The sequence below is a fragment of the Bacillus rossius genome, chromosome 13 (genome assembly GCF_032445375.1).
Source record: "Bacillus rossius redtenbacheri isolate Brsri chromosome 13, Brsri_v3, whole genome shotgun sequence".
Classification (NCBI taxonomy): domain Eukaryota; kingdom Metazoa; phylum Arthropoda; class Insecta; order Phasmatodea; family Bacillidae; genus Bacillus; species Bacillus rossius.
The window spans coordinates 46,260,150-46,517,132 of record NC_086340.1 but is presented as its reverse complement, the minus strand read 5'-3'; the positions used below and the strand labels follow the sequence as shown (position 1 = coordinate 46,517,132).

Genomic DNA, 256,983 nt, shown 5'->3' with positions numbered 1-256,983 from the left:
ACACTGAGGGCGGTATTCCAAAACATTCAGGTAAGGTAGCGAATAAGCACTACCTTGTTGGGATACAACTGTAACCTATCTCGCAGACTGTATTCCAGAACGCGTCCAAATCCAATTCCTGTTAGGAAACGAAAAAGCAACTGTTTTAATAAACTGTGCCCTGTACGAGGCTAGAAACTAATTTCAATGCATTCTAGCGGATGTTTGGCAACCATCGATGGATTTGCTACGCCAAAATCCTACAGATAGCAGCACTATCGTGCGAATTAATTGGCGTAATTTTAATTTTCTCAGGTAATTTTAAAGTTGTTGATTATTTGTTTTTATGACCATTAAACTATTCAAATATATTCCAGAATAGTTTTTGCTATTATAAAGTTTTATTTGACACACTAGGTAATTTTAAAGTTGTTGATTATTTGTTTTTATGACCATTAAAGTAATCAAATATATTTCAGAATAGTTTTTGCTATTATAAAGTTTTTTTGACACACTAAAACACATTATACATCCCCAGATTATAATTAAAATGACTATGTATGAGTTAATGGCGCCAGATGCGATTCAGCCATATGGGAGAAATCAACGAAAAAGTGAGCTCTGCGCATGCGCGTGATTTTGGCAACGAAACGGCAACAGATAGGACACCAAAAATCAGTGCCCTAAAAATAAGGTACTGGCCGTGTCCTATCGTGCACTTGGAATATGGTTAGGGTACAGGTATCGCATATTCATCACCTAAACCCTTATTTTTGTGTCTTGGAATACGGCCCTGAGACTGTCGTCTGAATTGCACCATTGTGGTTGAGATTACCTTAAGTCTCAATGCTTCCGAATTTACGAATTTTGATGAATATATTTTACTGGTTAGTTGTAAGGCGCCTAATGCGCCCGTTGAAAAATTAATTTCTCCATGCCTTAAAGTTTTCATTGCCCATTTCATTGTAAAATCAAAGTAGGAATAAAAACAAGTGCAGCCAAATAACAGGAGACAAGCATATTAGTTATCGAAGTGTTTCCGTTTTAAGTTTAAAATAAATCGCAAAATATAAACCATTATATCCCAAAACAATTGACATGACCAGAGATATCCCAAGCCAGTTGACATGATCGGAGATATTCCAAGGAGGAAGCGGACAGCTTGCTCCGTGTTCTGTTTTATCCAGGGCCATTCGCGTTACCAGCAAAAGTTATTTATAATAAAAAAAAAAATACTTTCCGTTCTCACCACACAACGGCGCCACCCTTGAATACGTGATTACAATGACATCTTGATTCGGGCCGGTTTACTAGCGTTCAAAAATGCACTGAAATCTCTTATGGCTGGAGTAGTTGGAAATAGGGGGTTCAAGCACAGGCGGAGGAGCCAGGAGCCCGCCATCTTGGATGACGTCATCGGCGGCCATCTTGGATGACGTCATCATGACCTTTGACCTTGACCTTTGACCTTGCTAATCTATGCCAATCTATGCCAATCTATGCTAATCTATGCCAATCTATGCCAATCTATGCTAATCTATGCCAATCTATGCTAATCCGTATGCTAATCTATGCTAATCTGTATGCTAATCCATGCTAATCTGTATGCCAATCCATGCTAATCCATCCGCCATTTTGTATTTCTAGAAATTTCCACCAACTTCGAATCGTGACGTCACCGTTGCACTTTGTGTCACGGACGCCATCTTGGATTCGAATTTTTTTTTTCGAACTTTTGAAATTCGATGTAAACATCAACCACCATCTTGTTTCGTCTGCTGGTGGCCGCCATCTTGTTTTCGTCTGCTGGTGGCCGCCATCTTGTTTCGTCTGCTGCAGGCCGCCATCTTGTTTCCGTCTGCTGGAGGCAGCCATCTTGCGACGTCATATAGTTCTGTTGGTCGCCACCAGATAGCAGCAGGGATTATTTTATTTTTTTTCTTTAACTAAAATAATTTCAGTGCCGAGGCTGGGATTCGATCCATGGGACGTGAAAACGTCCAGGATGTCGTGGTTACGAGGCGGATACCTTGACCACTAGACCACGAGACCAATTGGGATATGGTGGAATAAATAATCTATATATGCCACGTACTGACGTCAAGTTTTATGATAAAAGGGGGGAGGGTGTCTTTGCCTTCCCAAATGCATGAAATTCAAATTATTATTATACCATCGCCATCTTTAATTCCAGCACAGACTACCAGATGGCGCCAAATTCAAAATATTAGTTAGGGAGTCGTCAGGCAGGTGTCGCATGCCGCCATCTTGGTTCTCAAGTTGGCTGGTAGATGTCGCTAGTATCGCGCGCCAAATTCAAAAATTAGTTGCCAGAGGCGCCGCCATCTTGGTTCTCAAGTTGGCTGGTAGATGGCGCCACCGTCACCATATTTTAGTTCATACAATCGATACCAGATGACGCCACCATCGCCATCTTTAGTTCCTAGTGTTGCTACCAGAGTGTGCCACCGTCGCCATCTTTAATTCTTAAAGTTACCGCTGGAGCGCGCCACCATCGCCATCTTTAATTCCTAAAGTCGCTACCGGATGGCACCACTGTCGGCCATCTTTAATTCAAGGTATTGTCGCCGGATGGTGCCAAGTTTGAATTTAAAAACCTACAAGTGTTATGCAATGTGTAACCAGTCGAGATAAGTTTGGAACCTGTAGCCATATTATTATTATTATTATTTATTAATGTATGTTTATTAAATATGATAGAGTATTTATAAAATATTGGTGTTGTGTAGAGTCTCTCTCTCTTCTTCTCGTAGTGGCAGACAGTTGTAGCAATTGTAGTCAGTTTGGAACCACTATACTACATCTCGACACTACTTAGAAATTATGCCTCCACTATTTTACCCGGACTTGGCACCGGGCAAGCATGGAATCAGAGGAGTAATGCAAGGGAATGGCTTTTCATTTGTTTGTAACAAACAAACCATACATCCGATTACATTATCCCAAGTATGCAGAGGGCTGCGGGATCGCTCCCTACTATCATCCATTTCGCTGTCGCTGGATGAAGCCATGATGATGAGAGCGTGGTTAGAAGCAGACTACCACGTTAGTGGAGCGATGCTGTGAGGCCCCAGAACTCGCTCGAAATATCCTGCACAACACATTCCAAAAACCCGGCGCAGCCTATGGTTGACGGCACAAACACCCTGAGTAGCTCTGCGTGTTTCCTCCTGCCCGAACACGCGCTGCTGTGAAAGCCTCTTCCCGAGCACAGACGTCACTCCCGCAGCAGACAATACAGGCGTATGCTACAGGAGCTAGAACAATTGAATAACCAAATATATTTAGACTACCCAACTTCATAAATGACATGAGACAATTCCTGTGCGATAATCATACTTTAAATGTTGTAATGTATGGAAATAAATACTCTCCACTCATTTTTCAAAAATCGACACTTAATTCGACATTCATATTCAAAATCAACACTCAATTAAACACTCATTCTCCATCTGCACCCGATACAGAACTAAGTTACAAAAATTAAGATACACCTCTTAATATCAACTGTTTAAATTTTATTAAATCATAAAATACAATTTATAAATATTCTTCATCCAACTAAACATTATTTTATTCTATATAACATCTACATCTTAGAGCATTAAGTATACTGTACATGTTTCTTTGATAACAGACAAATCTTTAATTTAATGATTGCATTTAATTTTTACAGTTAAATAATATTTTGAAAATTAAATGTTGACAAATTAATAACATGTCCAGCGGCCATATTGAAATTTTGTACTGTGATATAAATTTGAGGACAACGATCCTGAAGAAGCTAGTTGAATCATAGATCTCATCCAGTACCCGTGTACTGTGGTCAAAATGTCTTTTGATCCGTCTGCTGAGTATGCAGAGGTAACGTCTGGATTCCGTCGTGTGTTCTTCGTGACAGCTGATGGTCAGTTCCAGCTGGAGGTCTGCAACTTTGGTCATCACTGGGTGTCGAACTGTGACGAGGACAACCTAGATGTACGCAATCAAGCATGTAGTAAGGTCAACTGTGTTATATATCATATACGACCTGACAGTAAATTTCCCACAAGCTTAGACATACTTAAGGCTGCATCAGCAACCGAAACGTTACGTGTGCGTCCAGGACAAGCGTCAATGAAGTGTGAGTTGCGGCGTAGCACCGGCGCGGTTATCAGTTGGACGGAACAGTGTGACGGGCTTATTCACCACACCATTGAGGAAGAAAGTAATCAAGTATGGTGGGCTTCATGCAACTACCTGCAATGTAACCTACATAGTTTTAAGCCTCTGTACGAACCCGGTAGTTAGTACCACGTGACATCTATGAAATACATGCAAGAGAACCATTTTTGAAAAAAAAAACGAAAGTGTTGCACAACAATAAAGTTGGTACAACTGTATGACATTGTTTCCGTCATAATCGTGAAACTAATTATTATAATATTAAATAAGACTCATGCGCCAACTGTATACAATGAACCACGTACCACCAGTATGCTCTGAGCCATACGCAGTTTACTTATGAAGTGGAATATTTTTTGTTTTAAAATTACAATGTTTGTAACTCGAGAAATTTAATTTTAAAAGTTTTATAAATGGCTTGTTTTTAAAAATATATTATTATTATTTGCAATCTGTGGTTGCACGAGTATATGTCGACTTTCTTGTAATAAAAATAATGAATGTATTTCTCGACTTTAATTTAAGTAAACCCCCTAAAGCAAATAGTGCATGCTTTGAAACGCAGGTTGAGGTCAACGGTTCGGAGCAGCATGCCAGGCCAGCGACCGGACGGAAAAAGTATTTCCGGGGTAAGGAATTTTGTTGACTGCCTGTGGGAGACGGGTCAGTCTTAAGGTGGTTTCATGCGAGGTCCTTCGTAATGAACAGACCCAACAAATCCGAAATTAATTTTGTAATACGCATGTCTAAAGGAAGTTCAATAATGCATACCATTAGTTTATAATGTATGAAACTACTGGTATGCATTAATAATAAAAATTAAACCACTAAACATATAAAAAAAAAATTAATGGTTTTAAACATATATATTTATAAACAGTCATCATCTTTAGAACCTGTGTTGGAAACCAGTATAAATTTACTCGATTTTTTTTAAAAGCTAACACATCAAATGAACGTTCAGGTGTGAACCCACCCTAGTGACTCGTCCATGACCTCACTGACGTCACACACAGAAATCCTTTATATACTCGAGCGAGCGCAACTCCAACCATTTGTATCGTGCCTTCATGATCGAGTTCTACCAGTCCACTAGTCCACGTCTTCAGTTCACCGCTGAGGTAAGATGCCCGCTCCCCGTTTATAAAAGAAATATTAGTATAACAGTGCATTGTTCAGATCCATGTCACATTAATATTAAAGTATTGTCATTCGTGCATTTCATTAGTTGTGAAGTAACACTATTCGCGGCTGAAGATTAACGGCTTATAGTAATAACTAAATTCGTTTGCAACTACTTATTTATTTTACAAGAAGCAAAAGCAGTAGTTAAAAATAATCTATATTGTTAACGTCTGTACCGTGGCGTCAACAAGCATCTAGATTTTAAATTTAACTCAAAATTAAAAACATTTTGAATGTCTAGCAATCATTACGATGAGTCAGATTATTCGGCTCTAAAAATCTACAACCTTTCGATAACACTATAGGCATCGATCTGCATTCTATATTAGCTTATATATTCAGGTGCATTCAGATATTTTAAAATTGAAACATATTTCCTAAAAATAATTCATTAGCGAGAGTTAATTTCCTCTTTTTGCAAAAACCATGTATCTACTAGTTTTGTTACGATATATACCAACACACATCAAATCACGAGTGTCGTGGTGGCTAATATCTAAAAAAACTTTACGGAGAATTACCGTCTCAAGAATAAGTAGAAGCACACTGGGGAAATCCAACACAAATCGTGCACGCTTATGCTTTATTCCTAACACGTCTGTAGGTTAGTTGTAAACTGTTTACATTGATCCCCTCTGCAACTCGTAGCTACAGTGTTGTGCTCCTATCTGGTAGACATGGCGCTCCGTAGTCTGGAGTGCGCGGTTCGATACCCATCTCGTCCAGTTTTATGTTATTACAAAAAAAAGTTGTTCACTATGTCTATATATTGAAATCTTTCATAGTCACATTTACTGTATACGTTACGTCCAAGTGCAATTCTAGTATCGCATGCATTATTGTCTGCGAGCCATAATCTCGTAAGCAACCATGCTCAGTCCTCTTTCCCTGACTGAACCAAATGCCAGACATGCTCGGGGGGACCGATGACTTTATTTATTCTGACAAGCCACAAATTAAGATGTATTTATTTTAAATAATTATTTCCAATGTAACACTAGTAGGCTCATTATTAGTTTTTATAATTTATTGTGCATGTCCTTACACAGTTTTATTCTCTAGCATGAGTAATATGGATTTTCATACTAGTGTATTTTCACATAGAATAGTTATTTTCGTATTTATTAAACACATTTTTGACCATAGAATAGTTATTTTCGTATTTATTAAACACATTTTTGACTTGAGTGGTAGTTGACGTCTACATAATGTACTGTAATATCCTAGCGGCTTACATATATACCGCTGCTCTCAGGCATCGGTCCTATGCTATAGGGTACGGACAAGTCTTTGACCTCGCCTCAGCTGATGTAACCTGTAATTTTATCACGTCTCAACTGATGCATACGTAGTCTGTGTTAACGTCCTACTGCAGGCACGAGCCTTCAGTCCGCCACAGTCAGAAGCCTACACATACTTGTAAAAAGTATTACACTTGTGATTGTTATTTTATGTAGTGTCACATGCAGTTGTAGCCATGAAACCATTTACGATACCCTGGGAACAATGTAGGGACCACATTAGGTAGTAATATTTTTCTTGTTGTACTTATGCTGAAATCATATATCCTAAAGTGTCTGGCCACATACAGGAAAAGGACGCATAGTTGGCAGCACACTATGCTATGAGCAGCGATACATTAATTTATATAGATTATGTTTTTATTTTAAATATCAGTGTAAGTATGTCTAGTATTCCAGCAATAAAACAGCAGAGCTACTTCCTTTCATTATACGTAAATGCTCCCCTGACAGCATAGGGTGCTCGAGACATGTCGGGACACGACTCAGACTGTCATGAAGCGCGCGCCGCCTGTCTGAAGAGAGTGGTGTAAGAGAGGTTGTGGTGGGGGGAGGGGGGGAGCTTCAACATACCTTCTGAAAGGTTTCCATTAGTGCTCTGACCCAGCGCAGAGCTACGTGAAATTATATATGCACTGCGAGTCCATTTCCTTACATCGCGCACGATATTACTGAGTCCCATACCTTATTAAATCATAAATATTATTTATATTTTTGTTAACTCGTTATTTACATTTGCTGCGTATTTCATTACAAATATATTCTTAATGAATAAAGTTTTTTCACGCACGATACCTAGCACTGTATCACGTAGCGGTAGACGGTCTGTTAGAGTCTCGTTGGCTAGTACACACATTTCCTACCAGTACAATTAATTATTATAAAGCTAGTGTGACCTGCTTATGTTTACACAGGAAATATTACAGCTTCAAACTGTTGACACATTTTTTTTTGTCAAGTTCTCAGTAATACATAAATTTTTTTTTAACAAGTTGGTGGTCCTGCTTATACACTTTCATCTGTTTTTATGCAAGTGACTGCTGGTTATTCTTCGAAATAGTATTTTAACTAGTATTTCGTTGGTAGGTATCTACTTCTCCGTCGAACCGCATCGAGGCTTCTCTGCAGGATCCGGAGCTGATAGCAAGAGATATAGCATCATCATCATCATCATCATCCACGTCTGCTGATATTTCAGTTAGTTCAGGGGTAGGCGCGATGGGTCCTAGTTGTCGCTTTTGCAAGAAGTTATTTACGGCCTGGAAAAATGCCTTACGTCATGAACGACAGTGTGCAGACGCACCTAACCTAGAAATGCACCTCTGCGAGAAATGCGGCACTACATTTGCTCGTTGGGGTAACCTACAGCGCCATTTGAAGATCTGTACCGGCACACATACATCTCGCAGCAAGCATTGTCGGTACTGCTACAGGCAGTTTACGAGGACCTTCGATGCTCGTAGGCATGAGGATTCCTGTACTGGAAACCAGGCTCGAGCAGTTAATGCTCTTTGTGATAAGTGCGGAAATGTTTTTGCCCGGCGCGACAATTTAGCAGCACACCGCTTGGTATGTCGTGGGTCTGCGGCGACGACTCCAGCTCTCCCGACTCGGTGCACAATGCTTGTGAGTGATGAGCAGCAAGCCTCTACTTCTAGAGCAGTTCAACCCATGGTGTTGCCTAATACCTCAACATCCCAGGCCACATCAACCATTGAGCCAGAAGATATTATTAATAATAATGATTTCGTTGAAGTGGCTCGTGCATTCAGTGGTAGTTTGCGCACCTTCGTAGCCGGGAACAATTTCGACCGTTCATTGGATATCTGTACATATCTTGAGACGATGGAGGATAGAATAGTTGCGCAGCTAACTGAGATTGTAGAGGCAACTGGGGCCGTAAAATTTAATATGTGGCTCGAGTGCAATTATGCAAAACCAGCACCATTCGACGACAGTGCAGACCTGCGTGCCTTCAAGACCCCCAACATCCCTCTATACAATGTAGATGATGTTGCTATAGCTGTTCGAAATAGTATTTTGAACATCTGTAAGGAGGAGGACGAGTACATGAGCAAAGGTTCTGGCTGGTCGCTGACGTCAGTGAAGTGCATACAACTTCGTGTCAGCAAGCTCGACCCACTGCGTGCATCTTCCTATCTGCCTCTGCCACCATCGATTGCTATCAAACATGCTGTACTTAATCCCCAGAACGAAGATCAAGAATGTTTCAAGTGGGCCATTATCTCCAAGTTTGTTGGGGGATTTAATGTGTGTCGAGTTGACCAACGATACCTGAACCTGGAGACACAATTTAACTTTGACGGACTTGATTTCCCTACACCAGTCAAACAGATTAATGTCTTTGAGCGACACAACCCAACCGTGTCAGTTAATGTCTATACTCTCGGTGAAGAGAATAAGGTGGTCCCAATTCGGGTTGTTGATGAAGAGAAGCAGCAGCATTTCGATCTTCTGCTAATATCCGATGTCGATCACAAGCACTACTGCCTCATAACGGACTTTTCACGGCTGATACGGTCTCAGGTAACCAATCACAATGAAAGAATATATATATATGTAAGAGATGCTTCAAATCATTTGATGATCAACTCCGAGTGACTGGAATGACGGGACAACAGTGCCTGGAACAACATAGGAGGTACTGTGTTCCTCATGCACCTGTGCGTGTTGAAATGCCGCTTCCAGACAAGGATGGAAACCCACCCAGGCTGGAATTCACCAACTTCCACCACATGGGTAAACTGCCTATAGTTGTGTATGCAGACTTCGAGGCCATGTTAACCAAGGTGGACTCATGTCAGCATGACCCCAATATAGCATACACAGAGAAGTACCAGAAGCATGAGCCATATAGCTATGGTATATACATCAAGGTGGACAATGCTCGTATACCCACACACCTTACAGCAAACCTGCCACAGGAACCGATTATATACCGAGGTGTGGATGCTGCGAGTAGGTTCATGGAGGATATAGTTGAAATTGGGAACAAAGTGAAGGATATATATGCTACCTCCATCCCAATGACACCTCTGACACGGACCCAGTACATTACCTTCAACCATGCAGCACAATGCTGCTACTGCCACAAACCCTTCACTGCATCAAACTATAGGGTGAAGGATCATGATCATTTTACAGGAAATTACATTGGACCTTCCTGTAATGGCTGTAACATGTTGCGTCGTAGACCAAAGAAGCTAGTAGTCTTCTTCCATAATCTCGGCTACGACCAGCACTTTATTGTCAAGCAGCTTGGGTATGACACTAAGGAGATCTTCATCATACCACACAGTGAAGAGAAAATGATAACATTCTCGAAGAAGCTTGGTGATAGGTTCTCAGTCCAGTTCATTGACACACTTAGATTCATGACATGCTCCCTGTCTACACTAGCACATAACCTACCACCAGCACAGTTTGTCACCACCATGAAGTTTTTCGATCCCACCTGTGTGTCGCTCGTCATGCGGAAGGGAGTATTCCCATATGATCACATTGATTCCTGGGAACGTCTGGACGAACAACAGCTACCGCCCAAGGAGGCTTTCTTTAACATTCTCACCGACTCTACCATTAGCGATGAGGATTATGTTCATGCACACACCGTCTGGGATGCCTTTCATTGCTCGACATTGGGGGAGTATAGCGATGTATACCTAAAGTCAGATGTTTTGATCTTATGTGATGTTTTCGAGAGCTTCCGCAGCCTTTGTCTTGACACGTATGGTCTAGATTGTGCGCATTACGTCAGTGCACCAGGATTTACTTTTGATGCCATGCTCAAGACTACCCAAGTTCGGTTGGACCTGCTCACAGATTATGACATGCATTTATTTGTTGAGTCAGGCATCCGAGGTGGGGTGGCACAGTGCATGAAAAGGCACTGCGTGGCAAACAATGCCTATGCACCTGAGACACACAACCCCACCAAACCTTCATCGTCTCTTGCATACCTAGATGCCAACAATTTGTACGGTTGGGCCATGTCTTGCCCTCTACCACACAGTGACTTTCAGTGGAGCAATGATACGAACATTGATTTTACCAGCATACCTGATGATAGTGATATTGGCTACATTGTGGAGTGTGACGTCGAGTATCCAGTAGAATTACATCCGTCCCACCGGGATCTACCCTTCCTTCCTAGGAATGAGTGTCCTCCCAATTCTACCCAATCTAAACTTCTCACCACTCTCTCCAACAAATCCCACTACGTTATCCATTACATTAACCTCAAACAAGCAATTTCCCACGGTCTCCGCCTAACTCATATCCATAGAGTCCTACATTTTCGTCAGTCAGCATGGTTGCAGCCATACATAGCATTGAACACTGGAAAACGACAAGCCGCACAGAACGACTTTGAGAAAGACTTTTTCAAACTAGCTAATAATGCTACTTTTGGGAAATTGATGGAGGCGAAACGTAAGAGGCAAGTAATGGAGCTGGTGTGCTGTGAAGAGCGCCTCCGCAAGCTTGTGGCTCGCCCCACCTTCAAGGACTACACAGTCTATGATCAGAGTCTGGCACTGGTGCACCTTCAGCACGAGAAAATAATGTTCGACAAGCCAATATATGTTGGATTTGCCGTTCTTGACCTCTCCAAGACTTTGATGTACCACTTCCATTATGATGTGATGAAACCCAGGTATAATGATAGGCTTGAGCTAGCCTACATGGATACAGACAGCTTTATTTATCAGATTGATACTCATGATTTCTACTCTGATTTGCAGTCTGACCATGCACTGTTAGACCACTTTGACATGAGTGGTTACCCTACCAACCATGTCCTGCACTCTGCGACCAATTCAAAAGTAATCGGGAAATTCAAAGATGAGTGCTGTGGCCGACCCATGACAGAATTTATCGGCTTGAGGGCTAAGCTGTACGCCCTAAAGTGCAGTGACATTGTAACCAAGAAGGCCAAAGGTGTGCAAAGGTCTGTGATTAAAAACCGAATCACTTTTGAGGACTACCTACGTACACTACACCAGGAGTCTACATTGCGTGTAAAAGTGCGATCTATACGCTCCTACCACCATGATATCTATTCCGAGTGCACCAACAAACTAGCACTTACTTGGACAGATAACAAAAGAGTTATCCAGGATGATGGTATACATACGCTACCCCATGGCTACGTTGGGTAATGGAGGCTTATCACATGTATTTATACATTTTTTATTTAGGCCTTCTCTTCCCCGTCCTCTTTGCTGTCATCTTTTGTTGTAATTAATGCTGGGAAGTATGTTTCAGCGATGGTTATTTTTCCCTCAATGTTTGCACATATTTACCCTCCCCTTGTGTTCTTATGGGAATTGTTTTCATTTTTCAGCTTCGTGGGGGGGGGGGGGGTAACACAGCCAGGCATGGCACTTGGGATAATGTAATCGGATGGATGGTTTGTTTGTTACAAACAAATGAAAAGCCATTCCCTTGCATTACTCCTCTGGTTCCATGCTTGCCCGGTGCCAAGTCCGGGTAAAATAGTGGAGGCATAATTTCTAAGTAGTGTCGAGATGTAGTATAGTGGTTCCAAACTGACTACAATTGCTACAACTGTCTGCCACTACGAGAAGAAGACAGAGAGACTCTACACAACACCAATATTTTATAAATACTCTATCATATTTAATAAACATACATTAATAAATAATAATAATAATATGGCTACAGGTTCCAAACTTATCTCGACTGGTTACACATTGCATAACACTTGTAGGTTTTTAAATTCAAACTTGGCACCATCCGGCGACAATACCTTGAATTAAAGATGGCCGACAGTGGTGCCATCCGGTAGCGACTTTAGGAATTAAAGATGGCGATGGTGGCGCGCTCCGGCGGTAACTTTAAGAATTAAAGATGGCGACGGTGGCACACTCTGGTAGCAACACTAGGAACTAAAGATGGCGATGGTGGCGTCATCTGGTATCGATTGTATGAACTAAAATATGGTGACGGTGGCGCCATCTACCAGCCAACTTGAGAACCAAGATGGCGGCGCCTCTGGCAACTAATTTTTGAATTTGGCGCGCGATACTAGCGACATCTACCAGCCAACTTGAGAACCAAGATGGCGGCATGCGACACCTGCCTGCCGACTCCCTAACTAATATTTTGAATTTGGCGCCATCTGGTAGTCTGTGCTGGAATTAAAGATGGCGATGGTATAATAATAATTTGAATTTCATGCATTTGGGAAGGCAAAGACACCCTCCCCCCTTTTATCATAAAACTTGACGTCAGTACGTGGCATATATAGATTATTTATTCCACCATATCCCAATTGGTCTCGTGGTCTAGTGGTCAAGGTATCCGCCTCGTAACCACGACATCCTGGACGTTTTCACGTCCCATGGATCGAATCCCAGCCTCGGCACTGAAATTATTTTAGTTAAAGAAAAAAAATAAAATAATCCCTGCTGCTATCTGGTGGCGACCAACAGAACTATATGACGTCGCAAGATGGCTGCCTCCAGCAGACGGAAACAAGATGGCGGCCTGCAGCAGACGAAACAAGATGGCGGCCACCAGCAGACGAAAACAAGATGGCGGCCACCAGCAGACGAAACAAGATGGTGGTTGATGTTTACATCGAATTTCAAAAGTTCGAAAAAAAAATTCGAATCCAAGATGGCGTCCGTGACACAAAGTGCAACGGTGACGTCACGATTCGAAGTTGGTGGAAATTTCTAGAAATACAAAATGGCGGATGGATTAGCATGGATTGGCATACAGATTAGCATGGATTAGCATACAGATTAGCATAGATTAGCATACGGATTAGCATAGATTGGCATAGATTAGCATAGATTGGCATAGATTAGCGTAGATTGGCATAGATTGGCATAGATTAGCATAGATTAGCAAGGTCAAAGGTCAAGGTCAAAGGTCATGATGACGTCATCCAAGATGGCCGCCGATGACGTCATCCAAGATGGCCGCCGATGACGTCATCCAAGATGGCGGGCTCCTGGCTCCTCCGCCTGTGCTTGAACCCCCTATTTCCAACTACTGGCTGGTGACTTCGATCAATAATATTGATATCAATGGTATTCCTAGAACATAACTGTGATACAATGAGTAACATTTATTTATGAAAAACAATAGTATTATTCAGTTAATTTTTCTCAAACGTTTCAGTTAATTAATTCACAGATACATAAAATGGGCGTCTTAGCTTTTCCCCCCTTCCCATTACACAAAGTTAAAAATAAAATTGTTATATGTATTATTAAATCTTGAATCATTTCATTAGAAATCAAGTAGAAGTTAAAAATTGAAACCTGAAAATTTCTGTAGTTATTTTTTATACATTTGACAAAATGAAAAAGCCAAGACAGGTTGAATGGCGAGTAAATATTTTCACATAATCTCAGTTCTCAATATCACTTTCCCTGCAATTTTATCAAATGCATTTATCTACATTTATCTACATTTATCTAGCTAGTTGGGGAATGGTAAACATTTCATTGACTGTCGCTTATTTAAGAACAATATGGAATTGGCTTGAAGTTTTCTAGAACGTGTGAAAAGAATCCATCAGGGGCGCAACAACAAGGGGGGGGGGGGCAAGGGTATTTTGCCCCCCCCCCCCTCTGAAACCTTGAAGTGGGGGCAAACGGGGGCAAAGAAAGTGCTGTGTAATCAATTTTTAGATAATAAAACTGCTTAAATAGCACAATTTTCCACCTTGAAATACAAATTTTCCCGGGGGAGGACCCCCGGACCCCCCCGCTTCAATAGGGGGGATCAATGATTCTTTATAAAAAGGTATATTGCCGCCCCCCCCCCCTCCCTTTTGGAAATTTAGTTGTTGCGCCTCTGGGCTCCATCACACAAGAAGAACAAACACAGATGTTTGATGACAGCCTGATGGTAACACAAACTACACATACACGCACTACAAAATGGAAGGAACTCGTTTTTACCGAATTTCGATTGCCGATGGGCTAGAAGCCAAGGATGCGTTTTGAATACTTAAGTGGGTAAACGGGTGCGTGCTCCATATCAAAATAAAACGAACGTCGTAGCTTCTCCGAGTCAAAAGTTACACTGAATGGAAATCTCGAAACGCAGCAAAATGACCTCAAAATGGCGGCGCTTCCCACTCCACCGCGCGCGATGCGTCATGGTCCTTATTTAGCGTAACGAATTCTTTGATCCTTTAGCTATCCAGTGGTGCAATTAAATTTCGGATGGAGATGATAGATATGTATGTAGCTGCAACACCAAACTATATCCCCCGATTTTGTTTATCATTAGTTTTTTTTTTTAATTGCCTCCCACCATGGAAGCACATCAAAACAAGATGAAAACAGTTGAGGTGCTGCTAGTCACAACACGGCCAGCCAGCCGGGAGGAGGCAGGCTGTGCGTTACCGCGGAGTGACGCTTGGAGCGCTGCGGTCGGCGGGCGAGGCCATGGTGTAAAGAAAGGGAGGTGAAACCGTCCGGCCGCCCAAACGCGTCCTCCACTGCGCACTACGTCACCTTGGTCGCACCGCCCGGTCCACACGCAGCGCGCTTACGGGAATACCACGCACAGACAGTTCATTTACAATCGTTTGAATAGTAAGAGTTACCACGAAGCGTAAAAATACTTTGCTATGTACATTGTATAGCATGCATTTAGAACATACAGTTTAAATAAATATATTAGTATCAAAACACGGGGTTTATATTAATAATAAAATTAATGAAGCAATATTTTTTTTCCGCTGTTTCATCACTTCAAAATGTTGACTGGGTCTTGTATTTATCTAGATACAGCAATAGCCATAAATGTCAGCACTGTCGAAAAAAAAAAGATTTTACATAAAACGACCAGAATTATTGTAATGGGAATTCGAATGAATACAATTTAAAAATATTTATTATGAATTTTAATAAAATAGAGATAGTAAACATTCAGTAAACAGAGATAGTAAACACACATATTATTAAAAAAATCTGACACAAAATAAAGTTTTTATAAATACTTATTTATAATTTACATAACCATAAGCGCTTTGGATTTATTTACTTATTTTAATTTTATTTAGTTACAAAAAATAATAAAAAGGATAAATAATGACCAAAATATATTCAAAAAATATATTCAAAACATATTATTAAACCAAATTGCTCTACAATATTCAGCAAAAAACAGCTTGCAGGCATTACACTGAGAATGTACTGAGCAATGGTCCCTGCCAACTTCATTTTTAAGTATTTAAAACGGCAGTTTTTTAAAAGCGTTAAATGCTATTTAAGGCATAAAACACAAACTCTTAAACAAAATTGTACCATTATCTAAACGCTTGAATGGAAAAAAATGGGCAAAATCAAAAGTTGATATCAATGAATTAATTTACGTTAATTTTCATTATTGTGTTTAAACTAACAAAATAACACAACACAAGCAGATTGTAATGCCGAAATCTTAAAATACCTTTAGGTAAATAATATATTATTAAAATCAGTATGATCACATGTAACTAGAGAAGTAGGCTAATTCACTTTCATGCACCACATTTTAAGCGGTATTTTGCATTAACATTATTATGTTAAATACATATGAATAGCAATGAAATAGTAATGAAATAAAAATTAAATTCTTCCAAAGCCTATACGAATTCATTTAAAACAAACATATAGACCTCGAATTTCAAAAGTGGTTGTATGTAAGCCTGTTTAGTTTCTGTATATTTTATAATTAATATCTCACAATTTTGCGTGTATATTTAAATATATTTAAACATAATGATATAATACGTCCTCCCCACTCCATTAAAGATAACATTTTCAAAAAAAAAAAAAAAAATGCGCAGGTTTCTTTTTCATGTATAGGGGGTTCACATTCCTACTTTTATTCGATTTGGCACAAACATTTAAATAATCATTGATATGAGTTTTATTAAAATATATATATATGTTTAAATATGATTTAATAAATTCGTTCAATAAATAACCTTTTTACCGTGAAATACTTTATTATTATAGATAATAACTCAGTATTTAGCACGAAATATATTCCTTGACCTAATATTAACCTACAGTTAATCATACAAAACAATTAAAAATAATTACTCGTATTATAAAACAAGTGAAATTTCTACTTAATTTCGCGTTTATTTAAACTTAAATCTGCTAACACAGAAATTGTCCTTCCATTTGCATATGTTCACCCACTTATTGCAAAGATATTAATTTTTTTTTGGAAAAGGAAAATATTTTATGCCAGAATCTCGAGTATTTTTGAAATGATTGTGAAATCCGAACACTGCACAGCTACATAAAAAGCACTCAGGATCATGTAAGCACCAACAATAACAAAGGTTCGCACGAGACGCAGATGAGATGGATGGACAGCGCCTGGAAAAAGACGCGCTGGCTACAACCAAGGTGACGTAGCGAGGGAGCGCGTGGAGGGGGAAAACCTGCGCACGGGTTCACCTCGCCTTCCTTGCACCATGGGCGAGGCGGACTTGTTAGTGCTGTCAGACCCCCCCCCCCCCCCAGGCCCAGGAAGGAGAGCCCCCGCGGGTGTTTGTTCAGCGGCGCAGGCGCGGCAGTTAGCGAGGGGGGAGATGTAGGGGAAGCGGAGGGGATCGACCGCGGGGGGAGGCGAGAGGCGACAGTCACTTGTCTGCCGCGCGGCGAGGCGGCCATGGCGCGGCGCAGCGCGCGACCCTGCGCCTCGGGCCTGTGCGTGTTCGTGTCGGTGTACGCGGGGCTGTTCGCGGTGGCGGGCGTGGTGCTGTTCGGCTCGCTGCCCCAGCTGCGCCGCGAGGAGGCGCCGCAGGGCGAGCAGGGCAGCCACGGGCTGGCGTGGCCGCGAGCCAACCTGAGCCGCTGGCCGGCGGGCGAGCTGGACTGCGCGGCGCTGCAGGAAGCCAGGGACCTGGAGTTCGTGGCGGCTGGCTGGACCAAGGCCGTGTACAGGGCGCGCCTGCGCGGCCGGCAGGTGGCCGTCAAGACGGTCAACCTCAACGGACACGACATCCGCGAGTGCCTGAAGCGCGCGGGCGCCACCCTGCCCGCGTGCTACCGGCGCGCCGCCGCCAAGATCCTCAAGGAGATCATCCTGCTGACCGAGCTGCGACACGACCACGTGATCCAGGTGGGTCTGCCCTCCCCGACCTTCACCGTACCACAGGACATGCTCCATTCTCCATTCAGCAGCATTGTTGCGGAGAGACGTACCGTATCTTTACAGCCCAACGCGGTATCATACTGCAAGTGAGACCACGATCAGATCTCTCGTCAGTCCGGCTATTGCGGTTCTGTCCGGAGTATGGTGCGATTGGAAAATATAGGCAGGAAGAGGTGTTCCCTTAGTTTTGTTCTAGGTATCCACTACTGATTACATCATTTCATGTGTAAAAGAATAAAAGTTTCTGTTTTATTGTCTTCAACATTGCTCGATCGATATTTTCGAACTACCAACAAAACCACCAAAAGTCCCCTACCGTATACGTGTTCACAATGTAAACAAGTGTTTTCTTACATCATGAATCACTTACATACTTTGTCATACCTTTGTCAAAATTGATCAGTGCATTGTAGAAATATGACGCAGAGACAATTTTAAGTAGATTCTACTCAATATCAATAAAATTTTGTTTTCGCATTGAAGATAATACAAACCACCATAACATTTTTATAACCTACGTAATGTTCCATTTACATAGTTATGCCATGGCTTTTTAGAATGGAAAGAAGGAAAAATCGGAAAATATTGTTTTCACGTACTACACACGTCCCGAAATTTACTCCGAATGGATGATTTTTTTAATTACTACTGGTTTTGAAAAAAAAATTTAGTTTTTATACCTTACATTATAACAACACTATGCTTTAAAACTGCCGACGCCATTCATTGTTTACCCGCGATAAATATGTTTTCCATACATATCTGCGATGTGGTAAATATTTACTTGGGCGGTATTTCCGAAAAAAAATGTTAGAAATCCGAAAATACCTTTATTTTATGCTCTTCAATTTCCTCTTTTCATTAAAAGTGGCGGAGGTAAGAAATTCCAAATACTTTAGGAGATATCGAATTTTTAAATTTCATCATATGTAGTTGAGCGGTATTTGCGAAAATAAATGTTAAAAATCCGAAAATACCTTTATCATATGCTCTTCAACTTCCTCTTTTCATTAAAAGCGGCGGAGATAAGAAATTCCAAATACTTTAGGAGATATCGAATTTTTTAATTTTGCAATACAAGACCTGTGGAACCATTCGAGCGGTGCCATTTTTGTTATTTTGCCGTGTGTTCGTGAATACGTGAATCGTGAATGCGTAATTAATAAAATGGTTGATTATGTCAGGTCAGTTACATTATTAATACTTTCAAACTAAGCCGACATTAAAAATTATTTTGTGAATTAATTTTAATGGCTGTTTAGTTTTAAAATATTTATAATGTAACTGACCTGACCAAACAAACCCGGACAGAGGGTGAACAGTAAACTAAAATGGTCGATTAGGTCAGGTCAGTTACATTATAAATACTTTCAAACTAAGGTGATATTAAAAATAATGTGAATTAATTTTAATTATTCTTTAGTTTTAAATTATTTATAATGTAACTGACCTTACCTAACAAACCCGTAACAAAGGATGTACAGTAACAACTCACGTAAGTTTTTTTGTTACTTATTACTTGCGCAACAATATCAAAATAACAAATAAGACTTTAAAATTAGAAACGTTAAAAACTCACCTAAGTTGGAGGCGGTAATTAAACACCGTTTTAAACAATAATTGAACTAAATAATCACGTATTAGTTCATTTGAATTCTGGCCTATCACGAACAATCACGTGACATCATTATCCAATAAAAAAATAGATACTCGTACATAAGCAAGAAACAATGGTGCAATCACGCCACAGGAATGCGCTGGTTTTGTGCTGAAATTTAAAAATTCGATATCTCCTAAAGTATTTGGAATTTCTAATCTCCGCCGCTTTTAATGAAAAGAGGAATTTGAAGAGCATATAATAAAGGTATTTTCGGATTTTTAACATTTTTTTTCTCGCAAATACCGCTCAACTACATATAAAGAAATTTAAAAATTCGATATCTCCTAAAGTATTTGGAATTTCTAATCTCCGCCGATTTCAATGAAAAGAGGAAGTTGAAGAGCATAAAATAAAGGTATTTTCGGATTTTTAACATTTTTTTTTTCGGAAATACCGCCAAAGTAAATATTTACCAAAATTTGAATAGAATTGTTAACCGCCGTTCATATTTTGTGAGGAATAGGTGCTGTGCGCTGAAGTAGCAGACACATTGAATTTTGCAGTCCTTTCAAGGAATTATTTTATTAGAGCCGTATATTCTGTGTTGATATGGTTGTTGTTACGTGTATCCCAGTTTATCCCTGGATCCTGAAGGCTTAATCCTGATGGCATGATCCTGTGGTACATGATGCTGTTTTAATTTAGTACGTCGGAAGATCCTGATGGCATGATCCGACTGGCTTGATTCTGTGGTACATGACGCTTGCTGTTTTAGTTCAGTACGTTGGAAGATCCTGCACATAAAAGAATTTCGAAATAAGAAATAATTACGATTGTAGGTTAAAAAAATCCTTTTTAATCAACTTACGATTATAATTGATTATTACCTATATGACAATTTTTTTTATGTACACGATCTTCAGATGTACTTAATTAAATAGCGAGCATCATGTATCACAGGATTAAGCCTTCAGGATCCATAGATAAACTTGAATATATTAAACGAAAGAATTGTGGTATATTTTTTATTCTCCATAGTTGGCTACAGTTGTGCTAAACAAACAGATACATGCTCGCGGCAAAACATGAATGGCGACGGCAGTGTGAAAACACAGGTATGATAATGTAAGCTTTAAACTGTTATTTTTCTAATATGAATTAAGAAACCATCCCTGCAGGGTAAATTTAGGGACGTGTGTCATGTGTGTAAACCATACTTTCAGATTCTTATTTTCGGTCTAAAAAGCATCGATGCCCGAGTATTACTTGCTACCCCAATATTCATTCAATTCTTACTAAAACCAATCTGGCTAACTTTCTTTGTTTACTTGATGATTTATAAATGCCAGCTCGGTAGTTTGGCATTGCTGGCTGTTAATTTTGTTTCTCGCTTGTTTTGTTGTGTTCATTTTGAAATTTATTGGTTTTTACATTTACATTTTGTTTTCGTTGTATAGCCTACGCGTTCATAGTTCTTGGGCTTACCACTATTCTTTTGTTAAATAAATTTAATGTTCAGATTATTTTTTATACATTTAAGTAAACTGAAAATTCTGCAAAATTTTCCCAAACACAAAATACGTACAAGATTTATTTCTAATATATTTTCTCTTGTTGCTATTATGAAGAGATAGAGATATGCAAAAATTATTACTGTTAGCATATATAATAATTTACTATAATAGTAAAAACATATTTTAAAATGTTTATTTTAATTTAAGTAAATTAGTCTATTATATTTTCACAATGTTGAACACTGGGAATCACCTCTATCTCATATCTTGATCTTCCAATTGCTAGCCGACCTCAAAGGAATATGAGTCACCTCAAACATGTTTGCCAAAATTTTCAAGGCTAATTTGGTTTTAAGCTCGTTCATATCTGCCCTGAGTCTATTTTATCCATTTTTATAAGCTACAATGTAATCTGTGTTATTGGGGAGCGGTTTACAAACACAAAAAAAGAAGGTATAATTAAGATAGCTACACAGTCATTCCTCACCGGGATTCTAACCCAGCACCTTAAACGCTATTACAGAGGGCTGCCTCCCCTTCAGTGCTTGTCACAAGTGTTATGCGCCGCTGCGGCTGTTAGCGATGTCACATGGATGTTTGTAGTGTTACCTATGTCTATTAGATGTGCCAACCGCGCAATACTTTTTCGGTCGGGTTTCTTGTTATTGTTGGATCTGTGAGTGCCACACCTACATACAGGCTGTGTCACCTTTAACATACAGTAAGTAGGTAAAATATACTTACATTATAAATAGCGTGAGTTTGTTTGCTTGTTCGTTTGGAAATGTAAACTCGAACGCTACTAGACTGATAAAAAAAAATATTTCTTTGTTACTAAGCTGCAGTATTTCAGATGGTAATAGGCTATGTTTAATTTTTTAAACAAATGTATGGTTCTAAAATACATTTGTAACTAAATATGTAGACTTGACTTATGCCGAATAAACCTTTATAAGTTTCCAGTCACGCACAGAGCTGATTGCGTTAGAATGCGTTGCTACAAAATGGCAATTTTAAGTCGCCAATGTCCATTAACAATGCTAGCTCTGTTACAAAACTGTATCTATCCATAGCTTTATCCCACATTAATAAAATGTAAAATTCTCTAACTTTCTTAATTATTTGGTGTTTATCGGCAGTGATAGTACGGTCAGAAAGTGCGCGCGCGCGTGTGTGTGTGAGCGGAAGTGAACCAGTACTGTCGCTGCTGTAGCGAGTGTCCAGTCACCTCCTGGTCCTAGTCTCCAGCGTGTGGCCCACGAGTCACTCATCTGTCACCCTGTCACCCTGTCACCCTGTCACCCTGTCACCAGGGCTCACAGGACTGTGTTAATTCTTGAATAACTGTTGAAACAGTAATTACTGATAATAAATTTAGATAAATGTGAAATAATGAAATCTAATTTATACCCTTTTTAATTTATCAATATTTAAGAACACATTTTAATAGATAGATGCCAAACAATTTAAAGTACAGGCACTGTGTCATTCTATTGTACTACTATATAAACACCAAAGTTATTATTTTTGGATGTTTGTTAGTGTATTTCGACAAAATTATGAATATATGTATCCCATATACAGGCTGAAACCCATAGGCTACATACAGATGAGCTATACACGCTAGCAAACCAGCAGTCTGGTGCACAAGACAGTAGGTGGTTTGTTGTGGTACATTTATATCTCTGGGTGATTAGCACAGTAATGTGCTGCTTTTACAGTGTTGACAATCAGCAATGGCACGTCAGACTTACCAGATGGCCGATGTGTTGATGGTGTAGATGGTGTAAGGCCAGGCGAAAACAACCGCAGCAGGCAGTGCGCACTACCAAGGGAACTGTCGCAACAGACGTGTCCCAGATAGGAAGCCAGTGACTGGCCGACCCTGGCAGTTCACGGTAGTCTGCCCAGGCGGAGCGTCTAGACAGCCTCTCAGCCCCTGGCTTGGTCCCTGGACACTGCATTGTTTCGTTTACAGAAAAAAAGTTCCTCAACCAAATTCTGTTGTTTTTGGCATTCCCTGCAATCCATTAAATTTATAGACTGCAATTCGCTAAAATTATGTGTGATTACGAAATTTCCCTATTGGGGGGGTGGGGGGGGGGGTTAAGGGGAAGTTTATTTTCATTAAAACTACACGTATTTCCTAAGAAAATTGAAGCTAAAGGTAAGATATGCCAAGGAATTGTAGAAATGTTTTTAAATTCGCAAATGAAAGGGATGGAAATAAGAAACACACGAGGCTGGGCGGTGGTACAGAGGCAGGCCATGAACCCTGGGTGATCGCCTAGCGGAGCCCCCTCCCCCTCCCTGGCTGTTCTGTTCGCCGCCTGTAAACAGATCACGCGGGAACGTCGTAAAAGCGGGCGGGTGTAGCTGAAGCCTCGCCTCCTGATTTACGATCCGGCTCGGATCCCCCTCCCCTCCTCCTGTTAGCGCGACCACTGGTTCCACGGTCCGCCACCAGACAGCAGTCCTGCGCCTCATCGGGAGTCGGGAGATTAGTGCCGTGATAAGTAAGCTATCTTTATACTTGTTATGGTAAAAACAATCATTATATTCTCTTTTGCCTTTGCAATATACTATTGTACTTGCAAAACCAATAAAGAAGCTATCTTAAATGGCGAAGAAAGAAAGTTAAAAAAAAAAAGGAACAATCATTATCTACACATTGATGAAACGTGATTATTTTTTGAAATGAAATCAGTCAACACACCTGTTTTGAACGGAGCACGTGTAACTTATAGCTGTGTTTAGTTGTCACGTTAGCATGTTTTAGAGTCAACAAGTTTATTCATCAAAAAACAGAGGCTATAGTATATCACACAATTTATAAAATTAAATTCTTGGTTCACAACTTCGAGGCTAGGTCGAAAGTGATATCTGTTACGCCATAACATATCCCTGCAATTTACTTTTTTTCTGAGCACCAGAATAATTGACAAGCTTATTTTCAAAACAACGTGCCAACAGCTTGTAATTTTCAAAAATATATCTTCAGTTATTAAATAATCACACAGCCTTAAAAAAAAAATTAAAGAGCAGAATGTGCACTTTCGAATTTGGCCGAACAAATTTTATTTGCATGTTTGCCCCCTCATGCTAGGGCCGTATCAGTATAATGGTGTATTCGTAACCGTAATTGTAGTAACGTAAGCTACGTAAACGAACGTCTCCGCCGTGAAAAGTGCAAGTCCGAACCTCCAACAAGCCACACCGCCGACAAGCTCCACGACCAGACACCGCAGTAATCACAAGCCAACCACAAACTGTGCTAACTCCCCACTCAGTTGCGTATCATAACCTCACAAGCACCAAACTAACTGCTCTCGTCCAGATTTAGTCCGTTCCGGACTATGGCTGCGGGACTGTCACCTGAAAATATTCTATCGCCAAGTCTCTTTGCTTGGATGTATTCCAAGTCCAGTGTGGACTGTGGACTTAGTTTCTGGCCGACACACCCAGTGTCACGTGGAGAGAGTGACAGTAGTATATAATAGCCGGAACTGGCCCAGGCTGAGGATTGGGATTGTCGGGGCGCCATCTTGGATTGTGACGTAACGTCGGCCATCTTGGATGACCTTGACCCCGGCGGCAATTTTGGATCCGCCATCTTGGATGACGTCATTTTGTTTTCTCGAAAATTCAGGAATTTTTTCCCCGCCATTTTGAATTATGACGTCACCGTTGCAACTTCCGTTACGCCCGCCATCGTGAAAATCTTTATTTATTATGCGATTTTAATGAATTTTTTTTTTTAAATTTATAAAAAAAAATAATTAATAAAATTTTAATAAAATATATTTAAAAAACATACATTTATGACGTGGAGCTCGGAGTCCTCGGTTCTAACCCGGTGAGGGCAAAAAAAAATGGCGACCGAAGCTTCCTCCAAGGAAGCCGCTAGCAGACTGACTCCCCCCATGGTCGGAGAGTGTGACGTCACGAGCAGAGACCCCGTGCTTCTCCTGGAGGCTGACTGCTGCAAGCCTCTCAGGCGACCCCCTGCCAGCCTCCAGCAATCTGGAGTGTTCTCGCGACCCCCAGCTGTGACGTCACTTTCTCATACAGCGGGACACTTCTTTTGCTCCCGTACGTCGGGTGGCCTATACGTCAGGCGCAACCTGCAACGCCGGTAGTCTACCTCGCAGGCGCCCGTTAAGATAAGTTAAGGAAGGGGGGGGGGTGTGTGCGCTTCACCCCGTAACCATGTCGCGTGGTGTTGTCGCGTGAGACAGCTCGGCGACAAGTGGTCACGTGACTGCCGCAGTCGGCCAGGACAAAGACACGGCTGCCGCAGTCGGCCAGGACAAAGACACGGCTGCCGCAGTCGGCCAGGACAAAGACACGGCTGCCGCAGTCGGCCAGGACAAAGACACGGCTGCCGCAGTCGGCCAGGACAAAGACACGGCTGCCGCAGTCGGCCAGGACAAAGACACGGCTGCCGCAGTCGGCCAGGACAAAGACACGGCTGCCGCAGTCGGCCAGGACAAAGACACGGCTGCCGCAGTCGGCCAGGACAAAGACACGGCTGCGAGGACGTGCGAGACGTGTTACCCCTGCCCCCTCCCCCTCCCCCGGGAAACACACGCATACAAACGCAATTAGATCCCAGAAATAAACTCTTAATTGTTTTATTTAAAAAAAAAATACTACCAAAATTGTTTTTGGCAGTTTACCACCGCGTCTCAATTAATTTAGCAACCTCTCGCGCAATTGAATCACAAAAAATTGTTCAACTTGCTTCTAATACCCTAAGTTGCAGCCTTTTGCCATACTTGCAGCCTTTTGCCATACTTGAATTTATTACACCAATAGAAAATAGTACCTACTGAGATGAAGCCAGAAAAATGATAGCGCGGTCCAAAGACATATTTTGTTTCGTCTACAATAGCTTACTTAAAAAAATAAATCAATACTCAAAATTATGTAGTGTCGATAGTGCGACGAAATAACTAACCATAAAAAAAGGGGGGCTTACGGACGACAATTTTACGTAATAACGTCATAAGAAAACATTGATGAAAAATTGCATACTTTTTAATTTTCAAATATTATTTAAATAATTTGTTTGAATATAATCACGAACAATTAGTTAAAAAGTCCGCCTTAACCTGTTTGATATTATAGAAGATTTTCGCGCACGGTGGTTGGCCGGTTCTTGCACGCTCGGCTCAGGCGGAACGTGATAATGAGTCATGCTACCTTGGCCACAGCTTGTGTTGCCGAGTGTAGACCGTGTGCTTGGTGAGATGCGCTTGTGTCGAGAGCAGGCTGGCGACATTCACCACGGGGGGCGCTGCCAAGTCTTACACACTGTTGTTACCAGGCAGTACTTCACAGGTTGTCTAGTTGGTTCCGAGCCCGCTACACTTGCTACACAAGGTCTGCCTTTCTCGCTTGCAAGGTCTAGCCCTCCGGGTCGGCTACCATCACAGTTACTGAGGACTGCCCGTTTGAGCCTGACGACGGGAATAGACGCCAGTTCCCGAAACGTCGCAACTGTTTTGTCACAGGAAACCTTCTGTGTTCGTTGGTGTGGCCCATAATATCTGGTCATCTCCATCGTTGTGTGTTTGTAGGTATATTTGCTGCGTGGACCAGGTTTTGTTGTCTGAATGCATTTACTGTTATTGTTGAAACTGTTTCGTCGCTGTGTTCGTCTGTGCTGTTGCTATATTTTTTCATGACTAAATTCCTTCCACGCAATTATTATGCCGTCTGTGCTGCCGTCCTTGTGTTGTCCATAATACCTGTTTAGGTTCATTATTGGGTTTATCTGTGTGACATCAGCTGATTTAGGCTTGTACTCTGTGGGTTTATTTTTCATTTTTATTTCTTTACTAGCGACCCGCCCCAACTTCGCACGGGTGCAATGCTGATACTAAATACCTATACTACAGAATGTCTTTATATACAACGTTCACAGCTTTTTTTGTTATTATACAATACAAACATAATGTAGCCTCTCGTGTTAAACACACGAGGGGAACAAGGAGTAGGAAGGAAACAGAGTGTGGCGAAAAGTCATCCAAAGCTATTACAACCGAATACATTTATTACTGATCATACAAGAAATTATTCATTACAACATTAATGACGAAAACGTAAAAAGTTCCTATTTGCGGCGTGGCTCTGATTCGAAAGTCTGCGAACAGAAACATTTTACAATTATGAGACACGTGAATGAAGCTTAACAAATCAACTTTACAATTGCCCGTGCTCTCATACTAGGCACGCCGCTTGGCGCTGGGTACACCGTCAAAAGAAAAGCTAAGTTACAACGTACATAAATTCCCAGACTGTAAAAGAAAATATATTGTTGACCTCTGTCAATGAACAAGTTACCTAACATCAGTAACTAAAATAATACTATTTGTACACAAAATGACTAATACATATACCATGTATTTACGTAGGTACGCAGACCTCTAATAATTACTCTAACACCTCCTCGACTCTTGTCGACACGTATTTCTGCGGGCAAGTCGATGCATGGATTACCAGTGACTATCTGCGCAAACTAACTTAGCGCCACAAATGCTCGTGGGTGTGGGCACTGGTTTTATTCTTCGGGTGTCACTGCCGGGTTTCGCACCTAAGTGCTGTATGTCCAGTCGGTAGTCAAGTCTTTCCTCGGGACTCACAGCTCACACCGCCGTCTCCAAGCCTTGCCTCCGTCACCACTGCCCCTCTTCTCACTCTAGTTTTCTACCCACTCGGTTTATAAGTGTCTACGACGAAACAGTACATTACCAAGTGGGAGCTTCTTCCGACGGGCAGCGTGACGGCAGACCGGCGAGACGAGTTGACGGTGTAGCTTCCTTCCGCAGGGAAGGCCAGCAGGGCCTCCGGCTGGTGTCGCTGGCGGTCGCGACGAGTCTCCTCCTCACCGCAAAATGGGCCCCCTTTTATACTCTGCGAACTGCTGGTATCAAACATGGCAGACTGTTCTCGGTCGGGGCAACCGGAACCGGCGCCTGCGGCGATGTCCGGTTGGCAGCCCGCCAAAACGAGCCTCCCCGAGGACTCCCGAGCGGCTCCGAACTTCGCGCGCGTGCGGGTTGCATCGGCGCGCGGTTAGGCGCCGCGCGACATATCTTGATGTGCGTGTGCGGAGCACACGCAACAATAATATAGATCAATTAAATGCACAATGTATTTAAGGTACTTAATTGGATAAGGATTAATGCTGTATTGCTTAAAATCGCTTCGTAAATAAGCCATTATTTCTCATAAAAAGTATAAAGGCAGCCAGAGTTTGCAATGTAAGCGCAAAAAAAAAGTGTTTATTTACGACATCACATTAGAAACCTCTAAAATTATCAGTGTTTCTCTACTATATTATGCATGTATTATACATATAAACCTTCCTCTTGAACCACTCTATCTATTAAAAAAAAACCGCATCAAAATCCGTTGCGTAGTTTTAAAGATATAAGCATACATAGGGACAGCCAGACAGCGGGAAGCGACTTTGTGATATACTATGTAGTGAAGATGCGTTCTTGAATTTTTTCCGTTACAAACGATGCAAAACTGCAATTGCGTATGTTCAAGAAATCGTATTAATGCAATACGTTTGGTGTGTCCCCTAATGTTTACGAAAGTGACTATATACGGGTTTGTGTTGCTGTACACGTGGGTCCGCCATTTTTATGACACATTCCCGTTCGTCGACTTCCGTTCCATTTTCACTAAATGACTCCTACTGTACTGCCGTATACCGAGAGCTAACATGTTTACACATCAATATAGGTTTGAAATAGGTTTTCATTTTTTTTATTGTTTCAAATTTATCGCGCACCGAGTCTTCATCATTTAAGTGCAGCACTTAGGAACCAACATACCCTTCCTCTAGCAGATGCCTGTGTGATGCCTGTGTAAGACCACTTCTCAAGAAGCAACATAGAGAGTGAAATGTGAATGCCCTGGAAGGTTGAACTGACGTTGATCAGCGCAGCGACGAGACACGCAAGACTAGGCTCGTGCTTAATTCATGCAGAAAGCGGCGTGGGGACGTCGTGTCTGATTAGCTGTAGCTCACGTGGTCTCAACTGCGATTGTTATTCCAGTAAGCTGTGGCCCTGCTCCAGCGAGACGAAACTTCACAGCAATGCTGTGGGGGGAAATGAAGCTGTTAACCATCACCGTAATCACGAATGCGCCAGAATTCCAGGGTGTAATGTTTTTCCCCCTAGGAATCGAGCGCGGCGCAGAACGGCAGAATGAAGGCAATTAAGGGTTGGCCGGGGATGTTAAGGGCCTATTAGGCGGTGGGGCGCAGCAATGGGACAGCGGTATTCCTTGGACAGTTTAGCGAATACGCACAGCCCATTGGGCCTGAATACGGCCGTTAGCGCGAAGAGGCTGGCGCCCGCTAACACGCCATGCTCGAGGATTGCTCGTTAAGCCTTATTGGCTGAGGCATAACAGTCGAGTCCTATATTGAACTGTCAGGAATATTTTTATTTGCTCGATTACATTCTTTGGAATTTTCTTCGTGCATGTCCTTATTTTTTATGGCTTTCTCAATTGGAATTAATTTTTAAAATTCTTTGTGCATGGAAAATGTAAATGTCTATTATTTGGCTCAGGAGAGATTTTAATTATACCGAAAGACGGTAAACGGACACTATATTGTACTCTCGCATTTTATGAGATTACATTGAATGAAGTAAAACTACTATTTACTCGGTGAAGCCAAGTCCGCAGAAAATGGACGTGGGGCCGCAGTGAAACTTCACATGCAGAGGGTTAGGGCGTTTGTGGGGAAGACTTATATTTGAAATAAGTGTACAGGAGTTAAGTATGCAAGCGTGCAGACATTGATAGTGTACAAGACTGCGCGTAAGTATGCAAATTGCAAGTTTGGGAATGCGCACTTACGCTGTTGCGCTAGCACACAATTGACAAGGTAGCAATTATGCAAGTGTACTTTAGTGGGACATGCTGTCGAGCTGTTGCCATTTATATGAAGTAATTTGACAGCTAAAATGAGAAACCGAAATTTGCCTTCAATAAAGGTCACTGTAGAGCCTGCATTGTTTAGTTCTCAGCTGTAACAGACATGGTGACAAAAACCCTGCAGAGATGTTTCTTTTCCTAACCTGACTAAAACTAAGTGTGTTTGGGAGGGTCTAGGTAGGAAGGACTAAGTGCGTCTCAGGCCGAAGCCTATACGCTCTAATCATGCAGGTTATGAACCATGCAGGAGGGGTAGCATGCAACATGTGCTAGGAGGGGATTGGCCAGCCATAGCTGCGATTGGCGCCATGACCATCTCCCCTCACTCACTCTTAACTCTAGACTATAACTATATGTAAGTTGGACCCAGGTAAAACAAGCACAGGGAAAACCCTGGGCTCTTTCGAGCGGGGTGCTGGTTTCGGGAAGCAGTTCAGTTTCACAGTTGCATGTTACTTGTTTTGAACGAATAAACTGTTATTTATTGAACGAAATTGTGTAAATTATGTTTTTTGCAAGAGTTCACATTTGTGCACCTTGCTTCTTCAATGCTAATGTTCTCTTGCAGTTTTCTATTAAATTAATTGGCAAATACTTGTACTGATCCCCGAGGTTGGTACAGATGGATGAGGAAGGAAGAGTTGGTTGGGGCAGAAAGGGGCGGGAACTGGGACATTGCTGCCCCGCCGGGCAGCCAGTACCGGGTGTCGCGCTCTCCTCTCGACTCAACTGTACCGACCGCAAGGAAGGTTCACTCCAACTGAGACTGGGATGGCCTTCTGCGCCCTCTGTGCCCACCTCTGTAGTCAGCATCCTGGTAGTTACAGTGCTGGACAGTTGCACAAAACATACGCAACATAGATTATTCATTTTAATACGGCTTAATATTGCATAGACCTGTGTCTTTACTAAAACCGTGTTAAGTTTTCAGCCAATCAGAAGCTCGGACGTCCAGCTAAATTATTATTAGAGAACTTAATACTAAGAAATTCGGTGCTTTGACTGCATTTTGCCGAACATAATTTTCTTTTATTTTTATGTTCGTGCCATGAATTTACGCCATAAACCTCACTACGCACTTTCCGATGCGGAAAAAAATAAATATTTCTGCTTATAATTTCAAAATTTCTCCTCTATTATATATTTATCCTGTGAATACTAATTTTTTTCTTTACTAACTTAAACAGCAATAATTTCTCGCAAGCCAAGCCAGAGCAAAGCCAGTATAAACAAAGGAATGGGGTTAAGTTGAGGTCAATTGTAGCCAGGCCGCTGTGCCTGCTCTAGTGTTGTGTTAGGGCTTATCGCCAAACTATTCAGCTTATCGCTAAACTATTCAGCTTATCGCTAAACTATTCGCGTGAAAATGTTTGAGTCGATTGGAGCCCAGCCTTGACATGTTGGTCTACTGTAGACTTGCGGGAGGTTGTCTACCTCAGCCTGGGTGCAAACTTGTCATGAGTGGTTCTCAGCGGCATTACACGTGCGGTCCATTTCAAGCCTTTTTAAAACCCGGAGTTAGTTAAGTAAGTTCTTTAGAGAAATCAGCTAAGATGTTTACACATGTTAAAGGTTTGAAATATGTTTTCAGTTTTTATTGTTTCAAATTTATCGTGCATCGAGTCTTCATCATTTAAATGTAGCACTTAGGACCTACATACCCTTCCTCTAGCATATGCCTGTGTGCGCGGATAAGACCACTTCTCAAGAAGCAACATAGAGAGTGAAATGTGAATGCCCCGAAAGGTTGAACGCACTCGCACGCTAGAAACACGTTTTGAAATTGTGGCTGGTCGAACGAACAATATAACATTGAACGATCCATCAAATCTAGCACATGCCATGTCTGGTGTTAAACTTGGAGATGAAACGCACACTAGTAAGTAGTAAACACGATAACAAGGAAGTTGCCACTCACCCAGGTCCTGGCTACGTGACTACCAGCGCACAGGCAGTGAGCTGCGCGAGGGTATGTGAGCGCTGGCGTGGACGGGCGCCCCGATCAGTCCCGGACGTACACGAAGTTGGCCGCTCGCTCGTGCAACTTTGCGGCCGGAACAAGGAAAACATTTTGCGACATTTCATGTATTTTCAAGATTTTAAATGCCACTTACATGTTCAAACCTAACCTGAACAACCTTTCATTTTAGTTACGAAGCATTAGACGGACAAAAACCCCCCCACTAGCAACAAAATAACAATTTCGAAGAACTTTATTTATGCAGCACACCTAACCGGGTAAACGTTTACTTTAAAAGCAACAAATGTTGATAAACCGCAGAATCGCTGCAACGCATTGTTCGGTCGCGCGACTGTGCCGAGACAGTCTCGCATCGACCAGCCCGCACTGCGCCGTGCCTGGCACCGGCGCTCTGGTGGCGCGCCGAGGAACTACTCCATACTGGACTGCGCCCCTGGCGGCTGGGCGAGGAAGCGCGGGCCTTTCGAACCATGCAATGGACATTGGAAGTGCTGTACTGATATTTTTAATCACCAATCTTGATATTACAATTTCCGGCAACTAAATAAAGGGATATTAAACTTGTGACATTTTTTACATCAGCAACAATTTTTCTATAAACATAAAAAGCAAAAAAAAAAATATATCAATCTTGAATTGCGCTTTTGGAGAATAAAATTTATTATGCTGGAATTAGACAAGCAATAATTGATAATAAAACATAAATTTATTGTAAATACCACATTTAACTGTTAAAGTATGGCAACAAGACTAAATAGGTTATGCACATATCTAAAAATTAATTGCATATCATTTTTACTTTTTCACTTATTCCTACGTACGTGTTTTTTTTTTTTTAATTTTTAGGATCATGCCCCAATTATTTTCAAAAAAATAGTAAAATCAATCATTGTTTACATTCAGCACTATTGATCAGGTCACATGTTTCGCACTGAAGTGTTTGTCGCGGAGCGGTCCAACCAAACAGTGCATCAGCGGCTCGCACTGAGGGCACACGAACCCAGCCTAGACTCTGGCTCAGGGTGTGGGGACTCGAGTATCTGCCACCGGCTCCCACAGCTTCCCATGAGCACTCCCACAGCTTCCCATGAGCACTCCCACAGCTTCCCATGAGCACTCCCACAGCTTCCCATGAGCACTCCCACAGCTTCCCATGAGCACTCCCACAGCTTCCCATGAGCACTCCCACAGCTTCCCATGAGCACTCCCACAGCTTCCCATGAGCACTCCCACAGCTTCCCATGAGCACTCCCACAGCTTCCCATGAGCACTCCCACAGCTTCCCATGAGCACTCCCACGCGGTCAAGTCATGAAACACACCTTTGATGATCACATCCTTACACCGTCCATGTGACGTATTCGAGAATATTCTGTTGATGGAAACAGACCAACAGCATTGAACCGATCCGAGTGCGGTCCAGGTCGTGCAGTGACAAGGTCCATCTGCCTCCCGGAGGTAAGCCCTGAGATGCGTGTATCTTACCCAGCTGCGCGCCTGGTCTCGGCCAGTGGTCGTCTGTGACTGGGTTACCTGCACAGACATTGTCTCACTCTGTGCTTTTTCATTTTGTTCGAAATTGTACCAAAAGCAAAGAAAGATTTATTCATAATCAAAAATACTAAACAACATGACATAACACAAAACTCTTAAATGAAATGTGTCAAACAAGGTGGCTCGTGCACACAAGGACAAAGAGGGGAAAGGGGGGGGGGGGTGTAGTGCTCTTGGACAGGCCGCGCCCTTTCTTGATGGCAAAAATACACAACAAATTAATTACATTGTTTAAAGTTTGGTATAACTGCATAATTTTTGTGCAATTTTTTTTTATCATGGGAAGCTAACAAGGGTTTGCTGTTCAAGGCACTTGCAGGCCTATACAAGGCATATACAAGCCACCAGACTGATTTTGTTCACATCGAACAAGCACTCTACCCAAGGCCAAAAATTATTGTGTTCACTACAAAAAAAAAGACTTTATACAAGGCACCAAACTGAGATTGTTTTCACTACGAACTAGGATTCCATACAAGTCACCAGTCTGATTGTGTTTACTACGACCAGGCTGATTCTGTTCACTACACACAATGACCTTATATAAGCCACCACACTGATTGTGTTAACTTTAAAACAAGGACTCTATACAAGGTATCGACATACTGCTTGATTTCACTACAATCAAGGACTCTCTCTATACAAGCTTGTATTTTTCCTCGATGGCGGCTGGAGGGGAGGGAGCTGGCATTGTTATCTTGTTAGTGGCTAGCGAGTAGAGAGTGCCCAGTGAGGACGGTAGATGCCCTGGCAAGTGGAGGAGTTCTCATGATGTGAGGATAAGACCCATGTCATTTCTGCAGGCGCCTGTCGCCTGAGGTAACAGTGGGCCGGGTGAGTTGCGAGTATTCCCCAGCACGCCTGCCTTCACGGCCAGAGGAGGGAAGCCTTCATTTCACAGACGAGAGAGCCACACCCGAAGTTCATGCTCGCTTTCCCCCCGTTCCATCTCATTGTAGAATCCGGCGTGGCATTAAATTTTGCGGTCGATTAGGATAGGTTAGCTACATTATAAATACTTTAAAACATTGTGGACGGTTGGTTATATTATGTAAGTTTAGCTACATTGAAAATACTGTAAAATCATTTTATTGGGTGCTTAGCAAATAACGTTTTTAATATGTAGCTATCCAGCGCTAGGAAACCGTTTACATGATTTCACAGTATCTTGAATGTAGCTATCCTAACCAAATCAACCGTCCACAATGTTTTAAAGTATTTATAATGTAGCTAACCTAACCTTTTACAATGAACAAAAAAAAACAACCGAAGATGCACTATCGGGAGTTTGGCTCTCTCGTCTGTGAAATGAAGGCTTCCCTCCAGAGGAGGACGGCTGTCTGGGCGCTGGAAGGGAATCCAGTCGTAGCAGGAACATCTGTTCCGCCAGCCTGCGCTGGATTTGGCACCCTCCTCGTTAGTGTCTTCCCCCTTCCCCTCCAGCAGTCCTGCGGAGCTGTTCTCACACACACTTCTTCCCGCCAGTATCCCCCCCCCCCTCCTACTTGCCGCAGCCTCCGAGCTCAGGCTGTTCGACTACTGTTGCATGCTGGGAAACAGCGTTCTTCCTTCCTGCTGCGCCCGCCCACAGCTGCAGCCAATCAGGACGCACCTTCCTCTCACGCTCAGGCGAGAGTACATAAAGGCAGGATGACTGGTAAAGAACCTCTCGGTAGGCGACTGCTCCCTGATGATGGCGACTGCAATGTCGACCGAAACGTCGGTGAACTATTCGCCAAGGACGCCGCTACAACCCAGAAGCAGACCTGCCAACTCTCACGATTTTGGTGTGAGGCTCACGATTTTAAGGTCCATCTCACGCCCTCACGCCAAAATAGTGTTTCCTCACGATTTTTCGGGGCCCCAAGATTTTGTTTGTAAAAGTTACAAAACAAGTTTTACGAAAGCTTACAGTAACGAGTTTCCATCAATACTCGAGTCACGTAAAGGAAGCAATTTTGTGTTTTGTAGCATGTGCCGTGCTGATTTTTCTATTTTTCTATCTCGCATAGTGGAAGAGGAGACATTGTGAAACATGTCGCTACAAAAAACACAACTAACTCGTGAAGTGTATTGCTTCCAATAAAACAATTAATTTTGCTGTGAACAGTGATAATAGTGTTACGCGAGCAGAATGTTATTTTACAGCTTTTTTAGTTGCGGCCCTGCATGATCACTACACGACAGCGCTAAATTATGTTCAACTAAATTAAATCTGCAACCTATAATTTGTTGAAATAAATTTTGAAGCAGTGGCCATGTAACACATGTACAGGTATGTCACTTAAATTTAAAGATTCTCATTTGTTGTTTTTTATATCTAACCTGTATTTATGGGCCTGAAATTTTTATTGAGGACCTCATGATTTTTTTAATTTGAATGTTGGCAGGTCTGCAGAAGCCAAGCTACTTCAGACAATGGCCGCGAAAGCCTGCGAACATTATTTTTTTTTTTAAATATTAAATTCTCATTTGATTGGCAGGTATGGAGGTCTGTGATTCGCGGTCCTTGCAGCTGGAGGCTGGTGCAGATCGGCTGAGCTGGAGTCTGTGACCCTAGTGACTGGAGGCATGTGAGCCTCGTGCACTCTGGTGCTGGCCGACACAGCTGTGTGCTGGTGGAGCTGGAGTCTGTGACCCTAGTGACTGGAGGCATGTGAGCCTCGTGCACTCTGGTGCTGGCCGACACAGCTGTGTGCTGGTGGAGCTGGAGTCTGTGACCCTAGTGACTGGAGGCATGTGAGCCTCGTGCACTCTGGTGCTGGCCGACACAGCTGTGTGCTGGTGGAGCTGGAGTCTGTGACCCTAGTGACTGGAGGCATGTGAGCCTCGTGCACTCTGGTGCTGGCCGACACAGCTGTGTGCTGGTGGAGCTGGAGTCTGTGACCCTAGTGACTGGAGGCATGTGAGCCTCGTGCACTCTGGTGCTGCTGGCTGACACAGCTGTGTGCTGGTGGAGCTGGAGTCTGTGACCCTAGTGACTGGAGGCATGTGAGCCTCGTGCACTCTGGTGCTGGCCGACACAGCTGTGTGCTGGTGGAGCTGGAGTCTGTGACCCTAGTGACTGGAGGCATGTGAGCCTCGTGCACTCTGGTGCTGGCCGACACAGCTGTGTGCTGGTGGAGCTGGAGTCTGTGACCCTAGTGACTGGAGGCATGTGAGCCTCGTGCACTCTGGTGCTGGCCGACACAGCTGTGTGCTGGTGGAGCTGGAGTCTGTGACCCTAGTGACTGGAGGCATGTGAGCCTCGTGCACTCTGGTGCTGGCCGACACAGCTGTGTGCTGGTGGAGCTGGAGTCTGTGACCCTAGTGACTGGAGGCATGTGAGCCTCGTGCACTCTGGTGCTGCTGGCTGACACAGCTGTGTGCTGGTGGAGCTGGAGTCTGTGACCCTAGTGACTGGAGGCATGTGAGCCTCGTGCACTCTGGTGCTGCTGGCTGACACAGCTGTGTGCTGGTGGAGCTGGAGTCTGTGACCCTAGTGACTGGAGGCATGTGAGCCTCGTGCACTCTGGTGCTGGCCGACACAGCTGTGTGCTGGTGGAGCTGGAGTCTGTGACCCCAGTGACTGGAGGCATGTGAGCCTCGTGCACTCTGGTGCTGGCCGACACAGCTGTGTGCTGGTGGAGCTGGAGTCTGTGACCCTAGTGACTGGAGGCATGTGAGCCTCGTGCACTCTGGTGCTGGCCGACACAGCTGTGTTTTGGTGGAGCTGGAGTCTGTGACCCTAGTGACTGGAGGCATGTGAGCCTCGTGCACTCTGGTGCTGGCCGACACAGCTGTGTGCTGGTGGAGCTGGAGTCTGTGACCCTAGTGACTGGAGGCATGTGAGCCTCGTGCACTCTGGTGCTGGCCGACACAGCTGTGTGCTGGTGGAGCTGGAGTCTGTGACCCCAGTGACTGGAGGCATGTGAGCCTCGTGCACTCTGGTGCTGGCCGACACAGCTGTGTGCTGGTGGAGCTGGAGTCTGTGACCCTAGTGACTGGAGGCATGTGAGCCTCGTGCACTCTGGTGCTGGCCGACACAGCTGTGTGCTGGTGGAGCTGGAGTCTGTGACCCTAGTGACTGGAGGCATGTGAGCCTCGTGCACTCTGGTGCTGGCCGACACAGCTGTGTGCTGGTGGAGCTGGAGTCTGTGACCCTAGTGACTGGAGGCATGTGAGCCTCGTGCACTCTGGTGCTGGCCGACACAGCTGTGTGCTGGTGGAGCTGGAGTCTGTGACCCTAGTGACTGGAGGCATGTGAGCCTCGTGCACTCTGGTGCTGGCCGACACAGCTGTGTGCTGGTGGAGCTGGAGTCTGTGACCCTAGTGACTGGAGGCATGTGAGCCTCGTGCACTCTGGTGCTGGCCGACACAGCTGTGTGCTGGTGGAGCTGGAGTCTGTGACCCTAGTGACTGGAGGCATGTGAGCCTCGTGCACTCTGGTGCTGCTGGCTGACACAGCTGTGTGCTGGTGGAGCTGGAGTCTGTGACCCTAGTGACTGGAGGCATGTGAGCCTCGTGCACTCTGGTGCTGGCCGACACAGCTGTGTGCTGGTGGAGCTGGAGTCTGTGACCCTAGTGACTGGAGGCATGTGAGCCTCGTGCACTCTGGTGCTGCTGGCTGCGCGGCGGTTTGCAGAGCTCGTCTTTCTGTCGCCGCTGTTGTCTTTTCATTACGGTGTCCATTCACAAGGTTAACACACACTCTCGCTCCCGCGTACACGGGTTATGTTAGAACCATGCCGCCTAGTTAATTAAGTTTGTTTTCGCTTCGCCTTTGAGACTGGCAAGTGAGGGAATATAAGCTTACAGTTTTGTTAAATATCAACACATTGAGCTGTAATTGCAGTTGTGCACACTACACTCTATTTATATTATTCTTGAATACAAAACCTGCACGTGGTTTACCGTTAGTAGGTACTGCAGTGGCTGTACAGAAACTAGACACATGGCAATGCGTCTTTTTTACCCGCAACTTCTGGTAAAATGACGCATTTCGAGCAATACGACGCTCTGCAAATAATTGCTGGAAAGGCTTTGAATGAAATTAAGGAAACATTAACATGAATAAATAATATGTAATGGGCAAAAGTAATAAAATATGTGAGTAAATAATTAGTAAAGTTATGAATATTTAATAATTTTAAATTTTAATAAATGTAGAAGAAAGGTTTTCAGCCCTTTAATTGAATATCAATTGTTTCATTGATTTTAAAAAAAAATTATTCTTAAAAAATATTGTGATTAAAAATGAAGCTGAAACGTAGCAAATATTCATTGAAATGATAAATAAAACAACCTTAATTTATTCAAGAATAAAACTAAATATCAAATACATTATTGCATTATAAAAGCATAATTTATAGCAAAGGGAAAATTATGTGATAGCTGATACACACTAAAACATATAAACATGAAATTTAACTAGTACTGTTCTTGGGCAGAGCATTTTAACATGTATTAGAAAATTAAAATACCTGCAGTTAAATAATAGCTCACTGGCAAGAAAATTTTGAAGTTATATTTCTTTAGGCACGTTAAGAAAAAATTGTGAGAGTGAAAATAGATGCGCACGTCGCATGCAACAAACATTTACGGGATTAAAGAAGGCTACGTGAAAAAATAAAAACTTTACATAAAAATTATACTTGAAAACGTCAGTTAAAAAAAAATTGGTAGTATGTAAAGTCGTTTTACGGACGATAGGTTAACGTGACAACGTCAACAAAACATTGATGAAATGATTGCATTCTTTTATGAATAAAATTGAATCATTTTTATTGAATTATCACTATTTTGTATGGATAAAAAAAGGAGTGAAATGAAATCTACAATTTAATTGATAAATTACTTATATTTGCACTCATTAATTCAAATCTGTTTATTACTTTAACGAAGAGATTATTTTAACTATAACTTATACATGTTTGCTATTTAACTTTTTCCAATCTGTGTTATTCTGTTAAGGATAGGACGATGATAGGAAAAGTAGGAAACGAATGGGAGTGTTTAGAGTTTAATGTGCCTCGAAAAAGTCAAAAAGATGGTTGTTCCAATCGAGTGGAAGAGAGATAGATGCGGCGCAAGCGTACAATGAGCGTAACGGGACAAATATCATAACGGGACAAATATCGTAACGGGACAATGAGAGTAACGGGACAATGTGCGTAACTGGACAATAGCGTAACGGGATAATGAGCGTTACGGGACAATGCGCGTAACTGGACAATGCGCGTAACTGGACAATGCGCGTAACTGGACAATGCGCGTAACTGGACAATGCGCGTAACTGGACAATGCGCGTAACTGGACAATGAGCGTAACTGGACAATGAGCGTAACGGGACAATGAGCGTAACTGGAATCTGAGCGTAACGGGACAAGGTGCATATCAGGACAATGAGTGATCCTTTTTCGTGCGTGCAGCCTGCGTTCATCGATTTATTAGACGTTGTCACGTCAAAAAAACTTATTAAAATGGTTAATATTGTCCAAAAAAAATTCGTGCTGGAAACGCAACTATGAAACTCAGGACACTCTTCTCAATGTTGCGCCAGCCTACTGGAACAGCCTGTGTGCTGCAGCTGTATGTGCTGGGAGCAGCCAGGGCTTCAGCAACATTTTTAACTACGCTGTGGTTGTTTTTCCTTGCGAGCATCCGCGGCCGAAAGTGAAGGCACGTATTACGTTTCCAGTTTTTTTTTTTTTGCTGCTCGCAGGTAGTGGAGGCAGGTAATGGGGCGGGTAGCCTCGGGGCCGTGTATACGGTGGTCTTTGTTTGAACTACTAATTGCCGGGGAGGGGCTGCCAATGTAAACTTTACTTCTTTTTCTCGCCCGCCCTCTGGTTACGCCCGTTCCATGCGAGGCAAGCCCGTAATGGGACCACGCAGCATCGCGCTCGACTGCTTGCGCTCCCAGGTTTGTTCACGTGAGGGTCCTGGACAGACTGTACTTGAGTAGGACTGTGCTCGTGACCAAGCTATACTTGAGTAGGACTGTGCTCGTGACCAAGCTATACTTGAGTAGGACTGTGCTCGTGACCAAGCTATACTTGAGTAGGACTGTGCTCGTGACCAAGCTATACTTGAGTAGGACTGTGCTCGTGACCAAGCTATACTTGAGTAGGACTGTGCTCGTGACCAAGCTATACTTGAGTAGGACTGTGCTCGTGACCAAGCTATTCTTGAGTAGGACTGCACTCGATACCAAGCTATAGTTGAGTAGGACTGTGCTCGTGACCAAGCTATACTTGAGTAGGACTGTGCTCGTGACCAAGCTATACTTGTAGGACTGTGCTCGTGACCAAGCTATACTTGAGTGGGACTGCACTCGTGACCAAGCTATACTTGAGTAGGACTGTGCTCGTGACCAAGCTATACTTGAGTAGGACTGTGCTCGTGACCAAGCTATACTTGAGTAGGACTGTGCTCGTGACCAAGCTATACTTGAGTAGGACTGTGCTCGTGACCAAGCTATACTTGTAGGACTGTGCTCGTGACCAAGCTATACTTGAGTAGGACTGTGCTCGTGACCAAGCTATACTTGTAGGACTGTGCTCGTGACCAAGCTATACTTGAGTAGGACTGCACTCGTGACCAAGCTATACTTGAGTAGGACTGTGCTCGTGACCAAGCTATACTTGAGTAGGACTGCACTCGTGACCAAGCTATAGTTGAGTAGGACTGTGCTCGTGACCAAGCTATACTTGAGTAGGACTGCACTCGATACCAAGCTATACTTGAGTAGGACTGTGCTCGTGACCAAGCTATACTTGTAGGACTGTGCTCGTGACCAAGCTATACTTGAGTAGGACTGTGCTCGTGACCAAGCTATACTTGTAGGACTGTGCTCGTGACCAAGCTATACTTGAGTGGGACTGTGCTCGTGACCAAGCTATACTTGAGTAGGACTGTGCTCGTGACCAAGCTATACTTGAGTAGGACTGTGCTCGTGACCAAGCTATACTTGAGTAGGACTGCACTCGTGACCAAGCTATACTTGAGTAGGACTGTGCTCGTGACCAAGCTATACTTGAGTAGGACTGCACTCGTGACCAAGCTATACTTGAGTAGGACTGTGCTCGTGACCAAGCTATACTTGTAGGACTGTGCTCGTGACCAAGCTATACTTGAGTGGGACTGCACTCGTGACCAAGCTATACTTGAGTAGGACTGTGCTCGTGACCAAGCTATACTTGAGTAGGACTGCACTCGATACCAAGCTATAGTTGAGTAGGACTGTGCTCGTGACCAAGCTATACTTGTAGGACTGTGCTCGTGACCAAGCTATACTTGTAGGACTGTGCTCGTGACCAAGCTATACTTGAGTAGGACTGCACTCGATACCAAGCTATAGTTGAGTAGGACTGTGCTCGTGACCAAGCTATACTTGAGTAGGACTGCACTCGATACCAAGCTATAGTTGAGTAGGACTGTGCTCGTGACCAAGCTATACTTGTAGGACTGTGCTCGTGACCAAGCTATACTTGTAGGACTGTGCTCGTGACCAAGCTATACTTGAGTAGGACTGTGCTCGTGACCAAGCTATACTTGAGTAGGACTGTGCTCGTGACCAAGCTATACTTGAGTAGGACTGCACTCGTGACCAAGCTATACTTGAGTAGGACTGTGCTCGTGACCAAGCTATACTTGTAGGACTGTGCTCGTGACCAAGCTATACTTGAGTAGGACTGTGCTCGTGACCAAGCTATACTTGAGTAGGACTGCACTCGTGACCAAGCTATACTTGAGTAGGACTGTGCTCGTGACCAAGCTATACTTGAGTAGGACTGCACTCGATACCAATCTATAGTTGAGTAGGACTGTGCTCGTGACCAAGCTATACTTGAGTAGGACTGTGCTCGTGACCAAGCTATACTTGTAGGACTGTGCTCGTGACCAAGCTATACTTGAGTGGGACTGCACTCGTGACCAAGCTATACTTGAGTAGGACTGTGCTCGTGACCAAGCTATACTTGTAGGACTGTGCTCGTGACCAAGCTATACTTGTAGGACTGTGCTCGTGACCAAGCTATACTTGAGTAGGACTGCACTCGATACCAAGCTATAGTTGAGTAGGACTGTGCTCGTGACCAAGCTATACTTGTAGGACTGTGCTCGTGACCAAGCTATACTTGAGTGGGACTGCACTCGTGACCAAGCTATACTTGAGTAGGACTGTGCTCGTGACCAAGCTATACTTGAGTAGGACTGCACTCGATACCAAGCTATAGTTGAGTAGGACTTTGCTCGTGACCAAGCTATACTTGTAGGACTGTGCTCGTGACCAAGCTATACTTGTAGGACTGTGCTCGTGACCAAGCTATACTTGTAGGACTGTGCTCGTGACCAAGCTATACTTGAGTGGGACTGCACTCGTGACCAAGCTATACTTGAGTAGGACTGCACTCGATACCAAGCTATAGTTGAGTAGGACTTTGCTCGTGACCAAGCTATACTTGTAGGACTGTGCTCGTGACCAAGCTATACTTGTAGGACTGTGCTCGTGACCAAGCTATACTTGTAGGACTGTGCTCGTGACCAAGCTATACTTGAGTGGGACTGCACTCGTGACCAAGCTATACTTGAGTAGGACTGTGCTCGTGACCAAGCTATACTTGAGTAGGACTGCACTCGATACCAAGCTATAGTTGAGTAGGACTGTGCTCGTGACCAAGCTATACTTGTAGGACTGTGCTCGTGACCAAGCTATACTTGTAGGACTGTGCTCGTGACCAAGCTATACTTGAGTAGGACTGCACTCGATACCAAGCTATAGTTGAGTAGGACTGTGCTCGTGACCAAGCTATACTTGTAGGACTGTGCTCGTGACCAAGCTATACTTGAGTGGGACTGCACTCGTGACCAAGCTATACTTGAGTAGGACTGTGCTCGTGACCAAGCTATACTTGAGTAGGACTGTGCTCGTGACCAAGCTATACTTGAGTAGGACTGCACTCGTGACCAAGCTATACTTGAGTAGGACTGTGCTCGTAGACCAAGCTATACTTGTAGGACTCTGCTCGTGACCAAGCTATACTTGAGTAGGACTGTGCTCGTGACCAAGCTATACTTGAGTAGGACTGCACTCGTTACCAAGCTATACTTGAGTAGGACTGCACTCGTGACCAAGCTATACTTGAGTAGGACTGTGCTCGTGACCAAGCTATACTTGAATAGGACTGTGCTCGTGATCCTGCTATACTTGAGTAGGACTGTGCTCGTGACCAAGCTATACTTGAGTAGGACTGCACTCGTATTCAAGCTATACTTGAGTAGGACTGTGCTCGTGACCAAGCTATACTTGTAGGACTGTGCTCGTGACCAAGCTATACTTGAGTGGGACTGTGCTCGTGACCAAGCTATACTTGAGTAGGACTGCCCTCGTGACCAAGCTATACTTGAGTAGGACTGTGCTCGTGACCCTGCTATACTTGAGTAGGACTGTGCTCGTGACCCTGCTATACTTGAGTAGGACTGTGCTCGTGACCCAGCTATACTTGAGTAGGACTGCACTCGTGACCAAGCTATACTTGAGTAGGACTGTGCTCGTGACCAAGCTATACTTGAGTAGGACTGTGATCTTGACCAAGCTATACTTGAGTGGGACTGTGCTCGTGACCAAGCTATACTTGAGTAGGACTGCACTCGTGACCAAGCTATACTTGAGTAGGACTGTGCTCGTGACCAAGCTATACTTGAGTAGGACTGTGCTCGTGACCAAGCTATACTTGAGTGGGACTGTGCTCGTGACCAAGCTATACTTGAGTAGGACTGCACTCGTGATCAAGCTATACTTGAGTAGGACTGTGCTCGTGACCAAGCTATACTTGAGTAGGACTGTGCTCGTGACCAAGCTATACTTGAGTAGGACTGCGCTCGTGACCAAGCTATACTTGAGTAGGACTGTGCTCGTGACCAAGCTATACTTGAGTAGGACTGTGCTCGTGACCCTGATATACTTGAGTAGGACTGTGCTCGTGACCAAGCTATACTTGAGTAGGACTGCACTCGTGACCAAGCTATACTTGAGTAGGACTGCTCGTGACCAAGCTATACTTGAGTAGGACTGTGCTCGTGACCCTGCTATACTTGAGTAGGACTGTGCTCGTGACCAAGCTATACTTGATTAGGACTGCACTCGTGACCAAGCTATACTTGAGTAGGACTGTGCTCGTGACCAAGCTATACTTGTAGGACTGTGCTCGTGACCAAGCTATACTTGAGTGAGACTGTGCTCGTGACCAAGCTATACTTGAGTCGGACTGCACTCGTGACCAAGGTATACTTGAGTAGGACTGTGCTCGTGACCAAGCTATACTTGAGTGGGACTGTGCTCGTGACCAAGCTATACTTGAGTGGGACTGTGCTCGTGACCAAGCTATACTTGAGTAGGACTGTGCTCGTGACCAAGCTATACTTGAGTGGGACTGTGCTCGTGACCAGGATATACTTGAGTAGGACTGTGCTCGTGACCAAGCTATACTTGAGTGGGACTGTGATCGTGACCAAGCTATACTGGAGTAGGACTGTGCTCGAGACCAAGCTATACTGGAGTAGGACTGTGCTCGTGACCAAGCTATACTTGAGTAGGACTGTGCTCGTGACCAAGCTATACTTGAGTAGGACTGTGCTCGTGACCAAGCTATACTTGAGTAGGACTGTGCTCGTGACCAAGCTATACTTGAGTAGGACTGTGCTCGTGACCAAGCTATACTTGAGTAGGACTGTGCTCGTGACCAAGCTATAGTTGAGTAGGACTGTGCTCGTGACCAAGCTATACTTGAGTAGGACTGTGCTCGTGACCAAGCTATACTTGAGTGGGACTGTGCTCGTGACCAAGCTATACTTGAGTAGGACTGTGCTCGTGACCAAGCTATACTTGAGTAGGACTGTGCTCGTGACCAAGCTATAGTTGAGTAGGACTGTGCTCGTGACCAAGCTGTACTTGAGTAGGACTGGGCTCGTGACCAAGCTGTACTTGAGTAGGACTGGGCTCGTGACCAAGCTGTACTTGAGTAGGACTGTGCTCGTGACCAAGCTATACTTGAGTAGGACTGTGCTCGTGACCAAGCTGTACTTGAGTAGGACTGGGCTCGTGACCAAGCTGTACTTGAGTAGGACTGTGCTCGTGACCAAGCTATACTTGAGTAGGACTGTGCTCGTGACCAAGCTATACTTGAGTAGGACTGCACTCGTGACCAAGCTATACTTGAGTAGGACTGTGCTCGTGACCAAGCTATACTTGAGTAGGACTGTGCTCGTGACCAAGCTATACTTGAGTGGGACTGTGCTCGTGACCAAGCTATACTTGAGTAGGACTGCACTCGTGATCAAGCTATACTTGAGTGGGACTGCACTCGTGACCAAGCTATACTTGAGTAGGACTGTGCTCGTGACCAAGCTATTTTGAGTTGGACTGCACACGTGATCAACGGTACTTGATTAATACTGCATACATAGACAGGAGCGCTGGAATCTATGAATGTGTGAATGTGGTCCCACATTTTCTTCTACATTAACCTTTAGACTTTAGGTTTTAATTTTTGCTTAATTTTATGTATTACGTAGAAATGACGTTGTTATAAACGCGAATAGACATAGCTGTTTACGTTTTGATCGTTCTGTTTCATTGAATTAAGAATTTTACCTTTTTTCTTTGTGTGAGAGGGGGTTTAGACTAAACCTCATTAAAATAACTAAGGTTATATTTGATAAACATTGTGAATCTTGCACGTTAAGTCCTACATTTCATAATTAGTTGTTTTCTTTGATAACATTCTAAGAAACAAATTAATTATTTTTATTCTGTGTAAGAACAAATCATACCAGTTGTAGAAAATTTGAACCTTACATAATTATCATATGTTCATTAAATATGTTGACTCAACAAATACACTGTACTCAGTTGATAGACATTCGGTTCTGAAAGTATTGCCTCTGTCTTCCCTCTTGCTGTATTTTTCGACGAATGAAATCCGACGGCGTGTGATGTACGTAGCAGCGGGGAGACAATAGTTCGAGAGCGGGCGAAGTGCACCTGATCCGACAGTTTACAAGCATTCATTAGCCGCTAAGCCTCGTCAACAGTCTTGTATTGTATTATAAATGCGTGATTCATTATAAATATCGTCTTGTGTAAAGACATAACTAAGATATCTGTAGTAAAGCCAATGGAAAGGTAAAAGGTAGATTATTTTGAAATTTAATAAATTAAAAATGTTCTTAATCTGGTTCTTAATCTGAGGGGGAAAAATAGTAGTGAAATAGTTTACACACGAAATATCTTTCAGTAACGAACAATAATTGTGACATAAGGCAATTAGTTGTTACTCACTATAAGCTATTACATATTGTTTGCTGTGAAACATGGCTGTAGTACTAATTTTCTGGTCTGAATGTCAAGTTGCAGGTAACTTCGAAACATTATATTGTGGTTTTCGCACTCCTGTTATTTCAAACTCTGTAGCTCGTGGATATTAATTTTACAAATCTTGCGCAGTCGCAGGCGGGAAGGGACAGACATCACTCCTCGAAGAATGGTTATATTTAGTTTTACTGCGTGGTTATTTTAACCATCCTCGAGTCATTTATTAACCGTCTGGTTTTGTTCTATTTGGGCATGTCTAGGGATTTTATAACGTTTGGACACCTTTATCCTCGTCATAAATTGCATATACAGTAAGTCCTATATTTACGTCGTACCGATTTACGTCGTTTCGGATTAACGTCGCTAATGTTTGAGTACTCATGTTTCAATTTAAGTTGTCGCCGATTTACAATAACGTCGTTTACAATGACCGTAAATCTTTATTTTAACCAAAACACCGTATATAATTCGTTTATAATTCTTTGTTTCCTTCGGTAGTTAATTTATGCTATGTAGCGTAAGCTACACGTTCACCGCCTTATCTTATCATACATCATGAGGTACGCTTCCTGCTCTTACGTACAGTATGTACTATATATCTGATTTTATATTTCAATCAATAAAGGTAATAAAGCAGCTGGTTAAATAACCATTCTATAAAGCTGAGAAGTACTAGTTGGACTTGTTTCCCACGATGTCGGTTGTCATTTGCTGATAAAATTGCCCGTTGCCAGCTGTATGCCAGCGCTTCCGGCCGACCTTGGGCCGTGGTCGGCCGGTGGCATGAAACATGGCTCATTTTGCGTCGTTTCTATTTACGTCGCGGTTTTCAGGAACGTAACCCCGACGTAAACCGAGGACTTACTGTACATAATTAAAACTAAAACTGAAGTGAAATGAAATGCACGGTGTCCTGTTCGAGAGGAAGCGACCTTCTCTCCTCCTCGAAGCCACTTCCAGCTCGCGTGGTTACAGAAGCGTCAGCTGCGGGTGACGTGTGGTGCGTGATTGCGCGCGGCTGTGTGAGACTCGCAGCAGCGATGGTTCACAAGCCAACCAGCAGGGGGAGTGAGGGCTGTGGTTAGAGCAGCGGCGATCCCGCGGCATGCCGTGACGTCATCGTCGCCATGTTGCAGCTAGGGATGCAACATCGCTCTTAAAAACATCGATACCACGAACATCGATGTTCAAACGAAAAAGCATCGATGTCAAAAAACATCGTTCTGACAACCGATACATCGATGTTTTAACCGATGTTTTTAAATATCAGGAAAAACATGCCAAAATAATTTAAATTATAGTGTGTAGCCAAAAACCATACCTACTACAGGTTCCTGACCACAATATTCAAAAAATTGCTGTGAAAGTTGAGCGGTGACCGTAAAGTTATATAGCGGAGAAATGAAGATAAAAGTGTACTGCATGCACTGCCCTTAAGTGGTTTTAAGATTCTGTATCGGTTGTTTTATGCCTAAAAATTACACGCCTTTTAGCCATTTTCACTCTACTAAAAACACAGTTTAAAAACTTAATCCGAATACAAAAATACTTTTCGGCATTCAGCGAACACTTAAATGCTTTCCGTAAACAGACCCCACTCGGATATCTTGAGTTGTTTTCAAATCACAATTTTCCTGAAGCTCTGCGCGCCGTATGTGTGCCCGGCTTACTTAAAATAAAATTACCCTTGTTTTTTATGTTTTTAATTATCATTTCATAAATATATTGTAAATAGTACAGATCATGAGAGATCTATCTATCCAAAAACCATTGCGATACATTTAGTTTTCAAGAAACTTTTTTTTTTAATTTTCGATACTTATAAAACTTACATTTTTAAGTATAAATAAATGTTGTAAATGCTAAACCATTTTGATTGGTATCCTTATCATTTCCCCCCCAGTATTTTAAGAAGTCTAAAATCATTTATAAAATAACTATTTTTTTACACAATTTATTTTTAATTGAAAAAAATAGGGAAAAGGCATGAAGTGTATCTGCAGGTTTAAAATGTAACATTAATTTTCTCGATGGATCTAGCGAGACCGTATCGGTACCAATCAATAACTTGTATGTACAACAAACTATGAAATTGTCTATAAAGTCTCGCTGCTTTTTTCATATTTTTTTTAAAAATTTAAAAGAAAATTCTTATGTAAACAAAAAAATTTTAACGGTATTTATTTTTTCCAAATGATTTTATACATATAAAGTACTGGGGGAAAAAATGATACTGAAATCAACCAAATAGTTAAGTATTTACAACATTTTTGATACCTACTTAAAATATAGATTTTTATAGTAAGTATAGACAGTTAAAAAAATTGTATCTTAAAAACTAAATGTCGATCCTAATGTTTTTTTTATATCTAATATATAAAATTCTCGTGTCACAGTTTTCGTTGCCATACTCCTCCGAAACGGCTTGACCGATTTTGATGAAATTTTTTGTGCTTATCCGGTATCTATGAGAATCGGCCAACATCTATTTTTCATCCCCCTAAATGTTAGGGGTAGTCCACCCCTAATTTTTTTTTTATTTCCAGTTTTTGGTAGGAAATCACCATGGCAACGGCTGTTGCGTTGTTGATGCTTCATTCGTCTCTATGGCAACGGCTATTTCATTGTTAGTGCAGTCATCACCGTTGAAATTTTGCAAGTACTTTAAATATCAAAAATTTCCCTTTTTTTTCAAGTATATATATTTTAGAGACTTGAAACTTCTCAGTAATGTTCCTTATGTTACGCAGGATGACATTTTCCGAAAATTAGATCCCATGGGTGGTTAAAACCAGGCAACAGTGGGTACTTTGTCTGCATGAGAACAGTATTTTGCATTGTTCATGCCTTCTGCGTCTTAATGGCAACGGGCATCACGCGGCAGTGGCGTACCCACAAGGAGGGGCATGTATAATGAGCGGCGCAAGAGTGATCTGCCTGTAGACTGCCGTAGCGAAGTACGGGTACATCAGTTGTACGTTGCGTGCACGAGTCGGGAAACCATCGGTGCTATTCATTTTCTCTCCGGTACATTATACAGCATTGTAATAAATTTTCACTGAATTTTTTATATTTACCATTACTGTAAATGGGAGATGTGGCATAATTCTTTTTCCATTAGTATAGCCGTGCGAAGCCGGGTCGGGCAGCTAGTATTCAATAAATATTCATGAAATGATAGCCGAAATATTATAAAAAAACTAGGGTAATTTAAATGATGAACGATGTCGATGTTTTTGGACTTTTTCATCGATGCATCGGCGATGTATCGCTCTTCAAAACATCGATGCTAACATCGATGTTTCATTAACGATACATGGATGTTTTGAAAACATCGATGTATCGTTTGCATCCCTAGTTGCAGCGCCTCGCGTCGGCCCGCGAGCCGAGCCAGGATTGCTGTGTCCACTGGGCGGTCTCGCTGGCGCCAGGGGACAGCTGTCCGGCCAGCTGAGGCCAGTAGGGACAGCTGCAACACCCCGCCTCGTCAGGGGTGTGCGTGTGTGTGTCAGCGAGGCGGGACTGGCTGGTGCTTCTAGCGCGGTGTCGCCTCTGGACTGGCGCGCAGTCTTCTCCCAGTGCATTGAGCGGTGACCGTAACATTATATGGCCTAGATAAAGGTGTAATGCAATTCCCTTAAGTGCTTTCAAGAATCTGCACCGGTTGTTTTACACCTAAAAATTACTCTCAAAACATGCGTTTTAGCCATTTTAACGTTTCTAAAAATACAGCTTAAAAACTTAATCCGAAATCAAAAGTATTTTTCGGCCCTCAGCGAACTCTTAAATGCTTTTCGTGTAACAGACTCCACCCCGATATCTTGAGTAGTTCTGAAATCGCGTTGCTTTTCCTGAAGCTCTGCGCACCGCGTGTGTGCCCGGGTAGGCGGAGTCCTTAAGAATAAGAACTAAATATCGAACACTTGGGCTGATATGCACTTGAAGCAAAGTATAAAGTATTCCTCCACTTCATTAACCTGCAAAGTTTTTACGTACACTTGACTTACCTGACGGCCCTAGTTTCAGCCGAACTCGGACAACACCTACACTTAAAAATTTTCACCTTGGAGCGTGTGTCGCATAGTACACACATCATCAGCTAGAGAACACTGCCGCCATATTGGTTTAATTTTTACTCGCTAGAGTGCAGTTCACGTCAATTTTGGAACAAACTGACACATATAGTGAACTACTTTTCGGCTTTTATGAAGTCACGAGTAAAGATTATTTATTTATTTATTACAGTTGTGACATGCACACCAACATCTCATAATAAAGAGGGTACTAGAGTGTGCACGGGTTATTGTTATGGAAATATAAAGTAAAATGATCGGAAGAAGTTTGCAGTGTTGATGTCCCTGGACGGAAAGATTTAGGAAATGAAGAAATTAATAGTATCGTTAGGTGCGGAGACATTTTATTATTTTACTATGAAAAAAAATTGAATGAGATTGAAACGGGTACCATGGATAAAGTATTTAATATCTTTACAATAATGGCACAGAACCCACTGTTGAAATTTAATGAGCATAATAGTCTCTATGTCGCATTGCTTCACATGTTCCTCTTGTTCCTGTCGATGGAACACTAAATATAGTATTAGTGTATCAGCTAATTCGGGCGGAACATCGATGGGGTTATGACGTATTCTCCACTTGTTGGCTACAATTCCTACCGTACACTCAACGAATCTCCGTTTCTGAGAGATTTGTTCATTACTCAGGTTTCTGTTAGTGAATTGCCGTGAAATATTTTCACACAAAGCAATACAACTAAAACGTATGGCTTAGGAACCCCACCATCGACGTTTGAAAGTTGACTTTCTGGGATGTTTAGTTGTTACCAAATGCAGTTTCCCTGACACAATAGAATAACACATTTCACCATAAGTGCCTACACATGGATATAAGCAATTAACGGCGTCCACAATTCCATAAGAAGTAAGTTTTTTTTTAGTTAGAAAAAAGGTTAACACCTGACGCATGGGCAAATAATTCTTGCATGTGTCTTCTCCACTGCAACCTAAACTATTTTGGAAAGTTAACTTTTCTAGAAAAGGTTTCCCTGATGTTAAACCAATCTTCATTAGTTGGTTGCTGCAACAATTGGACCTACAGTGGTTCTTTCAATTAAAAATTCAAATTGTAACTAACTTGTGCCGAGATAGGAATAAAACATTATGGCTATGAGGTTCAGTCACAAAATCTTAATGTTTTAATTTAGTCAGTTTTCTAATTTATTAATACTACCAGACAGTTCAAGATTATATGCTGAGCTTATGTTCATTTATGATGGTAAACAAAAAAATTAAAAATATTTTTTTGTTTATGCAACATTACTTTTATACGTTTTCATTAATTAAAAAACTAGCCGTAAAGTGACAAAAGTTTTTCTTCCGGCTAATAGGCCGTCTCATGTTAGTGGTTGTTTTCGTAAGATGGCGTATCATTTCGTGGAGGTTAGTACAAGAGTCTAGAGACATTCTGTGGTACTCGAAAAACTTGTTCGGGATAAGTTTTCAGTTGTTCATGCGGAAGATAAAGTTTTTTATTTTTTTATTTATAGGGTGAATCTATAATCTTGTAACAGAAGCACAGACGCACCGAACATATCTTTGAAATCCAGGTTGTTTTATTTCCAGTCGGTTGACAAGCCGTGCCCGTGAAGTGCTGGATGTTGTCGGTCTGCCACCTGGCCACACTTCACTTCACTTCGCTTCGCTTCACTTCGCTTCACTTCACTTCACTTCACTTCACTTCACTTCACTTCGCTTCACTTCGCTTCACTTCGCTTCACTTCACTTCACTTCGCTTCACTTCTCTTCGCTTCGCTTCACTTCACTTCACTTCGCTTCGCTTCACTTCGCTTCGCTTCACTTCGCTTCGCTTCGCTTCACTTCACTTCACTTCACTTCACTTCACTTCACTTCACTTCACTTCACTTCACTTCACTTCACTTCACTTCACTTCACTTCACTTCACTTCCCGCCCTGCACGTGCAAGTGGCCACCTGTGTGCACGCCGGGAAGCCTTCTTTTCACAGACGAGAGAGCCAAACGCCCGATCGTGCATCTTCGGTTTTTTTTTGTTCATTGTAACTCATGATAACTAATGTTCAATTAGGTTAGGTTAGCTACATTATTAATACTTTAAAACATTGTGAACGGTTGATTTGGTTAGGATAGCTACATTAATGATATTATCTTTCAAAGAATTGTGCAATGGGAGTGCATGGCTTGATGTAATCTTTTGGACATACGCCATTGCTAAGCAATTTTTCTGTAGAAGAAAAAGTGCTTAGCAATGGCCTATGTCCAAAAGATTACATCAAGTTACATTAAAGATACTGCGAAATCATGTAAACGGTGAAATCATGTAAACGGTTTCCCCCAAATAAATACACCTGTTGTGGTACGGAAAAAAAAAAGCGAGCATGAACTTCAAGAGTGGCTCTCTCGTCTGTGAAATGAAGGCTTCCCGTGCACGCCCTTCCACGACCCCCCTCCCCCCCTCTGCTCTGCCTCACGCTGCAGTGTTGCCACCCTGACACGCGGCGGCCGTGGGTCCCTGGTTGCCCTGCAGACAATGCAATCAGCAGGGGTGGAGGGGGAACACGGGCTCCCGTGGGAGGGGCAGACCGTTCACTGACCCCGAGTCAGACACCCCCCCCCCCCCCCCAAGGTTTCATTGTTTCCCTTCGACACGCTAGGTTAGCTCTGTTACATCAAGAAATGCTAGCAAAGATTCGTGGCGTGTGAACATCCTCGCTCTTGGTATACGACATGTGGCAGGAGTAATATCGTGAGAGTGGAGCGGAAGTCGATGAACGGAAATGTGTCACAAAGATGGCGGATCCACGTGTAGCAACATAAACACGTGCATAGTCACTTCCGGAAACATCGTGGGACATACTGTGGCATGTTTCCCCTGCCTTCTTAAATATTTTAAATATTAATTGCAAGCTTTATTTTACGTAGTGCTTATAATCATAAATGTTGTTTTAGATTTTATTTTAGCTGTTTAATAGTTTCAATCTTTTTATTTTTATGTTGGTAAAAGTTTATTATTATTTGTATTTTACATTTATTTAGTTAATTTGTTCATAAGTCCCAATTCTACATATTTTTTTTTTTAGTAATTTACGTTAAAAATTTTAAAAGAGTTTTGGAAGGCCGTTTATATTTATATTGGAGTGAGGGAACTTTAAAAGAGAGTTGAACACGTTTCTGGAAGTTTGTGCATGCAACTCGAGTGTTCCTTCCTAGCCGTCAGAGGGGTGTGTCGCACCGCTTGGGTGAAGTCCGCGTGCAGTCCGCGGAAGTAGCGGGTGTACATCTCGCGGTGGTAACTTGTTCACGCACTTGAACATGAACACTGTGTCGGTACACGGGCGTACCAGCTGTGTGACCGTGGTGCGGCAGTGTCTGGCAGTGTGTGCGTGCGCCGGAGGGCGTGAGTGGATCTGCTGTGTCTTCCATCACATCGCTGGGCTCGATGCTGTCCGGAACCCACGTCTGGGGAGACGTGTGTTTTCTTAGGGAAGCCTTCTTTTCACAGACGAGAGAGCCAAACGCCCGATCGTGCATCTTCGGTTTTTTTTGTAACTCATGATAACTAATGGTCAATTAGGTTAGTAGTTAGCTACATTATAAATACTTTAAAACATTGTGGACGGTTGGTTATATTAGGTAAGTATAGCTACATTAAAAATACTGTGAAATCATTTTATGGCTGCTTAGCAAATAACTTTTTAATATGTAGCTATCCAGGGCTAGGAAACCGTTTACATGATTTCACAGTATCTTTAATGTAGCTATCCTAACCAAATCAACCGTCCACAATGTTTTAAAATATTTATAATGTAGCTAACCTAACCTAATTGACCATTAGTTATCATGAGTTAAAATGAACAAAAAAAAAAAACCGAAGATGCACGATCGGGTGTGTGTCTCTCTCGTCTGTGAAAAGAAGGCTTGCCTCATGGCAGTGTCGTGTTGCTGCACCGAGGGCTGTGAAGGTAGCTCTTGTGGTCGGCCTGTGGACCTCCGAGGGCCGTGTGCTCATAGCACGTCGAGGTGCTGCACCTGGGCCGTGTGCTCAACGGCTGTCGCCGCATCTGCCGGGCTCATGCCTCATGCTGCTGGCAGCTGCGTCCAAGTGGCGACGGTCAGTGGCGGATCCAGGATTTTGGTTTGGGAGGGGCTTGACCCAGCTGAGGCTAGGCTTTATCAAGGCGAACACTTAAACAATAGTGGACCCAGATGCTTTTGGAGGGGGCTTGAGCCCCTTAGCCCCCCCTCTGGATCCGCTACTGGCGACGGTATGTCGCAGCTTCCTTGCAGCTGGCTGCAGGCTAGGTCGTCTTGGTGAAGTCTGCATTTGAAGAACAGTCTAGTGAGACATTCGAAGTCTCTTGTGGTGAAATAAATGCAAGTTTTGAAGTGATAACGTCTTATAAATCGATGAACGCCGGCTGCACGCACGAAAAATCATGACTCATTGTCACGTTCCGCCTGAGCTGAGCGTGCAAGAACCGGCCGACCACCGTGCGAGAAAATCTTCTATGATATCAAACAGGTTAACGCGGGCTTTTTAACTAATTGTTCGTGATTATATTTAAACATATTATTTAAATTAAATTTGAAGAAACTGTAAATAATAATTGAAAATTAAAAAGTATGCAATTTTTCATCAATGTTTTCTTATGACGTTATCACGTAAAACTATCGTCCGTAAACCGACTTGACAGACAACCCCACCTTTTTTTTTATTAAGAGGTGCAAATTTCGGAATATTTCATCTACTACAAATGCGAATAAATAACACAAAATGTAATATATAATGAGATATCAAGGATTAATTTCTGTTAAAGTATAGTTAAATGATACAATACATTATCCTTCCAGCTGCTTGCGTTTGTAAAAAGCATTGAGGTGTTTCGTGAGATATATTGTAAGAAAGGTTTCAAAAAGAGTTTGTTGATTCAGAACTTTGTAAACGTTCATGTATTGTAAAAATATCCGATGTGTACAAAACTATTTTTACATGACTATAGATGAAGTAATTTTTTTTTTTTTTACAATGAAACAATTTCGCAGTCAACGCCAGTGACACAATCATGACAGAATATTCATTGTGAGGTCTGAATTGACAAAGCTGGTCTAAGTGTAGAATGAAAATGGTAGGCTGCTGCGCGTGAACAGCAGTGACGATGCTACTAGGGCTGAGAGGCGGCCCGTCTGCCGCTTGGCACACTGCCCGGAGCAGTGATTCACAGGCCCGGCCGGAGCTGCTGCCAACATGTGAAACACTGCACTGCCACCGTCTGGTGCCTTAGCTCCCATAGTGGTCCAGGCGGGGAAGCGTAAAGGTGGGTTTACGATTGAAAATTAAGAATTAAGACTTAAGACTTAGTCGTGTACTTACCATATGACTCTATGTAAACTAGTGGCATGGTTTATGATTGTCGTGTGTGAATTTTGACGGGTCGTGTGCGAACCATATGATGACTTAAGACTTAACAGAAATGATTATATTTTATATTTTTCGTTAAGACTTAAGGGAAGCTACCAATCACAACAAACCGGAACCTTTCAACCGGAAGTTTATGTCTTATTATTGGACCGAGCGAGGCAGTATTTTGGGTTAGAATTCGTATATTTGTCATTTGTAATCATCATCCATTTCGAAAAATAGATATCCCATTTGTCAATAACCTATTTCAAACCTGCTTCTCCGTTTCGAACAATGGCCGACCATGTGTTTTGTGCTGTGATTGGTTAGAATTAACGACTTCAATGTCAATCATAAACTGGAAAATGTAGTTTTGACTTAATCGTGTGCTCGATGTTAAGTTATAATTCTTAAGGAAATCAATCGTAAACCCAGCTTAAGATGTCCATCAAGTTCTGTCTCCCTGCCCGAGCACGCCCGAATGTTCACCTTCGGCCAACCTCGGGATTTGTTTTTTTTTTTTTTGCGCAGGAAAAAATGAATTCAAATATTAAAAGTGGTCGGTTAGGTTAGCTACATTAAAACACTTTAAAACACTATGGACGGGTTAGTTAGGTTAGTATAGCTACGTTAAAATAAACAGAGAAATATAAATATATATATATATATTTTTTTCCTAACCTAACTAAAACTAAGTGTATTTTGGAGGGGTCCGGGTTAGTGAGGGACCTAGGTGCGTCTCAGGCCGAAGCCTATACGCCTAGTCATGCTGGGATTAGCCATGCAGGGAGATGGTCGCATGCATCATGTGCTAGGAGGGGATTGGCCAGCCATGGCAGCGATTGGTGCCATGACTAACTCCCCTCACTCTTAAATCTAGACTATAACTAGAGATAGGTTGGGCCCAGGTAAAACCTGCATAGACACAGGGAAAACCCTGGGCACATTCATGCGAGATGCAAATTGGTATGCATTACGTGTAGGAATTTACAGGAGACAGAGGATGGTCTGGATGAAGTGTTGGACAGAGTAGAAAAGAGTCTACCATGCGGGGGTTGGGCACTTGGACTCGTGGTCCGCTTTACTAATTTTCCAGTACTGGATTTAGTGACCAGGGACGCAAGCGCCCCTGGTGGTGAGTGGTTGCACTGACCACTCACTCCGCCGCCAGTCAGCACCTAAAAAACTAAGAAACTAAGACAGAAAACAGATAAATGACTTACAAACTAGGCATTTCGTTAAGAAATATGCAAACACCCAACTCATGAATGGACGTGCAGTGCTTAAGATAAAACTACAATAATAACTATAAGTATTATTTTTTATTATTTTAATTTTTTTTTTTTTTAGTTTTTTAAAATATTAATTTCGAAATATATATATTTTTATGACTATTACTTAGTATCTAGGACTTATTACTAATTTACAAATCTCTAATATCTACTACTATACTACTAGTTAAATATAGAGGAACTGTCGGTGTATAAAGTTACAGGTGAATTAAGTCAAGACCTATTCGCATTTTGGTATTTGTTGCAAGCTTGCAATTCAAAATCCCATGTCTTTCAGAAACACAACCGGCACTGGAGGTGAAGCCTGCCAGGCGGGCCATGCCCATCGTACATAGGGAGTCAGCCCTAACACAACAGGCAGTGAACTCCCGGGAGTCAAACCTACACCTGCGTGCTTCGGACCATTTTGAATTAGCTAATTATTTCATTAATGTCTATAATTTAAGTTTCAACTCGCGGGAGACTGATTGGCCGGTCGCTCAGCCAGCCACAGCACACTACGGAGGTCTGTGAGCCAAGATTGAATTTGGCATTTTATATTTTCCATACAACTCTGGATCTTGTTTGCCCAGTGATGAAATATATGGGTTTCTGCTTATGGCACATTTATCATAGAATTTTTGCGCAGTTCGGAAATAATGTTTTAAAAGTTCGAGTTTGAGCTCTCTGTGCATAGCCCTTACGGGGCAATACACAGGCGCATCTGTCGCAATACGAATACTCTTATTCTGAATTCTCTGCAGCTTGATTAAGTGAGATTCCGCTGCTGTTGCCCACACCGGCGCTGCATACGTGATTATTGGTTTTATTAGTGCGTTATAAATTATTATTCCGTTTTTAACAGAGCTACCTAAACGTCTGCTCATGACGGGGTAGAGGGCCATGAGCCTAGTGAAAGCTGTTTTTATTTTCGCGTCTATGTGATCGCGCCATAGTAGTTTCCTATCCATGTGCACGCCTAAATATTTAACAACATTTTTGTGGGGAATTTGCTCATTGAAAAGTGTTAGTCGTGGTCTATCTTCGAGTGGCGGGAGATGTTTACGCGTAAAAACTATAGCTTCTGATTTAGTAGGGTTTACCTTAATTCGCCATTTTGTGCACCACTGTTCTATTGAATTTAACGCGGTTTGCAATCTGTCTGCTGCGAGTTCTAGAATACTAGATCTGCTAAACAATACCGTATCGTCCGCGTAGCAGCCAAACTGAACTGATCGGTGTGCGGGCTTAGGCATATCATGGATATAAATATTGAATAAAACTGGCCCCAAAATGCTGCCTTGTGGGACTCCTGCTTTGATTATTTTTAAATCGGACTGTGCTCCTTCTGTCGTGACTCTAAACGATCGATTTTCTAAATACGAGGCCAGTAATTTAATATAACAATCGGGGAAGCCAGTATTATATAATTTATAAATTAAGCCTTCATGAAGTACTCTATCAAAGGCTTTTTCTATGTCCAAAAACGCTGCGAGATTATAGCTATTCTGATTGAACGCAGTTATTATATGTTCTGTCATACGGACCAGTTGATGCGTTGTTGAATGCGCGCTGCGAAAACCAAATTGTTCGTCCGGCAGTACGTTATTTTCTTTAATGTGAGCATTTAGTCGCTGCAGAATTATGCATTCGGCTACTTTTGACAATGTACTCAGCAGACTAATGGGCCTATAATTTTGGGGTAGTGTCTTATCTTTAATATATAATATAAATAAGCCCGAGGTTGGCCGAAGGTGAATATTCGGGCGTGTTCGGGCAGGGACAGAACTTGATGGACATCGTCCAGGTGGACCCCTGGAGGTCCACGGTAGACTCGACGGGGGTCTACGTTGGCGAGACAATACACGATAGTGAAGAACTGAACTGTTTGCTAGACTTCACCTGTCAATGTGGGCGGATGATATTTTAAGAAGCTCAGCGACTGCTATTTGTAAAAATCTCGGATATTCCATATTCAGTACAACGTGTCGAGACTTGCCAATCAATAAATTATCTAATTAACCAATCTATTCTCACTTTTTTTCGAAAACTATTAATTCGTGGTTGGAACTCAGCCGCAACGCAAATTTCCATAGTTGGATCTGATCTTCACATTTTTTGTCGAGTTTTGGGAATATGGGAGAAATGTAGCTGCAGGGGGTCCACCCGAGTCAGCTAAATTTTGAAAGTGGTCTATGAGAAAAAAAGTCTGGGAACCTCTGGTCTAGTGAAATGACCGGTTCAGGAATCCGTCTGTGACCATTTTTTTCAATACTCTCTCATCGCTAGAGAATTGCTATCTCATCCGTTCTCTTTCCTTATGGCCAGTTGCACCACAAGAGTTCAGGCGTGGTCTCAAGCCATGAGCTGGTTTGATGATCGTTCGACCGCATTCTCTGTTGCGCCATCGAGTTGTTGGCGCTGAGCGAAGAGCATTGGGAACTGTCTGGTCGGTTCATGCAATATCTAGGATGACACTGCGCAATCCCGATATGTCCGTCATTTTCACGGACTTTATGCACGTAAATATTCACGTAAATATTAAGAGTATGTATTATTTACAAAATTGCAGATCACGTATCACACTTGTATCAACAATTTTACTTATTCTAGTTTCACAACCTCTTTGCAGGCACAGTACCCATATTTTATATGTTTGAAATGCTTGTTATTTTAGTTTGTTTTAATATTTTATTTGTTTATGATTACTCTCTCACATGTAAACAGCCAATAAGCATGTAGTATTTGTGTGAGTGTTTAGCCGACTGGTGAGTCTACCCTGGAGGTCATTGAACCTGCAGTTTGCTCCAATCTGTAAAGCGCTATTACAGACGGATATAACACATTCAAACCAAAGGAACAGGGAAATGAATCGGCCATGGCCTATATTAAGAAACTATGTCAGCCTGGAGCAACTTCGGTGAACTTCGGGGAACTTCGGAGATCCACGTAAACCCGAAATCCGATTGGAAGGACTGTGATATCTACCGGCTCCTCTGGAAAGTGTGTTGTGCCACGTCGCTTGCAATTTGTGATTATCGATAATAACTAAAAGTTAATTAACACTTAAAACTTCGGTCAAACCAGTTTTCATGCTAGCATCTAAGCGGACATCCAGTGGAGGCGCATATGTCATGTGCAACAAACAAACGTACGCATTTTCTCTGGGCAGGGTTTGGTCGGTAACTTGATAGCGGTTTTCCATTATTGCCGCCGCCGTTCAAACCAAGGCTGGGCAGCGGGCAGTAATTGCCGAAATAAATCAACTGGAAGTATTTTTTTTTTTTAATGTCGCGAGCTGTTCATCTTTGTTTCTCTCCCCCTACCGCGTGCCACGGAATTGCGAGTGCGTGCACACGAGGGGGATATAAAGTGCCGGGGCGTATAGTTTACCTTCTGACGCTGCTGTTTCCCTTGGCCAGGCGCCAGCAGGGGACAGGGAGGGGACAGAGGGGACAGAGGGGACAGAGGGGACAGAGGGGACAGAGGGGACAGAGTGGTCAGAGTGGTGGCCACCCACGCTCGGGGATTACACGTAATAGCCGCGCTGGACCAAACATGGCGCCCGCTCCAGAGGCGAGCTGGCATCAGCGCGATAGCCGTGCAAATAGGCGCCTTTAAATTGTTTCGCTTTGATTTGTTCCCCCTCTTTCGACAGTCTCTCTTTTTTTTTTTTTGCACACCGAGGTGGGGGGAGAGATTTTTTTTTTCAGTGTTTACTCTGGCGTGGACTCGTTTAGATAAAAAATAAAAACAGTTTACGATAATGGCCTGGCGGTTTTTCATGGGACGTTGTTTCATCCTGGTCGGTTATCTGCTGGCGTTGGCGGCTTCTGTTCTGCATCGCTTCCAAGTGAAACATAAGGGCTGACCTGACTTCAATTAATTGGAATGTGCTCCTTTAATACTGCGGTGATCGTAAAATATGCCGTTCATGACGAATACAATGGCGTGTTTTACACTTAGTTATAAGTATTCTTGAATCTTGAAATACTCTTGTCTGCTTAAAAAAAAAAGACTATTACTGTTAGTTGAAAGCATTTTCTAGGTTAACTGTTTGAATCTTCAGAGTTGATTGATTTTGAAGATTTTACTTGCTGAGCACTTTTGGAAATACATTTTTGTCTTAGACGAGCCGCCATGTATTCAAAGGTTGGCTGGTGTGCGTAAAAAAAATTGTACATGTGAATTCAACCGTACTGTTGTGTTGCAAAAAGCTGCCCAAACTAAACTGGTCTGTGTTCATGCCAGGGGCGTAGCCAGGGGGGGGGGGGGGGGGGGGGTTAGGGGTTCAAACCCCCCCCCCCCCCCTTAGCACCAAATCTTTAATTAATTTCCTATTCATCACTCAAACAAATTTCATATTAAAATTAATAAAATTTTTACCATTACAATATTTAAATTTAAGAACCGAAAACTGCTAAAATTGCACTATTTTACACCTTAAAATACAAATTTTTCCGGGGGGGGGGGGACCCCGGACCCCTTTTTAATACGGGGGGGGGGCCCATGCTTTTTAACACCGCCCCCCCCCCCCCATACACAAATCCTGGCTACGCCACTGGTTCATGCTACCTCTTGTGTGGGGAGATCTCGACAGCAACCACTGCACTATAAAACTCAAAGAAACGTTGCTTTCACTTCTGCGTACACGTATTTATTTCACGCGTGGTTACAAACGATAGCGAATTTGTGTGTTGTATTATTGTTTTGTGTCAATTGTTTGTCACAAACATAGCATAAGTGGAGGCTAGGCCTTTTGCAGTGTGTATGTGTGAAGAATCTGACGGAAGCTAGTATGCTTGGAAGATAGAAAAGAGCTGTAGTAAACTTGTTTTATGCATTCTATTAAAAAGATTGTTTCATATAACTCGTTAAACAGCCTTAAATAACATAAAACCTGTTTATCAAAATTAATTGAAGAATGCAAGTTTTAAAATGCCTACCATTTTTGCTTCGGTAGGAAGGTGATATTAAATTATATTGACACAGAATTGGCTGGTGGAGGTTCAGAAGCTGATCAAGAATTCTAAGGAAAACAGGAGCGACTGAGGACATTCATTACTGCGAGAATAATCGTGCTCTTGTGTGGTTTGATCACATCATCGCCTCCTGAGAGTAAGATTCAACGTGAGTCCGTGAAGTTGATTTGCCATCGCGCATCGGTCACGACACCCGACCATCCAGAGGACTACTGGTATGTTGTAGCTCAGCTCTTGCAATGGCTCATGAATATTTGTAGTTTTCCACCATAAAACATTTATTTTGGCAAGAAAAAAAGAAGGGAGGTGGAGGAAAATAAAGAGAATATGCGTATCTTTGTACTCACACCAGTAAACCACCAAAGTGGAGAATCGACGTTTCAATGGCGAAACCCCGACACAGCTGTGTAAGAATATCATAGAACATTTTTCATCGGCAAATGAATAATTTCACCAGCAGGCCCCCGAGTAACGTGTGTATGGAGCACGCCTTCTAAAATAAGTATAACGGATTATTAAAAATATTTTTTTTAATAAATCAGGACTTGAGTAAGAAATAAAACCTGACATGCTGTGTGGAACATCAGTTTGATGTTTCACGTGGAAACATCGCTACAGCAGAAACAGCCCCACAGCACAACCCATGAAGGCGTGGTTTACTGGAAGCATCGCGCCGCCTCCAGTGAGCTGGCCGAGTGAGGCTAGCCAGGCCCACTGAGGCCCACGGAGGCCCACTGGGGCCCACTGAGGCCCACCGGGCCCGTGGCGGACGTTGCTCCAGTTGCTCCAGTTGCCTCCACCCATGCAGGCAGTCATTGCTCGAGCCTCGTGAACTGGATGCCGTCGAGACGTTAAGCTCTACACAGTATTCAGACAAGTTGTTTGCCAGAATGGGTTATTTGTTAACGATGTCTTGCAATTGTAAAACGGCCCCATAGCCGTAAAGCTGAAGAGGGGACAGTGGACAGTTGTACATATGGTAATGTGTGGTGGGGAAGGCTGTGTTACGGGACAGACGTCTCCGCGTGCAGCACTGACTCGTGTCGACGCGACATCAGCGGCCCACAGCGCTCTCGCGACACGCTGCATCCACGTGTCTGGTCGAGTGGTGCAGTCACGGTGCAGTTCAGTGATTCAGCCACGGTGCCTGTGATGAACTAGGTGAAGGCATGCTGTCAAGTTGGTCATCTACAAGACACAGTACTGGTCAAACAGCTACCCCACGTGTTTGGTTTCATGAAACTGGAGATTGTTTACGACTCTCTCAGTTCATCACCATATTGAAAAAAAATATGGAAAAATAAGAAAAAAAATTAATAAATAAAAAATTGTTTAGTTAAAGTACTAAATTTAAAAGCTACTTTTGAAAAGCCCACTTTAACCTATTTAATATAATAGTAGATTCATAGGCCAATCGAGTGGAAGATTATGTGGCGCAAGCTTACAATGAGCGTAACGGGACAACGAGTCATCCTTTTTCGTGCGTGCAACCGGCGTTCATCGATTTATTAGACGTCCCGTCAAAAAGTACCCGTGTGACCCGAACATGTGACTTTTTGACGTGTGTTGACAGTTTGACACAGGCGAGTGTGGGTGAAGGGGGAGAGGCAGGCGCTGCGCTGTGGCAGCCAATCACCGTCCCTCTCTGTAACTGCATCGTACGTCACGAGCGGCCCTGAATAGACCTACCGCCTCGTGTCTCTAGCAGCTCCGTCCTCTGAAGGCATGTTTACGAAATATTTACATCTGTCGTTTATTCAAAAGTTTCTGAAATAAAGCAGAATTTGCAAATCTGCGAACAAAAAAAACACATTTCTTAACCAAAAGTGAGTCATTGTGGTGCAGTTGAATCTCTTTAATGTAGAATGCCTTCTGGCCACACGGGTCATGCGACTTGCCAACCCGTCGGAAAAAAAAAAAGAAGCCGTGGAAGCTAGGAGGCCCTGTCACTACATAACTCAACGACATTATTTAAACAAGCGCTCCATGCTGTCGCGGCATTTAAACGAGCGTGGAGGAAGCGAGAGAGAGAGAGAGAGAGAGAGAGAGAGAGAGAGAGAGATTGGTAAACACGGGGCATGGCGCTGCTATCTGGCGGCGGGAGGTGGCGGCTGCCTGCTCGTAAATCAGTGAGCGACGAGCGCGCAGCTGTCGCCCAACAGGTCTGATGCCTCGCGGCTGTGAACACTTTGGGAGCTCTGAAGCAATGAAGCCGTCCAACAAGGCGGCCAAATTTCCTTCCAGCGTCTGTTTGTATTGTATTTTTATTACTGCTAAGTGGTAACTTTTTACTGCTGTTATTCGGGCTATGTGGTTTTATTTAAAAAAAAAAAAAAGTGGAATTTTTCACCGTTAAATGTTTTCCTTTGTGCAGTCGGCATTCGTACATAATGCACTCATTCAAATAAACACGGCTCACGGATATAAATGCCATGTTAAAGCCAACGCCTTTTACGCCAAAAATATAATTTAAAGCGGCCTTTGAGTAGTTGTTACATTTAACATAAGCTTCACATGGCTATTTTTTTTTTTTTACAAGTTCGTCCGTGTATTTACACAGTAAAACGTGTTATTTTAAGTGGCATATACGGTATTGCATTTGATATTCCTTTCCAAGTGAATGTACGTGGTATTGCATTGTTATAGAATATTGTGGCAGACGGCGTGTTGCGTAATATTCGTATTTACGTATTATGGCTATTTTGGTTGTTACACATCCGTCGAGCACAAGCCATGTGGTCGCTATGGCATGTGTCATAGAACCACCCCCTCAGGCGCATGAAGTACGGAGATGAATATTACTGTACAGGGAAAGAGTCTGTCTGGACGCAGTCCTTGGTAAACCAACCTGAGCCACTACAGACGTACGTGTTTAATATATTGCTTACTTTGGCGTGTATATATATGTAATAGAGTATAATTTTAATAAAAAAAATGACTTTGTAATTTATTTCACATTAGCTCTCCAACTAATGGTTTGTACCTAATCATCGGTTGAACCAAGGACCGAAATCGATTAAATAATTAAATTTAGAATTATTAAAAAAAAAAAAAAACAACTTGATATTTTTCCGAATTGCTCCAAAACTGATGTATACTAGCTTGCTCGTGCTTCTGGCTGCCTGGAGACAATGCCTGCTTCCAGGATGGTTTATACTAGTTGCCTCCCATGCTTCTGGACACCTGGAGATAATACTTGTTTCGAGGCATGTTTATTCTAGCCGCTTCTTGCGCTTCTGGCCGCTTCTTGCGCTTCTGGCCGCTTCTTGCGCTTCTGGCCTCATGGAGAATAGACCTGTTTCGAGGCTGTTTTTTTTGCTACTACCTGCACCTTTGGCCGCTCGGAGGCTGGCTTATACTAGCTGCCGTCTGGAGACAAGACCTGCTCGTAGGCTGATCTACACTAGCTGTCTCCTGCTCTTCTGGCCGCATTAATGTAAGACTGTTTCGAGAATGGTTTATACTAGCTGCCTTACCTGCTTCTGGCTGCTTGGAGACAAGGCCTGCTTCCAGGCTGGTTTATACGTGTTGCCTACCCGGAGACAAGGCTTAATCCATGGCTGGTTGATGCTAGCTGCTTCCCTCGTTCCTGGCTCCAGGAATCATGGTCTGCTCCAAGGCCTGCTTCCAGGCTGGTTTATACGTGTTGCCTACCCGGAGACAAGGCTTAATCCATGGCTGGTTGATGCTAGCTGCTTCCCTCGTTCCTGGCTCCAGGAATCATGGTCTGCTCCAAGGCCTGCTTCCAGGCTGGTTTATACGTGTTGCCTACCCGGAGACAAGGCTTAATCCATGGCTGGTTGATGCTAGCTGCTTCCCTCGTTCCTGGCTCCAGGAATCATGGTCTGCTCCAAGGCCTGCTTCCAGGCTGGTTTATACGTGTTGCCTACCCGGAGACAAGGCTTAATCCATGGCTGGTTGATGCTAGCTGCTTCCCTCGTTCCTGGCTCCAGGAATCATGGTCTGCTCCAAGGCCTGCTTACACTTCCTGCCACATGCTTTACGCGTGTTTCTTACTTGGGCCGTTTTAGTGTATTCACACATATAACATTGACTCTAACACTTGCCTCCTTTCCACAGTAGGGTGCTATGTTTGAAAAAAAAAAAGATTTAACTTCCACATATTTCTTATTAATGTAGATTACGCGAAATTCCACATTATCATTTTCATTAAATTAGGCTGCAATCATAAATTAAATAATACTATCTGTCCTCTATTATCACTTATTTGTGCAAAATTTTGTAAATTTGTGACATCCTTCATCTTTATTTTGAATGTTGATCACATGAATCCTATTTCTTACTTTATGTTAGTAGAATTTATAGACATGACTTAAGAAACCAACTCACAACATTTTCACCCCTTCCCCTTATACCACATGGGTGAATTTGAAAGAAAAAAATCTACCATCTCATGGATAAAATGTTCTAAATTTAATATTAGTGTTATTTTTTTCAATTTATATTGACAAAATAATTATATCATACATCAGGGAATATCGATACATTTTTAGCTTGTCTGTAAAACCAAATACACACATTTTACCTAATAAGTAATGCCCTGTGCCAATTGTTTACGCATTATTTCTTACTATGGCAGATTCACACGAAATCAGATGAGCGAGAGAGACAGGCAGTTTGAAAATTCCAAGAAGAAGCTTCTTTTGCCAATAAATAAATACTTGTTAAAGTAATATTAGTAAAGTGTTTAAAATTTTTGGCCTTTCATAGCTTAGCTTAGTTTTCAACAACGCCTCTTCAAGCTTCAAATCGAAACATTACTTCAACAGTATTATTACTTATTTTTGACTGTGTTATTTGAAGCCAACATACATAAAATACAAATATAAGTGACTGTTTGGAACTTAGCCAAATTTTCTGAACTGTTTTAGAAAAGCCAGATATTGGTTTGAATGTTCAAGAAAGACATTTCTTTTTATTTTTACAGGCACTTGATACCAAACTCGCGTCAGTCGATAATAAACCTTATTGCGAGATGATACGCCGCTCTGGTGGACTTCATTGCCATCTGCGTATTGGCCGCAGCGCACCATACAGGATGTCCGAGTTATAAATGGCCGAACTCTGGAATCATAGCACTGTTATAAAATTACAAAAAAAAAGATGTAGTAAAATATGTTCGAAAAATCTTTTTTGTTTTGATTAAATTTCACGTTGAGTGATTTTTAAATACCTTACCGTATGAAAAAAGTATATAATTAAAACAAACTAAAACTACAGCACATTCTATACCACCATTCCTATAAGTGTTAGATTTACTTATAGAATATCTTGTCATAAAACTTCATGATCATTTAAACAACCTACATTTCGTCAAATTTCACAAAAAACATCCCGTACCTCCCTAAATAATTTCAATTTAAACCATGTTTTACGACATTTTATCATAATTTTCTAACCATACTACTGAAATATAGATATTTTAAAACTAATACTAGGCTAATAAGAACCGAGACATTCTGTACATCAGCTCGCACTCCAAGTCGCGTGGATAGGGGTATTGAAACCCGCTTCCTCCCCCCTCGCGTGGTGACGTCACAAACCCTCGCTGACTGCTCCCCAGCCAACCCCACAGTCACTGATGCCCTCCCACCAGGCTGCTCGGGTGTTTGCAGAGCGAGTCAGGGGAACTGTACCCCCATGGTAATGTCCTTGTTGAACTTTGTCCATTGATGCGAAGTTGTGTGCAAGTTGCTCGTGTCAGCACACGGCCCGCACAACATTGTGTAACCTCCAAGATAACAGGCTTCGTGGGCAGAGTGGCGCTGTTTCGGGACACCCAGTGGCACGTGCCAAGGTGGTCATTTCATTTCAATGTCATTACCATTATTTGAGGACATTTCCTGCTTATTTGACACTAGCTGCAGTACCCAGCGTTGCCCGGGCTGAACACAGGGTGAAGGGGAACTGTTTAGAGATCAGATGTAGTTAGTAATTGTCTTCTTAACTTGAATGTCAAGTGTGCAAAATAATTTATATCACTTTCAGATCCCGACAGACGTTGTTTTGCCAGTTTATAGTTATTTACCTGGTCTGTATGTAATCTAGACTCTATAAAGCAATATAGAAAAAAAACTGAAAACTAAGGAATTACAAATATTGAAAAGATTCCATTATCTAGCTAATGCTCGGCATGCATTGCAATGCCTCATTCAGTTTTGTTTTGTAATATGTTTGAAGTAGTTACACATATACAAATAATCTATCCGTGTCTCTAAATATATATTTATCTCTATCTACATCTATAGTCCTATATATCTATGTATCTCTTTATCTGTATTTATCTCTTTATATCTACACATATACCTCACACTATCTCTATGTATTCTATATGAGGGTACTGATTGCTTCGTTGTTAATATCACACGGGTGTTTTTTACTTGTATGGGAAAATTAAGAATGATAAGGCATCTAGTGCGTGGCAACAATGTTAATAGGCAATAGGAAATAAACTTCTAGCGCCTGCGGCATTGTCAACATGTCGTGGTTGACACCCCCTGTGTCACACCACCACAAGTCAGACACCCGTCTGGGAACAGCCGAGTGCGGGGGACGGGGGCCTAGTGCGGGGGACGGGGGCCTCTACATCTCACGCGCCCTTGTTATCGCTGCAGCGCCGACTGTGCCTTCTTCCGGCGGGCGCCTCCCTCCACGGCTGTTCCCCCGAGGCCACAAGCCCCCCTTTGTCCGCGCTCTGAATGTTTCATGTCGTTAAATATTCCATAATATTTCACGGCGGACTCCACACGAACCTTACTCTTCAAACATAGCAGTTGACGTGGTGCAAGGAGACAATAGCTTGAATTAGTTTGCACTGCGTGTATATCAAACATGCGATGTGTTACTCATGTGGTTCAGTCTCTCTTTGTTATTGTTGAGTCCACACGACTGTATTCTGTGTGAAGTTGTAACGGACCAGGGGCAGGGGCGTACGGACTATTTGTTTAAATGTTTCATGCATTGGGGAAACTTGATTAAATGTAATTTTTTCGACATACGCCATTGCCGTTTTCCAAAATATTGATATTTTCCCGAAGTACTGGGACACGTCGGAAACCTTCAGTTCGCGCTGTGCCCGTCGTGAAACATGCACTCGACATGTCGACACTTGGAGTAACACAAGAGTGGCGTGACCTATGGTAGCTTTATTGTAATAACACTGAGTTCTTCCTTACCTGGCGTGGTACATGTAGACCGGAGTCTGGCAGCAGTGGAGGGTGGCCCTGCCTCTTGTAGGAGGGGGGGGGGGGGGACTAATGGGCAATCGATAGCTGGTTGGCTGCCGCTATCACGTGACACGCTCCTGGCCGATAACGAAGCCAGTTGGTGGCGGTCCTCACGATCAGCAGGGCGTGTTTGTTATCTTGGTAACACTGGGCGAGCGCGGGAAGCCTTCTTTTCACAGACGAGAGAGCCAAACGCCCGATCGTGCATCTTCGGGATTTTTTTATTTTGGACAACTCATGATAACTAATGGTCAATTAGGTTAGGTTAGCTACATTATAAATAGGCTACTTTAAAACATTGTGGACGGTTGATTTGATTAGGATAGCTGCATTAAAGATACTGTGAAATCATGTAAACTGTTTCCTAGCGCTGGATAGCTACATATCAAAAAGTTATTTGCTAAGCAACCTTCGGGAAACTTCGGGAGTGGCTCTCTCGTCTGTGAAATGAAGGCTTCCCCGGCATTGCGCACAGGAGACACTGGTCATTGACGAAGTGACCGGAGACGTGGAGGAGTCTTACCAGCGCCCTCTGGGGGAGGAGGGGGGGGGGGGGGCAGGTTCCTCCAAGAAAACTATGAAAAACACACGTGGCTAACTGACGGGCCGAGAAGTCTCTGCACACATTCGCGGTATTTCCCGGTCACGTGCGGGAATCGTGCATACGTACTTTCCAGTGCCGTCATTTTTTTAAATTTCATTTTACTGTTTATGCTAAACTCTACTTTATGTTCAGTTTCATGAATGTTACCTTCCTCTGTCTCTTGCTCGTCACAGTTGTGCAGAGTGCCGGCGATGACTTCTCTCAGCGCGGTGTCGTGTATACTGCCAGTGTTCTGTCGTCTGGTGATTCAAGTGTAGGCTCTATTTTGTTCAGCCAAATAATTCATTTGCTTTAGATCCGAACCTAAAGTCAAACAATTCGTACCAGGTTTTCTTTTCACAATTAGGTATACGAACTCATATGAACTCAAGACAATATAAACAATTTTTTTTTTTCAGTTATTGTTTATTATTTGAATAGAAGATTCAACAGGAACAGCTCAGACGAAAACGCGCCAATGTAGGTTGTGGACTGTGTTGTGGCTGTGCTAGAGAATAGAGGCAGATGCAGGTTGGGGTTGCAGATGGGGGAATTAGTCAAGGCCGCCAACTGAAAGACGGGTAAAAACACATACAGGACAAGTGGAACACGATGGGAGTATGGAGGAAGGACGATTGAGGGTGCAGAATAATTTCGAAAGACAATGTCGGGGAGAGGAGAGGGGTGTGAACGCTCGAGTTAACACTGAAGAGAGGGTGGGAGAAAGACAAAGAGAATGAATGAGTTAACACTAAAGAGAAGGTGGCTGATAGACAAAGAGAAAAGGTTTAGCGAGTTTCTTCTGGAATGCTATTATGTAGAAATCGTACGCCTTTTTCTATGACTCGCTAGGAAAGCTGTTTTCCTCCCACCCACTCTTCGCATTTACCATATTCTTCTACACTCTCTTTTTTACTCTGGTTTCCATTTTAGTCGTCCTTTCGCATTCCCGTTTCATTCGCTCGAGTACTCATCACTAGAGACCTGAAAATTTCGCGGATTCATTTCGTGATAAGTTAGAATCCAAAAACGTTTGCCTTTTTACTGCATCAGTGATTCGGCCACAGTTTATCTGAAGTACTCTGGACCAATGAAAAACCTTTAACAAAATAAGTATCGAATCACTAGCGTCCCAGTTAACAGGTGTCACAAGTCAGTAGCCAATGAGCAAATGTAATTTTCCCGCGTGCATAGAGGATCATGGAGTCTATCCTACAGATAATTGAAATCGCGAATTTTTCCGGTCTCTACTCATCACTCAACCAGTGAATGCAATCGACTGCTTTGTTCCTAAACGGATCGCAACACCCGCCTGCTTTCTTCCCACAGAGGACTGGTGGAACCCCGCCTGGGTACCTGCTGTGCTGTCAGTCATACGCCAGTCTCCGCCCGTCTCCGCCCGTCTCCGCCCGTCTCCGCCAGTCTCCGCCAGTCTCCCGCCCGTCTCCGCCAGTCTCCCGCCCGTCTCCGCCCGTCTCCGCCCGTCTTCGCCCGTCTCCGCCAGTCTCCCGCCAGTCTCCGCCCGTCTCCGCCCGTCTCCCGCCCGTCTCCGCCAGTCTCCGCCCGTCTCCCGCCCGACCAGGCACCGCTAATCAGAAGCTATAGTTTTTACGCGTAAACATCTCCCGCCACTCGAAGATAGACCACGACTAACACTTTTCAATGGGCAAATTCCTCACAAAAATGTTGTTAAATATTTAGGCGTGCACATGGATAGGAAACTACTATGGCGTGATCACATAGAGGCGAAAAGAAAAACAGCTTTCACTAGGCTGATGGCCCTCTACCCCGTCATGAGCAGACGTTTAGGTAGCTCTGTTAAAAACGGAATAATAATTTATAACGCACTAATAAAACCAATAATCACGTATGCAGCGCCGGTGTGGGCAACAGCAGCGGAATCTCACTTAATCAAGCTGCAGAGAATTCAGAATAAGAGTATTCGTATTGCGACAGATGCGCCTGTGTATTGCCCCGTAAGGGCTATGCACAGAGAGCTCAAACTCGAACTTTTAAAACATTATTATTTCCGAACTGCGCAATAATTCTATGATAAATGTGCCATAAGCAGAATCCCATATATTTCATCACTGGGCGAACAAGATCCAGAGTTGCATGGAAATATAAAATGCCAAATTCAATCTTGGCTCACAGACCTCCGTAGTGTGCTGTGGCTGGCTGAGCGACCGGCCAATCAGTCTCCCGCGAGTTGAAACTTAAATTATAGACATTAATGAATAATTAGCTAATTCAAAATGGTCCGAAGCACGCAGGTGTAGGTTTGACTCCCGGGAGTTCACTGCCTGTTGTGTTAGGGCTGACTCCCTATGTACGATGGGCATGGCCCGCCTGGCAGGCTTCACCTCCAGTGCCGGTTGTGTTTCTGAAAGACATGGGATTTTGAATTACAAGCTTGCAACAAATACCAGAATACGAATAGGTCTTGACTTAATTCACCTGTAACTTTATACACCGACAGTTCCTCTATATTTAACTAGTAGTATAGTAGTAGATATTAGAGATTTGTAAATTAGTAATAAGTCCTAGATACTAAGTAATAGTCATCAAAAATATATATTTCTAAAATAATAATAAAAAATCTAAAAATAAAAATAAGAAAAATAAAAAAAAATATATTTTTAGTTATTATTTTAGTTTTATCTTAAGCACTGCACGTCCATCCCTGAGTTGGGTGTTTGCATATTTCGTAACGAAATGCCTAGTTTGTAAGTCATTTATCTTTTTTCTGTTTTAGTTTCTTAGTTTTTTAGGTGCTGACTGGCGGCGGAGTGAGTGGTCAGTGCAACCACTCACCACCAGGGGCGCTTGCGTCCCTGGTCACTAAATCCAGTACTGGACAATTAGCAAGGCGGACCACGAGTCCAAGTGCCCAACCCCCGCATGGTAGACTCTTTTCTACTCTGTCCAACACTTCATCCAGACCATCCTCTGTCTCCTGTAAATTCCTACACGTAATGCATGCCAATTTGCATCCCGCATGAATGTGCCCAGGGTTTTCCCTGTGTCTATGCAGGTTTTACCTGGGCCCAACCTATCTCTAGTTATAGTCTAGATTTAAGAGTGAGGGGAGTTAGTCATGGCGCCAATCGCTGCCATGGCTGGCCAATCCCCTCCTAGCACATAATGCATGCGACTCTTTCCTTGCATGGCTAATCCCAGCATGACTAGGCGTATAGGCTTCGGCCTGAGACGCACCTAGGTCCCTCCCTAACCCGGACCCCTCCAAAATACACTTAGTTTTAGTTAGGTTAGGAAAAAAAAAAAAAAATCAGGCACAGCTGTCGTCTCTGCTTGCTGATGGCATGTTGCAGCGTCTGTCAGCTGGCCAGACATATAATAATAATAATAATAATTTATTTTCCCCTTTTTTACACTTTTGTTAAAAATATCCACTTAATTAACCAGGAAATGTAGCACTCAGAAAGCAAGCTTTTATGTGAGTGCATCTAGTCACTTCAAATTTCCAACTACTCACTCCTGCAAACCAGCTTGCGAGACCGCCTTCTGGACTGTTTCATATACAAAGAAAAGTTTATGAACTGAACGCCTTTAAAAAAAAAAAAAAAAAAAAAAAAAAAAAAAAAAAAAAAAAAAAAAAACACTTAATAATACAAAACAGTTTAAACGAAACAATAAAAAAAAGTTCGAAGTAGATGTATTTGGTTCATCCTGGCGCACCGGTGGGTGGTGGGGGATCGGGGATCCGATCCAGCCACCTTAACGCTTCGCTTCATCAGCCATGTTGGATTATGTCACTTCCTTCGACCATACACACATGAAAAAGTGTCCCGTTACGTTCATCAGCCATGTACGCACGAAAAAATGTCCCGTTACAGTAGTTGGAAATAGGGGGTTCAAGCACAGGCACAGGCGCAGGAGCCAGGAGCCCGCCATCTTGGATGACGTCATCGGCGGCCATCTTGGATGACGTCATCGGCGGCCATCTTGGATGACGTCATCATGACCTTTGACCTTGCTAATCTATGCCAATCTATGCCAATCTATGCTAATCTATGCCAATCTATGCTAATCTATGCCAATCTATGCTAATCTGTATGCTAATCTATGCTAATCTGTATGCTAATCCATGCTAATCTGTATGCCAATCCATGCTAATCCATCCGCCATTTTGTATTTCTAGAAATTTCCACCAACTTCGAATCGTGACGTCACCGTTGCACTTTGTGTCACGGACGCCATCTTGGATTTGAATTTTTTTTTCTAACTTTGAAATTCGATGTAAACATCAACCACCATCTTGTTTTCGTCTGCTGGTGGCCGCCATCTTGTTTCGTCTGCTGCAGGCCGCCATCTTGTTTCCGTCTGCTGGAGGCAGCCATCTTGCGACGTCATATAGTTCTGTTGGTCACCACCAGATAGCAGCAGGGATTATTTTATTTTTTTCTTTAACTAAAATATTTTCAGTGCCGAGGCTGGGATTCGATCCATGGGACGTGAAAACGTCCAGGATGTCGTGGTTACGAGGCGGACACCTTGACCACTAGACCACGAGACCAATTGGGATATGGTGGAATAAATAATCTATATATGCCACGTACTGACGTCAAGTTTTATGATAAAAGGGGGGAGGGTGTCTTTGCCTTCCCAAATGCATGAAATTCAAATTATTATTATACCATCGCCATCTTTAATTCCAACACAGACTACCAGATGGCGCCAAATTCAAATATTAGTTAGGGAGTCGGCAGGCAGGTGTCGCATGCCGCCATCTTGGTTCTCAAGTTGGCTGGTAGATGTCGCTAGTATCACGCGCCAAATTCAAAAATTAGTTACCAGAGGTGCCGCCATCTTGGTTCTCAAGTTGGCTGGTAGATGTCGCTAGTATCACGTGCCAAATTCAAAAATTAGTTGCCAGAGGCACCGCCATCTTGGTTCTCAAGTTGGCTGGTAGATGTCGCTAGTATCGCGCGCCAAATTCAAAATTAGTTGCCAGTTGACTAGCGTATTATTCCATACGGTGCATGTATATAAGCGAGTCCTAGACAGCAGGATGCTCAGTTTGTTACTGACGTCGGAGGTGTAAGGATCGCCTAGTTTGTTTCTTCTGGTGCATGAGTCGTGTCAATTAGCTGTTCTTGAGATTTCGATGGCATCACAGAAATGGAAACAATACAACAAAAATTGAGACTATACAACAAAATGAAAACTATACAACAAAAAAAACTGAAACTATACAACAAATTGAAACAGCAACATCCAAACTATTCGCAGAAAAATATTTACATGTCATCACCGACATACCCGTGGGGGACCGTGCGGATACCGTCTTCACATATTCGACGCTTATCGTCCTCCCATGTTATGGCTAGCTTATTGCTGTATTCACTATACAGCACATGCTCTCTCGACCGTATGGCTCTAACACCTACCCTCCTTGTGTGGTGGTCTTGCAGGGCATCCAGGTAATCACCGAATGTGATGTGGTTTTTGACCACACAACGCTGGATGCCCTTAGCCTTCTTCTCGACCTTCCCACCGCACATGTATGCATAGAGTTTGGCCTGCAGACTGACAAACTCGCTCATTACTTCTCCCCCACATTCATCTTTGAATTTGCCAACAACTTTCTTGTTGATGGGGGAGAAGCATGGGTGGTCAGGAGGGTAGCAGCTGGTGTCGAATTCAGACATGAACTTAGGGTCGGCTCTTAGATCATGGTAGAAGTCCTGTGTCTGAATCTCATACACAAAGCTGTCTGTATCCATATATGCCAGATGAATATTTTCCTGATATTTCGGTTTCATATTATTATAGTGGAAGTCGTACATGAGTGTTTTTGATAGATCAAGTACTGCGAGTCCGGCATAGATCGGCTTGTCGAAAACGATGGTCTCATGGTTCAGGTGGACAAGACTCAAGTTTGGCTCATACATCGTGCGGTCCTTGAAGGACGGACGGCACACCAACTTCTTAAATCTCTTCTCAGAGCACACCAACTCCATTTTGAGCCTACGCCTCTTGTTTTCCATCAGTTTACCAAATGTAGAGTTCACAGCGAGCTTGAAGAACTCCTTCTCGAACTCGTTGGATGCTGCTTTGCGCTTGTTGGTGTTCAGCCGAATATAAGGCTCCAACCATGCCGACTGCTCAAACTGAAGAACTTTATGTATACTTATGATTTTTAGACCATGCGATACTGCTTGCTGTAGGTTTTTGTAGTGAACGATGTAGTGCTCTTTATTTTCCAGCGTTGTCATCAGCTTTGATTGCTTTGAGCCAGGCGGACACTGATTTACGGGAAGAAATGGCAGGTCTTTGTGACTTTCGTGGAGTTCGAGAGGGTACTCCACATCACACTCGATAATGTAGCCTGTGGGTGAATTTTCCGGAATAGACATGAGATCAATTGATGTGTCTGTCCATTGGAAATGACGAATGGGGAGCGGCAGAGACATCGCCCACCCGTACAAGTTGTTTGCATCAATGTACTCCAGGAATGTGGATGGCTTGGAAGCATCATGTGTTTCTGGTACGTAGGCATTATTGGCTACGCAATGACGTTTAATGCTTTGCGCTACACCACCGCGAATACCAGCCTCCACAAACATATACATGTCATAATCTGTGAGTAGCTCTAGCTGTACACCTGTGGTTCGAAGCATCGCGTCGAAAGCGAACCCAGGACAAGAAATGTAGTGAGACGGATCTAAACTATATGTTTCCAAGCAAAGACTGCGGAAATTCTCGAATACGTCCGCCAAAATCAGAACATCCGTCTTTAGGTACAAGTCAGCATACTCCCCTAAGGTAGCACACTGAAACTTGTCCCAGACATTTTGTGCGTGAGCGTAATCTGCCTCAGAAATACCAGAATCAGTCAGAATATTAAAGAACTCATCGATGGATGGAAGACTAGTATCGTCTAGTCGAGCAAAAGAATCAACGAAGTCGTAGGGGAAGACTCCCTTGCGGGTAACCAACTCCAACTCATCAGGAGCGAAAAACTCAGCAGTACTTATAAACTTGTCTGCAGGCAAGAACTCGGCGAGCGAAGCGAGACCCCGACTCATAAAACGGAACGTATCGACAAACTGAATGCTGAACTTATCATGTAACTTCTTGGAAAAAGTTATCAGCTTCTCCTCTGAATTCGGAATTATGAAAATATCTTTAGTATCATACCCCAACTTCCTGATAATGAAGTTCTGATCGTATGCCAGGTTGTGGAAGAACACAATCATCTTTTTTGGTCTGCGCCTGAGAAGGTTGCAGTCATTACATGCAGGCCCAATAAATTCACCGGTGAAGTGATTGTGGTCACGAACTTTCTTTACAGCCCCTCCAAACTTTCCCCCACAGTAGCAACAACACCTTGCTTGCAGAAAAGCAGTGTTTTGTACATGTGTGAGCGGAGTCATAGTAACATATGTAGAAAATATTTTCTGTACATCATGTCCAATCTCCACAATGCGGGATATGAATTTATCTTCTGCGTCACACCCCCTGTATACTTCAGGCTGTGAAGGAAGTGAAGAAGTTAGGTGTGCAGGAATGACTGTATTATCTGCTTTCACGTAAATGCAGTAGCTGTATGCCTTATGCTTTTGGTACTGCAGCGTACATGACTCATCAGGATTCGGGTGACACGTATGGATTTTCTCCAGAATAGCTTCAAAGTCGCAGTATACCACGATGGGCATCTTGTCACTGTGATGGAAGTTTTTGAACTTCAGAACAGGAGGCAAGCCATTTTGATCGAGCGATGGCATTTCCATCCTAACAGCAGCATGCTGTTTGCAGAACTCACTGTGTTTTGCCAAACACTGAAGACCAGTGAGCCCACTAACCCTTTCCCGATCATCATAATGCTTGAAGCATCTTTTGCAAACATGAATAGCATCATGATGTGAAGTGATTTGGGACCGAACCAGGGCAGAAAAATTAGTGATGTAGGTGAAATGGGACGAATTGTCATGGACCAAGAGCAGCAGATCGAAATGATGTTCTTTCTCTTCAGGAGCGACTCGTGCAGGAACAACATTCAGGTTCTCGTCGATACTGTAAATGTTGATGGAGACTCCGGGGTTCTGTTTTTCAAACAGCGGTATTTGCTTGATTGGAGTAGGGAAGTCAATGTTGCTGAAGTTGAACTTCCCCTCCAGGTCACGGTAGCGCTGGTTAACACGTTCTGGATCCCGTCCTTCCACATACTTCACAAGGATCGCCCACTTAAAGCACATGTGATCTTCGAAGTTTTGTGGATTTATGATTGCATGTTTCGCCTCGATGGAAGTAGGTAATTCTATGTAGGAACTGGCACGGAGTGGATCAAGCTTATTTATGCGAAGCTGTAGGCGCTTGACTGCTGACAAAGTCCATCCGGATCCCTTTCCCATGTAGTCTTCCTCCTCCTTGCAGATCTTAGAGATGGATTCAGTAACTGCTTCCTCCACCTCATGAACTGCGTAGAGGGGAACATTCATGGTTTTGAAGGCCCTCTTGTCTTCACAGGCATCTACTGATTTTTCGTAGTCGCACTCAAGAACGACATTAAACTTCAGCGGTCCATTCTCTTCAATCTCCTCCTCAAGTTGGCTTATTATTTTTGCCTTGATGGAGTCCAGGTACGTACAAATGTCCTTGGCAGAACTTGACGTATTTACAGCAACGTAAGTCTTCAAGTTGCCCTTGAATCCCACTTCGGCGGTGATGAAGCCATGGGTATTGGCCAAACCCGCGCCGGTCACCACCTTTGTTCGGCTGGTCGATGGTTTAGGCAGTACTGCTGGCTTAACTGCTGCCATCCTCTGCTTCTTTGTTGGAGGCGGAGCAGCCCCCTTGCACACCTTAATGTGGTTGCGAAGAGTGTCAGCCCTGACGAACTCTTTAGCACAGTTCGTGCAGGAATGTGCTATGCGGTTAGGGTTAAGACCGCAAGCCGACTTCTCATGTAGTCTGGCGACATCAGCACGGGCGAAGGCGTTATGGCAGAAGCTACACCGGGTGCCTGATGTCGTGGCGACAGCACCAGTACATGTTGAAAGGTGCTGCTGCATCTTGTCGCTGCGTGCGACCATCTTCCCACACAGGTGGCACTGCTGGAAGTTACGAAGCTGATTCTCAGCACACTGACGCTCGTGCCGGTAGCGGTTGTTGCCTGCCGTGAAGGTAGCAGGACAGAAACGGCATTTCTGCATGGTTGATGCCATCACAGCTATCTGTAGTCCGGTCTCGACGTACGGAACACGCGAAGGAAGCTCGACGCACGGAGTACTGTAACAAACGAATAAAGAAAACAATGTAGCTAGATGTTACACGAAAAAGTTGCAAACATAACCTCAAAACTCTAACCCTCAATCTTATTAACCCAAACTGTTAGCAATGTTACTAAATAAAAAATTTGCAAACATAACCTCAAAACTCTAGCCCTCAAGCTTACTAACCTAAACTGTTAGCAATGTAACTAAATAAAAAAGTTGCAAACATAACCTCATAGCTGCTCCTTCATGTACAATCCAAAAAATGGTATAATATTTAAAGTACTGGTAAAAGTTAAAGCTGAAAAAGTATTCAATGCTAACTAAAAATGATTGATTACATAACCTCAAAACTACTCTAATAGAAACATAAAAATATTAACGAAACATGTAGCATACCTCAAAAAACGATGAAGTGGAGCTGCAGAAGATGATGTAGCATTGGCGGTAGGAATCGTGGTAGCAGCGAAACTCACACACGAACTAACTTACTCAAACTCTAAGAACACACTGAAGCAAGGGCGCCCATATGATAATTTGTAGGGGGGGGCCAGACTTAGGGGTATGAAGTATTTTTAATATTTTGGAAGACTTAACTGCGGCTTGTTACTAGCCATAAAATAGTTCCAGTTCTGACCCTGTTAAAATTTTTTGTCCTGTTACTAAAATAATAGACCACAGTACTCATTCGCCATAAAAAAATCTTTATTGGCTACTTTATTAATTAAATATTAACTATTTTATTGAAACAAATGAATTTTTAGAAACACAAATGCAGGAATAGAGTCCTTATACTTTTGAAGCGTCTCGGGTACACGGATATCAAGAATACAGTCCTTCAACTAATTGCTCTCTTTACCCCTAAATAAATGTCGCGTACAAATTAAATTAAAATAATTATAAAGTTTAAAACGTGTTGATCAAAAGATTCAACTTTGGGAGAGAAACGATTTGAGTATGTTATCACAGTCAGAAAACAGTTGTTTTTAAATGTAACACCTGAACTACGCTTATAATTACAGTCAAAAATTGTTTCACAATTAAATGAATATTACTATGTTTCGATATGAATCATAATTGCTTATCATTTAAAATTAGCACAGATGGATTCAGTAGTAAAGCACAGAAAAAATTAGTTTATTATTAAACTAGACTATTTAACCAAACAGTATTTAGATGTTAAGGAATTAAGTGACACCAAAACCAATGAAAATAATCGAAAATTTCTAAATGCTGACATAACTCATATATCAGCTTTCCACAGAAGAGTTTAGTTCGGCGCAATTAATCCACACAAAACAACTGGACATACTATGTCGACGCGTATTTTAAGAATATAAGAAGATCCACATCGCAGTATAATTTTTTTTTTTCGTGTCGTGTGGTGCGGGCCCCCATTTGTGGTGCGGGCCCATAGGCTACAGCCTAGATAGCCTGCGCGTAAATACGGCATTGATAAACCCTTAAATAACATGTTCAGAACTTAACTTCAGAATTAAGAGTACATTAGAACCTCGATTTTACGGAGCCCGGACTGAACGAAGCCGCGATTTTACGAATACATTTTTTTCAGGAACCATCTAAAATTCGGAAAATTTGACACCAAAATATATTTTTAAAAAAATTAAAAAAACACTATGAAAACATATAAAGATATTAATTTTTAATGCACAGCGTATTCATATTTTAAAGCTAATACAACAGCCATTTACCGTTAGTGAATATTGTATAAGTTATTGCGGCATCAAACTCAAAATCGAAAAGAAAAAATGGACTAGGTACACTTTATTTGTCGCAAAGTTCGAAATTTCTTAGATTGAAAAATTATGCCAAGGCTGTAAAAATATTTATTTTACCGCAAATGAACTATACTCAACATTCCTTACCCATTCCAACATTTCCAGCTCGTGAACATAGCAACTGAGCTTGAAACCTTGAGAAGCGTGAGAGAAAGAAACGATATTGAGTAGCTACTTCCTCTCCTTTCCGCTAATATCCAGCAACCCAAGCCATTAGGCATTATCTTGACAATTTTCGCATTAATTACCTTCGCTGCATCGGTTTCCCAGTAAAAAACGCTCAAAAATGGTATAAGTGACGCAGCAAGTAGACGTGACGAGCGGATTTTCAACTAAGCTTTTTTTTAACTTACTATACAAACAAATAATTCCCTATGGCTATCACAAATTCAAGGGCTTCTCGCACTAAAATGTACTGTGTTTTTAATGAATGTCTGTCGTTAAAGAGCAGCGTTTTTTTTCACCAAATAAGCCTATGATTAAAGACCGTAAAAATTCGCGGATTCCTTTCGAGACAGGCTGGAATCCAAACTCGTTTAGCTTAATGCTGCGTCAGTGATTGGACCGCAATTTACCTGAAGGACTCTGAGCCAATGGCAAACACTCAACAAAAGAAGTATCGAATCATAAGAATCGCAGTAAACAGTTTCCCCGAGTCGGTAGCCAATGACCATGTGATAGTTGCCAGAGTACATAGGAGAATCGTTTAGTCTATCCTAGTGGTCATTGAAACCGCGAATTTTTCCAGTCCCTACCTATGATCACTTTTATGAAACAGTACAGGTGTACACTGAACTGTGTGCTTGTTCTCCTCGATTATGTTACTAAAAGTGCGTTCATTAATATTTTTCAAGCTGATTTGTTAAAGATTAACTGATAAATATGATAAGGTGAAGTCCATAAAAATGCAAGGCAGGGAATTCTTCCAGCTCATCAACCCGACCCTGGATAGTCTCGTCTGTGTTCAGTCGTCTCTGGCAAGGAGTGGACAAGTTTGCAAACTCAAATATAAATTTATTTTAGTAACACGCATCTTACGAAAAGGAAAGATATCCAAGAAAGGCATGTCGGACAACCTACTGTCACCACACAAAAGTTAACATGATGCAATGCGTGGTGCAACTGTGTTTAGTCGCTGTGATGTCGCTTTTATATCACTCGTGCAATGAAGCAAGTTGTGGAATGTTAAAAAAAAAAATAAGGGGAGGGCAGAGGGCAGACAGCAGTCATTGTTTTTACTATTTAATATTATATATATTCCGTTCAATAAATTATAACATGTATCTTCACAGGGTGGGGTGTTTGAAATTTTATGAAGATAACGATTTTACGAATGCAATCCAAGCGACTGTGAGCATACGTAAAATCGAGATTCCAGTGTAAATTGCTTTCGAGTCTACTGAAGGTAGCGGAATCCTTATCCCTTTAAACACTTTTGAAGGGAAAAAGTGGTTTTCCTCTAAATTAAAAATTCCAACATAAATTTTACGTTGTAGACTTTTCTGAACAATAATTCTTATTTGAGTAACTTTAAAGGTGTTAGCTTACCTTAAAAATTGTGAATATTCTGAGCGGATGTGACGAATGAGGAAAACTAAGAAACACTACATAATAACAATGGTTTTTATCTTTACACTTTTCACTTATTTATTTGCACTTAAGTTATTTATACTGACTGAATACACTAAACTAAATCTAGACCAGATGCATAAAACTGTAGGTAGACCTAAAGACTATTGAAAAATCTCTGTTTTGAGATGTTATTTGTGAACATACACATTATTATGACGAAAAAGTAGCAAAACATTTCGCCGTCTACAAGCACATGTCAACTGTCGCGTCGTCTAACTCTGACTGGTCTAAATCTGTTGTGTTGTGTTATCGCGCGAGCTTGGGTAGGAATACGAAGGGGAATGACTCGCCACGGGCGTTGCGCTTGAACAGCGTTTTCTCCCTGTACACAACACCTTATATCGCAGCAACAGAAACTAATGCTTGAACTAACATAACAAATGAAATAGACATGTAAAAAACGATATACAATAATATCTTCGTGTTGAATCACTTCTACATAATACCGAATTTAAATAATTTTCTTTAAAGTAAAACACCTGACTACACTATATTTTTTTCCTTCCCTGAAAGCTAGGGGGGGGCCACGGCCCCCCCCTGCCCCCGGGTATGGGCGCCCTTGCACTGAAGCTCCGACAGCTAATCCAGGCCTTTTATAAGCAGTTCTGCTTTTCAACAACAGATGACACCAGGTGTTGTGTTGAGTCATAATTTATTTAGTTCTTTTATGTGGTATGCGGGATGCTCACTAACGTTCGCAAAACAAGGATGGCTTCGCTAGACATCAAGGAGAAGGAAGTTTGTCTTTAATGTTAATGCTTCTCAGCTGTCTCAAAGCATATTATTTGTCTGAGTAAAGTTATTATTTTTTAAATCCACCTGATAAAAATATTGTATGTTCTGATTTATTGACAGAATTTCACTGATTAAATGTAACTCTGAATAAAAATGACATGACTCAGTAAGTAAAAAATTCTTCATGCAGAGATAGATCTCTAACAAATAATCAGGAGCACTCGGTGAAAACCATCAGATGTCTAGCCAGGAATAATCAGAAACACTTGGAGAAAGCCATCAATATAATATCAAGATTAATCAGAAGCACTCGGAGAAATCCATCAGATGTCTAGTTAGGTATAATCAGAAGCATACGGAGTAAACCGCCATAATATTGTCAAGAATAATCGCAAGCTCACGGAGTAAACCGCCATAATATTGTCAAGAATAATCAGGAGCACACGGAGAAAACCACCATAATATTAACAATAATAATCGGAAGCACACAGAGAAAATCATCATAATATTGACAAGAATAATCGGAAGCACACGGAGAAAACCACCACAAGTTTTCTTTGATATCATAAAAATACAGAAAAAATATTTAATAAATAACAAAAAAAATTAATAAAAAATTTTAAATGACAAAATAAAATACAAAAATACATAAACAGATTCTGCTAGCTTGTGAACTTCTCATTGTTGAGCAAAGATATAGTTCTAGTACAAGCCAGAATTTTATGTATTTTTGTATTTTATTTTGTCATTTAAAATTTTTTATTAATTTTTTTTGTTATTTATTAAATATTTTTTCTGTATTTTTATGATATCAAAGAAAACTTGTGGTGGTTTTCTCCGTGTGCTTCCGATTATTATTGTTAATATTATGGTGGTTTTCTCCGTGTGCTCCTGATTATTCTTGACAATATTATGGCGGTTTACTCCGTGAGCTTGCGATTATTCTTGACAATGTTATGGCGGTTTACTCCGTATGCTTCTGATTATACCTAACTAGACATCTGATGGATTTCTCCGAGTGCTTCTGATTAATCTTGATATTATATTGATGGCTTTCTCCAAGTGTTTCTGATTATTCCTGGCTAGACATCTGATGGTTTTCACCGAGTGCTCCTGATTATTTGTTAGAGATCTATCTCTGCATGAAGAATTTTTTACTTACTGAGTCATGTCATTTTTATTCAGAGTTACATTTAATCAGTGAAATTCTGTCAATAAATCAGAACATACAATATTTTTATCAGGTGGATTTAAAAAATAATAACTTTACTCAGACAAATAATATGCTTTGAGACAGCTGAGAAGCATTAACATTAAAGACAAACTTCCTTCTCCTTGATGTCTAGCGAAGCCATCCTTGTTTTGCGAACGTTAGTGAGCATCCCGCATACCACATAAAAGAACTAAATAAATTATGACTCAACACAACACCTGGTGTCATCTGTTGTTGAAAAGCAGAACTGCTTATAAAAGGCCTGGATTAGCTGTCGGAGCTTCAGTGTGTTCTTAGAGTTTGAGTAAGTTAGTTCGTGTGTGAGTTTCGCTGCTACCACGATTCCTACCGCCAACGCTACATCATCTTCTGCAGCTCCACTTCATCGTTTTTTGAGGTATGCTACATGTTTCGTTAATATTTTTATGTTTCTATTAGAGTAGTTTTGAGGTTATGTAATCAATCATTTTTAGTTAGCATTGAATACTTTTTCAGCTTTAACTTTTACCAGTACTTTAAATATTATACCATTTTTTGGATTGTACATGAAGGAGCAGCTATGAGGTTATGTTTGCAACTTTTTTATTTAGTTACATTGCTAACAGTTTAGGTTAGTAAGCTTGAGGGCTAGAGTTTTGAGGTTATGTTTGCAAATTTTTTATTTAGTAACATTGCTAACAGTTTGGGTTAATAAGATTGAGGGTTAGAGTTTTGAGGTTATGTTTGCAACTTTTTCGTGTAACATCTAGCTACATTGTTTTCTTTATTCGTTTGTTACAGTACTCCGTGCGTCGAGCTTCCTTCGCGTGTTCCGTACGTCGAGACCGGACTACAGATAGCTGTGATGGCATCAACCATGCAGAAATGCCGTTTATGTCCTGCTACCTTCACGGCAGGCAACAACCGCTACCGGCACGAGCGTCAGTGTGCTGAGAATCAGCTTCGTAACTTCCAGCAGTGCCACCTGTGTGGGAAGATGGTCGCACGCAGCGACAAGATGCAGCAGCACCTTTCAACATGTACTGGTGCTGTCGCCACGACATCAGGCACCCGGTGTAGCTTCTGCCATAACGCCTTCGCCCGTGCTGATGTCGCCAGACTACATGAGAAGTCGGCTTGCGGTCTTAACCCTAACCGCATAGCACATTCCTGCACGAACTGTGCTAAAGAGTTCGTCAGGGCTGACACTCTTCGCAACCACATTAAGGTGTGCAAGGGGGCTGCTCCGCCTCCAACAAAGAAGCAGAGGATGGCAGCAGTTAAGCCAGCAGTACTGCCTAAACCATTGACCAGCCGAACAAAGGTGGTGACCGGCGCGGGTTTGGCCAATACCCATGGCTTCATCACCGCCGAAGTGGGATTCAAGGGCAACTTGAAGACTTACGTTGCTGTAAATACGTCAAGTTCTGCCAAGGACATTTGTACGTACCTGGACTCCATCAAGGCAAAAATAATAAGCCAACTTGAGGAGGAGATTGAAGAGAATGGACCGCTGAAGTTTAATGTCGTTCTTGAGTGCGACTACGAAAAATCAGTAGATGCCTGTGAAGACAAGAGGGCCTTCAAAACCATGAATGTTCCCCTCTACGCAGTTCATGAGGTGGAGGAAGCAGTTACTGAATCCATCTCTAAGATCTGCAAGGAGGAGGAAGACTACATGGGAAAGGGATCCGGATGGACTTTGTCAGCAGTCAAGCGCCTACAGCTTCGCATAAATAAGCTTGATCCACTCCGTGCCAGTTCCTACATAGAATTACCTACTTCCATCGAGGCGAAACATGCAATCATAAATCCACAAAACCTCGAAGATCACATGTGCTTTAAGTGGGCGATCCTTGTGAAGTATGTGGAAGGACGGGATCCAGAACGTGTTAACCAGCGCTACCGTGACCTGGAGGGGAAGTTCAACTTCAGCAACATTGACTTCCCTACTCCAATCAAGCAAATACCGCTGTTTGAAAAACAGAACCCCGGAGTCTCCATCAACATTTACAGTATCGACGAGAACCTGAATGTTGTTCCTGCACGAGTCGCTCCTGAAGAGAAAGAACATCATTTCGATCTGCTGCTCTTGGTCCATGACAATTCGTCCCATTTCACCTACATCACTAATTTTTCTGCCCTGGTTCGGTCCCAAATCACTTCACATCATGATGCTATTCATGTTTGCAAAAGATGCTTCAAGCATTATGATGATCGGGAAAGGGTTAGTGGGCTCACTGGTCTTCAGTGTTTGGCAAAACACAGTGAGTTCTGCAAACAGCATGCTGCTGTTAGGATGGAAATGCCATCGCTCGATCAAAATGGCTTGCCTCCTGTTCTGAAGTTCAAAAACTTCCATCACAGTGACAAGATGCCCATCGTGGTATACTGCGACTTTGAAGCTATTCTGGAGAAAATCCATACGTGTCACCCGAATCCTGATGAGTCATGTACGCTGCAGTACCAAAAGCATAAGGCATACAGCTACTGCATTTACGTGAAAGCAGATAATACAGTCATTCCTGCACACCTAACTTCTTCACTTCCTTCACAGCCTGAAGTATACAGGGGGTGTGACGCAGAAGATAAATTCATATCCCGCATTGTGGAGATTGGACATGATGTACAGAAAATATTTTCTACATATGTTACTATGACTCCGCTCACACATGTACAAAACACTGCTTTTCTGCAAGCAAGGTGTTGTTGCTACTGTGGGGGAAAGTTTGGAGGGGCTGTAAAGAAAGTTCGTGACCACAATCACTTCACCGGTGAATTTATTGGGCCTGCATGTAATGACTGCAACCTTCTCAGGCGCAGACCAAAAAAGATGATTGTGTTCTTCCACAACCTGGCATACGATCAGAACTTCATTATCAGGAAGTTGGGGTATGATACTAAAGATATTTTCATAATTCCGAATTCAGAGGAGAAGCTGATAACTTTTTCCAAGAAGTTACATGATAAGTTCAGCATTCAGTTTGTCGATACGTTCCGTTTTATGAGTCGGGGTCTCGCTTCGCTCGCCGAGTTCTTGCCTGCAGACAAGTTTATAAGTACTGCTGAGTTTTTCGCTCCTGATGAGTTGGAGTTGGTTACCCGCAAGGGAGTCTTCCCCTACGACTTCGTTGATTCTTTTGCTCGACTAGACGATACTAGTCTTCCATCCATCGATGAGTTCTTTAATATTCTGACTGATTCTGGTATTTCTGAGGCAGATTACGCTCACGCACAAAATGTCTGGGACAAGTTTCAGTGTGCTACCTTAGGGGAGTATGCTGACTTGTACCTAAAGACGGATGTTCTGATTTTGGCGGACGTATTCGAGAATTTCCGCAGTCTTTGCTTGGAAACATATAGTTTAGATCCGTCTCACTACATTTCTTGTCCTGGGTTCGCTTTCGACGCGATGCTTCGAACCACAGGTGTACAGCTAGAGCTACTCACAGATTATGACATGTATATGTTTGTGGAGGCTGGTATTCGCGGTGGTGTAGCGCAAAGCATTAAACGTCATTGCGTAGCCAATAATGCCTACGTACCAGAAACACATGATGCTTCCAAGCCATCCACATTCCTGGAGTACATTGATGCAAACAACTTGTACGGGTGGGCGATGTCTCTGCCGCTCCCCATTCGTCATTTCCAATGGACAGACACATCAATTGATCTCATGTCTATTCCGGAAAATTCACCCACAGGCTACATTATCGAGTGTGATGTGGAGTACCCTCTCGAACTCCACGAAAGTCACAAAGACCTGCCATTTCTTCCCGTAAATCAGTGTCCGCCCGGCTCAAAGCAATCAAAGCTGATGACAACGCTGGAAAATAAAGAGCACTACATCGTTCACTACAAAAACCTACAGCAAGCAGTATCGCATGGTCTAAAAATCATAAGTATACATAAAGTTCTTCAGTTTGAGCAGTCGGCATGGTTGGAGCCTTATATTCGGCTGAACACCAACAAGCGCAAAGCAGCATCCAACGAGTTCGAGAAGGAGTTCTTCAAGCTCGCTGTGAACTCTACATTTGGTAAACTGATGGAAAACAAGAGGCGTAGGCTCAAAATGGAGTTGGTGTGCTCTGAGAAGAGATTTAAGAAGTTGGTGTGCCGTCCGTCCTTCAAGGACCGCACGATGTATGAGCCAAACTTGAGTCTTGTCCACCTGAACCATGAGACCATCGTTTTCGACAAGCCGATCTATGCCGGACTCGCAGTACTTGATCTATCAAAAACACTCATGTACGACTTCCACTATAATAATATGAAACCGAAATATCAGGAAAATATTCATCTGGCATATATGGATACAGACAGCTTTGTGTATGAGATTCAGACACAGGACTTCTACCATGATCTAAGAGCCGACCCTAAGTTCATGTCTGAATTCGACACCAGCTGCTACCCTCCTGACCACCCATGCTTCTCCCCCATCAACAAGAAAGTTGTTGGTAAATTCAAAGATGAATGTGGGGGAGAAGTAATGAGCGAGTTTGTCAGTCTGCAGGCCAAACTCTATGCATACATGTGCGGTGGGAAGGTCGAGAAGAAGGCTAAGGGCATCCAGCGTTGTGTGGTCAAAAACCACATCACATTCGGTGATTACCTGGATGCCCTGCAAGACCACCACACAAGGAGGGTAGGTGTTAGAGCCATACGGTCGAGAGAGCATGTGCTGTATAGTGAATACAGCAATAAGCTAGCCATAACATGGGAGGACGATAAGCGTCGAATATGTGAAGACTGTATCCGCACGGTCCCCCACGGGTATGTCGGTGATGACATGTAAATATTTTTCTGCGAATAGTTTGGATGTTGCTGTTTCAATTTGTTGTATAGTTTCAGTTTTTTTTGTTGTATAGTTTTCATTTTGTTGTATAGTCTCAATTTTTGTTGTATTGTTTCCATTTCTGTGATGCCATCGAAATCTCAAGAACAGCTAATTGACACGACTCATGCACCAGAAGAAACAAACTAGGCGATCCTTACACCGCCGACGTCAGTAACAAACTGAGCATCCTGCTGTCTAGGACTCGCTTATATACATGCACCGTATGGAATAATACGCTAGTCAACTGGCAACTAATTTTGAATTTGGCGCGCGATACTAGCGACATCTACCAGCCAACTTGAGAACCAAGATGGCGGTGCCTCTGGCAACTAATTTTTGAATTTGGCACGCGATACTAGCGACATCTACCAGCCAACTTGAGAACCAAGATGGCGGCGCCTCTGGTAACTAATTTTTGAATTTGGCGCGTGATACTAGCGACATCTACCAGCCAACTTGAGAACCAAGATGGCGGCATGCGACACCTGCCTGCCGACTCCCTATTAATATTTGAATTTGGCGCCATCTGGTAGTCTGTGTTGGAATTAAAGATGGCGATGGTATAATAATAATTTGAATTTCATGCATTTGGGAAGGCAAAGACACCCTCCCCCCTTTTATCATAAAACTTGACGTCAGTACGTGGCATATATAGATTATTTATTCCACCATATCCCAATTGGTCTCGTGGTCTAGTGGTCAAGGTGTCCGCCTCGTAACCACGACATCCTGGACGTTTTCACGTCCCATGGATCGAATCCCAGCCTCGGCACTGAAAATATTTTAGTTAAAGAAAAAAATAAAATAATCCCTGCTGCTATCTGGTGGTGACCAACAGAACTATATGACGTCGCAAGATGGCTGCCTCCAGCAGACGGAAACAAGATGGCGGCCTGCAGCAGACGAAACAAGATGGCGGCCACCAGCAGACGAAAACAAGATGGTGGTTGATGTTTACATCGAATTTCAAAGTTAGAAAAAAAAATTCAAATCCAAGATGGCGTCCGTGACACAAAGTGCAACGGTGACGTCACGATTCGAAGTTGGTGGAAATTTCTAGAAATACAAAATGGCGGATGGATTAGCATGGATTGGCATACAGATTAGCATGGATTAGCATACAGATTAGCATAGATTAGCATACGGATTAGCATAGATTGGCATAGATTAGCATAGATTGGCATAGATTAGCGTAGATTGGCATAGATTGGCATAGATTAGCATAGATTAGCATAGATTAGCAAGGTCAAAGGTCATGATGACGTCATCCAAGATGGCCGCCGATGACGTCATCCAAGATGGCCGCCGATGACGTCATCCAAGATGGCGGGCTCCTGGCTTCTGCGCCTGTGCTTGAACCCTCTATTTCCAACTACTGTAACGGGACATTTTTTCGTGCGTACATGGCTGATGAACGTAACGGGACACTTTTTCATGTGTGTATGGTCGAAGGAAGTGACATAATCCAACATGGCTGATGAAGCGAAGCGTTAAGGTGGCTGGATCGGATCCCCGATCCCCCACCACCCACCGGTGCGCCAGGATGAACCAAATACATCTACTGTTCGATCTGAGGCAAATGGCTGGAATGTACTATTTAAAGATAACACCAAGCCATAATTTATGTTTTTAAATTTATATGCTCTATGTTTCGTATCACTGCTATGAATACTGTTTTCAAACAGTAAGGCTTTACGGACATGCAGCCTTACCCTAAGGATACTTTAATTTCAAGACTACATTCAGTGCGTAATGAGCACGAGTTATTTAGACGCTAACGCAACCTGGTGTATCAACAAAGAAACTTTTTTCTTCTTCAGCAGTTGCGTGGCAATAGGAGAGAGTGGACAGCAGTTGGCTGGCTGAGCGACAGACTATCGTTACAATTGCGTGGAAGAGCGGCACAAGGACTGGCTGCGTGGGCGACCACGCAGGGGTCAGCGCGAGTGGCAGTTCTCCATGGTTGTTTTTTAAAAGGACGTATCCGTGAACAAGATAACACATGTACAGTTACATATAAGTGGTTCTGTGTCAACTAGCGGGCAGGTATGAATATGGATGAAACAGTGCTGAGTTGCCTGGGAGCATAAAGGGAGTAAGCACCTAATGTGCTCGCATGGCCAGCCTCTTGACATACCAATAGTGTCTCTTACTTTGCAGCTGTCTTGAAGGTCCTCTCGCGGAAAAAACGAAATAATAATAATAATAATAATAATAATGTACTCTTTTAAACATTTTCAACCCCTACCTGAAACTTAAATTTCGAAGATGGTTTTTTAACTGATGCTGATTCTGGTATTCTTCCCGATAAATTATCTTCGGATCAGTTTTATAAATGCTCAAGATAAAATTTTCTGGTATAATCGCATTATTATACGTGGCAATAAAATAATTTTTCAAATACAATATCATGAATTTAAATTACATTAGCTTACAAGATCATTTATAAACTTGGTTCACATCTTGAACAGGACTCTTAGACGAACAAACATGAATGAAAACTGCGCGCGGGCCGTGGCACAGCGAGTAGACCGAGCAGAGTAGACCAACAGGACGCGTGTGGAATGTGGCTGGTGGCCGAAAATAACGGCCACGGCGGAAGGCTCGTGCTATTATCTCCTGGCAATGAATAGACGCCACTTAGCTGTCCGTCCGGGGCGACTGAAATGCTGCCCCTTGGAAGGGCAGCTCTTCAGGATTTTTCTGGCAATGGTTTGTTTGTACAGCGACTGGAAGGGCAGCCCATCAAGATTTTTCTGACAGTAGTGTTTTTGAAAGGTTGTCTGAATTGTTGCCCCTTGGATTTTTCTGACAGTGGTTAGTTTAGGTTAGGTTAGGTTAGGTCACTTTACAAACTAACCACTGTCAGAAAAATCCTGATGGGCTGCTCTTCCAAGGGGCAACAATTCAGCTCCCCCGTCCGTCCAGGGCCTCTAGCGGAACAAGTCTGAAGCGAGCTCTCGGAGGGAATCTAAAGGCCAGTTATTCCCACACTTTGATTAACACGTTCGGAGTAATGGATGCAATGGCCTCTTCAGTTCTGTGTCTCGACTAGCAGCGGAACTTAGACATGATCTTTTACAAAGTCCCAAAGAAAATAATCGCAAGGCGTTATGTCATGTGAACGTGGAGGCCAGCCAAAAAGAGCTCTGTCGTCTCGACCATTACGACCAATCCAACGGTCAGAGACTTCGACGTCCAACAATCTCGTACAAAGAAATTCCAACCAAGAGGGGCTCCATCGTGTTGCCAAATAAAGTTTTACGGGTTCACCTTCTACTAATTGGGAATAGTCATTCTTTCACGTTGCAAGCGAGAAGATAACAACACATCAGTTCTTCGCATGTGCTTATTTAGAACGGTTTAAGTCACTCTTTAATTGTGACCTTGAACCAACATTTTACAACGCTTACAGTTGATAATGTTACATTTTATAACCAGGGTCGTCTTTTATGGACATACTGTATTTACAAAATGTCTGCAAGGTGACTGCCATTCTCTTGTTCGTTTAAATAAAATAGAAAACATTTTTAAAGACTTGAGTTTCTTTATTTTTTCCGTGCTAAGAATTAATAAAATATTCAAAACAGACAAAATCCTATTTAAAATTTAAAATTTAAGACGCAGTGAGCAGTAGACTTCAGCTGGCATCGAGATATGATAGAGACAACGCACAGCTTAAACTGGCGGGTTTGGGTAGCAGTTCCTTATATAACGTAGGTGAACATAAGAAAGCATTTTTGAAAATTCATCCAGAGGGTTAACTATGGGATGAAAGTTCGTATGGAAGTTTGTCATTTTTGAAGTTAGAAATATGGAAGTTGGTGTATAGGAATCTGTTTATAAATAAAAGTCAGTTGTATCAGCGTTTTTGGTGGTCCATCAAAAAACGAGATTCAAATAAGTTTCCCAATGGACGCACGGATAGTGTCGACACGACATAGCGGCCATCCTGGGGTGCGACAGTGGCGCATGCTGGTTTCGAGCGCCCCCTGCCGCCCCCTGCCGCCCCCTGCCGCCCCCTGCCACCCCCTGCCGCCCCCTGCCGCCCCATGCCGCCCCATGCCGCCCCCTGCCGCCCCCTGCCGCCCCCTGCCGGATGGAGATGATGGATATGTGGCTGCAACACCAAACTGTATCCCCCGATTTTGTTATCATTCGCTTTTTGAATGGAAACAATTTAAAAGACGTATTCACGTCAAAAACAGTTCTTGCGAATTGATAGCGGAGATGTTTCCGGCTTTGTTAGCAATGCTTCAGTGGGTTGGTAGCACGTGTACTCTCGGCAGCACGTGTCCTCTCGGCAGCACGTGTACTCTCGGCAGCACGTGTACTCTCGGCAGCACGTGTACTCTCGGCAGCACGTGTACTCTCGGCAGCACGTGTACTCTCGGCAGCGCGTGTACTCTCGGCAGCGCGTGTACTCTCGGCAGCGCGTGTACTCTCGGCAGCACGTGTACTCTCGGCAGCACGTGTACTCTCGGCAGCACGTGTACTCTCGGCAGCGCGTGTACTCTCGGCAGCGCGTGTACTCTCGGCAGCACGTGTACTCTCGGCAGCGCGTGTACTCTCGGCAGCGCGTGTACTCTCGGCAGCGCGTGTACTCTCGGCAGCACGTGTACTCTCGGCAGCACGTGTACTCTCGGCAGCACGTGTACTCTCGGCAGCACGTGTACTCTCGGCAGCACGTGTACTCTCGGCAGCTCGTGTACTCTCGGCAGCACGTGTACTCTCGGCAGCACGTGTACTCTCGGCAGCACGTGTACTCTCGGCAGCACGTGTACTCTCGGCAGCACGTGTACTCTCGGCAGCACGTGTACTCTCGGCAGCTCGTGTACTCTCGGCAGCACGTGTACTCTCGGCAGCACGTGTACTCTCGGCAGCACGTGTACTCTCGGCAGCACGTGTACTCTCGGCAGCACGTGTACTCTCGGCAGCACGTGTACTCTCGGCAGCACGTGTACTCTCGGCAGCGCGTGTACTCTCGGCAGCGCGTGTACTCTCGGCAGCACGTGTACTCTCGGCAGCACGTGTACTCTCGGCAGCACGTGTACTCTCGGGTGTTCGGGGCGGGTCTGTCCCGCCGTGCAGTTTACACTTCGCAGCTCTGCTCTCTGCGCCGCAGCTCCGCAAAACGCCTCGTCAGTCGCCATAGACACCCTTCTCCTCCCCCTGTGTGTGTGTGTGTGTGAGTGGGGAGGGGTTGGCTGGTTTTTTCCCTGCAGCCAATTACTGACGACATGAAGAGAGCATGTAGGTTTAATGAGCACGTGATGGAAAAAAAGAAACGATCAAAAAAGAGTAACGCGATATCTCGTTTGTTTGCACTTTTATTTTCATTTTTAGTGAACGTTTCTTTTTTTTTTCTTCTTCGAATAACACTAGTCAACCTCCACTCGTAGCGAAATGAAATCATTATAATTGAGAAGTCGTAAAAAAAGAACTATGTGTAAAGAACAGTAGAGATTGAGGACCGTAATAAAAAAGAACAAAAAAAACAAAGTGAGCCAGTCTTTCCGTTGTTGCCAGTGATGTGTGAACATCCATATTCGGTAAAGAGAAGATTCATGTGATCCCATGTTGTTTATGATACAAATAACTTTTCGACGATGAATTGTATTAAAATATGGTCCACCTTGTTAAAATTCATTAAAAAGTTAATACTTTGAAGTTTCTGCACATGTTGGAAGTTACACTTTTATGGCATTACTAAAATACTAACCTGAAACATTCAAAAATACATTATAACACTAAGTATGTGTATATTTATTTTAGCTCAATCATCATAATGCATTTTTAAATAATTATTACAAACAAACATATACTTTAGTTAGCTGATTAAATTATATCATAATCTTATTAAAAGTAAAAAAAACAATATCCAGTGAGAAGATTTGAACCACGTCCCTTGAGGTTAGCAAGCACGCATGTTACCGCCATTCAACCAAGCCCGTGTATGTAATGAAAAGTTTATATGTATTATAATCATTGTAATGCCAGTTTTCTTAGGTATTTTCAAACTTAAAGATTACAATTTACTATGACTATTTTAGTTTACCAATTATGTGTCAGGGTGTTTTCACTATCATAAAGTTTTATTTGGCACACACTACGTTTCGTATGGACCGTAATGATTACGAAAATTGTTCATATCTGGATTTATGTTCTACACGTGGGTCCGCCATCTTTGGAACACATTTCTATTCATCTACTTCCGTTCGATGTACACGAAATTACTGTACCAATTGCCGTACGCCGAGAGCCTAGAAGTTGACACATCATGAACCCGCACCTAGTGTGCTTTAGCAATCCAAGTGTTGCAGAGTAAATGTTATAGTTTGGGAGGTGATGCAAGTAAGGCTGGGTCGCCATCAACCCTCGTCATTGTTGGAGGAGTGTGTGTTTTGTAGTGTGTGTGTTGTGTTGTGTTGTGTTGTGTGTGCGTCTGTTGTGTTGTAGTGTGTGTCTGTTGTGATGTAGCGTGTGTCTGTTGTGATGTAGCGTGTGTCTGTTGTGTTGTAGCGTGTGTCTATTTAGAGTGTTGTAGAGTGTTGTAGTGTGTTGTGTATGTTTGTGTGCGTGTGGTGTGTGTTTGCGCTGGGCTGGGAAGAAAACTGCAGTATTAGGCGAAACTATGAAAATGTCGAAACTGATTGTCGTAACTGTCCTGGCAGTGCAGGCCTAGTGTAGAGCCTGTCACTCCCTCCCGCTCTGACACACAGGCGGCTACCGCAGGGATTACACTGCACGCGCCGCGCTGCAGTCCAGTGCGCGGCTAGGTTACCCTGGGCGCGCACTCCCAGTTGTCTCGTGTTGGAGGCGCGCGGAAACGAAACAGAAGTCACGCTTTCACACTAGTTCCAAAACTAAAATTAAGTAGTTGCGAGACTGTGAAAAACTGGCAAAATAGTTCTAATAGTTTCCCCAAATAAAGGAAACGTGCCGAATCAAACAAATTTAGTTCTATGCCTCGGCACTTGCAAACTGGAAAGGCACTTCTTCAAGGCCAAACTTAAATGCAATAAACTGTTGCGTCACCATTGAGGCCAAGATACTGGGTGGATCTTACTTGTGGCGGTTGGAGTTGCAGCCACTCGTCGCTCTGCACTAGATGCTCCGGCGCAGGAAGGCGTCGAGCGCCCCACTCCCCGCCGCGTGCACACTCCCGCGGCTCCGACCATCAGCTCCACACTCGGGCGCCGCGCATGCGCACAGCGTGCCACTCGCGCATCCCTACACCGGGAATCTGGTATGAGTCCCAGCACACACTTTTCGTACACTTCCGGTACTCCGTTATTGAGTTGGTGGCACTACTACTCTATTTAATAGAAATCATAAAACAAATTACAATATTTCCGTTAAAAATGACAATAGTTTTGAGAAGCATAAGCTAGTGGTTGTTGACATATGAGGTGTTTCCAAATGAAACCCGCCATGGTGGATATATTACTGAAATAAACGAATAGGGGCACCAGAAGCTGCGACAGAAGTAAACGCAGCAGACACAAGGCCGGAGGAATGTGTAAGGGTTGTTGCCAGGGCAAACAGCTACCGGGGACTGACTACAACCCTGACGTCTGGGAACACCGCAACCCGCGCAGCACCGGTGAGAACACCACGGCCGCCTCAGCAGGAGACATCTCTAGCAGCTGTCTGCGTTCAGTCTTACAGGGGGACCGCCAAGTATGGCACAAACGTATTTTAATGGGTCTTATATATGTGTTGGAGGGAGGCCCCCAGAGTACTAAGCTAAAAGGGTTTTGTCCAATGCGCCTTAGTTTTCGCGAAAATGGCGGTTAATGTTTTGTACGAACGTTGAGCAGCATATTAGTGGTCTTTTGAATTAATTTTTTAAAATTATTTTAAGTTTTTTAATCGGTAGACAGTTTTCCTTCCTTCTTAGATTTCACAGTGACTTGAATGTGTCAGATCCACCCACATCTAAAAACCATTTCTGTTAAACTTAGCATGTACCATAATGATTATCTTGAGAGGCTCTTCCGAAATATGTATTATGACACAGCTGTGCAGTAACAAGTAAATAATGTTCCACCTCGCTGGTGCGACCAGAGCTGCACTGCGCAGCTCTGAGCCTTGGCGCTGAAGGAGATGTAGGCACTGAGCTTCTCTTGCCTTGTTATGTTGTTGTGACTCGGATGTATTCATTGATCATACTTGGTAAATAAATATATAAATATATATAAATAAATAAATAAATATACATACACACATATATACATATACATACTCATACTCATATATATATACACACACACCAACACTCTCATATATATATATATATATATATATATATATATATATATATATATATATATATGAGAGTGTTGGTGTGTGCATGTGTGCGTGTGGTGATATAATATATTACTGTTTTGTTCTAAATCATGTAAGGAATAAGTCCTGTGAGTCATATATCTAATATTGATGGAATAATCTGACCTAATGCAAACGCCTCACAATGAACAGCTGGTGAGGTACGGTACCAGAGGACTGCACAGACACGTGTCACGCATGCTGCTCCAGCAGACAGACAGCTGCGTGCAGCACAGAGCACACAGAGTGGCCAAGTCTGTGGAAGGACACGGAAACATCCCTAAACACACGTCGCATGTGTGCTGCTCTCAGCAGTAAACAATACATCATTGTAGTTACCTCTGAAAGTGTTGTTATTATATTTGGTATTTTTTTAAAGTTTCTAATTACTTTCTAAATTTGAGAACAGGGCCCCTTTTTACGACATATTTACTTACAATTGTAATTATACCTGCATATAAATTAGATTAAACATTTATCATTTATAGCTGCATTTAACCATTATCACCATTTAACTTAAAAAAAATTGGTTGTCTGTAAAGTCGGTTTACGGATGATAGTTTAACGTGACAACGTCATAACAAAACATTGATGAAATTATTGCATACTTTTATGAATAAAATTGAATCATTTTTATTGAATTATCACTATTTTGTATGGATACAAAGAAGGAGTGAATTGAAATCTACAATTTAATTGATAAATTTACTTTTATTTGTACTCATTAATTCAAAGTTTATTACTTTAACGAAGAGATTATTTTAACTATAACTTTTATACATGTTTTCTATTTAACTTCTTCCAATCTGTGTTATTCTGTTAAGGATAGGACGATGATAGGAAAAGTAGGAAACGAATGGGAGTGTTTCAAGTTTAATGTGCCTCGAAAAAGTCAAATCAATGGTTGTTCCAATCGAGTGGAAGAGAGATAGATGCGGCGCAAGCGTACAATGAGCGTAACGGGACACTTTTTCGTGCGTGCAGCCGGCGTTCATCGATTTATTAGACGTTGTCACGTCAATATAAGCAATTAACTTGCACCAGGCCATGATGAAAACTTTGACGTATTGTATGAGACAGTTATATAGTATTGCAGTTGGATGGAACCAGTAGTGAGGAGGTGGTGTGTGCGTGGTCCAGGTGCTGGGGTCGTGCGTGCCGGATGCTGTGGGTCCAGTGGCCATGGTGACGGAGCTGGGTGACCCCCTGGACACGGTGAGACTGCTGCAGCTGTCCTGGGAGGACCGGCTCAGGGTGAGTACTGTCTGCCACTCCAGGCCACTACTTCTATATCACTCTATCTTAATGCATCATTTACAATCACTAGAGCATAAAGATATAAAGTATGCATCATAAGATTGTCTGAATATTGTCTCTGAGGCTGAATTATGTCTGAGGGTGAATATTGTCTCTGAGGCTGTCTATTGTGTAGGGGGTGGTTGTTATATTGAAAGTTGGCTGTTTCGTGGGCTGGCTGTTGTTTTAGATGTTTGTTTTTTTTTACTCGGAGACTGGCTGCTGTCTCGGATGCTGCATGTTCTCTCGAAAACTTCATAGTAATACATTAAATGCCTCTTGTCTCGAAGTATGTATATTGTCTAGGAGACTGGCTAATGTATTCGAGGCTGGCTGCTGTATTGGAGGCTGGTTATTGGTTTGGAAGATGGCTGTAGTACGGAGGTGAGCAGTTGTGTTAGAAGTTGCTAGTTATCTGGGAGGGATCATGTTTTCTCGGAGGCTTCACGTTGTCTATGAGGTTGTGTAACGTACGCTGGGCTGCAGGTAAACACTCAATAAATTAATAAGTAAAAATTAAGGCCTTGGAAGCGTCAGCCCAGAAAACAAAACAATAACAACAATAATCACCAGAGGTGCCCAGACGTCGTACAAAGGAATTTACTTATAACCTACTAGGAACTCTAGGAGGCTATGTGGATCGAGGATGAATAATAATGAAATAACAAGACTGCTGGTTTGATTTATATAACTGCCCTTTTACTAAAATAATTTACTTAGATTTTTCTTTTATCTTTAAGTACACATGTATTAAAATATATTGATTATAAACAGAAGGGAGCCCCGGGGCAGCAAAATACATATAAAAGTAAAAGAACCATTTCTCTTAAACTTCACCCTGGTTTTAAGTGAGCTCGCAGGCTCTAAAGAAAGACAATTACATTTTGTTTTTAATTTCCTTTTGAAATGAATTTAACTAAATCCTGTGTCCTGAAAACTGGCGGTTTTGGCACCGGAGGTTTCGGTAGATTAAAGTCCAGAAGAAATCATTTTATGTAGAAACTTGTATGTCGACCAGAGAGGGGAGAAAACTTGTGACTGCATGAGCCCAATCACGGACTGCTAATTTGGCAGTGAAGTTCCATTCTAATTTGGTGTCCAAATCTTGAACGTTATTCTTGCAGGCTAATCTTGCACATTATTCTTGCACCCCGCCTGTAACCAAAGTCCCAAATTGCTTAGACTGGTTAACAGGCGGCTACGTCTGGACAAGACTATGCCCAGGGAAAGGCAAAAAAAAGGGGGAGGGGGGAAATATAACGATCACTTACCCAAAACAGCGGGGTGAAGTCATGTAGGCTGGCTCCAGGAGCAGGGAAGGCAGCTCCCGGCACGGAAGTTCGCGGTAGTCATGACGAGAGAAGAAGAAATAATTTAGATTAAAAAAAACCATTACGGGCAGCGAAATTTAAAAATAAGACAATTAAGGCATCTATGCCTTGACGTTGGCGACCACATGACGTAGTGTCGAGTCTTGGAAGTACAACAGAGATGGACTCTCGCGAATCGCGACGTGTGGTCCGCACAGACCAGATGCTGCGCGCCGAATCTTCGAAAATGGTGTCGGTGCGCCTAATTAAAGAAAGTAACTGCCCCCATCCAAAGAAGGGGGGGGGGGGGGGTGATTACCGGAAGGTGTCCGGAGATGCCCGAAGGGGCGAAGCAGACTATAAAATGCTCGCTGCGCTCTCACGCGAGTCGCAGGCGACCTAAGATCGCAATCGCACTGCGACTGCTGCCATGGTCGATTGTGACAAGCTGTCTCTTATGAGAGGGATGAGTAGTGCGCTCTGGCGGCCAAGATGAGAATCGGTCTGGAAGGTGACAGAAGCGTCCGCTAGAGTGCCCTGGGCGCACTCGCCACCGGCGGACAGCGCTAGGTCAGTGATTTTTCCTGCCGCTAGGCTTCGCTGATGGCTCTGTTGGACAAGGGCGGATGTCCTTGAAGAGACCATGTACCCTGCTTGGGTTCACTGGGGTCGATGCTCCGGGTTGAAGTTCCCAGGAAGCCACAGGTGGGAGATGAGGGAAGGGGGGTCGCCTGGGAAAGGCGTCGTGGGGACCGTCCTGAGGCGTCGCTGAGGACTGTAACAAGGTCCTCTACGTGCTGGCAAACAGCTTACCTATGCTTGCCTCCGAGAAATGAAAGTTTCTGGCAGAGGGTTTGGGGTAGCGTTCGCTAGCACGAAAAGTCATACTGTTACAGGGAGAAAACGTGATGCAAACCGCGGCCGTGATGCTGCGATCACTAAATGTCAGCAAAGGGTATCTAATTGGGCCTGCAAAAAGCGCAGGTGCACTGGGTTGCACAAGATTACGTCAGAGTGTACAGTAATGGAAACAAAATTAAATGAAATTAAAAAGCAACTTTATTTTTGTGGTATCCTTCTATAAAAATTAATAAATTAAATTTAAAATTCAAAATTTGTGCCCGAAAATTATGCTAAACGTCACAGTTGCAAGTTGTCTTTGAGGCTGCATGTTGACTCTGACTGCCTGTGGTTTTGGAGGTTGATGGTTTTTATCGAGACTGAACTTTTTCTCGGAGGCTGGATGCTGGCTTGAAGGCTGCAGGATGTCTCGAATGTTGTCTCGGAGGCTGGATGAATCTAAGAGGCTGCATGTCTCGTGCTACGGAGGGTGCGAGCGAGGGCCGGTGTTGCAGCTGGCGCTGGGCACGGCACACATCCTGCACCACCTCGCGCACTCGCCGCTCGGCTCGCTCGCCATGAACGACTTCAGGCGGCAGCAGTTCGTGCTGGTGGGCGGCGCGCTCAAGCTGTCCGATGTGGACGACATGAGCCTGGGCGAGCCGGCCTGCGCCTCGGATCTGGACTGCGCCGCGCCGCAGCTCAACGCCACGCCCAGGTCAGCTCGGCAACTATACTCGGCCGTGATGTGCTGGGTGCAAGCTCTCGGACCCTATGGTTGGCCAGTTACCGGAGAGACAATATGTTCTTTGTATAATCTTATCTTAGCAGCCTTTTTGTACGAACATATTTTATGTAACACACACACAAAAATTTTTTTTTATTATATCTGTTTATTTAGAGAATTCAGGTAATGGTTTAGCCCAGTTTAAAAAAAAAACTGCCTATTCTTTACGCAATTAAGAGTAATTGAAAACTTGTTGTTTCCTTACTCCAGGTTGAAGTCCAATAACGCTTTGTTTTCATGTAGTTTACTATCCACGCCGAATTAGACATCCAACTACCAGTATTCCATAAAGTAACAACATATATCCACCAAAATTACCAATAAACACTCGGAAACAATCGCACGGATCCATAGATGAAGGACCTACGGAAACTAATTGTTTAATAATTAGATGTTGAAAAAAATTAATCTACTTATCTGCAAATATATTTGTATTGCTACTCTCTCTCTCTTCTTCACTGGTGTAATGTAAATGTCCCTTTAAAATATCTTTGGGAGACTGGTGGATCTTCAGTTTCAAAGGCTAAATAATAACATAATATAAGTGCCTCTATATGTATTTTACTTTCAATTAATTTAACGTAAAACAACAATACATGGATTCAACAAACAGGTTAAAAGGTAACTTAATTTACGTGCATGTATTGGCAAATATATTAAAAATTTTAACATTTGATATCTTTGCCAACCCATTCATTAAAACTACAACATTGAAAGTATTGGCCAACCCTAATTAGAATACTACTATTAAGTTTCATTTGGCATAGTTAAAACAGAATCAGAAACAATTTGTTAAAATAAACAATCCCACATAATTTATTTTTAGTGCTTAGTGTTATTAAGTTTCGTAATAAATAGTTTCGGTTATTCTAGTCTCTTTAACGGAGTTAACTAATTTTCACGCTGTAGACATGACTTAGAATTTGGAGGACTGGATATTTGACGTTAGCTGGCCGAAGGTGACGTGTACGGGGTACCAGGGTAGTTGTCCTGGGTCCCCGAACAAAGAAGCGAGGATGCGGTAGTCATGTCCACACCCGGCTCTTGGACCGGTCTGTCAACAAGCCCAAATCGAACATGATCAGAACTGGTTCACAGACAGTCAGTAAATTGGCAGAAAATGCTACCAAAAATGGTGATGGTCGGGGAATAAAGGTTAGGCAAAAACTCACCGGACAGGGGGGTGGCTCCTAGCGCTCAGCAAGGTAGCCCGCATTTCAGAAGCCAGGATTTTCCCTGTGTGTAAGCAGGTTTCACCTGGGCCCAACAAAGCATAGTTTTAATCTATATTTAAGACAGGGATGTAAGTCATGGCTGGCCAATCCCTGAACAAAGCACACGATGCAATTGACCCTCTCCCTGTATGGCTGAACCCCAGCATGACAATGCATATAACCCTTCCTACAAATATAGTTAGTTTTAGTTAGGGTGGGAAAAAAACTCCTTTTTAAATATAATTTTTTGTTCGAGGCACTAAAATATTTAAAAAAAATAGTACTATATACAACACATGTTAGTTTTAGACTGAAACCTTTAATTTGACAAATAACTAAATAGAACCAGCAAACTGTTAACATTTTTGACATAGTAATTTTATTTTACTATTAAAGTTTAAAAATTGCATTCCTGGATATTTGAACTATCATACATTTTATTTAGCATGCCAGCACACTACATATGCCCTCCGATATTTCCGAAAGCGAACACACAGTGCCACCTAAATGTGGGCCCACCATCTTGGGTGCAGCAGGACTGCGCATGCGCATTGGACTTCAGCCCGTTCGATTTCCGTTGCATGATGCATGCGCATTTCGTTCCATACTAAAATTTTACCCTTGACGCTCCTAAATATGACTCTATAACTTCATATACGTGTTTTAGATTTTGTAACAAGAAGTGGACTATTAGGTTATTTAAATGTACTGAAGAATGATGTATTAATACTATTTTAATATTATATTCGTGGAGTATATTTAATTATTTAGTTGTATGTAAGTAATTTTATGTTGTCTATTTGAAACTGATAACATGCTAAAATATTTTATTTTAGTGAATTTGTTTCAACTTCTTCTTTACCTTTATTTTTATTAAATGTATGCATTCCTGAAAAATAATAATAAACTGTGTAACATTGCAGAGATTCTGCCCTCTACTACTGATAACACTTTGATTAAGAATGTTTTATGTTAATGTTTTTTGAATATTTTTAAATTATTTTGTACTGATATATTTATTTTGCTTGGGCATTTAAAGTATTTTGTTTGTTTTTGTTTGAGGAATAATAATAAAAGACCACCTTGAACACTTTTCATTTTAATGCAAAGATCGTAAGGAAACAATTTAATTTTGATGTTGGCTACTGTACAAACTTATAAAAACAAACTAAAAAGAAAATTTAAAAACCAACTTAAAAAACAATCTCAACTTAAAAAAAATCAACTTGAAAAATAAAACTCAACTTGAAAAAATAGATCAATTCAACTTGAAAAAAAAATTTAATTGAAAAATAAACTCAACTTGAAAAACAAACCCAACTTGGAAAAAATAAATTAACCCAACTAGAAAAAATAAATGAACCCAAATTGAAAAAAAAAAACAACTGAAAAAAAAAAAAACAACTGAAATTTGGAAAAATTAACTTAAAAAAAAGCAACAAACTCAAAGAAACAAACTTTTCAAGTGTTAAAATGGATATGTTATGTTTCTGGGTTGTATTGCCGAGCCAACCTGGAATGTAACCACTGTTCGAACTCACTTTCTCAATGATATTGAGTGCTGGTCTCTTCTAGCCACTTGACACTCCACACCTCACCCCCACCAACAGGTGTGTGACATAAAAGTGCATTCGTCCTTAGCTGAACACTTAGAAATCTTGCAACTATTTGAATTGAACTATGTGAGACTATAAAAGTGTACTTAAACATTATCACTACAGTAGTAAAATTATTGTTATACAAGCCCTATTCTTGTATCCTCATTTGTAGCTTTCCCTTTTCAAGAACCATCAGCCATGTTCAGGTGTGTACGCCGTACGATAACTAGTTGCGAGACTGTTCTCTTGGCACTGCACTCGCTCGTCTTGGGGTCCACGTGTTAGTGCAGTGATGGCCTAGGAGACCGCTGTTGCAGAGGGCGGACGTACAACAGATTTACAGACTTGGTGACTCAACCATTCTAGATGCTCTAGACACCCACATTTCATTTATTAATTTTTTTATTTATTCATGCACTCCGTTTAGTCCCAAATTAGGGACATGGAGCAAGTTAAATACAATTTAATACAATATAAGTTAAATATAAATCAACAATACAAATCATACAATCATATTACAAATGGTTCAGATAATAAAAATTAAACGGTATATAAACCAATGTCAGTTATAAAATAAATAAATAAAAAAGTACACACACACACAGTAGGGCTATAATGCAATCAACACCCAAGCTATAATTATGCAGAAATCAGAATTTGATTTATACGTACTAATATTGGTGATCCAAATATTCAATAATAGTATAAAAGGTATGGGTATGGAGAAATTCCTTTAATTTTTTTTTTTAAAATAGCATACTGTTCTGAAAACAGAAAATTTGAACACAATGATACTAACTCTGATATGCCCATTGGCGTAGCTGTGTTCATAAAGTTGGGGGGGACAAAAAATGATTTTGATGTCATGTAAACCCATTCCCCTCCTACTAAGACGGGGGGTCCGGGGGTCCTCCACCGGAATAGCGCTTTTTAAGCAGTTTTTGTATCTAACCATTGGATACATTGATGTTAAAATTATTATTGTTTCCTTAAGATAAAATTTGATAGTGAAGAAATTACAAATAAAGTTGGGCAGAATAATAATATAAAATAAAAATATCACGTTCTAGAAAGTTGGGGGGGACAGTCCCCTCCACCCAAAAAGTTCAGGGGGACACGTCCCCCCTGTCCCTACGCCCCTGGATATGCCTCATATGACATGATGTAAGTTGTTGTTGCGGTGCCTAGGCTGCGCTGCAAGGAGGCGCGCTGCGAGGGGCACAACGAGCGCCTGAACATCTGGCACGCGGGCAGACACCTGGTGCGCCAGCTGCTGCCCCTGAGCGCGCCGGCCTCGCTGGAGCCGCTGGTGCAGGAGCTGGTGGCGGCCTACTCGCGCCCGGGCGCCTGGGACTCCGCGCGCATCCTGGCGGCCACTCGCGGCCTCGTGGGGCGCTTCGTGTCGGGCCGCTACCTGGCCGCCCGCCCCCCGCCCCCGGGAGTCGCCGGCCTAGGTGCGTGGTGACAACACATGCCATAAGTGCATAGGGTTCATTATCAGTCATTAAATAATGATTGGCCGTGCCAGGAACAGTGGCGTAGCCAGGATTTGTGTATGGGGGGTGTAAAGAAGCATGGCCCCCTTGTATTAAAGCGGGGGGTCCGGGGGTCCTCCCCCGGGAAAATTTGGATTTTAAGTTGTAAAATAGTGCTATTTTATCAGTTTTCGGTACTTAAATTTAAATATTGTAATGGTAAAAATTTTATTAATTTTAATATCAAATTTGTTTGAGTGATGAATTAGAAATTAATTAAAGATTTGGTGCTAAAGGGGGGGGGGAGGGTTTGAACCTCTAAAACCCCCTCCTGGCTACGCCCCTGGCCATGAACAGACTTTTCCGAAAGTATCCTGCTTTAGACTACTTTTATAGATTTTTAAATTTGTTGAAGGAAATGAGTAAATAATTCTGAACAATGGCCTATAAAAAAATAATAGAATTTTTTTGAAGGGTTATCTGTGTATCGCCTTCATGCGCCAAAACTGTCATAATGCTAACTTGTCAACTGCGAAGCCATTGTGCCAGTACCCAGTCCGGTCTCTGATCGCCATGCGGGTAGGATGTCGGCTGCACACGAGGACTTGAACTCTCCACTCGCTGATCTGGTTCTGTCTTCAGTCTTCAGCTCCAAGTGCTTAAACCTTGTTCATGGCTACATTGGGACCTACTTCGGGTGTTATAGCCTACCACTAACATGATTATTTTTGTTAAGTGTATTGGTGTGGACTCGCTCTCAAATAGTTTAATTCTCGCTAGCGAGCTAAACTGCAAGAAATTTCTAGCACCAGCAAGCTAGAGGAGCGCAATAATGCTTTAAGGCAGTTGAGTTTCCAAAGGTGCAAGGCTGAATTCAAAGCGATAACATAGCAACAAACAACAAAATCAAGCAAGCATTAAATTAAAAACAGTCACTGTGGCTTCAATTACTGAAGATAATTTTTCTTATTTATTTGCTTATTTCAATTTTAATTGCTGCATCGTGCTTCGTTAGTTGCTAAGAAAAAAGTATAAAGATGTTACATAATTAATGTACCCTTTTAATTTTAAATTATTAGATTTTGAAACGTACCAAAGAAAATTCAATAGGCCTATCGTTAATTTTAAAATTTATCTGTTTTGTTTTTAAATACTAAACCAACTTTGTTACATTTTTGCAAGTGAAATGTATATGATAAAATATTGAACCTCATTCTCCAGATTACATAAATTTTAAATGAGCAACTGTAATTTTTCGTATGTTTTCAGTATTCGGTTAAATGGTTAGAAACAAGTGTCTCCCATCCAGATTTGCTTGCTTTGGTCGGTAACTGTGTTGGCTGGTTTTTTGTTACAGTATATAGAGTAATGCATTCTTTCTACTGTTCTGTTATACAAACTTTTATACCCATCAGTATAACAGAAGGTATAGCAAAAATTGGGCATCTTGTAGGGTGGGCTTTAGTAGCTCTGGATGTAACACTGGGACTGGATGCGCTTATGCCCGCGGAGTCAACCGCATATCGTAAGTCATATCAACTTCATCAGCAACTCCGCACAACATCCTATACAATCAACATTTCAAACAGTCATGTTACTTTCGTCATGTAATGCTCTTGAAGACTATCAGCACCCCTTATTTTCTCCCACTTGGCTCTTGATTTGATTTGCAGCCCATTCCTGCATTATTTGTTCATAATTTAATTTGTGTTGTGGCGTACGTGTGGGTGATGACCATCGCCACTTCAGGGTGGCAGCCATGTTGGTCCCACGGCCATCTGCACAACACTCACAGCACTGCTGCGTCAGCCAGACAACTCTCCTCCTTCCGACACTCAGCAGTCCAGGGCGCATGACCCTGGAAACATACCGTAGCGTCCATAGAGAGCCAACACAGGACAGGCCATGTTGACCGAGTCAGTGTCCGTAAGTGCCGTGTCTGTGTCATCTTCAGTAGAGCAGCGTCGTTGGAGCACCCTGTGAACTGGCACACTCGCCAATCGCCCCCAATGTCGTCCGGACGTCTACAGAGCGGCAGTAGCGACCTGTACGAGACACAATGTGACGGAGATGAATATAGTATAAAACATGTACTGTGTTTTAACTGTTACAGCATAAAAAGTTCATTTAATGGTTGTGTATGTTTATTTCCGTCCAAAAAAATAATTTTGTACAAAGTAAAATGAAAAATAAAAAAAAAATGGTTGTCTGTAAAGTCGGTTTACGGACGATAGTTTAATGTGACGTCATAAAAAAACATTGATGAAATGATTGCATACTTTTATGAATAAAATTGAATCATTTTGACATGACAACGTCTAATAAATATATGAACGCCGGCTGCACGCACGAAAAAGTGTCCCGTTACACACAATGTTCCGTTACGCTGTGTCCTGTTAAACTCATTGTTCTGTTACGCTGTGTTCCGTTACGCTGTCGGCGAGTGCATAATAGGTTACGTTACAATTAACTAAAAAATTATGGTGAAATTTGTTGTGTTTTTAACAGTAAAATTAATTGCAGGTTTGGATAGAATGGAAAATATAACTCTCTTTCCTCATTGTGATCGGCCTTCTGCCAGTGATGCCACACTTCCAAAGGGATATGTTTGTCAACCCGACAGAGTTGATTGCGATAGCCGCCGTGGCAGTTTCGAGACGAGACGGGACGGAACGCTGACGGGAGCCGAGAACAGGCCCAGTAGGAAGACTCTCGGCTCGCAGGGTTCCAGGTGGTGGCGGACAGCGACCTGCCGGGCCAGTTCGACTACCGCTGCCACGACTCCACCTCGGCGGTCGGTTGCGTGGCGTCCGTGTTCGACGAGCGCGAGGCGGCCGAGCGGTGCGCGCGCGACGAGGCCTGCCGCGCCGTCGTGCTGGGCCGCGACCACACCTGGACAGGTGCCTGCCGCGCTCCCCTGCCGTGCCCTCGTCCTGGCGTGCCGTCTGCAGTGTCAGAACAGTAGTCACCGGAGCTCAGGAAATATGGAGCGCCAAAATGAATTTTTATTGGTTTTTATTATTTTCATGCATTGTTAAATGAGTACGCACAGGGGCGCAACAACTAAATTTCCAAAAGGGGGGGGGGGGGGGCAATATACCTTTTTATAAAGAATCATCTATCCCCCCTATTGAAGCGGGGGGTCCGGGGGTCCGCCCCCGGGAAAATTTGTATTTCAAGGTGGAAAATGGTGCTATTTAAGCAGTTTTATTATCTAAAAATTTATTACACAGCACTTTCTTTACCCCCATTTGCCCCCACTTCTAGGTTTCAGAAGGGGGGGGGGGGGCAAAATACCCTTGCCCCCCCCCCCCCCCCCCCCCCCTTCCTGTTGTTGCGCCCCTGAGTACGCAGCTAAATTTTGAATATTCAGTTAACTTGTAAAAGTTTTGGGAATTCAGTAATATTTATTTATTCATTCTGTAAGGCTGTAAATGCTAATTAATGTAAAAATGAATTTGCGTGTTTGGCCTTTAAAAAGCACCGGTCGGAAACGGACAGCACTGATCACTATTTTGTCTCAGTCCTTCATCTTTCTGAAACGGGAACTGGAAACAGCTAATATAATTAGTGCTCGTCTTTTATGCTACCAAAGGTCACAGATTAGGACACAAAGTTAAAGTTGACAAATGTATTCGGACTATCGTCCACACCACCCATGACGTCAGAGGGCCATGTGGATCAATCAGCGATCGTGTCCGTCGGACACAATCTGGGACATTGCGATTGTAGACAGGTCTTTAAGGTTCACTCGCGGTCCTATTGGTATATTTCATCTGCACTTCATTGATGCAAATGTAAATACTTCATTGCTGTAAAAAATTCTCTTGTAAAGCATGGCATGGTAAGCCAATTCCCAGACATGTTTACACTGATTCATAAGATTACCTGTTCTTCTATTTGTTTGCATAAATGGTATCACAATAAAAGCATACTTATATTTTAGATTACTATCCTTTTGTTATCAAAGTTGCATTATTAAGTAAAAGGTAAAATATAAACCTTACAGTCTTATTACATGTTTTAACTAGGCCACCAAACCAATTAAGAATTTAAAGTTTCTTTTTTAGGTAGCTTTGTTGTTGATTGGTTTAGTATCTACTTTAATGATTTTGGTCAAAAGTTGCTTGTGTACTTGGTAATCACTGTACAGGTGCTACTTTCTGCTGCACCAGTGCTCTCTGTACACGTATATGAACGTAAGCTTGTCGCAACCCACGGCCTCCCGGCTAGCAAATGGATTCGACCAGAAGTTGAACATTCAAAAATACTTGCATAAATAATTTGGGTGCTGAAATTTAATTAACTTCCAGAATAAAATGGTACTGCCGTCGATTAAATACTGAGTTTATGTCTCAAGACACAGTTGTTAACTTAGTTTTATTAATACTCGAAGAGTCATAGTCATGCGCATAACCTCTTCCTAGACTCCAACACTAAGAAACACCTTCGTCGAATGTTTGCAGGTACCGAAGAATAAAGGCAGTTCAATCTAATGTCCCATGGATACTCACGGTACTGCCGAGGACTCTGTCCTTGAACGACTAAAAACAAAGCTTAAAGTCTCATTGCGGACTTCATGAGTGACTGTGGTCAAAATTTCTAGTTGGAAAGTCCAAATTAAAAAAAATGGTGATCTTACACGGTGAAGCCTGGACCACTACGTAATTCTCTCTTCAACTACATAACTTTATAATTCGTGAGCCCTCACCGGCTGTTACTTGCTTGGTACCTCGTCCAGACTGAGACTATTGAAAAAGGCCACACAGCCGCATTTGCCCGGGTTGTTACAAGCTGTGCTAGTAGATTTTTCATTTAACCCCTTCCTCCCCTTGATCATAACTGTTCAGCACTGAGAAACCCTTATTTCATGTCTAAGGTCAACATAAATATGGATAAACATCACATTTAAATCACATCAGCAAGTTTTCTACAAACAATTTTTTAACAACGGTAGTATATTATATTCGTGAGTTCTTAAACTTGATAAATTAAATAAAATCATAGTTAAAACTAATAATAAATAATTCTTGAAATTCTCAATTTTGTAAATTAATATCATATAGAATATATTTAACCACTAACCAGTTAAATAATATTATTCTTTACTCCCCTGAAACCTAATGGCCTGTTTTGTACACTGCTGTTCGTACAAGGGTACAAAGGTGAAGGGTGAGTGGAGTTGATCCTTGCAGAGCAGCTGGTGACCGGATGAACTGTGGTTGCAGGAAGGACCATCGCGATCTTCAAGAACGGCTACGGTCCCCCGTCCACGAGACAGGGGTTCAGTCTGCTGGTGAAGAAGCCCGCTGCATGACGGCGCTCGAAGTGAGATCCGTGGAGCTCCGAGGACGCTCGCGACAGTGCGAGGTGCGTGCCGCCTGCCTCGAGTCGTGACACCTTGTTCATTGCCACACACCCTTTACGTGAGACTCTTCAGCAACATCCAGTACTCGTGTCGTGGTTCAACAGGGTAAGTCGCTGCGAAATAAAAAGGAACTTTCTAAACACAGGAGAGTTCACGAGCTCACTAGTGTGTTGAGGAAACATGAGGAACTGATAAAACTTCTGTGGGATCAGGGGCGCAACAACTAAAATTCCAAAAGGGGGGGCAATATACCTTTTTATAAAGAATCATCAATCCCCCCCTATTGAAGGGGGGGGGGGGGGGGTCCGGGGTCCTCCCCCGGGAACATTTGTATTTCAAGGTGGAAAATGGTGCTATTTAAGCAGTTTTATTGTCTAAAAATTGATTACACAGCACTTTATTTACCCCCGTTTGCCCCCACTTCAAGGTTTCAGAGGGGGGGCAACCACCCCCCCCCCCCCCGGTTGCGCCCCTGTGTGGGATGATATGTCATTAGTTGCAGTGTTACAGCCTGTTTATTATATGTCTGTGCTGGCTGGATGTATGACTATTGTAATCACATCGACTAGGTATCGCATCCAGCCACTAAGCAAGCTTCAGTGGTCCAACAGCATACCTTTTGTATGTATTTAAATGGCTTGTATGTGTCTCAAATGATTTCAAAGAGACATCATAAACAGAAAACATATCAACGAAAAAATTAAGCATTCCTTACACACTTGAGTGTACTAATGCATTTTAGGGACAAAAGTTACATAATTGATTAGAATTATGGACATATCTGTAGTTCATGTCATGAAATGTACAGAGTTAAAAGTAACACTTGAACAGCTAAGTCGCTAGCACTTGCCTAAAGTGCTCACTCGTTCAACTAGATATAATAACTGCAGTCGTGCAAGGTGGAGGCAGTGCATATTGTGAAGTACAGTCTGCTACATAGGACTGTTTTTGTATCCATCACTATATGGGCTAACTGATATAACATGGTTAGCTAAACTGTGGTAAGGTAGAGTAGAAAGTTAAAAAAAAATTACAAAAATATGCTGTAATCTATTTTAATTTCTATTGAAAGTTACGGCTGTAATTGACATAAAATATAATGGCAGGGTGGGGCCGACGTACCACAACAACTTACAGATACACACTTGTTGTGTCAAATATTTGTTATTAAATCATTCTCTCCAATTCATAATATAATGTTAAAGACACGTAGATCCATTTAAAACAACCCAAAAAACATAGTTTTCATTTGTAGAGACCGGAAAAACTTGCGGATTCATTTCGAAAAAGGCCAAAATTCAAATACTTATACCTCTGTGCTGCTAATACTCTTCGTCTGGATTCTGGGCCAATGAAAGACCCTCAAAGAAAAAAAATATATCACAAGTTACTAAGTTGAGTCAGTGGAGTCTGTTCTGTAACAAGGCCTTCCAGTCCCTATTTATTATACTTCTAATAAACAAACACAATGGTTGTCCAAATTCACTTTCCTAGTTGGCTTAAAAATGTTTTTTAAAGGGTTTTTTTCCTTCTAATTTTACCCTGATTCTCTGGAGGGATGTTTTCTACCCCCCGGACCCCTCGATAAAATCCTCTCTAAAAAAAAACATAGCCCCGGAACAGTAAACTGTCTAGGACCCGCAAATGTACGGCTTCCACTGAAACTGTGCCGTATAACTTGCCATAAACACACTCGTGTCAAACGAAAACAAAACAAATCTTATTTAACATTTGTACTAATTAAAAACAAATGCAGCTAATAATGGCTTGAAAGCTATGAGAGATTTTTAACCCAATTATTAACTCTTTCAATACGATTCATGTATGTGATAAAGAGTGCAGTTTTTTTAGCATCTCAGTTGGCACTTTTACTCTGATAAAGGGAAATTTATGCCCATATAAATACATTGGTTGGCTGTCAATTAAAGAAAACTTAACATTATTGTTTTTAATCATAATTTGCAGACTGTTAATTGAAATCTGGAACAAAGGAATTTGGCCAGATATTTTTCTCCAAGGAAAGCATACAGCTCAACAAACATCATCTTAATGAGAGATGTCTACACTAATATTGTAGTATTCTGTTAAAGTTTGAGTATAGATAAGGGCATGTATATGTAGCAAAAATATTCCGAAACTAGCTGAAAGTTTGAACACTGTAGCATTGTCTGTGTTTCGTGCATATGCACCTCGGGTACATGTCGACTGTCGCAACACCAATCACTGTAATTCAGTGCGGAAGCAAAAGCGTCCCGAGTGGTTCGGTCAAGTAGGGTAACGACATCTCTCGCAGACTTCTGCCAATCACGAGGACAATACCACTGGTGTGGGTATACCTTGATACAGTCTAATAGGCATTAAGATTTTTTTTTTTTTGCGAAAAATGCCTGCCCCTAATTATAGATAACCAAACATTATATATTTGATGTGGTCGTTGTTGGTTATTGTGTCAGGGTTTGGGATACTCTTAATGAAATAATTCTAAAATCAACTAACCAGAGCTCTGCCTCTGCTGACTGTAATAAGGACCGTACTTTAGAGAACAAACCTCTTTGCCATGGAAACAACACAGATATGAGGACTGACTTGGAAGTAGAATATTTATACGGAAAATATATTTTCCCTCTATTCACGACAATTTTAGTAACAGGCAACTGCTAGTAACTGAAAAAAAAAAGAGGGTCTATGTTATTTGTTTGTGCTAGATGTGTGTTGAATAAACTAGAAATTAATTATCGAAACTAGTCATAAACTAGACACTGACACATTATCAGTGGTCTGTGATAAAACTTACAGGTTATGTATTTATAAAATATTAAATGTAAAGATGTAAAAAAAAATGTTACTATGTATATGTGTGTTTGTATGTATAATGTATATTTAATACATAAATTTATACTTGATATAATGTATTTTATATGAAATACAGTAAGTGTCCATATGAGGTATGGTAGAGTAAAATGCTTTTTATTATTTTAATTTTAATACAACAGTTGCAAACTAGTGTATTTTTATTTCTGTACCTGTGATCAAGAAATACAATTAAATGTTCTGACTATGATTACAGCTGTATTACATAATGTTACGCTCGACCCATTTCACACAATTTACAGTTGAGCTTCAAACTGTCTGCTGATGCAGAATGTTACAAATGACGTTAAGTACGTAACAGTCAAATAAACCACTAGGGTGTTGCCGTACGAGATAGTCTGCCTGCCAGATGCCGCTCGAGACGTTGCTTCACTTGCTGCCTTGTTGTTGCAAACTGACTGGAAGGTTGAGGGTAATAACTGGGTACGTTGTGTCGAGCCATCTTCAAGGCCCTGCGTCTGTATCCGTGTGTATCCGGCGCTGCGACCGTGTGTTCTCTGGCCAGTCCCCTGTCATGCCTGTATTTTTACAGTGTTTCCATCCCAGCCACATATTCCTTAACAAAAATTGCTCCTTCCACCTATTAAATTTATGCCCTGTGATTTGTGAACATTCTTTACACGCTAATGAAAATATGTAGGCTACCTTAATTGCAACACATGTTATAAACATAACAAAAATCTTAAACACATAAACAAAATTGTACACAAAATGGGGATTAAAATTTCATAGAATCACAGATATAGAATCATTTCTTACACTAATGGTAGCAGGTTAAAAACTAAACTCCACATAGAGAACTCAAAATATTGATCAAACTATATTTGGTGTTTTTTGTTATGTTTACAAACAGATGATACATTAGTTGAAAAACATGTTTTAGGTATTTCCATTGTTTCCTTTGAATTTTTTGACCAAATTATCATATTAATAAATGTAAATTCATTATTAAATATCAATTATACAGTATTTAGAGATTTTTAAAGCAATTTCCAAGACTAAATAAAAAAAAATTCATATATTTGGCTAAATAATTACAATTTGAATTATATTTTGTTGTTGCAAATGCAATTTTAGAATAACTCTAGTGATTACACACATTAGCAGGAAGAAATAAAAAGGAATACAAATTACATAAATGATTTCAGTTCTTTTTTATTAAAGATAACAAACAGGCTCCATACAAAATACAACTATGTACATACTTCGCACATCTATGACTACCAAGAAAGCATTTCTACAAAACTTGTCAAAATGAAATAATTTTCTTAAGTATCCTTATAAAAGTTAACAAAAATATTACCACACAAAGTTGCGTACCAGATGTGCACGCCCCTCCAAGTTTTAAAATAAATTGTTCGTTCTTCGAGTTCTAACAGCAGCTTGTGACTTGGAGATCTGCAAAGTTTATTATAATCTGTGAAAAGTTACTAGGTTGCAAATAAGCTTCTGTGAATCATTTTTGTATTAAAATGACATCTTGAATTGAATATCACGATATTTACTACATCAAACCTTTTTCGAAAAAAAATTACAATACAATTTTTTTTCCACTATTTAAATAAGTCCAAGAAAAATTGATTCAAAATATAGTAAAATAAAAAAAGGAAACTATTGAACCATAATAGTGTGGCACAAAATGCAAGAAAAAAATTGGCAGAGACTTTGATCTGATTATGTACACATAGTATTTTTCATAAAATCATATTCATAGATTATATGTTGCATACAAAAAGCACTCAAACTTCTCAATGAATCATCTTTTTCACTATCTGAATCTACGTATTATTTATCAATAAATAAAAAATAAATTATTTGGTAAACATGTTGAATCAAATATCCAGTTATTCATGTACTAAATCAAATACCTAGTTGCTAACAAGTGGAATTGTGAGCTTACAAGTTGCTGATTTGTTGATCTGTAAGTTTGCAATGTTTGTTAAACTTAATTTGGTAAAAAAAAATACTTAAAATAAATAGCAATAATGTGGCGTGAGACTAATACCATTACATAAGGCAATTTTGAAGAAGTTCTGACATATCTACCTATTTACTTGGATCCACAAAAATGTTAGTAGTTACGTATTTAGTTGTTTTTTTTTTGTGTTTGGTACATTAAAAAATTGGTTGTCTGTAAAGTCGGTTTACGGATGATAGTTTAATGTGACGTCATAACAAAACATTGATGAAATAATTGATCCAGAAGAAAATGAAATATATTCGGCCTGAGACTGAGCCGTAATAGGTTTTTGCAACCAAACCATTTAGGCATTAAAAATATTATATTCTTTGAGGAAGAAATTTTTTTTAATTTTTCTATCTTTTGTATGATAAAATCTACCTCTGCATACTTTTATAAATAAATTGAATCAATTTTATTGAATTATCACTATTTTGTATGGATACAAAGGAGTGAAATGAAATGTACAATTCAATTAATAAATTTACTTTTATTTGCATTCATTAATTCAAATATATTTATTACTTTTGAAATGTTGCGTGCGACGTATTTATTTTTACAAGTACAAAAAAAATTTGCAGCTGCCGAGAATCGAACTGATAACCTTTGGATTGGAAGTCATCTACGCTAACTACACGACCACAAGTCCATTTTGACAATAAATGTTTCAGATGGTCTACATTAATAATATTCCTCGCACAATATTCGTTTGAATTTCTTTTAACTAGCATATTCTCTGTTGGACTTGAAATATTTACACGCTCATGGGCTCATAACTATAATACGGTGTGTGATTTAGTTGATCAAATAATAACTCATGACAAATAATTACCAATTTCAAACTAAAGCGTGAAAAGTATCATACCAGCAATAAATATTTAGTTACACAGCTAAAACAATACTCATACAACACTGTTTAAATATACTGATTTACACTTGTAATTAAAATAATACGTACTTGTAAGAACGCCATTTCCTTGTGAACATACTCCCGTGGCGCGGTGCACAACAATAACCTGGAACCAGTACGCCGCCACGTGCCGGCCGAGTTCTCTGTACCGTCCGCCAACATACCAGAGAGATGCCACGCATGCGTACACATCCGTAGTGGGACAATTTTGTGCGTGCAGCCAGCGTTCATCGATTTATTAGACGTCACGTCAAAAAATAATTGGAATTAATGTGCATTGGTGTAACAGGTGGGTCTTATTCCTGGAACTATCAAATTACAGGTATTTCAAGGTGTACCAAACTCCCCATTTTAGGTTCAAACTGCAAAAAAACTTAGTTTGTCAAATTTTCCACAGAAATGAACTTACTTATTCTAGGTATATTTATAGTCAATATAATAAAGCCTTTCCCCTGAAAATAATTTGGTATAATTTACATTGCTCGTAAAAAATCAAAATATGAATTGGAATAATATTTTCAACAAAAATGTAAGGTTTATAGCAAGCATACCTGTTGGATTAAACTTTCTACTGAATCAAATTCACAGGTTCTCCGACTTCTATCTTGTGGTCAGTGGTTGAAATAATTTATCGAATACATGCTTTTTGAAAGGAAAAAAAAATATTTTGTAAGCCTGTAACGGGATGCTTGCCCTGCCGTCGTGAGCACACGGAGAACCTTGGAAAGACTCGCCAAGTGAAGCCCTGGAAGTGCAGTGACGATGTCTGCGCTACGAGGGCCCGGCCCCCGGACTGCTCACCCAGAGACCTCCAGGGGTGCAGCTACTGGAGCAGCGAGTGAGCGGTGAGGCAGTTGCGCTCGCCAGGCCGAAGAAGAGTCGTCACCAGCTCGCCCAGCGGAGCTGACGGACGAGAGCAGCAGGAGAGGATGGCGACGAGAGTCGACACTCCCAGCACATCGTGCACTGGAGCGGTCGATCTCTTAGCGACTGAGGATCTCGCCGGCGGAGCAGCGAGTGGGCAACGGGATGAAAACATTAGGTGAGTAATCATCACGATCAGTCCTGCACAGTTGGGTTTAAACTCGCTTAACCTTTGCGATGAGCTTGAGGGCTCAAGTTACAGTGAACTGAAATTAAATTTGAAGTTTACTTGTGCTCTGAGCCAAAGACTGCTATAATAAAGTAAACAGTGTCAAACCTAAAGTAAACTTTGATGTCTACTTTCTATAAGTCTACTTTTAGTTTCAATGGTCATCCCTGTCTATTAGTGAAAAGCGGGACAAGGAAGGGATCTCTGCTTAAAAAATACTTTGTTTATGTTTGGACATTTTTGTTCGTTACTTTGGGTTTAAAGTGGAGTGCGTGTTGGTCGCTGGTGATATATTGCATATTTTACCGGGAGTCTATTTTATTTTCACTGTTATGCTTTTCGTAGTACCGGTACTGACATATTTACGGTTTTCGGAGCCGGTTAATTTGCTAAGAACCGGGAATGACCCGAAATACGATCTCCTGCTAAGCCTTCTGGCAAGTGACAACTATTAATGTTCTCTAATATCTGCTGAGAAAGTGGGGCGTGGTTCAAAATGTATGCCTACTGTTTAAAAAAAATGAATAGCCTTAATTAAGTCTGGCACATCTTTTAGCAATAACATTAACAAATAGGAGAAAAATAATAATTGCAACAATTCAGTGTGTACACGGTATGATACGTGGATTAATTTTTTAGTGTTTGCCATCCCCCGAGTTTCTCCATTATTTACGTATATGTCATATCACTATATGTGCGAGGTTTTAAATTTTGAGTTACTTCTGCAGTTACGTGTGGTGAGTGGAAACTGGAGCTGTGCTACAGTTGTGTCTTACCCTTTCTCATCCTTCACTGAGGGTAACATGGTATAAATATAGAAAAAATGCTATTGTGAATAACAGAAATGAAAAGTGGCAAAAAAAAAAAAAAAAAAAAAAAAAAAAAAAAAAAAAAAAAAAAAGCACCCAATCTCCTTGATTCTTGATGCAGTAAACACACAGAGTTGTAGGAATTGAAGAATTGGAGGATGGACTTTATGACATTATTAACATATATTCTTGTAGACTTTGATATCACCAAAGCAGAAAAGTACAAATATAAATAGTTCATCATTCTTATTCAATGTCCAATACTAACACAAAACACGGACACTCCTTTGTGATAGCCATTAAAAATAGGGAATGCGATAGTCGCAGCGGCACGCAACACAGTAGCAGCTTTAACTTTCTGTACGTATCTACGATGAAACAGACGTGATACAAAAACAAAATGAACAAATGTAAATAATGATTCCAGGTGCAGAGGAAATGAGCAGAAAATGTGTTAGTAATATCGCTGCACTAAACTACGGTGTACCTGGCTGCCATTAAGGGAAATTAGGCTCTTCTATTTCGCAATATCAAATATTTTGCTACAGTTAGTGCAGGGGTTGCAAGCCTTGTCACAACCCTGAGAGGGGATAGCCGGGTCCACATGCCGGTGCCCATATCTAGTAGACGCTCACACCACGTAGCTATTTCCAACCCCAGTGCGACAGCATATGCATGTATGGACGATAAACATTTTGAAACTAAAATTTAAATAACTTTATCTGTTTGAATTATTATTATTGTTATTTATTATTTTGGAACGGAACCTGTTTTTGTACAATTTTTTGCTTACCAATTTTGACATTATGTGTTGATATCTATGGTGTGCCTAAATTAAGAAAGGTCACCTGTACTTTGTCTTGCTCTTCTTTTTCCGTCAGCCATCATGTAAACGTAATTGTTTGTACCTGTGTAAATCCGCTGGATTATGCAGTAAATTGATAACTTCTTACTGCCTGTTGGGAGTGGTTTTGGCATTTTGTTCTCTTGTGTTTACGCATGTTCAGATATTGTATTTCTTTCATTCGGTTATTTAATTTACTTAAGAGTAAAAGTAATGAATTTAAATAAAATTTTAATCAAAATTTTTATAATTATAACATTTAAATAATTTTGTATTATTTCAGTTATTTACATTTGGTTTTATCTAAAAATCTTTTCTGATTATAATCTCTAAGTATATTTTGTAATTATAATTTAATAGTTATTAATGTTTGATAAAAAATTTTTCATGGCAATCAATTATCAGTATTTTAACGTTATCTTTTTACCCCCAGTTCTATGGAATATTATGAAGTTTGTTGTCAGAGAAATTTCTTTAATTTGATTTATTGCTCGCATTTTCATGAGTTTTTATCTTGAAGTTTTATTTTTCAGTTTTGAAGGTGTGTATATTAATATTATTCAGTGATATTTAATTGATAAGTGTGCGGCTTTCATAATCTAAACAAATTTCGTATTTTCAGCTTCTGGCTATATGGTAATAAGTTTGGTTGTTAATCCTGTTGTTTACACCAGTTTTGTTGTTGTCTCTGCCCATGTTTGTTATAGGTTATCTTGGGTATGTAATTCATTATTCTTTATAAGTATCATTTGTTGCCATCAGTTAGTCAGGTCATTGTTTAGGAACAGCTGCCTAAGCTTTGTGTCCTACTGTTGGCATGTTTGTGTTATTTGGGTCTTTGACTCAGTTGATTGTGGACTGATCACCCACTGGTCCTAGTCTTGAGTCCCTCGTAAATATTGTATTGACTGAGTTACACCATGGTACTAGTGATTAAATTATGTTGGAACAAGCTTTATTCATGTTATTTCATGGGAACAAGTGTAGATCAGGGTGATATTTTACTATTCTTTAAGAGGAGCCATTTTGTTGTCCTCATGTTTTGCTTTCATGAGTTTTTCGTGCTTTTCGTTGCACGTAATTTAATGTATGGTTTAACAAGTGGCATTATTTTAAATCCTGTATGTTTGAGGTTATGTTTGTAATGTGTTATCGTTAATTTTGTCGTAAGCTGTTAAGTGTTTTAAAGTTTTACTTCCTTGAGCCAATAATTTTGTCTTCGGTCAATATGTTGTTCCCTTCTTTTAAATTTTCTAAGCACCTTTATTGAAAGTTTTGTAGGTTAAAGTGTTGTATGTTCGCGAATTTGTAATGTCTGGAGTAAGTGACTTCCAGATGACATTAGATTTTTCTATTGTTTTGTTGACTTTGGTCAAGTTTAGCCAGTGGGCAAACTTTTGCGAAATTCATTTGCTTGTTGCGGTCCTTAGAGTTGTTGAGCCCGGACCATTCGTTAACACTTATTTTTGGTGAACTCTGTCATTTTTTTTATTAAATCTTATGTCAGCCATGGAAGATCCGATTGCTAATTTAATTATAGTTTTTTTTTTGGTTAGTAATATATTTTGTTTGTTTATTTTTTTTTATAATAATAAAAAAAGTTTCAGTGCCATCTTTGAATAATTATTCTATTTTGTTTGTATAATTAGTCATCTTTTAAAATTGAACAATAATAATTGTTGTGGCTTCTTGTTAATCTTCGTAGGTTATGATGTGTTGTGTGGGGATGTGGGCTTTGTGTTGGTGTTGAGTGTCTTGTCCATCTTTCCTCTCAATGCAGCAGTATCACATGTTGTACCACACTTTGCACAGAGTAGTGTTTTCATTATAATAATTCCTCAATTAGTTTTATTTGGTTTTGAACTTTGGTATTCTCATTGTTTTGATTTTGTGTAACAGGTTTGTTGCTGTATGGGGTTGTCTGCAGCATGGCGTTCACTGGAGTGGTTGCAGTTTCGGCTTGGTGAAGTTCTGCTCCGTGAGACTGCAGTAGCACTGTCTCCATCTCGAGGTATGGTTGCAACTTTTTTTTACTTAAAATTCTTCTTTATAAATGTTAAGCAGTTACCTTTGCTGACTTTCCAATTACTGTTGCACAGAAAATTTTGTTTTTAGTGGTCTTGTTTGCTTTTGCAGGCGTTAAATTTTTTGTTTTCAGTTAAGACTTTTTTTTGCCTTGGTTAGGTTATTTCTCGTTTTCATTTTTCCATTGTTTTATTGGCTCATAAGTATTTTGGGTAGGGTTGTGCGAATGTTCGGTATACCGAAACCGAAATCGAAATTTTGCTACATTCATTTTCGATTTCGGTAAGAATATCATCTGTCGAAGTTCGTTTTTAGCTAAATATTTTGAGCTAAACAAAAGTTCAATAGCTTACCGAAGTTCGTTTGTTCTAGTTGAAAAAGAACTCGTAATTTAATAAAAATGTACAGTAGAATACCGGTACAATAACGTACCTTATTATAACGTATATTTCACTTTAACGTATTTTTTTAAGCCCCGCCAAAAATCGTATCTTCGCCATGCAAAACGGTTTCAGTTTAAAGTATCATATTTTCACTATAACGTATAAATTCTACTAGTAGCGTGGCATTACTACACCAAAATTTACTTAAACTGGTAAATAAATTTCCAGCTAAATGATTAATGTAGTAGAAAAAAGATACACAAATACCACCGCAACGTATTTTCTAACCTCTAAATTCTCAAAACAAAGTTAACAAACAGTTGCGCGCACTACCATGGATTATACTGTACGTAGTATGCGACGTGAGCAACACAACACCATTCGATACATCGAAAGACGGCAGTTTGAGAGAAGTATTCATTATTTAGACAAAAGTGTTACGCTACGCTAAAAATACTGTTTGATTTCTGTGCCGGGATTGTTTATTGTTATTGTTGAGTTTATTTTCAGGTTACGTTATTTAGACACCGCATTGTATTTGTGCTATAATATGAATGATCCTGGAGATAAAAAGAAACGAAAGCAATTCACGCTTAAGGAAAAAGTGGATATACTCAGAGAACTAGACAAGGGGAAAAAGCAAGTCGCAGTTGCGAATACATATGGCATTGCGGCTCTCCTGTAGCTATTTTTTTAATATATTTTTTTCTTTTTGTAATGATATGTATGTATGTTTCAGTACTAAGTACAAAAACTGGAGGTCCCTGTAAGTATTTAGCACTGAGATTCTACTGTAATGTCTTTATATGATTTGCATGTTATTACTAATAACAGTAATAACGTAATAACATATGCAAATCATATAAAGACATTAATTAGAAAAAAGATTTCCATTAAGATTAATTTACGTGGTGATAAAAAAAAAGTTAATGAAAATACGGTAAAATCATAATTTGAACAAACATGGCAGATAAAGTAAATAAAATTCAATGTGATTACAGTAGGCCTAGGTATCAAAACAAAATCATGCAATATTTGAAAAATTACCTGCTTCATTTGCTTTCAAACAGTAGTGTAGGTACTATATTCGTAAAATATACTGTTAGTACACTATTTAGTATTTACCGTATACACATACACAAAGAACGTACCTACTTTTATTCGCGCACGGCCAGACAAAAACATTGTCGTCGGCTTTATTTAAATTGTACATACTCTGTCTGGCATATAAAATCCTCATAATATACAGCCAATTAGACAAAAAGGTCAACAAGTCACTGTGTGTAATGACCACTTGGCAGCAACCATTTATGTTTTGTTTTGACCATGTCCCTTGCCTGGTCTACAGCTTCCTGAGCTAGCCATGTGTGACAGTGGTGCAAGATGGTGGCCGTTCCGCAGTAGTCACGTGTTTTTTCGTCAGTACCATACACATGATAAATATATTATCATAGACTGCGACATTGTGTACGACTGTTAAGAAAATAGTCTGTGCGCTGAAAGATCTGGATTGATTCTTGAAATTTACGAGTGACATGGGGCTGTGTTGTGTGGTCTAGGGCAGATGTTGAATTTATTAAATAGTAATATTTATATATACATCAAAAGACACCAAAATAGAATGTAATAAATAGAATTTATTACTGAAGAGCAAATTTTGGGGCACTTTTTTCTTTGTTAATTAAAAAATTTCGCTTAACTTTCGTTAAGAATATAATTATCTCATAGAAAAATTCATTTTCGTTTCACTTTCGTGAAACTTGATAAATTTTCTTTCACTTTCATTTCGTGTGGATGAAGTCACTTTCGCACATCCCTAATTTTGGGAGATGTGATTTGGTGTTTTTGTTGTAAGCATTATATTGCAGAATTTTAATATTGTGTTTTGGTCTTCCTTCTTAAAATTGTCATTTTGTGATAGTTTGATAAATTTCAGAAATGGTATTTAACCATCAAGAATCTTAGTACCTAACCAGTATTCGTTGTTTGTCATTTTTCCTTGGGTTGTGTAGTTGGGTGATGTCCCCATCCACATTTTGCCTTACCTTTACAAGCAAGCAGAGACACTGACATAGAAAGTAAACAGTTTGGTACACTAGTGTGGAAAATACTTCATGTTAAGTAAAAAATAAAACCACTATTATTCAGGATCTAATTATTTCCAGTTCATGTGATGAATAATGTAAAGGACCTAGACCATTCACACCCGAAACGTTACTACAGCCTCTCACGCAAATACCCTCTTTTATCGCATAATTGTCGCACATGCGTAATCGTCGCACGTGTGTAATCGTCGCACCTATATTTTTGGCCGTCAAAATTGGGATAAAAAAACTTCTCGCTTAAACATCGAATGATGTTTTTGGTCCGGCTATTAGATGCTGAGTGCTTTGTGTAGGTATCATTTCCATATAAAACAATTTATTTTAAAGTAGTAATCTAATATTTATTCAGACATTACCACTTACCTATTTTATTAACGGAAATACGTTGTTGTCCGAGGTGTAAATTTTCTTTTAAAGACGTTTTTAAACGTTATGTCCTTTAACTGATCGTATGCCTCGCTGCGGTGAACCGCTTATGAACATGTAGCCAGCGCTAGTTGGCATAATTCATGTTTGGTTATGTTGCTTCCTGTATAGAGCTGTCGAGTGCTGAGTTAACTACATTTGATGGCCCGCACTCTTTCGTGGTAAATGTGTACTACGGCAATAGTTACGCCTTAGTTCACGTCGCAGATTCATGTGGCCTGCGTTCGCATTACAGTTTGGGTTTTCTATTTAAAGTTGAATAAAGGTTTTTGTTTGATGAATTATTAATATAAATTGTTTGGCGTGCTCTTGTATACTCCACCTTTTTTTTTATTAAATATATGTACTTTCCATGAACAGGTTTTTTATGAAAAACTTTACCTAACAAAATTTTTTTTTCCCGCATAATCGTCACACTTCTACTTTTCAAACTTGATTTTAAAATAAAATGGGTGATGATTATGCAAGAAAACACACACAAAAAAAAAAAAAAAAAAAAAAAACAACTAACAACAATTACTTGAACATCCTTTTACAGCTTTCCATCAAATATATTACTAAAAAAAAAACATTCACACAATCATACTAGAAATCAATTAGCTTGTATTTTGCATTTTTTTTGTATTTGCTGTATTGTAGTAACATTTTCCTGTCCTGGTGTAGGTGGTACCTGCATCTTGCCCTTCTGTATGTAATGCCAACCGTAATTACGGTGCCTTGCCTACCGTTTTTTGTTGTTGTTGTCTTATCATCAGTTTATTTCATATTGTTTTGCGCTTCCCACCAAGGTCTACAAACCGTTTGTTGGCATGTAACAATGTACAATCTTCTATATTATAATAATACTGTATAACCATCATGTCTGTACACTTTTAATATTTACCAAAAACTGATTGCAGATGATGTAGGAAGTGTAACAGAATACGACTAGTTTCAAAAATTTGTCTCTTTGAACATGCAAATCTTCAAACTGCTAGATGAATATTCATATGTAACTAGAGAGTGGCTTCTTGGGGCAACATATAGACTTTATTTCCGCAAAATCGGCTCACAGAAAAAAAAAATCTTAATTTAAAGTTTTATAAGTCTTCTCAGCATAATACAGTTTGTGGTAAAGAAAGACAAAAGATGAAGCTTCATTTGTTAATTTTTAAAAGGTGTACAGATTTCGCTTTGCCTTTTGGATATTAGAAAACTTAACGAAATTGTTTTTCTTCTTTCAAAAGGTTTTTTTATTTGACTACTAGGTTAGGAAAAATTAATTTATTGAGTATACTTTGTTATTTGTATGCATACTTATTACATTTTTATAATAAGTTTGACTTTCTTAAAATGTAGAAAAATGGTAATTAGTTTTTAGGTTTCTGTTTATATATAAGTCAACTATATCCATCTTTTGAAAGTCATTAAAAAATGAGAAAGGGAAATCCCATCAAGCACAAAGCTAGTAAACAAATTAAAAATCACCTGTAAACAATTTGATGCTTAAGTTAAAAGTCTGCTTGTAACTTACAGTTTAGTAATCTAATATACGTAACATTGCATACACAGGAAACCCACATAATAATGAGTATATTTGCAATAATTAACGGACACCTTGCTTCCCAAGCCAATTCGAAGGAAAACATTGTATGTACAGATCATATAATTAGATAAATTGCCATGTTATTTTCAATAATTAATGATCATTACTATACACTTGGCTAGTAATTTAATAAACAATTGATAAATTATACAAAATAACAGTACACAATAGAAATGAAACATAATTAATTTTAGTACGTACACCAATAATACATGTAGCCTACATATCAATTTAAACAAGTTCTATTCTTTCTTACATCACGTTCATAAAGAACAGGTCTGAGGCTGCGACGACACAACAACACCCATTCCATGTGGTCAGATGCCTACATCTTTGTTTTTGAGATGGTGGCCCTGAAAAAAATAAAACCAATAATAAGTATAATTTAAAGAAAACCAAACTTATTGTTTACATTGTTATATCTGCCAAACTTTCATTCACATAGTTAACACTGCATGAATATAAATTTCAGACAGCCAGCCTGCCCAGCATGGCTGGCCAGCCAGCCAATCCAGCCCAGCCCAGCCAGCCCAGCCCAGCCAGCCCAACATAACTAACTAGCCAGACAGCCAGGCCAGCAATCCAGCCAGTCAGCCCAGCATGGCCGGCCAGCTAGTACAGCCAGCATGGCCACAAGCCAGTCATCCATCCATACATGAATCCAAGCCAGCCAAGAAAGCCAAGCCGGCCAAACAGCTGGGATAGCCAGGCAAGCCATCCATCCAAACCAGCCATCCATCCAGTCAGCTATCCATGCATGCACCAGCCAGCCATCCTAGTTAGGCAGCCTGGAAAACCTAGCCAGTCAGCCAACCATCCATCCATCTATGCATCCAGCAAGCCATCCAGCCCCACCTGACCATCCATTCATCAATCCTTCTGCCCAGTCTGGCCGGCCATCCAGCCAGCCAGCATGGTTATAAGGCCATCCATGCAGCCATCCGTCCAGCCAGCCAAACCTTTCGGCTAGTGAGGCAAGCCTAGCCCACATGGTCAGCTGAGCCAGAAAGCCAAGCTAGCTATCCATGCCAAATAGCTTTATCAGCCATCCATCCCGCCCAGGCTGGACTTCCTCCCAGCTAACCAGTTTGGCCAGCCCAGCATGGCCGGCCAACCAGGCTAGCCAGTCAGCCAGGTCAACCAGCCACCCAGGCCAGCAATTCAGCCAATCTAGCAAGCCATCCTCCTCCATTCATTCAGCCATCCATCCATCCATCCATCCGCTTAGCCAGGCTGGCCAGCCAGCTAAATGATGTACTTAATAAATCAACATTTTATAAAACTTACATTTGCTTGCTGCCACTGAGAACGATAAACGCGGACTGCGTTTCTTTCTGTTTCTGCTGCAGCAAGTTGAGCGTGCGCAGAGGAGTGTCGGTGGAGCTCATCTGCTTCATCAGCTGCAACCAGCACACAGCACACACTTCAGTACAGCTCAAACAAACAGTACAAACAAACAGGTTTTTCTCAATTGAATTTTTCTACACATGCTTATTCACCCATACAGTTTTGAAGCATGCACATATCCATTTAATTTCTTGTGACTACTTATTGAAATTACAGATAGTGTTTTATTTTTGCCAGAAAAAATCAATTGTACGTGAAACTTTTCTACTCCTGTCCCGCAAAGGCGCGGCTCACATTCATAAAGCATAGCTTGGGTCACGATTATGTGCTGAATTGCGGCAGGGGTGAAATAATACTGCAAATAATGTCAATACACCATTTAACCGAATTACAAGTTAATTCACCATAAAGTACCGCTATGCAACAAAAATCATGAAATAGTATATCTAAATATATAATCAAAACTCAACATATATTACAAATATTAGTGATGGGTTGAGACTCGAAAAATCGAGTGAGTCGAGTCGAGCCGGCGAAACTAAACTCGACTCGAAAACCGAGTTGATTAAGATCGTGTCCTCGAGTCTCGTCAAAGTTTAGTTTTTGCCTCGACTTTAATGTTGCACAATTTCCAATAGTGAAGGTAGGTACTTATCCGAAACCATGCACTTTAAAATAAAATATAATGTATTATTTAGGCCTACCTAGTGGAAAACCTCTGATCCAACACTGAAAACCTTGAAAACGAAGTCGGAAGATTATTTATTTTTGATCGTGTGTAACCGCAAACAGTGTATCCCATCCTTCAATATGCACTTAATATTAATAACTGCAACAAAATACCTTTATTTAACTATAACGGAATTTAAAAAATGTTCTCTAGATTCAGTCATGAACAAGACCACGTTAATATTTGGGCAGCTTTGGAAGTAAATAATATTTACTACTAAACAGTAACACTAGATAGCCGCCATTTTAACTCCGGGCCAATGGCCTACTTAAGTCATCATACAGCCAGGGAATGTTGCCCCTTTGGCAAATTGATATCAACAATAATTGAAATCTCCAACCAGTTTTCCATGGCCGAACGGAAAATTGAGGCTGCTGAAGTTTATGTTTACACTTGAGTTTGCTTCGCCGGCGTCGTATTAATCATAAACGGTTTAGTATTAGTGGAATAGATATGTTTGTACGGCCTGGGACGTCAAAAAGTGACGAATAGAAATCAAAAGCAGAGATTTGGGAATTTTTTGAAAAATTTGATCATCAGACAGCTAAATGCAAGTGCTGCAAAAAATACAAGACTCAGTCATCATCAAATTCATGTCTGATTCGTCACTTGGATGTGCATTTTCACTTAAAGCGTCAGTATGAAGATTAAAAAAAAATACAAAAATCAAAATGTGTAGGGAAACCTTCAATAATTCAAAGTTTTCATATTTAATTACATATATTATATTGAGAAATATTTAACTTATATTTATTTCGCTCATCATTCTGCCACTTGAACCTCGCTAAGTTTGACTCATCTCAACAAATTTCCATGAGTTCGGCTCGAGTTCGACTCGAAGACAAATTTCTTTGTTTAACTCGAACTCGACTCGATGCTGAAATAGGGTGACTCAACCCATCACTAACAAATATGTAATCTTTTAATATTTTTCATGTAATGAAATTAATTAATTTTTTTTATATTGCAACTATAGTATCTAACTCATATTTTAAATCTTCCGACATAGAAAAATTTTACAAATACACATTTACTGGCTATTTATTTTTGTTATCAGTAGTTATTACAAACTATTATATGGTATAAGTGTAAGTAAGTATCCTATTTGTTGAAAATTGTACTTTTCTTGTGAAATAAAAACAATAAATCTACTGTTTTAAAAATGAAATTGGTCTAAAAATAATTAAGCATCCACGTGGCCCCTCTATCATTCTCTTCCTCCCCCCCACCCCTTGGTTCTCCCCCTCCACCTTCCTCCTCTTCTGTGGATGTTATACAAGCCCTTGTCAGGCCTGGTCTCGGCTCGTCAGGGGCCGGTCGGAGAGTTGTCTGGGTCAGCTCAGTATCTGCGATGGCGAATAAATTGCACACAGTAAACTGTAAGTACTTGCACGTAATGGTATAGTTCGTTAAGCCCCTAGTTTGCTAAAGTAATGAGCCATATGAATATGCTTGAGTATTGCCTCACCGATCCGCCTGCTGTTTGCCTGTGTTGTTTGCATAGCCACTTGTTCCTTGTATTCACCTTTACTTATCTTGCGTGTTTAACGTTAATGTCTGAGAAGCCGCACCGGTGTGGGCCGCCTCTAATTTTTTACGGGCCCTTAATGGTGGGCTTAAGTCTGTGTTTCCTTCCCCCAGTAATGCCTTATGCATCACTTGCTGTGCGGGCCTATACCATGTTAGGGCTAGTTTAACTCCTCTGCTGCCGCACCGAACCACCGCCCTAGTTGTATTGTGTGCTCCTGCATGCCTGCAGTTTATCATTACACGAGGCGTAAGAGTTACACGTTATGTTGGCTGCGTCATGTCACACGGGTGTACAATGCGTGTTTGATGTAAGCAATTCATATAACAGCACCATGATTGATCAATACTGTATTTGCATTACCCCCATCGGACGTATATCATTTGTGTAATGCACAGAGGCGCATGTACGTTTTCTATAAAGGTCCTTAAGATAAGGCTAGAATTGGTAGCATGTGGGTTTGAAATCTTAAGGTGTTTTACGCCTTATATACCCGCTCCATGATTTGTGATGTAGAGTTTGTAACGAGTATTAATTCATGTGTTATGTACCTGCATTAATATTGCCATGTTACCCTAATGAGATTTATAAAAGAAATGATCTTTTCACGGTCTTGGACTGTCCTGACTCAAAGGAATACACTCCCAGCTCTCTAAATTTCCCTATTGGAAGGAGAAACCCATTTGAAGTTACAGGTTTTCCTTCTAGACACTTGTCATTGCAGCTTGCTCGAATTCAAAAACTATAAAATCTCTAAGCATAGAATAGCACAAACGGCAAGCTTAGGGCTTCACATCGCCTCCACTAGTCCCAGGACACACATGCAGCTGACAGCACGCACTGATCTTCCCTTGTTTTCCTTACGGGGGAACCTATATCAGTAATAAATTCATAAATGTTCCTGTTTAGAGGTTAGGTGAAGATCGCTTGCTAAATACTTTTAGCAGTAGGGATGGTCATTAAGTAGTGGCTGACACTACTGTGTGAACTCTTCCAAGGTTGTCCCCACCCTTTAACTATCTTCAGGTCGCTTGTCTGCCCTCGGGCTGAGGAAAGCATTACACTACACTTGGGAGTAAACACTCATTTCATCCAAACTGCCGCTGAGTAAGGGAGAAATAACGTTCAGGTATTTAGCGCACACCCATCAACACACGCTATGCTTGTCAACAGACTCTTGCTTATGTTGAATGGACTTACCCCTTCTTGTTCGTTCTTCTTCATTCGCTTCTCCACTTTGTTCTTCCCTGGGCCCTTTCCATGAAACTTGTGGGACAGATATCTGCAACAGAACAAACAATTTGCACTGTACGTTATGGCTGTTAGGGATTTGCAATAATTCGAGTTTGAGCAGGGTATCCAACCAAAAAAAAAAAAAAAAAAGTGGTTTGTCATGGCAGTCAAATGTTTACAACAGCAGCACTGGAAATTGCCTAAGATAGAGCAGATGCAAGGTGCGCTACGCTTTCAAGTTACTGAGTTTTATCGCATAATCGTCACACATTTTATTGTAAGATCAAGTTTAAAAGGTAAGGGTGTGACTTTTATTTTTTGTTAGGTAAAATTATTCATAAAAACAAAAACCTATTCATGGAAAGTACATTTATTTAAAAAATAGAGTATACAAAAGCATGCCAAACAATTTAAATTAATAAGTCATACAACAAAAACTTTTTTTCAACTTTAAAGTTTAAATAGAAAAACTAAAACTGTAGCCTGAATGTGAGCCGGAACTTACACATAACTATCATCATAGTACACACGTACCACGAACGAGTGCGGGGTATCCAATGTAGTTAATGCGGTACTTGACAGAGCGTGTGCGTTGCATGCAATTGACGAGCTATCAATATTGATATTCAACTACGTGCACACACACTATACGGGAATCAACATAACCAAACATGAATTATACCAACTAGCGCTTTCTACATTTTTAAAAGTGGTAAACAGCGGCGACCAAGATGAACAGATAAAGTTTATAACATCTGAAAATATTTTGAAAAGAAAATTTACACATCAGAAAACTTTGTACTTCTGTTAATGTGGCCATAGGCGGCATGGCCACTTGATTTTAGATTTATTTTAATTAATTTTTGAATTATGGCTGCTACGTAATTTTAGTTTTAATATTTGCCCCTTTCTTTTTTTTTAAAAGTATTGGTTTGTTATAAGTTTTGTAAATCTTATTTTTAAATATGTTTTTATATTATGTTATTTTTTACGTTAATGGTTTAGTTTCTTAATATTTAATAATAACGCTTTGGACTTTCAATCAAAATACTGTGTGCGACGCTCCCCCGCTGTGAGTATGCAAATGGACTGTTCCAAGGCTATAAGGTGGTGGGGGAAATACGTCAAAAGAAGAAAAAAAAGAAAAAGACAGAATGAGCTGTAGGCGGAGTGTCGTCAGCTGATCGCCGTGTGGCGTGTGTGCGCTTCGAGCGTAACGGGCGCGATGGCTCGTGGTATTGGGCCTGGGCAAGCTCGCGAATACTTTTTCAATAAAATCAGCTGACGTGTATTGAGCATTGGGGAATACTTACGTCGTCACGGGTGCCGCCAAGAAGAAGAAGAGTTCACGCTACGTTTTCCGTTGATTGCAGAGTTGATATGAAGCATTTAGCACCTCTGCTAAATTACAGCCCGCTAAACTCCGGGCCAGGAGGTCCGGGGTGTGATTCAACGTGCATCGTTCGTCCAAGTAAGTGATTCCGGCCCTGAACTTTTGCCCCTGTAATCCCGGGGCGTTGATTTGGACTTTGCCAAAATAAGAGTGAATAATTCAAAAATAACTTCTGCATAAAGACCCTGCCCACAACTTCGAGTGTATGTTCCATCGTGGTACCAATTTTAACGAACCTTGTATCATGTTTGCCACGAAGCGTCGAAAATTAAAAATCACCCCGGTGTAATTAAGACATTTTAGAGTGACATTTATTTTTATTAACTTTTATTTAAAAAGAATTGTAATTCATTATATATATATATATATATATATATATATATATATATATATATATTTGGAGCAGCTTTTCATCAATGTCTGATGAAATATTATTACAGTATTAATTTATTGGTATATACTAAAAATGGCTCTATTAAAAGCCTCTGTAGCTCTATAGGTAGAGACCTGAAAAAAGTGGGGTTATTTTTTCTCAAAAGTGGTGTTATTTTCCCCAAAATTCGTGATATAAAAGCGAGGTTATTTTATTTAAAATTTATTTTTGATTTGACATTGTGGATGTTTCAAATGAAGTATTCTAAGTATGTATTCTGAAGTATGTCTGATTATTTGATTAAACAAGTGTTATTTTTACTTTTGAATACATATTCTGATAACACACAATTGCATAGAAAATAACAAATTTAAATCATCATTTAACAAAGTAAGTACTTACTGAATACAAGAAATTTCACTAAAGGAATTTTGTTATAGAGCACTTTTAAAATGGAAAGGCTAGTAAAAGGGTAGGCCTAGACCTACGATGCTAAATCATTTTATCATTAGGATTTATTTTTACATTCATTCTGCATTCCAAGAAACCAAATAAGTTAGTGTCAATGTTTGTGGGGTAAAAAAACGTAACCTAACCTAAAATGCTACAGAAAAAGTAAGTTGGGCCTAATTAATCTAATACCACAGTAGCCTATTAAACATCAAGGAAATTAATTCACACAATTTTTGTAAAGAAATTGAGATGTCATATTTTTGTACTTTGAGTTTTGCCTACTTCGAAGCAGTAAAAATACTAAATAAAGTAGGCCTACAAGTTACCAACTTGCTACCATATTTTTACTAAATAGGCTTAAGTTACATTAAGTTACTTTACTAAACACGTGTATATCACAAATATAATAAATATTTGGTGAGTTATTCACCGAAATAATTTTAGGAAACACTTTTAATATTGCAGGTAAGTTGTGAACAGATCGAGGTGGTGTTTTCACACATTGCAAAATGCAAAAAAAAAGAAACGGAGGAGGTTGGGGAATGAGTTGAGTTATACCCGGCTTATCAATGTGTATGGACATTGGCATTATTTTTATTAAAAGAGCGAGTTTCACCGACTCTCCGACATGGTTAGGCCTATGCACTGTAGGACCTAACAATAAGTGATTTAATGACCTAGAATTAATAAAAACATAAGAGCTTAACTCAGAATGCAACGGGGGAAAAATCCTACCTTCAACGAACTCATTTAACCATGACTTTAAATGTGGGTCTTCTAATTTCTCCAGCGGTATATTTGCCTTGGCGAATGCCTCTGTCGTTTTCATTGCCATGTGTTCAATGCCGATTTTACGTTGATTTACGCTGCCGAAATTCTCGACAACAGACGTCTGGATTTTCCTTTCAGAAGAACCATTCGTGTATTTTCTTTTAGAGTTGACATGTTTTTCACTTTTTGTGTGTTTTAAAACGGAATCTTCCCTCTCAAATACCACTCTGCAGTTGCAGTATTTACACATAAGCGTTGACGCATCTGACGCATAAACACCGCCACTTTTGAATTCGTCGGCTCGTTGCCGTACACTGACTGGAAGTTTTGGCATCTTTAAACTTATAATAACGGCATGAAACTTTAGATAAATCTCTCGTATGCGACAATCACGTCAAAACCCAAGAAGTGAAATCTGAAATGGCGATCGTTTCGCGTCGCGTGTGGATGTTTTACTCCAAATCGATTAGTCAAACTTATTTAGATACAGCGACTTAGAGAACACGTATATCAAAGAAAACGATAAATATTGATGTATTCAATAGGAAATATCGCCAGCTCGTAAATTCGTTAAATGAATCGTGAATTGTTATTTGTTTACAACAAATTCGCGTTATTGACTCAAAACATAATTAATCGCGTTTCTACTGTGAAATAAAGAAATTCGTGTTATTTTTCGGGTTTATCGCGATCGCGAATTTTTCAGGTCCCTATCTATAGGGCAAAAGGTTATAGGTATTATTGTAATCTTTTTGAGATTTTGTCTTCAATTAAATTGCCTGCCATGTTCATGCACAAGTAGTCCTATTAAAGTTTTTGGCATTTCAAGTAATTACGTGTTTTTCGTTTTAAATTAGGGATGGGACGAATCCACATTTTGGTCGAATCCGAATCCTTGTTCGAATCCTCAGTGTTTGTCATCGAATCTCGAATCCCAGTCCCACACTAAACTTCACCACATGTTATTAAAAAAAATTCACACATTTTAAAAAATTACATAGGCCTATGTATTAAAAAAAATCACATGTGTATTTATAAAATTATAAAATAAGTGCATAGTGTATACACCTGATATAAAATAGAGACAAATAACCTCAAAAACCACACACGTAAGTTTGCATCTGTCTAATTCTCTGTTAAATTAATCCTTCCTATGTTTTCAATAAAATACGTTTGTATAGCAGACACAATTTAAAAAAAGTTGTTTTTTTCTGCAATGTTATATTATTGAAAGTTGGAAATGATAGAGTAGTTATGCTAATTGACAAAATGCAGCGTAGTTTATCTTATGTTTGTGCCATTACCGTTACCTTTATAATATAGTTTAGGTATACCTACAATTTTCTAGAGCTGGACGAACCTCAGTTCTCTGGTTTCGAACCGAGCCGAGCCGAACCGAACCTCATACAGAAATAATTGTTTTCAATTAAAATGAACCGATGACCAGCATTTTGGTCTTTAACTGAGTGGTGAGAAAGAAAGATTCTCCAGCCATATGTAAAATTAAAACATTATATAGCTTAGCTTATATATATACCAACTTTTAATTCGTGAAGAAGTTACATCTAAATTTCAAAAAGACTATATTCCTTTTTAAGTGTACACTAACCTTCATTTAAAAAAAATATTATAAAGATGACGAACATTCAGCATAAGGCCACATAACATATTTTTGTGGTAGACATAACCTAACATTTTTAAGTAAAACTTTTTAATAGGACATCAAAAAAAGGCGAATGTGAATTAAGTTACCTATCTACATTACAAAACCCGCTGTCTGCAGTTGCTGTTTTCTTGGAAGAATGCTGCTCGTTAGAAGAAACTTTAGACGGTTTTTTTTGGGGTGGTTCTGGGTCATCCGGGTCGTCATTATCTTTTCTCCATTTGGAAAACTTAAACGACGTTAGCCTGCTCATCGCAAATCACCTCAAGAACAATAATATTGTAAACGTAACGTCAAAAGTGTGGTTATAGAAATTTGCGTCGGAAAAAAGAAAACACGAGAAATAATGATGGCTGCCGCGACTACGCTAGTCAACTTAGTACCGTACTGTAACATTTACTGGACCAGTACTTTTAATACACAAGATTAAATTAATATTTTCATTACCTGACTGTTATAACCAAAAAGGCCAAAGAAAATAAATACATCCCAGTAATTTAAAATACATAATTTACGTAATCATTTCCTACCGCATTTGTCTTGTGTTAACTTGATTACGTTAGTTTTGCCGAAATACGAGAGTTCTCGTACATGCGCTTTAGTTTAACGTATGGGGTACGCAATCTTTGGTGATTTTACAACACTTCTCGTACACGCACTATAGTTAAAGGTATAATATACAATACCTTTGGCATTTGTACGATAGTTTATATTACGTAGTACGACAAATGCATACAAAATTCTCTAAAGTAATCATAAAACAAAGCGCGCCCATATGAAAAAATGCTATGCGAGTTATGCGACGATTCATAATTTTATTTTTATTTTGTCTGCGCTTGAAACTGTTGAGGCGACGATTATGCGATAAAAGTCGGAATATTACAAGTAATAGAATTTTGTTGAGCTGTTTTGTGAATGGTCTCAAATGGGGGTTAGAAAATTAGAAAAACGTATTTTTTTTTTAAACGATCGTTCAGTTTTTCGAATATATTTTAAAAGGTTTCGAACCGAACCGAACGTAAGGGTTCGGTTCGGTTCTAAATTTTCAAACTTCGCCCAGCACTACAATTATCAATTACTACCTAAAACTCTTAAAAACCCACCTCGAATCCCACCTCGGATCCTACGAATCCTCGAATCCATAGGATTCGGTATATTCGACGAATCCAAGATTCGAAAATCCCATCCCTATTTTAAATACTATTACTCTGTTCTCTTCCTTTTCCAAAAGGTCTTTGAATAATTTACTTAAGAATTTTGGGGCACCCGTTTATTGGAGCAGCCCGCAAAATAATAATTTGAAAAAGATTAAGAATTTACGTGGAGTGTTTAAGGCTGTTCCCAGACGGGTGTCTAACTTGTGGTGGTGTGACACAGGGGGTGCCAACCACGACATTAATTAAATAAGTAAGCGGTAATATCCAAATTTCAACTTATAATAAATTGTTTTATATGGGAAAACTATCTATATAAAATACTTAGAATCTAACAGCAGGACCAAAAACATCATGCGACGATGTGCAAGAATTTTTGTCCTCCAAATTTTGACACCAAAAAAAATAACAGTGCGACAATTATACACACGTATCGATTATGTAATAAAACATGGTAAGTTTTTCTCAGAGTAGCATGGAAGCAGATTCCACACAATTTCAAAACAATGGTTTTGTGTGTTGTACATTTTTACTGTACATAGCATGGTTTTTTTATAATACATTAATGTGTTTGTTTCTTGGAATTTTTTAACTCAAGAAATTGGGGGCAAATAACAGGTTAACATTTACAAGTTAATTAACTTTTTTCAGTGTGGTTATGATTCATTAAAAGGGATTCTTTCCAGCGTGAAAATACATTATTTGTAGACCTGTATGAATATCAGTCCTTTAGTTTGAATGCAATATGAATAGCAAATTATTCTCAAATAGAAAAATATAATTTTAATAGCAAGAATGGTAATACATACAGTGAATTCCCTCCACAACATCCTATTACACCTACAATTCAACACAGCATATAATAAGTCTGTCCCTTGAAGTGCACGCATAAATCAATAGGCATATTGTCACATTATTCTGAGGTAGATTTAACTTTTTGTTTTCCTTTCATTTTCAAAGAAACCATGAATATTCAGCTTGTTTTCACCAGTGTTTTTGATCAATGGAAAGTAGGGGTATCTATGCAAAAACACAACTACAGCATACAGTTGTGGAGGGAGGGATAGCAACAGGTTTCAAAGGGTCTTTTTTTAGGCTATTTGATGTTCTTTTAACTATAAATATAAAACTGCATAAAACATTCTTCTCTCACTTGAAAAATTTTACACTAAGTTTCTTATGTTTTCGAAGAAGAAAAAAAAATTGAATAATAATAATCTACCATTTTGATACTTTTTTATCTGTTGGTTCCTACATTTTCCAGATGTCACATTTCCACGAGAGTTATGGGTAAACTGCATTAGTCTCGCCTCATGTTTGAGTCACGGTTTTCATTTTGAATTAAGTTGATACAAAATATGTTTTTGATGAATCACTAATTAATTTTAATTGTTTGTTTATTCTGATTTTTAATTAAACTCAATTTTCATGCCAAAGTTTTGTTATGAACAAATTAACCTCAACGTAGCACCAATACTTTTCAAGATTTTAGCATAAAATGTATGACGATTATGCGATAAAACACAGTAGTCGCAAAACAGTTACACATATGACATGAAAATACACTTTGTCTATTAACATTAATTTCCCAGAATCTAGTAGAAATTATCAAACATAGTTTGTTCTAGGGGTACATAGTTAAAGGTCTGTGGTGTTAATAAAAACAAACCATTTTCAGATATATTATTTTTTATGGATAAGCCACTAATCTAGAATTTACCATTACGGAAAATCCTAATACTGCAACATATAGTTACAGTTAGTTATCTGCTAAAGGCACAGAACACACCGATGGTGCAGGTCGCTGGAAAAATGTTTCGCTGCACGACGGTTTGGGACTACTACTACTGCACCAACCTGAAAGCTTCCTTGGCATTGAGGATGTGTCCATCGTCGTCAATGTAGTCCAACTTCACGTTCGGCTTGAAACTGTCCTTCTCCTTGAAGTCAGAGGACGGCCCACTGTAGCGTTCCCGCCGTCCAAACTTGTCGTCGTCACTGGGGAAAAATACAGACATGCAACTCCCTCAGTGCACAACAAGAAACTGTAACACAATAAAATAAAAACTGACACTTGCTGTTTTTGGTCCTGCGGTTAAGATTAAGAACACTTTGTATACATAGTAAACATGACCTTGCCAAAGATCACACGACAAAGCACCACGCAACAGCAATCGGTCTTCAAGTTGCTGCCAGGCACTGAGGTAGTTATAATTGGAATATACAGTAATTACAATTATAGTAAAACTCATTTCAGATGTACTTGTATAATACAATTTCCCGTCCAATACAATCAAATGTTTCGGTCCCGCCATTTTCTGTGCAAGATGTAAGTAATTTTTTTCCCTATGTAAGATCACGGTTGCTACAAGCTCCGAATTCCAAAATTCCCTTACTTTACCAGGTTTTCCAGATCTGAATAGACCAATTTCCCTGACCTTTCAGACATGAACAATCCTGCGGTGCCACTTTTTCTGCAGAAAAAGAAGGTTATATGTGCCGATCAAATGCCCCATTTTCATATTAAAACATATGCATACCAAAATAAATTAATAATTACTTGATAAAATCTCTTCTCAGAAGGAAACACCAGCAAAGGACTCCAACTGCCCTATAATATGTTTGTACTCAGTAGAACACATCCCATTGAAATTAATTATTGGTAATTCTGAAAGAAAGCCTCTTTTCTGGAAAAAAATAATATTTTGACATCCTTACACAATTTAAAATAAAGTTATTTACCAGTAGTTTATCACTCTAAGTGGTTAGGTCAGCTTTACTAAATTGCAATTAGGTGATATAATATTAGTTGGAATAGGTTTGCTACATTAAAAAATACTTTAAATGCATTTGAATTTCATGCTTCGATCAGCAACTAACGGGTTTTCAACAAACAAACAGAAAACAAGTTAAAAAAAATAAGAGTTAAAAAAAGAAAGAGAGCGCATGTTCCGTTTACAAATTGAAATACATGTGCGGGTTGCATTGCACGATTCTTCTTAGAATGACTTTATTTTGGGTAATTTAGTAAAATTATAAAAATTTTTTTAAAAACCAAAATGTGTATTTTTTCTACAGGTTAGTTTTCCACTTTTGTAACTTTTCAATTGAATGTAGTGTTAACTTAATTGAAAAGTTGGGGGGGAGGGGAGGGGAAGAAGTAATGTAACATTGCAAGAACCCTGCCCTACTAATTAAATATTTTTTTATTTTTAAACTATTTTTATGCATGTAAATATTTCTTAAAAAGTCTGTTTGATTATATTTTACCGTTTTTAAGTTTTTATGTATTATAAGTAGGGACAGGTACTATTCGCGATCGCGAATCACCGTCGTTATTTCGCGAATTTGTCCCTTTTTTTTACGAAAATGCGAATTTTGCGATTTTCCAGTTTCGTCGCGAATTTGGTCAAAATTTCGTTATTTGAAGCTTAAATTGCCACAAACACATATAATTTAGATATAATTCATCTTCCGTTCGTAACACCAGCGCACCAATAAAAAATAAAACAATAAAACACTACATAATAATACATTTCACCGTGCCGGCAACATTACTAGGCAAAACTAGGTAAACAATTTATTTTCTCCAACCATAACCACAAAAACCACATTCTATGGCAATAAATCACGGCGAGGTTAACGACCACAGATGACGGTAATCCAGGACCGTTTATATTTTGCATTTTAACATTAAGCTTCAACATTTGTTTCTCGTGCCATGAAGTTATCAAAATAAAACGCGTTTCTCAATAAACGTGTTACCAACGTAGCAGTACGAGAATGCGAGAAAGAACATGAACGTTTACGAACAATCGATTGTTGTTTGATGATACAATCAAGCGTGTTCGGTAGATAAAAACGATACCGCGTTCAGAACGCGTAAATTTTGATATCAACGAAAATTACAAGTGTTTTTTCTTCATAATTTACTTAACCATAAAATACTTTAGGCAATTTTAAACTGCAACAAACAAATTGATGGATGTATGTGATTTTTTTTCTTCGGTTGTTAGGTTACTGCACATGCGTGCATTTATTATTGTTCGGTGGCTGGCTATTCATTGCGGTAACTGAACGAAGTATGACATAAACACACTAAATAGGGCCTAAGAATTTTCTTCTGATGGTCTCTATTCGACAGATAAGGCAGTTTTATTTTGTAAATACTGTAATTGCAGAGTCAATTGGGACCGTAGAGACTCAATTGGGAGACGCACCACAACGCCGAAATACCACAACGCCAAACGTACAATAACGCCGAATGCCAAATTGACCATACGCCGGCACGCTAGAAAACTGCTGTGTACCACAACGCCGAAATACATAAAAGCCGAAAAATGTCATTCCAGGACTTCCACAAAGGTTAGATTAGGTTAGGTTTGACTAGGTTAGGTTTGACTAGGTTAGGTTTGACTAGGTTAGGTTAGACTAGGTTAGGTTAGACTAGGTTAGGTTAAGTATGGTTAGGTTATATTACGCTAGATTAGGTAAGGTTAGGTTTGATTGTGGAATTTCGGCGTTAAGGTACATTTAAGAAACACACACAAATTCATTCAGTTGTTATTTCAGCGTTATGGTACACAGCAGTTTTCTAGCTGTCGGCGTTGTGGTCAATTTTAACATTCGGCGTTATTGTACGTTTGGCGTTGTGGTATTTCGGCATTGTGGTAACAACCCCTCAATTGTTAAGCACATAAGCAGTGAAAAGCACAAAAAGTCACGCATTTCTTCCCCCACTACTGTAGCACTGCAGCATACTAGTGGTGTTTGTGCGCAGCAAGCAAAAAAAAAAGGAAAACTGAAGCGCATCGTTTTGCTATGGAGACCACTGAGGTGTTCCTCAAAGCGAACATCCCACTTCATAAACTTCAGGACCCCAGTATTTTAAGCTGGATGAAGAAATATGTTGAGATTTTGTATTTATGCCTACATCAATATCTGTAATCATGGAGTGGCTTAAATTTAGAAGCTCTCAAAACCAAACCAAATTTAAGCTAGTTGGAAATGGGCATTTTAAAACTAACCTAAGCTAAACTTACCAAATATAAAATAAGACTCACCTAAACCAACCAAACCTAAAACTAAAGAAACCTAACTTTTTGGCCTAGCATACCACCTGAGTTAGGAGTATATTTTATTGACAAACCTTCCCTCTAAACCCAAAAGTTTTGACATTCTGGAAGAGTAGCTACTTTTAAGTTTGAAGGGTTTTTCACTTCTAAATATTAGTTCTAAAGATTTTGACTATTCATTACTGAGTTCATTTAACTTTTTCTTAAAAAAGGTACTCGTAGATACATTTCGCCGCTTTTTTTTCCTCATCGCTTTTGGCATTTATTCTCACCGCTTTTGGCATTTTTGCTCACCGCTTTTCACTAATTTTACTCACCGAAAAGTTCCTGTCCCTAATTATAAGGGTTGATATTTCACTTGCTGTATGCTTTAAGAATGTATCGGCGTGTGGGCACAGCTGTAATCGATACAGCTGTACGTGGTGGATTGGTTATGTATGAATACAGTAGAAGCTCGTTTTAAAGTACATCAATAAAGACTCAACTTTGTTTGTTTACGTTTTATACTCGTTAACGATTCTTGAAAGCGATAAAAATTAATCATAACGTACATTTATATTAAAGAACCCCGCCGCAAACACAGTAACAATTATGTAAAATTTTCCTGATAACTGGAAAAGGATGGTCGTTGTAATGAAAGGTAGGATACGTTTTTATTGTTTAAAGTGAAATACAGTAGAACCCCTGTCATACACTTTTCAACTGAGGGCACAAAAATGGTGTATGATGCGGGAAAGTGTATGAAAAGGGAATGGCAATAATAATTTTTTCTTCAATCTAGCATACCAGCACAATGTCAGATTAAACTTAAATACATAATGTGTAAATAATTGCATTATATGAAAGATATGAATTCATAATTATATATACATATAATAAAACCACCAGAAATGTAAAATACAGTCCATAATCAAGTAAAGCTGACATGAGAAACAGTGGCCTTACAAAATGTTATGAAGTCCTTTCTTGGAGGGCAGGAAAAGTCACCAAGCCTAAATTAGAAATTAAAAAAAAATTAGGCTATTGTAAAAAGAAAATCAGAAATTTATGCTTGTTTGTTTCTTTTTACAAACAACTTTATGCAACAGAACAATTTTCAATAATATTTTTAACTTGAGAAACGTAAAATACAAAACACTCCGATCGTAAGAAAACAATAACAAACGGGTATATTCAGTTCAAAGATTAATGAATGCACAAAATATGAGATCCGTGCCTTGGTAAAGCGCGTGCACCATTTTCATAATCATTGCCAGTTTGCGCCACTAGTCTCGCTTGATGCTGGCCATAGATGCTATTAGCGAAGTGCACAGTCTTCCTGATAATATCCTTATCTATGGTGCGATAAAGTTATTTTCTTACGTTTGCAAATGTAAACAATAAACGTTTTTCAAAATAAAAGCATTAAAATGTAGTTGATCAGGAGGAATATAACAAAAAAATTTGTGAATTTTGGGCTTTTCCGCATCGTAAAAACGTATGAAACGGGAAATTAATGATTTTATAAGTGTATGTTCCGGGAAAGTAAACCATTGTAAATATAGTACTTTCGGCGGGACCAAAATTAATCGGCGTATGACACGGGAAAACGTATGAAACGGGAACGTATCATCGAGGTTCTACTGTATATTTACATTGTTTACATTGGTGTTTTGAGCGGGAATTTAAAATCATACGTTGAAGTGAAAGATACGTTATTCTGAAGTACGTTGTAACGGAATTCCACTGTAACCGGAGCAGCGCGAATGAGAGAGTGGGAAACAGGACTACAGGACTCACAAGTAGGTCTTGTCCTCGATGGAGTAGTTCTGGGCCTGCAGGTGGGCGAAGCGGGACACGGAGGGCTTGCTCTTGTCCTCCTTCTCCAGGTAGCCCTTGCTGACGGCCAGGCTCAGCGCCCCTGCCACGCCCGTGCCCACGCTGGGCTCCTGGTCCAGGATGGGCACCTCCGCCGGCAGCACGTCCACCGGCGTCTCGTCTGGACAGCCGCGACCGCACACGTCACAACCCGCTCCCCCTCCACACGGGCAACCATCACCCTCTCTCAAGGCTGAGCAAGCACCCCTGGCGGGCCACTAGCGGCGGGAACCAACGCAGAGGTCGCTACTCGCCCAACCACCGACCTCACTGCACCTATGAGCACTCGGCCCGTGGGGAACCGACCCGACCGTGAGGAAACCGGTGGGCTTACAGCCCTTTGACCCGGGGGGCGACGGACTAGTCGGGCGACGATCGCTGAGAGAGTCATAGTTACTCCCGCCTGCCGTGACTTGCTCCCTCATGATGCTTCTCTTCAACTTCCTGACATCTTTCCCCCCAATTATTATCCTAGAGGACATTGTGCTACCACAAGTAGTTTACAAGTAACTGACCACTTTAAAGAGTGGTTATGTTAACTACATTTAAAGACACTTAATAGCATGGTTGGTTATTTAGGTTAAGTTACCTACGTTAAGATTTACTTTTAAATTGTGTTCACTGCTAGTTATCTTAAATTAAAAACACTACAAAATAGTAAGAATGTTTGGTTAGTTTAGGTTAGCTTCCTTATATTGGTAATTCCTAACCAATTTTTTAAAAACAATACGACAGTATTTGCAATATGTAAACTAACCTCACCACCTGTATCGCAGGTGTTACGAATTAACTTCCAAAGTCGACGAGGGGAAGCGGGGTTAGATATGCAAGGCAATCCAGCTCACCAACCAGACCCTGGGAAAGTCTCGTCTAACCAGCAGTACTTCTGCTGCGCTTCTCACACTCTCTTAATCTCTCCTGTCAAGAGTGGCTACTGGTCTGTCCTTGGGCGGAGTTAATAAAAGACGGGAGGAGAAAACGATTACTGGTGGCAAAATAAGAAGCTGGGAGGGGCAGAGAGGAGGAGGAGGCCGAAAACATGGTTCGCTTGTTTATTTTATGTGAGAAATGACTAAAATGTGTAGGCCAATAAAAAGAAGTACGAGCAGTTGTTAGTACTAACATTCCACCTGCTGTTCACAACTTTGTAATGGTCGCTGCGGGGGAGAGACCGGCCAGCGGGTGTTCTGTGCTCACACCCTGCAGACGGAGTTTTTTTTAAAAATATTTAAATAGAATCTTATTTTTTAAAAGACCAAATACAGTAGAATCTCCTTATAGCGAGCACGGTAATAGCGAGAACACGGCTATAACGAGGTATTTTTGAGGAATTTACGGCGTGATCGCTTGAAGCGCGCTTTTATTATTTGTCTGCTTTATCTCCACCCATCTCGCTCGCCGCTAGACATCTTGCCGTTGACGCCTGTCACATTCTTCAGCCGTGCAGTCGCCACCTAAGTGCGTGGCTTTAAAAATAGAATCCCATCCTTTCTTTCTTTTATCAAACTTCCGTTAGTTATCTGTGCCGTGTGTAGACAAAGTTTGAGATTGGAACAGAAACAACGTAAGAAAGTATTTTTTTACAAATTAGAAATATGTATGTTTTTGTTTTTATAATCGCGTATATTTTCACGATTTTTTTTGTTATCTTAAAAGAGATAATATTAAAAAGCCGCTCTAATGAGATTTAATTGTTTCTTGGTTAACAAAAACTATTAATTGTTTATATTCTATTTATTATTATTTACGCGACGTCATACTGCACGCGTACGCAATAAGACTGGATTCGTTGCTGCAACATAACATAGCAAATCATGCGGTATCAGAAGTAACGAGTACTAATTGTTAAATTAACGAATACATACGGGTATGCATTTTTTCGTTACTTTTACACCTCTAGTAGGCACTACCGTATTTATTTCCGAATCGGTAGGACAGTTTTCTTGTAACTTTTGTTTCGGTCAGTTGTTGGGGTATTTGTCCGGGAAAGGGGTGGTGATGGAGTTTAATCCCAAATTTATTTTCTAAAAAAGTTGACAGGTTTCTTTAAATGAAAAAAAGTATAGTTTTCCAGCGACTATTTCGTTTGAGGCGTACGTGCGTTGCCGCAGCCGCACTCCTGCTTTTTTGTAAGGAATTAAATCGTCGCGCTACACTAGCACCACCTGTTAGCAACATCCCGAACCAACATGGCCGCCAGCAGACAGCCCGCGTCGGCAATAGATAGCAGGACAATGCTGCGTCGGCCGCGGGCTGAGATGGTATACTTACGTGACGTGGTAGGGTATTCTGGTTATTTTGACGCAATCGGTGATCGCATCCGTACTTATGGGGTATTGTTTTAAAGAGAATTCACACATCTGCTCACAGAAATTAAGATTTCGTTAATATAACCTGTTATTTCCCAATTATACAGGTTTAAACACAATTTTTATGCTATTTTCGGTTAATTTTTATTTTTTGGGGGCCAAAATCTGTCCAATTCGGTTATAGCGAGGATCAAACCCGGAACCGTGACACCTCGCTATAACGGGACTCTAGTGTACACACAAATTTACTTCAAAAAAGTAAAACAAAATTTTCCTTGGGGTGGGCAGGTGGGTGAGGGGGTGTCTAAATGGGCCATTTTACGAATGTCATCCGTGGAACTGTGAGCATCCATGAAATTGCCACATGTTGTCCTTTATGTGCTATTATTAGTAAATTATTATTTTTTTTTTTAATATTAGAAGCACGCACCAAAACTTCAATACTTCCGATACATTTGTCTTAAATACCCGCCACTATCCGACCCAGAATGAATAGTGAATGCTGGTAACTGACCCATCTCCACTTCGTTCCAGGCTCCTCTCAGCTTGCCCTCCTCGTCCTGCAGCAGCTTCTCCTCCTTCAGCGCTCGCTCAAAGTCCTGCCCACAGTCACACACACACCCGCGCCAGCATCAGTATCTCTCTGTCCGCATCCAGTACCAATACCAACACAAACGTCGAACTTGAATAGAAAGAATGAACATTTGAAACACAGTAATATTCTTTCCTTCGCATCATGTAAAACAAACAAGGGGGAAGAATGAAAGAAGAAGAAAAAAAAAAACTTTGGGAAATACGGAGTGTTAAGCTTCTGGCAAATCGGAGTATTAATACTGAAGTTGATTACACGAAGTCAGTTGCAATATTTAAACATAAAACTAACCTACTAACCTTTCACTTCAGTTTTTATTTGCCTTATTTTCCAGAACCAGCTAATCTAGATATTGATCTACAAAATTTTTGTGAACTTCAAATACAGCAAACTCAAATAAAAAATTCATTAAAGTCTTCTTTTTTTTTTTAACTGTTGTCTTTGTGAAATAAATTAAATGAGCTCATATTTACATAATTCATGCATTTTTGTTGTAATGGCAACCAGGTAAACTGTATTTTACTTCAAAATATTGCAAACACAATTTCTGCTACTTTCTTCTGAAATTCGGAACCATTTACGTTTGTTTGTTTTTGAGTCGCAACATCTGTTTTCAATATAGATACATACAATATGTAAGCTGCCACTGTGGCACATGGTGATAGAATGATTGTAACTATAGATTTATATGCCATTGCAACTTTTTAGTTCACTTTTTTTAAATAGCCACTGTACATGAGTCTGCGTTTTGTGCTGTAGTCCACGATTGCTGACATTAATTTTTCCCGTTATAAGTACATGTAATGAAACGAATACCAAAAATAGTTAGTGTTCATGTTCATGAAATGCAGAATACTGTTCATGTTTTTGATTATGCAGTCTCGTCATAACATTTAAACTAGGTATTTATATGGCAATACCTTATCAGTGAATGTCGATATGCTACAAACTAACGACGTATGCTATGCAAAAATATTTGTAAACAATTAAAATTTATGTTTTAAAAATTCAAATAATGGCACAATCATACTTAAAGAATTCATTCAAATTACACAAAAATCCTGCAGAATGTAAACCTTTTGCAGAACTTATACAGTAAAAAATTTTTTTTGTAACATAATTTATTGGTTCTAACAACATTAGAAGACAATAAAAATAATGTTATATAATCCCATAAAAGTTACAAATAAAAATAATTTATTTAAGTCAATTGCAAAAATGTGTGTATTTTCCCCCAAATATTATCCAATTACTTATTTATTTTTAAAATGAAAAAGAAAAATACCCAATAACAGTTTACACACAGCGATCATTATAAGCATGACCAAATTTAAATACAGTGTTTTATCGCATAATCATCGCACTGCTATTTTAGGGTGTCAACATTTGCAAAACCAATTCTCACATAAAAATCGCATGATATTTCAGGTCCTACTCTTAATTAAAGTTGAAATCTATTATTTTTTTTGGATATTACGGTTACTTATACAGAAATATGAAGTTGTCCGATGTGTAAACTTTCTTTTTAAAGATGTTTCCAAACATTATAACCTTTATCTGATCGTCTCCATCACCGCTGCGTACCACGTATACAAATGTCGCCAGCGCTAATTAGTATCATTCATGCTGTCCAGTGAAAACATGAATCACTTTATATATAAACACTGATCAAAATAGTTGATTTATGTAACACAATACACTATATTGCACATAATTTCAATGCCAAGAAATGTGAAATATATGTATGCATACTATATCTACAAAATTAATTTTCTTTCTTAGTTCCACAAATAAAGCAAACTATAAAATTGCATGTTGAAATGTTCTTAGACGTGATCTGGACACACATTACCATCAACTCTTCCGCGTCCTCGTCACGGTTGCCGGCCAGACCGTAGGTGGGTATGTCGCCCAGGGTGCGGCAGAACTCGGCGGTGGAGTTCAGCACGATGGACCCCCCCGGCCCGGTGCCTCCGTCGTCGCACTTCTGGCTCAGGACTGTCTTCGCTACCTGGAGCATCACACACACACAGTCTTCACACAGAGGCAGGGGCATAGCCAGGTTTTTTTTTTAGGGGTTCAAACCCCCACCCCCCCTCCCCTTAGCACCAAATCTTTAATTAATTTCTTATTCATCACTCAAAACAAATTTCATATTAAAATTAATAAAATTTTTACCATTACAATATTTAAATTTAAGTACCGAATACTGCTAAAATAGCACTATTTTACACCTTGAAATCCAAATGCTTGGGTACAGTTGTGTCATGAACAACTGTCAAGATAAGACACGTTAATTGTGTGGGTGCCAGTTCACGGGACATTTACAACGAAGAGAGGGAGGGAGAACCGTCAACACTGCCATATACCTGTGCGCATACACACTCTCTCTGTGGCTGGTTTATTTTTTGTATTTTCCTCTCCTCTCCTCGTTCTCGCAGCACAACATACACGCCACTTCCCGCGCCGCAATAGGTCGAGTGACAGACACGACACACGTACAAAAACTGCACTGCTCACAGAACTTCACGCGACCAAAATATTTAGATTAAACAATTTATACTTACCCATGAAGTTAAATTTATTAAAAAACCAACATACGTTAGTTATTTACGCACATATTCAACCACACAGTACAAATTAATTTTCTTTAAATCCAAAACTCGTGTGAGTGTCGCAGTACATTTTTTTAATACTAAAAATCAGCGTAAAATATGTGATCCGTATGTGGGTAAATACGGAAGGCGGTCATAAAAAAATAAGACTTTTAGGTATGGGAGCTCAGTAATGCGTCAAATTGGTCCGATTTTCAGTAACGACCCCTTGAAACCAACTTTGCCTTTCCCTGGGAATCATTAGGGGTCGTAGAATTAATTTGACCGTACGCAACACGAGAACAGGTACGACAAAAGCTAAAGGTAAAAATGGCAGTGCAGGCTGGCCGAGAGCTCCACTCACCTTGGCCACGCGCGGAGTCTCTTCCTCGCCCTCCTGCCGCTTCAGCTTGCGAGCCTTCCTCAGGGCCAGCTGCAGGTCCAGCTGCTCCGAGTCGTCGGGCTCCAGCTTCACGTTGGACAGGTCCGGCGGCGCTGCAAGCAGCCCGCGACACTGCGTCACTGCCCGGCGCTCACACGACCACCTCCATGAGCTGGCAGGTTACCCTCTTTCATCGCACTCGCGTGATCGTCGCGCCCATACCTGGACGCAGTTATGCAAAAAGGAACCAACCCACATGAGACCTATTCTGAGTATTTTGAAGTTAAAGTTAATTATAAATTGTAATTTTCCTGTTGATAATATAATGTGGGTATAATTTTAATGGTCTAGTATGAATACTGATATAATGATAGCAACGACGGTACGATCAACCTTGTACTATTTTAATTTATTTTCAAATAAAATGTAACAAAACTGTGGGTTGGTTTCTTCTTGCTTAACTACGTCCATTTTAGGGCGTCAAAATTTGGATAAAAAAAAAAAAAAAAAACTCTCACGTAAACGTCGCATGATGTTTTTGGTCCTGCTATTAGATTCAGAGCGCTTTGTGTGGGTATTTTTTCCGTATAAAACTACGTATTTGAAAATAGAAAAAGTAATATTTATTCGGACATTACCACTTACTTATTTAATTAATGGAAATACAAAGTTGTCTGATGTGTAAATTTTCTTTTTTAAAGACTTTTCATACGTTAAAACCTTAATCTGTTCGTCTGCGTCGCCGCGGTGTACCGCTTAGAAAAACGTAGCCAGCGCTCGTTGAAATCATTAATGTTTGGTTTATGTTGCTTTCTGTATGGAGCGCGCACACGTGACCGAATATCGATATCTCGCCGAGCGCAAACAACGCGATCTCTCCGCCGAGTGCCGAGGTTAACTACATTCGATGGGCCCGCACTCTTTCGTGGCGCGTACTACGACGGTTACGCGTTCGTTCAGGCTCGCATTCGGATCACAGATATTGTTTTTCTATTTAAAGTTGAAGAAAAGGTTTTTGTCACATGACTTATTATTAATTTGAACTGTTGGCGTGCTCTTTCATACTTCACTGTTAAAATGAACGTACTTTTCATGAATGGGTTTTGTTTTTATGAATAACGTTATCTAGCCTAAATTTTTTATTTTTCCGCATAATCGTCGCACGCCTACTTTTCAAACTTGATTTGATAATAAAATGTGCGACAATCATGCGAGAGTCGAACGTCGCACCGCCATCAAGGTCCACGGAGGCAGATGACGTGTGAGGAGGGAGTTAACCCCGGGCACTCACGGGGCAGATCGTCCACGTCCACGGCATCGTCGTCGGCGGGCTCCTGCTTGACGCGCCTCATGGACTCCAGGTCCAGGTCCATGCCGGGGTCCCCGCCCCCGGGCTGACCGGGCGGCCTCGCGGCGGAGCCCTTGGAGCCCAGGTCCTGCAGCCAGGCCTCGCTGCCCACCGCCGGGGCGTCGCGCGCCAGGTCGTCCGCCTTCAGGGGCTTGCGCCGGATCTTGCGGAACTGCCAACCACCAAACACATCTCCCACAAACACTTACATCATCTGTTTCCAGCCTGTGGCCAGGGGCACAACAAATGAATCATCAATCCCCCCTTCAAGGTGGAAAATGGTGCTATTTAAGCAGTTTAACTATCTAAAAATTTGCTTACACAGCACTTTCTTTGCCCCCGTTTGCCCCCACTTCAAGGTTTGGGGTGGGGGGGTGGGCAAAATACCCTTGCCGCCCCCCTGCCTGTGGCCAGGTCCACCAAGTAAAATGCCTCCATCTTCCCCGGTCCGTCCACCATTCCTCACTCTTCACTTTATTCCAGTCATCTCCTCTCTCCTGAACTCCTTCTATCTGCTCTTTCCATCTCCTCCTTGAGGTCTTCTTCCTGTGTACCTACTTCAACGCCATCATTTTCCCGGGCAGCCTCTCTTTTCCCATTCCCCGGACACGGCCCTACCATCTCATTCTCGCTTTTTTCAACGATGTTATTGAAATCCTGAACTCCTGCCCTTGCTTGCACTATCTCACTCCTGATCCTGTCTTGCCTAGTTACTGCCAACATACTCCTCATAAACTGTTGACAGCTCATCTGCATCACCAGAGTTCATTCGGTCGGCTACAAGAGCAAGTTTGATTTCCGGCAGTCCCTCGAGAAACGTGTAACAGAATTTTGAACCACCTCTAGTTTAGGCATGTTCAACTGCTCTTGGAAAGTGTGTAGTCTTTCCTGACACGAATGCTTCTTCGGTGAGGACCAACCACACTTCTGGCCTTGCTAGTAAGTCTGGTTGTACCTGGGCCATCATTCTTGCTGTTTTCAACTGCCATTTGATGGGTGACGAGCCAAACACGATCTTGAACCATCTCTACACACTGACACGGAAGCATGACTGAATGATGGGCATTGTCGGTGGTACAGATGTCCCTGGTGAGTGCAGTAGTTCGTGTTGAGTCACTCTTAGCAAGGAATAAACTAATGTCGGTAGCAACTTCAACAGAACTCACTAATAAGCCAATAACTTTAGTTTACAAAAGAAGACTCAAAGTAAATACTCTGCATGCTGGGTAGATACTATGATACCTCCATGGCACAGAAGTTGTTTAATAGAGTCATGCGAGTATAGGATTTTTAGGTCGAGTCGAGTTCGAGCGAGTATTCAAGAAATGTTTCGAGTTCGAGTTAAATTCGAGTCGAGTAGTAAAATCCATAAATATCCATTATTTATATATAACTGTCATGTTTAAAGACCAGCAAATATCAAGGCCCTATAAAAATCTCGGGTGTGAGGATTCTCATTGCTGCAAATATTTTCATGGTCTTTAATAATTTTGTTTCTTTTGAAAATGCAGAGTATTACTAAAATTTACTTGTTAACAAAAAAAAAAGTATAAAGAAATGTTTTAATCACCGACACCGAGCAAAATTTTATTCAAAACCATAGCATAAGTGCAAAAGTATTTGTCAACATTCTTACCAGTCACCTAGCTGCAGGGTATATTAAGGATTTCCACTGTTACAGGAAATTTTTTTAGCCATACAATAAATATCAACTTTTTTTTAAGAATAGTTATACTGTATATATTTTAATATACATGCCTAAGCCTGAACATAACTCCATATTTAAAAAAAAAAAAGACAGCAACATTTTACTATAGGAATGATCATAATCAACATTTTTGTAAAAGTTTTTCATGGTGAAATCCAGCTGTTCAATGTGCTCTGGAGCAAGGTTTTCTCGGCGCGCGGATACAGTAGAATCTCGTTCTACTTAGTAATGAAAGTACTTTATTCTGAAAGTTACCTTTAAAACGTAGTACTTATGAATTTTTGAAAATAAAGTAGTAGGGGATCAAATGTTACATTAGCTTGGAAGCAAATATTTGTAAAACAACAAGAATTTAAAAAAATTTACTGAACTTAATACAGTCGCCTAAATTCTAGGCCTACATATACAAAATTTATATCTGTCGAACACAAAATGACAAATGGTTTAAACTTTAAACTATTTTGCAGATATGTACATTTATTGGGATAGAATTCCCTCGTCATCTTCTAGGCGAAGTCTCTTGCGACCAGCAGATAAAGATGACTGTTCATACAGTTTAATAATTTTTTCGCGATCTTTTATTATTGTTGACAGTGTAGTGGGCACCAAACGACCGTGCCACATCTGCATTTTTCCTGCCTTTGTCAACTTCTTTTAAAATTTCCACTTTTTCCTTCAAAGTAAACTGCTTGCGTTTCTTTTTATCTCTTTGACCATCCATCCTGATTAAAATATTCAATCAACAATATTGTTTGCCTCGTGCCAAGTCAAACGTAAACAAACCTCTCATCCATAGATAACCATAGCTCCGCACTAGTAGCGCACGTCGCGAGCATGGCTGTGCCAGGCAACATTCCGACCTTCATGGCAAAACAATTAAAGCGTGTCGGCCATGTTGTGACACCAAACAGTTCAAAAATTAACCTGCATAAATTAACATTATATTGGATTTTCTATTTTGTATATAAGATAAAATATAATTTTTATTTAACGTTTGTATCTGCGGTAATTGAAACTTTTAAAACGTGCTCTATAAATAACCAAAAGATGGCGCAGCTAAAAACAATTGTCTTGAAGAGGGGCGAGAGAGCAATCGATTGTTTAGATCGTCTCGTGCACTAATGTGTGTGATCCATGGATGACGAATGGCGCGTTGTACTGTGTTTGTTTACGTTTGATACTTGTTAACGATTCTTGAAAGTGATAAAAATTAATCATAATGTACATTTATATTAAAGAACCCTTGCGCAAACACAGTAACTAATATGTAAAATTTTCCTGATAACTGGAAAAGAATGGTCGTATTGAAAGGTAGGATACGTTTTTAATGTTAAAGTGAAATATTTTTACATTGTTTACATTGGTTTTTTGAGCGGGAATTTAGAATCATACGTTGAACTGAAAGATACAATGGGTTTCTTTTATTCACATGCGCAAACAAGGTTAGTTAACACGTAATTTTAAATATTTTTATAATTGGGCCTGGCCAAAAAAGTCTGAAAAGACATCATTAAACTCGAACTCGACTCGTGAGTCGTGAACGGCCGTGCCGAGTCCGAGCACTAATTAAAAACTCGACTCGAACTCGAACTCGAAATTCGAGTACTCGCAGGTCTCTATTGTTTAACATCAAGTTCAACAGTTTGTCTAGACATATAGGAAGACTACGCAATGTCAAAGTTAAATTAAGGAACGTTTTGGTGGGTTCAAAAGCCCAGTAATAAATTGTAATAAAGGACTATGTTAAGATTGTGAAAAAGAATATTGTTTTCAAGTAATTTATAAGTATGTAGGTCAATAGTTGATAACTTTTGATTGTTTGTTTCATGGTGTCAATCCTGGAAACATTAAAGGACTCACCAAGATGAAAGAAAACAAATGTTTATTAAACTTTTTTTTATAATAACCAAGGATACGAATTTCTTTTGGTGTCTCTGGTGCTACACGCTCTATCGCCTTTCTTAAGTCATTATCATTGTGAACAACACCACTTATAACACTGCAGCTACAGTCACTTGTAAAAAAAAAAAAAAAAAAAAAAACATGCAAAAGTTTTCAGTAAATGACTTTTTGAGGACAGCAAGAAACATTTGCAACGGAAAATGCAACCCCTTAGATTCTCTAAGAGTTACAATGCTGGCATTAAAAAAAATGAAACATTATTATATGCATAATAAATCAATTAAAATATATATTTTGGATAAGGAATGGAACATTTTTGTCCAATGTTTCAAACATGATATTAAACTAGAAAAATCCCAAGAACCAGACTGAATAAAACAAAAAAAAAAAAAATTATTGATATTACCAAAAGACACTTTGTTCTATAAATCATAAATTTAGATAAGAAGAAAAAATTCCAGTTAAAGCCTAAAAATTCTGATAAAATATATTAAAGAATACTCTTAAATATCCCTATTAAAAATATATCTATTATATTCACCAATTCGAGGTTTTGGAATAGGAGAAGAATCACAAATTTCAATTCCAAAATCATCTGATTCTGAATACTTCAAATTAAGTATCTAAATTGAATAAATGACTTAAATTTAAGGATAGGCCAATAAAAACCTCAAATCTTATAAAACCCTTAGTATTCTAAGAATTCAATATTAAAGTAGAAAGATTTGAAAAAAGATATTAAGCGTAATAAAGTATATTTTACAAAATTCAACATTGGTAACCTTTTAAGTTTACTAGGTAAACTTTTTTTATTCATGCCTATCCTGTTACAATACCACAAGACAGTGTACTTTCCACATGTAATTACACCAATCCCTCACTTAGCACGACTAATTCGTTCCTAAAAATGTTCGTGTTAATCGAAATCGCGTATTCTGAAGCATTAGTCCCCATAAATATAAGGCTAAATTATTTAATGTGTTCCAAGATGTGTAGGGAAGTAATCTTTACATAATATAAATGCGTAGAATAATACTTGAAAATGCATATGTCATATCATTTATCTTTTTAAGCCTACCACCGAATACGTTAGATAAAGAAAACATGGCACAGTGTAACGGGAGATAAGTGGTAACATATTTACCGTCAGTCAGCAGGTTGGCTTGCCCGCCCAGGCGTGACCTTCAACACGCGCGCGCGTCTGTCTGCCTGCTGTTGCAAGCAGCTGGATCCTTTGTTATTACGTTTAAAACTAATTAAAACACTTTTATGAAATTAAGAACCGGTTTTATATAACTTTAAAACACACAGCCATATGTAAACATTGAATTTGTTATGCACACCTCTTATAAAAGCGGCTATGTAAACAAATCAGTTAACAGATAAACAGATTTAGATTTTCCCTAGAGCACAAACATAACATTAAAATACAGTAAACTCCCGGTATATCGCGGAATCGGGTATATCGCAGGTCAAACCATGTCCCCCAGTCAGAAATGAATAATAATAATGGAATAAATGGTTGACAGCCGATTAGGATAATTTTGCGTTGTAACTAACAAACTAAGCATCGGGCAGAAAAAAGCCTAGGCGCAGAAAATGTCCGCAGTAAAATTCTAAACAAGATATCTCCGTACATTATTCCTTTATCTTGTAGGGTTTTCAAATTATGGTCCAATCCAGCCCAGTGATATTTTCTGAAACACTAGTTCTTAACGTCGCTTTATCTCACAAATGAAGCATTGGACAGGGGACCCGATAAAGCCCACCGTCCAGCGACATCCAGCGTGACTTGGCTGGGGATTGATGTTGGATAGGCTTGGTTGTCGGCAAGCGCTGGGTAGGGAGAGGCGAGCCGAGAATATGGAGAGAGGTAGAGATTAGAGCGGGCAGAAACACGAGGGGGAATGGGGGAGGGAATGTGTTCACGCAGCACACAGGCAGAGCATGAGTCACTTGACTGAGCAGCGTCGCTGCGTACAAGGCAAAATCAGGTAGTCCGGTGTTTAAAATTCCACTCCAGAATCTTAATTGGTACTTTACTGGACATCTGTATATAAATGTTTTGTTACAACTTAAACCTACAGACGTAATATTATTGGGTAATTCATTGTATTATACAAGTTCATCTTTTTACTTTGGTATAATGTTTTAACATTAAATAGTAAAGTAAATCGGCTAGCGTATTTTTTATCTTTGCCCAGGAATTCCCAGTGGTCCAATATTTACGTGAACCATACTGTACCACTTTTGCCGTGAGGTAGTAAACAAGTTCCGGAAATGTTTATGTGTAGCGGTCTCCCGACCTTTAAACAGAGGCTGGGGAATATAACACTTGCCGATCCGAGCCACACACACTCAGCAACTCGACACAACGTTTGGTGAAATAAGTAAAGACAAAGTTTAACACGGTTTTTAATACGGCGTCACTGATTGCGCTAAAATTAAATTGGCGCAATTTTTGTTTCCCACATGTGACCATTTATAATTTACTGTAAGCATGGATAATAAAGTTTAACCACTTGACACGATAGACGATTCTTTATTTTTTATTGTACGAATGCTAGAATCGTTTTTTTCCTGTATCTGCGGCCTGCTTCTACAAAAGACAAGCTATCTGTAAGTAAATCTAGAATTTTTATTTTGTCACTCAAACTCGGTACTTTGCGATTCATATTCGGTTTGAAGTATCACTACGGCCTTTCTTTTTAGAAGACTTTGACCACAGAATCGTGTGTAACCGCACACACTGCACTTACTTTGTTACGGACACTGACGAAGCAGATACTGTGGCTAACACCACGAGACTGGCAGCAGCAGCTTGTGTGCCGCACGTGTGTATCTCGGCGTGTGGCGCGCTCGTAGGCCGTGCGACAAACTGTGCGCGGCACGCGGAAAAATAAAAACAATTCAACATTTAATATTTATCTTTAAAATTTATTATTTTTATTTTTTCACCCGTGTTTAGTGGAAACTGCGGATGCAAAGTCCGCACAAAGGCGGGCCGTCTATACTGTGCGTGCTTGCCGACCTATTAGAACACAAGCGGTGTTTTATGCCTTTTGACCTTGGTCACATCGAAACATCGCGGTTATGCAACAACGCGGGTAAAAGTTATGTCCCCCGACAACCGCGTTAAATAGGGAATGTACTGTGTGTACAATATGTACATATACAAAACATAAAAGTTAGTTAAATATTTTCTGGGGTGAAATTAACACTATCATCTTGCTTTTTTAAAAAAAAAAAAAAAAAAAAAAAACGTGTCCAATTTCATCTGCTTTGGTTTCTGTACGGTACGGCCTGGTCTGCAGCCGGGCATCAACGGTACGGCCTGGTCTGCGGCCGGGCACCAACAGTACCGCCCGGTGTTTGTTTATCTGCGTGCGCATCTCTTTCCCCTCGCATTCCAAACCACTCTTCCCCCCTCGAATTCCATACCTGACGTTGCGTCGTTTCAGAGATTTTTTTTAGCCTGTGGCGATTTCGTGCTAACTGAAATTTACAGACGTGCTATTCGAGACTAGGGCAGTAAAATTTACATCGTGCTAACTGAATTCGCATTAATTGAAGACGTGCTATGCGAGGGATTGGTGTATATAAATAAAATTGCAATAACGCAATGACTCTGGAAACTTTAGTTTGTGAAACAAACATTTAAAAGGTTGAATGTTTCAACACCATGGTTAATAATTTTCATTTCTTGTACATTATTTTATTTTCGACCCTTTGAGAACTAGATTCGTATTCGAAGGGGATATTCAAGGTACTCTTTGGGATTTTAATTGAAGATAATTCACTAATTAAATGTTAAAAAGTCACACATTAAATGTAAGAGTTGAAAGCACACATTGTCGACGGAGCGGCGTACCTTCTTCTTGGTCTTCTTGAACTTGACCTCCAGCTCCTGCTCCGTGTAGTACTCGGAGGCCAGCCGGGGGACAGGCATGTCCAGGCTCACGACGGTCTTGTTGCCCAGCTTCTGGCGCACGGCCGCCAGGTTGCGTCTGCGCTGCTCCTCCATCACGTCCTCCCCTGCGCCCGGGCAACACACGGCACACCGTGACAAAGAAGATTATTCACGAAACAAAATTATACGGCACTAACACGGTTAAAAACAACACGTTTCTTCAGGGTGGCCACTCTTCTGGGATAATAAAATTCCTGGTTATTTCCAGGTTTTTTCAAGGGTTGTTTTTATCAATATTTGCACACAATTTGTATTTTTGTTACACAAAGCACACACAATATGATGTTTTATTGGCGTTAAACAATAGACAACTTAACTATAGGCTTAAAAATTAAATCAATGAACTTGCTTAAAACAAAACCTACCACCAACAAAAAAATTTATAATCTCACGTCACAAAAATTACTTGACACCAAACGCACGTGTTTTGCCCCTCTTGTGTGGCTGGCTAATGCTGTTCTTCCCATCCATGCTACCGATATTGATTTTAACATTACACAAATTGCAAATAGCGTTTGTCCCGCACTTTGGATCTTTCTCCACCAATTCAAACTCTTCCGTGTATTTGTCATTGTATGTGGTGACCGAACTCGTTGACATTTTGATAGTCTGCGCCAATTAAATGTTAGATTAAAAAATTCAAAACAACGTCCCGCACAACTAAACTTTTAAAAAAACTCGAGAAAAGTATCCGTGATACCGTGACGCAACAACATGAGAGCAAAGTAAAAACAATTATTCATACAAAACTAGTGCTACCAACATGCCGTGCGAGAAATTACTACCACCCTACAACAACATTTTCAGCCAAAATGCTGTTGCTTTTGAATACAGAAACATAATAAGTATGGAAGTCTGAATTGTTAACGGTTTCTTACGTACTACAATAGTTTTTAAATGCAATATGAACAAATAAACTTTCACAAAATATAGCTCACGAGCATACTGTCGTGCTTCGACGGGTGGTGAACGTGCTCATTTAACAGCCGTATGTTTTTGTGATCGTTACTTCATAAAAAAAATTCCCGGTTCTAATAAAAATTCCTGGTTGATTCCAGGTATTCCTGGTTTTTTTTTAAGAAATCCTGGCTATTTCTCGTATTTCCCGATTTCCCAGTTGGCTGGCCACCCTGTTCTTTCAAATATTGGTGGTACCGTTTTTTTTGCAGTTTGGAATGTTACGATTTCTGCTGTGCTTACTTAAGTAATTAGTTAATAAATTACATATTAGGTTCTGTTGATCTGTGCAGATAAAAATTTACAAGGCTCATACCTAGTCTGAAGGTCTTCTTCTTCTGTCCGTCAATTTCTTCATCGTACTTCCCAAGTATGCTGTGCTCCACCAAGTCCCCATATTCATCGTACTCCATATCGTTGTAAACATCATACTGATTTGGTTTTTTCTTTTTAACTTCAACATTCTGTAACACAACAATACACAGTATTATAAACATTCGATTTTTAATTTTGTAAAATCAAATTTCCCATACAAAATTAGCTAGAACACAATGTGGATGGATAATTCTAGCAGCCATGCAGTGAGGAACAACCAGAAAGAGGTACGTCCTTGATTTCAAAAAATAAAAATAAAAAAACAGTTCGCACAGTACATTTAGTACAGTAGTTCTCAACTTATTGATATTGATGGTGAATTAAAAATCCTATAAATAATTGTTTGTGCACTATATGCAAATTTCCGAAAAAAATGTTACAATTTATGTGCGAAAATTCAAATTTTTGAATATCAAAATGAATATTTTATTATTTGTATTTAATTCAATTTCAAATACCTATATAAAAAAAAATCATTAGTTTATGAATATGGCTGTGAGGGATCTTGAAAGACTGAAAAAGTTTTGGGATCACAGAAGATACTCTTGTCGAGCGGTGGGTGACAAAATTTCCACAGGATTTTCGTAATGTTTTAGAGTTATTTATGTGGAGTTTTCTTTTGCCTTATCTGGCCATGTATATTTCAATAATAATAATAATACTATAATAAAGCTGGATTTAACACAGTAATTCTGAAACATGACTTTACTGAGAAAAGGTACGGAAGGTCGTAAAAAAATAGATTATAACTGATCGCATCCCGATAAGGATAAATACATGTCCATGAAAATCAAAACACTGCATGGGGTTGAATTTGAAGTTTTCGGATAAGAATTAAAAACACAGCATGCCATCTCTGTGATTAGTTTCGTTCAAAATGTGGCGGCGAAGAGAAAAAATCATGTATAGATCTCGTGGAAAACATCTGGTCTCATGCTCACAGCAAGACTCCTGAGCCTAACAACCTAAGAGACAACATTTTTCTGGTGAAAGATTGGATACAGACTCACACTCACTCTCCTAGCAGTGACAGCTCCGGTTTTTATCTTATCATGTGCGCCCCCCCCCCCCCCCTTTTTTTTTTTAAAAAAATTCAAGAAGGCGAAAAAATCTTTGCCTCTTTTACCAAGCACACATTACTAGACAGAAAAAGAGAGGAATATTCTAAGCAGCTACTGGGTTCCCTACACTTTTGTTAAAACAAACCAATAAATATATTCCATAAATGTTAATAATGTTAATATTTAATATAAACAATGATTTATTTTCACATAATGAAAAATTCAAACAAAAAGTTTGGAATTTATTTTATACCTACATCATATTTAACTATAGATTAAAACTGATCACCGCACATTCTTTTTAAACCCACCAATTGAAGTTTCTTCACACATACTGCAATTGTCTTACATATTCTTACATATTCGCTTTGCACTGTTTATTAAATTTTTTTCCCCAGATTTTATGTTGATTACTATGAAAAATAATTATTCATATTTTCATTTAAAAATTTTAATATTTCAAAACAATTTTTACCTATGATAATTTCAGGTGACTTAACCTAACCAACCTTTCACTTTATTATATTTAACTAATTTGCCAGAAGCCACTACACTATACAATTACTTTTAATTTCAATATGTATTTGTTACATGCAAAGAAAAAATTTTTTTTCAGTAGGATTCTAATTCCTATTTTGAATTTGATATTTTCATTCCAGAAGAATTTCATATTTGTATTCAATTTGAACTAAAAAAACTGATTTTCACACAGGAATAGTTAGGATTTAAGGCGATTGGTGCACGGTAAAAAAACGGTCACAGGCCCGAAAACAATGAATTTTGTATCATATGATCATTAAAGAGTCTAGATGCCTATGTGGGTGACCGTTACTATGTAGGGAGGTCAGGAGCTTAGTTCCAGCTCGTCAGTGGCGAGATGGCCTTCATACGGGAAGGGTGTCGCTGGCGGTCGCTCTGCGGCCTGCCATCTAGCGGGAACTAACAAAACCTCGAAGGTTGTATCTCGCTCTCCCTCTAACACACAGCCGATAAGGTTCTATCGTGCCCGGAGGAGGGGAAGGTTTATCAGGTTTCTCTTTCACTCATCCTTCGCCATGGGGAGGCGGAATGGATTATTTATTTGTTCGCAACTGCGCACATGTGGCTGAGAGCGCACATCTTCACACTCAACTAGCTCGTTCTCTCACACTATTTAAATAAATCCTTTCAAATCTTCAACATCAATACTTTAAACCATTGCGCTTCCTACGGATTAATTATATTTCATGCAAGTGCCCGAATTCAGCAGCAAAAAAATAAAACGGGTAGTCAATTTTTTTCTTCAAAAACCTTCCGAAACACTGTGTGTTAAAAAACATTCTGAAAGCCCATTTTTCTAGATAAATTGAAATTCTAAATCACCTACGCCACAAGAAAACATTGTGCTTTAATATTATGTAAAGAAAACACCGCTTAGTTTTATAGTTATGTAAAGGTGGTGTGATATGTTTTAGATGTCGCACCATCTTATCATCCATGTAGAAGAGTTACCCGAAAAGCTAACAAGACTATTGCCATGGAAATGGAAATATGTTTAAGGAAATATTTTTCAAATGTTTGTAAACAGTAAACAACATATAAAAAATCTTATAAATGTAAAATTAAAATACAAACAACCCTATAGCAAATTTAATTTCAATATGAAAAAGTCTACAATAATGTTTACAAGAAACGAAATTGCAATAGCAATACAAAAATATCGTAATTTTGTTACATTGTTAACATATATATTATTTTTAATAAAGGCAATAAAAATGACTTGCTCAATATTTGGAATACAATAAATACCTTAAGCCCTACATAATTGCTTTTCTTAAATATAGTAATTAAAAAACATCGTAAATAAATTATGAACATACATATTATGGTGAAGGAAAGTGGACACTATCACACTGAAAAATCTTAGAGGGTAGTTTTCCTCATCTTATTTCTTTCTTTGCGTTTTTGGTCTTGTTAGTTAAAATATTTCATGTTCAAATACTTGATACGCATATACGTTCATGTCCTGACAAAACAGTATATAACTTCTTCTGGATATTTATTTGCAGTAGTTCCGCAAATAATTTTAGTCAAGTGATTCAAAAATCCGCTCTTTTTTGCACAAATTGTTGCCATAAACATTATCAAAACACATTTCAGCGATCTTTATTAATTCAAAAAATTCATTAGTGGGACATTTTAAGTTACCCTCTGATTGTACATGTATCCAGCTATCGTCCTCCGAATTGAAATCTGTAGTGCCAAGGTCAGGATATTTATTTCTGAAACGATGAGCTATATAGCCAGAAACATATTTCAGCCCTTCAAGAGAAATTTCGTCACTTGAAAGGGACCTGGCCTCTAAATCTAAGTCTATTTCTTCCATGTCAGCAAGATCTATTTCGTTTAAAGGTGATTTCTCTTGAAATGTCTTTGTAAAATACATTTCCTTGCACAAAAGTAGTTCTGTAATTTCATTTTGATAAGCACTGTCTTGTTCCATTTCATTTGACGAAAAATCACTTACCAAACACATTTCGTCTGTCTTCTCATCCGCGTTTTTCCGTTCAGCAAAAACTGCTGCAGAATGTTTTCACAATATGTAGTTTATAATTCTGTATTTAAAGTAAATGGGTGACAGATGCGTATTTTGATGTCCCATACCTCTAATATACGGAGAGAGAAAAAACCACTCTAACACATCTTAGTTCAGTTTAACTGTTAACAAATATTTAGGTTAACAGGTCCTATACATATTTCCGAATGTTTTACTGACTGAGTTATACTGGACATTAATTAAATTGATCGCTGATATTTATACTTTTAAACAAAATTTTGGATTTATCATTTTATGTAAACTCTAATGCGTTAAAAAGTGTAACGTAACACTACACACAGGTAGTGATGTCTAGTGCACTGCCCTATGCACATTAGTTAACAAAAAAATAAAATGAAATACTAATTACTGATAAATAATACCTTGATATCGTGATACAAGTAACACATGCTTATCTGATATTTATCTCAATTAGAATACGAAATAGGAAGACAAACTAAGTAACTGATTTTAAGACTGATTTATTACTTACACAGTACAGTGCATTTTGAAGACAAATGGGTCTTAAGAAGTGAAAATCGTACTCGATTAAAGGATGGTATAGTGTTCGGTATATTAAGGTTTCCCTCAAAGTAACGGTTTCACAATGCTTTTAAGATATTAGTTACATCCCAACATAAGTGTAAAACATTTCTCTTAAGAGTGTGATTTGTAGCATTAAAAGACGTGCCTTAATTATTTTGCAAATTTATCATTGTTATGGTGACGATGTCAGGGATTTTCGTAATTTTTTTTAGAAATATAGTACAGTATTAGCAACTACGTTAAGAACTGTTATTTAATTCACACAGAGAAAAGAAATACAAACTGCTAAAATTTGGCGTTTGTCTTTTTATATACTACTAGCTGACCCGGCGAACTTCGTACCGCCTTAGCGTAGCAATGATGCACTACTTTATTTTGTATAGCTGACCTATCTTAGGTATGAGTACCTATTCAATTTGAACTGGAATCTATAATATCCTCCATATAAAAATGAATCCATAATTCCCTGGTATCACTATAACTGAAAAGGACCTTACTAATTTAATTAAATAAAAAACAAAATATATATTGTCAAAATAGTGTTTATTCCATAGGATTCAATAATTCCACTAATGTTTTTACAAATTGCTATTGAACAACTTGGCATTTTTAAGTAAACAATGAGCTCAATACCACGCACGCTCTATAAATCAACTAATAGTCTCTGTACCCCTCACTGCTTCTCTCTACTCTAATTCTTTTAGATAAACTATATTTTTAGTTTTATGTTCTGGCGCGTAAATAAATAATGTTGATGGTTTTCCGACACGGGAACAGGCGACATATAATTGGCCATGTGAAAAACATGGATTTTCTAGGTTGATGCCACATACACTTAGCGACTGCCCTTGCGATTTATTTATTGACATTGCAAATGCAAGCCGCACTGGAAACTGTGTCAAACGTCATAAGGTTACTTTAAAAATATTTATATTGTACAAAGTGTTGGGTTAGTTTGGAAATAATTTTATATATGGTGGTTCAGTATTCTTAAATTTTCTAATTTTCCGTGAAATTTTTTCTTTCATAAGAACCTTCTCGTGACAATAACAAACACAACAAAAAAAAAAATTAGTGAAATCGGTCCAGCCGTTCACGCGTGATGCCGTGACCAAGGAAAACGGGTTTCATTTTTATATATATAGATATAGGTTTGTTATTATATGTGTGATGTAACATGTATAAAAATGTTAAATATATTCAACAATATTTGGTAATTATATATATTAAAAAACTTTTATGTACGCGACTTGAAACTACGTGAAAGGTTTTCAGTCTATAAAGGCCTATTCTATGATTTTTTTTAAATTATTAATTCTTATGCAAACAATTAATAAAATTGGAAGTTTCTTACATTGTCAGTATATGCATAGCATTACAGTTATACCAAACAATTCTCTACCAGTGTTTACCTAAGGTTTGCATGTTACGTTGGTTCTTCTACTAATACACGTATATTACAAGAGGTTTGTAATAGATTAAATGAGGTAAGTAAGAATTCGTTTTTATAAACGTTGTGTATGAAATTATAAATTTTGAGACGTATAATAACAAAAAGAAGTGCGTTCCGAAGACATATGTCGGTAGTGTTACCCACTGAAACATTATTCCCACTTCAACTCTCTGTAAAAATAAAAGTATGGGGTTGAATGCGTCAAAAGGGGTATATAAATAAAATTTGAGGCTTCTTCCTTATTTCATACGCTGGTGTCCCCCACTTATAATTGCAAACAAAAATTTTTCCTCGATGTTGTAATTTACTCTGCGTATTCACAAAATTTTTTGGCAGTAAATATTTATTTAATTTTTAGAAATGAAAGCATTCATGTTTCGAAAAAAATATTAAAGCGATGTGGGGAAAAATGTTTACAGATACTCCAGTAAAATTTTCAGTTTGATTGTTTTTATAGTTTCGGAGCTGTTGCGAGTTTAGTTTGGAGGATTTTTCGGCCGCGCGAGGCATGTTTGGCTCTTTTTCGTTTTCTTCCAGCATAGGAAGCAGGGAACAAAACGCCGATACCCGGCTTCACCTCGCATCCTCTGCTGGCCTTCCCTTGTCCTCTCCAGATGTATTACTGTATATTAGCTCCATGAGCGCGACCTTGACAGACCCTTCGTTTCTTGGGCCTCCTCTCTCGTCCTCCCTCTACACCCCATTCTTCCCCCTCCCCACCCGCAGGCTGCGGCCCGCCGGCCGGAGCTCCGCCGGACTACCTGGTTGCGACAAGCGCCGCCCTCAGCGCCACGTCGCGGGGACATTCTTCCCGGCGGCGAGAGTTATATACGCAGCACTATAACTGTCACTCCAGAGGGCGTGTTTTGAGTCGGATCGTATCAAAAACAAAAGGATATGAAAATATATACATAACTCAATAGTGTTCTGCCAATTATGTTTTCATTTTCATTTAAATTTATTCTTTAAATCGCTCCTGAAGTAGTCCAGCAGTGATCAATGGAAATTGTCTATATTAAACTGATGATGAAATTTTTTTTTCTTAGGTACTTTTATAGGTGCAGAAACCTATTCGTACACTCGTTTCTTGAACTATATTTAAGTTTAACATAATTATGTGTTTTCTAAATAATTCTGGCTTGGAATAAAAATAAATGCATTTAAAATGACATAACTCAGTAAAAAAAAGTTTATTAAAAATATCCTAGGTATATTATGTCTTAAAAAGAAGCATCAAAAATAAATATGTACAGTTAAATTAGTTTTGTCGTAATATTTTCCATGCACCAATCGCCTTAAGTCAACATTATAAGAAGAAAAAAAAACCCTCGTGTTTATGAGACACATGAGTCTGCATAGTCGTTTGAGTAACACATAATACAAATGTTAGTTAACATGACTGCAATGAAATGGTGTAATATAGTAACTGCATGTTTCCCTGCAACACCCCAGTGCTACCAGCTACCAGGCATGTGACCGTACCTTGCGGTAGCGGTCGTCGTCCAGCATGTTGACGTTGACCAGCACGTCCTCCTCCTCGTCCAGAACTCCCTTGTCCTGCAGCGTCAGCACCACCGTCCGGCCCTCCTGGAACTGGCTCTGCAAGCACCCGCCAGCCACGCGTCACTCCACCCCCTCAGTGTTCCCTCTCTCCTTCGTCGCCAAGTCCTCCGGTGCCTGTCTGCGGTCCAGCCGCCACAATCCCCATAACCAGCCTAGTTCTTATTACACTCTTTTATTTTATTTTAAATCGAAACACAACCCTGCTGATCCCATTTACAGCATATATAAATATGTATGCACAAAAACAAGAAAAAAAAATTCTTTCACATTCTAGGTGATGGCAGACAGTTAATGTGAAATTTTATCCTCCGACCTTCCAGACACAAATAATACTGCGGCCAACTTGGTGCTGCTTTCTGGAGGAAAAAGAGGCTATACACGTTGTTCCAACGTGCCACCTTAGCTAAATTAAAGCCATTTTGTTTGTAAACAACTGCTATCAATCACCTAAAACTAACAAATGTAGGCTTATCCAACTTGCGTGTAAAATATGCAGAAAGAATCCTCCTGTGCCGGAAATTAGGCATTTCGTCACTTTTTTTAATTTAATCTATAATTTTAAAATTTTTTGGGGTTTCTATTTTTTTTTTAATTTATCTGGTTGTTAATGGGGGTGATTTACTTTTTGTTAGGCCGGTGTACGCCACGGATTTAAACTTTGTGCCAGTGGACCGAATCCCCTTCCCAGGGGGCCAATCTGATATTTTGCTGTCTAATGTGGACATGGTCAGCCCGGTTGAAATTTCTCTCGCCTGCAGTCACGTCCCGAGTTTGTAATTTTAATTCCCTGCATGACCAAAACTGCTTTGAGCAGCTCCTGGGCTGCAAGCCGCTACCTTGTAGAGGCCTGCTGAGAAAAGCATGTCTCGTCACGAAGCAGTCTCCAGTGGAGCTGCGTTCCCACCTTAGTGGCTATTTCTGCCCCCCCTTCCTCTCTCTCCTCCTCACTTTAGTTCTGAGAAATTAAGCTAAGAGCAGTGACCGGACGGGACGATGACCTGATGCAAAAACCTTCTCCCGGGTCCGACAGACACATCCCTGACATCTAGCGGCCAAAAAAGTAACCGCGGGCCTGGTCGCCAGCGTGCAGAGCTTACCCTCATGACACCTGGTGGCAAGTCTGCTCACCACCTCAAGTAGTTCCCCCTTACGCCGCTAGAAGGCAGCGTCGCGGTGCCATAAGGCACTATGCTTTCCTCTCGCGGCCCGGAGAAGTCGATTGTTCTTTGTTTTAACTTCGGTCCGGTAGAGAGCGCGCATGTCGTGTTGTTGCCACGACCGCCTCGGACTCCTTCGGAAATTTTCGGCTTAGTACCGAACCTACCCCCTCCTTTGACCCGGGGCCTTACCGCCCGATTTAATTAGGGGTTTTGGCCGATTGCGGGGACTCAGCCCTCTGACCTCGGCTACTGACCTCGTCTCATCTACGTCCTCTGCGCTAAGAGGCTTTTTGCGGGAACGGTGATTTTCGCGTGCACGAGAATGTAGTCAGTTTGCTTAAGGGATGTGATCCCGTTTGTACAGTAGCCAAACAGAGGTAGTTTTTAGAAAAGTCATGCGTAGTTAAATTTTTATTTCTTCTTATTTAATTCTAAAAATTCCGGTTTCGTCCGCGCATCCTGATTTCTCGGTCCGCGGCATCCTGATGTCGGCGCGAGAAACCTAGTGAGCTCCGAACTCTACACCCTGGTTGGTGAGTAATTTTTTTTCTTTCCCCCCCCCCCCCCCCCCCCCATTCCCGTTTGTTGGCCTTTTGCGCCGACGGTATAGGACTGTCTGGAAGCAAGTCTAATTCGTTTTGGATTTGATTTGGGTTTCAGACAGGGTCGAAGTGCTGGAGAGAGAAATCGCTCCCAGCTCGTGGTCCTGCACCTCCACTGCGGGTCACGTTAGAAGAGAGGTTTCCGCGACCCGACGTTATTTTTTGAAGACCCGGGTGGTAATGTGAAATCAACATCCCCCCCCACTTTCTAGCTACGAACTACATAAATCGAATGAATAGCCTACCAGCGAACAGTGCTTTCCTCAAGAATATGTAGAATCAATAAAACTAATCAGCGATGTAATTGTTGGGACATTCAAATTTGGTGCAATTTTTAAATTTTAATTATGTAATAATTTTTGCTAAGGTGTAACATGTACTGTTTTAATTACTCCTGGGACGCCCCCTTTAACTTTGTTATTTACTAAGATTTTTATTGTCAGGTTTGAGTAATACGAACACAAAATTCCTTAATAATAAAACAGGGAACCTATAGACCAAGCTACTTGTGTAGTGTTAATTTATTTATGATATACCTTGTTCCCTTAAAAAATCCACCAGCTCCCCAGTTGCTTGTGTCAGGGAGTTCCAAATTATCTTGTTCTCCACCTCGTGCCACCTCTGGTCAATAACTTAATTGTCTCATTTTTCTTACCCAGCAGTTTCCACGGCTCTTTTTTTAATTAATTTAAAATAATTCAACTTTGAGGCACGAGGGGCGTTACAATTGGTAGCAGAGCGTGGTTTGGTCTATAGGCATACCTAAATCGAGTAGGCATACCTAAAAAAAAACTAATTAAATTTTGTGATAGCTAGTTTGTAATAATAACATTGTGAACTGATCGCTGGTACACCCGGTAGTTATATTGCTTTTCTATTTTAAAGTTATGATTGAGTTTTAAAGGCCCGTGTGGACTTAGTCTGCGCGCGGCGCAAGAAGTCGCGGCGTGCGGTCCGCTAGCAGGCCGGCAGCGAGACGTGTCTTATCACTCGGCTCAGCTGGCGTCCCCCCCCCCCCCCCCCATCACCCCGCTTGAGCCAGCGACACGCCCGTTATCTGAGGGCGACGACATGGCCCTGTTCCTCCCGCACACCCCTCTCCCTTGTCCGTCGTGGCAGACGACCTTGCGAGTGGCAGGTCAATCCCCTTGTGGACTTATACAGGTGGTGCAGGTCAAGCTGACAGGGGACGTTCGCGCAGTTGTCAGAGTAGTACGGCAACTTTATACGCAAATAAGTTTGGGCACATACCCCCCCACCTTGAAAGTGTGACTTACTCCCCGCGCATTGGGGCTAGTTGGTAGTTTATATTAATATAGGAAGCCTTAGGAGGTATTTAAAATTAAGATAGTTTTTAAGGGAGGAGTATTTATGGTGTACGTTTGAATCGTACATGTGTGTTAAAATTTTGTTTTAATTAGGAGTAATTTAAGTCCGAGCAGTATGTTTAAGCCGGAGTTATTGCTGTCAGACGAGCTGACCTATGAGTTACAGCTACGCAATTTGCCCTCCAGTGGCAATGTCCAAGTCCTCAGGAAGAGGCTCAGGGCCGCCCTTCATGATGGCGTGCCCACTAGTGTATCGAATTTGGATTTAGATGTAACTGAAGAATTCAACCTGGCTTGCGCCAAGTTTTATGATATATCGGCTTTCGTAAGTTATCTAGATGTGGAGGAAAATTTACCCAATGTCGAGCGACATATAGTCAGGCTAAAACATGTTACCCGACGTTTGCAAAACCTGAAACAGCTTTCGGCAGACCTTCTCCATGGAATTTATATAAAAGAGGTAGAACGATGTTTGCAACAGACGGTAGGTTTCCATTCAAAATTGGCGGCGAGAGCAGCCGTTTTGGAAGACACATGACGCAGTCAGCATTATGTGGCTGGGGCACAGGCTTTAGGCATCGATTGTCGCGCCTTCCCGGAAGGGGACGCTCCTAGCTTGCCCCTGGGAGTAGAGCAACCCGACACGCGACAATCAGAAGTACGGGCGACGGTAAACAGACAGTAGACGGAAACGAGCAGATTACCAGACGCAGCCCCTGACTCATAGCCACTAACGTCGCTTCCAAACCAACCGATACACGTACCTACCACTCATTCAGAGCCGCTTGTGCAGTCGACGACAGCGGCGACAAACATTACAACGAGTCATGTGACAACCCACCCCGTCACTAGCGTGACATTTTCACAGGGATTACCAACCTTGGCACACCAAATGACGCAACCATACCCACCAAACATGTTTTTCCCGTATCCGATCGCTCAGGGCTATTTTAACCCTTATGCTCAATTTCAGCCACAGTTTCCTTCATGGCAAACCACCCCACTTCCGAGTGCTGGTATTCTGCAGCCGCCACTCACTACGCCCCAGCTCACTCCACCACAAATCAGCCCCTTGGGTGCGACTCGGGAACAGACTCAGTCGCACCCGGTGTCACACCAGCCTTCACCTCAGCCGGCAGGAGCCGCGGCTCAGCCCCACGACTCAGTATTGAGGAGCACGACAGCCCCAGAAAGAGGCTACAGTTTATACGGAAAAATCACCCATCCTGTAGAAAGGTTACTCAAGGATTTGCCAGAGGCGTCGGGTCTGGACGCACACAAACTAATTGATTTCCTTCGAGTCTTATTAAAGCTGCGACAAAAGGGAGGGATTCCCGACAAACAAATTTTTGAAATTGTTTACCCATACACACAAGCTCCCTTAAGTGAGCGGATCATGGCAGCCATTGAGAATGACCTCACTTTCAATGAGTTTCATGAAGACGTGTTAAATTTTTGTATACCGAGTAGGCTACTCACAAACATTCGGTTGGAGTGGTTTAACCGCCTGCAGCAGCGTAATGAAGCCTTGCCAAATTACGTGGCTGACATACGCGAAGCCAACCAGGTACTCAGGTTAAAGGTTTCCGAGAGAGAGGTCGTGAGTACGATTCTAGACGGTTTGAACCCAGCGGAGCGCTCGCGCTCAGTGTTCCAGGCACGCCCCCAAAATTATGCTGAGCTTGACAAACTTTGCGTACACGCCACAAACATAGAATACGCTGATTTTCAGCGAAATAAACTAGCTAAATTCGCTAGTCAACAAGGTAGCAGCGCGGGAACGGAGCGCAGTATTTCGCAACATAAGAATGCAGCACAGAAACATCAGGGCAATACATTTTTCTCTTCAAGGCCACAAGGGAGATATCAACAAAATGCACATTGTACTTTCTGTAAAAGAGACGGACATTCCCTGTCCCAGTGTTACCACAAAAACAACAAACAAAATGGCGACACTCCAAAAAACGCATAACGCGGTGGCCTGAACAACCTTATTCAGGGCCACCGAAAAATTCAAGTGTTAAAAATTTTTCTTATAAGTGGGAAGTTCAACTTGCGCCAAGTAATGGCCGTACACAAGAAACACCAGTACACAAAAACAATAATCCTAACAACAAGGAGTCCAGGAATAAAAGTAACAAGCGAGGTCACAAACATAAACAAAGAAAGCACAATAGCAGGAGAAATAACAAAAATAAGGGAAATGGTAATTCAACGCACACGTACTCATGTAAAACGTGTGTTGATCCTACAAATAAGGGCAAGAGAAAGTGCCACCAAATTTTTGGCAATATTCCTACAGTAATTCCGTATGCAGTAACAACGATTGGCGAACACACTGTACCGGGACTAATTGATACAGGATCAGCGCGCAGCCTGATTTCTGGGCAGTTATTTAACAAGTTAAAACAGAGCAAATTAATTCTAAGAACTGAGACCACTAAGTTACAATGTTTCACAGCTTCAGAGCAGCCATTAAATATTACGTTAGCAGTTGTGATCAAGGTGAAGATTGATTTATATTCATGGAATTTCCCATTTTTGGTGTCTGATCAACTTGCCACAGGCCTAATCTACGGGTCTGATTTCATTGCCAAGACAGGTCTAATCATTAATCTTCAGGCGAAGAATTTCGTTTTCAAATTCAACATGGGTAATCCTATTCCTTGTGGGACCCCTGAACAAATAGTTTCAGCTCCGGCCGAGCCAACGGCAGCCATCTTGGATCAGGGTAACACCACTTCACACGAGCACCTTAATACACAGCAGCGGGCCGCCATTGATAAATTATGCAGAACTTTTCCAGATGTCTTGACTAGTAAATTAGGTCGCACAAAATTAGTCGAGTACCAAATTGAGTTAGCGGATAAAATACCAGTGAGATCTCACCCTTATCAATTTTTAGGCCCTAAGATGCAGACGATGCGCAATCATGTTCAGGAGCTTTTAGAAAAAGGGGTAATCGAACCCTCGACATCCGCCTACAGTTCCCCAGCTTTCCTGGTGCCTAAGGGCAATGATCAACAACGATGTGTAATTGATTACAGAAAAGTTAATGAGAAAATAGTCATACAAAACATACCTTTGCCAGACCTAAACACTGCTTTTCATTGGTTCAGTAAGGCCAAATATTTTAGTGTGTTTGATCTAAATTCTGCCTACCACCAAATTCCCCTTACTGCGGATTCAAAACCCATCACAGCCTTCTGTGTCCCTTGGAACTTGTACCAATACACAGTAGTACCTTTCGGACTTGCCACGGGAGCCCAAGTACTAACTCGACTCCTGGATCAGATACTAGGAGATCTAAAATTCAAAACAGTGTACAACTACCTAGACGATGTCGTCGTATATTCAGAAACATTCGAAGAACACATCAAACATTTAGAGGAAGTCCTAAGTAGATTTCGTAAAGCAGGGTTAACTGTCAACACAAAAAAGGTTAAGTTTGCAGTCCAAGAACTGTCTTTTCTAGGACACCTGGTTTCTAGCAAGGGAGTAACCATTGATCCTTCACGTACTCAAGCTATTCGTGATTTTCCGCCTCCCACAAACCCTAAGGGTATTTCACGTTTTATTGGTATGGCAAATTTTTACTCAAAATATATTCCTAATTTCGCTGAGCACGCAGCACCACTAAATACGTTGCGTAAGAAAAACACACCTTACACATGGGGTCCGGAACAAGAAAAAGCTTTTAATTTCCTGAAACAGGCGATTTCTTCCCCGCCTGTACTCCGCATGGCAGACTTCACCAAACCTATCATTTTACAGACTGACGCGTCCAGTGTGGCTATTGGTGCAGTACTGTCACAGGAAGACGAAGGCTGCAGACAGCCCATTGCATTTGCGTCGCGGACACTTACCCACGCCGAGAAGAAAGCCTCCTCGATCTACGAATTAGAATGCCTCGCCGTGGTTTTTGGCATTGACAAATTCCGCCAATTTATAGAACACAGGGAATTCCTGTTAGAGACAGATAATCAGGCATTAGCCTGGCTTTTGGCACACCCGAAACAATTAGGGAAACTCGGGCGATGGATTGCGAAAATTTCCTCCTTGAAGTTCAAAATCCAACATATTCGTGGCACACAGAATATAGTAGCGGACACACTGTCTCGCATGTTCGAAAACCCAACTCAGGCTCCGCCCGAAGGAACACCACTCTTATGTCAAGCCCTATTGACAGAGTTTCCGTTGGCATTTCAGGATTTACAGAGCCAGCAGGAAGCTGACCCACACATTTCCAGTATTATTAAACTTTTTAATTTAGGAACGGCGCCAAAATACTTTAGGATGTCTAAGGGGCTGTTGCAAAAACGCACCCCCCAATCAAAAACATACAAAATCGTGCTCCCGCAAAATCTACGTAATATGATATTCCATTATCACACCTCGCCGGTGGGCGCACACCTCGGTATATATAAGACCATTCAGGCTATCCGACGTCATTTCGTGTGGGACGGCATGCACAAGGACATCACCGAGCAGGTGAAACTATGCAAAATCTGTGCGCTGAGTAAGCCAGCGCAGAACACTCGTGTCGGTTATTTAACTTCAGATGTGGCCGAGCGCCCCATGCAAAAGATGTTTATCGACTTTGTCAGGCCTTTCCCGCGCTCAAAGACAGGAAACACTATGCTGCTGGTGTGTATCGACGCCTTCACAAAATTTGTCTGGCTCATCCCCATGCGAAAAGCCACCGCAGAAAACACTGTATCTGCGCTACGTAATCAGATCTTCAAGACGTCGGGAGTCCCGTCTATAGTAGTGTCAGATAATGCAACCCAGTTCATGGCTAGGATTTTTAAGAACATGTGCTTCTCACATGGCATTCTGCACGTCACAACCTCGCCTTATTATCCACAGCCCTCGCATGCTGAGAGATTCAACCGCAATCTCCGGTCTGCTCTAATAGCTTACTATGCGCAGGAGCAGGATAAATGGGATTCGAATTTGGTGTGGCTGCAAATGGCCTTTAATTATGCACATCATGAAGGACACAAAAGTACTCCTTTCGAACTCATGTTCACTTACCGACCTAATACCCCTCTTTCAAATCTTTGGTCTTTGAATGACCTATTGCCCGATGATCCGAGAGACATCAGGGAGATTTGGAGAAGAGCTCGTAAAAATCTCAACCTGGCTCATGAGAGCAGAAAAAAGAAATACAACAAAAACCGATCTCCTAACCCTTACAGGGTAGGCGATTTTGTGCTTTGTAAGGCACACCCACTCAGCAAGGCAGTGGATAAGTTTTCCGCCAAGCTGGCGTACCGCTGGAGAGGTCCTTTTCAAATACAGCGATTTTTAACGCCAGTTACGGTTAGCCTAGCTGACCCCAGTTCAGGAGAATTCGTGACCAGAGTGCACATCTCCCATCTAAAGAAAACACAGGCTAACTTAATATAAATGTGTTTACTTTCCTTCCCCTAACATAGGGGACTCTCTTATATTAGGCATGCCAAAAACCTCGAGGTCTTAAAAATCCATGGTACTAGAAATAAGAATGCTAGCTTTACGTTGTATTAGTTTTAAGTGGCCACTTAGTTAATAAGCTCTTAGTTAATAATATTATTTAAGGGTTATCGATATATTGTGCCTGAGAGGCGGACGCGTCTCAAAGGTGTTAGAATATAAGTAGTAGGATACAGGCGAACCTGGTAATAGTTTTAATGAGCAGTGTAAATGTTTGTTTTATTTTCCCTATATGCTCCGCATTCAAGCGGGGGAGTATGTGCCGGAAATTAGGCATTTCGTCACTTTTTTTAATTTAATCTATAATTTTAAAATTTTTTGGGGTTTCTATTTTTTTTTTAATTTATCTGGTTGTTAATGGGGGTGATTTACTTTTTGTTAGGCCGGTGTACGCCACGGATTTAAACTTTGTGCCAGTGGACCGAAGCCCCTTCCCAGGGGGCCAATCTGATATTTTGCTGTCTAATGTGGACATGGTCAGCCCGGTTGAAATTTCTCTCGCCTGCAGTCACGTCCCGAGTTTGTAATTTTAATTCCCTGCATGACCAAAACTGCTTTGAGCAGCTCCTGGGCTGCAAGCCGCTACCTTGTAGAGGCCTGCTGAGAAAAGCATGTCTCGTCACGAAGCAGTCTCCAGTGGAGCTGCGTTCCCACCTTAGTGGCTATTTCTGCCCCCCCTTCCTCTCTCTCCTCCTCACTTTAGTTCTGAGAAATTAAGCTAAGAGCAGTGACCGGACGGGACGATGACCTGATGCAAAAACCTTCTCCCGGGTCCGACAGACACATCCCTGACATCTAGCGGCCAAAAAAGTAACCGCGGGCCTGGTCGCCAGCGTGCAGAGCTTACCCTCATGACACCTGGTGGCAAGTCTGCTCACCACCTCAAGTAGTTCCCCCTTACGCCGCTAGAAGGCAGCGTCGCGGTGCCATAAGGCACTATGCTTTCCTCTCGCGGCCCGGAGAAGTCGATTGTTCTTTGTTTTCGTTTCGGTCCGGTAGAGAGCGCGCATGTCGTGTTGTTGCCACGACCGCCTCGGACTCCTTCGGAAATTTTCGGCTTAGTACCGAACCTACCCCCTCCTTTGACCCGGGGCCTTACCGCCCGATTTAATTAGGGGTTTTGGCCGATTGCGGGGACTCAGCCCTCTGACCTCGGCTACTGACCTCGTCTCATCTACGTCCTCTGCGCTAAGAGGCTTTTTGCGGGAACGGTGATTTTCGCGTGCACGAGAATGTAGTCAGTTTGCTTAAGGGATGTGATCCCGTTTGTACAGTAGCCAGGCAGAGGTAGTTTTTAGAAAAGTCATGCGTAGTTAAATTTTTATTTCTTCTTATTTAATTCTAAAAATTCCGGTTTCGTCCGCGCATCCTGATTTCTCGGTCCGCGGCATCCTGATGTCGGCGCGAGACACCTAGTGAGCTCCGAACTCTACACCCTGGTTGGTGAGTAATTTTTTTTCTTCCCCCCCCCCCCCCCCCCCCATTCCCGTTTGTTGGCCTTTTGCGCCGACGGTATAGGACTGTCTGGAAGCAAGTCTAATTCGTTTTGGATTTGATTTGGGTTTCAGACAGGGTCGAAGTGCTGGAGAGAGAAATCGCTCCCAGCTCGTGGTCCTGCACCTCCACTGCGGGTCACGTTAGAAGAGAGGTTTCCGCGACCCGACGTTATTTTTTGAAGACCCGGGTGGTAATGTGAAATCAACATCCCCCCCCACTTTCTAGCTACGAACTACATAAATCGAATGAATAGCCTACCAGCGAACAGTGCTTTCCTCAAGAATATGTAGAATCAATAAAACTAATCAGCGATGTAATTGTTGGGACATTCAAATTTGGTGCAATTTTTAAATTTTAATTATGTAATAATTTTTGCTAAGGTGTAACATGTACTGTTTTAATTACTCCTGGGGCGCCCCCTTTAACTTTGTTATTTACTAAGATTTTTATTGTCAGGTTTGAGTAATACGAACACAAAATTCCTTAATAATAAAACAGGGAACCTATAGACCAAGCTACTTGTGTAGTGTTAATTTATTTATGATATACCTTGTTCCCTTAAAAGTTCCACCAGCTCCCCAGTTGCTTGTGTCAGGGAGTTCCAAATTATCTTGTTCTCCACCTCGTGCCACCTCTGGTCAATAACTTAATTGTCTCATTTTTCTTACCCAGCAGTTTCCACGGCTCTTTTTTTAATTAATTTAAAATAATTCAACTTTGAGGCACGAGGGGCGTTACACTCCCCCTTCTACGTTTGCTATTAAAGAGCACGTTTTGTTCACGATAAGGAAAAACCAATCAATTTGCATTATTTTAAATATTTCAGCATTTTTATTATGTGCACAAACATCGCAGCTTTATTTTCCGTTTAATTTTGTGACACAAAAAAAAAAAAATTTCCAAAAATATTTGGTGACTTACTTGACTTCTCCCCATTTCCAACATCTGTAGCAACCCCGAGTACCGACTCACGAGAGCAGGGCTGTGACTCACCGGGTCGTGTCGGACCTGCAGCCCCCGGAGGTCTCTGTTGCTGTACACGGTCCTCTTCATGTCCTTGATCTCGTCCTCCACCAGCTCCCCCACGCCGAACTCTGCATCCAGCTGGTCCAGCATCTTCTCCTGCACACAGCCACCCAGCATCGCCCGCCGTCACTTCCAGAACCCTGAGTGGCCGGGGGCAGGGCCTGCCCGTTGCAGTCAAGAGGGAACTCGCAGTGAACGACTGAATACGACAGTTCAGTACAACTGTGGGCTAAACTTGGAGTGGCTAGGATTGGTAAAAGGTACGAATGTTTTTAGTCAGTAATTTAAATGTAGAAAGTTTTTAAAAAAGGTATTCCACGTTACTAATTGGTTTAAAAGTATTCTCACGAGGCTGCCAGACAGTGTGCAGGATGACTAGGAAAAACACATCCTCCTAGAGAGAACTCACTGGCAAGCCACCAACTTAGCACAAACAGTGAGATACTGCAACAACAGTAATACCTACTTACGGGATAAACGTAAAGATGCCATATTTGTTTCAGCAAAGTTTATGTCATATATATATATAATTTATGTCTTAGTGAAAAGCAGGTATCACTTAGGGAAAACAGTTTTTAGCAAAACATTACTATGAATTTCCCAATTATATTTAATTATACACCGTGCTTTAACAAATAAAAAATTAACCAAAATATAATTAGGCCTAAAAATTGTTGAAACTAAGACGGCATCTTTCGGTTCTAGCCCTCAGATGAACTATACTCTATGGCATACACTTCTAGAGAGTGATTACTTATTGCATCGGGAGTCGTTGGTAACATAAGAAGAATGAATATGTTCGGGACTGCTACCCTGTGTCTCCTTTTGGCTGCTGCATGATCTCGACCTTCATGTAGACCCAACCAACAGGCCTCGTCGGGCGAGTCTCCCTCCACTGGAATCAGTTTTGGTCTGAAAGAAGGGAGGGGGGGGGGGGGAAGGCTGGGCATGAGGGATCTTCTTCCCCCCACACCTCCATATGTGAACAGCATCAGTTGACTATTTACAGGCTTCGGTCATCTCTAGTAGCGGCTGGTTGACTGGTCTCGTACTATAATGCGAGAAGAAGAAAAAGGGCCTTCTGCGATGTCGCTGTGCGAAAACAAAAGAGCCTTCCTCTACTACGGTGGGGAAGGTGGGGGGGGGGGGGGGGGGGGCAAACCAATCCGTCGCGTGCGAGTCCATCTTACAGCGTAACTGGTGCATTTCATCGTTTGACCACTCTCTTTGGCCACTTAATCATGTCCCAGAACTTAGAAACTGGTTTTCTAGATCGGATGGAGTCAGTCGAAACAGTTTATGGCCCTCATGCCATAAACTTGAACATCCGATATTTATTATTATTTTATCAATTTCAATGTCAATTCTCCTGTCACTTTTCACATATGTAGTCCCCTTCAATATTTTTCACATGCTTGCAACACTCTTTCCATTCTAATAACTACTGAACAATTCCTTCCTTGAATTTGTTTTTAATTTCTGCCCACACCAGCTCAATCGGGTTGATATCAGCGTGGCACGGAGGCAGGCACATGGCATCATGGCCACATTCTGTAATTGACGCACCTATCTATTTTAAATTGTTTTTTTACTGGCACACTTTTAATTAAAAGCAAAATACCTGCTTTCGTCATTGTTGAAGAGAATTAAATATTATTTTTCAGCCAGTTTTGAATGTATTATTTTAGGAATGATGCCGTAGGTTTTTTGTTTTTGTTCAGGTGTACATTATGTTAACTGGCACTGTCCAGTACAACACATTTATCAGGTAAATTTGACAGTAATTTACTTTTCATCCACACTGAAAAGTTTTCAAAATTCACATTGTCGATGTTGTCTCCAGATTTATGTTTTGGCTTGAAAATAAGTGAAGCATTCGGAACAAAACCTTTTTCTCCACCTACATGCAATTGTGGACTTTTCCAAACGGATTGTGTGACGCCTATTTCCGTATCTGACGGCCAAAAATAAATTATGTTGTGTGTAGCATGAACAGAACATAAGTTTCATCAATATGAACTACTGTTCTGCCCAGCCTTACGAAATTCACGTATTTGTTCAAGATAGTGTCCTCTACAAGCAGCTATTTCTGGCTTTTCAATCAAAATCTTTCTCTTCGATTGATTCTTTTTCCAATGGAATCCTCACTACTTCGACAAGTTTCGCAAGTATTCCTCCTACACATCAAAACTCCATCTTCTTGCAAAGCCTTATTCAACCTTAATGTTAGAACCAATTTTCTTACAGTACAAAACTCATGAATTTTTCACAGCACAGCCATACATTTAAATCGTCTACTTCAATTATTTTCCTGTGCTCTTTTTTCTTACCCGTGGGTGTCAAAAAAGTCCAACTGGTTTTACTCCTTGCCTTACCCTCTGCTAGAATATGTTTAACTGCTAATTTTGAGACACCTGTTGCAGCACTTGTTGTTTCAGGGTCATTGCACATCAATTTAAACAATTTTTTTGTTCACTGAAATGTGTTGCAACATTGTAAACTATCTCCTGAGCTTTTACCAGCAGTAGCGTGCCAAATTTAATACGCAATTTAAATCATGTCATAGAAGCCATAGTGTAGATCGGTTCGTGTAATTAGGACTGCCAGACAGCCGAGCATGATTGGTGTTATCAGCCAGGAAGCATCTGCGTTACTAATCCCCTCCCCTACTCGACGCTTTCATCACGTAATCACCCCGAGACCTTGGAATCTGTGCAGGTTCCTTTGCTTCTTGACACACTATAGAGATGGTGTATGCTGGCTGAAGATCTGCAAAGGTTCCCTGGTAAGTTCTCCCCTCCCGAAAGATACACAAGTTCACTGGTACAATCGGTTTATTCCAAACGGCACATTCGAATAGGCGACTGCCTCTCCTTACACACTGGTCTAGGATTGATTGAATCCCTCTACTTGTACGGCTTATAAGTAGGCAGGTCCTGACCTCGTCACCATTTGTAACTTGTACTCTTGACTGCGGGAACTCCCTACACGGATCTCTAACAGATGAGTAATGGACACTCGGATCTCGATCACTGAAGGACTATACTCGCAATGTCCGGAGCAGCCAGCACACACACAAGGTCCTGACTGGACAAACGTAGCGCGGTCAGCAATTCTCAGCTGCTTGACAAGGCGCGGTGAGCACAGCTCGGCTGCCGTTGGTGGCTCGGCTGTCGTAGGTGTCGCTAGGACACTGACTGACTTATCCTGGCAGAGGGACGGCTGTTTATACCCGTCCTGAGGGCCAGAAAGTGATGTAGGTAAGAGACGGATTCTGGAAACCACCGACCGCTTTCCGGAGCTTCAGCCGGCAGTTGTGCCGATTGCACTCGGCTGGCCTAGCGGGGAGAAACGACCAAATGCGCCGGCGCTCGGCGTGGTTGCCCCGGGCAACAGTGAAAGCCTGTCTGCAGAGAGAGGGGCTGACGGCTTCGGGATTATAGACGTGCACAGTACGTCACACGTCAGAACATTTCTTACTTGAGAAATACATTGGTCTTGACATCCTTCCCAGAAAAGCAAATTTTATTAAAATTTTAGTGCACGTGAAATACTATGATTAAGTATTACATCTGTAGTGAAACGAGAAACAGAAATAAAAAATGCCCTAATCGACTACTAGCCTAAGTGCATTCTGTTGTGCTGCAGGAAAGTGTAACCAATTTCACAAAATGCTACCAATCTGCTCAAAACGATCAATTGTAGACTATCAACCAATATGCAAACAAATATGCACAATTATTTATTTTTTACTTGAACTTTAAGTCTTCAGTAAACCCCCCAACCCTTCTCCAATTTTTGCAGGAGGGGAAAAAGGAGAACAACAGGATTACGAGATGTTTTACTTTTTAATATTTTTTTTAAAAAAATGTCTAAGTCATCAGCAAAGGCTATATATCCCATTTCACTATTTTTTTTAATCACAAAAGTTATTTCACAAATATTTTGTGATTTACTGATTTTCTTCTCTTTACCCTCAGCATTTTCATTTACGCTGACGTTTTCAGGTTTTCACAAGTTTTCCATACTTGTAGGAACCCTGTTAATACATGCCTCCCCAATCTTAAAACACCTTGTTTGAGCTGTAATCAGCTGCCAGTGACCAGGGAGAACGCTCACCCGCTGCAGTGCCTTGAGTCGCTCCGCGTCCAGCTTCCTGCTCTTCTGCACCCACGCCCGGGCGTCGTCGTCAGAGTCCGACTGCCCCAGGGACTTCACCTTGGCCAGCTTCGTCTCGATCTTCCTCCGCTCCTTGCTCTCCTGCAGCTTGTCCTTGAGCTTCTCGCTCTGCACCTTCTTGGCGATGTTGTCTGCGACCACACACACCCGCATTAGTACTGTGTACGGTCTTGTTTCCCATGCATCACACTGTAGTCAAACAATAACTACCACACACACACCTACATTAGTACTGTGTACGGTCTTGTTTCCCACACATCACACCGTAGTCAAACAATAACTACCACACACACACCTACATGAGTACTGTGTACGGTCTTGTTTTCCACACATCACACTGTAGTCAAACAATAACTACCACACACACACCTACATCAGTACTGTGTACGGTCTTGTTTCCCATGCATCACACCGTAGTCAAACAATAACTACCACACACACACCTACATCAGTACTGTGTACGGTCTTGTTTCCCATGCATCACACCGTAGTCAAACAATAACTACCACACACACACCTACATCAGTACTGTGTATGGTCTTGTTTTCCACACATCACACTGTAGTCAAACAATAACTACCACACACACACCTACATCAGTACTGTGTACGGTCTTGTTTCCCATGCATCACACCGTAGTCAAACAATAACTACCACACACACACCTACATCAGTACTGTGTATGGTCTTGTTTTCCACACATCACACTGTAGTCAAACAATAACTACCACACACACACCTACATCAGTACTGTGTACGGTCTTGTTTCCCATGCATCACACCGTAGTCAAACAATAACTACCACACACACACCTACATCAGTACTGTGTATGGTCTTGTTTTCCACACATCACACTGTAGTCAAACAATAACTACCACACACACACCTACATCAGTACTGTGTACGGTCTTGTTTTCCACACATCACACTGTAGTCAAACAATAACTATCACACACATACCTACATTAGTACTGTGTATGGTCTTGTTTTCCACACATCACACTGTAGTCAAACAATAACTACCACACACACACACCTACATTAGTACTGTGTATGGTCTTGTTTTCCACACATCACACCGTAGTCAAACAATAACTATCATACATCATACCGTAGTCATACAATAACTATCACACACACACCTACATTAGTACTGTGTATGGTTTTGTTTTCCACACATCACACTGTAGTCAAACAATAACTATCATACATCATACATAACTATATACTTAATTACATTTAGAACGGTGTCCACACTAGTTGGTAAAAAAATTTCCCTGACAACTCTTTAACCAAAATTTTTAAGTTCCCTGACTTATTTTTTAAATTAATTTATCTATTTTGGAATTTTCTGAGAGAAATAAAGAAAATCAGCCTCACCATTCCCATGTCTGGCCTAGTTCTCTCCATTTTGATTGTTTATTTTTATTTTTGACAGAACCTTGTACATACACTTTTCTAGTGTTTAACTAGGCACTAAAACACAATTTAAAAAAATTCTTTCACTGTCTGGGCGATGGCATCGTGGATCATGAAATTTCCTATCACAGGGACATTTTCATGACTTTGCCAGGATTTAAAGTACGTAAATTCCTGACAAATTCCAACTTCACTGATTCTTGCTGATTGTCCATAAAGTGGACACTTTGTTTAGGAGTTAACATGTGAGTGTGCAGCAATACAGTACACGGTTTTTCTGTTGCTATCTAAGCTAAGAGCTGGACAAACTAACATGCGTGAAACATTATTTCAGACATGTTGTGAAACAAACATTTTAAGGATCAGCTCCACCAACCATGATGGGTTATTGCATTTGTCATGCCATTATTGTTGCTCTACTGCAAGCCGTACGGAATGCTACACCCGTATGATGATTGCAAAATACTTTTTGCTTTTAAATATTTGTGATGGATACACTCTACACCCTATCTGCTATTTTTAAAGAGCCGGGCCAATAGTTACAACTAAATGAGTTCCCTGGCTGACACAATGCTGCCACCGCCCAGTGACGAAGCTGCAACGACTGCCGGAAAGTCGCAAGACAACTACCTGACACAGGCTACACCCAGAAGCCAAGAAAATGCAGACAATGGCGGTGAAAGCCTGCCATCTTTATAAATACTTATATAGTCGCACTCTCAGTGCAGGTTTTCACGAATATCTGGCATTAGCAAAGTAACCTAGTGGGTAAAACCGGTAGTGCTTGTGTACAGATTTGTATAGAGTAACGTAAGGAAACAATGCAAATTATTGTATAATTTATGTAAAAAAATAGTGTTTGACTAGTTGTGATTCAGCCTTAACTCCCTGGCAGTTCTGTGTTTACGGAATGGTATCTAGGAAATTCCAGAATTAGGATTAATTTTTTGGCATTCTGTACATGTGTACGGTAGAATGCACTTCTGTTCGGAAGCATGCTCACCGGCCGGCTTGTGCACGAACTCGCCCATGTCGACGCCGCCCAGGCTCTCGGCCTTCTCCTGGCGCTCCCGGCGCTCCTCGGGGGTGAGGCCGGCCAGCGCGGTCGCCCCGCCCGCCTCCAGGGGCTTCAGCCCCAGCCGCGCCCGCAGCTGGTTGGTCTCCGCCACCGACAGGCTCTGGTCGGAGCGCCCGCTGATGGCGGGGGGCGGGGGCGTGGCCGGCCGCGAGATCTTGGGCGGCGGCGGGGCGACGACCACCACGTCGTCTGCGACACACACACACCGCCCCGTACTTCCCGTTCATCCAGCGCACCAGCGCACCAGCACACGCGAGTCTCTTGTACAGGGCATGAAAATAAAACATAACGCTGCAATACATTCTTTGTTATTCCTCAAGAAGTATAGTTGTATGTACTTCAGTGAGCAACAGTCTTGGATAACATTCAAGCTTTAAACGACATTGGCCCACATTTCGCCGCCTGAGTATTGGAGTGTTCTATGTCCACTTTTTAGGTTTTTAATGCTATGGACACAAAATTAATATTAGTATTCATTTGTACTATATCCACACACATCTACGCACATAAAAATGTTTGTTCTTAATTTAAGACCAATATTATTTTGTTGTATGTCATGATATTCATAGTTGTTTGAACTTTCAAATGCTTATATCTCAGTTCCGACTTCAATGGACATAGAACACTCCAATTCTCTGGCGACGATTTGTAATATTCACAGAGAACTTACTCAACTACCCAACAGATCTCAAAAAATTGGAAAAAACAAACAACAAACCTGGATATGACTACAAAGACATGAAAAAAATAAAAAAAAATTAATTGACCAACAAATTTTTACTAGACAGAACATTTTTTTAACACTGCTGTTACATAAACAAGGAGTTATATCAATTTATATTTTCTGCAATAACAATTACAATGCATTGCCAATAGAATACAGCTATTTATATTTTTTTTAAAGGAGAACATCAGGTTTTCCGGAAAATATAATGAGTTTCAAAGACGTGAAGTAGCATTTCGCCAAAGTATAATTCCAAGGTAAAACATTATTAAAAACTACTGTGTGGGAAAGTTGTTGATGTAAGCTACTGTCATTAGCACAGCAGGCGGAAAAATAAGCAAACAGATGACTTACAGTAACAGCATAGAATATTTTGAAAAGAGTTATATTCAATTGATCACCCCATTAGACAATTTATTTAATGAGGGTCTGGGAATGTGACCCCCGTGCAAATATTAAATTTAATGGTCAAAATCGTACAAACTGAGCATATTTATTGCACTACTTCTATAGTAACAGTTAACACGACTGGAAGCCACGCTTGCCTGCTCTCCTTACTCCCACCACATCGCCCTGCCTGAACGCTAGCGTCTGTCTGACTCACTGAGTGACCACACACCTGAAGCTACACTACACACCAGTTGTATTCCCCCTCCCCCTTCTACCTCCACAGCACCTTGACTGATCGCTGGCCAGGGCCGATGCTTGCAGGGGTAGGAACGACAGGTAGTGAAGGATGAAGACATGCTAGGGTGGCGGCTGAAATTGCACACTTAATTGACTGTGGTGAGCGACTTATTTAGTTCTGTCAGCATCACAAATGGTTTTCTTGTTCTTAATAGCTTCATGGGATAAACTGTTTGGGATTCTATCACACAACTTTATTTTTTAGGCATTTTTAAAATTTCACTGGACTGTCTTAGTGCTTTAATTTTCATCAATGCTTCACAGTCTAAAGTTATCCCACCGGCTATCATATCCAAAATTATTTACTTGTGCCAAATGTTTATTCCGATCCCAAACAATTTCCGTCACAGTAACGCCATTTCTTCTGTTTACCAAAACATTTCCTTTTCAGAGCATCAAAGGAAATGTTTAATCTATATTAAGGCTTTGAACGGCCTTCTGCTGCCATCTTGTGGTGTTAATTTAAACTATCAGCAAGGTTCTTACTGATACGCTGGTTTTGCTTTCAAGGACTTTGCAAGGATCAAGACCAAATTTCAAGGATTAAATTGATAATAGGTGAATATCAGGGGGGCACGCCAAGTCGAGCGCGAAGCAACCACTGCCGCACCATCCTTTACTGGAACCATTTCCCCGCATTTTCAGGCCCTTATTGAGAACCTCTGGATAAGACCAGAACACAGAAATTTTCGTCATCCAGTAAGCTATAAAATCACATACTTAAAATGAAAAATTTCAAGTCTGTAGGTCATTTAGTTCCGAAGTTAAGCGAAAGCAAAGTTTCGCATTTATGACACTCACTCACTCACTCATGATCATCAGAATAGAACTAGTACTTCCCATAAACTCAGAGAGCTGAAATTTGGTACAGAGTTAGGGTTTAATGGCCACATAAAGGGAAAACTATAAAAATTAGGATAATCGAAGATCTGGAGTACCTGGTGACCCTTCTTTGAAAACACAAGAGCCCAACCAAACTATTAAAGATCGACATACCGCCTTTACAAAAAATATTCAACTTTGTTTGCCTCTTCATTTGAAGTCAAATATTGAAGGTCTGAAGTATCTGATGAAGAACCTTCAGCTTGTCTCAGCTGTATTAGAGATATGGTAATGCCCCCTTCTACTATTGGTACATAAAAAAATCTCCTGTCATTGCAAAAATCCAGCGTAGTGGGACACATCTTCTAATTTAATCTAGCCTATTGCTTCCCACTGCTGGGCGAATGCCTCCCCTTCTGCTTTTAATACGCATATAAATAAAATTAAAGGAAAACTCTGGATAAGACTAGACTGGATTTTATACTTATACTTACAAGTTTACAAGAAATAGTCGAACGATTAACTTTATTCTACTCGAACATTACACAAATTAAATAAACAAATTACACTAAAATATTAAATTATTTCGCTCAAAATTTGGTCAAAATATAAGTCATTGGACTAAAAGTGGAGGTGATACCTGCACACGTCGCTAGATAGCGCTGACTGTATTTTAAAACGCGCTTACGTTTGTTTTTCCGATAACCTTATATTGCGAAGTGGCAACTGGCCGCGTTACAGTAGTTTACGACATTCTTCTACTGCGCTTGAAAACGTTTGCTAGGGATTAGGAGGTATTATTTGCATTTCGTTGATTTCGCTTATTATTTCATGAGGTTTGCTAAGGTTAATTAGCAGGTTGTTATTATAACAATTCAAAGAATTGAATAGGTTAGGAAATTTATGATTAGTGACGGATTACAGATTATTACTTAAATATTAGATTTAAAAGTACTTTTAATTGAATACTTTATTTAATTGTTAGTTATTTAATACTCTTAGTTTTCTAGGTTTAATTTACAGTTAGGCAGTACTTCGAATCACGTTCGTGTTTATAATTAAGTACTTTTCTAGTATTCTAGGTTTAGTTTATTTAGGTAGATATTACTTTGTTTCGTTTTAAAATATCACTAATATTGCTGTATTTCAGTACTAGGTAGGTAATACCTTTGGTACAAAGTTTATTGATGATTAATTATATTGACACTTGTCTAATAATTAAGAGTTAACGTTTTGTTTATAGTTTGTATATATTGAGTAGGATGAGTATAATATTATCTATGAGTTTTTTTTATTAAGACAAAAGAAGTCTTAACGATATAAGTTATTATTGTTTTAGTCTAAATATTATCGGTATTTATGATTTGTTGTCCATATACTAAAGGTAGTTGAGTTTATTTGTGTTTGATTTCGCAAGATAATATCGTAAAAAATGTTGATAATATTAGAAGACGACGATGAACTTAGTGGCTACCAAGTAGTTGGAATGCCCAAAGACGGGTCTTGTCTCTTCCATTCAATATCTTTCTTGGTGTATGGTAGAACTGACTCAACTTGCAGTATCAGATCTGCTAATGTTGCATACGTTGCTGAACATTGGGACGTAATGCAAGTGGCGTATGCCCTAACAATTCACAAGAGCCAAGGTCTAAGTTTAAAAAATGCCCTCATGGACATTGGCACCTCCATATTCTCTTGTGGCCAAGCCTACGTGGCGATTTCACGAGTAACCAATCTTCATGGGGCGCACCTCATAAATGTTGACTTCAAGAGTATAAAAGCTCAAGCTTCAGTGATCACCGAATACAACCAGATTAGGCGTAAATACTGCGCCGATCTTTCAGAAATTAAACCGTCTAAACCGTCTAAAAGAATAAATAATGAACGCGAATGGGCAATACGAAAAACTGTTGCTACTGTACAAGAATCAGAACCGGAAAAAAAGAAAAGAAAGATTTGTAATAATAAAAAAAATTCTCTTAAAAAGAAAAAAAAATGTGTCAAATAAGAAAATCTAATAAAATAAATCAATATGCACACGTTTCTACAAAAAGAAGCGAAATCCCACCAAAAACATTCTGTAAAAAAATTAGCCAAGTCTCGATGGAGCTGCTTGTTTATCTCTAAAAAGTAATGAAATCTAGAGAAAGTCGTGCCAAGTCTAAGGTTCCTTACTGCGATTTCTTTATTATTATAGTTAATGTTGTGTGACTTGGCCGTTGGACATTCTTTATACGTTAGTGGGTACAAGACAATTTTGTTTACACGTAATGTTATATCTGTTTGTTAAGCGCGATAATAGCCCATACTGGTATAGGTAATTGGACGCTAGTGTATCATTTTAGGCTGTTGATTGTGCAACACATGCATTCAGCATTGACAATGCTGACTTCTGCTCTCTTCTTTTTGGAGCGTCAAATCGACCACCAATCTAACATAAAATAGACGTACAGACGGACTTCTATCAATGATTAGAAGTCTGTCTGTACTGGAAATAATTTTTTATACTGTTTGTTTCAGGCTTGCCTACACATAAGATTATTGAAATACGCAGCTTTATCAAGCCTACAATTGACTGGTTATTGAATCAATGTTTTCCAAGTGGCAATTTTCCATCATCAATGGGTAGCAGTTCTGGCGACAGATTGGTGCAATTGTGTCATGGAGCACCTGGTTTTGTACCCTTGTGTACCCTTTAACGGCCAAGTCACACAACATTAACTATAATAATAAAGAAATCGCAGTAAGGAACCTTAGACTTGGCACGACTTTGTCTAGATTTCATTACTTTTTAGAGATAAACAAGCAGCTCCATCGAGACTTGGCTAATTTTTTTACAGAATGTTTTTGGTGGGTGGTCTTTTCAGGTCGAAGGCTGAACATGGTAACCGTGTGTTTTTGCACAATATATTCATGACCAAAAGTAAGAATGGCTGCGCTGCTATTCAACTTTCCAGAACACAACATCCATGTTGTAGTAAAAGTGTTTTGAGTCTTGTGTGCCACAGCTGTTCAGTTCTCTGCCATTTTATGGAGGGAAGAAATCACATGTGTCTCTTTTTGTGTCTTCTTTTTCTTTAAAACACACATTTTACACACGTCAAACTGACTGCAACATTCAAGCATAAGCGAATCGTGTACGGAATATTAACAAATTTTTATTTTGTTGCTAGCTAAGGCCCGTTTTTATTAAAGTAACATCTCATTTGGGTCGATATTCTTAGGGAGTGAAGTTTCTTTCTTGCAAAATCTGTCTTTAACAGATGGTCGAGTACAAACTGAAAATTTTGCATACCTGGAGTGAGGAGACCTCGCCAAAGAAATAGTAGGTGAATGGGACACTTTGGACAGACATTCTCAAATTAGGCCTAACACAAGAAGGCCAGAGACTAGTTTCTACAACATGTTACAAACTTCTGTTACACTAATGTAAACCCAGAGTTTATAGCTAAGACTAAATCGAAAACATTAGCAATATATAGAACCGAGAAAGTGAAAAGTAGTGTAACAGGTTAACTTCAGAGCAAATAAGGAAACACTTGTGCAAGGCAAATTATAATTAAGGAGCTTAGTGGCGATGACTATCCAACTGATGGTTTTGAGCCTACTGATTCTTTAATGAGATCCAGCATGTTTCTGACCCACAATTCAATAGCAAAGAAACTAGACAGTATCAGAAAATCATGGTGTGGTACCACAAACCTTGTGTCCATGCAAAAGGGTAAAATACATTTGTAGGGCATTTTAATTTATATCCTCGGCAGCAGTTTACATTGGAAGTCTACTGTTTGTAATAAAGCCTTGCCTTAATATTGAATGTGTATTATTTTCCTACAATAAAGGTTTAGTATAAGTTATACCCAATAAAGACATCTTCAGTTGTCTTGTCATAGTTTCGTTGCTCTTTACAAGCCCAAATTAGATGTTTTATTTCACATGCAAACATTAAAATTTGAATTATTATCTTAATATATATAGTTTTAATGTTCAAGTTTGTTCAAAGGCTGATCCAGAGAAAAGGGGTGAAAAGAGGAAAAAATTCTACTAAGGTAAAATTACATATCTCATTTTCAGTTGAAATCCATGACATTAGGCATTTAGGCCAATATAATGTTCACAGATATATTATGAAAGAAAAAAATTGTTATGTATAAAGCAAATAAATAATAGACAGTCCTGAGAATGTCCGCGAATGTTCGGAACTCTGCAGTAGATAGTGACTAATGACACTTTAACCATTTATGTTGTGTAATAAGAATGCCGAGTCTACTTCCAAGGCAAAAAAATATGTAACACTCAATACTAGCGACTAATAAAAATTTACTGTACTGCTACACTATTTCTTTTTAACAGCACATCAAGTTGTATAAAAAACACGTGGGGGTTGTGCGGACGTCACAGCGCAGTCTTCTCCCCCACCCCCTTCTACTTCCCTCCCTCGAGTTGGCTAGCCTCCCCTCCATTCCCTGGGTTTCCCCGCCGACGCCGGACGACTCTAGACTCTAGCGCCATCTGTGCGACTTGATAAATAGGCCTGTTCTTCGTGGACAGTCAGTGCAGTCTGCGCCTCAGTGCTGACTACCGGCGTGATTCTCGGTCTGGTCGCCCTCCACTATCGGTCAGTATCCTGTTTGATGCGCTGGTTTCCCAGCTGTGCCATGCCTGACAGAGCCGAGGTTCCTTCTTACGTAAGCCCAATATTCTTGTTTTTCTACGTTGTTTAGCCTTGTGTTTCATTTAGCACGCCCTTAAGGCTTTGTGCGAGACCACGTACTTTTGTAGGAGCACATTTTCGTGGCGTTTATGCATTTTTTTTTTGTTTCAGTGTAGCCACGCCGCTCCTATTTGTTTATACTTCCCTCGTTGAATGTTCCCTGGGCCTTGACCAAGCCCTTCCCCTGACCGGCGCCGTAGCTGTTCTGCTTTTACGTTTCAATTGTTGATTTCATGACTTAAGTCCGTAACTGTTATAATTATGCGCAGGAAGAAGCACACGTTTTTTTAAAAATATAGTTTATGCGCTTGCATTGCTCCGGGCCAGGACAAGCTTTGATGTTTAATGGGTCAATATCTATTACCACGTTCGCGTATATTATCATTAATGTAAATACCTAAATTTATTTTTGATTATTTGTATTGTGCACATCTTATGTTAAAACACGTGTTTCTAGGACTAGGTGCACTTAATATTATCGATGCATTCGGCAACGTAATGTTCGCTAACTCGCATACACGTAACATTCAATTTGTTTGTATCTATCATTAGAGGCATTTGTATTGCCCCTTACGTTTCTAATTTTGGTCGTATGTCAATAGGCATTAATTTACAGGGTGTCCAGTGAAAATGGATTTCAAAAATCCCTGACATTTCCCTGTTTTCCCTGACAAAATTAGGATTTTCCCTGACACTATGCTCGTTCCCATTTAAATTGTTATAAACTTTGTCAATATTTTTTACACTATAATATATGTAAAAATATACTGCGAAATTTTAAGCAACAGCAACTGTGTAAATAGGTCTAATACTAAAATACAAAATGTGAAAAAAATATATGAAATATGTTTATTGTACTCACATATCACCATGTTCCTCAATTTCTTCAAGAGTTACTCACTAGATGGTTTTGAAAACATAAGTCAGTTCCACTTCATATTTAAAAATAATATATATAGTATTCAAATTAGCTAAGTATGCAATAGTTCCAAACTTAAAACTTTAAAAAAACCTTTTAAGTCCAATCACAAATTAAAATTTTAACAAAGGTTTTTCTTAGCAGCACTACTTTTTTAAAGCTTCTATCTGGAAGCTTAATACAGCAGCTTCTTTTTCAGCATCTTCCAAGATTTTCTTTTTCTTAGCTTCCAAAGCAGAGAGTTCAGCGGCTGCTTTTCTTTTTCTTCCTTTTCCTGTAATAACTTCTTCTGTTGTTCTGTGTATTCCTTGTATTTTAAATATGCATTACGAGCAGCATGAATAAATCTTTTAGATACGACAAAATTATCCAGACCTCCAGCTGACAAAATACCATCATGAATTGTACGCTGTGCAATCAGTGAAATGTCCAGCTGATTTTCTACCAAGCACTGTTTGTTTATTGAAAATCCCCTTTCTACTGCTGCGTTGCCATGAGACATAATAAATATCATTTTCAAAAAAGATGCTAAATGCCCTGTATTTTCACTACAGTAAACATTTAAAAGGTCAAACCAAAACTTATCCAGGCGTACTTTGGATCGGACATGGAGTTTCAAATGTTCCTGCACTGCAGTCAATGAACACAATCTTTTGAATTCCTTCGATATTTTGTCACCTTGAATTCCAGAGAGCCAATTATAACTAACAAATATATCTAAGGCACATGACAGCCTCTTGATCGCCAAATCGGGAATAAGGGCTACAGAAGGATCAGCAAATGAAATGCCTCTTGTCAAGCTGAATGTAAGAGGTGAGCGCTTTAAAATCCTTTTCACACATTCCTGCAGGCATTTTAGACAGTCTGCTCTAAATAATTCCATATCCTGATGACTTGCATTTTCTGAACGTAATGCAGCTCGTGTCCCAAAACCTAAGTCAATTTTTTTACTTGACACAAGATTATTTGCAGATAAATCTATTTTGCTCAGGGTAGTATTTGCCATTACGTCTGCTTTGACAAATCTAGTCATAAAATTCTTGATGACTGAAGAAAAGTCGGAAAATAGGTACGGCGCCATGGGGTCATTTGTTTGATATTCTTTGAGAAGTGGTTCAACTTCAGCAGCAACAGATGAAAAAAAAGCAAGTTTAGGTCCAAGTAACACATCTTTAATAGCACTTTTCACTATAACAAAACTAGCACACGTAGGTTCTGTATTTGACTTTAGACCAGCAACATAGTTCCGAAGATTTGGTAAAATTTTCAATGCTCTGTCTGCTACAGGAACGTTGTCTAACCAACGAACTGGACAAAATTTTAGAGGAAACAAGCTGGAACCAGTTATTCTAATGTAGTCTGCACGACGAGTGGGGATGTTATGAAACAGGTTGTAAATAGCACGCAAGAATTTAACAATTTCCCAACCAGTTTCCTTCATTGCACCTTTGAAGGCACAGTGTAATGAATGTAAGCCACAAGTGCCGATATCCAATATTACCCCCTCATCAGTACGACCTTCCTTCAAATCTTGCTTCAAGTATTTTAAAAACCGCAAATTTACATTGGGGCCATCCATCGACACCTGTATAATTTTGTGTAATGTATTCACAGGCAAAGAGTTTTTAAAAGCACTTAACAGGTCTGCTGCAGTCGAATGGCCGAGAAATGCTGATGTAAGATATCGAGTGCAAGTAATTGAATCATCTTCATTCCAGTAACGGACAGAAATGTCCATTTGCTGTTTCTGGGCAATTTTATTTAAACTTTCATCAAAGCCAACTACAAGATGAGAAGATTTTGATATATCAGCATGCAGTTCCTTTTGAAATTCTGGAGCCAATCCGTGAACTATTGTATAGGATACTTTCGATTTTCCCAACTGCAATTTAGCTGCAATTTTGCTGTCATGATACATCTTACGATGCATTGCTACACTATTTTCTGCATTCCTTAAGGAATTATGAGCCATAACACAATACAAACACCAAAGTATTTCGGCACGTGTTACAGAATCATTTAATAAGTAATTTGTCAATGATTTTGATTCCTTTCTAGCACTGCCACATGTGCACGTGCAAGAACATGTTGCGGATGGGTTTAGATAAGAATTATCAGCATTCGAGGAAGTATCAGGCAGAGATTTAGAACTGCTGACTGGATCTGTTTGGAACAACGGAGGGGAAGATACTTGAGGTGAGCTGGGTACATCAGAACTAAACAATTTTGAAGATTCAGACAAAGGTGAAGAAGACTCTGAAGCAGAATTATTTTGTGACGCTGCTGATGTAGGCCTAGTTGTTTTACAGTACACTGCTATGGATGAACTCATGTGAAATCCTTGCACTCTTCTGCTGTGTTTCACTCCAGATGCATGACTGGTAAGAGCCTGCTTCCCCATATTACTCAGTTCAATCCTGTGATTGCAAAGTTTGCATCAAGCTGCATATGGGCTGCCATCAATAGCCTGAGCCCATGAGAGGGATGGGTTCTGGTTCCATTCATCCCTGAATGTAGTTTTTCTGAGTTTTGAAGCCATGTTGTGACCTGTTAAAATTAAATAATTTTTTACCTTTATCACACTAATCTTTAAAATAATATTCTTGTGAGAAAATTAACCTATTTTTCATTAATTAGCAAATAAACGTTTCAGGCACCACAAACACAGATAAAATCAATGCAAGTACTGATAGGCCTATCAGCACATATTTTCTATACAAAGTAACCGTCAGCTTCAACTTCAAGCATCTTTTATAAGATAGGCCTAGGCCTAATGTAAACTTATGAACTGAAAATAAATCTGAAAAAATATAGGATATGTTCCAGCAACAATAGCTTGTTTCAGGAAATAGTCACATTTTATCTACAAAATTGCTGTGTGTTCATGTATTTTAAAAAATTTGCATTGTCCGGCCTGGCCTACTTCGAAGCAAGAAAAATGCCTAACTAACGTAAAATTCAAAAAATAAATAATATAGTACGTTACAACATGACTTGTGTTTGACCCGATTTATAAACTCTGCAAGCACGCATGTCCGAATCAAAAAGTTGAACTCTCACCTTCTTAATGTTCCGGTTTATAAACAGTTTATAAACCGGAACGTGAAAAAAGGTGAGTGTTCTACTTTTTGCTTTACTCAGACATGCGTGCTTGTCGAGTTTACAAACCAAGAACATCACGAACCGTTGCCGAGCGAACGAAACAAATTAGGCAACAGTTTGCGACTTGCCCATAGAGCAACTATAGTAGAGTATACATACATTTTGTTTCTTACCTTTGTTTGGCTGATATAATAATTCACTTATCCATCAACAAAAACGATAACCAAAATCAACAAGAGTACACAAATGCGCGCCATTTTGGCCAGCCTAACAGGCCGCAATGTGTACAGCCATGTGCCGATTATAATCGATACGTCGATCATTGTGTACGCGGCGAATTGAACAATCGATATGCATATTGTATCGTGCTGCTGCGTGAAGAACAAACACGGCCAAAATTTCCAGACGATTTTTAAAAAATCCCTGACATTTCCCTGACTTTTCCCTGACACACGAAATTCCCTGACAATTCCCGGTTTTCCAGGTTTTCCAGGTCGCTGGACACCCTGATTTAGCTAGTGGCAATTCGTTAGAATTGACTGTGATGCATTTTTAAAGATATTTATTGTTCCCGCCTTTCGGCATGTTGTTAGGCAATTTATTGATTATTATTATGTCAGGTGTTTTCTCCCGCTACCTCTTGTTCATAGCACTCACAATCAACTCTGGTTAGTAAGCATTGCCGATTTCCGTAGCGTAGTCGGATGCATACCGGCTTACGGTGCGAGGGGTCCTGTGTTCGAGTCCCGGGTAAGGCATGGGTGACATTTACATGCTGATATTTGATTACCCATGAATTGAAATTGATGATTGCACTGAAACAAATTGAACCATTGGCCGTTTGGCGTAGAGCTGTAGGCCACATAATTCAAAGAAAAGAAAAAGTAGGCATACGTCGCTTGTGCGGCCTTAAAGTTATCTATCGTGTTTTTTTTTTAGGTCATGATCGCGTGTCCTACCACGTTGTATATTAGTTTAAATCTACACATTTAATTAAGATTTCTATCAACATATTCAAAGCAATATATATATATACACACAACTATAAAAATTTTTATACTCATTCCAACATAGCATTGGACATTAAATCTATGATAATTTTATCTATTACACAAAAATATGATTTAAACATAACACATCCAAATTGCATCAACTTTTTCTGGTTAATATCCTGAAGTAAGGTTGGACACACAGATCGGGGTTTCGATTAAGTTATAACTTTAGTAATACCTACAAAATAATTTAAAGTTTTAATATTTTGGCAGTTAACTCATCAATAGGGCTTGAATTATTAGTAAAAGAAACCTCTGGTTTAGCTTAAGTACTAGAATTGTTATTAGTGTCAGTTTTAATCAAAATGTCCAGAAATGTATAATGAAATTTCTGTTTTCGTTAAAATCTTTGATTAAAATCAGTAATTTCTACAACATCTAAGCTAAACACTTAACTTCTTTTAAGTAGTGTGCTATGCTTAGCAGTTACAATACTATTCAGAAACTTGCTGCAAAAACACTTCTTTGACAATTACCATGATACATTTCTTGTTCAAAACGAGTCTTTTAAATAAAAATAAAATCCTTTGCTCTGTATGAACACCAAAAATTCATATTCATTATTCTTTTACAAAATTCTGTTTTTCTTTTCATATATCATACATGGTTTCATATATCATGTATGGTTCAATGTATTATTAACATGTTTGTATGAAAGTACAGAGTACATACAATCCCTCACTTAGCACGACTAATGTGTTCCTAAAAATGTTGGTTTTATTCGAAATCACGTATTTTGAAGCATTAGTCCTCATAAATATCAAATACTAAATGTGTTCTAAAATGTGTAGGGAAATATTCTTCACGTAAGATAATTGCAAAGAATAACATTGAACGATAAATACGTCACACCATTTATCTTTATTGAGCCTACCATCGAATACTTTGTATGACAAATACAACACCGCGTAATGGGAGATAGGTGGTTATGTACTTCAAAATTAAAGTGCCTATTCGCGTATCACAGCTTCGTTTCCGCTAATCCTGTAAGGCCGTGATTTTTTTTTTATTTCACCAATCATTTAACAACCTTTTCCATGTGAATCATCTATTCATTTAGGTTCCAGTACCTAATGTCAAATATATTACCGCTAGTACAACCAACAGCTTCAGACTTGTATAAAAGTGTCGTGGAGTCCTTATTTACAATACAAACGTTTGTGCGCACAGTTGACTTACTTAACACTAAAGTGCGACCAACATAACTGTGGACTTCATGGCATTCTGCACGTCGTAATACTTGCAGTTTTGTCTCAAATACTTGTACACGATGCATTATGCTTTCACTTGGAAGCCGTGATTCCACTATGATTCCAAATGCAGGTGCTTGCACAGACATTGTTACCGGCAGATGAATGGGCAGACGTTACTTGTGTTTGTGCGCGCGAGTTCCCTGCCACTGGTTAGATTGAGTTCATCACGGCCCGGTCTGGTACCGGGCGACAACGGCATACTAACGGACGTAAAAACATTTGGTCCCTTACACTCCGTAGCCACAACTGAACTTGCCATAGCTGATGTTTTACAACAGCCGATAGCGTAGTCAGACCTGCGCGCACATTTCTTTCTCCACCCCCCCCCCCCCCTCCCACCGTACAGCTAACACTATGCCATGGTACATCTGCTGTTTACAGAGTTGAAGCAGACTTCGTGGTGTCATCCCCGACTTCTTTTTGCCTATGACGATATCGTGCTAACTAAAATTTATAGACGTGTTAATCAAGACTGGGGCAGTAAAATTAACATCGCGCTTTAATGTATTCGCGCAATTTGAAGACGCGCTAAGTGAGGGATTGCTGTACACTACCATGTATTATAGACGCGAAATACATTATATACCTTTCCCGTGGCACAGAGTACACTACCGTGTATAAATGTCTTAGGTATTTCAGTCATGAATAATGCTTTAAAAAAAAAATATATATATAATTATATATATATATATATATATATATATATATATATATATATATATATATATATATATAAAATGACAACACACATTGAGTCAACAATGGAAATCATATGTAATGCGTCACATTATTGTTATTTAGGAATAATCTATTTTCACCAAAATTGAAATATTTAATATTCAAGAACTGTGACAATTTTTAAATATTTTTTAGCTTTTCATCTTCATTAGTTCAAGTCTTCGGCCTGAATAGTTTTGCCAGGCATTCTATCAGTAACCAGTTTCCCATTGTTGCCTGTCGATAGCTCATTTTCACATTTCGTCACTGCTGTTCCAAGCACATCCCGTGTATCCTCAACCTTGGCATTGCACCACTTCTCGCTACTTCAGCTGCGCTAAATTCTCATTCCTTGTCTTTAGCTGTCCTTCCCCCTTCTGACCCTGTATCTACTTAAGTGAAGCCTTGCGTGTAATTCTCCAGCCACTGCACTTGAGTATCCTTCTCTAAGACTGCCGTTACCTGCTGTACTTTCAGCACTGCCGCTTGGAACTTTTGTTATTGTCTGTTATTTGTGTTGTTCGTGAGCAAAACTAGACACGTATGTTAGGAATAGTTTTCAAATACATTTGGCAAACCATTATGCAGTATTAGTAACGTGTCGTCAGCCTAAATTCTTCTGAGGATTTTTTTTTGAGTTTGTGCTAAACGCCGAAATCCAGATTGCAGTTTTCTCCATCCTGTTATGCTATTAACTCGCATGATTGGTAAATGGAATCAATATTTTTTTAAATAAATACTAACCCTTACAAATTAACAGCTCTCTGTCAGTTTTATCTGATTTCAATTTTGTTTCTAACACTGCATTACTTAGTATGCAATGGGTCAAAGCATACCTCCCGGGAACTTCTCAATCATCTAACTTCAAACTGTGCTCTGAGGACGAGTTAACATGTCTGCTACACTGAATTCCAAGACTCCCGGAAATATTATCTACAGCTAAGCAAATTAATAAGCAATCTACGTTATATATACATCAGAAGATATTAATATTAATTTTTTTTGATAAAATATAAAATGTAACTTAAATTTTACAGTTTCGAAAAACCTCCAGCTTCAAACATTCTTCCTAATTTTTTTTAGTATCTTGTTCTGCAGTACTTATAAAAAGTTTTTAAATATGTTATTTCACATCTTCAAATTTTATGAACAGCAGAACAATTAGATTTCTTGTCATTTATTTTAATACCTGCTTAGCATGGAGAGACCTCATTCACGCATGGATTTGAGATAGGATTGTAAGCGTGACTATCCAAGAGTATTAATCACAAATATTTTCACAAGGCCTTGAAAGCAGCACTGTAGAATCAAGGAGTTAAAATAGGTGCATAAGGAACCAGATTCCCTTCTGTCCCTGTCTCTTTCAAAAGTGTCCCAAGCCCATTCTGCCATCTTTCTTTGACCATGACTGTCACCATGGTTGTAGTTCTACGTGGATCCGTCTGAGCAAGTATCAATGTGAAGTTGTGGACCCAGTGACAGCAGCATGTGTTCACTATATCAAATTTGAAACCTTTATTGTGATCAATTATTCTCTGGGACAAGTAGGAATATAGTGGCAGGTTAACAAATTACCCAGTAAGAGGTAAATTAACCTTTTACCCATTTCAAAGCTTTTGCATTTCCTTTGTAAATTCTGTCAGTCATAGTTGCCATCCTGAAAATGAATTTTTTTGCTAATAAGTTCGCCAGTTTCACTTTGTACTGTCGAAACCATTTATGGCTGATGATATTTGTTATATACAACAGCCATGTCTAAAATTGGCAAACCTTTTTTTCCCCCCCCTATCAATATCTATAAACAGGTTAAAAATAGCCAAAAGCAAAAACATTATTTTATTAAAAAAAATAAATATTCATTCCAATGTTTTTTTTTTTTTTTACTAAGGCTTGGATGACGATCCCCGAGTTAAAAGTAAGGAGACCTACGCCCCCTCATTACCTTAAAACAATTTTGTAATTCAGTAATTTAATATATAGTTTTTGGGCCAGTATAATGATCATCTTTGTGGATTTTGTTCCTTGTAATTTTCGTCCTGTTAATTCACGCAACAAAGGGCATCGGCGGTATGTGTAAGGGGAATATGACGTCAGGAAGATGACAGCGACGGGAGTGAGGTGAAGGCTTTGAGTATATATACTGTATAGAAGTCGCGAGTGGATAGGATTTACTCTACGTTTTTCAGAAGCGTATGATTAGCAGCTTGGGAACTTCACCGCTGCAGTGCGCTGCCGTAACGCCCTGTATCGTCTTAGTTGTTATTTACACGTTAGAGCGCAGCTCTGTCGCCCGCTGTCATTGCCCGCACCACCCCACCCAACATTCACTGCAGCTCAAGTTCGTTCAACGGGAGGGGGAAGGGGTGTTTGAAGAGTTCGACACTTGTCCGCTAGGGACCACCACAAGTCGATGCCCTAGAGATGGTGGCGATAGCGGCGGTGAATTAACCAACTACCTCAAACCGTATTAGAAATTTAACCTGGGCTGGCGACTTCTATACAGTATATATATATATATATGTTCAAAGGTGAAGGTGTGGCTTCAGGGTTGTAGCCGCATCCCTGGCAAATGATTCACAGACGTTTCGGTCGACATTGCAGTCGCCATCATCAGGGAGCAGTTACCTACTGCAACGTTTTAGGTTTAACTGCAATGCCACTGGCTATTTTATGATGTGGTTTGCATTTCTATCACAAAAACTCATTTCACGTTTCTTCGCTGTCAAAATCGTAACAAATTTGAGAATTTAGAAATGCCAGGTGAAATTAATATATATTTTTTTGAAAGAAATTCAAACCATTTCTTGAAGTAGCCAGTGGCATCGCAGTTAAACCTAAAAAAGTTTCAGTTCTGCAATAAATTAAATTCTTGTTATTTGTACAACCCAAAAAAAAACATTAAAAATGTAACTTTGGCAGCTAATTATGCAAAAAGTATGCGCTGTATATATATTTAATTTCGTGAAAGTTAAACAGTGGAAAAAGTCTACAAGTTGATCTGTAATTAATGTAAGTATAAAATCTTGACGCGTCCGCCCAGAGAGTGAACCGGCCTGCAGCGTAACAGGGGACGTGCTTTGGGAGTCATGTTCAGTAACAAGAGCATGGCGGTGGTGTCTGGATCATCAGCAGCAGGCATACCAGCGAGCGAGGCAAGAGGTCTCGCACGAATGCTGTTTCTCTACCACGGAACCACTACGAGGGTAATGTATTTCAGAACGCCACACACTGCAGGGTGGGAAGCCTTCATTTCACAGACGAGAGAGCCACAACCACAGTTCCCCGAAGTTCATGCTAGCTTTTTTTTCCCGTACCATAACAGGTGTATTTATTTGGGATGTAGCTTGCTCATACATCATACGCCGTTCTATCTCATTGTATAAACCGGCGTGGCATTAAATTTCGCTGTCGATTAGGATAGGTTAGCTACATTATAAATACTTTAAAACATTGTGGATGGTTGGTTATATTAGGTAAATATAGCTACATTAAAAATACTGTAAAATCATTTTATGGTTTCTTAGCAAATAAGTTTTTAATATGTAGCTATCCAGCGCTAGGAAACCGTTTACGTCTTTAATGTAGCTATCCTAACCAAATCAACCGTCCACAATGTTTTAAAGTATTTATAATGTAGCTAACCTAACCTAATTGCAGGCCTCAAAGTGCTTTATTCACTGGAAAAAAGTGAGAAAAGTGACCTTTGTGATAGAAAAAGTGAGAAAAAAGTGATTTCCAGGAAAATAAGTGACTAAAAAGGTGACCTGAAATATAACTGAAATAAATGTTACAAAAAATTCTGATTGTAGTAAAATAAAATGTTAGGTTATATATGGATCTAATAAAATACTGACAGTTATTCTATTAACTATTTAAAAACACAAGTTACAAATTATGCACCAGTAGCACAAAATTAAAAGAAACAAATTATTCACATACCTACCTAAGATGGTGAAAGAGAAGTCAACTGTGTAAACTGTGACTTAAAAGTGGTTTCCATGAAAATTCTGTCAAGATTAACATTTTTATATTGTCTTATAAAATGAACTAAAAATTATATTAATTAAGAAGACACCATAGGCCTACTACAAAACTGTATCTAGTCCAATTTAAGAACATTTCAACATCAGCAAACTTATGTCAGAACACTCCATCAACCCAAAACATATAATTTTTTGAGTCTTTTGAAAAATAGTCAGAAATAATTTTAGATTTCCTTTTCTTCACTGAGTGTTGTACAGTATCAACCTCAAGCTTCTTCTCTGCAGCTTCTTTTCTGACTCTGTTAACACCTTCCAACATGGCCTGGGTCAATCCAATTTCTTGCGTATCTTTCTTTTCTACAGCCCTCTTTAATCTCTTATTTGCCTCCTCAAAAAGTGCATCTGCAGTCTTTCTTTTTTGCTGCTCTTCACTTTGCAAACTCTCCAATTTGTTCTCAGCACCAGCTATTATCTTTCTCTCATCTTTCAGTTTTTGTATTCTCTCTGCTTCCACTAATTTCTTTTCATCTGTTTCCAACTTCTTCCGAGCTGCTTCTTCTTTTAAAGCCTTCTCACTTTGCAAGTGTGTAAGGTAGCTGCTATGAGCTACACGAGCCATTGCTAATAGCTCTCTTGTAATGGGAACCAAATCAGGCTTGCTGTGGTACATCTTCATTATTGCACTCTTGACAGTCATTGCTGCATTGAGTGTTCTTTCCGACATGGAAGCTTTGTCTTGAGTTAAGATGTGGGAGGACAAAGAAAACCCTCGCTCTAAGTCAGCATTTCCGTGTGAAAGAGCCAAAACAGATTTTACAACTTTAGCAACGTTTGGGTATTTATCATCACCAATACTGTTCTTCAAAACAAAAAACTGAGCCCAGTAGTCATCTATATGGCCACCACACACACTTTCCTTTTCACACTGGAGTAGTTTCCATTCATCTAACAGAATACTTTCATCAATTACAATAGGCAGACCCTTTGCTAGAGCAACAATGTCTCGACAACTGCGGTGTAAAACCCTTTCTTCTGGCTGGAAGCAACGGCAATTCTTCAGAAGTGGTTTCAATATTAGGGGTGACTTTCTGATAACATGAGTAACAGCTTCAACGTAATGGTTTTTCACTCCGGTCAAAAACTCCAGCTGAAACCTTTCATCCACCTGTAACATATACCCTTTATGATTTGTAAATGTATTTCAAACCAAGAGTTAGGGTGCCCACTATATATACTTATATATCCTAACTGGAAAAGCAAATTCTAAAACAAATTTACCAGGTGTTGGTTGATATTTTGATTGTGACACAGCAAACTGCACAAAACACATCAGTATCGTTAAGTTTTTTTGCCCACTCGTTAATGATTTATCCATTATCATCGCGCCTCTCTAGCCACTCGCTACGAAAACGACACTTCCCCATCTTTACCACACAAGAAAACATCAAAACATTACGATATTATTTCCCGGTTGTTTATCTCAAATAATAGTATATCATGACACAAGTCATATCGCTAGCCAAGGCCCGTAAGGACAAAACTAAATAAAGACCGTAATCAGACTAACTACAGAGCACACTGGCGCGAACATAGGTTATCTGCCATCACGTGGGAAGCCTACAACTCACGTAGTTTCAGTTCCCTGAAAGAATTTCCAAAGATTTCCGAAGTTTTGCGTTTTGGTATTAATGCCACTTCAGCCGCTAAATTAGAAGTTCTAGCATGTTGTGACTGACCTGACCTGACCTGACCTGACCTGACCTGACCTGACCTGACCTAACCTAACCCTTTGATTTTTTTAAATTTCAATTTTTGAGAGAAATCCGAAGTTGCACGAACGTGGTAGGGAACCGAAACTACGTTAGTTGTAGGCTACCGCCATCACGTCAACCAATCGATACTGTAGGGCGAATCGATTAATGGATAGTTCGACTTCAGTTGTTTACGCTTTTACGCATGTAAAAAACGATCTAGACACCATCCGTGTTATGGCAAACGGCAAATACCTTGATTACAGTCAAAACCACAAATTCAAGCATTTAATTAATGTCACTTTCATAAACGGAAATGCAAATTTTGGGCACCAATATCGAAAAAAAGTAAATTAAGTGACTGTTTTAAAAAAAGTGACAAAAAAGTGATTGATGCAAAATAAGTGACTGTAAGTGAGATAAGTGACCATTTTCGACCCCTGTAATTGACCATTAGTTATCATGAGTTGTCCAAAATAAACATTCACGGACACACGGCGAACAAAAAATATGGGGACGTACAAATAAATACAGTTGCCTTGTTTATGGTCTTTCCTTTTATCATCACCACCATATTTATTTACAATGAACAAAAAAAAAACCCGAAGATGCACAATGGAGCGTTTGGCTCTCTCGTCTGTGAAAAGAAGGCTTCCCCTTCAGGGTAGTCTACATCAAGTAAGTGACGAACTAAGGGCAATTAACTCAGCCCTACTATTCTCTCAGTAGCGTTTAGACTGAATATTGTTGTAAATTAACTGCAGTAAACAGTCTATAGACAGTAAACACATTCTACAGTAACTCATTTAGTTTTGGCTGGTGGTAAAGTTTTTTAGCGGAGGACTTAAGGGGATCAACCTACGATAATAAGTTTGTGCACTGAGATAAATATAATTGATTCTTCGCGTTACGAATTAACTGCAATGACAGAACTGGGCATGCACAAAGAATTAGGAGAGTCGCTGCTATGTTTCATCTCAGTAGCCGCCGTGTGTTCAGTAGCCGCCGTGTGTTCAGTAGCCGCCGTGTGTTCAAAGCGGACGGTCGTGTGTGTGCGATCGCGCTCCGTGTATATCTGTTGTTTTGTGACAAAATCAGTATTAATAATTCACTACTTAATCAGTCTGACTTCTTGGGGTTCCCCTCAACCCTAAATGATGCGTGTACTTCTAATCACGATCTAACTCATCCGAGTATGTTTCGATCACCCACGAAAAAAACTCCTACTAACGCGACGGGATCATGTGATAAACCTATGTATGAGCTGCGTATCGAACCATTAAAGTCAGATCAAATAAATATGGAAGCTCTATATAATCTAGTGAATTCTCTAAGTGTCAAAGTTGATGAACTAAAAAGTGAGAACCTCGTGTTAAAAATGCTACTCCTTGATTCCAGAGAAGAAACTGTCAAAATTAAGCAAGAAATGATACAAATAAAGGAACATTTATCATCAGGTAAAGACCATAATGCAACTTATAGTCAAGTAATTAAGAATTCTTCCACTCACAAGACAGCAGAACATGTAATTTCTCAACGGGACACGGTAAACCGCAGACAGCCGCGTGACCTACTTACCAGTCAGCAGGAATCCCGCTGTGTCATGAGACACGATGACAAAGAAAGTGTCGACAGTACACCATTCACGTTAGTGGAACACAGGCGCAAGTCCAACACAAGAGATGCCAGTGACATTAAACGTTCAACGGAAATGAAGAAAACTCCTATGAAAATTGGGATTCGTAACATTTCCACACTTAAAATGTTACCCAAACCAGCACCCAAAAGAATGAAAGCTCTTTTTGTGACTCGTTTCGACCCAAGTGTACAAGAACAAGAAATTGTAGAATACATTTCAAGTGAACTGAACTTAGATCATATTAAAGTAACGAAGATGAAAACTAAATTCAATTCATATGCTTCCTTCCATGTTCAGGTTTTAGAAGAGGACTTCAGTCGAATTAATAACATTGTGTTTTGGCCCAGCGGCTGCCTAATAAGCCCCTTCTATGGTAAATTACACCCAAAACAAATCTTGAGCAACTCATCCACTACCGAGGAACTAAACACCTCTACCTGCAACATCGCAACTAATTCTACTGCTATTTCTAAGCCTACATCTGCTCCTACTTCTGCCTTAGCGCCTGGAGGGGCTTCTCACTAGTTCTGTGTGAAACTTAAAAATGAGGAGTTTATTTTATTTTATCAGAATGTAAGAGGCTTGAGAACCAAAGCAATTGAATTTTTTGAAAACATCTCGCGTAGTGATAATGATTTAGTATGTCTAACTGAAACTTGGTTCACCGATAATAGTCTGAATTCTCATTATTTCAACAATAATTACCTTATTTACAGATCTGATAGGGACCCTGTATTAACTTTGAAGAGTAGAGGTGGTGATGTCCTGACTGCTGTTAATAAACATAAATTCAAAAATGTAACATCTACGCATGAATATGACTATCCAGGAATAGAAGCTGTCTGGATAAATATAAAAACACATGATAAACTTTTAATCATTGGGAATATCTATATTTCCCCTCAAACAACTCCTTCAGCTTACACTTCATACTTTGAAGCCCTTGAAGATAAGTTTGTGAATTCTGATGTCTCTTTATTAATAATTGGTGATTTTAATGTTCCAGGCATTGACTGGCCTCAATTGCATACCCAAAATGTAGTTCATTCAAATATTAAGTCGAAAGCCAGATCATTAATCAACTTTGTATCAGCAAGAGGTTTAATTCAGCTTAATCAAACTCAACCTTCGGCCCAACACTTGGACCTATGTCTCACTAATATTGAATCATGTCTGGTTAGCAAAGCTCTGGAACCACTAGTTAAAGAAGATAGCTTTCATCCTGCATTAGAGATAAACTTCCAATTTGATATGTCAATAAACGATAATACATCGACTTCATATAAAAACTATAAGATTGGTGACTATCTCGGCCTTTTTATTGCTCTTAGGGACCATGACTGGTCAATTTTATACAATTCTAAAAATATAAATACCATGGTTGACTACTTAACGTGTACAATGAATGATCTTATAGATTTATTTGTACCTACTACTATTAAAAAGGCTAAAAAATATCCCCTATGGTATTCCAACCAACTAATAAAATCTCTTAAGAAGAAATTGCACTATCATAAATTATATAAACGAAATCTGAATCCTTTTTACTATTTATTATTCTCAGATTACCGTAAGGAAACTAAATCACTTATGTGTAGGGATAAAACAAACTGGCTTTGTAATATTAACAATAAAATTAAGCAAAACCCTAAAATTTTTTGGAATTATGTTAAAATAATGAGAAAGGGTTATAGTCAGCATCCCTCAATTAAAATTAATAACTCAATTACGGATAATAATTATATAATTGCGAATTCCTTTGCTGAATATTTTTCAAGTGTCTATGTTACTACAAATAACACAAATAACCAAAACATATCTCCTTGTTGTTCATACAATATTCCAATGTCTAATATCTCGATTAGTTTAGTCCTATGGAGTATAAAAACCATAAAATCTACATTGTCCACAGGACCTGATAACATACCAAATTTTATCATCAAAGGTTGCTCCTTAATCCTTGCTCCTCTCTTACAGCATATATATAATTTCAGTATTCTAAATAGCATCTACCCTGATAAATGGAAAATTGCCAAGGTTATTCCTGTACACAAAAAGGGCAAAACTTCTATTGTTTCAAATTATAGGCCTATATCCCTGTTAAATGGATTTGCCAAAATTTTTGACAAAATAATATTTAAACACTTAGCGTTTAACGTAAATAATAGATTGTCTGATTCACAGCATGGGTTCAGAACAGGTAAAACAACCATGACAAACTTAGTCTCCTTTCTTAATCCTATTTATTCAGAAGTCATCACACGTGGTCAAGTAGATGTTTGTTACTTTGATTTAGCTAAAGCTTTCGACACTGTTAATCATCAAATACTACTAAGCAAATGTTCCAAAATTGGGCTAAGTGATAAATATTTATCATGCTTAACAAGCTATTTAAATAACAGAAACTTTTATGTTTCAGTACAGAATATAGTTCAGATCTCCACCCAACTCCTTCTGGCGTCCCTCAAGGTGGCACACTATCTCCTTTACTTTTCAATATCTACATTGATGATATAATATCTGGATTAAAGAACTCAGTTGGCACTCTTTTTGCCGATGACTTAAAGATATATAGAAAAATCTCTTCATATCATGACAGCTATCTACTACAATGTGATATTACAGAAATTGCAAATTGGTGCACAAATAATTTGGTCAATCTAAACATGGAAAAAACTGCTATCATTACCTTCTCTAGAAAAACCTACCCGTTGCAATATGAATACAAACTTGATAACTCACCTATTAAAAAATCTCAACATGTCAAAGACCTAGGAATTTTACTGGATCAAAAACTATTTTTTCATCTTCACATTGAAAACATTATCTCGGTATCTAACAAAATACTTGGTCTAATTAAATTTATCACCTTTAACACCTCCAACATTGACTCTATTCTCTCCCTCTATACAGCTCTAATACGATCAAAACTTGAATATGGTTCTATTATATGGAATAGCATGAATAACACTGATATTGAAAAGCTTGACAGGATTCAATCTAAAGTATCTGACTATATTAACAAAAAATTAAATACCATCAATAACATACATTTAAATTCCCTCCTTGGTTCATTATCAACTAGAAGAAAGATCTTAGATGCCATTTTTGTCTTCCATTGTTATTATGGTAATCTTATATGTCCTCATATATTTGATGTTACTGGCATTAAAATTCCTTCTTTTAATAGCCGTAACCCACCTTTTTTGTGCACACTTTTAAATACAAATGATATTATATATAGACTTGTTAACAATTTTAATATGTATGTTAATCACTTACAACCTACCAGAGAGAAAAAACTTGTTAAAAAAATTATTCTTTCGGCATCCAAAGATTAATTATCTTTATGCTCTAATGTTATTACCTAAATTATTTAATACCAGATGTATTAATCTAAGGATACTAACTGTATTTATCTACATAATATTATATGTTCTGTACTTATACATTTATTACTCTCATGAAACATTTTTGTTATTTAAAGTACTTTTTAGAAGTTAAGCACTCATATGGATATTTGTATGTTATGTTGTCTTGTCTTTGTTTTTGTCCTACTATTTGTTGTTCTTATAATTTATTGTTTTGTTCTTATTTTTGTTCTGTTACTGTATTTTTTTTTACATGTCTTACATGTTGTGCCCACCGTTGGAGCCTTGTGCTGTTGGTGTGGCATGTAACAAATCAAATCAAATAAATAAATAAATAAATAAATAATGGAGAAGGCGTAACATGACTTGTGTTATTAAAACAAATGACGATTACGCTTAACAATCTACCACTGGTACTTGTTTTTTTAGTGCAAAAATAATTATGATTTAAAACATTTATTCTTTTAATCGTTGTTTACGTTTACAGTACGGATATCGTCTGTTAATGTGTTGTGTTTAATATGTTAAGACTGAAACCTATTTGAGTCACTGGTTTGCTTTTATAACCTGCTCACTTCAGTTATGTAACACGTACTATATGAGGTTAACTTAAATGTAAAATGTGTGTTAATGTAAAATATGTGTATTTCCATAAAATTACCTTCAGCCAATTGGACGTCTTTGCGAGCACTACTTTTGAAATAATACCATTCAAAGTGAATTACTACACAAAACACAGTTTCATTTCTAGAGTTAGTTTTGAAATATAAATCTCACACCACAAAATGTTAATCTTGAGTGTTTTTATTTTAAAAACAAATTACTGTGTGAGATTTTTCTCTTTCCAAACTTCTGGTTTAAAGTGAGTTGAAATAGATGTGAACATCACGGATATTTGTTAGCTGGGACACACGCTAAGAATTATTTGTGTTTTGTGTTATACTTGTTTCCATTTTAATTTAAACGAAAACAAGTATATGAAACAATAAAAAGCACAATCATTTTGCTACGTAGTTAATTAATCAGATAATGTTACCAAACTCTGCTCTTTAAGAGCATCTAAAGTTTAATGTTGTCAATACAGAATTATTTGTTTATTATGTGATACAATTTTGCATTGCTTGATGGGAAGTGAAGGATTTGAATAGTAATTACAAACAATAGTTAATCTACATATTCTTATAGGCATGATTCCCTTTTTAATATGTATATATGTATATGTACATATAAAGGATAACATTTTCTTCAAATTGAACCTAAAGATTAAAAGAAATGTGAGGATTCCAAAGAAAAGTTTCCTTTTCAAGATGCTAATAATTTAATGCAAACAAGAAAAAAATAAGTGTTATTTACACATAATAAATCAGTGAAAAAAGTTACTGGATTAAATAAAAGTGGGAAAAAATAAAATGTACAGGATTAAATAAGTGAAAACATTGTATGGTTTTGCAATTTTGAGTTTTTTTTTAAGTTTTACATAAAAACTACTGAACACCTATTGATAAATTTCTTTTGATAGTAAAATGTTGGGTTACTTAACTAGGATGTATATTATGAAGTTATTCATAAGAGGGCAAAAATGTTTTTGTAGTAAAATAATCATATCTCAAAAACAATCACTATGCCGGCGCGTCCATATAGGCGAACTAGGCAACCGCCTAGGGCGCCAAGTAGCTGGGGGCGGCGCAACACGACATATAACAGCTCATATATTATGTTTAACGATTATTGAAACTAGATGAAAATGGATTTTTGTAACAGTTTGGAATGTTTATATTGATATAAGTAATTATTTAAAGTCCACGGCAACCTGTTTATGATTTGTAATAAGTAAAAAAAAACACAAGCCTGCTTACATTTGATTGTTGACAAAATCTTAGGCCTACGTGATGTATTTTGAGGCAAGGAAACATTTTTTTGGGGTGTCCTGGTGGGTAGGGGTAGGTGGGGGGGGGGGGGGGGAGGCATAAAGGTTTTTCACCTAGGGCACCAATTTACCTTCCACCGGCCCTGTCACTATGGAAGCAAATAGAGCAGAGCTTGCCAATTTGGTACCTACGAGGGGGAATCAATAACCATTTTTGTTAATGTTTTTATTTTATTTTTGTATTCTTTTATTTTATTTTTTGTTCCTGTCTGTATGTGTTGTGCCAACCGCTAAAGTCCTAGGCTGTTGGTTGGCATGTTACAAACTTAAATAAATAAAATTGAAATAAATAATAACCTTTATAAACTAATCACTCCCTTATTTCATTCTCGAAAATTAAATTTGGGTTTATGAAGAAAAATCCACTTCTAGAAAAAAAACACATATATATATATATAGAGTGAATAATATTTTCTACATTTTTCGATTTCCTTTCTGAATTAAATAATAGTGTGTTAGTTTGGATTCATAAAAGCTGAACATATAATGAAATCCACAATTTTTTTTTTAGCAGATTACCCAGCTAGACTGGAGTAAAAACATTTATATGTTCACCCAGGAGTCAGCTGGTCTGGCGAGCCATCTCATGTCTCCGTGAACTCAACAACGCACAGGGCCGGTGCAAGGTAAATTGGCGCCCTAGGCGAAAAACCTTAATGCCCCCCAAAAAAATTTTCCTTGCCTCAAAATACATCACGTAAGCCTAATACGTATTTTGTCAACAATCAAATGTAAGCAGGTTTGAGTTTTTTTTTACTTATTACAAATCATAAACAGGTCGCTGTGGACTTTAAATAATTACTTATATCAATATAAACATTCCAAACTGTTACAAAAATCCATTTTCATCTAGTTTCAATAATCGTTAAACATATTATATCAGCTGTTGTGTCGTGCTGCGCTGCCCCCAGCTACTTGGCGCCCCAGGTGGTTGCCTAGTTCGCCTGTGTGGACGCACCGGCCCTGACTACACAGCTGTGACATGTCCTCCAAGGATCCCGGCCACCAAGCGACTCAGTTTAGTCTATCGCACTCCACACAGCAAGTTCTCCGCACTCCCAGCGACCAAGCACCTCCTGCCAAACCAGTCCACACCTCTAGCCAATCAGGGCCCCACGGGCCTCGGTGGCTCCGCCTACTCGCAAACGCCCAGTAACCTACTGATTCTTGCCTTCATTTTCACAGAGTAGCACTACCTGAAAGTACTCCGGCAGGTTACAATAAATTATAATTAAGATTCATGTGAAAATACCTTCGTTTTATGGTACTTAATACATTAACTGCTTATTATTTAAATTATGTATTTTTTTTATAAACAGGTTCTTGATTATCTTTATTGTTGTTATATAATTATGAAACTTATTTTTGTTTGTCTGCTAGTTGCCTGCTGTGTTGTCTTGTGTATGTGTTATTATAGTATTGTCCTCAATGTTATTCATTTTGTTTCATGTGGTTGTTTCGTCTAAGTAATTTTTTATGTTTATCTTGCCTACCACCCATGGCCTTATGCCGTCGGTAGGCACGTAACAAATCGATAAATAAATTAACTATTTCAACTGTGTTAGTTGTTAAAAAGGAAGGCCTCTCAAAAAGTCAAGGGAGAAGGGAGAGTTAACACGTGTTGCAGCGGCTGTTGATTGAGAACATGATGAAACGCGATTGCGCTAGGAGGCAGTGAGTCGCCAGCTCGTCCGGAGAGCGGTGACCACACTCACTCAACAAGAAGACATGGCCACACCACAAGCGAGAGCACGGTAGATTACCAGCAGGGGTGTGACAAGTTGACGCAGTTGGCGGTCAAGAGGACCGGTCGTGTCGGAGGCGACCGTACCATGACTTCAGAATGGACATTGCAAATAAAAATTATCACAGAGGAAAGTTAATGCACGGAATTCCTGACAAAACAGTTAGCAGCGGCGGTGCTGTTCGACAGTGCTTGATGAGGCTGCTGAGTACTGGTGCTGCAGCGAGGCAGAGCCACGGGAGAAGCACCAGCAGTGGACACTGAGCAAACACACTCTCGAGGACACTCCACGGGGGAACAGCAGGGATATGCTTTACAGGTGAAGCATAAACTGTTCCAGTAGCATCTGTGAAGCCTCCGAGCATTGTGCATTTAATATAAGGCTTATAAATACAACAAATTTCACCGTGGTGCAAATTCCGGTTAATTTCTACCTAGATTATCATTTCATTGTCTCTAAACTCCAAAAAAGGAAAGGGCTGTTCAAAAACTCGAAAATTACTTTAACTCCCTCAATATTAAAAAAACAATAAATCCTTCTCAGGGTAGTACCAAAATGTTTGAATAAAGGTTTCTTAACAATAACTCAAGAAGAAATAGCTGTATTTCAAGAAAAAAATTACTAAGCAAGCATGTGTTAAAAGTAATTGTAATTTTCCAAGCAACTACACTTTTATTTACAACAATATTTGATACAACCAAGCAAACTGCACGAAATGACCAAAATGAGGTCTAAGAATAAAAAAACTAATTACAAGGGGAGAGCACGACCTGGGAAATTCACTTTGGGACGAGACTTGGTACATAGATAGTACCCTTTAGGGTGTTCAGCCCTCAAAACAAGGAAGTGCAATGGCCAACCAATTTTGAGATAAACACCTTCTACATTTCAAGCTCAGCTTATCTACTAATAAGTATAACTATGTCGGCAGCTGCTGAGCAGCTTAGTCTGTAGCGTTCAGGGTTCGAATCTCGTCGCAATCACTAGTGTGTTTATTTTGTGTTTGTTTTTTGTCTACAAGTATTTTAAATAAATAATTATTAAAATTATAATATAATAAATACTTTTAATAAAAAGCAAATGTAACATGCCGTTACATATTACATGCCATTTTAATTATAATACAAAAAAAAAGTTAATAAGTATAGTAATAATAGTTAGAAATGGTTATTATAGATAGTAAACAGTTTACATCGTTTAATTTTACATAAATTTTTTAATACATACAAAAACTTGAATGATAATTATCATAGAAAGAATAAATGTTTTGGCATCTAGCACAACAAATAAATGACGAATGCTTACAAGAGCAATATTCTTTCAGAAGCTCAGTTGGCAAACAACTTCTTCACATTCATGACTATTTCTCTGTCTTCAGTAGTTTAGCAGCATACCAAGCATATTTAATCATTTTATCCAAAATTGGCGATGATGGTGAACTATTGATTGTATTTTAATAAAATCTTCTTGAGATTGTATTTCTCGATTCTGTTAGATTAAATAAGCAGCATCTTGAAAACTTTTAACTAATTTTTTTTGTTACTTGTCTATAAAAATAGACGTCACAAGGTTAAACGATATGAGTACACTTTGAGGAATTACTTTAATCATTTAAGTAGGTATTTCATTGTATTCCTAGAAGATGTCATGATTTTATTCGGGTTTTGTTTGTCCTCCCTAAGAGTCAATAAGTAGAAGAAACTGTTCATATTTCACGTAAGGGTTTAAACATTTTTTAAAGGAAGTCAATATATAATTCTGTCATAAGCTTTACAGAATTTGATGATGTTACTATAATATGTTTATTTTTGTGCGTATTCTTTCACCGTTTTCTGCAATCTTGGACCAAAATTACCAGTTGGGTCTTGAAAACATATGAATACCTGAGGCAATAGATTTCGAGATAAGGTGAGTGCATATTGTGCCTTATATGAATGAATCACTTTATTCATATTGTGTCACTTAACAAATACAGTTTTATTACCTCTTTCTGTAAGAGTCCTATTAAATATAGATTGGTATGGCACCCTAAAACAGATAATAGCATGATTTATATGAAATGGATAAGTGTACAATTACAATTAACATAAGTATACGTTAAGTTTTGTTGTATCGACGTAAATGTCTGGTCCGTATTAACGATGAAGTTATTAAATTTATGTATTAATTGTAATGCCTGCTTCTGAAAGGTTGCTGCAGAATCCATAACTTGTTTGAAAGTTGCTGTTTCCTTTTACGAAACAAAGTTTGTTACTTTTCGTTGATGTATGTTATTAGTGATTTTGAATTTCTTCATCCATCATCCAGAAGCTTTATATTCAAAACCTCCAAAATGTCCAGCAGCAAACAGGGCCCACTAATGCAAGTTTATTAAATTTATTTCCTCCTTTTTTTATGTCTTCTTCCCATTTGAATAAATACTATTTTATTTTTAATTGACTACATCTATTTTTAGCAAAGTTTGTCAAATTCCATGTAATGCAAATGTAAATGACTTTAATTCTATAACCTGAAAGAATATGTTCTACTTTTCTTTTTCTTTTCTTCGGGCACATACTCATCAGATATCAGCTTCCACTTGCTCAAAAATACTTCTTGACTGCATGAATAAGCTCTTCATCACTTACAAACATCTTGTCAGCCAACACATGCACAGTATGTTTGTATATTTCCTCACCCATCAACATAGCTTCACGAGAAATTGAAGCAGAACATTCTGATACAATTAAATTATTTTCAGCAAACAAATGTTTACAATAATCAAATGCATCTGTTAACATTAATTTTGAACTACCACTGTTTATTGATTCTTCAGCAGTTTCGTCAACTGTTGGCAGAATGCTAGTTTTTTTAACTCACAGACATTTTACTGTAAACTATTGAAACTATCTGTATTATAGAGTGATAAATAATGGAACAGTACAATCTCTGTGAAATACAAACGTGAACTGACCGTTGTAACCTTCGAAACATTTGATACAATAGATTAATAAATGAAAACTGTTGTCCCATTAGACTGTTTAGAGTATAGGAATGTTCTTTGTATTCAATAAAATAATAGCTGCTCTCTATTAGTACCCATAAAACTTTTGTCAGGTCAAAACCGGTTTTGGAGATTTCAATAGACAATTTTGTGTATAGTTTTAATGCATGTTGTAAATGTTTTAATTATATTTTAATGACAAATATGTAACTAATTATGTATAACTATTATTAATATACTTACTAATTATTTGTATTATTATGATTAAAATGGCATGTAATATGTATTCACAATATTTCATATGTTTTTTAAATGAAATAATTTATTAAATTTATTTATTAAAAATTATTAATTTAAAATATTTGTAGACAAAAAACAAACATAAGATAAACACACAAGTGATTGCGATGGCGATGGCGATGGCGATAGCCAAGAATGCTACTGACTAAACTGCTCTGGGGCTGCCGACGAAGTGATACTTATTAGTACATAAGCTGAGCTCAAATGTTTGAAGGTATTTTTCTCAAATTTGGCTGGCCATTGAGCTTTATTGTTTTGAGGGTTGAACACCCTAAAGGGTTACTGCCTGATACCAAGTCTCGCCCCGAAGTGAATTTCGCAGGTGTGCCCTATTCAAACTGTTGTAAATATTTTATATATTACCAAAATCTCTTGTTTTTTATTTTTTTGTAACAAACTATTATAAAGGAGATGGTGAGGGAAAGAAAGGGGTTGAAGGAAAGAAATACATCAAATCCAATCAAATTAATGGGAGTTTCCAATAACGGCACAGCATGGAACCTCCCTACTTGCACCGGATCAGTCAGGTCTCAACTGCTGCAAAAGTCAACCAGAGTTAAATAGCATCCCCCACTCCTTAGAACAGGGAGGATTTGGCAACCAGTCACTCACAGAACAAACAGGGCATGCTTCCAACAGCCAATCCCTGGGACAGGATGTCACCCGGCCTCTACGTATGAGGACATACGTAACAGTGGTACCCATAAAGTTGAGGTAACGCCCAAAAACCTCTCCCAATGACACCCAATTCAAAATGATGGAGGGATTTAAAATCATTGATTAGTTGAGTTATTGCTTGACAGGTAAACTTCATCACTGACTGCTTATAGATAGATTATGGGAGACTAGTTGGAGAATAGAGAGTGAAGGCTTGTTATCAAAGGCCCCTCAAATTATGACAATCTCAGAGTATCATATAACAAATATTGTAGAAAAAAAATATAGCAAGTCGCCAAAAAAAATGGAGAGACATTATGGAGCCCATTCTAGCGGCATCGTTTGATCCTACAGTGTTAGTGCATTTGCGATAAGAGTATTTTGGCTATTTATATCCTGCAGTTGTGGTTATTTAGTATGGCTGGAAACATCTGTGCGTTGTTTGTTTGCAACAATTATGATGATGTTAACTGCTCAAAGTTATTTTTGAAGTTAAACTTCTTTAAGTGCGTTGGTTCCAAAGTCGTTTGAGTGGGGTGTGTTTAACCTTTAAATATTTGCTTACACGAACATCCAGCATATTAGTGTGACAATTTATCTTTGTGCTAGGAAAACTATTCTGAGACATTTTATAAATTTATATACCTAGTTACAATTTTTAATTCACATTAAAATTTCGCAATTAAAACATTGATAAGGTAATATTTTACATCTTTGGATGTTTGATCAAATTAGACTTGTAAAAATTGTGACTGCTGATTTAAAGTGCATAGGATTGAATTTCATTATTGGGAAAATTTTTGTACATGTACTTATATGCTGCCCGACCCGGCTTCGCACGGCTATACTAATGGAAAAAAATTAAGCCACATCTCCCATTTACAGTAATGGTAAATAAAAAAAAATTCAGTGAAAATTTATTACAATGCTGTATAATGTACCGGAGAGAAAATGAATAGCACCGATGGTTACCCGACTCGTGCACGCAACGTACAACTGATGTACCCGTACTTCGCTACGGCAGTCTACAGGCAGATCACTCTTGCGCCGCTCATTATACATGCCCCTCCTTGTGGGTACGCCACTGCCGCGCGATGCCCGTTGCCATGGAGACGCAGAAGGCATGAACAATGCAAAATCCTGTTCTCATGCAGACAAAGTACCCACTGTTGCCTGGTTTTAACCACCCATGGGATCTAATTTTCGGAAAATGTCATCCTGCGTAACATAAGGAACATTAATGTGAAGTTTCAAGTCTGTAAAATATATATACTTGGAAAAAAAGGTCAATTTTTGATATTTAAAGTATCCGCAATATTTCAACGGTGATGAGGACTGCACTAACAATGAAATAGTCGTTGCCATAGAGACAAATGAAGCATCAACAAAGCAACAGCCGTTGCCATGGTGATTTCCTACCAAAAACTGGAAATTTTGATATATTACGCCCCCGAAACTCCCCTTGGGATCGGATTTCCGCAGAATCCGTTCTTAGTGAGCGTCTACATCACAAAATGAGTAACTATGCTAAATTTCAAGTCAATCGGGTGTATAGTTTTAGAGATCTCGTGATGAGTGAGTCAGTGAGTGGTATTTCACTTAATAAACTTCTAGCGCCTGCGGCATTGTCAACAAACACTTTGTACGTGTACTGCATGTTGATGTTGTATCTAACCCCCTCCAATGCATTTGATTCTAAATTGGACTTTTAGTAAGGATCCCTAATGTTATTGATAATATAATATAGCCTATAGCCTTCCTCGATAAATGTACTATCCACACTGAAAGTTTTTCAAATCGGACCAGTGGTTACTGAGATTAGCGCGTTCAAACAAACGAACTCTTCAGCTTTATAATAATAGTGTAGATTTGTTTAAGTTAACCATAATAATAATTTTCACATAGAGCTCAGTCCATTGGTTGGGTTATTTTACACTAGGTATGCACGTATCATTAATTTTTACTTACAGTAAAAATAAACTTTATAAACAAAATCAAAGTGTTTGATTGAAATATGTGAGTATATGTATCAACATACGTTCTTTAGATGATTCTTGCAATGGAAAATTTTAATTCAATACAATTTCTTGGACTGTTTGCCATGGGAAAAATTCATGAATGCAAATTAAAAAATAATAATGAAAACATCAACCCGCAGATTTACACAAGTTCTCTGTGGGTTTATGTTTTCATTTTTAATTCTTAATTTGTATTCTTGAATTTTTTCCATGATAAACAGTGCAAAACTGCAATGGTGGATATACAAGAAATTGTATTGAATCATGTATCAACATAATGCAGCTAAGATTTTATGTTTGTTATATATATACATTTTTAAAAAATGCAAAACTAGTTTTATTCCAAGCTTTATGAAATTTTGCAAACTTGACCTTTAAAAAAAGATACATAATATTAAAAAAAAAAAAACCTTTCCTACCCCCTTAATGCGGAATATTGAAACTTCTTGGGGACATTTTATACAACTGGTGTTTAAAATAAGCAGAATATTAGTGTGTATATCCAAATTAAATAAAGTGTAAGGAAGATCACACTGCGTATGTCTACTACCTTTATGGAAACAAAGTCAAAGCTAAATGAGAGCACAGAGTACGAAGTAAAATAAGATCACACCATTCAATGTTTTTAAATTCATATTCGTTTTTAAATACAATTTAATATATATTTTTTAAACTATTTCATGGTTATTTTCTAAAGATGCTATTCTAAAAAAAATTTAAATAAATTTTTTATTCAATTTGATGACTACTAAACAGCATTGTAATATTTCTAGTAGTTACCAGCAGTTCACCATTTTACAGTTTGAGACAGTAGTACTCAAAAATACCATTTTTTAAGTTTTAATTTTTTTTCTTTCAGACAAGCACCCATTCTAGGAAAATAATTATTTTATTATGTTTCATTCTTAAAAGTTAAATGATCTGTATCCTTTTTTGACAGTTTTTCATGATCTTTATGTCAATACTTTTATTGAAAATTGCGAAAACTTGGTTTCATTATGAATACACCTTTTCATTACAAATGTATGGATTGTAAAATTCATTCCCCTACATGTTTTGAAGGGATGACTGAAATCTGTGCTGAGACTGCCCGCTGTGATACAGAGGTGTTCTTCAAGCTGTGCTGCTAGGATCGCTGGGCAAGGTGTCTCCAGCATTCTGCACATTAAAAGGCCTGAGTCCTACACTGTCCTACCAAAATACTCTATAGTAATCAAGTGCAGGCAGTCAGGGGCGTAGCCAGGGGGTTTTTTTAGGGGTTCAAACACCCCCCCCCCCCCTTTGCACCAAATCTTTAAATAATTTCTTATTCATCACTCAAACAAATTTGATATTAAAATTAATAAAAATTTTTACCATTACAATATTTAAATTTAAGAACAGAAAACTTCTCAAATAGCACTATTTTACACCTTAAAATCCAAATTTTCCCGGGGGACGACCCCCCGGACCTCCCGCTTTATTACGGGGGGGGGGGGGGGGGGTTGGGGGGGGGGGGGGGGCATGCTTCTTAACACCCCCCATACACAAATCCTGGATACGCCACTGCAGGCAGTGTCTATCCCAGCCAGACTGGTGCAATGTTGGTTTCAGCAAGAAAAGTGCAGTACATGAGACTCGAGGGACGCATCGAGACACAATCTCAAGGCTATATCAGCTCCTTCAGCTGGTGACTGCTACTCCGATGACGGCAAAGGCAACGTCTATCGGAACAGCCGAGAACATCTCTCCAACTTGGGACGCCACTACACTAGACAAGCCTAGCCTACTCGGAAAATGCTGTTGCTGAAGTCTGCAAACCTTGTTGAGGCTACGTACAATTTGTTTCCAATGGTATCAACGCTCAATTCGTTTATAGATAACTAACTTGATATAATTAATGTAACAAATTATGTACGGGAGTTATAGTTCTGGAAATCGTACGAGTGAAGCTTACATTTTATTTATTTTATGGTTTAAGAAGGGAAAACAGTTTTGGAAGTATTGATTAGTCATTCATGTCTTCTATGGAATTTATAAATTTTGATATTTCAAATTTAGCGCTGTTATCTTCTTCTTTTCCTTACTGATTTTGTTTTATGAAAGTTTTAACATTGATGGTTGTCAAAATAATTTGGCTATTGTTTTAGAAGGTTTGAAGGATTCGAGGCTTATTTAGGAAAGATCTACGAAGGGAATAGACATGTATTCGGGTCGAATCACTATTTTCACCCGTAATACTATCTATAAATTGATCCGGGACAACCGCGGAGTTCGTTATTTAGCTGACAACGACGAGTGAATAGAAACTTCTGCACTTTTAGTGACAGAATTAGGGAAATTTCCGAACTTCAAGTAAACTACACAACCGCGTCGGTCGTTTCGTTTGTTGGGGATTATGCACGAGAAAGACATTTAAAATCTTCGGAAGAGCTCCAGAGGAAAATCACCAGGCGTTCCTAGCGTTAGGCGATGCTGATCCCGAACATCTGAAGGACGAGTCTTTGCCGGGACGACATCCCGCTGTCTACAGATGTGACTGCAGTTTCTTCAGTGAACAGACTGTTGGTGAGGTCCATCCGTTTCTGATTTTACCACTTTCCACAGCCAGAAGGACGTCCAGTCGCGGAAGAACGAGACGACGAATTCGCCGTAGTTTTGAACCCTCTTTTCAGTTTGAATCCAGTGTCTACCCAAATCCAGGAGTCCTAGTTTATCACTCATGCTCTCCGAGACACTAGTTTAGTCGGTAAACTGCTGACGTGATTTTAGACAATACTAAACCCACAGAACAGGTGTGTAAATACTATTATTTAGGAACTAAAGGAAGTTATGACTCTCACAGTAATATTAAATAATGGAAATATAAATTGATAGTTTCAACTATATGGTGATAACTGTGATGAGTAAACGAGATTAAATCCTAATTGTACGAATGAATCCTTTTCGGTTTGTATGATTTATAAGTCAGTAGTTTCAAGGCGCCCTTCAACACATAAATTTATATACCGACTAAGTTTCGCTATATATATAGCACTGGCAGTCAATAACAGTAAGTATTATTTAAGGTCATATGTATACTAATATATCAAGTCATTGAAGAAAGAATTAGATATCAAATGAATATCGTAAGCTAATGATAATTCATTCGTTTGTATTACGAATTCCTATACTGCCAGTTTATCTGTAGACTCACCTGATTTGTCTAGCCAGAAGTCATCTTAGTATGACTAACAAAATTTGAATCAGGTGAGCAACCATAGAAAATGGACTTGTACAAACTCACACCACTTGTTTCTAACCCAAAAATAGGAAAATTCAGGATAAGCAACTAAGAAGCCATCTACAACAGAAAGATGAGGGATGAACTTACTACTAATGTAAGCAGTGTATGTGTTTTGAGATTTTAAGTTAAGTAGTTATATGAAGGTTGTTATTGGTTCAGGGTAGTAGATACGTTACGTTGGCACATGCAGGCGGAGATGAGTGTGGCACATCAAGAGAAGAAATGCGATGAACTAGTCAACGCACTGAAATAGCATTAAAGATCCAAGAAGATTAATAACAGAATTCTACAACTTGTATAGTCATAGACATAGAGAAAAGTGGAAACATAAGTTTATCATTGCCATAAAGTCGCTGTATGAATTCTGTGTATTCAGAGCATTTTTAAATGGTGTGCTACAGAACCTGTTTGTGTGTGGCTTCAAGTCAGACACTATTGGAATAAAACTGTCACTTGGAGGACAAAATGACATTTGACCAAGCAATGTCAGTTATTTATTGGGATTCAAGTTACCTAAACCAACTGAAGTGGGCAAGATGCATCATTTTCCCAGGGGTTCCATGAGAGAAAATGGAAACAAGGGGACCTATGATCGAAAGGCGTCATATTCACAATCAAGAGGTAAGAGAGAAAAATACAAACCCAACACATGGAGGAAACCACCGACAGCAGTATGTAGAAGACATGGCCGTTCACACCCCAAGGACTCACGTTGCAAGAAAGGGCACACCTCAAGAGTATACATATACAGGAACAAAAAAATTTAAGGAAGAAAGCGGAACACTGGTCATCAAAAAGCAATTGGTATAAACAGACTACGGTTCATAAAAAAACAAAAAACAAATAAGCGAATAAGGGAACTGCATAGAATGAAATAGTGAAACTGTGTCAATGAACAGGCAGTGAAAAACAGTAGCCAACATGTATGTCAATTTAGAGGTAGAAGGTATGGTGAACATATCTGAGTAGATTCTACAGAACGAGTCAGTGTGATCTCCAAGAATGAATGAGAAAAGGGTTAAGGATGTTAAGGATTATGATCTATCACTTAGGTCAGTAGTTAGTGGAATCACTGTCATTTCTGGGAAACATTCATGAGTATGTCCAAGCAACTAATAAGGATCACGTACTGAGATCAAAACTACTTGTCTGATATGGTTAGAAAATAACACCACTGATAGGCAGTGTCAGGTTGGACAAGTTATATTCTAGGTAGCAAAAAATCATGGATATGTGATACTTACAGAACATGTGGATCAGGTATAAAACACAAATGCACATAATGCTTACCTTGAACATGATATATTGTGGTTTAAGGGCAAACACTAAGTAGAAATGAGGGATTGGTAGTCCAGGTATCCACGCGTGATATCCAGTAGTCCCAAAGAGTCTGCAGAACAATTTAAGGAAACTCTGGATTGCAAAGGAGGATAGTATACCTACATTTCATAAATCATAGAGCATATTCTATGAAATTAAGAAAAGGGTCAAATGTCAGCTGAATGGCAGTTGTAACAATGGAATAATGACAACTGTGTGCTACTCAGAGACGACTCCTTCGATAGCTAATGTACTAACCTTCAGGGAATGCTATAATTTATGTCGACTTTGGGGTCACATGATCTCAGCCTAGAAAGTGGATCCCTACCCCTGTCCAAAACTGTAAGATGTATTTGCAGTAATGCACGGGGATCTAAAGCAACATGCCTACAGCCTGCAGTAGGTGAAGAATCTAGGATATATCTTGCCATTGTTACGTATGCTCTCGCACTACGTACATGATGACGTCTCCGTGGCGCCTAACCGCGCGCCCGATGCTACCCGGCCAACAGGGATTGTCGCGCGCCAAGCGTCGGAGTTCGTGTGGCGGGCCTTGAACCGGACGTCGCCTACGCGGCGTTTCCGGTCATGTAGGCCCAGAACAATCTCCGATGTTTTTCAATGTGCTCTGCTAATAATTTGTTTTGTTTGTTTGTTCGCAGTTACTTTCGACTTCTGTTATGAGCCAAGGCTTTGATGAAATCAAATGTACTTCGTTATAATATACTGTATTTAATCTAATGCCATTAAGGGTATGTGTTGCGAATTCATTTAGCGCGATGTTAATTTTACTGCCCCATCTTGAATAGCACGTCTGTAAATTTCAGTTAGCATGGAATCGCAAAAAAAAAAAAAAAAAAAAAAAGGGGGGGGGGGGGGGGCATGACACCACTGTCTGCTTCAACTCGGTGAACAATAGATGTACCGTGGCATACAGTTAGGAGGGGAGGGGGAAGAGATGTGCGTGCAAGTCTGACTATGCTATCAGCTGTTGTACAAACATCAGCTAATGCAAGTTCAGTTGCGGCTATGAAGTGTAAGGTACCAAATGTTTTTACGTCCACGTGTATGCCGCCGTGCCGTACTGTTGTCGCACGGCCACAGACAGGGCCGTGATGAACATCAGTTCAACCAGTGGCAGGGAACTCGCATGCACAAACACAAAGCAACGTCTGCCGGCAACTGTACATGCACAAGCACTTGCAGTTGGAATCGTAGTGGAATCATGGCTTCCAAGTGAGAGCGCAATGCATCATGTTCAAGTATTTGGGACAAAACTAGAAGTATTACGGCATGCAGAATGTCTTGAAGGCCACAGTTATGTTGGTCGCACTTTAGTTGTAAGCAAGTCAACTGTGCGCACAATAGTATGTATTGTAAATAAAGACTCCATCAAACGTTTATATAAATCTGATGTTGTTGGTTGTACTAGCAGTAATATATTTGTCATTAGATACCAGAACAGAAATTAACATACACATGGAAAAGGTTGTTAAATAAATGGCGGAAAAAAAAAAAAACACGGGCTCGACAGGATTTATGTGATCCAAGCAGTGATATGAGAATAAGCACTTTAAGTTTGAAGTACATGCCCACCTAACTGTTATGCGGTGTTGTATTTGTCATACAAACAATTTGATGGGAGGCTTATAAAGATAAATGGTGTGACGTATTTATCGTTGAGTGTTATTCTATGCATTTATATTACATAAAGAACATTACCCTACATATTTTGGAACAATTAAGCCTTGCTATTTATGGAGACTAATGATTCAGAATACGCGATTTCGAATAACAAACATTTTTAGGAACACATATGTCATGCTAAGTGAGGGATTGGTGTAATTAATGTACGACTTTTCAAACTCCACAATTGAAAAAAGTGTGTGTGTACGTATACATACACACACATATACACATACATACACACTGTAAAAGTTACTGTGGCCATAACTATAAACATGATTTTGTACATACACATTACTTGTAAGGTTCACTATGAATTCTATTAAGAATAGACTTGTAATTTTGAACTATTAGAGTAAATCCAAGTATTGTCTTCTGGAATGTTCTGGAAACTTCTGGAAAATTTTGAGAACTTAATGTACGCAATATCTTTTATGTTCTCCCAAATTTTAAATTGATTAAATATTTTCGTATATTCTATGGAGTGAAAATGTTTGGAATCTTTTAATTTAATGCATCCAGCATTAACAAGAACTTCTTACTACACCTACCAAACGTAGTTCTGAATTTTTTGATTTTTAAACACTATTTATTTAATCCCTTGATTAATAAGTGGTCGTATAAAAATTTGTTTTGGACCAAGGTTTAAGATAAGGTTTAGATGGTTTACCATAAGTTTGCACAAATTGATGTTGTATGTAGTAAATAAGTTTTGAATTTTTTTTAATCCCTTGCAGTAATAGTTTCTCTAATCAAAAACTGTTTGAAACAATAATTTTGCATAATGTTTACAATTTATATTAAATTATACCATACTTTGAATAGTATACCTACTATAGAAGTTACAATTATTTTTTGTTCTTCAAACTTTGTTATTTCCACCTCTTGCACTAATGGTTGGCCATATAAAAATTTCACAATAAAAATTTATGTAATATTCTGAATGATTAAAACAAATAAGAATGGATTCATTAGTGTATATGGTAAGTAAGAATTTATATTAATTTCAACTTCTATTTTTTCAACCACTTGCAGCAATGGTTTGACTTATCAAAAATTCTTTGGGGCAAAACTTTTGGATAATATTCAAAAGAGTTGCAAATAATTTGAACAGATTTAACAGCATGCCTATTATGAATTTTTTTAAACTTCAACCACTGTTTTTTCCACTTCTTGCAGCAATGGTTGGTTGTATAAGAAAGTATTTCAAATGAAAATTGGAGATAATATTTATCAGTTTACAATAGAAAAGAACAGATTTGATAGTGTACATGGTACCAAAATTAAGAATTTTTTAAAACTTATATCCTTGTTTTTTCAATCCCTTACATCTTATCAAAAATTGTTCGAGATAAAAGTTTTGGATAGTATTCATCGGGTTGAAAAAAAATTTGAACAAATTAAAGATGTGCCTACTAAGAGAGTCACAAAGTTTTTTTGTCCTCTTTTATGTCCTGTTTTTCCATCCATGCTGCTTTGATTGCTTTTGTTGAAACTGACAACAGACTTAGCAAAATTGGTGACCATGCCCACCTGCTCTTTTTTATTTTATTTTGATTGATTGTTACACTTGCGATTGGGCTTCCGCCTGGTGGAAAAGAGTCCCCCCCTTCTTACATGCCCAATATTTCTGAAACTTCTTTCTCAACTACTTTCCTCTTCTCACATCCAGTATCTTTCCCTCAATCCCATTCCACTTCCTCCCTGTCCTCAAAAGGAATACTTGCTTTCCTCTTTACATTCTTCTCCACTCTCTCTGAATCTTCTACCCAGGATCCCTCCTCCCTCTATACACCTCATAAATAGAAAAGATATATAGATAATGAAAAAAAAAATTAAGCTGTTCTTTGATATTCACTGATATAAACCAGGCAAATTAAAATCTGGGTGGGAGTTTTTTCAAACTGACTCATTTATGCTGACAATACTTAATCACTACACAAAATAATTATATCATATCCTACAAATTCTTTTTTTTATGACTGAAACCACTTTTCACAATCTACATTTTCATCAACCAACACGCCAGAGCCGGAGATGCGAGTCAAATGGATGTCCTCTCTGCGGGAGATAGTTCCCAGAACCAGTCCGTTAAATAATTAACATTTTTGACACCGTTTTGACAAACTCTACAAATTTAAATAGACACACATGTTTATGTAAACAAAACAGCTAGGAATTCTCCCAGTGTGCACTAATTAATTACAAAATAGTAAATGTTGAAATCCCTCGCCACCACCACTCTTCGTAACTGTCATGCAACCTTTATAAACAACATCACTCCAACTCCAGCTCTAAAACTTTTAGAATGACATTACACAGAAGTAGCACAAACCTACAAACGGGTCGAACCCTTCATGTATCACAGTAAACCAAGTACTTTACGGAAGTTGATCTGAGCTGACCACGCTACTGAGGTGCCAGGACATAGAGCATACGCTCAGCACTGTGTATATGCTGGGATTACGTTATGCTTCTCTCTGATTTCACAAAAATGCACAAACTGTCCCTCATCAAATGTCAGAGCTGCATTTTCCCCCCTTCAGCCACCCCTCTCTTCACTGGCATCTTCCAATTTTTGTAGAACGTTTTACCTTACTATAAAAATATATGATCTTGGCATTTAAAAAATTGTAACAATAGGGTGGATTCACACCTTAATTAATTTTTTGAGTGAATTGAAAATTTGTAAAATAAAAAAATTATTAATATTGTCACTGTCTGAAAATTTCTTTACTTTATTTTTAAATTTATTTTACTTTTGTATCCTGTCTGGGTAACGTTCGTTGGTGTACGTGCACGTTTCCGTGCTTGGCCTGTTGATTGCGACACACGGGTAGCGGAATATAGGGTGCTGTGATTGTAGTTTGCAGGCACCGCGGGCTTTTGCGAGGCTGCGTGGTTTGCTGTTTCTCGCAGGTCACTGGCCAGGGCTCGCTGAGAGGTTGCAACGCGCCGTTCCAGAAAACCCGCTGTGTCGCGCCAGATTTTGTTTTCCCTTGGTCGTTTTCGGCTACGTGTACACGTATCGAGGACTCTGCCCTGCATGGTGTCGCAACCTGGCGTCCGAGTTTGGAAACGTTGCTCGAACAAGCGAGCAGCGTGAGAGGGGAAAGGGGAGGCTCACGCCTGCGCAGAAGGAATTGTCTACCTCGCGTGTTTTGTTTTCCTTGCGGGAGGGGGACAGCCATTTTCCGCGGCTGAATTTTCCCCTGTGATCGTGTTTTCTGTGTGACCTTGTTTGGGAGGTAAAACTCTCTTCCAGAGAAGGGCCGGGGCTTTTTCGCCTGCGGGACCTCTCTGGACGGGTGATCCACGTCGGTACGGGGCTGTGACGAGTCATGGATCGTGGGACGGAGCTTCAGGCAGGACCGTCTCCGTCCTGCACCTAATAAATCTAGGTTTAAAGATTGTAGTGTGGATCGGTATTTATTTTAATCATGCCTTATGGGAAGTAGTTCGGGAAACGATGTCTTGTTGACGCCATACCTGTAGTGATCTGAACGTAGACGAAACCTTAGCGGAGCTGCGGCGAAGGGAGAGCGGCCATGTTGTCTATAAGTAAATAATGTCGACGTATTTGTGGGACGGCCTGCATCATGTTTTTATGTTGTCTTTAATTTAGTAGAATTTATTTATGTTGTGAACTTTAAGTATGTGATAAATAATAAAGCTGTGTCTGAATTGTTTAATTATGTTTTCTTTCAGTTCGCGAAACTTTCCTTACACTACCTGTATAGGTAGGAGACTAGGTCTCGGGTACCTCATGCTAGTGCTCTACCATTTCTTTTATTCTACCCCCAAAGTTACAATCATGTTTTAGGTGGTAATTTGTCGGAGGCCCGGCTGAGCTCTGTCACAAGATTCATGTTCACTGCACTAATGTTATAAAATGATTTCATTAAAGTAATTGAATTTGATAACTATTACTATAAAAAAACAAGACACTGAAGTTCTTGAGACTGATTTGGGGTTATTTAGTAGTACTTGCTGACAGTACTATAGTTAATGGGGGGGGGGGGGGGGAACAATACGTACAGAGCTGCATGAAATCACACACCAGTAAATAAAAAACAAACATTAATACCATATGTTTGCTGAACACCAATCTGCACTGGATGAGCAGACTCGATAGTTGTTGTCCACATAAATTTTACTTAACAGTTGTGGCTAATGCCACTAAAAATAACAGAGTTTTGGGTTGTAAAAAATAACCTATCAAACACACCAAACTTTACTGCTACTTTCCTGCAGTGATAGAAACCAATAATGTTAAATAGTTCTATCAATAAGTCAGCAGCCAAAAGAGCTATTTTTTGATCACATTAGGTACTCTGCCTAGATTTACAAATATGTCAAAGTTTATGAATTTATACATCTAACGTTGCATTTAAGAAGCTCAAAAAAAAATATTGTTATGATATTGAATTTTGCAGATTATTACATCTGTACACCAATTAATATTTAATTGTAGATACCAACGAATTTTGTTAACTGCTCACATCTCGCATTCTATTTCTCCACAGTGCATGATTGATAAAAAAAAAAAAAAACCCCTGAGACAGTAATGCAAGTGAAAATGTTACGTTAATTTACTAAAGGCACAGAACATGGATCACTGTGGCTGAGTGGGCATAGTAAAGATCCTTTAAGAGCATGGACTTGTTTTTCTTACTGAGTGCAGAATAATTCAAACTGTTTGTATCACTGCTGTTAGTATTACTTTTTCATTGCCAATCCTTGATATCCTTAGCATACAGCACGGCTGGACGAACTGTGTAGAAGAAAGCGGTGGGATACGCATGTGCCCATTTGGTGTGACATCAAGCTTACACGCTGGAGTACAAACAAGACTTGATGCTTTTAACAGTGTTTACTACCAAAACACATGTCGAGCAAGTGGAGCTGGTAACTGGGCTGGTGCGGAGAGAGACTACCTGAGTTGGGGAATGCTCCCCATGAACAGCCTGGGGGGAAGGGGGGGATTGTTCCTAGACGAGCACTGGACACTGTCACAACCCACCTCAACGCAACCACCCAAGACCTAACAAGGGATCCGTGAGAGAGTAAAGTTACAAAACTACTTTCCCACATTGACCAGCCATTTAACTGCATGTGTATACACCCATGACTAAGTCAAAATACTGCTCACAATTATGACCATTATTTTTAATTTATCTACTGGTTAAAAATATTACAACATAAGCTTTAGCTTCATATTTAAAATCAAACCTAATAATAGGAACTTTGTTACTAGAACAGATATATGAATACAATTTTATTTAATTAATTAAGGATAGGGTAAAAAACATATATAAATTAAACCATTTATTAACATACATAACATAAGCATGCTTCACACATATGGAAGGGTTAACAGGCCATTTACATATTAAAACCAATAAGTATCAAAAACTTCACCACTGCAGCTAGTCCAGGTAAGATTCCTCTCAAAGAAAAGTTGGCTAGATTACCCTGGCCAATATACGAAGAGTAGACACAATTAGTCTATCAGCATTTTGAGGATAAAAAATATAATAATAAGATTATTGCTCTGGTAAAAAGAGTAGATGATAAAACTTGCTGTGTTAATGAAAGTTTGGACAGAAGACTTGACACTGTAATTTAAAGCATGGAACAAGTACACACCAAATGAAACAGGAAGCCAGTTTACCAATCACAGACAGGGAAGAATTTCACCCGTCGTGATGGTGACATTGTAGACAAGGTTAGCACGGTGTTTGCCATCAGGACCGATAACCTGCACATTATTACATTTGTACCCCATTCAGATTTAATTATAGACTCCTTCCTAATTATGATGACTCCTTCCAGAGTGCACTAATTCCAAACTGGTAAATGTTGAAATCCCTTTGCCCCATATCTCGCCACAACCACCATGTTTTGTGTGTTCGTGTCTGGCCACAATATGAACATTGTACTTATGTTCCCATCACAGCAAATGACAACCACGTCGATGGCCCACACTGAATTATAATGCAGAAGCTATTGTGATTGTAAACTATGCAGCACAATGTTACAATTTTCATCTTTACTAGGGCAGCTAAAACCGAAGGGACCTAATAATGTAACAATGTCAAAAAAAAATGTTGAAAAGTTTAAATGATTGACATTAATTATTTCCACCTAAGTAATTTACTGAAATCTTTTTGAAATGCTGAAGAAAAAGATTAGGATTATAGTGTTACGAATGCAAACAGGACCGCACCACGCGCTGGCTGGCTGGCGTCCTGCCAGGCCACTGGCATCTACGCACATCACGTGGCCGCCACTGACCTAAGACATGCCACATGTGCTTGGCCGGATTACAAGGGTCGTCGCTGCCTTCCTCTCCTATCCGCAACCCCGCGCGTCATCCTTCCTCGGCGCTGTTATCTATTGCGGAGTGGCCTGGGGAATTCCGCGGGCCGCAGCAGCGAATTGACACTGATTTTCTGGACTCAACACAACTGCACTCGTCGGTTTTGGAAAGAAGACCCACGACTACTTAAGCCGCGACACCGACCTCTGCGGGAGTTCCGATTGGATTCCGAGCAAAGGAAAGTGCGACATCGGCGAAGAGGGTGAGAGACCCCCCTAGAGAGTGAGTGACGGGATCGAGAGAGTGCGACTGAGTGGCGCGAGACTGTGTGAGTGGACAGGCGCGAGGTAAGGGGCGAACCACTGTTGAGCCCAGCTCCAGTGAGGAGTGCGAACTGTGGAACCTGACAAGACATTGAGTGACTTGAGAATGAACATTTTTAAGTGCCAGTGATTTGTGATCGGACATTTATAAGTACAATAATTATTTATTAATGTAAATATTAGTAATAAATAAAACTGTAATAAAACTTAATTCAGCTATCCCTTACGAACCCAGTCCTCCCCCACATTATAAATTGTAACATTTTGGTGTCAGAAGTGGAATAGCCCCAAATAAAGAATTAAGGATTAGTTTATAGTGAATAAAAAAAAGGAATTTAGATTTTTGAGATTGCAATTAGTGTTAGGAACAGTAGTTAGTTTTGAGTGAAGTTTTAGTGAAGTTAGTTAAAGGTTAGATTAGCTTGTAGGTCAAATTACAGTGTAGTTCAAAGGACAGTAGAAAGATGGCGACAGACGAACTTAAGAATGTAATGGCATTCTTGGCCAAAATGAAGAATGAAAAAAAGATTAAAAAAAAGTAATCAGGATAGAATGGAGAGTAGGCTGGATGAGAAAGATAGCAGCCAGGATGAAATGAAGAAGGGCCAGGACATGAATCATAAAATGGAGAGTAACCAAGAGGAGATGAACGATATAAAGAACTGCCAAAAGATGAAGAATGCCATGAAGACCGAGATTGAAGACATCAAGAAAAACCAAGAGGAGATGCAAAACGAAATAGTGGCTGCACAAGAAGAAATGCATCCAGTTCGAAGGTAAACTACAGTGTTTCGAGCAGCACCTTGCCACACAGGAGCAACAGCTGGCTCAGCTCGAGCAGACCACTGAACAGCGTGTAGCAGCTGTGACCGAGGAGTGCCGTCGGATGATTCAGGAAGCTGCAGCTGCTGCAAGCTGGAAGAGTTACTTTGAGGATGTTAACGTGGAGGGAATTTCCAGCGGCCACACAAAATTCAAGCAACCCACCTTCGAAAGCCAACTTTCATGGACAGTTTGAGTCAGACTATGGACCACTAGTAGAGGCCCTTGAGCTGAGGCATGGCGACCGACATGTGCGAGGTGTACAGAACAGCTCTGAAGACACGTCAACAGAGATCTTCGGAAACCCTCCAAGAGTTCAAAGCCGACATTGAGTAACTCGTGCACCTCGCCTACCCAGGAGTACCAACACTAGCCACCAGTGCTTTTATAGACAGGCTCAGAGATGCGGTGGTTCATCTGACTCTTCGGTTGGCCCGGGACAAGAAGAGCTGCGAAGCCTTGGAGGCAGCAGGCAGTGCCTCAAGAAACACAACCATCAAGTACTTGCTTAGCTCCAATAATCAGGTATAGCTGTGGTATCAGATATGTATGATTGAATATGTGTGAATGTACGAGTATATATATGATTTATTATAAGAAAATGTATTGGTATATACAGCTAAATTGTTTGTCTCTTAGTTAGCTTTTTACATAAATATTTAGGTTATTAAATATATTTAAATCTTTATAATTTTAGCATTATATAGATAAAAAAGGGCCTTTTTATAGTATGCCTATAATAGTTATACTTCAGGTAGCTCATGTGTATCGTATATGCTAATTTTTTATTATTTTCATATTTGTATTTATATGTTAATTCATGTTTTATTTAAATGTAATTGTGACAATTTTTGGTATGTGTACCTAGTTAGTAAAGATATATGTGGTTAAGTGTAAGACAAGGTGGTACGCCTTAACTTCGCCATTTAATATAAGGCAATAAATAAATAAGTCAAGGAGAGCTGGAGTGGAGCCCTACAATGGAGCAAATGAAGTAGACATTCACAGGGCAATGAAGAAGCTGCTGAACGACACTTTAGATAACCAGCTCAGAAGAGCAAGAGGACGCCCGCGGTACTTTGTCTGCAATGAACCAGGACACATCAGTGGGACTGTCCGACACGCAGGAAGACAAACATGAAGATCAGCAGGGAAACGAGCAATAGCTGGTGTGAGGGGGCGCATGCCAGCTTCACAGGAAAAGGTAGCCCCTACGGTAGAGGCCTTGACAGTTTGTTGCTCAATGGATGGATCAATGGCAGACAGTGTTTACTTACTGCATCTATAGTCAGTACAAACATTGTACATAGAGAAAAGCCATCCCATATAGATTCAAAACAGCCACCAGACACACTTCACCTGTGCATGGACAGCTGGATTTGGAGGTAAGGATTGGAACTTGGACATTATCACATACCTACCTTTCTTGTTGCTGACATCACCGAAGAGGTAATTTTAGGAGTGGACATCATGAATCGATGCGGATTCGTTACTGACATGGAAGGACAGGCACTGCGTATTAAAGATGAAGAGGTGGCCTTGTTTACTCCTGACCAATTAGAAGTTCCTGTAATGCAAGTGGTAGTCAACGAAACCGTTTCAAATCCAGCAAACCATGAGCAGATAATAACAGCTAGGATTATGGGAGACAGTGCATGAGCTACCTGATAGAGCTGGATACAACATTAGGATTAAAGACACTCCTGGTAGCTCGAAGCATTGCAATATTCGGCGAGGTTGTACCAGTCAGGGTGGCCAACCTCGACTCTCGAATAAGAGTTCTTAAACAGGGAAACCCAATAGCTAGCTGCGAACCAGTCTCTTGGGTAGGCCAGTGTGAGTCTTTCTTACCTATTAGATGTGACACGCAACCACTGAACCCAAATCTAGAAGATTTATTAAGGCGACGCCGAAATAGTCTAACCGATGGAGAAATAGAAGAAGTTACAGCGTTTCTGGTAAACAACCAAGATGTATTTTCCTCAGGGGACACTGACCTTGGGAGAACAAGCCTGGTCTACCATCGCATCAACACAGGTGATGCAGAGCCGATCCGACAAGCACCACGACGGCTGCCTCTAGCAAAACAGGAAGAGGCTGAGAAGTTGATCGCGGGTATGATGGAGGGTGGTGTAACAGAACCATCAGCGAGTCCTTGGGTTTCCCCAGTTCTTTTAGTGGCGAAGAAGGATGGCCAACTGAGGTTTTGCGTGGACTACCGGAAGCTGAATGACACCACCAAGAAGGACAGCTACCCCCTCCCACGTATCGATGACACACTTGATACACTCTCTGGCACCAGATGGTTCTCTACACTGGACCTGAAGAGTGGTTACTGGCAAGTGGAGCTACACCCAGAGGATAAGGAGACTGCTTTCATGACAGGTAGTGGGCTGTTCCAGTTCACTGTGTTACCATTCGGGTTATGTAATGCTCCTGCAACTTTTGAGAGATTGATGGAACTTTTCCTGCATGGCTTGACTTGGACATTATTGTGGTAAGGAATGGAGTGAAGGAACATTTGCGAAATCTCCAAGATGTATACGACAGGCTTTGCCATGCCCAACTTAAGTCCTAAGAAGTGTTTCTTATTCCAGCATGAGGTAACATTCCTGGGGCATATTGTATCATAGGATGGAGTGCAAACAGATCCTGAGAAGATCAGGTCTGTTAAGGAGTGGCCTCAACCTAAGAATAAGCATAAAGTTTCTTGGGACTCTGTACCTCCTATAGACGGTTTGTACCTGGGTTCTCGACAATCGCAAAACCATTGCATCAGCTAACCGAGAGCTAAAGACCGTTTATATGGACTTCAGCATGTGAGACTGCCTTTGAAGACCTCAAGGAATCCCTGTCCACTAGCCCTGGAGAGCATATCCTCGACACAGCTGCAAGCGGAGATGGTTTGAGTGCTGTACTTTCCCTGATTCAAGATGGAAATGAACGAGTAATAGCATACTACAGGCAAGGTCTAAGCCTGAACATAACTATTGTGTCACAAGAAGAGAATTCTTGGCTGTAGTGAAGTCTCTGGAACATTCACAGAAATATTTATATGGGAGAAGATTTCTTTTACGCACTGACCATGCAGCACTTATGTGGCTACTACAGTTCAAGAATCCAGAGGGACAACTTGCTAGGTGGATTGAACAGATACAGCAATATGATTGTCGGATAGAACACAGGAAAGGCCGAATTCACAGCAATGCCGATGCCCTCTCCCGAAGGCCTTGTAAGTTAGACTGCAACCATTTCAACAGGGCAGAGAAAAATGAGGGCTTCGAAGATGTTCGGCAAACAACGATAACTAAAAAGGAATATACATGGGAACATGCCAGCTTGAAAGCAGCACAGCGGCAAGATCCTGACCTGGCACCAATCATAAGCTGGCTAGACAACAGTACTGGATGTCCCATATGGCATGAGATCTCCGGTGACCGAAGGGCTGTGAAAGATTACTGGGCACAGTGGGATTCTTTGAGGATGGTGAATGGGCTGCTAATGATGGCATGGGAGAGTCTAAATGGAAAAGTAGTTACAATGCAACTACTCCTTCCAATTATGTAAATCGTCTAGAGGAGTGAATGGCGCTTATGAAGTAACCCGCAAAAATCTTCTGTTAGCGACGAATCAAATGAAAATGAGATACGACCTGAAGGCTAATTCAACCGGTGAATGACCAGGTCCAGACAGCGTGATTGCACCACGTAACTGTGGTAAAATAACACTCAGTCAAATTGCTGACTAACGGAAGTTCTATAAAGTATGTGTGGTGCACATCGAGTCCAAGGAGAATTGGATTCAAAATCTGTGGGTGACTCAAAAAAAAAAAAAAAGCTTGGTAAATATAGTAATTTTAATTTTTGTGTGGTTATCGGAGAACATAAAAAAAAATAGCATCAGTCAGTGACCGCTACTCACTATCAGAAAACTTCTTCTTTTTTTTTAAAAGGAATGTACCTTTTCTTCCAACGTAATTGACCTAATCCTAATAGCGGGATTTGTGTTTAGAAAAAGGTAATGTCAGTATATTTGGGGAAAAAAATAAGTCTGGCCTGTGCTATTTGTAAACTGTAAAAGATCACAGGGATAAGAGGTATGAAAATTTGCTTCTTGTTTGCACCGGATACTTTGTTGTGGTTGTGGCTTCTACAGAGAAACATCACACTACAAGGAGGGTCAAGTGGAGAAACGCCAGGCGGTGTGCGCAGCCAGGAAGCACACACAGAGTGGCTGACTTCCGTTAGCTGTTCCGACCATCGTGCTCTGGTCGTACTGAGTTTTGGCATTACCAGGAGGGCACAGCTTGCATCTGCATAATTTCTTGAATCTTCAAGACAATTTCCACAAGTATGAATCAAGTAGGGGGATCATGACAGTTCTGACCCACAAAAAAAAAATGTTTAAAATGTTTGGACTCCTGAGAAAAAAAAATTAAAAAATGGGGGTTGTCTGTAAAGTCGGTTTACGGACGATAATTTTACGTGATAACGTCATAAGAAAACATTGATGAAAAATTGCATACTTTTTAATTTTCAAATATTATTTACAGTTTTTGCCAATTTAATTCAAATAATTTGTTAAAATATAATAAGAAACAATTAATTATAGAAATAAACTGAAATCAAATCAATGTCAATAAATTGTTAATTTAAAATGACAAAATTGGACAAATATATCAAATTATTTAAATAGCTGCTTTTAAAAAGCCCGCCTTAACCTGTTTGATATTATAGAAGATTTTCTCGCATGATGGTTGGCCGGTTCTTGCACGCTTGGCTCAGGCGGAACGTGACAATGAGTCATGCTTTTTCGTGCGTGCAGCCGGCGTTCATCGATTTATAAGACGTTATCACGTCAAAAGGGGATCTGGGGAGTACAATTTTTAAAAAAATTTGTGATGGGGATAAACCAATATCATGAGTATTTATGGTGTAATCTTTGTTCTTAATATATACAATGACCTCAGGAACCTTTCTCTTATGTGCACTTAACTTGAGTGCTCACAACGTTATTGAAGCAGCAAAATAGTTTATGAAGCTCATTTGCTGCTAAACAGAGTGCATGCTCAATGTGGCATGGATCTGTCATACAAATTGTCTAAGAATGTCAACAAAAAATCCTTGCTTTTGTCATATATCAATTTGGAAACAATTTTGGCATTTTTTTTATCTAGGAGAAATTACACACTAAATAAAAATTAGTGTTATGATAATAATAAAAGCATTATGCTTAAATTTTAATAGATTTCCATTGCATTATTAATGAAACCATCTAGTCTGGAAATGACTAACTTATCACATGTATATAAAAATTAAAACTAATTGAAAATTAAAGTCAAATTGATTATGATATATCAAATAGGTCAAATATGCCAGATTAACAACTGTTGCATTAGTTAGCAGCCACGTATGCTAAACATTTTGAAGATAAACATGTTTATTGTTACCTACCTTGCACATAAATTAATGATTTATACTATAATAAAACGCAAAGAATTTTATAAGGTTTATTACAACTTAAACGATTTCTGAGATGATGTTTGTTTGCTCAATTATAATATTTTTCACTACTGTTTGGAAGGAGGGGGGGGGGGGGGGGGAGGAAACAAGTTACCCCCAGCAAACTCAAGAAGTGAAACATGAGCATCTGACAAACAATCAACTTCAAACACTCATTACAGCTAAATTCAGGGAGGTACTGCCATCAACTCATCAAAAAAGTGATAGAAAAAGGAAAGAAAAATTATAATCTTAAGTTTTTGTGCATTGGCCACAAAAATGTAATATTTAGAACAGTTTCCTTTTTTTTTTCCTACGTATGTGAGCTACTAAACTTTCAATAACAAAAAATATCACATTTTTCTTATAGGCCTATTTCCTAATTAAACATGATATTAGAGTTCAAGTAAATCATTATAAATAAAGTAAAACTATTCAGTAGCACAGACTTCAATCAGTAATTTAAAATAAAATCAGTAACATGATTACGAGCTACAAATGGTGTATATTTATGAACTAAACACATACAATACCTTCAGAATGAACACAGGTACCCCAAATGAAGGCCCAGTTGACGGGCGCTTCACGTGTGCATTATTCTGAAAACGGACAAACAGCAGGCAAAATTACAGCCTTCTAGAAAAGAGACCATTCCACACAAATAAATAAATAAAAAAATATCACTAACTATATGCTGTGAACATTCACAATTTTTTTTTGGAATATAATAAAGTTAAAACATTAAAATATGTCTTACACAATACCAGTTGGCAATCTCATAACTATTTCAAATTAAATATAAGTTTAATTTAAAAATTATTTGTGTGCATTGGTCCATAAATAACACAATTTTAACATGCACAAAAATTACAAGTTACAATATGTGGGCCAATGTTAATACAACCTACACCAAGACACTTTTGATAGACATACTAAAAATTACACATCACACCATCGTTCTGAAACCGTGGGCGGGTAGATATTCTGTGAGAAATAAGCAGAATGCCATCAACACAAAACATATTTATTGAAATAACTACCCATTTGTACAATAGTTATTTTATCACATACCTACAAATAAATTAAAAGTTCCTTATGATAAAAATTTTGACTTTCAAAACACATTTGTAGCCAAGTTTTACTAGTAATATTTATATATATATATTTTTTTGTAATAATTTCAATCTTCAAATAATGAAAATTAGTATACCGCGGGTAGAACTGACAATCTTAAAAAAATTACAACACAAGCAGAATCATTGGGTGCATCGCAATCACTTCCAGCACATTAATCAAAATCTAAATACGTGACTGAAGTCAGGGGGGGGGGGGGGGGGGAGAAGAGGGGTGTGGGGTAAGACAGCCTCTGTGCCTGTTTTCGAGCACTGGGAATGACTGAAGTTGACCCCCCCCCCCCCCCCCTCCCCCAAGAGATGGTCAGTCTACTTGGCGAGTGGCAGGTGTTCGCAGAGTGATCAGGTTCCAGTTTCTCCTGCAGCAGCTGGTGCCGGCAGTATTTCAGACGTTGAAGCTTGGCAGCCACCAGTAACGCCTCGTCTCCCGCGGGACTTCAGCCTGCTGCTGGCCCTGACGGGGCGAACTTGAATGCACCTTCCGACAACTTCCGTGGTTTCTCGGCAATGCAATGCTTCCCCTCCTTTCTTCTCTCTCTCCTCTCCTTTTCCCTTTCAAATGTAATGTCCTTCCATATAAGTTCAGAGTCGCCCGCCCTCACCGCTTGTCACCTCCGAAATTAATAATCATGCGAACACTCATTGATCATATGTTGGCTGAAGAGGAGATTTTGCCCTCCAGTTTGGAGTATTGCCAAAAAGGAGCCGGGGGAATTCAGGCTCATGCATTCTTTCACTCAGCTCAACAGCCTTAAGGTGTTTGACCCCTTCACCGTGCCGACTGCGAAGAGTACGCTCCAGCATCTTGGGGAGGTGCAGTTTTTATCTGTCTTGAACTTGAACCCCATTTTCCAACAATGTTTGGTCCATAATGTAGAAAATTTATTGTGTTTTCTAAGCCCTGGGGCCATTACAAATATAATCGGGTGCTACTCGGCTGCTTCTTCGAGTCACAGTCTCGCGGGTCTCGGACCATGTTTTGAACAACCTCTAAATTCAATGTGTGTTTTAACTATGATGACATAATCGTAATATTAGGCTAAATCCAGGGATGAACATGTCAACCCTATTAAAACTGCCTTAGGATAACCCAAGTTAAATTCTTAGGATACATCATTCCACGTGGGAAACTGAATATGGACCCAGAGAAGATGTCTTCAATTGAGAACTCCCCTCTACCTAAGAACATCAAGGGTTTTCAAAGATTTTTCAGCTCCTAGGCTAATATGCCAGTTTCTAGGGGCTGGCTGCTCCATTTAACTTATTGAAATGCAAGAGCCAATGTTTTGAGTGGGGGGAAGCACATGAGAGCTTAAATGGTAAGCTTGCTGAGCCTCATTTCTCATACTTCCTGATTTTGACCGCTGGTTTACATTGTAAGTCGACGTACGCGACTGCTCTGGGCCATTTAGAACAAGGGAGGATTCGGCCTATAACCTATGCGAGTCGCGTTCTTGCAGACTCAGAACGAAGGCTTGGAGCTTTTGAAAAAGCATTAGCCTATGTCTTCGATACGGAGAAATTCCATACATTCTCAGACTGCTCAGAGTATAACTTGTTCTCAGATAATAGGGCTCTCACCTGGGTATTAGACAATCCTCAGTAATGGCTTGATGTAAGCTTTTGGGCATACACCATTGCTAAGTACATGTATGACTGTAGAAGAAAACTACAAAAAACACAAAAGACAAAAACACAAATTAAGCAAAAAATTGCTGTTGTCAACAGGATATAAACACCACATAATATTCCATAACAGGAATATAGTCAACAAACAAAGAAAAACAAAGAAAAAATGGACTAACATTCCTGTTATAGAATATTATGTGGTGTTTATATCCTGTTGACAACAGCAATTTTTTTGCCTAATTTGTGTTTTTGTCGTCTGTGTTTTTTGTAGTTTTCTTCTACAGACATACATGTGCTTAGCAATGGCATATGTCCAAAAGCTTACATCAAGTCATGCACTCCCATTGCACAAATCTTTCAAAGTAACCTCAGTAATGGGTGCTGCACATCTCAAATTTTAGATTCAAAGTCCGTCACATCAAAAGGATCGGCAAAATGGTGGCAGATGTCCTTTCCCGTTATGAAGTCCTTCCTTAGAAATTCGTAGTCCCATTCTCACCCATGGAAACACCCGCCAAAGTCTCTGCTTTGCGGATAATTGCCAGTCATATGTAAATCTTAAGGAAGCTCAGTCAGAGAATGCATGATGTGCTGAAGTCAGGGAAAAGCTTAATCAGGGTGAGAATGCCCCCTACTGTGTACACGAGTTGTGCTACACGGGTCAGCGGGGTAAGGCATTACGGGCCACGATACTCAAATATTTTCACCCCTCTGTGTTTGGGTGCCACTAGGGCGTGGATTAAACATTCAAGAAAATAGCCCTGCAATTCACCTGGCCCACCTTGGCTGCCACCGTGAAAGACTACGTTTCACGTTGTGCGAATTGCCAAAGATGCAAGCGAATGTTGGTTTGTATACGGCCGACCTTACGGAAGCTCTGTGGTATAGGCTACGGTATTAGTAGGTTTGTGCGGAAATGTATGCTAACTCATAGCAATGGATGTTTTCACGATGTTCGATGAAGGCTCCTTCAATCGTTAAGGCACTTACCAATTGTGTATGAAAAGTGTTGGGCGCTCCTGCCTTCATAGTGTCCGACAATGCTAAGTATTTCCAGTGTACAGATACCGAAACATGTGCTTTTGCTTTGAATGGGAATTAATTGATACCTTATTAAATGTAGATATCTTACCTACCCAAGAAATAATTTTTTGTTTGCAAAAATCAGCAAAATGAAAAATATTTTAACCTTGGAAAATAAATTATGACATCAAAAAATAACCAATAATAAGAAATTCACAGAAACATTAAAATAAATCACCTTCGCTATGACTTACAACTACTAACTACATGCAAACATCTAGTTCAAATATTAAACAGTAAAAATCATATTGTGTAAACATGCTACTGGAAAATAATTCCGATTTTGATAATGAAATAATACAATTATAGATTTTCTGTTTTAGAGAATTTCAAAGTGTAAGGAAGTATTAAACTGCCATTATTTTTTCTTCTTCAGATTTTCATTCACTTTTTTTGCAGACTGATGACGCCTACAGCTTGAAAAATCGCCAACCACCACCCTATAGTTCCCGTTGCAACGTGACACATTAAAACCTATGTATTAATAAACATACGTTCCAAATATGCTATTTTATGTATATTTCTTAATCACACTATGCCCATAAAGAACAACCTATGTTGGTAATTGGACTTATTTTTCTACTAGATACCTATTTACATGCCAATTCCTCACTTACCTTCACCATGAAGAATTTTACACACACCCAAATTGTAAACAACATTTCATTATATCTTAAAAAAATACATCTTCAGTAATTTAAACACATGCCTACATGTATATTTTTACATGTTAAAATGATAAACATGTTGAAATTCCAGTCAAATATGACATAATTTAGAAGTGTGCACATAATCATTCAATTTTAAGTTTCAGTAATTTTATAGAGTACAAACTCTTCTGAAAAAATATAAATAAAATTCTGAAAATGGTTTTTTTAAGTACCGCTCACTCTAACTGATGATTCTGTTAAACAGCACTGCTATATTTCAAGTAGTTTATTGGTAGTTTCCATTTCGAACTATTGGTGTTAATTATTTAGTGTAGAGGCATCACTATAAAAAAAAAACAGAAAATTATATTATTCTTTATTAAGTTCCTTATTATATTTGTAATTATAATATTGAGGCAACACACACACATATATATACACACACACACATATATATATACATATATTGAAGAACTTCAGAGTAATTAACAATTTTACATTTGCCTGTACGGTATCATGGACACCGCCATGGTTGTGTCCCAGTTAATGTTGGATATTACGATTTCAGGTAAATATTTAAAAAAATTCTGGGTAGGCTATATTTTGGACTACAGTCGACAAGGGTTTGTTTCATGAATTTCCATCGCCCTGAACTGGAATGTTGTATATATGAAATAGATAAAATAATTCAACACAATTGATGTTGCTTTATTTTTTGATGTGAATTCGACGAACTTCTTCCTTAACTGTCAGGTGGCCACGCCAGAAAAATTGTGACAGCAAACCGCGACAAACTGGGCCCATCGGTCACAACCACTGTCTCAACTGAGTACATAACAACATCAGGATCATCGGAAAGCACATCCCCGTCCATTAACAAATAATCTTCTGCATTACCCGTCACTTCTCGCGAGGTGGATGGCCGAGAATCACTCGAGCACAAATTTCTTCGCGCCTCGTTCGGGGGCTCATTTTTTCTCGGCTGCTTTTTGCCTCATTAGATGTTTATGACACTTCCCCGCATTTCTAATTGCTCGTTTTCTCTCCTTTCTCCAACAAAACCCGTTTTCGCTTACACATTTTGCAATTAATGGCTCCAAAACCCAAGTGAGTAACTTAACAGTTATTCCACTAAACTAGCACCACTCAGTTCTCACTCACAAGCAAATTAAAGTTTAAATCAAGAAAATCACTTTCAATTAATTTTGAGTTAGAGCTTTCACTGTCTTCAATTTAACGCTCCCCACCAAGCTCATTAAGTCATCACTGCAAATTATAATCGGGTGAATCATACGAATAACGACAAGCAAAGTCTATATTTACTTCAACTTTATAGCTTTCACTAGTTTAAGTTTTAAGCTGTGTCAAATACTCAGCGGAAATGACACCCAAAAAGAGATTAAAGACAATAATATTCCAATCGGAAATTCATGTTAAAACTGTATTTTCAGGTTAAAGGATAGTATAAAATTACTCTAAATTATTACCTGTGATGATGATATAGTGCTGCAAGATTTGTTTTGGGCCGAGACAGTTTTTCAGTATAGATTAGCCTGAATGTCATCGCCATCCTATTGATACCAGCTGCAACACGATCCTGTGGTTTTCCAGAGATCCTTGATACAGCATAGCAGAGACTGTTTTTTAAAATACAGGAATGTTTAATGTCAGGCACAACTAGGGTGGAAAACAGATTAGGGCTGAACAATCTGTACATTAAACATCCATGTCTTAAACATCCAGTCTCACCTACGCTGTATTCCTAAGGATCTCTAGAATATCAAAGGAACATGTTGCAACTAGAATAAATAAATTATTAGGGCTGCGACAACAGGATCAGGGATATCTCTAGTTGAAAAGTTCTGCTATGCTATTAAAGCACAAGATCAATTCACATAATTATATTTACATTACTTGTAACATTTACAATAATTTCACATCCTTTTAACCTGAAAATACCACTGAACGTTTACCTGGACTCGAAGCATGGTGGCGGCTACGTCAGCGCACAGGCAAACTTAAAATGATTAATTACATGTGAAGATTTTGAAAATACCTAAATGGACAATATTATTAGAAATAAAGTAAGAACTGAAAAAATCCATATTCAGGCGTTTGCTTTTTTTTTCTTCGAGTGGCACCCCTACTAGACAATAAAGTTACCCAGTTGGTTAGCATAGGTCAGGTGTCTGCAGAAAAAAAAACTGCACAAACACATCACATGTGCACAGGTGCTTTTATAATTTTAATAATCAATTAATCATAATTATTTAGGTTTTGTTGTTTTACAAGTAGAGCTCTACTAATGGCTAACATATCTTTTACAGGTAAATATTTACTTGGGCGGTATTTCCGAAAAAAAATGTTAAAAATCCGAAAATACCTTTATTTTATGCTCTTCAACTTCCTCTTTTCATTAAAAGTGGCAGAGGTAAGAAATTCCAAATACTTTAGGAGATATCGAATTTTTAAATTTCATCATATGTAGTTGAGCGGTATTTGCGAAAATAAATGTTAAAAATCCGAAAATACCTTTATAATATGCTCTTCAACTTCCTCTTTTCATTCAAAGCGGCGGAGATAAGAAATTCCAAATACTTTAGGAGATATCAAATTTTTTAATTTTGCAATACAAGACCTGTGGAACCATTCGAGCGGCGCCATTTTTGTTATTTTGCCGTGTGTTCGTGAATACGTGAATCGTGAATGCGTAATTAATAAAATGGTTGATTAGGTCAGGTCAGTTACATTATTAATACTTTCAAACTAAGCCTACATTAAAAATTATTATGTGAATTAATTTTAATGGCTGTTTAGTTTTAAAATATTTATAATGTAACTGACCTGACCAAACAAACCCGGACAGACGGTGAACAGTAAACTAAAATGGTCGATTAGGTCAGGTCAGTTACATTATAAATACTTTCAAACTAAGGTGATATTAAAAATAATGTGAATTAATTTTAATTATTCTTTAGTTTTAAATTATTTATAATGTAACTGACCTTACCTAACAAACCCGTAACAAAGGATGTACAGTAACAACTCACGTACATTTTTTTGTTACTTATTACTTGCGCAACAATATCAAAATAACAAATAAGACTTTAAAATTAGAAACGTTAAAAACTCACTTAAGTTGGAGGCGGTAATTAAACACAGTTTTAAACAATAATTGAACTAAATAATCACGTATTAGTTCATTTGAATTCTGGCCTATCACGAACAATCACGTGACATCATTATCCAATAAAAAATAGATACTCGTACGTAAACAAGAAACAATGGTGCACGCACGCCACAGGAATGCGCTGGTTTTGTGCTGAAATTTAAAAATTCGATATCTCCTAAAGTATTTGGAATTTCTAATCTCCGCCACTTTTAATGAAAAGAGGAATTTGAAGAGCATATAATAAAGGTATTTTCGGATTTTTAACATTTTTTTTTCGCAAATACCGCTCAACTACATATGAAGAAATTTAAAAATTCAATATCTCCTAAAGTATTTGGAATTTATAATCTCCGCCGATTTTAATGAAAAGAGGAAGTTGAAGAGCATAAAATAAAGGTATTTTCGGATTTTTAACATTTTTTTTTTTTTAGGAAATACCGCCCAAGTAAATATTTACCCTTTTACATTTAGATGTTTTTATTTTCCTAAGTAGCTTTTAATTTTAAGACTTTGTGATGAATTTGTGAATAAAAAATTTTCATTTCAAAATTTTTTTTAATCTGCAAATTCCATGTAGATACAGAGAAAATGCATGTTGCAGCTCTTTAAAAAATTGGAGAATTTATTTATTAACATTTGGCTCATCTCACTTGAAAAGCTGCCGACCCCTGGGTTGGATTGACTACATTTACAGTCCTGGAGAACAAGGGGACGGCAGCGGTGCTTCGTCTGCAAAGAACTAGCACACATCCAGTGCGAGTGTCCGAATCGTGGTAGAAAATACAAGAGAGAAGGACAATGCTGTGATGCAGCTACTGAACAAGATGAGAATCTACTGGTCCGACGAAAAAGAGGTAGTCCACTGTGTTTCACGTGCTGAGAAAGAGGGCATTTCCAGCATGACTGCCTGAATCGTGTGAGGGAATCAAAGAAGGAGGGACATTGATGCGACAATGGGATTAAGGAAGGTGACAAATTGCATGTGAAAGGAGCAGGAAGTCGCCTACGGTGTTCTGTGTGCCGACAGAGGCGTGTTCAATCGACCTCCCCCCTCCGCTCACCGCGCATCATCCCACCTAAGGCTATTATCACCTTTAGCGGCCTGAGAATTCTGGGTTTACAGAGGCCACCACGTGAAGTAGCGTGAACAAGCGTCTCCATTTTCAATGTTTTGGGTGTCGGGTTGACCCGGGATAACCCAACATGTCACAGTCGCTCTCATCGGTTCAAGAAGGACGCCACAGGTACTTAAGCAGAGACACCAATCCCACGAAGAGTTCCATGAGTGAAGGGAAGTTTGACACTGGCGAAGTGAGTGAGAGACCCTCTCAAAAGTGGTGCAACGGGAAGCGAAATGCTCGAGAGAGAATGTGACTGAGTGGCGAGAGATGTATGTGTTTGTATGTGTGTAGACAGGTGCGAGGTTAGAGGCGAACCACTGTTGAGCCTAGCTCCAGTGAGGAGTGCGAACTGTGGAACTTGACATCATTGAGTAACTTGCGAATAAACATATTTACGTGAGTGTGATTGGTGATTGCACATTTTTTTGTACAATTATTTATTAATATTATAAATATTAATAAAACTGTAATAAAACTTAATTGGGCTATCCTTTATGAACCCAGATTTCCCCAAATAAATCGCAACAGCACTCTACAATACTCAGAAGAAATTTTCTAGAATTATGTCTCTAGGAAATAACTTGTATTTCGTTTTGATTTCGGAACACATATAACCAAATCCTAGGTTACAATCATTAGGCAATGTCAGACACTAAGTGAAAAATCGTAACAGTATATTAGGCTGTGAAATATTAAACCTTAAGAAAGATAATTAAATTTCATTTCTCAGTTTTGTACATCAATTCTTTGGTATATGGGTATATAAACTAATTATGTAAGTTAAACGGTTAAACTGTGATGAAAAAAAAAAAAGTTTACTATATCGAAAACAGTTTCAGAATCTTACCTTCACTGTTGTAAACTTCATATCGCATTTCAACGTCTCCATTCCTTTCCCTGGTTTTTTCTTTCTTCCTGTCTTTGTGGTGTTTCTTGTGATGATGGCGATGTTTTTCTTTGCGGTCCGTGCGTTCAAGGCGTTCCGGACGTTCCAGACGTTCGGGAGTGCGTGACCTACTACGATGTTTGTGTTTTCTAGTTTCCTTGTGTTTTTTAGTAGAGCCCATATTTAAAATAACACTAAATGCACAAACGTGCTAATAACAAATACAAAACTGTTCTAAACACCAGCACAACGTCAACACTTCATCAAAACGACCATTAGCCAATATTAATCGTCTTTACATGCATAGAACAAGAAGCCAATTTAGCAATGTCGCCAACATCAACAGTTCAGATTTCAACCAGCAAAAACATAGAACCAGTAATATACAATCCAGAACATTTATATTTCTCTTTCATAAATTTCACACAAAAAATTAGAGGTGTTAAAATGTGAACACAATCCACCATAATGGTTTCAGTAGTTATTACAATATTACATTTGTTTTAAAATAATTTTCATTTATTAAAGGATAAATTCTCCTATGGACAGTCAAGATTTTAAATAATGACTAAGCAAACAAACGAACTGAAATAATAAATTTAATTTTACCAAGTTATTAAGATTACAATTTTAATACCATAACAAAAGTTTCCTTGGAAGCTTCCATAACAGCAGGTATGGATAGTCTGTTGAATGTTTTGCGGAGTGCTGGTCATTTAAATGGAAGTTTTGGTAACCGCTGATTTTCTAATTTCGTGAGATCTGAGATCCCAGATAGTTCGGAATAGAGCAGTGTATATATACATATATATGTTGATAGACAATACACACCTCACAACCAAGGCCGAAACAGGGAGGGGGGGGGGGGGGGGCAAGCGGGGCATATGCCCCGGGCGCAAAGCCGTGGGGGCGCCGAAATCGCTTGCATTGTAATTCCTACTACAACTGGTAACTGGTAAAAAGTTTTTGCATGGAATTTACAGTAGCACAGAAACTGTTACATGCAGGTATGGAAAATGCTTAAATATAGCACCATTTTTCCGTGGAAAAGCCGCTGGTGTGGTATGTGCAAAAAAAGAGGGGGGGGGGGGGGCGCATGAATCCATTCATGCCCCGGTTGCCAGAGACTCTAGTTGTGGCCCTGCACACAACATTGTTTACTCTATATACATGGCATGAAATCTCTATAGGGTTATCTTAACCACGGCCTGGTTTCTAAGGCCGTGATCGTAACAATCAAAAACAGGAAAAAAATAATAAGGAACAAAAAAGATTTTAAAGGAAAAATATTTTCCTTAGATCTTGTGGTTTTCGTTGAACTTCTAATTAGTATATTTTCCAACAACTGTGTCGTTTTGGCACTAGTGACGAGCTATGTTTTTCTTTTCTATTTCCTGAGTTACAAAATAAAGTTGAATCCTTTTACTTTTGTCACGGGTTTTACTAAAGACATAGGAAAACCCTAACAAGGAGGAAAAAGAATGTTTGCGGGTGGTTCTGAAATTAGTTGCTAAGGTAAGTTCATTCCAATAACAATTTCTTGACAAACTCAATAACACAAACAAATATTCATTGATTCTCAAACTGACATAAAACGTAGTTAAGTCGGGTTCTTGTGGAGTCGAACTGCTGATGCAAGTTCCCACTATAACATAAGACATATGAATGAACTCACTGTGATGGATTCCAGAACAATTTAAAAAAAAACAATAGCCTTAATTCTGGCGAGCCGTGAGCTCGTCACCGCCTACGACCGATACGATGACAACCTAAACTACTAAGGATAGACAACATACAAAGTCACACTGAACATTCATAATCTTAATATTACTAGTAACATAAATTCCGATCGTTAATACAAGCGGTTACAATTATTTACACACAACCATTGGTGTAACATAGTCTCTGTTTATGCGGTTCTGTTTTCTGTTACTCTTCCGCTGCTACCAAGTGAAGCTTTCTACACATCGCCGCAGTAACGCATAAGTTCTTATCCTGCTAGCTCTCTCTTGTGTCTACAATTCTTCGTTACCGGCGGTAGAGTTAAAGTCCGTACTGTGTTGAAATCTGGTGGTGATAGTGTCGTGGTAGTTTCGGAATTGTGTCAAGACAGTCGCTCGCTCGGCCCTCATGGAAGTTGCTAACGCACGCCCTCTTGCCCTTGTGGCTGAACCTTCGTTTTTAGTTAATGTCAGTTCGGAAATATTTTATGCCTAACACAGCGATGTTTCCACATGAACTGTCCATATCCTGGGTTACAACTTGGAGAGGTCTCACCCAGTTGAAGTTGACGCCGCCGTCAGTGCTCCCTCTGAGAGCACAGGCCGTTATGTGTCCTCAACACCTGATCAGTGCCGCGCCTCGAACGCGCCCGTGCGTGCAACGTAGTGCAGTGCCCCGAACGGCGTGACGTCAGTCACGGCCCCCTACGTGTGCAAAGCGCCCGGCCGGGTGTGGCACTGCACAACTAAATAACTTGTTCATGCATTCGATAAAACAAACAAAAACTAATACTTGTAAAATAACTAATAATTAATGTTAATTCAATAATCATTTTGTAAATTGGTATCATTCACAAAACTGGCCGAAATCATCTTCCCGCGCTCCGCAGTTTCCTGCGGAATTTCCCCCCTTCCTGGCCCCGGTGGCCAGGGAGGCTAGTCAGTCGTCATCGGTGACTCGCCAGGGCCGGCAGCTCCGCGCATGGGAAGCACTCACTTCTCGCGCCAATTCATCATTAACTACAATAGGTAATTATAGTCAAACCGTTTCAATAGCTTCCCGGTCGGCCCTAACCGGCCGTATGAGATTTCGTACGGTCTTTAAATAATGTGTGGCTCGCCACCGAGCCTTTCTTGTGATACGTAAGTTAAATAGGCGACCCGCCGTGGTGCCTGCGCCTCACGCTATCAAAATCCCCACGGGAAATTAGTTTATCGCCCACGCGGGGCGGCACTGCGCCAAACGCGAGAATAAGTTTACGGACGATTCATCAACTGGGACGTGCGACGGTCACGGACGTGATACCCCGCCGGATTCCGCCGTGCCCGTGCCCAGCATAACGTGGCCCTCACCACCACGCGGAGTAGCCGCCATTGTGTAACCACCTGTGTGGGACACCCGGACCTGGTCCGAACCCGGGACTAGCCCTAGTGACTTTAGTGTATTGTTTCAGTGTTAGTAACTTTGTGTAACCCGCGGTAAGCGTACTTCATATCACGCCCCGCCCAGACTCTCTCGGGCGCAGAACCAGGTTTGCCGCTCACCTGAGCATTCATCTTGCCTCTCGCCGGGTAACTACCCCTCTTAATGTACTAGCCGCCGGGCCACTGAGCGGCCGTAACGAGTACCACCAAGAGAGGGTGGTGTAGGTGGAGCATAGGTCGACGATGAAGCGGCCAGTCGCGTGAGCGTGTCAAGTGTAACGTGTGCGACGGAATAAACCAGTTAAAAGTACGTGTGTGTTTTTACTAATACGGCGTCCTGGGAGGCCATAACAGCCCGGGGAGCCCTTTGCCGACGCGTCCTTGCCTGCAGCCACGAGGCCAGGAACCCCGCCCTTGAGATCAAAATTAATCAAAACATTTCTAATTCACGTAAATTCAAATCAGGCAGCGGGGATGGCGTCAAAGTCTTCTCGGTCCTCGGGCGGCAGCAACTCCGTGGTTGTTGACGGTGTAGGCCAGCGAGCGGTGTCGGAGCAGCGAGGCAGCCTGCCCGCTTGATGTCCCAGCTGTTCTGCTCTTCGGTTGACTTTGCGCATGCCCTTTTATACTCGTTGGCTTCCCTGACGAGATGGAAGAAGAATAGTCTCGTCTATTCGGGGGAAGCCTGCCCAGCTCACTGTTGCACGGGTGGTATGCAGTGAAAAGTCAGGGGTACTCTTCTTTGCATGTGTACGCAGGTACACACGTTACACTTTTTTATAGTAATTTTAATGACCAGTTAATAAACTCAACACAATTTAAAAGTTTATCTAATGTAGGTAACCTAACCAACCATGTACACAATTAAAAAGTGTTTAAATGTTGCTAACTTATTCAAATTTTTGTACTAATATAAATTGATGTAATGTATATAAAGTCAAAACATACATACCGTGAGCTATCGTAAATTCTATATTTAACCTTCGTTATATCTCAGTTATTAAACCATATTTTAGACTGAAAATGTTACTATAAACTCTAAACTTGTGAAATGTTGGTAGACTTCATGATGCATAAGTGGCCTGCAGCACGTTGTTCTTGCAATATAAACAACTCTGCATAATTTAATGATACCTAATTTGTTTACTGTTTGTTATTGCCTTCGAAATAAACATTAACAATTGATGAAGAATTATATTCACAGTTATATTTTTTCTTCCTTACGAGATTTAAGTGTCAACCAGCAATGTCCATTTTTAGTAGTGAGCCAAACTGATCTATGAAGCAATTGAATCTTTTAGCATAGAAATTTTGTAAAAGAAGGTTTAGTTTTTTTAAAATTTAGTTCATGAGCATTATTTAATGGTTCGGCCAATCTTAAACTTAACGCTTGTGTGTCACATAATCATCATTATTTTGTCTGAACATCAGTATAAGCATTAGCTGCTGTTCAAATAAATAAACACATTTTCTTAAGCCTAGTAGCTTTTCAATGACTATTGAAAATAAAAAATTTGAAAACTTAATTTGAGATGCCTTATAACCTAGAATTTCTGTATGAATGAATATAATTACACATCTGTAATTTATAATTGTTAACTTAAGAAAACATATACCGTACCTACATTTTAAAGGCTGTATGTCCTACTATAAATATTTTTACATGTTGTAATTCTGGAGCATGGTAGCTTCTGAAAAAAAAAAAAAAAAAAAAATTGGTAAATGATAACTGAAGTGAAAAGTTTGTTAGGTTAGCTGCAATAACAATACACCAATTCTTTAGTAATTTATTTTATAGATTTTATTGTAACTTAAAATCCTCACTTTAAATGTTATTCACTTTGTTTTCCATAACATGTGCTTTATACAAAATTATCAAGAATGCTAACGACATAATTCCGACATCAAAGCTCAGATTAAAATTGCAAAATGGACAACCAGACCATTTGTCGCGACAAAATTTTTATTTGGATCATTTTACAGCCTGTGTAGCAAACATTATCAACAGGTTCTTGTTTTCAAGCTGGTGTTCTAAAACTTGTACTCTTTTTGTATACACCTCAGCTATCAAAGTGAGGGTCAGTAACTGGAAATGGCAATAATGCCCACTCAGCTTCTGTTCACAGGTACATGCCTGAAGACTGCCTCTGGAAGTACACATGGCTAAGATCACTGTTACAACTTACCCCACCTTGTGATGCTGTCCAGGTCCTCACATGTGTGGCCTAAAACATAAGTATTCACAGATCATTGAGTATAGTTTTATTAAATGCTGAATAATTTTGAGTGAGTTTGTATGGTTTATTTAATCTCTATTATTGGAACACAAATTCATGGTTTTAAAATAAGTAGTGAAGGATCCTCTCAAAACAGGCAATTTTGTATTCTGAATGGCTTCTGTGTCACACTCGAGTAAAATAGGAAAAAAAATTATATTAATAAATATTTTTAAGTTTCTTGAGGCTGATGCCGCCATCGGTGCTCCGAGAGCACAGGCCGTTATGTGTCCTCAATACCTGAATTAGGGCCAGTGCTACGAACACGCTCGCGCGTGCAACACAGTGCAGGGGAGAGCAGTGCCTCAAACGGCATGACGTAAGTCATGGCCGGCTGTGTATACGAAGCACCCGGCTGGGTGTGGCAATGCGCAAAAGGGGATTCAGTGTATATGCAATTTAAATAACAAACACGAACTAAAACTTTTAAGATGTCAAATATTTCTTAATAATTAATGAATGAAGTTGTAAACTCTTTTCGTTCACAAAACTGGCCGGCATCATCTTCCCACGCTTCGTAGCTTCCCGCGGATTTTCCTCCCCTCCCTGGCCGGGTTGCCAGGGAGAATCGTCAGTAGCCTTCCAACACTCACCAGGGCCGGCAGCTCCGCGCACGTGGAGCCTCCAACTTTTCGTGCCAGAACCAGCATGTAGCTTCAATAGGTAATATTTCTATATCCGCTTTCATCTGCTCCACGGTCGGCCCTAACCCGGCCGTATGACGTGTCGTACGGTCCATCAGTAAAATGTGTGACTCGACTATAAGTCGTTTTCGTGTGCTACATAATTTTTAGTGTTTTTGGGCAGCCTGCCGAGGTGCCTGCGCTTCACGCCTTTATCACTCCATCCGGAGAACTTGAACTTTGCCCATGTTCCTGGGATGTGCCATGGTCGCGGGTGAGTTACCACGTCAGGTACCACCACGCCCGTACCCAGTTTAACGTGGCCCATGCCACTATGAGGACGAGCCTCGATTACCACATAATTTCCCTGCACGGAGGGACTAGTATCATCCCGAGCCCCGGGACATTCTTGTAGTAAACTTATTACCAGATTCAAGTGTTAGCAACCATGCATAGTGTCAATTTTAGTGTCTTGTGTAATCCTTCAATCAGTAACTAGTGAACTCTCTTTGTAACATACCGTCCGGACTACCACGTCCTAATAACTAAATTCGCCGCATGCCTTAATCGTCGTCGCCGTCGCTCTCAGGATAGCCTGCGCCCCTCGATGTGGTAGTCTCCCGGAATACCGCCAGGTGCTAACCAGTACCGCCAATCGAGGGTCATGTGAGCGGAGATGATACGGCCAGTCACGTGAAGATTTACTGTACAAGGTGAAGTACTGTAAAGTGTGACACAGCAATAAAACAGTTACCTTTATATGTGTTTTTCAATAGTACGGTGTCCTGGGTGGCCAAAACAGCCCGGGGGGCCCTTTGTAGATGCGTCCCTTCCTGCAGCCACGAGGCAAAGAACCCCGCCCGTGAGACCAAATTCTAGTTAACGTAATTTAATTATAATAATTTCAGGACAGGTAGCGGGGATGGCGTCAAGGCACATTTAACTAACAAAGACTTATAAATACAAGATGTTCATAAAATAATGTCCCAGTTTAAATGGTATATTATAACAGTTTAGTTTTGACTATTTACAATCAAACTGAAGGTATGAAGATCCAAGGAAATACCTAACATTTTCACACAATCAAGAGAGTATCAAACACTTTGGGTCCAAAATTTAAAAATAGTAGCTCATTAGCAATCTTTGAAATGTCTTATGTGATTACATTAGCGATTTTAATTTAGAAAATTAATCAGTTTGACGTCGTACCGACCAGAGGCCATTAAGCCCGGCCTCGACACACCAGTATTGGCTCCTGCTGGTGGAACGCACCCCTCGCAAACTCAACCCGGGTTAAACGCGGAGTAGATACGCAAGTACTCCCAGTGTATAAATTTTGTCATGGAACTGCACCTGAAGCAAACAACCGATAATAATTCACGGAGTAAGATCATCAAGCCATCCCCTTAAATTAACATGTGATAAGAAATGTGCATTGTAGAGCACGAGTCTTAGCCCCCTCCGGGCACAGTGTTTAATGAACGCCCTTAATTCTCATCGTGGCCTAGAGCCTTAATTTAAGTAAGAAACAAGGTGCTGAAGCAATATCCAGGATATAACCCACAAACATAAACATAACCGGTAGTTTTTACCAACTAGTCAGTAGTGTTTAAGTTGACTCATCTTTTTAAATAATATTTGTTCAATTTCTTAAACTAAAGCTTTAATCAATATTTCATAATACATACAATGTCAGCATTAATATTCAAACAAGGGTCATGTACAATTAACAAGTAAGTTTTCAATTAAAAACCGAATAATGGTACCTAATTTATTTCTTCACTCGTGATTTGGTGCGTGGCAGAACTGTTTCCCCTCGCGCGACAGCCCCCTCCGGCAGTCAAGATCAGCTCGCGGCCCGGGGTGGATGTGTTCGTGTGTTTGTTCCGTGGGGAACCTTCATTTTAGTAACTCACCGATTCTTCACTCTGATAAATATATTCATGAACCAAATCCTTAACCCGGCCGTCGTAATTCCTGCCTCAAGGCCACGGGCC

At 40.0% G+C, this 256,983-nt stretch overlaps 2 protein-coding genes across 3 annotated transcripts; one reads left to right on the top strand and one right to left on the bottom strand.

Moving 5' to 3' along the window:
- Positions 1–17,323: 17,323 nt before the first annotated feature.
- LOC134538515 (extracellular tyrosine-protein kinase PKDCC-like) lies at positions 17,324–130,152 on the top strand. 2 transcript variants are annotated; one of them, XR_010076164.1, is made up of 8 exons: positions 17,324–17,783; positions 99,226–99,339; positions 102,047–102,249; positions 106,319–106,584; positions 109,329–109,505; positions 111,834–118,756; positions 122,360–122,471; positions 127,457–130,152. XR_010076164.1 is itself a non-coding variant. In XM_063379899.1 (6 exons), exons 1-6 carry the CDS (start codon positions 17,331–17,333, stop codon positions 111,920–111,922), a joined length of 1,302 nt encoding a protein of 433 aa, XP_063235969.1. In that variant the 5' UTR covers positions 17,324–17,330; the 3' UTR covers positions 111,923–119,692. The 2 variants fall into 2 exon arrangements, 1 of the variants encoding a protein (XP_063235969.1); XM_063379899.1 differs by lacking the exons at positions 122,360–122,471; positions 127,457–130,152 and having other exon boundaries at positions 111,834–119,692.
- LOC134538514 (U4/U6.U5 tri-snRNP-associated protein 1) lies at positions 127,094–249,249 on the bottom strand. The gene is made up of 16 exons (XM_063379898.1): positions 248,903–249,249; positions 185,590–185,853; positions 183,107–183,297; positions 178,955–179,083; positions 167,816–167,932; positions 160,640–160,787; positions 159,268–159,431; positions 151,730–151,958; positions 150,421–150,551; positions 149,315–149,473; positions 147,385–147,469; positions 144,484–144,682; positions 139,487–139,627; positions 131,790–131,871; positions 128,272–128,384; positions 127,094–127,337 (listed from the first exon to the last, which is right to left on the bottom strand). The coding sequence occupies exons 1-16, from the start codon at positions 249,120–249,122 to the stop codon at positions 127,310–127,312; spliced, it is 2,400 nt and encodes a 799-aa protein (XP_063235968.1). The 5' UTR covers positions 249,123–249,249; the 3' UTR covers positions 127,094–127,309.
- Positions 249,250–256,983: the final 7,734 nt, after the last annotated feature.

Bases quoted from the DNA above. Each gene is read 5' to 3' on its own strand.
- LOC134538515 (XM_063379899.1), top strand. From the start codon at position 17,331: ATGGCGCGGCGCAGCGCGCGACCCTGCGCCTCGGGCCTGTGCGTGTTC. The intron at 17,784-99,225 runs GTGGGTCTGCCC...TGCGTGGTCCAG, and splicing joins GACACGACCACGTGATCCAG to GTGCTGGGGTCGTGCGTGCC. The intron at 102,250-106,318 runs GTCAGCTCGGCA...TGCGGTGCCTAG, and splicing joins CAGCTCAACGCCACGCCCAG to GCTGCGCTGCAAGGAGGCGC.
- LOC134538514 (XM_063379898.1), bottom strand. From the start codon at position 249,122: ATGGGCTCTACTAAAAAACACAAGGAAACTAGAAAACACAAACATCGT. The intron at 159,432-160,639 runs GTATGAGCCTTG...GCCCGGGCGCAG, and splicing joins GAAGAAGACCTTCAGACTAG to GGGAGGACGTGATGGAGGAG. The intron at 149,474-150,420 runs GTGAGTGGAGCT...GTGATGCTCCAG, and splicing joins AGACTCCGCGCGTGGCCAAG to GTAGCGAAGACAGTCCTGAG.